The 263,337-nt window shown below is 40.4% G+C and overlaps 1 protein-coding gene and 1 non-coding gene across 6 annotated transcripts; both read right to left on the bottom strand.

The window, feature by feature from the left end:
* Positions 1 to 51,680: 51,680 nt before the first annotated feature.
* LARS2 (leucyl-tRNA synthetase 2, mitochondrial) lies at positions 51,681 to 192,927 on the bottom strand. Of its 5 annotated transcripts, XM_075212501.1 has the most exons (22): positions 192,887 to 192,927; positions 180,984 to 181,029; positions 180,431 to 180,680; positions 178,528 to 178,656; positions 151,782 to 151,873; positions 140,910 to 140,970; positions 126,434 to 126,523; positions 119,892 to 120,035; positions 103,720 to 103,827; positions 102,302 to 102,461; positions 101,566 to 101,670; positions 97,445 to 97,560; positions 94,717 to 95,000; positions 94,253 to 94,351; positions 92,517 to 92,654; positions 87,612 to 87,715; positions 84,296 to 84,478; positions 80,199 to 80,368; positions 75,469 to 75,546; positions 59,052 to 59,163; positions 52,047 to 52,174; positions 51,681 to 51,911 (listed from the first exon to the last, which is right to left on the bottom strand). In XM_075212501.1, exons 3-22 carry the CDS (start codon positions 180,659 to 180,661, stop codon positions 51,732 to 51,734), a joined length of 2,712 nt encoding a protein of 903 aa, XP_075068602.1. In that variant the 5' UTR covers positions 180,662 to 180,680; positions 180,984 to 181,029; positions 192,887 to 192,927; the 3' UTR covers positions 51,681 to 51,731. The 5 variants fall into 5 exon arrangements, 3 of the variants coding, with proteins under 3 accessions (XP_075068602.1, XP_075068603.1, XP_075068605.1); XM_075212502.1 differs by lacking the exon at positions 180,984 to 181,029 and having other exon boundaries at positions 192,887 to 192,924; XR_012692787.1 differs by lacking the exons at positions 51,681 to 51,911; positions 59,052 to 59,163 and having other exon boundaries at positions 52,090 to 52,174; positions 80,261 to 80,368.
* A 10,849-nt stretch (positions 192,928 to 203,776) lies between these two features.
* On the bottom strand, positions 203,777 to 203,892 carry LOC142159714 (U5 spliceosomal RNA). Its single transcript, XR_012692975.1, has one exon. It is a non-coding gene; the product is annotated as a U5 spliceosomal RNA (small nuclear RNA).
* Between the last annotated feature and the right edge of the window lie 59,445 nt (positions 203,893 to 263,337).

The raw sequence follows: 263,337 nt of genomic DNA, 5'->3' as shown, positions 1-263,337 counted from the left end.
TGTGTTTAGTAACGTGGGGGGAGTTATCGTGGACACGTGGTCTTTCACGATACGGTGACGTAGACCAACCGATGTCACTACGGGGGCGGGGGAAGCTCGTAACCGGAGTTCGGTCTATTTGTATACATATCACCCTCGTTCATTCATTGGCCCGTTAACCACTGTGTATTGGGGGCTGCCTGCAATACCCTTTGTAGAGGTACATATGGTTACAGCCATTATTGTGATAGTGTAACTAAGGAAAGTCAACTAGTCATACGTTTTACAATTTCATTCAGAATTTCATTACCCACAATACCTCTGGGATTCTTGCAAATGTGTAATAGTAAAAGGCTTGTGAAGCTATTTAAATAGTAATAAATTAAACTTACAAAAGTAATATTCTGGTTGGGTATAACAATCATTTCCATCCCTGAAATAGGGAATGCTTGACCATAAGGTATAAATATACCCAATATTGATCTAATTGGTGGATTTTTTGGGGGGATTTTTTTTCCTTATAATTTGTCACCTTACTGTGGTTCTTCTATAACTAATACTATTTGTTGTTTGTGTGAAAATATACCCTACTATTTTAAAACTTAAAATACCTGCAGCGTATGACTCCCCAAGCAACAGGGGGGGAGGGGGGGTTGGCACCTCCCAACCTAGCCTTCTACCAAGAGGTTTGTATTTTAAATTATCTTAGAGATTGGTCTCTCCCTCTTAATGCAAAGTCATTGGTAGATCTAGGGCTCCTACTCGACCTTTCCCTTAGATCTGCTGTGGACCCCTAAAAACGCTTGCCTCCCTTCCTCCTTTCGTCTCCTCTCCCTCTCAGATGTGCTGCTGATTTGGGACAGAATAATTATTATTTTTATTATTCATTTTTATTTATAGGGCACTACTAGGTATCCGTAGCGCCGTACAACGACAAACAAAATTACAATACAAAGGTGAGCCAGCACAATACAGTAAACAACGCACAGTAACTCAGTGAGCTCAAAGCACAGCTAGAGGGGAGAGGGGAAGGTCCTGCATACAGCAGAGCCCAAGAGGGAGGGCACGGCTGACAGAGAAAGCCCTAGAGTGGAGAGGAGGGAGCAAGAGGGAACGGGGAGAAGAAGGTCCTAGAGGAGGAGGGCAAGGTACCTGGAGAGCAGAGTTAAAAGTGGTGAAGACAGGAGGAGAGATGACCCTGCTCAAAGAAGCGTACAATCTAAGGGGTGGGGTAGACAGACAGAGAGACACGAGGGAGGGAGAGAAGGAGGATAAGGGAAGAGGCAGAAGATCAGGTAGGAAGTTAAGTGGGAGACTGGAAGGCTTTAAGAAAAAGGTGGGTTTTTAGAGCCCGTTTGAAACTGGACAGATTAGGGCAGGTTCTGATAGAGGGAGGGAGCTTGTTCCAGTGGAGGTGGGCAGCGCGGGTGAAGTCTTGGATACGCGCATGGGAGGAGGTGATCAGGGGGGAAGAGAGGCTATTGGCTGATCGGAGAGGGCGGGATGGAGCATGAATAGAGAGGAGGGTGGAGATTGTAGGGTGCAGTGGAGTTGGCGAGGGCTTTGTATGTAAGAGTGAGAAGCTTGAAGAGGATTCTGTAGGGGAAGGGGAACCAGTGAAGGGATAGGTAGAGGGGGGAGACAGACGAGGAGCGGCGAGAAAGGAAGTTAAGCTTAGCGGCTGCGTTAAGAACAGATCGAAGGGGAGCGAGATGAGAGTGGGGGAGGCCAGTAAGGAGGAGGTTGCAGTAGTCCAAGCGGGAGATGATCAGAGAGTGAATAAGACACTTGGTGGCATCTTGGGAGAGGAAGGGCCGGATGCGAGCGATGTTACGCAGCTGGAAGCGGCAGGATTTCGCAAGAGAGAGAATGTGGGGGCCGAAGGAGAGAGAGGAGAATGAACCGTCATCCTGAACTATTACCAACTCGTAATATCTCCCTTTAGGCCCTCTCTAAACTCATCCTGGATATCAACCTCACTACCTGGTGCTCTAGGGGTGTGACCTCTCTTAAAGATTTTTATGCTCAGGACCTATTCCTTCTCTTTTCTATTATCCAGGAGCATTTTAATATCCCTGCCAGAGATTTTTTTAAACATGCTCAAATTCACCACTGGATAAGCTTGCCCTCCAAGACACCTCACTCTCTAGCTCTACCTCCCTCCTCCATGGTTGACAGACTGATGTAAAGCCCTAACAGGGGAGGAATAACTTATTGGTACCAATACCTTCAGTCTCTCACAGTCCCCACAAAGTCCCCTATCCCAAACCAAATGGGAATTGGACCTTAACCTTTCCCCCCAACAGTTTAGAGGAAAGTTTGGGTCCAAGTTTTTTTTAGAGAGGATGACCGTTTTAAAAAGAGAACAGTGAAAAGTGTCAGGAATTCTTAGTGATCTAGGGAGATCCAAACATAAATCAGAGATTAGTGGGTATAAAATGAAGCAAGGAGTTAGTGCGGGGATGCTGACCAAGTTCACAAAAGAGCAGAGGATTGGAGAATTAATGATAGATGTTTGCAAACTCAGCCCATGGTAGAGATTTAAACAATTATAAAGTTTGGAAACAACAGCGTAAAGCTGGGTACACACTACAGAATTTTCCACCAACTTTTTATGCCGATCGATTTTATATCCGATCGATGGTCCGATCGCTCGGTCCATGGACTGCATACACACTAGTATTGTTTTAAACGATACATGGAAAAGCAGCCGTCTCATTAGCGACTTTTTACAGCAATGTTGTCGTGAGCAATGATTTTAATTTCGTACACGCTGAAGCAACATTTGTGGGGCATGTAACGATATACCAAAGACATTGGCACAAAGGGGCAGAGCTTTCACTATAGTTAACACCGAAAGCCGCATAAAAAGAGAAGGCAACACTGTCTCTTCATTCATTCCTATAAAAAAGAAGTTTATTACCATCCATAAAATTTTGAAAAAACATTTAAATTGTAAAGTGCATCGCAATAATTATTCCCTAATAATAAAATCCCTTTGTATGTAATGGAATGCTCCATTCTCTGCGGGCATCATCGCTGATTGGTCCACAGTAGAAACGAACACCCATGTCTGAGTGTATAAAATGACAGGAGCCTGTCTGGCACCGAGGAGCGTGAGAAGATGGCGAGTGAGGAGAAGGTGTCAGTTGGGGGTTGCAGCTATGGAGACGGAGACAGATATGGTGTTGGAAAGGCCAAAAATTTTTGAAAAAGTTAAGGTGGGGGGTGGAGATGCTCAAGAAGAGCAAAATCAATGACCCCAAGAAAGGTGGCGATGATGGTAAAAGTACTGGACCAGTACGACTAACATATTAAATAACGGTGAGTAGCACGTGTAGCGTACCTGTTTGAAGAACTTTATTTCATTCTAGTTTCACATGAAGCAATGCAAGTGCCTATTTTGTAACATAGATTTCTCCATAATCCATTCTGGGGGACACTGCTACCTTGGGGTTGTCTGAGGGCGTTGGAGTTGGCACTTAAACAGTTAAGAACTAAACTTGCTGACTCCTCCCCTCAGCAAGCCCACAAAATCCAGTTATGTCTAAGTGCCCAAGGAGTTGGGCTGCGTTTGGTACTGCTTAGCAGTATTTGCTGTTTAGTGTTAGATTTTATTATTTTTTATTTGTTTTCATGTGTAGGTGAGGTTTTAAGGTTATTAACATTTTTTTTCCTCATAGATTGGCCCTCCAGATGTTGGGAAACTACAAGTCCCTTCCAGCTTTCAACAGGTTGTCTACTGGCAAAGCATGCTGGGGCTTGTAGTTTCACAACAGCTGGAGGGCCACAGGTTGGACAGGCCTGCTCTAGAGGAACAGGATGTATCTTGCTGGGAACAGCTACCCAAGGTAGATACTCCGGTGGCTTGGCTGGCACGTCATACCACCTTGCAAGTTCCAGGCGCAGCGGTTCTCCAGGATTCTTCTGATCGTAGATTGGAAGGGTTCCTAAAAAATATTTTTCTTGGGGCAGGCTCTTCTTTTAGACCCTTGTTTGCATCCGCGTGGGTGGCTAGAGCTACGGAGTCCTGGGCTGACCAATTAGTAGCAGGTTTACAGGATACGGAATTCCTTCCTTTAGCCCTTCATTTAAAAGAGGCTTCTGGTTATCTCTATGAGGCAGCCCAGAATGCGGCTTCAATTTCTTCCAAGGTCTCTGCTTCAGCAGTGGCAGCTAGAAGAACGCTTTGGCTTCGTTCATGGAATGCGAACTTGGAATCTAAAAGATCTTTGCAAGGGTTACCTTTTTCAGGGTCCGCCCTATTCGGTTCTGAATTAGATGATATGATCAGTCAGACTACTGGAGGTAAAAGTACTTTCCTACCAGTTAATTCTTCTAAACCCAGAATTCCACGGTTCAGTTCCTTTCGGCAGCTCTTTCGTGGTAGCTCAATTTCAAGAGGACAGTCCTCCATTAGGAGTAAGCCAATCGCTCTTAGAGGTCAATCTCAGAAAGGAAGGGGTTCTTACTCTAAGAGGCATCCATCGTCCAAGACATCAGATAAGCTTTCCGCATGAAGTGATTCCCCCTCTCCTAGCGGCTACGGGGGTGGGGGGTCGACTTCAATTATTCAAAGATCAGTGGACAGCTTCCTCCAAGGATGTTTGGATATTGGGAATAATTTCCAGAGGTTATTTCCTAGACATTATTGGCCCTACCCCCCAACATTTTTTCCAGACTCGGTTGCCTTAAGATTGCATCAAGAGAAATGCGATGTTACAATCAATCGCTTCTCTTCTTTCCGCCGGCGTTATTTGCAAGGTTTCGGAAAGTCAAAGAGGCAAGGGGTTTTACTCAAACCTATTCTTGGTTCCAAAACAAGACGGTTCGTTTTGGCCGATTCTGAACCTCAAAATCGAAATCTCCACCTTCGTGTAACCAAATTCCGTATGGAATCAATCCGCTCGGTGATAAACGGTTTGGAACCTCTGGAGTTTCTGCATCGATAGACATTCAAGACGCATACCTACATGTCCCTATTTGGGAGGGACATCAGTCTCTTCTTCGTTTTTCAATAGAGAGCTCTCATTTTCAATTTCGGGCTCTTCCCTTCGGTCTTTCCACCGCCCCCAGGGTTTTCACAAAAATGATGTCAGTAATGGTGGCGGGATTACGTGCTCAAGGAATAAACGTAATCCCATATCTGGACGATTTGCTAATATAGACTCCATCATATCAGCTCCTGTCTCAACATCTTACCTTGTCCCTGACTTTTCTGCAATGACACGGATGGATAATCAATTTTCAAAAGTCTCATCTACAGCCCTCAGAGAATGGTCTTCCTGGGACTTTTGATGGACACGTCTCTTCAGAAGGTTTTTTTCTTCTAGAACAAAAGATTTTCTTAATTCAGAACTCTGTTCAGCTACTCCTGAACCATCCTCGCCCTTCAATGAAATTGGGCATGAGGATTCTAGGATTGATGGTGTCAGCATTCGAAACTCTTCCCTACAGTTGATTCCACTCTTGGCCTTCCAGTGAAATCTTTTGGGTTAGTGATCACACCTACATCTGGAATCTCAGAAAAAATTATCTTTCCAAAAAGATTCGCGATTCTCTGGATTGGTGGATTGTTCGGGATCATCTAAGGATAGGCAGATCCTTTGTTCTATTAAACTGGGTCATAGTGACTGCAGTTGCAAGGATGAGGAGCAGTAGTTCTCCATCTTCGACTACAAGGACTTTGGTCCAGCAGGGAGGCTCTTCTTCCAATCAACATTCTGGAATTACGAGCCATGTTACTGGGCCTTCAAGGAGCGCAATCCTTCAAGGAAAACCGGTCCGTCTACAGTCGGACAATGCCACGGCAGTGGCATATATAAATCGTTAGTGAGGAACAAAAAGTGCAGGAGCAATGCATGTGGAGGAACTTGGGCAGAGATCTGGGTTCCAACGATTTCCGCAGTCTCCATTCCAGGAGTGGAAAACTGGGAAGTGGATTATCTGAGCAGGCATGCAATCCTTCCAGGGGAATGGTCTCTACATCCACAGGTGTTTCAGCAACTAGTTCAAAGGTGGGGTCTTCCAGATCTGGATTTGATGGCATCGAGATACAATTATCAAGTTCCAAGATTTTGCGCAAGAACCAGAGATCCTTTAGCAGTAGCAGCGGATGTAATGTCAATGAATTGGGATTTCAAACTGGGATATCATTTTCCCCCAATTCCGATGATTTCACGAGTACTGCAAAGAGTAAGAATGGGAGTGCATCCAGTAATTCTAGTAGCACCATATTGGCCAAGACGAGTTTGGATTAGAGACATCTTGAAGATGGCAGAAGGTCAGGGTTGGGCTCTTCCCTCAGATCCAATCTGCTAATTCAAGGTCCATTTCATTATCTGGACTTAACTCGTTTGGCTTTAATGGCATGGCTATTGAAGCCAAACTCTGGAGCTCCAGAGGTTTCTCATCTAGCGTAGTGGATACCCTGGTGAAAGCTCGTAAACCAGTATCAGCATAGATTTACCATATAATATGGAAGATTTACGTACAATGGTGTGAAAGTAATAGTCATGATCCTGTGTCTTTTAGTCTAACTCGGTTTCTGGCGTTTCTCCAGGATAGGTTAGAGAAGGGTCTTAGATTAAGCACCCTGAAAGTTCAGGTCTCTGCACTGTCTATTTTCTTTCAACGCCGATTGGCCTCCATGTCAGATATTCGTTCTTTTCTTCAGGGGGTTCTGCATGTGCAGCCTCCCCATACTCCTCCGTTGGCCCCATGGGATTTAAATTTAGTTCTTAATGTTCTACAGCATCCTCCTTTCGAGCCTCTGGAGTCGACTGACATCAGATTTGCGACATGGAAAGATGTTTTTCTCTTAGCCATCGCTTCAGCTAGAAGAGTATCTGAATTAGGAGCCTTATCTTGTAGAGTTCCTTACTTAATTTTCCATGAGGACAGAGCGGTCTTCAGGACAATTCCGTCTTTTTTGCCAAAGGTGATTTCAAGTTTCCATATGAATCAAGAAATAGTGGTTCCAGCTTTTAAGGAAGAAGAGTCCTCTTCTCCAACTTTTGTCAATAAGTCTGGATGTGGTTAGAGCTTTATAAATATACGTGGAAAGGACTTCTGTTTATCAAAGAACTGATTCTCTTTTCGTGCTTTGCGACTCCTCAAGGAGAGGATGGCCAGCTTCCAAAACAGACAATTGCTCGCTGGATTAAGTCTGTCATTAGGCATGCCTTTATGAGTGTGAACCGCCCTGTGCTTAGAGTTGTCACGGCACACTCTACCCGTGCGGTGGGGGCATCTTGGGCTGCTCATCATGGGGCTTTTGTGGATCAACTGTGTAGGGCAGCTACCTGGTCTTCTGTCCATACTTTTACTCAGTTTTACAAACTCAACATTTTTGCGTCTTCGGACGACAATTTCGGCAAAAATGTATTACAAGCAGGTAGACCATTTAATTCCCACCCTTAAAGGGGCTACTTTAGAAGGTCCCCGAGGTAGCAGTGTCCCCCAGAATGGATGATGGAGAAAAGAGGATTTTTGTACTTATGTTAAATCTCTTTCTCCGAGTCCAAGTGAGGGACACTGCGTTCCCTCCCTTTAGCTGTTAGTTTACATTGTTGTGCCCATTTCTTGGGACTTTAATATTACTGAAGTTTGTGGGCTTGCTGAGAAGAGGAGTCAGCAGCAAGTTTAGTTCTTAACTGTTTAAGTGCCAACTCCAACGCCCTCAGACAACCCCAAGGTAGCAGTGTCCCCAGATCGACTCGAAGAAAGAGATTTAACATAAGTACAAAAATCCTCTTTTTTTATTGTCAGAACGAAGAATTAACGGTGAGATGGCCAGTTTAGATACCACTGATACCACTAATGTAACACCTGTTATCAAACAAGAGAAAAATGATGTTGAATACCAAGATAACAATGAAGTTATACACAAAAGGTATTTCAGTGAACATGTATAGACAACTTAATGCTTTTGGCACATACCGGTACCGTTATAATTAACCAAAATGGCGCCTGTTTTCCAGAATATATGGAGGTTAAGCCCGCTATTATTGTGATTGCGCCACAGGGACCACAACAAACTGATCTCGAGCAGTGTGCAATGTGAGCAAATGAGAGTATTGGAGTATTACTGGTGTTGGATATAAATTACAGATATAGGAGTTTAATGGTAAATTATTTATTTTCTTGTTTAGGTAAAGAAATCAAAAGGAATAGAAACCAAAGCGACATCAAGAAAAAATGAAAAATTTTGATGAAATGTGTATGCTGTTTGGAACTATTCTGATACAAACCACTAGCACCTTTAAATTGTAGTACTATTTTTTTCACTTGTCATATTCTGCAATAAAAAAATTTGTAGTTTTGTTTCCTGCAATAAAACTGTTGCATGAACAATGTGTGGTTTATTCTGGGTATTTTAGAAATATTAGTTAATAAAGATTAATATGACTTTATAAGTTTAATAGTTTATAAAGGTATAAGCTTATAAAGGGTAAATATGAATAGATTCACAACATAGATGCAAAGGGTAATAACACACGTGCTTTACACAAGTGCAATGGTCTGCAACCAGACAGGTGCAATACACATATATAACAAACACAAGTCTGTGATGTGCGGATATCGCACCACGTGGGACTGGTACAGGCATCACAAATTTACATACACATGTCCCCAGGCCGAGGAAGTATCGGAGGATTGTCGTACATCGGTCGGAAATTTTTACACACTACACAACGGAAAGGAGATTGGAACAAAAATATTGAACGGTACGACCAACCAAATGAGGTGACAATCGTCCATTTGGGCAAACTTTCGACCATCGTGTCACTGCACTCACTGACCTGATATCCATCCGATTATGGTTCGTAAGAAACCATTAAGATAAAGCCTCGGCTTTGGGGTTTTTGAGCTGGGTCTAAATGTAATAATAAAGTTGAAATGTCTAAAGAATAGCGCCCAAAGTGCTTGTCTAAAATGTAGTTTTCTAGCTGACTCAATATATAGCAGGTTTTTGTGATCCGTAAGAACTGTTATGGTATGGCTAGCATCTTCTAACCAGTACCTCCAGTCTTCAAAGTCCAACTTTTTGGCAAGGAATTCTCGTTTACCAACATCAGAGTTGGATTCAACAGATGAAAACTTTAGAGAAAGAAAGGCAGGAACGTAACATCTTATCAACAGGACAACTTGGGAAAGAATGGCTCCAGTACCAACATCAGAAGCATCCACTTCCGCGATAAAAGGTTATTCAGATTTGAGATGATGAAGCACCGGAGCAGAGATAAATGCTCTTTTTAGGGCAGCAAAGGCTTCTAGGGCTTGAGTAGTTTCCATAAGGTGCATGCAATGAGAGAGAAAGGAGAGAATACATAACCTAGTTAGAAGTTGCATGGCATGTACAGAGAATCTACTCTTACTGCCTTGATGTCCCGGTGGCGACAGTAGATACCTTGGTGTTCTGATTTGTTGACATTAGGTCCATCTCGAGAGAACCATATTTCTGGAAAAACAATTGGAAAATGTATGGTCCATTCTCATGGATGGATTTGACATCAGCTGAGGTAATCCACTATGATATTGTTCTTGCTGCTAGAGATGTTGCAGCAAGAGATTTTACATTGTTTTCTGCTCATGACATGAGATGATTGCTCTCACTTCTGACTTCAATGTCTTGCTCTTGCAATTTCTGTTCTGTTGTCAGAAAAACCTTTTGAGATGTTTATGTCATAGGAAAGACTGAAAATGCTGAATTGCATGCTAAACTGCTTTAATTCTCACATTATTTGTGTACAGATGTCTTTCGCTCTGTAGTCACGTTTCTTATGCCACCTCTGCAAGTAGATTGGCAACCCAACCTATGTATCTGGAATCTGTTGTGTTTTCAATCCGTAAGCTTGAGAGCAGGGTTCTCTTACCTCTCTGTCTGTATGTATTACCCAGTATTGTTTTATTAATGTTTGTTCCTAATTGTAAAGCGCTATGGAATTTGCTGGTGCTATATAAATAAATGTTGATGATTCTGGTTCTGAAAGAAACATTCCTTGATTTCTTAAGTTTGAATCTTTCCACCAGCTGCGAGACTCTGGCGAGGGACTCAAATCTGATGACATGACTCAGAGAATACGAATTTGGATCCAACTAAGTAAGGAGATCCAGGTGAAGATCCTGCATATGGCACCTTGCCCATGGGAAAATTCCTATGGCTGTCACAGGTCAATGGTGGGACCCTCAGGGCTTGCTCTGCGCCACCTGCAGGAAGGTGCAGAGTCTCCCGCAAGGAAGTGTGGGCTTAACAGCTTATGTCCACGGGTCGCGGTTCCCCCAGTAGGCAACAAGAGGAGCATTTGGAGTGTGCTGACTGAATGGAGAGGAAATAGATAGTAATAATTTAAAAGGCAGAAATGCTGGAGTCCAAGTATATTACACAGCAGGATACCTGGATAGAGGGAGAGGTGAAAGTCAAGCCAGAAATGCACAATGGTCCAGGGAATACTGGGAAGCATGATAGCTGGACCTGGTAGGTGAAGAGTTCTGCAACAAAGATGCACAGGGGTCCAGGTATGCTGGGCAGCAAGGTGGCTGGATCAATGATGATGTGAGAGATAGCAGCAGAGATACATGGTGGTCCAGGTAATGCTGGGAAGCACTGTAACTGAAACAGGTAGGTGTAGATTTTTGCAGCAAGGATACACTGTGATCCAGGTATGCTGGTGTCATGTGCAAACTAATTTCTGCACATATAAATATGCAAATATGTCTATTACTAGGAATTAATTCCTAGTAATAGCATGACATGACTCAAAGGAGCTGTTCAAATCAATGTGTTTGATTATATTAAACTCCTCTGTTTTCCTCAGATGGTCCATTTATGGCAGGTCGCAAAAGGGAAGCCTTTGAAATGCCGACTCTGAGACACGGTTATATGTTAATGACAAATTCAAGCTGAATAGGGTCACAGGAAAATGTTATATTTTCTCCAATATCATACTTACCGACGGCATGTGTGGTATGCAGATGAAGGGGATCTTATGACCTGTTGTGTGGAGGTAAAATCTTGTTTGTAAGCCATACTGGTGAAAAGTTAGGACACGGTAAAAAAAAAAAACTGACTTAGAAGGTGTTTGAGAGTCATAAAACCCTAATTTGCATTTACACAGGCCTTTTATTTCTGACATCAACAGGAAGGGGGGCTGTGGGCCCTGCAGGATGATTTCAAAACTGTAGTGTAACTAAGAATTTGTTCACTTTTGAGAGTCAATCTGATACTGAGAAACTTGATTATACATGAGTTATCAATTCTGTGTTTTATCCTTTTTATTTTATAACAAACCATTGCATTATATTTGTATGTCACGTTATTAATTGCTTTATCGTAAGCATTATAGATGTATTTTCCATATTAAATTACACTTAATAAGTTCAAGTCTCTGTGTTCTTATGAATTCACGCGACAATTTAGTCAAAACACTACATAGTTGAAATCGGGGAGAACATTGCAGTTTATGTTAACTCTGATTAAAGTAAATTGTGATAGGTTCTCTCTTAAAACCAATCTAAAACTTCCGAAATAAGAGTGCCAGCTCTTCACAAAAAAACCTTTGTGATGGCATAATTGGTAAGGCAAAGCTTGTGTGTGACATAGGATTTAATCATTTTAGACAGACTAGGTGGTTGTTTTTTGATGAACCCTTTGTCACACACGTGTCACGCAGGCTCAGGTAAGTGCTGATCGAGACAGCTGAACAGAAGTGCTGCTGGGTGATGTAAGAAAAAGAAGCAGAGGTACACAGTGGTCCAGGTGATGCTAGGGATCGCAGTATTGGAACAGGTAAGTGTAAAGTTCTGCAGCAAGAATTCACACCAGGTCCAGAGAAGCTGGGCAGCAGGATGCCTGGATCAGTAGCATAGGTAAGGAGCCAGGAGTAGACACAACCTTTCAAGTAGAGAGACTCAAAGAACTGGCACAGCATGAATGAACCAGGTGCTTTAAGTAGTTGGCCATTATAGAGGGCAGTGTCCAATAGGCAGCAGTAAAACACTTTAAAAGATGGGTTTGCACACATGCAGACCTGATTTCAAACATGGTGGCATCCAGGGCAACTGCTTCAGGACTCCCACCTGCCTCTCAACCCCCTGCATCTGGTTGCTCGGCAGCCAGACGTAATACTTCCGGCCAGGCGGCCGGTTCCAGTGCGCACGCGATTCTAAACCTGACGGTGGCTGGTGATGACACTGTCGATGGTAATTAGCTGAAGCTCTCCCCTATATAAGGAAGGCTCTGGCATCCTTAGGGTGCCAGCTTTCCAGACTCCTGTGTACTGACCCTGCTTGCTGTATTGGCTCCTGACCTTGACATTCCTTGTGACTATTCTTTTGGATCCCCCTAGTTTTGCATCTCCTAGTGATATTGACCTTTGGCTTGCTGACCTTCCTTGTGGATCCTGAATTGGCACCTCGCTACCCACACGGCTTTGACGTGGACTGCCTGACCTCTTCACCATAACTTCACTGGAAGCTGTTCTGGAGAACTGTGACCTGCTCTTCCTTTGCAATGAAATCCAAATCTCCTTGCGGGGGTCCTTGGCGAAGACCAGTGGTGCATTAGATTCCGTGCCTCCAGATTCAGCAGTATTAATCCCAGTAAGTAGAAGACATACTATTGCCTTTATGTGACATAGCTGCAGCATTTCCAGATGGAGGAGAATCAGAGGGGGGAGCCGCAAGTGAGGAAACTGGAAGCCATCCTAGTGAAGTGATAATGGATGATAAAAACTTTCCTGAGAGACTGAAAGGGTCCATATCAAAATTAATTATTAAGATAAACTGGTTTTCCAGAACTTGATTCTTGACAAGTATTTCCCTGTGAAATAGATACCCCATCTCTTGCCATGTCTATTTGAACTCATAAAGACTGCAGTTGTTGAGAGAGCACATGATGACCTTTTGCCACATTGATGATCTAGCTATGTTCTAGGAAAAAGATTACTTGCATTGTCATATCTTTGGCACTTGCTCCAATTTTCCTATGCTCTGATATCATCCAGATACAGTCAAAGGACTAGTCCACGTTTTCTGTTAGCACCATAAGGGCCCCCAGCACTTTGGTGAAGGTCCTTGGAGAAGTAGATAAGCTGAACAGAAAATTACAACCCTGGACAAAAAAACTGAAATTAATCATGGTGTGCTACAATAGGAATGTGGAAACAAGCATTTTGTAAATGTGAGAATGGAATTTACTGATGCACGTGGAAATATCTTGCATGGACAAACTGTTGTCTTTGCAAAAAAGGAAATAATTCTGAAACCGCCCGATGATTTCACTTCCAGGAACAGCTTTGAATAGAAGCCTCTGGGTTAATGAAACAGTAGATATGGCTTCTAGTTTTAATAATGTCTTTTAGGCCATCTTGTAATGCCTACAACTCCAATAGGTAGCATGGAGATTAAGACGTTGTCAAACTGTTTCCTTTGGGTACCCGATGAAATTCGATGTTGTAGCCCTTGCTCATGATCTCAAACCCATTGATCCTGAGTGGTAAGTATCCAGACCTCTGTGAACTTTATAATTTGTACTCACACAGGATAATAAAGGTTGAGCCTGTGGAGATTCATTTTCTGCCTTTGCCTCCCTCTTTTAGTTTGAAAGAGCTGTTTAGAAGAGCTGCTCCCAAACTGTCTATAGTATTTGATAAGCCCTCGCCAGGCCGTTAACGATGTGCTTCCTTGAAGTATTGCCTGCAGGAATGGGGAGAGGAATGTCTTGTTCTATCTTGTGGCAAGTAATTGGACTGTTGTGAGGAAATCAATATACTTTTGCATGACTTCAATGCACTTTAGAAGACATTGTATACTAATATTCTCCTCTTTATACTTATGCATGGTATTATTCCACAGTCTGAGTGCTTGATACTGAAGTCACAGCCACACCAGACTTAAGTTAAATACCAGGAGAAAAATGCTATATTTTGAATCTGCTTTCAATTTTCTGATCCATAGGATACACTGCATTGTCTGGAACAAGACAATCCGTAGAATTGGCCTCAATACCCCCAAAAATAAAAATATAGCTAGGTACCTTTGACGTAAAGTGCAGATTACAAACACTTTGTGCAATACTGATGAAACAGCAGCAAAGTGGAAGGTTTGAGTAATACATATACACATCTATTTAGACATTCATGCTTAATTACTTCTGCAAGCAACATTGTTCTTTATTACTAAAACATCTAGTTAACATTGGCACACAACGGTAGCTGACAGTAAAAGTGGTGCAAGATGGGATTGTCCTTGGTCCCTCCCACCCACCCTTATGTTGGATCCTGAAAAGGACATGCACACTTTAACAAACCAAGCACTTCAGCAACAAGGAGTGCCACTTTTGTGGATAAAGTGCTTGGTTTGTTTGGGCCTCTACAAAACAATGGACTTACGCCACCTAAGCTAACAGTGCTGATAATGAACTCTACTGTGGCAAGATGCTGGTGTCATCATCCTCACCCTCATCAGTGTGTACATCATCCTCACACATTATTAATTCATCCCCACTGGAATCCACCATTACAGAAGTCTCTGTACTTTGATGTAATTGGCGGGAAAGGCCTTCCTCGTGGAAATGGCAGTTCATTTTGATAAATATCATTGTTTCCACATTTGTAGGAAGTAGCCACCTACACCGATCGCTGACAAGGTTCCCGGCTTTGCTGAAAACTCTTTCTGAGTATACACTGGAGGGTGGCCAGCTTAGGTAGTACAAAGCGAGTTGGTACATGGGTCTTCCAATTTCCTTTTTTTCCTCCCAGTATGTAAAGGGACTGTCTGATGTGTCTATTTCTATGCTGTCATTAAAATAATCCTCCACCATCCTTTGGATGTTGATAGTAGGATCAGGTAGAGTGTTTTTCTTCCAGTAAAAGCAATTATTGTGAGGGGCAGTCAGTGACATCTTCTTTATTAAGCGTGCAAAAACCAGGATGTTGGTGGTGTGTGAGCAACAGCACCTCCTAAAAACTAATGTATTTCTTAAGTTCTTTTCTTTAAAAGGCCAGTGTTTCTCTACCAGTAAAAGCAATTGTTGTGAGGGGCAGTCAGTGACATCATTCTAGATTTTTAATGCAATGTAACTGATACAATATCAGTGAAGTCAACATTTCAGTGTATGATCTGGACATTATTAAAGATAAACCAAACACGTGCAAAAACCTGGGTGTTGGTGGAGTGTGAACAGCCGCACCCTTAAAGAAATATATACAATAGACCTGTCTAAATTTCAGTTATATAATTGCTTCCTTTCTCTTTCTGATTGGACATTCACCTGCTGTATTGGCAACTACAAATAACTCCAAATTCAAGTAGAATTACTCCTTTTGTCAATGTCAACCATGGATCATTCTAAAGATCAGGAGCATCCTAGTACCAGTACTGACAGTAGTAGTAGTACGTTTTTGAACTCTACCAGTAAAAAAGGTCATGTGGGAACAAAGTGTAAGAAAGCGGCCTCAAAAAGTTTCTGATGAATGTAGTGACTTGTCCAAAAAAAAAAAAAAAGATAGCTAACATTCCATACACTAATAGTAGAAATATGTGTTCAGCGCTCCCTATTGTGACTTATCAGTGGACGAGCAGCCACCTGGGAGTAGGGGGATGATAGGGATAGCTCAACCCTAAGTTAGCAATGGATTTTCAACAGTAACTCCCTGGGCGCTTGAAACAGAGGGTACAAAGTGTGATAGCAAAAACAGATTTATTAGGGGCAGTAAACGGGTAACAGCCCTACAGTGTATATTACACTGTCATATATATTACTTTGTCAGTGTAATATACACTGTAGGGCTGTTACCCGTTTACTCCCCCTAATAAATCTGTTTTTGCTATCAAACTTTGTACCCTCTGTTTCAAGCACCCAGGGAGTTACTGTTGGAAAAACATTCCATACACCCCTACAGAGGCAAGACAAAGCTCAGACCGTGTCCACTTTTGGCTAGTAGGGGTCCTGCTACTGCTGGTATTGGTACACATACTAGAATGCCCATTGCAAAAGCCCAACTCGGTCATACATTTTCCTTAACTTCCCATTCTCCACTATCTTGCTCAGAGTGTAGGTATATCACTGTCACCTCCAAAACAGCCAAATCAGTGCCTGAAAATAACGATGCGGCGGAACAACAACTTGGGCTCTCAGAGAGTATCCATGAGTATATGTAAGTCTGATGTTTCAGATTTTGACACTGTCATTATAGAAATATTCTCACAATAGTATAGGGACCCAACCAGCGCTGTTTATCTCTCAAATGAAGATAACAATAAACATAAAAATACTTATATTCAATGATGAGTGGGACAGACATTGTTCACAACTCTTCCATATTGAGCAAACGTACATATGTGGAAGAAAAATCGTCTGCTATTCATATAGCGCCACTAATTACGCAGCGGTGTACAGAGAATTCACATCAGTCCCTGCCCTTGTTGGAGCTTACAGTCTAAATTCTGTAACATACACACACACACACACACACAGAAAAAAGAGAGAGAGACTCCGTGTCGGACTGGGGCATGAAGGGCCCACCAGGGAAACCAATGACTGAGGCCCACCTAATACCATGCAGCGCCGCAAAGTGGGTGTTGGGGAGCCTGGTGCACTTAAGACATTTGTTATAATTTTAGACTAATATACAGGCAAAACTGTGTGCACTACTGTTAGATGCACACAGTTCTGCCTTCACAAGCAGTACAGTGGGACATACCGCCCACCTGTGCTTGTAGTCGGACCAAATCCTGACTAAGCGTGACAGACATCCAAATTCAGGACTGCCCCACCAGATTCAGGAAAGTTGGAAGACTATCCTGCGCTCTCCTACCTGTCTTGTCACTTTCACCAGCTGTGGCTGGTGTCTTTAGATCAGTTGCTGCTTGTCTGGATCCTTGGAGGCCCTATTGGGGAAAAAATGGGTACATGAAATAAAGAAAACTCCAACCATCCCCGCCATTAAACCAACAGCACCCACATTTAATAATTAGGCCTCTCTCCAGCCTCAACATTAAAGTAATAGTACTCACATTTGATAAATAGATCCATTTCCCTCCAATCAACCCCAACATTAAATTAATAGTATTCCCATTTAATAAATAAGCCTATTACCCTTCATCCAAACAGCCCCAGCAATAAATTAATAGCATTTACGTTTAATACAAGCATTTCCCACGACCATTCCTGGCATTAAACAATTGATATTCACATTTAACGGATAGCCCTCCTCTCCACACTCAGCCCCACATTCAATTCTAGACCTAAACCACCCCAGCATTAAATTAAAGGTCCCGTCACCCCATCTTAATTTAATAGACCTCACCAATAAATTAAATTGCCCCACTATCACCCCACAAATAAAATAGCATCCATTAAATAATTAGCCCGCACCTTATACTCCACCATTAATATCCTACCTTCCACCCATGTACTATTAAGACAGCACCCCATTACTCACACATTTTAGCAGCCCCTCTCCCTATAGTTTAGTATAGATAGTCAGCCCCCCCTATAGTTTAGTATAATCAGACCCCCCATACTTTAGTATAGTCAGCCCCCCTAAAGTTTAGTATAGGCAGCCCCCCTATAGATTAGTATACTCAGCCTCCCCTATAGTTTAGTATAGTCCCCCAGGGGCGCACGCATGATTGCTCCCCCCCCCCCCCAAAAAAAAACCAAAACAAAAAAACACGCGAGAGCTGCAGCGTATGCGCCCGCGCATGCGCAGCAGCTCCGTTTCGGCAGTGTATACAATACAGCACCGCCGTGGACGCTTCTTTGACAGCGCCACGGCTGCTGTATAGGACAGTGCCACTATGGTGGGCACTTAGCGGAGGGGGGGTTCTGGAGACCCAGAACCCCCCCCTGCGTGCGCCACTACCCCCCTATAGTTTAGTATAGATAGGCAGCCCCCTCTGTAGTTTAGTATAGTCAACCCCCCTCCCTATAGTTTAGTATAGATATGCAGCCCGCACTATAGTTTAGTATAGACCCCCTCCCTATAGTTTAGTATGGTTAGGCAGCCCCACCCCCCTCACTTATCTGTAGTTGCTCTCACCTCACATCAGGCAGACAAGAAGTGAAAGTGACTTTCTGTCTGCCGCACAGCACTTGCGATTGGCTGCCTGTTGCTGTCCCATGACCACCAATGTTTTTGAGCATTTTCTTCACTCGCATTTTCTTCACTTGGAGCAAGTGCATTCAAGTAATTTGTCTTAATGTGGAAAATTGTGTATAGTAGCAAGCAGCCTAGCATCATGTAGCAGACCAGGAGAGAGAGACACCTAATATAATCCTAACTGGCGGCACCACCTTCATCATTAACCTCCTCATTATTAGTATGTAGTTCAGCATCCAATTCCAATTGACTTCCCTAATGCAATCCATGATCCCCAAGAGACATCCTTGCTGCTAGGGGTGATGCACCTATAGAGAAGAAGCGGATAAAGAAGAATAAGCATTTTACACAATTGTCTGTGAAGTAAGCATTTGAAAGAGGAACCAAGTATGATAGGCAGCATCCTGTTGTACAGCACTAAAGCCAAGAAAGCTATGATAGCATTGGATGTGCATCCAACTTCTGCCATCAATGTATCAGGTTTTAGCTAATTAGTTGAGGTCATCTGTCCACGCTACCAAATTCCATCTTGATTCTCCCGAACAGCATTTCCTCAGCAGTACCAGGAGGTTAAACAAAAAGTCATTCAGTCCCTAGAAAATGCCATTGTACAGACGGTCCACTTAACTACGGATATTTGGACAAGCTCTACTGATCAAACAAAATAATACATAACCGTGAGAATCCACTGGGTAGGTGAATCGCCATCAGCAGCAGTAATGCGGTTAGCTTCCCTATCCTCCTTCTCATCCTTTCAACATAGTAATGCCATTAATAAGTGACTACTTCGAATGGTCTCTGCACCTTGCACAACACGGAAAGTATTCTCCACTGCGCTTGAGTAAAATACATCCCCCTCCTTTCCTAATGTCATGGCTTGTGGAGTAAGCGTGGATGGCTTTTCGCTGTTCCTCCATCCTCAGAAGCATATACAGGATGGAATTCCACCTTGTTACCACCTCTTGTTTCAGTTGGTGCAATGCCAGATCATTCACAATGCCACTCAATGCAAGATGATTCACAGGCAAGATACTCTTTCTGTTGCTGGTTTCACAAAGAAACATATCGGTGTCAAGCTTTTGGAAAAACTCAGGAATAACATATTAAAATGGCTCACCCCGCTAAGACTTTGCTCAAGATTCTTCATTGCCGATAACGGAGTGAACATTGTGTGTGCATTATGATTGAGTGAATTTCAATAAGTACGTTGCTTTGCACACAAAATAAACTTGGTGGTGCAGAATTTCTTTTAAAAATGAGAGGTTGGTTCAGGATATGCTGTTCATGGCCTAAAAAAAAATTCTGGGCATCCAACAACTACATGTAGAACATTTCAGCGGCTGCAAGAAAAAGATCATCTGCCATGCCACCAACTGAAGCAAAAGGTTGTAGCAAGGTGGAATTCCATATTGTATATGCTTCAGTGAATAGAGGAGCAGTAACAAGCCATCAAGAGCTACACATCAAGCCATGAGATAGGGAGAGGGGGGACATGTTACTTTACTCCAGCACATTGGAGAATCTCAGACAGTCCCTTTGACTTCTGGGAGGAAAAAAGGCAACATGAAGCCCTGTGTGCAAACCAGCTATGGTGTACTTAAGTGCCCTCCCTCCAGTGTATACTCAGAGTGTTTTGAACAGCTGGGAACATTGTGAGTGATTGTAGGGGAAGACTACTTCCCCAAAAAATTTGAAAAACTGATGTTCATCAAAATGAACTACACATTGTATAAGGAATATGTTCTTGCTGCCAATTACAAAAATAAGCTGTAATGCTAGATTCCAGAGGGATGAACTAATATTGTGTGATGATGATACTGAGATAAGTGATAAAGGGTGATGACCACTGTTAGACAAATGTCCATTAATAATTTGTTTATTTTAAATCCCTATGTATTATTAAAGTAATTTTATCGTTTTTCAATAAGCATTGTCTAAGCGATTTGTGTTTCCAAAACACAAAGTAATTTATTTAGCAGATGCAAAATTTAGCAGTTCAATACATAATTATAATACAGTACAGACGATATCAAAAGATACATACCTACCATGCTGCATGCGCTCGCTAAGCTGCGCTCCACTGGTACTAGCTTACAGTACTTCACTCCAGAATACTGTGGTCAGAGAAGACTGACCTGGTACCAGCTGTCACGCTGTAGGCCTATGAAGGCTGAAGATAATAGACACTAACCGGTATTAGCGCAACTGGTCAAACAGATGCGGAGTCTAACGTACCCCTGGTGTTCACCAGGGACCCCCACAAGGAGGTTTGGACTTCGCAGCAGAGAGCACGCAGGTCGCGGTCCTATTAGCCAGTTACCAGTGTAGCGTAGAGAGGTCAGGCGGTTCCGGGTCACAGCAATCAGGTATATAGATACAAAAGGGAAATCCAGTAGAGTAGTCGCCAAGCCGAAGTCACGGTAGAGAATGGGTCACACAGAGAAAGAGGATGGTCGCCAAGCCGGGTCACAACGATAAACAGGAAGCAGGATACTCAGGGAAAAACAAGGGAGTGTGGAAGCCAGGAACACTGGTGGTGAACCTATTACTCTGGCACCCTAATGGCGCCAGAGGCAGGTTTAAATAGAATCCAGACTGATGTGATTGGTGGAGAGCGGAGGCGGCAGCGGAAACTGAAGCAGCGTCCCGTTGCCTAGCAACGGGACTGAGGCCAGGGCGCATGCGCCCGCTATCCGGAAGTCTGCGGCAGCCGACGGAGAGATCAGACGTCCGTTCCCCGTCTGACAGGGAATCAGCGGGGACGGCGTCTGACAGTACCCCCTCCCCTCCTCCCTCTCAGAGTCTCAGAGAAGGATTGCCTTTCCTCAGAAATTTTGCAAGGAGACGAGGAGCATGAAGGTCGGCTTCCGAGACCCACGATCTCTCCTCCGGACCGTAACCTCTCCAGTGTACTAGATACTGAGGTTTGCGCTGGAAGAAACGTCTCTTCAGAATCCTCTCGATCTCGAATTCATCCCCTAAAGATGTTTTAATAGGTGGAGGAGGAGCAGGTTCTCTGAAGAATTCGTTGAGAATCAGCGGTTTCAGCAATGAAATATGAAATGTGTTATGGATTCTAAGAGACGGAGGTAATGCAAGTTTGAAGGAAACAGGATTGATGACTTGTGCTATGGAAAAGGGACCAATAAACTTAGGAGCCAATTTCATGGATGGGACTTGAAGTCGAAGGTTGCGCGTAGACAATCAAACACGGTCTCCTACCCTCAGGACTGGAGCAACTCTTCTATGAAGATCAGCCGCTTTCTTCTGTCTCTGTACTGAAGTAGACAGTGCTTCTTTGGTTTGAGACCAGATTTGAGAGAAGTCATGGATGGGAGTATCAGCCGCTGGTACTAGAGAAGAAGGAGCTTCGGATAAGAGAGGAGGAGTGGGATGTCTGCCGTAGATAATGAAAAATGGAGAACGCCCAGGGGAGGAATGTAGAAGATTGTTGTGGGCGAATTCGGCCCAATACAGAAGATCATTCCATGTCGTTTGATGATCAGAAGCAAAACACCGTAGGAAACACTCCAAGTCTTGATTCACTCGTTCTGTTTGTCCGTTAGTTTGGGGGTGATTTTCGGAAGAAAATTTGAGACTGACTCCAATCTTATTACAAAAAGCTCTCCAGAACTTAGCGACAAATTGTACTCCCCTGTCAGAGATGATCTCTCGAGGACATCCATGAAGACGGAAGATGTTCTTTAGAAACAAATCTGCGAGTTTAGGGGCTGAAGGGAGACCTTTACAAGGAGTGAAGTGTGACATTTTTGAAAAGCGGTCTACCACGACCCAGATGGTATTGTAGCCATTGCTCAAAGGGAGATCGGTGATGAAGTCCATAGTAATGCTGGTCCAGGGAGAATCCGGAATAGGCAGAGGAAGGAGAAGACCAGGAGGGCTTTGTCTTGGCACCTTGTGGTGTGCACAAACCGAACATGCAGATACGAATTTTTGAACATCTGAAGCCAGTTTAGGCCACCAATAATATCTGGAGAGAAATTCTTTGGTTCTCTTGTAACCGGCATGCCCGGCAAATTTGGACTCGTGAGCCCAACATAGTAGTTTAGAGCGGAGATGAGGTTCCACAAATGAGCGCCCTGGAGGGGGAGAGGTCACTGAAGAATTGGTAATGGCCACTGTGTGTATTGGATTTAGAATCAATTTGTTGTCTAAACAAGTGAGAATACCAGCATTATCAAAGGACCTGGAGAGAGCATCGGCCTTGGAGTTTTTGGAACCGGGACGGAAGGTAAGAATGAGTTGGAACCTGGCAAAGAAAAGAGACCAGCGAGCTTGACGGGGATTAAGACATTGTGCCTCCTGGAGATAAGTAAGAATTTTATGATCTGTCATGACCGTGACGGGATGTAAGGCACCCTCTAGTAAGTGGCGCCACTCCTCAAGGGCAATCTTGATGGCTAATAATTCCTTGTCACCGATTCCATAATTTAGTTCAGTGCTAGAGAATTTCTTAGACAGGAATCCACAAGTCTCTAATGTTCCTGAAGCAGATTTCTGGGAAAGTATTGCTCCAATCCCGACTGAAGAAACATCCACTTCAATAAAAAAACGGTCTCCCCTGGTCTGGCTGTTTGAGTATAGGGGCCGAGAGAAATGCTTCCTTAAGAGTCTTGAAAGCCAATATGGCTTCGACAGGCCATGGTTTGCTGCAGGCACCTTTTCGAGTTAAAGCTGTAATAGGACAAATAATGGATGAAAAGCCTTTAATGAACTGCCGGTAATAATTGGCAAAGCCGATAAAGCATTGGGTAGCTTTGAGACCAATAGGTAATGGCCAGTTGACAATGGCCTCCACTTTCTGCGGATCCATCAGCAGGCCGGTGCCTGAAACTATGTATCCTAGAAATGGAACTTGTGAACGCTCAAAAAGGCATTTCTCCAGTTTGCAATATAAGGAATGTTTTCGGAGACGAGAAAGAACAGTCTTGACATGGAGACGATGAACATGTAAGTCAGATGAAAATATCAAAATATCGTCCAGGTAGACAATAACAAATTGATACAGAAGATCCCTGAAGATCTCGTTGACAAAATCTTGAAAAACTGCTGGGGCATTGCAAAGTCCAAACGGCTTGACTAAGTACTCATAGTGCCCGTCACGGGTGTTAAATGTCGTTTTCCACTCATCACCCTTTCGAATGCGGATCAAGTTGTAGGCCCCTCTGAGATCTAATTTAGAGAAGATTTTGGCTCCTCTAATCCGGTCGAACAGTTCTGTGATCAATGGGAGCGGATAGCGGTTCTTGATGGTAATATCATTAAGACGGCGGTAGTCTATGCACGGTCTTAATGAACCGTCTTTTTTTTTTACAAAAAAGAATCCAGCTCCTGCTGGCGAGGTAGACTTTCTGATAAATCCTCTTTGAAGGTTGTCTGAGATATATAAAGACATCGCCTTTGTCTCAGGGAGAGCCAGGGGATAGACTCTACCTTTGGGAATAGTTTTGCCGGGAATTAGCTCAATGGGACAATCCCATGCTCGATGTGGAGGGAGAGTCTCTGCAGCGGTCTTGCTAAACACATCAATGAAGTCTAAATACGGCTCTGGTAGTTTGAGGTGGGAGTCCAGAGAGAGACAAGGAAGTTGGTTAGGAGGAAGTATTTTCGAGAGACATTGATTGAAGCATGAGGAACCCCAGGAGGTAACATGAGCGTGAGCCCAATCGAATTGTGGTGAATGTTTTCTGAGCCATGGTAGCCCTAAAATGATGGAGTTAACGGACTGTGGGATAACCAGGAACTGAATCCACTCTTGATGGAGAACCCCTACCTGCAACTGAACTGGAGCAGTAGTGTCAGTGATGAAACCGTTGCTGACACGGTTACCGTCAACTGCAGTAAGAACCAGAGGTTGCGGCAATGGAGTGCAGGGTATGTGAAGCTTCGACACAAGAGTGACAGAGATGAAGTTTCCTGCAGATCCGGAATCCACAAAAGCAGAACAACTTAGGGAAGAGTCCGAGAATTTGAGGGTGACAGGCATCAGAAAACTGTTATCTTTGGAAGGAGAGGGAGAATGGAGACAGGAACCTAGAACAACCTCCCTGGTGTTGCCTAGGCGGTGAAGTTTTCCGGCCTCTTGGGACAAGAAGATAGCAGATGGCCGGATTCTCCACAGTACAGACACAGATGATTCTTGATCCTGCGTTCCCTCTCATCCCGTGACAGGTGAGAGCGTCCAATTTGCATCGGCTCCTTGGACCCTCTCCTGAGAACGCTCTTGAAGGCGAATGTCTACCTTGACACACAGAGAGACCAAGTCGTCAAGCTTGGACGGAAGCTCTTGCGAAGCCAGTGCATCCTTGATAGGATCTGACAGGCCTTGCCAATAGGTGGCGGAGAGAGCTTCATCATTCCAGCCTAATTCTGAGGCTAAGGTACGAAACTGAACAGCGTATTGACCTGCAGTTAAGGAACCTTGGCTAACAAACTGGATGCAGCCGAAGACACACGACCAGGTTCATCAAATACCCTCCGGAAGTTCTCAATGAAAGTATCAGAATGAAGGAGGGATCCATCTCTTCGTTCCCACAGTGGCGAGGCCCAAGCTAGGGCTTGTCCCGTCAGGAGGGAAATAATGTAGGCTACCTTAGCTCTCTCAGATGCGAAGTTTTCCGGTGAAAGTTTAAACTGGAAGGAACACTGATTCAGGAATCCACGGCATCCTTTAGGATTACCGTCGTATTTCTCTGGGGTTGGAATCCGTAGTGTTCTAGAGGTAGCAAGTACTGCGCTTGGTGGTGCAGCGGCCGGAGCAGGATCAGGAGCGGGAGCTGCTGCCTGAGAAGTGCTCAGGGCATCCAAGCGGGAAATCACTCCTTGTAAACACTGCAAGAGTTGTGCTTGGTTGGTCTCCTGGCGTTCTACCCATACTCCTAAATGGATGAGGAGGTCTCGGGATGAGGGTTCTCCAGTACCGTCAGTCATGGCCAGAGTAAACTGTCACGCTGTAGGCCTATGAAGGCTGAAGATAATAGACACTAACCGGTATTAATGCAACTGGTCAAACAGGTGCGGAGTCTAACGTACCCCTGGTGTTCACCAGGGACCCCCGCAAGGAGGTTTGGACTTCACAGCAGAGAGCACGCAGGTCGCGGTCCTATTAGCCAGTTACCAGTGTAGCGTAGAGAGGTCAGACGGTTCCGGGTCACAGCAATCAGGTATATAGGAACAAAAGGGAAATCCAGTAGAGTAGTCGCCAAGCCGAAGTCACGGTACAGAATGGGTCACACAGAGAATGAGGATGGTCGCCAAGCCAGGTCACAACGATAAACAGGAAGCAGGATACTCAGGGAAAAACAAGGGAGTGTGGAAGCCAGGAACACTGGTGGTGAACCTATTACTCTGGCACCCTAATGGCGCCAGAGGCAGGTTTAAATAGAATCCAGACTGAGGTGATTGGTGGAGAGCGGAGGCGGCAGCGGAAACTGAAGCAGCGTCCCGTTGCCTAGCAACGGGACTGAGGCCAGGGCGCATGCGCCCGCTATCCGGAAGTCCGCGGCAGCCGACGGAGGGATCAGACGTCCGTTCCCCGTCTGACAGGGAATCAGCGGGGACGGCGTCTGACACCAGCTAGAGCTGTATTATATACATTCAGAGTTACAGAGAAAACAATGCAGATGATGTTGCTTGCTTCTATTGGTCCAGGTTTCAGGAAGGTCCAGTGTACTGCAGGTCATAGGCCATTTCAAACCAAAATATCCAAAGGTGGGGGTCATCTCTCCAGGGGATGTGCTCCGACTTTCCAGCCAAGAATCCAGTTTCAACTAGTCTATTAGCATATTACAGTTGGTATCACTTTAAACATTTATTCCCTAACATCAATAACTAGAGTATGCAATGAGCGATCTCTTCGGCGAATGAACCGGACAGCTGCTGATGAATAGGAGATTAAAATTATACTAAACATGACACAGTTCCTGCAACCTGAACCTCAAATAACACAAAAGTGTACATATAATCATAATATATAAACTAATAATAAACTAAATACTATCTGCTCATAAATCACTTTGGAACGGAACCAATATGTATATGAAATATATAAATAACTAAATGTTAGTGTGCGTGGGTATTTTACAGCGCGATCGCGCTATGCCGCGTGTTACGTGGCATACTGATCGCAATCGCACGGCAAAACAATATTAGCCAATATACTTTCGTTCATCCAATTATACGACTTCGACAGTATTCACCACTCTCCAGTTCATCAACCAACAACCATAATGTTCTCTTTTGTGGGGGTCCAAACAAATCGAGCACCTAAGCTACAAAAGTAGATGTTCCTATCATGGAAGTGCATGGTTTGTTAAACAATGTGCATATCCTTTTCAACATATGGGAGGGTGGGTGGGCCCAAAGACAATTCTATCTTGCACTATTTAACATTTTGCCCATGGTTTATCATTTTGTCTAAATGCGGTTGACAATCATATGGTTGACATTCAGAAAGGAGACAACATTAGGTCGACAATTCAGGTGTCAAGACTATTATTAGGTTATTAGGTCGACAATTCACTTGGTGGACAGTATTATTAGGTGGATAATTCAAATGTTGACAGTATTACTTTGGGGGTAGGGTTAGGGACAGGGTTAGTGATATTATTGTCAACCTAATAAATAATACTGTTTACATTTAAAATTGTTAACCTAATAAATACTGTCTGTCTACATTTCAATTGTCATCCTAATGAGCTGGGTACAAATTCCCGGCAGTGGCTCTGTCAAGGTTTATCCTGTCGACACCAAAATGGTGACATGGTAAATGTCGACAGATTAGTTCTGTTGACATGCTTAAAATTAGGGCATTATGACTGTTGATAGTCACAATGTTTATATCAACCTATCAGTGTTGGCGAACCGGGCATTTATAACAAACAAATAAAAACACTAATAAAGCACCCCCCTCCTCCCAAAACAAATGAAAACTTGTGCTGCCAGCCGACAGCACACTAAGGGTTAAAACACTTAAATTTTTTTTTAAAAAAAAAGCATGCCCCCCTCCCCAATCAGATTAAACCTAGTGCTGCCAGTTTAGAGCTGGTACAAAATCGAAGGGGCAAAAAGCATGGGGTCCCCCGATTTTACTAGACCAGCACTAGGGCTGGTGGCAGTATAGCAGGGGAATCGCAGCATGGGGCCCCCTGCCATAATGACAACCAGTGCCAGGCTGGTCAGCACAGGGCTGGATTCCCTAGGGAGATGTGGTCTGGAAAAAAAATGCAGACCTCCCCCCTACCCTAGGGATTTACAGCCCCATGCTGAAAGTGGGAAATAAAATACATTTTGATAGTAAAGATACCATTTTGTGTTCATACACTACAGGACCCAGCAAGCCCAAGCTGCCATACACAGTTTGGGCATGCTGGTGCTTGTAGTACTACAAGCACCAGCATACCCATGCACGATGGCACTTGGGGAACCACAAATGCCAGCATGCTCTGCCACCCAGGGCCCGCTGCAACCTGTACTACCTGTAGCTTGACTGTCAATGATGGATGCCCTCTAACATTTAAAATGTATTGTGTGCATAGTTTTTCAACATTTTTATTATGGGTAAAGCCCAACTTCATCTATCTAATTGTCTAATCATGCTGCTCAGTTTAATGACCTTTTCGCTTCACAGTCTCTTATGTTAAAAATATATTGTGGGTAGTCTTTCACCTTTTTTTTTTTATAATTTTTTATTTTCAGTGGTCAATCAAGAAAATACAGACAAACGATAACACTGTGTAGCATACACAGTAAAATCACAACAGTTATTGTGGTGTATCGCATATTAGGAAACCTTTAGACAAAAATGACCGGTTTTTACATTTTTAAAGAGTAATATAAAATGGGTGTAGGAACAAAAGGGATTGCGGGGGAGGGGTGAGGGGGGGTAGGACCACAAAGATAAGCACTGTAAGTATTTAGAGGATAACTAGGGTGTGTTGAGCCTATAGCAGAGGGAGAGATATGTGTCGGAAAGAGTTAGGGTTATCGCACATGGGTCAGGTCGAAAGACGCGGAGCGTTGAGGTGGGAAGGTGTGTTCCACGGCTAGCCATGGAGCCCAGACTTGACGTCTTTCACCTTTTTTATTATGTGTGCAGACCACCTTCAATGACCACTTCTTTTGTCTTGTCACTTCACGTCAATGATGGATGCTCTCTAATATTCAAATTTTATTGTGTGCATAGGCTTTCAACATTTTTGTTCTAGGTGCAGCCCACCTTTGTCTATCTACTTGTCTAAATGTCTACTGATGTAGCTGTGCGTGTGATGACCTCTTATTCTTACTACCGGTGTCAATCAGTTGGAAAAACTCAGGAATGTCATTTTCAGTATTTAGCGACCACATGTATATAGTTTATGCACATGGTTGAGTGTTTCATAGGGATTCTATCTTTTATTAAACTGTCATGTATTTGCGCCACTGCTCTGTCAGCTCACTGCAGACTTTGGACAAAATTGGTGAAAATTTGGACAGTTATGAAGAGATCATTAGAAAATAGACTGCAAATGAATGTTAATGCAGTAATGTAGGAGCAAAAACAGCTCAAAATCACATGATTTTAACTATTTTTCTCAAATTTTCATTAAATCCAGATCCAAAGCCTTTTGGGATTTTTGGGCACAATCAGAACAAACACCAAAACATAAAGAACTTTTAGAACCAAAACACTGGGGTCCACGCACATTTTTAATTACTATACTCCACACCAGAGGCCAGTATAGGTGTTAATTGTTGTGTATTGAGTCTCATAAGTGTTAGCAGCGGCACTTGTTCAACCTAACTATAGAACTCCTGATTTGTATAATCGGAAATTATCCCAAACATACAAGGGTTTGAGATTAGAGAAAATGTGATAACATGCTCATCTTTCTCTGGGATGCAGATTATTCCCTTAATAATGTGCTAACAGTAGTTGATAGCATTGGACATTTTTCTGGCCACAAGAATAACTTGTTTAAGTCTAATATCTTCCCTATCCTGTGGAGTGACTGTTACAGGTGGCAATTTTGTGTGTTAAGTGAAGAGATCCAGTCTCTGCCAACCTTCAGACAGGTTTTATTTAAAGTGATTCTGCATTTTTGGACAAATCCCTTAGTAGAACACCCTCACCCATTACCTAAAGCTGAAAGCCTGTTTGCAGCCAAGGTTGCTTATTATTGCTGCAGGGACTCATAGCCAAATAGTACAATCTGTTTAGTCCTATTCCATAGCGGCCTATTGAAGATGACTGGATTTACTCAGTCCTCTATTGCAGTGAGCTGCTGTGCAAGTCTGCTGCAGGGGACAGGGATGTCTCCTATTTAATATATGGTCAGTGTTACGAGCCGCTGCTCGTTCCTACCTGCAGCCCGGCTGTTGTCATGGCAACAGCTGGGACATCACTTCCAGTTCCTGCGTCCTGGCCGTTGTCAGGGAAACAGCCAGGACGCTGTTTTAAGTCAGTGCCGCATCCCGGCAATGCTGACAGCCAGGAGTGTGCGCTCTAGCACCTGTGGGGCTAATTAGTTCATTTAGTATTCTACTCCTGGGGGCCATTTACTACATCTCTCATCTCCCTTCTGATTAGTGCTTTTCGATATTTACGGCAGGAAGTGCTTAGGCTCCCTGCCAGTTATAGTGTTTAATTCCCTGTGGATAGCTGACCTGCTGTGTGCTGAGTTGCTGACTCCTGATAGATTACCTGTTTTGACCTTGGCTTTGTTTTGGACCTGCTTGAACTCTGATTGCCCTGACCTCAGCTTGTAATTTGGATACCACTGCTTGCTGCCAGCCCTGACCATTTGGCCTGTCTTTGACTGCTCTGCTTGCTTCGGACCCCTGACCTCGGCTTACGTCTGACCATCCGTTATCATCTGAATTGCTTCCTCCAGCCTTGCCACTGCGGTTTTGTTAATAAACTTACACTACAATAGAGTTAAGACCTGGGGGCATCTGAGTACCTGTGAGCACATCAAGCTCTACGGGAAAGGCGGCTGTTATAGGCGAAGACCTCTACCGCTAGTTCTGTAAGTTTATTACGAGACCGGCAGCATAACAGTGAGGCTTTTTTTAATAAATGGGGGAGGTCCAAATGTCTAATATTTTTAACCTCTTTTACTGAGAGGCATAGTTAAGACTGCAAAAAAATGTTTGGAAAGGTGGTTTGATTTTGAACTAATGATGCGTTGCATTTATTGTGTATTGCCATTGAATACTATAAATTAAATTTATATATATATATATATATATATATATATATATATATATATATATATATATATTATGCACTAATAGCAAATACAAGGTTATGCTGATGCTTCTTAAATGGAGTGAGGATTCATTTATTCACAATCCAAAAGTTAAGGGCCTTATCTTTTGGATTGTGATAACTTAAGGCTAAAGACTGGCCAATATTTTTTTATTTTTACATTTTCTAATTTTTTCTTGATGCCAGCACTTTCACACTACTGCCACCTGCTGTTATCCTGTGTAAAATTTGTTAATGCTTTAAAGTTAAAGAGAGCAATACTTTTATCACATATTGTAGTGAACTTTTCTTCTCAATATCACCTGGATACAAATTGTCTGGTTCATTGTATAAGGTTGTACTGATAACTTGTGCAGCCTTTACAATCAAATGCAAAAGCTATAAATTGAGAGTACTTACAGCCAGATAGGTTATTGTACTATATTTGTAAAAATGCTACTGAACAAAATTTGGTAATATACTAATTGTTAAAGGTGTGAATACACAGTGCATTTCATTTCGTGCAAATACACCTCACATAGGTGAATGAGCACAAACTGGCTTTGGTGGTGTCTTAGTGCAAACGTTTCATATGATCTTTTGCAAGAATGTGAGAAAAACAAGAATAAATATGACAGATAAAATAAAAGGGTCACTTCAATGAAAGTAAATGGGACATTGGGACTGTTTACTTTGTGTGATAGTTATACATGAATGCTTTTATTACAGTGGTATCTGTAGGCATAAAACGTGTTTAACTGTATAAAGTGCACCTAAGTGGTGTAAAAGACATCCCAGTATGTGGCACGATGCTGTATCCACATCTGAATACTTGTGCAAAGTAGGTTGTTTTGCTGGTCTAAGAATGCTCTGTGGCCACCTGCCTCCTCGAAGTTAGTTTAAATATATTGTCATCAGGGCTAGGCTGAGGGTTAAGCAAGAAGTTCCTTGTAAGCCATGCATTCATCTCTCATTAATTTTTTCCTCTTAAATTTCAGTACAGACATGTGGCGTGGTTGGAGCAATCCCATGGTTCAGACAAAAATATCGTCTTCCGACGCCAGACAGGCGTCAAGGTGGTTACGATTATTAACACACTAACCCACTTCACTAACTATATAACTGAGCCTGACACTACACTACACACTAAAGCCATAAGCTGTCAACTAGACTAATTTCCTAGCACCATACTTTGCAACATTTCCAATTTTACAAACTGAATATTTGAAGCTATGACCCAAACCACCCAGACCATACTTCTCTCCGTCCATACCACTCTCCCACATGACGAAGCCACGGAATGAGGCCACTTCAGGACCACATTCCCTTGTTGTCAGATAAATCAGACTTATTCAATGGAAAGGACTACTGTTGCATGTTCAACAACAGTTGAACAAATCTTATAAAGTTTCTGACCAGTTTGCAAATTCGAAAAAGAAATTTGTAGCTACTCCATTCAATTCATTAAAAAGACCACAAGAGGGTTGTGACCACATTGTGTACACTAAAAGACAGTGACCTTCTGCCCTTACCAAAGATATTATTAACGCTATTTTAGCTACTTCAAGCAATACATTTTAAATTGACCATGCCAGTTTTTCCCTTCGGGTCCATCCTACGCTATATATAAACATAAATTCAATCTGACTTTTTTTAATAATCTTTTTTTTGAAGCATATAAAAATACGTTATAAATAATGATATTAAGTATAAAATAAGACAGACATAACAAGTGTTTAAATACGTTAACCTCTTATAACAATATCTTATTTATTTTACTATAAAAAAAGATGTGAATATGGAGATGTGTGAGATTCTAAACCAATGAGCTGGAGTCACTCAACTATCCTTAAGACTATTGGCAAGTTATCATCACATTCACGTAGCGCATACATTGTAGTATGGCAAAGCATTCCCTCAATCTAAATTGAGGATGATGATCATCTTTGCAATGTTAAATAAACGTAAAAAACATTGCTGCCTCCTCCGCCTCCCCCACGAAAAAAGTGACCCAAGCTCCAGTGGTTATAACGTACTGATTAACGCCAATACGGCAGACAAAGAGCGTGGGGATCAGTGCAAAACTTAAAACCATCACCTGGCTATAACAGTCTGGTCTGGCCACGTTATAACAGATACGTGCAGAGTGGGTACATCGTGGGGGAAAGCCTCAGCCTGTTCAGCACAGGTCTGAATTCCCTAGAGAAATCGGGTCCTCAAAAAACTTTATCCCCCCAGGTAGGATATTGCAGAGAATTTTTAACAGTAAGAATAATGAAATCATACTGAATCAAGAGAGATAAAATGAGAAGTAAAGAGTTAAAACGGTTCATATAAAATCATGACACAAATTGTGGAGACTATTATGAGGCCTTTACAAACAAGTAAAGTCAAAATACTAATAAAGCATACGGCTATTTGAAAACTGATGATGATGCTACATATCAATTATTGGTACCCAACAAACAGAAGCTGTGACTTGCGAAATAGTCCAGCCAAAAACATGAATGCTGTCTCCTAAATTCTCCACCCGGAGGAAACCCATGCAAACACGGGGAGGACATACAAACTCCACACAGATAAGGCCATATTCGGGAATTGAACTCATGACCCCAGCACTGTTCTTAATGTGAATTTGCAATTTAGGTTCCTATTGGAAATGGGTATGAATTTAGAGTTAAATGTAAAAATGTGACTTTTTTGTATATGAAAAAATTGATCTGTACACTCCCATTTCTATGGCTATGATTTGAATTGCATGTAGCTGAAGATATATGCAATTGAAATCTAGCTTTTACACTATATGGACAAAAGTGTTTGGACGCTTGACCAGTACACTAAGAGGGACTGTAATGACATTGCCGCAAAAGGGGATCAACTCAATATTAAAGTGTATGTACATAAAATACAGTTAACATACACTAAGCGCGCACCTTCTCACATACCCCAGAAAAAAGGGGATAGATGACCCTTATTTCTCTCCTCAAATGGAGTTCCTATAGTCTGAGAATCAGACTCATGGGAATAAAAAACAAATGGAGAAATAATAGTGCAGATTGTATAAAATATAAATATATAAAAGTCCACAAAGTTCCCGGTCAGAAAATACAGGAAGGATTACTAGAGATGCCCTATTAAAGCTAACATCTTGTAAGCATACATCTTTGGGGGAGATGGTGTAGAAAGTCACATGAATTGCGGTGGTATTTCTTCGTTTTCATCACGAGGTTGAAGAACACATTTTCTGACCGGGAACTTTGTGGACTTTTATATATTTATATTTTATACAATCTGCACTATTATTTCTCCATTTGTTTTTTATTCCCATGAGTCTGATTCTCAGACTATAGGAACTCCATTTGAGGAGAGAAATAAGGGTCATCTATCCAGCGAAGGGAACACAGAAATCCCCTTTTTTCTGGGGTATGTGAGAAGGTGCGCGCTTAGTGTATGTTAACTGTATTTTATGTTTGTACTCAACTTGTGGAGAATAGTGGACACTCCTTTACATACATCAGGCTGCACACTGAGTGGAGCGCCACATCAGATCAATTATTTTTTAGTATTAAAGTGTATGTATTTGAATGCAATAACAGCTTCTACTCTTCTTTGAAGGCTTTCCACAAGATGTTGGAGTGTTTCTGTGGGAATTTGTGCCTAATTATTCTGTAGAGCATTTATGAGGTCAGGCACTGATGTTGGACGAGAAGGCCTGGCTCGCAATCTCCGTTTCATTTCATCCCAAAGGTGTTCGATGGGGTTGAGGTCAGGGCTCTGTGCGGGCCAGTCAAGTACTTCATAATGCAGTCAGGCAGGTAACGTTTTCCCTACATCCGCCAAACCGAGACTTGTCCATCTGACTGCTAAACAGAGAAGCGTGATTATCACTCCACAGAACACGTTTCCACTGCTTCACAGTCCCGTGTCGGTGTGTTTTACATCACTCCATCTGACGTTTGGCATTGGTCTTGGTGATATGAGGCTTGCATGCAGCTGCTTGGCCATGGAAAACCAATTAAGCTATCGCTGCACAGTTTTTGTGCTTACATTAACGCCAGTAAAAGTGCGGAACTCTTCAGCTATCGAATCAGCAGATCGTTTGCGACTTTTACACACCATGCGTCTTAGCAGTTGTTGGCCCTGTCTGTGATTTTACACAGTCTTCCGCTTAATGGCTGAGTTGCTGTTGTTCCTAAATGCTCTAATAATATCACTTACAATTGACGATGGAATATCAAGCAGGAATGAAATTTCACAAACCTTCTTATTGCAAAGGTGGCATCCACACAGTACCACGCTTGAAGTCTCTGAGCGCTTCAGAACGACCCATTTTGTATCACAAATGTTTGCAAATGGAGGCTGCATGGCTAGGTGCTTGATTGCTTGATTTTATACACCTCTGGCAATGGGTCTGATTGAAACACCTCAATTCAATAATTAACAGGTGTGGTCAAATACTTTTGTCCACATAGTGTGGCTATGTCCGGGGAAAAATACAGCCAAATTCATCATCAACTCCAAATTTTACAGCATGCCTGTGGGATGTGTATATATATAATCACATACATGTATATATATATATATATATATATATATATATATATATATATATATACACACATATATAAATATGTATATACAGACACACACATGTGTATATATACACGTATATATACACATATATATATATATATACACACACACACACATACATATAAATATACACACACACATACACTATGGTTGAAGTGGAAATTTAGAAGTGAGTGAATCTGCTAGTAATCAGGAGTTGCACCTGATGTGGGCCCCAGGTCTCACCACCTGGGGTGCAGATCAGGTGCCTGCTGAGAGACACTGGAATTTGTTACCAGTAAGTGGTGTTATTTTGTAGGTGTGGGACATTAGGTCCTTCACTTTAGAGAGGATATCCAGACAGGCTTGGATTTTGTTTATGTTTTGCTTATTTTTGATGCTGGTGAATAAAACTAGATGAGGCTATTTGAATTAAGGCACTGGATTGGTATGATATCTTTGGCTGATGCGTGTGAAGTACAGCTATCTATCCTAGGAGATGGTAACTCTAACCCAATTTTGTGACAATATATGTATACATTCCTTTTGGAGTGCATACAAACATCAATTTTATGGGAGTAGTTCCCTATGTCTTCTAGAGATGCATTGTGAAGCTCTTGAACATATATCATATAATGTATATAGGACAAGTATAATTTGTTAGCTAAATAATATAACAAATTCTGCACAGTAAATTCATTAGTTGAGTCAAGTATATCCCTCTATGGATCCTTTCCATTAAATATCACAGAACAGCAAGTAATGAATGGGGTTAATTTTATTGTCCGCTTTGTAACATACACAAAAGGAATGTCAAGGGGATTACTGGCTGAGAGCTCAGCTACGGGCAAAAATACCAATCTTGCTCTTTCCGTCTCTTTAGTTCGAAGATTCTGGAACAACTCCTCATTATATTTATAAATCTTTAGCATGGTTATAATGAATACCATGTTTGTAATGAATTGTGTTTCCAGCATCTATAAGTGCTTCACAGCAACTCAAGGAAAAGATGGCTTGTTTTGTATTTGAATCTCCCATCATGCCTCTCTCCAGCCTCTTGTTTATTGTAATAAGAAAAGCAATGTATTTCACTGTACTTTCTTTATAAAACAAAAAGTCTGAAAAACATAAGATGCACAAATTATCAAGAATATAAAGCACTTCTTAATTTGTAAAATCACCTTAAGCGTAAAGAACACAAATTCAGAGGAACATATATAGAGCTGAGCAAACACAGTTATTTCGGCTGGTCTTGATGCAGTGGTTACAATTAATTGATTACAGACAGTTACAGATTTCTTTGTTCTCATATCCCTTCCCCCTGCTGCTCTTGACTGGCCTTTTGCTATTTCTCTTAATAGCAATTTATCCGTATTAAATACTATATATTTTATGTATTGCAGTCATTATCTTTAGAGAATATGGTAAATATTCCATACAATGTGAAGATGTTCTTGTATATCTTACACATTTACACAGAAAGTATTTCTCATTTTTCATCTAAATACATCCATAGCCATATGCACAATTCAGATAGCACACTATGGGGCTTCTTTTTTTGGTAAAATACTAATTTCCAATATTGCGTATGTGTACATCAATATTAAAATTTTTGTGCGTCTCTGAATTGCACCTCTTTATGCCTGGAGAGCAGAGTGACGTACCTGATGTGAGTGCTGACTCCCTGAGCAAAGATCTGTGCTGTTAATAATGATCAGCGCAAACCTTTGCAGTGTTAAAATAAAAATGTAGTACATAAAAAAAAGCGCGCCCCCCCCTCCACACTAAAAGTGATCTAATCACCAGCACTCATCACCTGGGTTGGTTGCTGCTAGTGTGGGGGGGACTCATACACAGGGATACCTAAATACTCTTAACCTAATCCACTTCTCATTTTCACTAAAACAATTACTTTCTCTAAGGCTGCCTTGTCCTGCCCTAATTCAGGCTGTCTCTTTATACATCAAAATTCTCACATCAGTCCTAGCCAATCCAACTCCAGCTACCACATACAGTATCCAACAATCCAAACCCCAACCATAGCACACTAAACAGATCCGCTACCTGTAAAAGAGCTCCAGCACATCAGCACACCAGAGCACCACAGGAGAAACTTTGGTTCCTATCCCAATTTCCTTCACTATGAATTCATCCTCTCATCTTACAGCACTGCCCTTTCAATTGACAATCAAACATACTTGAAATCTCTAATATCCACTCTTTTCCATCTTCAAATAACTTTTCTGCTCACATGCTTCCTCCCTCACAGCCATGAATTTGTCACCTACCTCAAAGTCAAAATTAACACCATTCAACAAGATATTTCCTCATGCCAAATTCTACACACGCCACCCACTCTACCCACCTTCACCTACACTCCCCAATACATTTACTGCAGCAACTGAAGATGAAGTCTCTGCACTCATCATCTCACACTACAACCTGTCCGCTCAACCATATTACTTCCCAACTTCTCCGCTCCCTCTCCCCCACTGTAAGCTCATCTCTAGCTCACCCCTTCAACCTGTCTTTCTCCATTAGCACATTTCTATTGTCCTTTAAACATGAGCTCAAATAACCAATTCTAAAGAAAACATCTCTGGATCAGTTAGGGCTCATGACCACCAACATGACCTTTTAGAACGTATAGAGTAGAGGTCTTCACCTTTAGCAGCCGCCTTTCCCTTAGAGCTTTATGTGCTCACAGGCACTTGGATGCCCCCAGGTCTTAAGCTCAATGTAGTAAAAGCTCATCTATGATGGTTGTAGCGCAGATGGAACCGGAGGCGCTAGCCCAGACTGGAGCTGGAGGTCAGAGGCAGGCTGGGGTCAGGGGTTTGAAGCAGAGGGCAAAACAGGCAAGGTCCAAGGTACAGGCAAGTTCTCAACTGCCAACATCATAGTTGGTCTTTGCAATAGAAAATTTGCGGGAGAAGAAAGCGGGAGGAAAAAGTCGGTGATTGCCAGGGTCCTCGGAGATAGAACAGCGCCAGCACCTATATCAGAGGCATCAACCTCCAGAAAAAAGGGTAAATTAGGGATAGGATGTCTCAACACAGGGGCGAAGATAAATGCTTTTTTAAGACCTTCAAAGGAATTATTAGTCTCTGAGGACCAATTTTTAGGATCTGCCCCCTTCCAGGTAAGGACAACAATGGGAGCCACAAATCAGAACAGTCACGGATAAACCTTTGGTAGTAATTAGCAAATCCAGAGGATCGAGCGAATCCAATGTCCAGAAAGTTACCGGCAGCCCCACTGTCCAAAAAGGCAAAAAACATTAACAAGATGTGAACCATAACTAATCTGTGCAGAAATTAAGACTGCATTTTTAGAGGAGATGATCTGTAGACCTAGGCGAACTCTCCCCTTATTCCCTAGGCCTACTCTTTTTTCTGATTGGTTAGGACAGGACGGGAAAAGTGACCCTTGATGCCACAATATAGACAAAGACCTTGAGTTCGTCTCCTGTTTTTTTCCTCTGGAGAGATACGGTAGGCACCCAATTGCATAGGTTCTTCCGTGACAGCTGTCGCAGAAACAAAAGCAGGTGACGAATAAGAAATCACTTCCTTCTCTGCCTTTCTCCTTGATACGTCTGTCAACTTTTATGGCAAGTTGCATGAGGGTCTCCAAAGATGTTGGAGAAGGATACTGTACTAAAGCATTTTTGATCTGTTCCGACAAACCTAAGCAAAATTGACTGCATAATGCAAGGACGTTCGAAACGCTGTCTGAAGACCATTGTCTAAATTGAGCACAGTATTCCTCAGCTGATCGCTGTCCTTGCTTCAAGGCTCTGAGATGAGCCTCACCCGGGGCCATCCGATCCGGATCATCATAAAATAGGCACAAGGGCTTAAAGAAAGTATCTACGGATTGCAAACTAGGAATTCCCAGAGGTAAACTGAAATCCCAGGATTGTGGTTTTTCACAGTTTTGCTGAAGAACACAGCCATGAATAAAGAATGATACCAAAACATCCCCCAAGAGCAACTTCTCCCACCCATCCAAGAACAGTTTGGTGACGAACAATGCCTTTTCCAACAGGATGGAGCACCTTGCAATAAAGCAAAAGGGATAACTAAGTGGCTCTGGGATCAAAACATCAACATTTTGGGTCCATGGGCAGGAAACTCTCCAGACCATAATTCCATTGAGAACTTGTGGTTAATCCTCAAGAGGCGAGTGGACAAACAAAAACCCACAAATTCTGATAAACTGTAAGCATTGATTAGCCAAGAATGGGCAGTCAGTCAGTATGTGGCCCAGAAGTTGATTGACAGCATGCTAGGGCGAATTGCAAAGGTTTTCAAAGAGAAGGGTCAACACTGCAAATATTGACTCTTTGCATAAACTTAATGTAATTGTCAATAAAAGCCTTTGACACTTATGAAATGCTAGCAATTTTACTTTATAGCAACATCTGAGAAAAAGGTCTAAAAACACTGAAGCAGCACACTTTGAGAAAACCAATACTTGTGTCATTCCCAAAACTTTTGGCCATGACTGTATATTAGGATTAATAAACCTGTCACAAACGATTTTATATACAAAGCCATAACAGCCAGTAGAAAACCAAAATATGTGCATGATTAATAGCTTAGGAGGTATAAAAATTGATCCTCCTACAATATGGCGCCTTTGACAAACATTATCCCTGAAGAAGCCTATTGAAAAAACGTGTAGGTTTTAACCTAAAACCACATTAGGTATGCAAACCACCTATATGCCGATCATTATTAGACTGTATGTGAATATCCCCGCTCTATAAAATGACTTCATAGAAAGCTGATGATTAAAAAATGAACGAAAAATAATAGCGCAAAAAGACTGCGCATGTGCAAGCATCTCCGAGATCTCCAGAATCCAGGACATTAACACTCGTTCCCGCCCGCCTCTAGGGGAAGTAAAAGGAAAGTCCCAGAGGACTTTATAAACTCATATAGGAGGACATCCAAAGAAGGACATTCCAAACCTAAGCTGAATATTTAACTATACGAACATTGTGAACTACAAAAATTATCTTTGCATGTGGAAGATTGAGGATTGAATGAGAAACTTTTTCCATCCGTTCGGGATCTCACAGCATATGACTGCATTGGAATACAAGGAAAGCCAAACACTAGAAAAACACTATATGAGCACGATAATCACAATTGTATTTTAAAGCACTATTGACTTTTAAAATGAATGTTCGGTGACTGACATTGGATATGAGATTTGTATATGTTGTGGCTATAACTATTTTTTTTTATGTTATTGCATCTTATTAGAGATATATAAGGTTCATATTATTTTAATTGTTTTAATACCTGTTAATAAAATAGCGATTTTAACTCATTTGGTACACTCATATTAACTGGAAATCACTGTCCTAATAATACACACTTAATTTACGTTTTTTATATGCACTTTTTATTCTACTGAAACTACTCTTGCAAAAGTGATCAATAATCTACTTACTGTTAGGAGCCGCAGTGGCTCTATGCTGTCCAGTGGTCCCCATCTTGACTGCCATGACCTGCCTTTGCCCCGGGAAGTGTGCACAGCCAGGTGTGTTCGCATCAGGCTCTCTTTAATTAAGCAGCCTCCTGGGGTTAATTATTGCACTCTGGATTACTGTCTCCCGATTGGTTAGTCTGGGAATATAATAAAGGGAGGACTTAGCCTATGTGCAGGTTATAGCATCCTGTGTGCTTCATATCTCTTAACCAGCTATGTTCTGTGAATTCTCTGAATTATTGATCAGATTCCTGTTGTGACCCCTGGCTTGTTTTGGACCCTGAGTGAATGCTGATTGCATCTGACCTCTGCCTGACTTTTGGATTACCCGTGTGTTATGAACAGAGTTACAGTTATTTATAAGGGGTAACCCATCATGTAATTGTGGGGAATAAGGCCTAAAACATAACTGCATTGTAAATATGGTATATCAAATGAATCCATTGATAAGTTGAGCTACTAAAGGGTAAAATGTGAAGCCAGAGAGTCTGTGTGTATGTGTATTCGGTGGCTCTGCACATCGCCATGTTAGTGTCATGGGCACTAGGAGTTTCTACCCAGGATTCACCAGGTGTGATTATGCTTACCAAAGGGGCGGAGTTTATCACAGCGATCCCCTGGGCAGCATGGTGAATGGTTGGAACAGAACAACAACTTAGGATAAGAAATGTCAATGGAGAGTCAGCGACTTGCAGCTATGCAGCAGGAGAGTCAGCGACTTGCAGCTATGCAACAGGAGAGTCAGCTACTTGCAACTATGCAGCAGGAGAGTCAGCGACTTGCAGCTATAATGCGGAGGTAGGTATAACAACTGATGTGCAGTGAAGACTCGTGCCAGTGCAGGAGGGTAGCGGGGAGAGTCAGTGGTCTGCGGAGAGCAAGTTGTACCACTGCTGTGATGGGAAGAGTTGTCCAGGTAGGTAGCGGGAGCGTCAGTGTTCTGCGGATAGCAAGTTGTACCACTGCGGTGATGGGAAGACTTGTCCAGGTGCAGGTAGATAGCGGGAGCGTCAGTGGTCTGCAGATAGCAAGTTGTACCACTGCGGTGATGGGAAGACTTGTCCAGGTGCAGGTAGGTAGCGGGAGCGTCAGTGGTCTGCGGATAGCACGTTGTACCACTGCGGTGATGGGAAGACTTGTCCAGCTGCAGGTAGGTGGCGGAATAGTGGGTAGTCTGTAACGGCAAGTATACCACTGATGAGCAAGGGAGACTTGTCCAAATGCAGGCAAGCAGCTGAATAGCGAATAGTCTGTGGCGGGTACGTTACCACTGATGAGCAGAGCAGGCTTGTCCAGGTGCAGGTATGCAGCTGAATAGCGAATAGTCTTTGGCGGGTACGTTACCACTGATGAGCAGTCTATAGCGGGTACGTTTACCACAGAAGAGCAGATAAGGCTTGTCCATGTGTAGGCAGGCAGCGGAGTAGAGGTAGTCTGTAGCGGGCAAGTTTACCACGGATGAGCAGAGAGGACTTGTCCACAGCAAAACCGATCACACGAGCAGAACACAGGAAACACCTAGGAGTCTCGAGGGAATGAGAACCAAGAACAGGCAACGATACTAAGGACACAGGTGCCTTAAATAGTGAGTGGTGATTGATTCACCAATAGGATTAAAAGCAAGGTTATAAGTTCAAGAGTCCTGCACATGCGCAATCCAGTCAAGATGGCAGACGGCCGCGGCTTAGGACAGGCGCCGGCAGGAATGAGAGAGCCACGTACCAGACCAGAGGCACTAACCATCCGGTGAGTGAGTTAGAAGATAGCAGTGTCACCTGTGGCAGCTTCAAAGGTCCCTGCAGGGAGATATATCCTGACACAAGTTAGTTTTTGGACACCTGAATAGACTTGGTGGGGCCGGTCACAGCTGGACATCATTGCAGCCGAAGGCAGCATTTTAAGGCCTATACAGGTATATAGAAATATGAGCTTCTAAGTAAAATGTCTTCATAGTTCATATATTGGCGAAATCTGGGTGCTAATCCATACTGAGGAGCAGAAATCACACCAGGGTTGTGAATGACAGGTACTGGCGGTATCTGGGAACAGCTATAATCACATATCTTTAGAAAGGTATGTCACATTGTCATAATTCCATCATGTTTGGTATTTAAATGTGCAGGGTTATGACCGATTTATTGAAGGGGATGTTATGTCTGAGATAAATCTGTGAAGAATTAACCAAAGGTCAAGACTTTGTGAACATTTGTGAGCAAATTATAGTGACACCCAGGGGACATCCCTGCTCCTCTATTAGCATTAACACTGCCTCTGTGAAGACCGTCCCATTTCATTTTGCTTAAAAAACTTGTTTAGGGAAGGGGCGAATTGTCAGTCTTTTGGGAAAATCAATCACATTGAAAAGCTGTCTATCTTCCTAGCCAATTTCCCATGGCACAGATTACACAACTCATGTAACTTATAGTCTGATTGTAACCCTTTATTTTAAAATGCTTTGCTTGTGTGTTATGTCAATTGTTTATTAATTGTTTTTTTTTATATCTGAATACCCTGCACCTTTGCATATTAAATCTATAAAATTTATAAGTGGCATCCTTGATACTCTAACAAATCCATTAGCCTGTTAGGAAGAATATAGCTCAACCAAGTTAACCCTTTGAATGCCGGTGTGTGATTTATTAATACATTTGACTAACAAGCCTTATGTGTGCTTGCATTTACATTTGTGTAACAGTCTAGAGGTGTGAAGAGTTAACCCTTTGTTTGCTGGTGTGGGCTTTGCTAGCCTGTGGGTAGCCAGAAGCTTTGTCTGTCAGTGTGGGACGGTATATTGGGGTCCTATTGCCCATATTCAATAGGTAGTGTCAAACCTGAAGTGTGTGGGGGTGTGAGGGGCGATACAGTAGGTCTATAACTTTTGTATAGGTAGAGACTGTGGGCTGTAATCATGTGTGACCTCATACAGCAAACACCCCAAAGTCACAGGAGCTGGCAGCGTGTTCGTGACACCGTGTTTACAACCTGCCCTCCACCTTGTGCTATGTTTATCATTAATAAACTTTTACTACTCTAGAGTGCAGTCCTGGGGCCACCCAAGTACCTCTAAACATAAACAGTTATACGGGAAAGGCGGCTGGCTATAGGTGAAGACCTCTATCCAGACTTGTTCTAAAAGTTTATCTAAGTAGCTGTTAGCCCTAACACTTACTGCAAAGGCTAAGGGTCATTTCACCATACTCATCCTCCTGTACTTCTCTGCAGCTTCTGATACTGTTGATCAACCTCTTCTACTACACAATCTTCACTCATTTGGCCTTCTTGACCGTTCTTTCCTCGTTCACTTCCTACCTATCAAACTTCTCTATTAGTGTTTCAACATCTGACACATCCCCCCCTCTGCTCAACTCTCATTATCAGTTGGGATTCCATAAAGCTCTGTTCTTAGCCTTTTACTTTTCTCATTGTACACCTCTTCTCTTGGGGAACTAATTCACTCATTCGACCTGCAGTGCCACCTTTATGCTGACAAAACTCAAATCTATATCTCTTACCCTGACCTCTCCCCTTCTGTCTCATGTAACAAACTGTCTTTCTGCTATCTCCACATGGATGTTCCAATGCTATCTAGAGCTCAACATGTCCAAAACAGAACTTACCACCTCCCCTTAATTGTCCCTCACCATCAAGAACACCCCAATTTCCTCAGTCTCCCAAACCTACTGCCTTGGTGTTGCACTTGACTGCGCACTCTGCTTTATTCCTCACATCCAAACTCCCAGTCCTGTCAACTCCATCTTAGAAACATTACCAGAATACGTTCTTTCCTTACCCATTTTGCCAAAATTCTTATCCATTCTCTCATCTTTCGTCTTGACTACTGCATCCTCTTATCTGGCATTTCCCACTTCAATGCATCCTAAATGCTGCTGCAAGACTGATATTCCTCTCTCACCACTTTGCAAATTCCAACATTGGCTCCCTGTGTCAAGAATCCAAATCATATTATTCACCCTTACCTGCAAAGCCCTTAACACACCACCCCTTCATATATTTCAAACCTCATATCAAAATACTCTCCCTGTCACCCTCATAGATCTATCTCTGACCCGCACCTTGTCTCGTTTCTGGTAGCCACCTTTCACTCCCCCCTTCAAGACTTCTCCTGTACTGCTACCAACTCAAGGAATTCCCTTTAAAGCTTTGCACGCTTTCTGAAAACACATCTTTTTTTTTTTAGCGCTTACCTTATCCCTGATGATACTACTCACACTAATTCACCCTCACAGCTGTCCCATAGTCCACTCTGAACCACGCTCACTCCTCTTGTTTCAACTGTGCCCTCTTCCACTAGGAATGTAAGAACTCTAATGAGCAGGGCCTTCCAATCCCTTTGTTTTCATGTCTGCATTTATTTTGTCTACCTTGTATGTCCCTGTGTCATGTATATCCTGTTTTCCATACTGTACAGGGTTGCAGAACACTGTGGCACCTTTGAAACCTATGATAATAATGATAATCTGCCTGAGGATACATTTAAGTGTTTATTTTGAGTTGCATGGATCTGAACATCTGCAACTCAAAATAAACATGTAAATACACAATACCTATATAATTATATGTATAGTACAAGCATTGCTTCTTTGTACCATTATAGAAGAGCATATGGATAGACAAGATGTACATGCTCACTCATAAGATTACATTGATGGTTTGTGGGCAGGCAGAGAGATATTAACCATCTGTGACATACATGCCCTTGCTTGGTTAGTTGACATGAGCATATCCTTAAGATAAATATTGGATGGGCAAAGCAGCCTTTACCACTGAAAATGTTATATTCGTGGTCTTGACCTTGTAAAACGCTGGGCTGATATATGCAAATCTGTTTACATATGGTATTTGCTATTTACAGAATCAATGTATGTATTGTACATTTGGTTAACATTTCATTTGCCCTTACCTTTGCCCTTTCCCAGGAAAAATATGAAAATATACACTTTTAATTACTCTTACTCCTCTAGCATGAACACTTCTAACCCTCTCCAAATACTTGATATCTCTTTTTCATGTGCAGACACCTTTGTAGCACTTACTGCTTCAATTTGCAATGTGTTCAATATCACTCATATGAGAAAAGAGGAGAGCCAGATATACCCCCATGTCACATGTAGGAAAAGGTGTGCTATTAAGCTGACAATTGACTTATTGCTTCAGTAAATCAAGTTGTTTGCAGACACCTTGATTACCCTTACTTCAGCAACAGTAATCACAGTTGTGGCAAACATACAGAAGGTTGTTAATCTAACATTGACTCTCATTTGTGCATCTGTCACAAACCAACACAAGAAAGGGTGTTAAAGCACATTTATGTGAGACACTTCATTATTGTGTGTAATATGACATACGTTTTGGAGCTATAAGAGTGACAAGCTCATTTATATTGTCTTGTTACTCTAACAGACAAATGAATAACTTCAACTTTTGCAATACTTACCATACTGGTTTGTTTTTCAGACCAATTGGCCGAGTATAAGGCTCTATCATTCAGACTGTTGCTGAAACATACAATGCCTTCAAAAACTATTCCATACCAACACATTTTTCACAATTTGAAATAGATTGAAGTAGGATTTTTGTCACTGAACCACCAATTATTGAGTGATCCATCAAATAAAAATAAATATCCCAAAACCTTTCCACAACATTTCTAAACATAAAAACCCCAAATTATTACATTAAAAAAAAGAAAATAATCAAACATATTGTAATCACAAGCTCAAGTTTGCACAGGTGCAATACAGTATCTCAAAAGTCACAGAATGTGTTAATTTATATTTTTGTTACTGTGGAGTGCCTTAACGACCTGTATGTTGAGTTTTATTGTAGTGTTGCATTAGAGCCAAAGGTTCATAGGGCCGTTTTTGAATTGCTAGGTTTTGTCACTTTTTCCTTGTTTGTACCGCCTACACATACCACCTCCTAATACAGCTAAGCATATTAGTGTATCTGTCACCGACAATTTGTTCATTGATTCCAGCTGTGTAACAAATTAATGGATTGCTGGTTGCCAAATATTTTGTATACATAAATACCCCTCTCTCTCTGTGAAGACCTACATCATGGTAGAGGCTTTTTTAAAAAGAAAAAAAGAAAAAAAGAAAAAAAGAAAAAAAGAAAAAAAGAAAAATGAAAAGGGCATTCCAGGCAAGTTAAAGATAGGATTATAAAGTGGCTCAAACCTAGGGAAGGGTACATATCTATTACAAACGCAAATGGAAGAATTGTGAAACTAAAGTCACACTGCCTAGATCAAGCCACCCCCTTAAGCTTAGTTGCTGGACAAAACGCATACTACTTAGAGAAGTTGCTGCAAAGTCATCTGCAACATTGAATGAGTTACAAAAAAAGGTCTTTATGGGAGGGAGGAAAGCCCTGGCTGAAAATCATTTGTTTAGTTTACAACACTCCATCTATAATATATCGGAGAGATGTGGTAGAAAGTCTGTGGACTGATAAAACTAAAGTGAAACTATTTGCCCTGAATCCTAAAAGGTTTGACCCTCCCTATGATAGTTTCCATCCAGTACAAAATCCACATTGCCTAAGTTTTCCACTTAATTTAATATTAGTTACCTGAACTATCTGGATTAATTAATTAATTAGAGAGTTGTTTTATTTAACACTATTTAATGAATTAAGAACATAACTGTAATAGTAAATTAAATGGAGCTGCAGCGCATATGTCATCATCAGCTTTTTTTAGTGAAGCAGCTTCAAGGTTCCATTGTGGAAGCTTAGCTGTGGCTCCAGGTAACTATGTGGCATAACATCAGCTGGGGGTACAACTATGAAGCATAACACTGAAGGTTTATTTGTTCGTTCCACTACTATTAATATCATAATATTATGCGTGATAAATAAGAAATAATTAAATAAATATATATATATATATATATATATATATATATATATATATATACACACAGTGGACCATAGTAGGGGAGGAGTGTGGGGATCAAACATGTAGAAGTGCCTAAACTCCAAGTCCCACCTACTATTCCCCAATGTCTCACAGTGTCTCCCAATGGTAGGAAAGAGAAAAAAAAAATAAAAAAAAATTATATATATATATATATATATATACACATACACATACACATACACATACACACACACTCTAGTGGCGGTATGGAAATGTAAGTAAATGAGACGTGATAGTTTTACAAACAGCAGAAGTGCCGGTTTGGAATCATTGCGATCATTCTCGATCTGGCTGGCTGTCAGGGTGACCCCATGATTATAGTCTGCAATCATCCTCATATCCCTTGAAATGTTGCTACATACTGCCGTGCCAGTTATAAGGCCACTATGGGTTGGGGAAAACCATTCCCAACAGGGGACATTTACAAACCAGTGTTACTTAGACACTTCAGATGTCACCTCATCCATATAGCACATATGCTTAACAAGATTATGGTGATTGGTTGTGACATAATTTAGTGTCTGGCACCGGCATCTAATGAGAGTAGAGGATGTGGGACCAAGCTCTCACCTCGTAATGAGGACAATCGGCGCACAATGTAAAGTTTTACATAGAATTATGGAAATGTACATAATATTCAATGTGTAATAATTGACTTCTATATGTCTAGTGGAGAGAGAGAGGGCAAAGAGGTAAAGGTGAATTCCAGAAAAAACAGAAAAAGGGAAAGTGACGGAGTGAGGTGTGGCGTGACCTAAAGGAGGATGAACCTGTGCCTAGCAGTGTGAGCACCTCTAACGGGATCAGGGCATTGATGGAGTACCAAAGGCAGGGCAAAGAGAGTAGACAACAGCTGGAGTGAAGTGTGGAGGTGTAGAAAACAGTCTGGGAAACCGAAGGTAAAGGTACAAAAGAGGACGATGACATAAGGATAAGAGGGCCATGCTCAAGGGAGCTTACACTCTAGAGGGGAGGGGAAGACTGACAGGAGACACAGAGTGGGGAGATAGGGTGAAGGATCTAGAGCTCTGAGGGTAGGGATGAGCAAGAGTAGCAGCAGAGTAAAAGGGAGGGTGAGGTATAGTATGGTTAGTGAAGAAGTTTGTGAAGAGGAAGGCAGGTTAAACAGAGGAAGGGTAGGCTTCCCTGAACAGATGGGTGTTAAGGTAACGTTTGAACAGATGCAGGTTAAGGGATAGGCTGATATAATAAGGGAGATTGTTCCAGAGAAGGGGGGCAGCACGGGAGAAATCTTGAATGCGTGAGAGATGTGGTGACCAGATGGGTGGTGAGGCAGCAGTCATTGGCTGACCATAGAGGGTGAGACGGAGTAAGAGTGGAGATAAGATTGGAGTGCTAAGGAGCAGTGGAGTTAGAGAGAATGCTTTATAGATGTTAGTTCTTTTAGACAGGACTAACAGAGAGGTAACAAAGGATAGAGAGGACTCTGCATGAAAACTTACTTTCTATTTTATTACTAATTAGCGCTGATCAAATTTGTTTATTATCACAATTTTGAGGGGGGGGGGTTAGCATTTCCCTTTGACACACACACACACACACACACACACAGCTATTTGTTTAGTAGCACCTGTTCCTCCAAGGGGTATATATATATTCAGGTAGAGCATTTTACCTAATTTAATTTGTATTCCTAAAAGGGAACCAGCTGCCAACTCGCCATCCCAGTTTCTTGCTCTTCCTCACCGTGACTTCTTACACTTCACCTCTTACACCCAAAAAGGTCTGTGAAGATGTAGTTTAAGTTTAATATCTGTAGCACACCTCCAGAATAACTGTTAATAATTTTATAAACTGCCCCCTCCCAAATTCCAAGTTTACTCTCGCATCCCTGCTACAACCCCGATCACTTAAATGTTAATTGATTCCTAATTAACCCATTTGTCTCCAATCCATATAATCAGCAGCTATTTATATAGCACCACTAATTCCGCACTGCTGTAGAGAACCCACTCGAATCAGTCCCTGCCTAAATTCACTAACACAAATTCATATCTAATGAATCCTAAAACCCTTAACTAATTTGGCTCAAATACCCCCTATCCATCACCAATACATTAACCATAATCTCTTTATCGTTGGTAAAATATTTACTGCTAATTATTTAATCCACTCACAAGATCCTCCCACAAGGTGTAAATGATAAGATACATATAATTATACATATAGCATTTGATGAGCCATGCTGTATACATTTGCAAATTTATGTGTAAGCATCCACCACTTATGCTCCTGTTTTCATAACAAGCAACTCCATGTAAATTTTAAATATGCAAAGTTAACAATTTGAATGATCTCTGCTTTTTGAAGAAAAGTCTGTTGTGCATAGAGGAAAATGTGTCTCCTACAAACACTAGTTTATTTAAAAAAAAACCTCAACCAAACAAAAAAATCCATTGTTTTAAAAGTAAAAAAAAAATAATTCTCAAAAGTGTACACATAACTAAAGGGTTGTTGGACACTTTTCATTTTATTTTTTCTTATTATTTATTAAGATGCTTTATTTTGTTCCCAATAAGAGACAATTTGTTTAAAGCCTACCCAAAATTTACAAAAATACAGCTAATTAGCACTTGAATATGAGCGGCTGGAGGTTCTGGTTGTCTACACAGTTAATTGGCCAATCACCTTCAACAATAGATATCTGCAAGATTTTATCATCATCATTATTATTATTATTATTATTATTAAAATACATCTATTTAGTCACAGTATACTCTTTAGCTCTTTATACCTTATATATATATATATATATATATATATATATATATATATATATATATATATATATATATATATATATATCTTTGTTAGGTTTTTTTATCCAGTAATGTTTAATTACTGTCCCCAATTATAAATAGACACAAATGTTACTTTCAACTACAAACTGTGAGCGCTAAACCATTAATGATCGGCTGGGATTTTCCCTGTACCAAGGGAGCTCTGGTAAATTAGACCTGTGGGAAGGGAATTTTATTGCATGAATAAAAATTGTGGGTGGAGATTTTCTTTAAACATTTAGAAATCTTCTTCTTCCGTTATCAATGTCTGAATATAACTAAAGCATAGTGTATATAAATGTAAATTATTGGACTAAATTATATGAATCCTTTATGGAAATTGTTCCATACTGTAGCAGCCAATCACATTGTGCAATTCTCTAGTATTGTTGACAAAATGAAATATAGGTGTCCTTTGTTATTAAGGGTTACAGTGTATTTTTGATGTTATCTGTGTACCAGTTTACATTAATGCTCTTCTTTGTCAACTCCGACCTAATCGCCTGATTCATTCACACAGACTAATCGGAGATGTCACCAAGGAAGGAGATCAGGTCAGCAGCTGCAGCATTCTATCTAAATTCCGATTTGCATTAATCTATATGACTTTTGTTTGGAACATGGACCAAAATTTGTTTTTATGACATTTATAGTTTTATAAAGAGGAAAACATGGAATTCTGGTTTTGATAAAATAAAAAAAAAATAAAAAAAAAATAAAAAAATACCTGTAACTAAATGCAGGTGCTAGCAGAAAAGGAGCAGTAAAAATAGGTAGCAGTATACATAAAAAACAGCTTTGAAATGTAATTACTGTAAAAAAAAAAACCAAAAAACTTTTTTTTACACCTTAGTTGGTTATTCACATGATACATATAAACAAAGCGACAAAATTATGGCACCTAGAATTGTAGAACAATAAGTGAGCACCTCTTATGTCCTTTGAACATTTTTACATTTGCAGGAATTACTGATGTGCTCGATTTTGAGAGAAACAAAACAGAATCCAAACATGGCGAGTATAATTCCAGACCTCAGTGTGCATCTGTCTGATAGCAACTGTAATTTTGGAATTAATAAAAAAAAAAAAAAAATAGAAAGAAGTGAAGTTGTCATTTATCATTTTAGATTTTGTCTCCATTAGTTATCATAAAATCAATGTACGGTAAGCCTACAATTCATCCATAAAATCTTGGCACACAAATTCAGAAATCTCACAATGGCTGTGGTAGATATGAGGTTTGTATGGTCAGCAGCTTAAACACGTCAATGATTCCCTATCATATCACTTGTCCAAACAAGTTTTTGAAGTAGAAATTACTAGCATATGTGTGTGTGTATTTTAGAATTATATATATATATATATATATATATATATATATATATATATATATATATATATATATATATATATATAAAAATACACATACACACACGCCATAGATGCATTGAAAAGTATTTAACACAGAAGTTTATGCAATAATTACATTCACATACAATTCTTCGAAATATGAAGAGTTGGGACCGTTGAGAATGTTATAAACACAAAATCTTTATTGTCTTTCAATTTGTGAAACATTACTCCTGTACAAGAAAGTTGATGAGAGCTGTTCTTGGAGAAAGGATCACCCTGTTGATAATGCGTCCCTGCAGAAACATTGTGCCCAGATCACTCTGCAGAACAAGATCTTGCACCTTCTCAGAGTCCTGGGATACAGTAAAGGGAAGGCTGACTGTGCCACAGAGTTTGTTATTAATCTGCAAAACAGATCACAGTAAAAGTTATGAAATGTATATGTCCCTCGTGTGCAATTTACATCTCTTTACGAAGTATTTTGTCCACATTGCAGGAATGTTTTAGGTCAGTCAGGCAGTGGGGAGTTGAATTCTTACCATTACAGACACCTCCACTGTGTCGGGTTGAGAAAGATATTCAGGGTCGACTGTGGGCCAGGCCTGCAGCAGGACATCTGTGCTCCAGTTATATAGTGTGCACAGCTTATGCTCCACCTGTCCTATACCTAGAAAATAGGAACGAATAGATATGAGACTGTAATAACTCATTGGAACAGAAGTATAATACATGAAATGTGAGCTATATGAGCTTCAAGATACCGATAATAAATTAGCACTACAGGACCTTGAAAAACAGGTCTTTATTAAATAATATGAGAATATGAAATATGACAGAGAAATTAGCACATTCTACAATTCCTTCTGAAGCTATTTACACATTCAATGCCAGAGAAGCCTAAAGCCAGGTGCACAATGGAGCTTTTTCGTCCTAACATCATGCAAAACAGCTGACATAAGACAGTTTGTTCGGATGTTGTCCTAGTGTGTATAATTGCACGATGGTTCAAAGTCGCCCCAAAGTGCCGATTGTCTGTTCATTTGGTTGGTAGTATTGTTTAATAATCTCGTTCTAATCACCTTATGATCATATAATGTATATATAAATATATAATATGTTATATTAACATACGTGTTACAGAACGAATGAAGAAGACGTGTTTTCATCTCCTTTTAAGAGTTTTTGGGTGGTTCTTAATGAGCATGTTCGGTCCATTATTTCAATTTCTTGGAGATATCGCTACAGGGACCACATATGTCGTATCAGTGTGTACGAAATCCAGATATTTTAACATTACATTATGGCTGTGAAAAGTCGCTGTCCGGACGGTCGGTCTTTTGTTAATGGTTTAAAATGTGTCTAGTGTGTACACATGAATTGCCCGAGCGACTGGACCTTCAGTCATTAGTAAAATAGTCGTAGATAACAAGTCAGTCAGAAAATTCTTCAGTGTATAACTCTGAGGGGTAAATGTATCAATCTGCGGGTTCTTCAACACCCGCGTGTTCAGCCTCTTCCGCGATTATATTTCAAGCGGCGCTGCATTGTAAAGGGAAGTTAACCCTTTACAATGCAGCACCGCTTGAAATTTAATCGCGGAAGAGGCTGAACACGCGGGTGTTGAAGAACCCGCAGATTGATACATTTACCCCTGAGTTGCATGTGGACTTGCTTTATAAGGGCTAAGTCCTAAAATTGGCCTAAATAAACAGCCATGTGTTGTAACGTTTACATTATAACTCTACTGAGGAACATATTTTGTAGGCCGCCAGTAAAACTAGAAGCAATTACAGTTGATAACATTAAAGTTGATATTTTTGTTACAAAAGCACAACAACATGGTGGCATAAAAGTAGCAGGTTTGAAATATCGCTGGGGATTTCTGTTCTTATTGTAATGAAAAATGAAAGGCACACACCACACACCACAATGATGGCCCCACTTTACTTGGCAAATTGGAAATTGCTCAGCAGGAGTAGGATGTCACACTATAGCAAGGATCTAAGGTTGAGGGATTCCATGACACTGCACCCAGGATGGCAAATTAAATTCTACACTTAGACTCAGCTCATTATCTTCCAGCAGAATCCAGGTGTAACGGCACCTCAATATTTCAAGGTTTGCTTTAAACTTGGATTCAAAATCTGTATGTTGACTGGAAAAGTTTAAGTTACAGCTGGTTTTCCCCATATGTGGCGCCTCACTGAAGGCTTAGAAGTACAGCCATTTGCTCACCATTAGATGGTTCCCACCATGTTCTCTTTGTATGGAATGTATGAAGAAATAAAGATGGTCCTTATTAAAAATAACTCCTTTTGGTAGAGCTAAACAACCCCAGTGTGAATGTGAAGTGTGGTACAGTTCGTTACAATGCACTGCAGTGTTATGCAGCTTTTGCTTAGTCATGGAACAATCAGGGTCACAAGTCCAGGGATTTAGTTCCTCCAGAAAATATTGACTAGTAATGTGTAATGGTCAGCAGGGGGTTAAATAAATAAATAAATAAATGAGGGAGGAAATAAGTCAAAAGGCAGAAACTAACTTAAATGGACAGGATGGGTAGGAAGATTATGTGGAGAGCATTACGACTCATGGACATAGCATGGCAGTGCTACTGCATACACTGTTTTTATTGAACTTCTTTCTGCACTATAGCAGGACAAGCTAAGGATGAAAGGAACCAGAACAGCAAAGTAAAGTAAAGTAGAAACTATAACAGAACAAATACAGACACAGGCTTAACAAAGGAAAACAGGATACATAAAAGACAGACTGATGAAACAATGGAAAGCAGGACGAAGGCAAGGATACAGTAAGCTGAGATTCAAAGCTGGACACATGGAGAAGCCAGAAATTGCTTTAGCAACCGCCACTGACTAAGAGCCTTATTCCTGGAGGTTTTTGAGGATGTAGAAAGGCTGGCCTCATACATACAAGAGAACATGGAGAGAGATTTCTTACAGCACCTGGTCCACTAACTTAGAGACTCGAGATAAAAAAATATTCTAAAACCTTTTTCACTAATCATAATACAAAGCAGAGATGAGTAATATCATCTTGAGAAACAATTTACTATTTCATGTTTGAAAAGTGACCCTGACAATAGTATAGTAGTATATGTAGTAGTATGTCTTTCATGACTATTGAATAACACTAAACTGCGAATTACAAACTTTCATGCCCCTTAGTTCAAGGTTATAGCTGGTCAAGTTAATTTGATATTAAGGGACTTCAACATGGCCATGCATCCTGTAAGGACATATGGCCCCAAGGGCAGTAAAATGTCCTCATGAAACTATATATGAGAGATACTTATACGTATAATTTCCCTTGGATAAGATTATACATTTTATTCATATCTACACTAAAAGTTACTCTAGCATAGATTATATTATTGTTCAAAACACACTATTTACATAAACTTGCTTTCTCTAAAATTCATCCCATTGTCTAATCAGACAATGATCCTGTGGAAATCAACCATTTATCTGAAAGGGTATCCAAAGAATAAACCTGGATTCTCAACAAATCAATTACCTACGATGATCTTCTCTATTCATAATGTTCTAGAGAATTTCTTTCTTAATAATGTAAACAGGAGATTTATAGTCCTGTGTTATCTGGACTGTCCATAAAGCAGTCATAGGAGATGCATTGTTAAAATTAGCACTTTAAGAAAAAGGAATTTCTATTGTGTAAAACAGTGGTCAGGGAACAGGGGTAAATTACCCCAAATGGGGTAAAAATTAAATTCCTGCGAGTAATACAACAAAACTAGTTATTAACAGACAGATAGAGGTAAGAGGGCCCTGCTATCAAGCTTATGATCTACAGGAAAATAAAAGTTTGATACACCAGTAGCCACATAATGCATATTGGGCCAACCAGATTGCAATAGGATAAAGTGCTTAGTAGGGCTATGTGATCCAATCACAAAGCTATGTTGGTTTGGGGGTCAGTGAGTTGTTTGGAGAAAGAGAAACCCATGCAATTTTTCTACGAAATCTGTAGAGGGTGGTTATATAGAATAGCCTAGGGATTTTAGGACGGTGGTTAGGAAGCTTGATAAGCTTGCCTTGTGGTGTGAGTTTTCAGGGAACTCTTGAAGATTCAGAGAATAGAGAAAAGTTTTGTGCGAGGGAGGGAATTCCACAGACTAGGCACAGCCCAAAAAAAGTCCTGTGACTGGAAATGGGAGAAGGTAATGAGTGTGGATGAGAGACACAGATCTTGCCCTGCAAGAGTGCAGTTGACAGATATTTTGAAATAAGTGAACATATGTGTTAGGAATTCACAGGAATATGAGGTGAAGTTGTATTAAAAACACAATGTAGTTTAATGCAGTTCAGGGTATATAATGATGGTCTGAATACATGAACACTGCATATTGCAGTAATCAAAATAAGTGTTAAAGAAATAAGGAACTGAATATATTCTAAAGAAAAAAAGATCATTGTAGTGGCCATCCTGATGAGTAGAAAAATCAATCCACTAGTAGAGGCTGTGAGAGGAGATTAGAGAGAGTAAAGTGGAGGTTTAAGGATTATGTGGATAATCATTGGGGACGTTGAAATCATCCAAGATGATGGTGGGTATTTCAGAACAGAATGACGGAGCCAGGCAAAGAAAAGTTGAAGAAATTGTTGGGGTTTTCCAGGAGGACGATATGTCACAGCAACATGCAGAGATAATGGGTTGAAAAATCTGGATAGCATGTACTTCAAAGGATGGGAACATGAGTGATGGGACATTTGGTAGAACCTTGAATGTGCAACCTGGTGAAAGGAGTACCCTACCTCGTTATCCGATAGGAGGCTTGGAGGTGTCAATGAGGAGGAGACCACTGGGTGAAAGGGTGAGTCACGTTAAACAGATGCACCAAATCCCCTACTATTCAAACAGTTAAAATACACACTGGACACTTAGGACCTGATTCATTAATGAAAGCAAGCAAAAAAAAAGGAATACATTTGCTCCTAGACAGACCCATGTTCCAAAGCAAGGGGCGCAAACTGGTTTATTATTTTGCACATAAGGAAAATACTGGCTGCTTTTTCATGTAGCACACAAATACTTGATAACTTTATTCTTACACTGAAATTTAAAGTTGATCTAGGAGATGCTCTATCCCAAATATAAATCTGTCCCCACATTTTAAATTTAAGTCTTCCTCCAATAAAACATGAATTTACAAGGTGCAAATTTAATCTTTTTTTTTAGCTTTGTGTGCCTTAATGAAGCAGGCCCTTAAAGTCAGTTCCTCCAGAGATTTTGTCAGAATTCTATGGGTATTACTCTAATCTGTGTTTCTGAAGTAATAATGTGTTAAATGATCTCCAATTTCCTTTTCTTAAACCTTAGATTCCCATGGTTGCATTAAAGTCACTTGTCCTTTGTCAGATGTTGCCTCTGAGAAGTGATGAAAATTATTAATAATCTGAAAAAAAGGCAAGACACCAGCCCCGGTTTATATAAAAAATAGTTTGCATCAGCTTTCATCCCCCATACGGTTAACCGGTTTAATGACATTTTAATGGAACATGCTCTTCCCTCCTAAAGCATCTCTAAACTAGGAACAGACCAAACATTATTTAATAATTCTAGACTGATTTCTGCCATCAATAGAGACATAAAATTACTTATTCAATCCAATTATCTTCTGATTTAGTCCAATCAGACAGGCTTCCTCTCAGGCGGTCAAACGTCTGATAGCCCTGCTGCCCTTCCTGTTCCCCATGGCTATGAAGCACTTATTTATGGCAATACAGAAATGCCCTGATATTTCATGGTTCAAAATAGATTCTGCAGAATTTAAGACATCTTAGCCGTAGCCAACATGGATAATCAATGCATACAAATATGGAAGTTGAATAAATTGATTAGGATGCATAAGAGTTAACAGAGCTTACTGTTTATATATATTGACAAATTAAGTTGTATTTCAGTTATTTAATGGCTACTCAAGGTATATGAAGACATATCCAAAGAAATGTGTCCCCAATTATGGGAAAAGGGGAAGTTGTGGTAAATTTGTCTACACCAGATAAAATGTGGCAAGGTCTGCTTGGATTTAAGCCTGTATCCGAAGTGATGTTGAGGGGTCCCACCAAGTGGAGAGATATTATTAGTTGAAAGTCTTAAATGACTCATTTAACTACTAATAATGTTGTGGTTTTAAGCTATAAGAGGCTTGTAATGTTAATATGTCACACCATTTATTCAGGTAGAATTGAATGGTCTGTACTGTGCTACTGATAAAAGGTATCATTCTGATTACTAGCATTAAAGACTCTTTCTTATCAGCCGCGAAGCCGGCTACACGAGAAAACAATACCGGACAGGAACAACTGCATGCGCGGACTCCGGACCACTTCACTTTCACTCTGGCATCTGGATACTGAACAACTCAGACGCGAGGAGCAAGGAGGGAGGCCGTTTTCACAGCAAGTTCCCCGGGAGCGGGGTAAGTGACTTTTTCTCTTCTTTTAACCTCACCGGAGTTGCCTCTATCCTTGGAGTGATTTATTGGACTGACCATATACTACGGGAATATTTCTGGCAGCGTTATAACATTTATGCTTACGAATATCTTGTGCTCAGTTTTTGATATGGAACTGAATATTGCATACGTGACCCTCACCCACGGATCGTTTGTGGCTTTGTAACCTATTATGCTCCGTGATAGGGGATTGGATCCCTGCTATATATCGGATTGTGACTTTCCCCACGTGCAAGTGCATTTATACATCACTGCCTCAAAAAGGGGGAGCACATTATCCCTCTGCAGGACTTTAGAGCTGTCACTACACTGGACTTTCGTTTCAACTCAAGCAGCTGTACCTCATGCAAACGGTGATTATTGTTTTTATAACTCTAACCCTGATTATGTACTGTTTGTTTGCATCAGACATCAGTTTTCTAAGTGCAGTCAATTTGTATGTGATTGAATACATCTCATTTCTGACATTACATCATTTTTTGGTTTGCACCTTATTTTACCTTTACATCTTATCAGGCGTCTGGGAACTACCATAGGTCTATCTGTGGGTTTTGTTATATAGATATGTGTGATTATTTTTACCATACATATTTTGCTTGTTATATAATTATATACTGTGTGATATGTGCTGTGTACTGTGTTCACTCATTATTTCCCATATTTCATGTACCTATATATATTCCAGACAGGTCCCAACATTTCAGGATCCATACAAAAATCCAATAATAGTTTGTGAAAGCTGTAATAACAGGTAGGGGAGAGCAACACCATTTTAATACATATCATGTCTAAAGAGGAGCAGCCACATTCCATGTTGGGCATGCCCCCATCACTGTGTGTCCACGCCCCTTTGACAGCACTGCACATCCCTTCATATATTGTGTTGAGGGAGGCCCAGAAAGTTGCTGTACTGGGGCCCCAAATTCCTTTTAACCCTGACTACAAATATAAAAATAAGACATTTGATATATGTATTACCCTAAATGGCTTTAACCCTCCCCCTTCCCCCACCCGCAAAAAAAAAATAATTAAACAAGAGATTTACCATTCCACAACTCTGATGCCAAGTGAGGGGCCATGGGTGACATCATAATGATGAGACTTGCTAATGCATCTTCAAATTCCTTGCTGTGTTGAACAACTCGTGAAGGTGAGTGCTGAGAGAAAAGACAAGAAGGTGTCTAAGCCATGTGTTGCATAAAGGCTCCCACTGTCTCAGACAGTTCCAGTGGTTACAGGTGACAGCTAAACCATTATGAGACAGCCACCTTAACGATGTGATACATATATAGAGCAAGGCAAAATGGGAACATTTAGTAGCAAAGATTAAGATGCATCTATATGCCTTTTATGTTATATTGATATGCAGCATATAACCCAATACTCAGATTACCTATACAAACTTATCTTTCACAGAACACAAGCCACATAACAAGTTTGACATGATTCTAGTTCCAACAAAAACAACAACAAAGGCGGATCGGTCTATTCTACAATGGGAAATAATGTATATACAAACAGAGGTAAATGTAAAGTTAAACAATCAAAGTGTATTTTTGTATAGCATTCTGTGAGTGAGGCCTTTCAGTTAATTATTTTTTGTTCTTTACAAAGCAGTCCATCTTTATCACCTTCCGCCTTCTTTTCACCTGGCTTCTTATAGTTGTATTGGTCCCCCTGCCTCTAACTGCACTGTGCTGTGCTATTTTACATACCGTTTTAGAAAAAACATTTCTAACAATTTACAGCTAAATCATTTAGATCTCTTTAAATGACCTAGTCTTCTTGTATTAATGTCGGGGTTATATTTTGTTAGGAAATGAAGACAATAATACAGGTCTGCTGTGATGTTGTCTGACATTGGTCAGGAAATTATATTCCTAGCACTGAGAACACGAAGTGCTGTGACAAGATCTAATAACAAATGTGTGATATGAATCTGCTGAAATAAGATACATGCTGCTTAATCAGGTATGTTTCATGTATTTCTAAGCACGCCAGTCATTGCTAGTGTCAAATGGGATCCACATTTTCTAATAAAGAGCCTTTGTCATTAACATCCTGTGCAAACCTTAACTGATCCATAATAAACCTGGAGATTGTACACAAACCAGACAACACTCAATCATTCTGAGCCAGGTCTCTTCTCTCACACATTATTGACCCATCCACCGCTATGGAAAGAACACTATATTATTGATGTTTGCAGCCATCACATAGCTTAATCTGCAATATAGTTACGTCTCACTATTGATAATATTGAAATGTAAAGAGAAAATGTAAAATAGTTTCTAATTACTGAAACCCTATTTCTGCATATCTATCTACAAGGGGCAAGTCAAATTAAATGGTGGCATTAATTTAAAATATCATGTATACGGTACAATATATGTCAAAATGCACTACATTGTAATATTTATGTAGATTGTATAATGGCGGTTTGAGTCAGACTTGTATCTGTGTGCCTTATATAAGTGCTATATTAGTAGTGCAGTTTTGTCAAGAAGGAAACCATCTAAGAACCCTGTTTCTGTTGATGATTCCAAACAGCTTATAATGGACCAATCTAATAGCCAGTCCTACTGGAGTGTTAACATTTAAAGCTCTCTGAAATATGTTAGTAACATGCAGACACTTTTATATGCCTCCATTATAGACCCTTTAAATATCTGTAATGACGGTTCCAAGCACTAGCTGGCTGTCAGACTTTAGCACGGAGGGGCAAGCACACAACACTGGCCCATAAGTAGCGGCCCATCCTTAAAAGGTTTTCGGTACAATATATACTTCACAATATAAAAAAGAGGCTATTTTAGTGTTGCTTAACCCAGTGATACTTTATTATTTTAAATGATAAATCTTTTGGATTTTATTTTTTATATCTTCTCCCTACAGCACCTTTTTTGTAACATACACATCTATATCTATCTATATCTATCTATATATTTCACTATATAGCAATAAAGATCACAACAATAAGAGCAACAAATAGCAGATATGTTTGTCCTACCAACACATTACTGTCCCCCCTTATCACACTATGGCCCCTCTGCCCACATGCTTTACTTACACATGCCCTCTCTGCCCACAAGCTTTACACACAGATGCACCCTCTGCCCACAAGCTTTACACACAGATGCACCCTCTGCCCAAGTGCTTTAAACACACATGCACCCTCTGCCCACGTGCTTTACACACACATGCACCCTCTGCCCACGTGCTTTACACACACATGCACCCTCTGCCCACGTGCTTTACACACACATGCACCCTCTACCCACGTGCTTTACACACACATGCACCCTCTGCCCACGTGCTTTACACACACATGCACCCTCTGCCCACGTGCTTTACACACACATGCACCCTCTGCCCACGTGCTTTACACACACATGCACCCTCTGCCCACGTGCTTTACACACACATGCAACCTCTGCCCACGTGCTTTACACACACATGCACCCTCTGCCCACATGCTTTACACACACACATGCACCCTCTGCCCACATGCTTTACACACACACACACATGAACCCTCTGCCCACATGCTTTGCACACACATGATCCCTCTGCTCACATGCATTACTGACACATGCCCCCTCCCATTACCCCTTCTTACCTTTTTCTCCACCAGTAACTTAAAGCTGCACAGGAACAGGAGGATTCCCAGCAGCTCCTGCAATGTGTATCATGTGACTGCAGCAGCCACATAACCTGGTGATACCACACTCTGATCTAGCCTCTACCTTACAAGAGTTGCAATGCAGACAGCCTATGCAGTCCGTGCATGGGTTGTCATATTGCATACTATCCACTGCGGGGTCGTCAACCGCTCACAGAATATTGCACTACAGCTTGTAGTACAATATTCTATGAACGAATGATGCGGCCACAATGAGTGGTATGTGATGTGACAGCACATGCACGGACCACACAGGCTGTCTGCATCGCAGTACCACTGCTCCACCAGGCAGCCCAATATACAATTTAATTGTCCGCCCGCCCCTGGTTCAAAGGAACACTTAAGGTTTGACTCAGACCCCAGTGTGTTTAGGTACATTTAAAGGTTTTTGATCCATTATTCACTAACTTTCTTCCGTGTGCAATTTATTCCATGTTTTACAAATACGGACATCTGCTAGAACGTCCATAATACAGATTTCCAAACAAAAAACAACATACCTGTTAAATTCATCTATGTGACATTTTTATATATTTAGTCTAAACATACTATAAACTATGATTTTAGGACCATATTCTTCATATTGTAATGCAAATGTATCCCGTGGTCAGTTTGCTGACAAACTTTACAGCTATATGAAAATCACCAATTTACAACAAACAAACAAACAAACAAAACCAAAACACAACAACAACAAGCTTGGTTGGTGAATGTTGTTAATATTTCTGCACATAGAGGCTTGAGGTCATAGACTTCAAAAAGTTGTCCCACTGCTCTGCTTTATATGCGAATATATCAACTGATAAAATGTTTCTGTGGTCTCCATTATAGCCTTTACTGCTTAAGGAGTCCATAGTCAGGCTATGCCACCTATCTAATGCTGTATGATGCTGGAGACATACTGTACACTATTCTCTATGTGGGAAACAGGCAACAAAATGGCATATGTACACAAGGGGGTGCTATCACCACAATGAAATGAGCTCTATACACACAAAAGAAACACATTTGCTTAAGCAAAAAAAAGAAAATAATTATATAATGAAACAATTCTGGAATTTCAATTAATATTAGCCAGTAGTGTCAACTTCAAATAATTAAAACTTAAATAAAAAGTGTTCTCCACAGCAGTTTTTTTTTCATGGAAATTAAAAAAAAAAAAAAGTGTCAAAACTAAAAGTAAAGGAATTACATCATATTTCTGACACTTACTAATGTATTCTAACAGAACCTAAAAACAACAGAGATTCCAGATAAGTTAGGACAGGCCTTTCTAACGGACTTCCATAAAAGTATATGTGTATGTATACATTACCCTTATAGATTGACAAAATATAGAATTCAGGATCATCATCATCATTTATTTATATAGCACCACTGATTCCGCAGCGCTGTACAGAGAACTCATTCACATCAGTCCCTGCCCCTCCCTAACAGAGACTAGGGTCAATTTTGATAGCAGCCAATTAACCTACTAGTATGTTTTTGGAGTGTGGGAGGAAACCGGAGCACCCGGAAGAAACCCATGCAAACACAGGGAGAACATACAAAACTCCACACAGTTCATTGATATTAATAAAAAGGACTTCCAAATGTTTTTTCTCAAGGTACTTTGGCTACCAGCTCTTGGGATTTCCCCAGCCTTCTATTGTCTTTTAGCAGCCATGTTGGTGTCAAATTTAAATTATTTAGTTTACAAAGAATTTCACTGTACTGTAGTCAGTAATTCTGTGATCTCTATAACTTCATGAAAGCAATAGAGATGCCATGATATAGCCAGTTTGGTAGAGCAACATATAGCTGAGAATCTCTTGAAATAGCCAACAATTTATATATGTGCAAATTGTTAATGATACTTTTACATTGTGATAAGTTTTTCTCTAACAGAGTCACCCTCTATAACTAGTAAAGAGCCTGATATACATTCCTAGCACCAATCAGCTGCACTAAGCAGTTCTCTAGTTCAGCCAATAGGGTGATTTGTAATCTAGCCAAGATCCTGTAACCAACTACAATGCAGTGGACTCTACCAGGGCTAGATTAAGGGAAGGGAGGCCCCCGGGCTAAGGGTACTGTAAGGGCCACACCCATGACCTCCCCACACTCCCTGTAGTGCTTCCGCGGCGCGCTGTAATCTCCTTACTGAGAAGATCTCGTGAGAGTGAGACTATGACTCATAGTCTTACTCTCACAAGATCTCCTCAGTAAGGAAATTACTGCGCGCCGCGTAAGTACTACAGCGACAGCAGGCTGCTAACAGCATAACATTTGCCATTCTCCTTGAACAGATGACAGTCAGAGTCGGGGGCGGGAACGCACCATTGCGGCAGCCTGTCCTTCCCCTAGATTAAAGAGCAACAGGGGGACATAATGCAAGTCTGCCACAGAGGCAGTATTTATTTAAAAGGCACTAGGTTTTGTGCTCATTAGGGACGGCCATACAAACAGCCGCAGTTACGTTTTGATAGTCGGGCGGGAGTGAAACTGTAGCAGCCTCTCCTCCCGACTTGATGGACGTGCCGCCAAGTCCCCCCTACACTATGACCAATGGGGAACGATCGCGCTCCTTACCAAGTAACTCCACACGCTGCCATGTCACTCTAATAGAAACGTGCTTGCAATACACGCCGACAGCCATTCTATGGTATGCGCTGATCGGTGGTTTACAGAGGCGGTCATCTATCATTTTTTCTGTTTATTACTGTAGTCCATAGAGACATATTACATACTTTTAAGGTTGTTTTTCACAATCAGGACTACTGTTTTCAGTGCCTTGGGATTGTTGTATACTCAAGACACTTACCTAGTATAGAGACTTGGTAAGATCTTGTTGTACTGTGTGCAGACTATAGCTCAAAGACTATTTCTTTTAAATATTGTAATTGGTTTAACTAAATCTGTTATACATTCTAAATATGTCTGAGAAGGGGACGTCCAAAAATAAGGGATCCTCCGGTATGTTTGCACTATAATATACATGTGCCAAATGTAATGCCAAATTATCTCTTGGACAGCCTAACCAGGAAGCTCTTTGTACGGCTTTCGAAGCCGAAATCCAGGAGCAATGAGGTCCAGCCCAGGGGGCAGCAGCTATGGAAGAACCGCTCTGGGCTAAATCACTAACAATAGCCATAACGGAGCTTACCAGGGTGATGTTATGGTCCACAGAGGTACGTGACTTTTCTCACACTTCTACACACTCTCTAGCTGCCGCAGGCACATCATCTCAGTCCGATTCAGTTCAGGGAGAGGAATGCCTGCTTACAGTATCACATAGGGCCAAATGGAATATTCCTGATGCAGCCCAGGGCCACGATCATGATTCAGAGCATTCCACAGAAGAGGAAGGTGAATTAGATCTACAGGACACACTTAGTTCTGTAGATTCTGCCTCTGGCCATAATGTTGATAACCTCATTTTGGGTATCAGACATACTTTAGGTTTTGCAGATCCCGAGACCAAGGCTCCTCCGTGGTTCTCCTTGTTTAAAAAGCCCAAGGCGCAGGTGGCTGCTTTCCCACCATCACCTCAGATGATGGAGATGGTAACCGACGTCTGGATGAGGCCAAATAACCAGATTATGATGCCGGGTGGATTCAAGTCAGTTTACCCTCTCCCGGCAGAGGACTTCATTAAATGGGAGGCCACCCCTAGAGTCCTGTAGCGCGTTTGTCCTCCTCTTCGGCGATTCCCACTCAGGAGCGGGTCTTACTGAGGGATCCCACGGATAAAAAGTGTGATCAGGCGCTCCGTTTTGCTTATGCTGCGTCAGGCAGTATGTTTAGACCCACTATGGTGGTGGCCTGGACTAACAGTTAGTTAGAGACATTCAGGATAACGTTCCACGTGTGGAACTTCTCTCCTTAGCCGAGCATATCCAGGAGACTTCTGATTTTGTGGGCCAGGCAGCCATGGATGCTGTTTCCATTAATTATAGATTCTCGGCTCTCATTATAGCAGCCCTTCGTACCTTATGGTTGTGCTCTTGGTCAGTAGACGCTGATTCAAAGCGAGCTCTAGAGGGCTTGCCAGTTGATGGGGTTACTGTTTGAGTCAGAGCTAGAAAAGGTCATTCAGGTGGGCACAGGAGGAAAGAGCAACGCTCTTCCCATGGGTTCCAGTTGACCGCGACAAGGACGTTTTCGGTCCTTTCGCCCTAAGCCGGAGTACCCCGTCGAGAGGCCAGTCCTCTGCCCCTAGGGAAGCTTATAGCAGAAGTAGGGGCACTGTTAGGCAAGGAACCTCGAGACCGGGTGATAAGCCTGCAGCATGACAGTCTTTCCCTAGGGGAATCTGTGGTGGAGACACACCTTCTTCGTTTCCAGGGCCAGTGGTGGACATCCCGGGGTTATGTCAAAGACCTAGTCCAGTTCCCGCCACGAAGGTTCTTTACCACAGCAACCCCCCTTTGTCACCTCAGGCGCAAGGCACGTCAGGAGGCAAACCAGAATATGCCGACAGCCGGGGTTATTTTTCCCGTTCCAATGCAGTAAAGAGGTCAGGGGTTTTAATCCAGTCTCTCTCTGGCGCCTAAACAGGACGATCATTACGTCCAATTTTAAAATCTGCAGTCTCTGAACAAGCAGGTAAAAACTCAAAAGTTTCGAATGCAGTCCCTTCGGACTGTCATCACCAGAATGAAGCAGGGAGAGTTCCTGGCCTCCATGGACATCAAAGATGCCTACCTGCAGGTTCCTATATCGAGAGGACACCAGTGTCTTCTCCACTTTGCGGTAGGTTACTCCTACTTTAAGTGCAGGGCCCTACCCTTCGGTCTAGCGACAATCCCCGGGTGTTCACCAAAATCATGGCGATCATGGCAGGGCTCCTGCGACAGAAGGGCGTCACAATAGTTCCCTATCTAGACGATCTTCTTCTGAAGACACCGTCGGCATCGCTTTTAACATCCAGATTACAATGCAGTTTCCCGGCATGGAAAACTGGGAGGCTGACTTCCTCAGCAGAAAGGGGGGTTCAACCAAACGAATGATCCCTCAACAAGCAGGTCTTTGCCCTCTTAGTGGAACGCTGGGGCATGTCAGAGATCGATCTCATGGCATCCAGGCTAAACTATAAGGTTCCCCTATACTGCTCAAAGTCTCGAGACTCTCAGGCACATTTAATGGGTGCCATGACAGTTCCATGGCACTTCCGGCTAGTATACCTGTTCCCGCCGATACCTATGCTCTCGCGAGTGCTAGAAAAAATTAAAAAGAGAGTGGGTTCCCTTAATCCTAATAGCCCCTCATTGGCCACGGAGGGGCATGGTTTTCAGACATTCTGAAACTGACAGCGGCACCCCCCTTCCATCTGCCAATGTGACCAGATCTTCTCGTTCAATTTCCTCTGCTCTGCCACACTTTAGATCGGCTAGCTTTGACGGCATGGCTGTTGAAACCATGATTCTCAGGGCCAGGGGATTTTTGTGAGACGTTATTGGTATACTGATCAAGGCCAGGAAAATGTCCTCCTCAGCCATATATCATCAGGTCTGGAAGACCCGATATAATAATATTAAATATTATAAAATAAATAAAACCCGATAAAATATTCTATGGTGTGAGTCCCAAGGTCTCCACACATCCAGGTTTACACTTTCTAGACTGCTGACTTTCCTGTAGACCGGCCTAGAAAAATGCTCCATCTGGGGTTTCTTAAGGTGTAGGTCTCGGTGCTCTCCATTTATTTTCAGCGTTAGCTTGTGACCTTCAGGGATTTTCAGACCTTCTTCCAGGGGGTCCTTCGTACATCTAATAGAGCCTTGGAACCTCAATTTGGTGCTCAATGCCGTTTGAACTTCTAGATTCGGTTGATTTACGCCATCTCACTTGGAAAATGGTGTTCCTCCTGGCTATCTCGTCAGCTCTTAGAGTGTCGTAATTAGCAGCACTCTTCTGCACCTCTCCTTTCTTGATTTTTCACGAAGATAGAGCAGTTCTTCGCACCAAACCTTCCTTTGTTCAAAAGGTAGTGTCCAGGTTCCACTTAAATCAAGATTGTGGTCCCAGCTTCCCGTCCTCCTCCTTCTTCTTCAAGTGATGAGTTACAGTTGCTGGATGTGGTTCGTGCGCTTTCATACTATGTTGACCGCACGGCCTCGGTCTGTAAGACATAGGACCTTTTTGTTCTTTACAATGCTCAAAAGCGGGGTTGGCCTGTTTCCAAGCAGTCGCTTACCCACTGGATCATTTCCACCATTAGACTGGCTTTTGTTCGGGCATCTCTGCTTGTCCCGGTATTGTTGAAAGATTACTCTACCAGAGCTGTTGGCGCTTCTTGGGCGGCGAGCCATGGGGCTTCGGCGGAGCAGTTATGCAAAGTGGCTACATGGTCATCTGTCCACATATTCTCCCAATTCTACAGTCTGCAGGGCTTTGCATCCTCTGATGCGAGCTTTGGGCGCAGAGTACTGCGTGCAGCCATTCCAGAGCATTCCCTCCCTTAGAGGCAGCTTGGTATGTCCCCAATGTCTCGTAGTGTCTCCCAATGGTAGGAAAGAGAAAAGAATGTTTTTACTCACCATAAAATCGTTTTCTCTTACTCCATTGGGGGACACTGCGCACCCTCCCTTGCTCTGTATATAGTTCTGTTGTGTGAATTTTATGGCGTATGTTTTTTTCTCTTACGCTTGGTTAGTCAAAACTGAGGTATCTACAGGAGAGGAGGGGAGGAGTATGAAGATCAAACAATTTGATAAGTGCCTAGACTCCTAGTCCCGCCTACTATACCCCCAATGTCTCGCAGTGTCCCCCAATGGAGTAAGAGAAATCGATTTTACGGTGAGTAAAAATCTTCTTTTCAGAACTTGACTGCAGGGTTCTTTTTTTTTTTTTTTTTTGAAAAGTACAATTTTATTGCAGTTTTTCAAAACAACATAAGTGTGAAAGTGAGACCTCTTATGACAAATATATGAAACATTTCACTTTAAATAACAGAAATGCACATAAATGGAAGCATGAACAGCACAAAGAAAATTGGCATGTTACTGTAAAGAAACAATGGTTTTTTTTAAGACAAACAATGAGGAAAGAGGGTTTTGGGGAAGAAAAAGAGGGGGGGGGGAGTTTATCACCTGCAGGTGTCTCTTATGCTTACATGTGCTACAATTTCAGAATGAAAACCTTAGGATGGCAGTTTGTTTAGAATACATTCTTTTGTCCTATAATAAAGGTAGATGGGTGTGGAAAATCTATCTCTGTAAATCACTGATCTTACTGCAGGTAATGATGGATTGTAAGAAAGGACCAGATCTACTCCACACATCCCTAGCGTTGCAGAGGTATAAACTTGCAAGAGCATTGGCCACTGCTTGTAGGTTAAGCTCAATGCATTGGGTCCAGGTCCTCATCTTCACAAGGACCCTATGCAAATTATGTGTCACAGCAAAACTGTATTGCTGACCAATGCTAACTGATATCACCCTTCCCTCTTGACAAACTCCTACCTTGACATTTCAGACTTTTATGTTACGATTCAGATATAGGTCACAATTATTTAATAATGTATTTCATTTTCATGTAATAAATGTAACAAATAGGAGATCGGTGCCTTCTGCTAAAAGATATAATATTATTTATGGTTCGGTTATCTGTTGGCTGTAAACAAACTGGCTTGCAAAAGGAGGATTGTGACAACCACCTTTCAATGGCATGTGAACCCATAAATTGGGTCCTGATACATGGGAACCCCTGTTCTAGGTAGAGACTCTCAGACTCTCCCTCTTCTGTCATGCTTTATATTTAAGTCCACGTCTGCAGTGAATCTTCACCTCCAAATTGACTGCTACCAGCCAAAACTGACTCAAAAGGCTTCAACACTCAAAAATAGCTGAAAGAAATATAATGCACACAAAAGGTTATATGCACTTATATCACTTTATAAGCCCTGCAAGAACTGTTAACAACACACCCCTGGTTGGACTCCTACAGGGATAAAGCAAAATTAGCATGAACTGAATATTATCATATTAAAAGAAGACTGAAATTAGATGTGATACCTGGGGATTTCTCTTTCCTTTTTCTGCACGTGGACAAGAGGTGATAGATACATTGTATTACAGCAGCCTTTGAAAGCGATCCACCCTTAATGCATCATAAGTTACTACACAAATTACTGCTATTATTAGTGTATATTATAGAGGAAAGAATGTTAATGTGAAATGTCCAAGGGTTACTTAAAAAAATGCTATGGAATTAGTTTAAATGATTAACTTTCTGTATTACGTGCTGTCATAACCATGCTCTCACATAAACACTTTAACTAAAATAAGAAGGAGAAAGTTTTGTACTGTGCTACATTTCCCATGAAATGTTTATTTCTGCTACTCCCAGGGGCTTAGCTAGCACTGTATTACCCATAAAGATAACAGGCAAAAATGTTTTCTATGTTCCTGTTAAGGTTGAGAGCCTTTTAATCCGTGAGCTATATAAAACTCAAGATGGAAACAGACATAACAACAGAATCTTGATAGCTACAGAAACATCTTGCCATTTAATAGATGTCTGTTGTCTAATCCTTCATGGTTCATCACCTACCTCCTCCATGTAACAATTATAAAATGCAGACAAAATCATAGCTACATTTATAAAACAAAAAAAAAACAAAACCTCTGAAATCTGTTGAAAATGTACAATAGAATCAAATCCCTTTTCATAATTTCCTATTATCTGCTTTCTACTTTTCAACAAGCGCTTCTAAATTAAGCAAACAATATAATTGAGCATGGTGAATAACCATTTCTATTAGTGGAGATCTTAATTAAAGAGCCTCAAACTATAAAAAAAAACCATAATATCAGAATAGATACAGAAAACTAAGCACAATTATAGAGAAACTGCAATTGAAGCCACATTAACATAAAATGTACCTTGTTAATCCAGGATTATTTGATTATACAAAACATAATTGGTTGTTTCTGGTAACAGTGGAATAGTTTGTGTCTTTAGATAAACATTCCACCTACTGTGCTTGCCTAGAAGCCTAGATTTAACTTTCTGCCCTCTAGATTACTTTAGCTGCCCCTCCTTCTCACCACTGTTGCATAAAATGCCATAGTCCACGCCTTTCATATGGCATCTGTATACAATACATGCATTATGCCAGAAATGAAAGATTGCCCTTTAGATTTTATATGTACTCAGTAGATGGGTCCTAACCTCTACCCAGAACAAACTTTAAGCTTAAAGTTCAGAAGGTATGTCTGTTCCCACCACCCCACCACATACACCGTCTCCCCATCAATCAACTCAAACCCAATGGCACCACATGCTGCCTATTATGACTGTATGATGTTCTATGACACATATATGTGGAAACTATACCAGAATCCTCTTTTTATGCTCTGTCCAGTGTTAACACTTCTGTAATCCCTTTATGTAACATGCCTCTTTTTACATGTATCAATGTTTTAGATATTCGTTCAATAAACAGCGCTTTAAAAAAAATTTGAGAGTGATTTACTAAAGTTTTGCATTTGAAAAATGTGAATTAGCATTTTAAAAAATCTTTGCCTGACTGTTCAGAATGGAGTCTGACAGGAGTGGTTTATGGTATAATGGTGAGCATAAAGACAGCACTACTTTTTAACGCTAATTCATTTTGAGTGTAGTTTTTCTTTGTTCTGCACAGTTACTTAAGCCAGACAGGTACTAGAGAATAGAGTTCTGGTTTAAAAGAAGGCTTAAATTAATTCCAATACAGCCATCTTTTGACATGTAAACAATATTAGTCAATAATGTCTGGCGATATTAAAGAACAAGCCAAGTTTTGGCATTAATATATATCAAAGGCTGAGTATTACTGATCTCAATTTTGTACATTAATTAACAGGAGCGTTTATACATATCTCTACCCTGCCCTCATTTACTCTTCTGCAGAAAGTGGCAATGTTAGGATGGAGGTGCTTCTCCAACGAAAAAAACAGTGACAGCAAGGTAGACTCACTTTGCACAAGTGCAGAGTGTGGCCCAGTGATGTCACAGACACAGCAACTCAGTCTTAGATTTTTTGACCTGTATCAGACCACATCAAGACACAGTCCTGAAGATGCGACAGACAGCTTTCACTGTCTGTATTGGATTGGGGTGGCAAAACTTTAACAAATATGGAAGTCAGGAAGTCATTGAACAATGTATATTACTTTCATTTTTCATGTTTGATAGCTTCATTATTAGAGTTCAGTGGTTCTTTAAAGGGACGGTCCACTTTAGTACAAGCCCACATCTTTAATAGCCCTCCGCCCTATGTGCAGCAATTTAACGGGGGTCACTCTACTGAGATACCATTATATTGTAATCCATGCCACTTCCCACTATTTACAAGCTGACATAGGAGACAGACTACAGTGCTGAAGCTCTGCAGGGGGTAGGAGATTTAAATCTACCGTTCAGTCACAATTCTAGTGAATGTGGCAACTGTTTAGGCAAGTGTAGAAGCCATCTAGTCAGCTGCTGCATTCACACACACCTCCCATAAATAGCACAGTGATTGCCATGGACGGTAGTACTAGCAGCTGTCTTGCCTTCATTGTTTCAAAATATATATCATATGGAAATCATTAAGGTATGTTACATATACGGCATATGTTTAAACTCGTGGCAGAAGGATCATAGCTGAACAAAAGTATATCCTTCAATGTGTGACAAATAGATTAAAGTAACTGATTAGTGGTTTGAAATTCCATTTCAACAATTTTATTAACATGCTGTGAGTTTACAATATACCACACAGAGTAATATGTTGTACATATGTAACAAACTATTTGTACTCCGAGAAGTCAATATGAACTTTAGTGGCACAGTAGACACATGCAAAATTAAGATACAAAGAACAAAAATATGTCTTAATAACCAACATGTAGGTGCTATAAATTGCAAAGATAGATTGAAAATAAGTAATATTACCATTTGGATTGGTTTTAGCAATAGTAGAAAACCACGTCCAAAGTTCCACTTATTTATATATATGTAAGGGATCATCAAATTAAATGAAACAAGAAAGGATCTAAATATGCGTATGTATATGAAAATAAAGTTTTTAATTTAAATGAAAGTTTCAAGTGCACATAAGGGAGGAGGTAGGTGAGCATGCTAGTTCAGAGGGAGGGTGTTGCAGTCTCAGAGAAAGTCATATCTAACAAAAAATTTTAGGGCAGCCCTGATGTCAATTAATATATTATGTAGGAGTAATTGACAAGATTGAGCCAATACTGCGTGCGGGAGCCATATGCGAAGCCAGTAATAGTAATTAATGGAACATGTTTACATCTGCCTAAATAAATTCAGCTTGCCTTTGTAGGCAAACTCTCACATCTGAAGCGACAGGGCAATCCATTACATCGTAAATAAATATAGATAATGGTATGCTGGGGATATATTTACTTAACTGCGGGTTCGAAAAAGTGGAGATATAGCAACCAATGAGATTCTCGCTGTCATTTATTTAGTACATTCTACAAAATGATAGCACTCTAATTGGTTGCTATAGGCAACATCTTCACTTTTTATAAACCCGCAGTTTAGTAAACATACCCCCAGATGTCTGCAACCACAGGCCATACCAGAGCCGTAACTTAGAATTCTAGTGCCCGGGGCGAGAAAGAAAAATGCCGCCCCTAGCCCTCAATTTTAACCAAATTAACCTAAAATATTCCGAAAGTGCGCCCACCTTCAGCGTTGCGCCCTGGGCGGTCGCCCCTGTCGCACAGCCCTAGTTACGGCCCTGGGTCATACCTTTGACACGTGATAGAAGGTCACAGCTGTAATATGACATTTAGATCTTCCTGACCTAGTGTCTCTTAATAAGCGAGTCATCTATGGAGCAAGCATGCATAACTGAAGCTTCATGAGAGTGCCGAGATTGGTTCTCTACCTTATGAACTGTAAGTAGTGCACACAAGTTCAAATGACTCATGTATGCATAGTACATTAGTTGATATTCTACAATTGATAGTGCCCTTCTAAGAATTGCGGTAAAAACCCAAAACAATCATGCCTTCCTCAATCAGCATGGATATAGTCAGAGCCCATATTTTAAAGACCTGGTGTATAGAGCATTTTTGGAAGCGAGAAAGTTACCATCTAAAAAGTGAAGAATAATGTTTTACCCCAAATAAACGTATGTGCGATTGTACAGCTGTGTACTGCACAGCTCACTGATAGCAGGGCATTCATTAAAACAAATGTACAGCACAGGACAACCCACTTTCAATAATTATCATGGCCGCTTCCAGTCAGTAAACATGAATTTGAAGGTGGTTTAGGATGTGCACCACAAATCACTTTGAATTTGCAGCACTGCACTTAGTTTGGCCAACGCTCCCGGGGTACAGCAGGAGTGAGCCTAAGTTTGAGGAAAGGCAGAAAAGTCACATCAAAGTCCATCCTCCTACCACTTTAGAAGCACCCCTTTCACTAAATTACACTTTTTCATGTATCGCCTAAACAACTGCAATTATGGCTTAAATTATTAAAGAAAGTAAGGAGACTTTAGGTATGTGGTAATTTTGGGTGTTTGAAAGAGTCTCTGAAATTGGACAAAGTGTGCCTAAAAGTGCACTTTTCTGCTTAAGTGGAAAGTGCACAATGAATCAGATTAAGTATAGGACGAGAACCGATGTCCACTAGCCCTGAGCTGGTGCTAGATTCAAGTGTTTCAGTGTAGTTAAAATGTCTGTACACGCCTTTCCATTAAGCAAAATATATGTCTGGAAATACATTCTCTCTACCACATTATACAAATCCAATAATCCTGCATTGCAAAATGAACAATAATTTTGCCACTGCTTTGCCAAACTAGATGCACCAGTGTGCCTAATCCATTACTCCGTCGACCCCAGTCTGCCAACTCCTTCCTCGGCTGGTACAAACTCCAGCTCCTGTGCAAATCAATGTGCACACCACCAACGAAGATTCTACACTGCACCTGGGTCATTCTGCTTGGCACAATAAAACCACTGACCCATTCATCTTTTCTACGTGTAGGAACAGACAGATGCCTCATACATGGTATTTTAAAATAAATTATTTACATGCTTGGGGTTGCTTCTACCTTTAATTGTAAATTTTACAAACTACCCTGTCGTTTAGCAGGAACTTTTATATTGTCTAAAGCAGTGCTCCGCAAACTTTTCTCACCCACGGCACACCTAAGCCCTTCCCAGAATTCCGCGGCACACCATAACCAAAAATATATAAAAAAAAAGCAGGAATTATAAAATGTATACACAAATATTACATTTGTTATTTTTTTATGTGATAAATTTAACATTACAGCTAATAATTTTTTTTTTTCTTATATTTAGTTAACCACAGTATGACGCATGTACCGCCATAAATTTTGTGGTTTTACTCCTGTTGGAGGCAATGCGCCGCGGCACAGTTAGCAACATCTCGCAGCACAGGCACACCGGTTGAGGAGCAATGGTCTATAGTATCCATTTAAATTAAACTGCACCCTTATTCATTGTACAGGTGGCCTTGGAAATAAGCCACCAATGGCACTGTCTAAAACACTGTAAATCCTTTGTTCCCTACAGTAACACAGAGAATAATTTCTCAAGAGTGAGAAAACATTGGCAGAGTGATACATTTTTCTTGCGCGTCTGTAGGACAATGTACAATATTACTCAAACCGCTATTTGCTTGAACAAAAAGCAGAAGCTAAACAATCTGTTCCTCTTGTTCAAAGAGGAGGAATCCTCAGATTCATATTATTAACGATCACAGGTCACTGTCGCTTATTTGTAAAGGAGGGAGTATTGGAGACAGCAGATGCACTTACCAAGAGTATGTTGCTTAGACTCATTAGCTGGGAAATAGCTGCATTGAAAATGAAATCCTCAGTGAAGTAGCTGGTTACCTAGCAACACAAACAAAAAAAATATTTTTTACAATTAGTCACATTTATGGAAGTTAACAGCAATGGGCTAATTCTCAACACAGGTGAATCAATTTATCATTTTCCTGTATGGTTTACTGGCTGCATCTTTTTGAAACACACTTCTAACTTGTGGTACAAAGGTTGCACTGAAACAAGGAAATTTCCACTTTCTTAATTGTCATTGTCCTTCCATTTTATAATAATCAAATGTTTGCTGGTGGAGATTCCACTCCTAATATTTCTCCATTGGGTAGGAGGTCATATTAAGCCTTAGTCCACAAATACTAAGCACTGACTCATGTCCTACCATGAAACCAAAATAACCCACTCCCACCTCCAAAGCCTCAGGTAAGAAAATTTGAAACCCTGAACAGTAGAACATATAGGGGAAGATTAAACTAGCCGCGAGGTCCCACCAGACACCGCCTCGAGGTGAAGCTGCGCAACTTGCGGACTAATACAGTACAGAAATCTCTGCTCATTTTCCCTCGATTCTCTATGGGACTGGAGGCAAAATAAGCAGAGATTTCTGTAAAAACTCTGATGCATTGTGTCTCTGTGGACTGTTCAGGAGACACATTGCGTTCCCTCACACAAACTGAATCTGTCCCATAGATACAACTGTAGTATTAGTTACAATCATTAATTATTTTTTTAATAAATGATTATACAGTACTTTCAGAGTTACATTGTTAGAGTAGAAAAAACAGTTCCATCACGTTCAATTGTGTTATTTTAGAGAAAGGCAACCCCCCCCCTCCCCCAGTGTAACATGTGTCAATTTGGCTTCACAGAGAGGAAATATTGTCTCTAATCTCAAAAATGGGCATTTAAAAAACTTGTTAGATCAATTTCCCCCTTACTGTGTTACCATTAGATATACAATAATTTCTTTCATTCCATTAGCAAATTTGCCATCACCAGCTATAAATATAGTAAGAAATTTCACAGCTTTACAGTAAATAGCTACTTCCTATGCTATCTTCCATTGGCAAATCTATAGCCATTTGTTCTCTGTATGGTTCTTTGTTACAAAAAAGTTTGAAAACTAATTCCATCTTTAAATAATATCTGCAAAAATGCTAATATTTTCCTAATAATGTCTGTTTTTGTGACCCTAGAAATGTGTTTCCTAGCCACTTCTATGAAGCTGAGTAATAAATTCTGGCTTTTTAACAACTGGAAATGAAGCCATGGTAGGGGAAGGAAAGCCTGCAGTAATATTACAGCAATGTGAGCAATCACAGCGGCAGAAACCTACATGTACAATCATGCACTGCGGTTTCTCTTTACCAACATCAACAAGCATCTTGCAGCATGGTTGAAGCAGTTAGTATTTTTTTTGTATAATATGTTTTTATTGAAAAGATAGAAGAAAAAAATACAAATTCAAGACAAAGCACAGCATAAAAATATCATAATCACCAATTAAAAAAAAGGTTAGCGCAAACACATGATCTCCATGCAATGTAGTCTTCAAAAAGCACTTACAAATTACAAAACAGATGGGGAGATAGGGGAGAGGTTTGATCCTCAAAGTACTGCAGCATCAAGTCAACATAAATGGTGTAGGGGAGTAGATAAAATGTAGTAACGATGAACTCCCCCGAACCGGGTTGTAGCTCGAACCAGCAACTAAACCAAACATGTCCTGTAAGCCAGACAATATCCTTTTTCTAATTTGGTCTCACATTTCAAATAGAGAATAGGGAATGAAACTGTTTGGAAAATTTGAATTGCAACCAACTAGCCCAGGTGGAAACAATCATTACTGGACAGGGAGAGATCATCCATTATCATGTAGAAGACAATTCTTGCTATCCACTCCTTAAGGAAAGGGGGCAGGGGACTTTCAGTGAACAGGTGTCACAACTTTGGCTGCATTATCAAGATGTCTGAGGAGCTATTTCTTGTATTGGGATATTGGTATACTCATGCAGTTAAGCAACCAGAAACTCTGGCCAGAGGGAACAGGGCAATCAAGATTTTTTCCAGAGTTAAAGTCTTGATCCTACATTTTGATATACTTCGGATGGGAGTCATGAAGATTTTCCATCAGGAGTACATAATTAGTATAGTAGGCTTGATACATCAAGACACGCATTCTGAGCGCAACCTGGCTGTAATGCGAAAGATAGACTAGCCGCATAGCTGCAGCAAGGGATACGGACGTAAAATGAGTTTACTCACACGGCCATAGAGTTGGCTGTGGCTGCGTGCGCTTGAGTTTGGCACGTCCACACTGTACACCGACTATGGTCACATGCCCCTTCTCCACCCAGGACACCCCCTTAAAATGAAGGCTGTACTAACAGCTTTTTCTGTGCATTATCAAATCAAACAACTCTTGTGGAGAAAGCGCAAATCTTGCCACCCTCCATCAGCTGGCAAACCCTGAGCATCTCCCGATTCATCCAGAGACCAAATTTACCTTAGGGCATTCCGGGGGATATTCAGGATTCTGTGACAAGGGCATTAAGGGAGACCGGGAGAGGAGACATATTCTATAAACGCTGTAACTTTGCCCAGCATTGCAAGCAGAGCTAATTGTGGGGTGGGCAGTGTCAGGAAGCTTGGGAAAGCTATGGAAAAATAGGAGAAGGGATGTCCATCTCGTGACCTTCAATTGCACCCATTGCTTGGATAAAGAAGCCTGTGTCCATTCAACTACTCTAGTAAGCATTATTATCTGATATTTCATGAAAAGAGGATGTTGAAAACCTTCTTGTGACCTGCGTCTAGTCAGTACAACTTGTGAAATTCGTGCAGGCATCCCAAACCACACAAAATCCCGAACGAGAGATTGCAGGTCCACAAACAATTTAGGTGGGATATTGATTGTGAGTGTCTGGAGTAGATAGCGCACCTTAGGTAAGGTATTAATGTTAATAATATTTCTCCTCCCCAGCCAGGAGAAGACCCGAGGACCCCAACATTGAAGCTCGACTGGCAATATAGTCAGTAATGAAACAAAGTTCGCTCTAAATAAAGCCTGGTGATCTTTGGTAATTAGTTCCACTAGGTATTTGATAGGTAAAGGGTAGTGCAGGTTGGATACCTGCCAATGTAGTAGGAGAGACCGAGAGTGTGAAGGCTACCCATTTGGAATAGTTGATTTTAAAATTAGAAAGGTGTCCAAATTTTTTCAATTCCAACATCAAATTGGGTAGTGAGACTACAGGGTAATAATAGACAACAAGTCATCTGCAAAAAGGCTAATTTATGGGTGATTTATGGGTAATCTGGGAGTGGTAGAGGACATTCATGTAATATGTGTAGGGTAAAGTATTAATGTAATGAAGTGGGGCTGGTTGGGGATAGTAATGTAATGTGGAAGTTGGTGAAAGCTATTAATGTAATGGGTGTGGGTGGTGATAATGTTATGTGGGGGCTATTATGTAGTATAATATTGCTATTAATGTAATGTGGGTACTTGTTTGGAATATTAATGTAATGTGCTGTTTTGTGGGAGCTATTTATATCATTTGAGGGCTGGTGGGGGCTATTTATGTAATGTATCTGCAGGTCGGGGCTATTATTTTAATATGGGGTCTTTCTTTTTGGAAATGGTCCATTGCAATTAGGGGTTGATGGGGCTATTAATGGCATTTAAGGTCTCTGTGTTAATTGTGGAGCTGATAATTGAATGACAGGAATAGTTGGGGGAAAGAGGCATATTTATTTAATGTGGGTATTAATGATTTAATGTTAGAGTGAGGCCTGGAGTGTTCACTTGTTGTTCAATTTTCCAGTAGGTCAGTTTACCTATATCTTTTGTAAACAAACCCCAACCGTTCCAGGATCCAGCCACGCAGCAACAGAGCTTAAGACCCCAGCAACAGGAGGTAATCAAATCTGCAAGAACAGGTAGGAGAGAGCAGTTCAATCTGTGGGTGAACTGTGTAGAATGACAATGCCATCATCAGTAGTAGTCACCGGTACTCTGTACAGAGTTCCTTCCCACATAGAGCAGCCATGGTTTGAGCTGCTGTGAAGACTAGAGCCCTAACTCCAGCGAGTATGAACCCATGGTGGTGGTTAGGGTCATGTGTGATGAGAAGAATAGTAGGGGAGCATATGTGACAATGGGAGGGCATATAACACATGTCTTTACCACGGTTTCCTCATCATTCTCTTCTTGTCACATATGAGGGATGATGGGTCCAAGCACTACTTTGCAGACGGGTCCACTATATCCATTTAAAAAATTCTCTATTTTATTTACCAATATTGACTCTTTTTTATATTTCTGCTTGTCAGAACTTCCTGGATAATGGATTACAATATTATACACACACACCTCAATATTAATTATATTTTATGGAAGCTGGACAGCACTATCACATTTTATTACTCTTTTTTAACAATTTCCAATTCTACTCAACTTTGCTATGGAACATAGAAATGTAAAATCAACTTAAAGACATTAGCATCCAAAATCACTCCTCCACATTGCACAAATTGACTGAAAGATGGTCAAGAGTGGAAGAACCTCCTTGCTAAATATACAAAATGTATCAAGTAATTGATACATTTATAACGCAATTTCTTCACTATGTAAAATACTAAATAATGTAATCAGTGGGAACCCATTATATAGCCCACACTTCAACTCCTATACAATTGATTACCTTACAAACAGTAAGATTTCTGTTTTGCCAAATTTTGCGAGCCTCTGCTATTTCATTCTTACTGAGAAGTTTGGGAGAGGGTTCAAATGAGGAGCTTCTGGCTGCAATAAACTTGCTTGCTATTGACCACACTCGAGACTGCCACCTCTGTACCCCAGGTATTGCATCAGCTGTAAAAACAACAAAAAAGGCCATATCAGAAATAATAAAAAAAATTGTCAAACGAAATCAACCATGCAAACAAAGTATTTGATGGAGCATATAATCAATACTATGCTTTGTCTATAACTCAAAGAAAAATTACCTTCAGGAAAAGTGCAAAAGTGTAACTATGAGCAGCCAATAGACCACAGATTTTGTATAATGCCTGGTCTTGAATTACAGCTTTGGACGGCAGGTGTACGGCATTCTGTCCCCTATTGGTTTCCACAAGCCTGACATGCTACCACAATGGAACCAAATGAGGCCTAATATATGCAGAACTAGCACTGCACCCCCTTTTCTGAGCACTCTGATGAACGCATCTCGATGGAGGACTGAGCTCATTTTCTTTGGTGATCTCCGCAGCACCCTTGGTGGCGCGGAGTATGATGCCAAAGAAACTGGGCACTCAGTTACTCCGAGCTATAAGTTAAGCAGAAGGTGAGCGTAAGCTCAATATGGTGAGGGACACACTGATGGGTGCAAGCCAATCCTGGCTAGATGTAAGCCCCTAGACTTGGTGACGAGTGCATCTCATTTTAACTGCATTTTAATGGTGTTTGAAGCATATAGGTCAGTGTAGGACCTGCATACAACGAGGTACTCTTGACGCTGGGATGCAAGATTAAATGTTTTGATCAAATTATGAACCAATACCTCATGTTTTCATTTTGCTAGATACACACGGATATACAGTGTTAAGGATAAGTGCCGAAAACAAGTGTCTTCTTGTTATGTACACTGATGAGCATGCATTACAATCACTTGCAATTTGACACCAAATTAAGGAAAGATCCAGGCGCTGGGGCAGCACTTGGCTTTGGTGCCAGTAAGCTAGTACCAAAATCAGGTACCTGTGCGGCACAAAGGCAAAAACCTTCTCCACAGCCAGAAAATAAAGGAGATTCGGTTAAGATAAATGGCAAAGCACAGTCATGGCTGTCAGAAAATGACAGTCTTAAGATTTTTACAATGACTAGTTCATCTTTAATGTCTCCAAGATCTAGTGTATCTCCTCATTCCAATCATACCACACAAAATTACCAGTCGCCAATGGCTGCTTTAATATTGGCTGATAATATTTATGCCCAACAGTGCCACAGACACTTTCCCCACCAACAGTTATAATTATTATTCAGCTACCCTAAATCCTTTGTTCCACACACCAGATTGAGAAGAGCCATATTTACCTTGTTTTTCATGCCATCAAATGTAATTTCTTAGTATCATGATCCCCATAATGTATAGTACTGTATAATATATGGTGGGGCTTTAAAAGACCAGAACATTTTTTTTTTATTGTACTACATATTAATGCTTTTGAGTTTTATATCAAAACAAGACAACCAGAGACTTTCACTGTCATATAATAAGTGCAATATAATTGCACATTAAGACAAATGATTAATTACCTAAGAACTGAGCAGAATACATTTTTCTATGTCTAAAATAGCAGTTACCGACAAACTAAAACAACGACTGCCAAACTCTCATAGAATAAAGTGGTCCCTTTCTTTTAGGAAAAGCTGGTTCTGATCATACAGTTACAATGGAAATATATAGTGAAAGAAGAACTCCTGTCTTCCAATCTTAAACCTTGAGTGCATGTCAAGAATATTTCAGTCTCATAACAGATGTCTGGCAGTCATAAAACTTCACCACATCTCAAAATGAGCTCAGCAAATTTCTACGTCTAAATTTACTTTTCTATTTAAATACTTTAAACAATTGAAGTCAATTGAGGACCAACCTGGACAACTGTAGTAAGACCAAAACACCTATTACAGTTCAGAGGGCACCATTAACAAACAGATATTTCCAGATTGATCTGATATTTAGGAAAGTAGAAGGTCTGTGGATTCATTTGAAGACATTGGGCCTGAATCATTAAGGAGAGCAAAGCATACAAAAAGGAGCAAATTTGCACCTTGGCAAAACCATGTTGCATTGTAGGGGCAGGTAAATTTAAAATGTAGGGACAGATTTATAGTTGGGATAGGGCATATCCTAGATCAACTTTAAATTTCAGAGCTGTCAAGTATTTGAGTGCTACATGAAAAAGCATTTTCACCCTTTGCATTGTAACATCGTTTGTCCAGGAGCAAACTTACTCCTTTTATTTTATTTTTTGCTTTGCTCTACTTTATGACTCAGGCCCACTGACCATATGTATTTGGCAGAAAAAAACCCAAAATGGTCATATAAGTAAATATCCATCTGTTTAGGCTGCTTGCCAAAGACCGGATCCAATTTGGACACTCATGCAATTGTCTAAATTGAATAGACCTTGCAACTCAGTGGCTGTGCTGAAAGACTAAACCACATGCAGCAGAATCAAATTGTTTGTAGACGACTGTATACATACAATTAGCAATCATCAGCTGATCATTATTTTCCACCTGGTATGCTAAAAAATTCAATTGGATTTATCTTTCTTGGCAATTGTGGATTTCTACAAATACAGTGACTTTGTGCCAATTTAGTCTAAATCAACCAGAATTTCTGATAAAGTTTCCATATATTGCCAGATTAACAGTCTCTTATAGATAGACAATACATTATTATTGTCCCATTTGACCTGAAAATATTGATAAAGACCACATATACATAACAAAATATGTACTATATTACAAATTTTTACTTTAAATTAAGGTAAAACATATGGCCACATGCATGATGCGCTAGCAGCACATCTATTTTCATACTAGGAGTGAGTTGCCATGTTTGCAGGAATGGGTCATAATAGCAGGCCTGTTCAGCTGTCTTTATGTATAAATGAAATACGAATAAATATAAATAAAACTATGTTTCCTTATATGTACAGCAGTTTGAAATACATTGTAATAATACTACCATGGTGAGCAGAGAATTTTGTTCAGACCGATACCACAACTATGCACTCAATACAGAAACTGCATAAATCCATATCATTGGTAGAGTCAAACAGGTTCATCTATTAACGGGTCTTTAAAGATGCACTATTACCTATTTAAATATGTGCTCCTCATCTTAGACCGTGGAGATTGCAGCTTGTGTGTGATTGGTCCTCCTTTTCACACAACCCCACCGCTTAAATGTGACAAATTGTATTGATTCGGGTCCTGTACTATAAAACACCTGCCTGTAGCAGCCCGCGTGGCTCTGGCTAAAGGGAGGATTCACCTTTTTCCGTAAGCAGTAAATCAATTTTAAGTGTGAAAAAAATTAGGAAATAGCATAGTTCGAAAGTAATGTAAATTTTGGGTAAGCACTACATAAAACAACAAATATCCAGATAACTGCAAACCATTGAACTCTACAAAGGTATTTTTAAATAAAAATCATGTTCATGAATGTTTTATATGTTCTTATTTTAAATGACTAAAATTAGTTAGCTTAAAGATTGGAGATGAACAAACCGAGGGGCATGTACTCTCTCAAGTGTTCGAAATAACAAAAGTTTAATGTTCAGAACACAGTATTCCATTAATTGTAATGCGAATGTACAACAAATAGTAAACTTTAATATTATCATTACAAAATATTAATATAATTGCACAAACTACTGGATTTAAAATGTCAAATCAGGGAACATTCATTTGTCCATACAGATTTGCTTTTTATAAGCAATTGAGAATCTTGCGCTTTTCCTACGCCATGTCTTGACAAATATATATCTAAAATTTGCATTTAATTTCTTTCTTATTGTGTTGCATCTTGTCTATAGATGATTGCGGTATATTTAAAAAAAACGTAAAAATACACGTTCATTCTGATTATACCAGTCATGTTTATTCACTACAGTCACAATTGTTGGAAAAATTTTACATAAATATCCACAATAGTGATATGACTGACAGTTTATTTTACATACATGCCTCTAATTGTGGTATGATAAAGTAAGAAAGGTTACTTACTCTTTACATCCCATAATATGTCTTGCTCTGGAGGGGCTGCAAATAAAAGATACAGACGAGTAGTGTCAATGCCGTATTTCTCTACCATTTCCTCCGGATCCACTCCATTGTGTTTGGATTTGCTCATCTTCTCCCATGTTACCTGGAGTTTCTCCCTGGTCTCGACATGAAAATATTCCGATCCTTCAAGACACACAAATGAACAAGGTTCATGTGGCGTAAAGTTGGGTTATAAGCCGTTGTGTAATCATCAGTGACACTTTAGTAGGGATTCCACCTGGTAGAACACTTTGAAATAAGAGCCTTTTCACACATACATAAAAATGTGTAGATGTGAAAATGGAAGATAAGCCATAGGTATATACGCAGCATTTATATACATTTTAGCAAAATTACAATATTGTATACATAAGTGCTCCTGATAACTAGAGAAAGTAGAGGCAGCCATATTTATGAGAATGCAGCCTTTCAATGTATACTTTTTCCCTTAGGGATGAATTTTTAGGCTGCAAACAACACAAAGTAAGTTCTCCACTGGTGTATGGTGCATATCAGCCAATTAAAGCTACAGTCATTCTGTTTTTCCTTAAACATAATTTTCTGCATACACCACTTTGTGGCCAGTATTACATAGTCATAAACAGTGTGGATTAGAATCAGCATCCAATATGTGTCCATAATGGATGAGACCTGGCCATTTAACCTGTTGGGTTGCATGTCTAAATCACTTTCGGTATCAATGGGACCTGTTAGGGACATTTGAAGACGTCTGTACACACATGCTTATAGCGGTCGTCGTTCAGTTGCATCAACATGCCAAATAATAATACAATCAGTTTTAAGCTCAATAATCTTCTTCCCAGCTTGATCCCTCTAGACCAGACAAGCTTTGTTCCTGGACATCAGTGTCTACTGACACTATTAGGAGGGTATTGAATTTGACGCATGTCTCTTGATTACAACACTTTGACCTTGCCCAGAGCACTTTATTTATTTTGTTCTCTCCTCATCCCTGTACCTACAAGAGACACTTATATCATACAGGCTCAAATCTCTGAATTTATCTGCAATTGTAAGAAGCAGGGATTCAGAGGTCAGTCTTGGCCAAAGCAATTTTACTATAAAGCAGGACGGATTGTAAAATACCCTTTGTATATCAATAGATAGATTTGGAGGGTTTGGAGGATGGGGTTATTCTTCTAAATGCTATTTTTTTATTTAGATATTACAGAATGAATTCCTAACCATCAAATCCATTGAAGGCAAATAAACTTATAAATCACCAGTTTCCCAAACTACCAGAACAAAATGGGCAAACATCACACATTTCTTAGTGATATATGTAGAACAGGTGGATATATGAATGATCGATTTAGTAAAACTGATCTTGCAAATCGAAAATGTAAACTGACTGGTTTCAGACACTCAATATTAGTTTAAAACCAGTGAGAGGAAACAAAAATAAATACATAATATGAACAAGAGAAACTTGATCCATAGAGATTTACATTACCAGCAAAATGGGCTAGTTCTAGAATAATCTGACATTTGGAAACCATTCTGGAGTTGTTAGGTGAATTCCAAACGATATTGCATTTTCCTTCATGTCTCCAGAGTGCCCCAACAGCAATAATTGTTTTCTCCCCAAATCAGTATAGATATGGAAGTCTTTAATCAAGTGATTACTTAATTTGTTAACGCTTTAATTATGCTGAATATTGAAAGCCTTCTACTATTTCATTAATCTAATCGCAGTGGCAGGTTGTCAATATTCAGCATAATCATAGTAATGAATTGGAAAAGCTCTGAGATTTGTTCATCAATTGAAGGAAATAGCTAAAAATTGCGACTTCGGGTATTATAAAAAGCTTGGAATAAGAATTTATGCTTTTTCCCTAGTGATTGCTATGGCCAATTTGATCAGTTTGTAAAGTATTATAAAATCAACTGTTAGCTATTTACTGGTACACCTGATTTATTTAGAGGACTTTCCGAAGTTACATATGAGACTGGTCAAATGAGAATAAATTAAACCCACCATTTCCTTGCAACCTGGGGCTCTCTTGAAATCCCCTTTTTGATGACCCCATTATTCAATAATTCTGAGGTCCCATTTGCAGTGGCCATCATGACTTTAGTATCACATGAGCAAGTTCCATTATATGCTGATGAGTTCAGAGGTGATATCCTGGCTGCATTGTATTTCAACATTTGCTTTGCATGACCTGGAACTTTATATGTTCCACTATTTCACTATATAGGGAGATTTTGGGACATCAGGACAGGGACAGATTAAAGAAATGTTAACTTTTACATCAATAGGAATCTCCTTGTCCGGGGACACTATATCTGTCCATATCCGATGCCATAGGATGACCGACAGAGAATCTTCTATGGACAAACTGGAAACTGAGCAATATGTCTAAATGCTCTATCAATATTTGCATTAAAGGCTATTAAATATTGCATGATTGGTATTTAGTATGACATAGGATCTGTGGATCACTATGATGGGGTCAAGATGCTTCGACAGATCTACACACTCTGATTAGGGTAGTTGTGAAAACCCTGAAGCATGCACCAATAACAAATGCTCTTGATAGCTCAAGGGTACTCCATTTTTTCTTTCCTTACTTTCATCCTTAATGCACTACAACACTGTTATTATACTGAAGAGGTTAGCTGTACAAGTTAAGCATGACATTCTATTGACAAAGTTTTGTTTTTCTTGTGATTTGTTAAAAAAATCCATGGCCATGTTACTTTTTTATTATTAGTGAATACTAACTGGTTGTACATATTGTTTCTGTGGCTGCAGTGTTTTTGAAGCAGACTTACACATATATTTTTTTTATAACCAAAAACATTTATTCGGGAAAATAAAATAAGCGTCCTATGTGATGTTGCTGTAATTTGCCAAATGCAATACAGCTCCTTATAATACTCAATTGATTAGTCTGCCCACACAAGTCGCCCCTGTGAAGCCTGCCCACACAAGTCGCCCCTGTGAAGCCTGCCCACACAAGTCGCCCCTGTGAAGCCTGCCCACACAAGTCGCCCCTGTGAAGCCTGCCCACACAAGTCGCCCCTGTGAAGCCTGCCCACACAAGTCGCCCCTGTGAAGCCTGCCCACACAAGTCGCCCCTGTGAAGCCTGCCCACACAAGTCGCCCCTGTGAAGCCTGCCCACACAAGTCGCCCCTGTGAAGCCTGCCCACACAAGTCGCCCCTGTGAAGCCTGCCCACACAAGTCGCCCCTGTGAAGCATCATATATTTCAATTTCTACTGGATAAATAAAAATAAAACAATATATTACCGCTAATATCCACTTCATTCCTCTTCAGGTATCTCCCACACGAGGCAAGTCTAAACGTTTGTCCTTTGATGAGTCCTTGTACCAACAGCTTATTGAAAGGTTCCCTTTAGCAGAAGAAATACAAAGACATTAACAGAGAAGCACAGTGAAAACAGGATATGGAAAACATATTTTATTTACATGAGGCTTTATTTTTCATTTTAACTTTCTTAAAAAAGCATATTAAAAACATACTGCTTGTTCTGCCTTAAAAGGTCACAATGAAGGAGAATTTTTCTGTTGATCAAAAAATGCTTCATAAGAGTGAGAGCAATTGAAAGATGAATTGTATACAAATGTACAGTAATACTACACATTGGTAGTTATTTACTAACAAAGTGAAACAGTACAAATGTGCAATAAAAGCTGTCTGGTTACTACACTTAAATAACAGGAAAGCTGTTCTTCTCTATATATGTTTTTTTCCAGGCAATTCACCTAAAATAACATGGCCAAAGATTCATTGAGGCAGTTTACACAGCACATAGTTTGGCTGCGGTACTGGAACTATTAGCCAATTTAACCATTGTAAACCATGGAGCATGGAGTCAGTGCCGATGCGTCGTGCAGCATGAGACTGCTTGGTGCACAATTATTAATGCACAATTTATTTATTTACTATGGCTTAAAGTGGTACAAACTCTAGGACATATGTAGTGAACAGTATGAAGTGCTAATCCATCAAAAAAATCTTATTAATATACTATAACACCGATTGTTTTAATATAGAAACAAATGTCAACATTAATTGGAAACGTACATACAGTAGGAAATGGGTCATTTCAACTACTGCACATTGTAGTGAAGTGATGTTTGAATGTTGTTGGACATATAAACATCCTAGTAGGTGCTTGAAAGGTTTACTTTAGGTGGCAAAAAATAAAAGAAAGAACACATTAAAGTAAAAATGACACAAAAGGATGAAAACAGAGCTCCTGTGATTTTTCTTTAGTAGCTATAAGTGATTTCATTTCAATGTTTCAGATACAACAGGATCCTAGGATAGACCAAAAACATTATTACGGACTCTGTTTAAAGAGCACCTAGGCCACAGTTTTACCATCATTTTTTGCATGGTATAGTGGCACAGTGTTGGCTTTGCTGCATCACAGCACTGGGGCCAATCAAGGCCCTATCTTTGTGGATTTTGTATGCTCTCCTTGTTTGTGTGGGTTTACTCTGGGTGCTCTGGTTAGTAGTCATTCTGCTTTCTGAACTGTTGCCCTTCTTATCCTTGAAGATACCCATACATGGGCAGAACTCTTCACTTGTCGACAAGAATCAGTGTCACTGTTCAATTTGGTCACCCAGCAACTAGTGTGGTCAGGTTGATGTCTGCACACACTGTCAGAATGTGGACTTTTTACACCCTCATTTTCCGCCAGTCCCATTTGACATCCGATTAGTGGTCATTGTAGCTCCATTGATTTGTGGCCAGTTTGAGCTAAAAGACCAAACTCACCATTTCAACAGCTCTGTGTATGTTCATCATTGAACAAATTGCCATAAACATTTGTATACATTTACTGTCCACTATAAAATACAAATATTGATATTTTAATAGAGAGATCTAACAATACAACCTTTCACCCACTGGCAATTTTTAGATTAGTTCCCTATATTTTATTACCTACTCCCTCCCTCTACAATAAAACTGCTACCTGAGAAACCTTAGATCTCCTTATCATTTTCTCTACAAAGCATTGCTTCTGGTACTTTTTTAGAGCACGTAAATGTAAAAAGGAAGTTGCTTACGTACAATTGAAAAACAACAAATATAATGGCACAAAATTATGGATATGATAAAGAGGACCAACTGCACGGGATCTGCAAACCCGTAAGTAAAATATAAATAAAAACACAAATTGCAGTACGTCCTCAAATCATAAAGCACTGGCACTGTAATGTGGTTGAATAAAAATATAATATTTATTAAAACAGATACATAAACTTGAACTTATTCCAAATACACGATATTCAGATGGTATTGATCACTTCTCTTGAGGATTTTAATAACAATATAGGTGCACCTATAGTAATCCAAATGTGAATTCCTCAAAGAGCAAAAAATGGTGGAACAGGCTCATATCCTTTTAACCAGCCAAAGATAATCATGTGCAGAAAGGAGCTCAAAAAACACACATAAAAAGTTCTTGATCCTTAGGAATCTCCATAGGAAAACCACTATGATATGGTGCGGATATAAAAGTCACTCCGGTTCCCAAACACCTTAAACGGTATCAATTGACCAAAGCGTCCCGCAGGGTTGATATATGCAATCAGTAGCGGGTAGGTACCGGAGGTATAAAATTCATTAGCAGTATAGATACAATGTTTATCGGGTTATCGGAACAGATGTATAGTTTCCTTACCAGAAAACTGGAATATGCGGTGAATCACCCGGTATATATCTCCACTCCGTCCTCATATGCACCACGATGAAAGGTGCTAAAAAACTTTTCCTCCCAAACTAATGACCTGCTTGGTGGTTCCGGAGTGTAGTCGGCAAAATTGCCTCTTGTGCACACCTTTCCGATATTGTGGACTTCACAGCGGACTTCACAGTGTGTAGTGAGAGTCTCCTACAGCGATCATGTACAAGACACGGAGCCTTAAAAGAATCTTGCAATAAATTAAAAGCTGGTAAAAAGCCTGTATTTTCGTGTACATTCAGTATAAAGCACTAGATCCCAGAGTCACAACTAACGCGTTTCATTGCAACAAGCAACTTCCTCCGGTACCTACCCCCTACTGATTGCATATATCAACCCTGCGGGACGCTTTGGTCAATAACTTTGAGTACTATTACTGCCTCATATTACAATATTGGTTATTAAGGTATATTGGATCACCATCTTTATTGTATATCTACACCAAAAATTGATACCGTTTAAGGTGTTTGGGAACCGGAGTGACTTTTATATCCGCACCATATCATAGTGGTTTTCCTATGGAGATTCCTAAGGATCAAGAACTTTTTATGTGTGTTTTTTGAGCTCCTTTCTGCACATGATTATCTTTGGCTGGTTAAAAGGATATGAGCCTGTTCCACCATTTTTTGCTCTTTGAGGAATTCACATTTGGATTACTATAGGTGCACCTATATTGTTATTAAAATCCTCAAGAGAAGTGATCAATACCATCTGAATATCGCTTACGTACAATTGATATACATCATATACATTTCTAATACGATTAGGTTTAGTGACTTTTGAAAATTAACTCATTATGTCAAGGGGACCAACAATTCATTGCACTACATCTAGCAGCAAATATGTTATTAACTGGCTGAAAAACTGAGCTGTCAGCAGCTATGTCTGAAATTGTGTTAAACTGTGTGTTTATCTGTAACTAGTGTGACCGTCTCAAACTCGTTACTATCATTAAGGTGGAAGGAGTATGAGACTCACTCTTTTCTACTGACAAATTCTATGTTTCTATGTGAGTCCACTGCTCTATGTGGTGTAAATGCTACATCAGATGTACATAATCTGCTCGTCAACTTGAGCCACAGGTTGCCTACAGCCGTGTTAAAGAAATATTCAACTCCCCATCATCACCATAGTGCTTATGATCAATTTAATGACTCTAGCAGATACTGGTTAAGCATCTGAATGCAAACAGCAGACATAAATGGTTGGCATAGTAAAATATCTGACACTTTCTTTATGTTGAGGCAACATTTCTTCTTCTGATGTGTGCTTATAATATATTCCAAATTAAACAAACATTATGGATGTGCAGAGAAGAAATCAACTGGGAGAACAGCAACACAAGCCAAAGATTTCATTTCAGAGAATTACTAGATGTGGTGAGATGAAAAGATCAGCCTCAAGGCATTTCTGACCTTTCAGAATGCCAGAGGGAAAATATTCAAGCAAAATGGCAGCTTTGCTGTTTAAGTTTGAGCTGTGTCACCAAATTGTCTTTAGTGCACTTTACGACCTCAAAACTTGAAAGTAGGCTTGTTTCCCTTTAAATCCTAGATGCAATCTTTGATCAAAGACACAGCTAAAAGGGTATTTTACAATTATAATAACTTAAGAATATTTGTCTATTTCTATCACTGGTTCTACAGAATCTGCACGATAGATACATCATTGTAGCTGGAGATAATAGAAGTTGCCATTTCCAGAAGTTAAGTAAATCAAGTGGCATGCTGACCACTATTCAGGGATGCTGCAGTCACCAAAAAATGTGGATCTTCATAATGTCTTCTAGATTACACTCTGTACACTTTGGTATACTCACGCAGGATGCATGGGCAGTGATAGCTAAGGCCTCCGAGATGTGTCTTTTGCTGTTTGCAATAGAGGCCGTGAAATGTCCCATCATTGTTTACATTTTAACTAAGCCCCAGTGAAAAGTCCAAGTAAAATGAACACTACACGCTATCTGCATGTGCATTAAAAATACATGCTTGAGTGTTGGATAATATTAACAGATCAAATAATATGGAAATTCTTAGAAAAGCTAGGACAAAAAAAAGTCTTTGGAAAGTCATATGCAGCCAGTGGGACAAGCATTATTACCCCATTCTGATCAACAATACAAACTGTTGCCCTTCAGGCAGGATGAAACTTTGCAGAAAAAAATGGTCAATACAGGAAATTCCATGTGTTGACTTGCTTTTTCCTATGGTGAAAAATAAAACTTATAATGGTGGGAATCTGATTGAATGCAGAAACAGCTGGGAGTCAATGTGAATGAGCTGTGCGGTAGACATACAAGTGGAACAGGCTGAGGAATATCCGCTGCTCTACAAATTCAGGCTACACTACTTGAATCAAGAGGAAAACTGATATGCAATCACTTATGTGCTTGATGAAAGTCTGCAGAAAGAAAGGCCTGGGGATTATACTTAACCTGTGCTTCACCATGTCCTGGGACTTGCAGAAGTGGCTGAAGAAACGGGCATAGTACAAGTGCATCACAGCGTGCTCCTTTCCTCCAATATACAAATCAACAGGCATCCAATAGTCAGCCAAAGACTTGTCAAATGGCCTGAAAAATAAAAAAAGGCAGCACTCATGACAAAAGGTTTAGGAATGTAAAGATTTTTTAAAAAAAGACCTTGTGCAAACCTGGGTTTATAAAGCATGTGATTTCTGTACTATTATTTACAATTATACAATATAACTTTGCATTGATACATTTTAGTTGTTTTTTTTTTGTTTTTTTTTTAACTTCAATAGTATTTTTATTATTAATTTTTCAAAAATTATGGGGTACAGAAAGAAGAAAAGGGATGGGGGGTAAGGAAAGGACACAAAATTAAAAATGGAAGGGTTGAGGGGGTACATAGTGGGGGGAACACATTAAACAATTCTGCTGTTAAACCATATTGAACACATGAGGGAGGGAACCTAATAGGATCCCTTCCAATTCGTGAAAGTTACACTGGTCGAATGGTCACCATGGAACTACTAATAGGGACATTGGGGAACTTCGCTAAGTGTAGGAGATGCAGGTAGTAAATCCGAGTCTATTTGGTCTGGACGCGCTCCCTCTCCGTCCGTAACATACACATGCCAGCTGAACCACTTCATTATCGGGGACGAGGTGGCAGTGGAGTAGGGCATCCCCTCTGTCTCCATTTCAAAGCTGAATAGTGTTGTTTTCTTTTTTAACCCTCCCTTTTCCTGGCGCTGCAGCTTTACTGTAGAAAACTACCATCAAAAGCTGGTGGTACAGCTATGCAGCCTAGGTTGGTGCGATGCTTTGGACCAATAGGTAGCCCCAGAAGCAGAGAACTTACTGGTTCCTATAGATCTATGGTGTCACATCCCTCAGTTCCAGACATATTCGGCTGGTTTACACTATTAACTAGCTGAAAATACAGGGGCTGTAGCTTCAGAATGCTGCAATGGTGGGAGAAAAACACTTTCAGTTGCATTGCCCACCCTGGGCATACCTTAACTCTCTGCAGGATTGACACTGATCAATGCAAGGCAAAGTGTCAACTGGAACACATATGCATTTCAGTCATCTCTGTCCATGCAAATGCTGGCAGGGAAAGGAGTGGTGGGGAGAAATGCGTCATGAGCGAGCATATTGTCAAAAGTGGCATTCCAAAGCTTCCCAGCTAACTGCCTCATATTATTATTATTTATTTATTTATTTGGCACCACAGAGTACACAGCGCCGGATACAGAGGTAAGTAACAAATGGAAGAGGTAATACACATAAGTAGCGCAGATGAGTGTGAGTAATGCTTTGGGACTCGAATGGAGTGCAGCAAAATACATGACAGGACGTACAAGGGAATCAGACAGCTGACAGACATGGGACGATAGGTAGAGAGGATTCTGCCTGCAAGAGCTTACAGTCTAGACATCATATGTCATGTGACTGTGGTTTCCATGGTAGTAATATGACCATAAGCAATCTCTAAATCATAAATAGCAGCTTCAAGAAAAAAAGGAAGAACAATTGAACACCAGCAAGTGGCTTCCTATAGTAAGCCAGAAAGATTTACGTAAAAAACCCCAAAAAAAATCATCGGATTACAGTGTTAATAAAACAAACATGTATGTAGTATTCTCACATATACAAAAAGAAAAGTAAAAATTACTTCTTAGCAACAGAAGCAGCTATTGTACCTTTCAGAGTTATAAGGATCTGTATATCTCAAATAGTACCATGCAGAATCAACAAATGTATCCATTGTATCTGTTTCTCTCATAGCTGCTCTTGCACACCTAGGAAAAACAAAATTACAACTTAAAAAAACCCCAATTAACATAGTAAGTAAAATAAAGATCTCAGACACACATCCCAGGACTTTGTGCATTTGCTTCATACTATGCAATACAGAAACCCAAAGCAAGTGAATCATAGTATTTCTTAAAGGAGAACTTTATTCCCCTATATGGTTTTTTTACATCCTCCCAACTCCTATAACTAGTAGTCCCTAGAATCCTGCCATTTCCAATTGTGAAGTTCTCCATGCATAATGGCCTGGATAATAATAAATAATAGGCATCTAGGAATCACAGAGTTCTGCCATTTGGGGAGAGCAAGGTTCTAATTTAAAGATGGAAGCATTGTATTTTGCAGTGGTTACCTTGGACACTTGCAGTTTATCCAGTCCAAAACTGTTGCTAAAGGGGAAGAACCCTTTCCCGTAAAGGATGACATGCTGGGTAAGACCACAGGTAAGTCATCATAAGGCACAGGTACAGTGCCACAGGACGAGCAGTGGATGATGGGGATCGGTGTGCCCCAGTAACGTTGCCTTGATATCAGCCAGTCCCTCAGCTTGTCACTGGTCAGGTGTCCACCCACACCTTCATCCTGTGCTTGTTGGGTTATGGCAAGGAGAGCATCGTATCTAGATAGCCCTGTGAACTGGAAAATTGCCAGGCTGTTAGGAATATTTACATTTGAAAAAACTTTACAGGTTGGTATAACATTATAAGCAAATTTAACCATAGACAATTACAAATTACAACTACCTTTAAATGGATTTCTGGATTTGACAGCTTAGACTGCAAACTCACTTCTCTCCATAAATCCTTGCAGACCCAATGTACCGGTCAATCACAATAACATAGGCAACAGGGAGAATCTGGGCCCGAGGAGTCATTCAGCAAAGCAAAAAAAAAAAAGAAAGAAGTAAATTTGCACCCGAGCAAAACCATGTTGCATTGGAGGGGAAGTAAATTTAAGATGTAGGGACAGATTAATAGTTGGGGTAGGGCATATCCTAGATCAACTTTGAAGTTCAGTGTAAAAATCAAGCTATCAAGTATTGTATGCTACATCAAAAAGCAGCCAGTATTTTCTTTATGTGCAAAACAATAAGCTAATTTGCACCCCTTGCATTGTAACATGGTTGTTCAGAATCAATTTTACTTTTTTTTTTTGCTTTGCTCTCCTTAATGACTCATTAGTTGCTGCTAAGGTGACTGACTCACTGAAATTGGAATATCTCTGGGCATTCATAGGTAAATCAGATTTGATAGTCATACTTCTGCCCATCTTAGGACCCAGCTGTATATAAGCTGACCTAAACAAGTCCCATGTTCATACAAGTTGTTTTTTCACTGGTACTGTTTCTATTTGTTTGATTAGAAGGAACAAGCTACTTAGAGACCTACAATCACCTAATTCAAATAACAGCATCTATATGACACACTAAAGTAGCACTTAAAACACTGCGTTGAGCCCATATCATGTCTAACTCTAAATAACCTGTGGGAAATTGGGGAGCTATTCACAATTACATAGGTGCCTAATACAATGGCTACTCAGTGCATGAACTCTTGGATCAATTGCATAAGGTTAGTCTGACATATTTAGTTTAATTTCTATACTACATGACATTCCACCTCAGCCTAATGCTTGTTCTGAAGTGTTTCATAAAGATATTAACATAAAAATAAACTGATGCTGTAAATGTTGTGTTCACCTGGAACCACCCTCTTCATCACACTCTGCCATGCTGCTTTTGCTTCCCCTTGCTTCCCTTCCTTCACTTACCTTTTCTATCGGCTTCTTTCTTCTCTTTTCTTCTTGTCTTCTGTCTTCTTGCTTGCTGGCTCCTCTCTGCGCCGCTCCTCACTGAATGTCGGGCGTGATGACGTCACGTCCGACATTCAGTGCAGACGAAGCAAGGAGGAGGAGTGCCGACGTCGCAAACAGGTGAGTATTTTTTATTTTTATTTTAAAGTACCCTGCTCTGCCCACCAACGAAAAGGGTAGACTCTGGAGCAACCAGTTCGCCGAACTCTCCTTAAAATTAGGTATCGGTTCTGGCGAACCGGCTGAATCCCACCACTGATTATACCCCTATTTTCACTGTCCCTTTCATATTAGTAGGTGTTTTAGGTATTCCCTGCTAATTGTCTTTAAATTTCTTTTTGGCCTTCACTTTAATCCACCTTCTTCCCTTTGTTTGGTTTTCATCAATTCACACAGACAATTTATGGTTCATAAAACTTTCAGAACATCATTGTTTTTTTTATTCACATACCTTTTTCCCTTTGTTGTTCTATTACAGGATTAAACTTTGCCTAACATTAACATATCCATATATAAGTAGCTAATCACATCCTTTGCTGGAGCCAAGGGCAGGCTGGGCTGGGGGGCAGGGGGGGCATCTTCCCCCTGGCCCGATCTAATAGTGGGCTTCCTTGGGCTGTGTTACTGGGTCACCTGCATTTTTTTTTCCTTGAAAAATTTACCTAACAGTCTGTTTTCGGAGTGTGGGAGGACACCAGAGCACCCAGAGGGAACCCATGCAAACACGGGGAGAACATACAAACTACTCCTTGTCGAGTCTAGTCTTGCTCCCTGGACTAAAATTTGCCAGTCCTCCCCTGGCTGGAGCCCTAGCCTATAACTGCTCTTCTGACTGACAACCCACTTGCCCGATTTTAAGAGGCAAGAGCAGGTTCCAATGCCCCTTACTCATAAACATGCATATCCTGGTCCCTAGGAATGCTGGGAGGTGTAGTTGTCACACCACATGCTGCCTATAATATATTGTTACAAGCATCCCATCTAGCCATGATTTATAATTACTTAAGGTGTTGCTGGTGATATCAGGAGGAAACTAAAACAAAAAGGGGTATTTAAACAATTTCAACTAAAAGAAAATACACCAAAAAGAACACATCATATTGCCTATAGGTATAGGTTTTTTTTTTCCATGGACTTTTTTTCTAACGTAAAAAGATCTCAGTAAAAAATAATCCCTAAAAAAGTAGGGGAAAAATAGAAGAGGTCATACTGTATATGGTCAAATAATTATATTTCTAGGTTTAAGAAGGAAAATTGAGGACACTTACCTTTGCTGAATTCGTTATCCTCTCTGTGCCATCATTATGTATCTCTGTGACCCTGACATAGGCCAGACCTAATTTATCTGCCAAGATTGCATCTTCAAAATTTGTGCTTGGAATACCTATCAATGGAAATTATAGTGTTACCAAAGCATAAAACACATAACATTACTCCAAATATAGTTTAATGATGAATACTAGCTGACCTGTCTGGCGTTTATTAAAACTGCTTTGAATATATACATTTAGGCAGAAAAAAAAGTAGAAAATAAATTTGATACAGGTCAATATAAAATAATTAACAATCATCATTAAACAAATTTGAAAAATGGAAAACTGTCAGTGAGTCACTGTATTAGATTAGTAATTTAACAAGAATAGTAAGGATAAATATACATCCAAATATACACATCAAGAAATTTAAAAAAAACTCATTAGTGTTAATTTATTTTTTAAAATATGGTTGTTGATAGGAACTGTTTACGAGAATCAAAATTACTGACAAGGAGAACTGTAGGCTGTCATAATTAACAACTTGCTTTGCATTTGTATTTCTTATCCCTCTGATGAAGTTGTGATGTTCACAATGAAATGCATGGGGCTTTGTGGCACATTTGTTGAATTTTTGAAATACAAATTTATATGGGACTGGTACAGTGCTCTTCAGGACGTGTTTGAGGAACTTTTTAGATTACAAGTTGCATGTTAGCCAGATAAGGAAATATCTGGAGAGCCGCTGGAGACACAGGAACCTTGCAAGTATCATAATCATCATCATTTATATAGCGCCACTAATTCCGCAGCACTGTACAGAGAACATCAGTCCCTGCCCCATTGGAGCTTAAAGTTTAAATTTCCTAACACACGCACACAGACAGAGAGGAACACAGACTAGGGTCAATTTGATAGCCTACCAGCATTTTTTTTTCGGTAGTTTTTGGAGTGTGGGAGGAAACTGGAGCACCCGGAGGAAACCCACGCAAACACGGGGAGAACATACAAACTCCACACAGATAAGGCCATGGTCGGGAATCGAACTCCTGACCCCAGTGCTATGAGGCAGAAGTGCTAACCACTAAGCCACCGTGCTGTCAAGTATCTGTAGCCAATTTCTTTCCTTTCCCTGACACTCTGGATTTAACTCCATTACACCATAACTTATTGCCTTTACATCTGCTGAGTTTCACCACCGTTAGCTGGGACGGTTATTGGATCTTATCATTAGCAGTGGGGACATTTGTTGTTTATTGTCAGAGTTACTTTACACCTATTCTGATAACCCTTCTGGATTTTTAAATATGGACACAGTCCTCTCTAATAATCCAGATTTGCTCCTTGTCTTTCATTTTTCTAGCATGGCTTGATCATCCGAAAAGCGCGTCATTTTGGCCAAACGCTGCGATTCCGGGTGAATCGAATTCTGCCCACTTCACTAGGAAGTGGGCAGATCAGGGAGATTGCCACACTCTCCCCCGGACATTCTGGGAGAGTTGGCAAGTATGGGCTTGATGTCTATATTATTATGAATATTTATGTTATTGTTGTTATATAATTATTATATTGGTCATTTTAGTATAGTGATTCATAGACCTAGTTTTCCATTTTAAATGTCTATATTTTTTAGTGGTAATTATGTTATTTTATATTGACCTATAGGATTATTTTTTTGTTCCTGGTTTTGTTCTTTTTCTGCGTAGTAATGGTAGGAGAAGTACACCCTCCTTTTAACAGAGGCTGAGGACAAGTTATTTAATTAAGCACCTGTTTGAGATTTTTCTTGTTTCTCTATTTTTGAATGTAGTTCAAACTGATCACTATTTTCACAAGTATGAAACAACTCAGAGAAAGGTACTACAGATTGATAAGGAAAAATATGTACTGGTGATCTAATAGCCACAAAAGGAACTGTGAGCTGCAGATGTCATACACAATTTATTAAAACATATAAAAAACATCACAAATATTACAGATATAAAAAAAAGTAAAAAAAATCACATATGGTAAATTACCACAATAGGACTATCATGTAAGGGAAAAAACACTATGTATCATTTGCATACACATGCATCAAATTCAATGATCTCCAATAACTCTTGTTGTTAGCTGTATTAAAGTAATTCTATCGTTTTCAAATAACCATTGCCCAAGCGATTGTATTGTGTATCCAAAGCACAAAGTAATTTATTTTAGCAGATGCGCTCCCACTGGTACCAGCGAAAAGTACTTCACTCCAGAATACTGTGGTCAGAAGAGACTGAGGCCAGTGCCAGTGAGAGCTGTTATTATATACACTCAGTGTTACAGTGAGAACAATGCAGATGGTGTGGCTTGCTTCTATTGGTCCAGGTATCAGAAAGGTCTAGAGTGCTGCAGGTCATAGGCCAGTTCAAACCAAAATATCCAAAGGTGGGGATCATCTCTCCAGGGGTTGTGCTCTCACTTTTCCCGCCAAGACTCCCGTTTCAACTAGTCTATTAGCATTTTATAGTCAGTATCACTAAGTATTTATTCCCTAACATCACTAACTAGAGTATGCAATGTGCGATCTCTTCGGCAAATGAACCGGACAACTGCTGATGAATAGGGGATTAAAATGATACCAGACATGACATTTCCCATAACCTGAACCTTAAATAACACTAAAGTGTATATATATATATATATATATATATATATATATATATATATATATATATATATAATCATAATATATAAACTAATAATAAACTAAATACTATCTGCTCATAAATCACTGTGGAATGGAATCAATATAAATATGAAATATATAAATAACTAAATGTTGTAGTGCGAGTGTGTGCGTGCGTATTGTACCGCGTGATCGCGCCATGCCACGTGTAGCGGGGCATACTGAGTGCAATTGCACGATAAAACAATATTAACCAATATACTTTCGTTCATCCGATTATACGACTTCGACAGCTGGAATATAAAAAAAAGCCCCTATAAACAAATGGCCATGTGGATGCCAATGTAGTGGAGCTAGAAAAACGGAGGTCTTCTAAATAAACAATATAATCAGAGCAATGTTGGGAGAGTCGGACAGTGCATATTTGAATGACACAGAGAATCTGTTCCAGGTCCGAAGCAAATTGTGCCTGTTAATAAATCTCCAAATAAGATATGGTGCCAAACTATGTGTGAAAAATATAGTCTTACCGGACCACTCAGCGTACGGTCCGTCTCGCCGCGCTGTCAGGCTTGGATGCTGGGCTGGTTCGCTCTGTGGAGCCTGTCAAAGGTTATCTTCAAAAGCGGAATGTTATAGTAAGGAGTAACACCACCAAAGGAGTTGATGCATGTGTATGCAAATGATACAGAGTGGTTTTTCCTTTACATGATAGTTCTATTGTGGTAATTTACAATATGTGATTTTTATTTTTTTTATATTTGTCACGTTTGTTATATTTTTTATATATGTTTTAATAAATTGTATATGACATTCGCGGCTCACAGTTCCTTTTGGGGCTATTAGATCACCGATGCATATTTTTCCTTATTTCTCTATTATTTTGGGGATTGCAGACCCCTTGCACTGCTTGTCCTCTAGCCTTTGTCATATACAGCGCCTTAGGATTATTTTTCTGTATTTGTTTTTACCACAGATTGGTGTTTGCGTGGGTTTTCTCTGGGTGCTCCGGTTTCTTCCCACAATCCAAAAACATACAGATAGGTTAATTGGCTGCTATTAAATTGACCCTAGTCTGTCTGTGTGTGTCTTAGGGAATGTAAACTGTAAGCTCTATTGGGGCAGGGACTGATGTTAATGTGCTCTCTGTACAGCGCTGCGGAATTAATGGTGCTATGAAAATAAGTAAATGATGACGATGATGATCTTAAACCGCCTGTGATTACGTATCCTTCTTCGTTTTATAACTATGAGGTTCATTTATTTAAGTCCACAAAACTACAGTAAATGCGACCAAAGATTTAAGCGTACAGCTGAGCGACAAGGTCTGCCGTTTGATTACAAATATTTGATGTGTGCAGTGAATTAGCAGGCATGCAATAAGTTAAACATGTATAATTACTGAACCTGAGTAAATGAGAACTAACAAATTAAATAAAAGTAATAGTTTCATTTCAGAAAACATGAAAAGTTAACTTACCAATTTTACTGTCCAGATAGCCCTCAAACTGACATTTTGCGGAGATAATAACAGGGAGCTCTTGTTTAGTAAACAGATTTATTGCTGAGACTCTGGTAAGACAATCTGCAAACAGAATGTTATTTCACACTCAGAATCATCACATTTGAATGCAGCTTCACCTTTACTTGGGACATGTTGTGCTGTGACTGAGTCATCATAATTTATCAATTATCACTCTACTTGAATACCGAAATAGTAAATAAAAAAAAATCTAAGGTGAAAATGTAATGCTCCAAATTAAAACAAAAAAATATTGTCCACATAATTTTAAAAATACAAGAAAACCACATACAGTATAGCTTGAATTACAAGAAGAAGTCTTTAAAATTTTTTATGTTTTATGCACTTATTAAGATACACATCCTAATTTTGGGGTATTAATAATGCCTACCCATAGGGGTTAATTCAATTCAGTGCAAATTGCCTCTCTTAAATTATTAGCGGTGAATGCCGGGGAAACTATACAATTCCCATGATACTCATTGCGCCTTAAATAGGGTTCATAGAGACATGTTACCAGGTGCGGAGAGCATTGTGGGTGTCCTTACTGTGCTTCAACTTGGTAAGGGGCCACAAATGTGATCTTTGTGCAGGGCCACCAATGCCGTAAAGCAGCCGTCTGTATGAGACTCACAAACATCACTTACCATTTGCATAATACAGGTGAAATCATAGACAACACTAACTTACTCACCTTTGCCTGCTGTGAATGCTTCCTGAAGGGCTCCTTTCACACTGCTGCCACCATGTAGTAGTCTGTGGTTTGGTAATATAGCAATGTGAGATGCCCCATAAATAGCCTCTGGGTTAAAGGCGTAGACAGAAATCTTTTCTCCAGTTTCTACATTATCCACCTATGAAATGACAGAGGGAGACAGGGAGAGTACTTAAACAATGTGTTATTTAATGTAGTCCCCGGGGTCACATTTCCACTATAAATCAGATTAATTTTACATCAAAAGAATAACCAATATGACAGTTCATATTTATTGAAGTGTACCCATTCACCTGCAGATAGTAAAGGCAGCTCTATTGTGGGCTTCATGTAATCATAACAACACTGCCTATTATTTCACTAGTGAGCATACCGAGGACAGAGGTATTTCATGCCTCAACGTTATTTCTTGATATAGATATATACACACACAAAACATATAAACATATATACATATATATATATATATATATATATAAACATTATATATATATATATATATATAAACATTATATATATATATATATATAAACATTATATATATATAAACATTATATATATATAAACATTATATATATATATATATATATAAACATTATATATATATAAACATTATATATATATATATATATATAAACATTATATATATATATATATATATATATAATGAAAAGGTGCGCCAGGGAACAATGATCTATAAATTAAAAGAAAACAGCACAAATGTGGCGGAATCCATATGTTTAAATAGAATACATTTTTTTATTACATCTAACAAACCAGATTCCGCCACATTTGTGCTGTTTTCTTTTAATTTATAGACCATTATTCCCTGGCGCACCTTTTCATTGTATATGTATGTCATTACTGTGCTAGGATTGGCACTCTTACAAAAGGTAGCGACAAGGTTAGTCTAGCTATTGTTTTTAATTTTAAAATAATCTTTTAGGTTAATATTATTTTATATTGTGCCCTGGAGGACTAGCCCATAAGAGTTTTGTTTGTTGACACACAAAACATACATATACACAAAAGAAAAAACATATCCTATTTTTAATAGGGTACAACTAACCAATGTGCCCCACTTTGGAAGCTTATATTTGTTACAGCTTAGGAAATTCTGTTAATATTCCCTATCTGTTAATATTCCCCATCTCTCCTGCTAAAAAGCAGTTCTTTATATCTTGCACTACACAGCGATAACCTGTGTAAGTTTATGACAAATTCTGTATAAGTTCTGCACAGCAGCACAGTGGTGAACATTGCTGGTTCACAAAAAGTACAGATTACATGACTGGTATGGTAAATGTCCCAAAAATGTTGGGGAGTTGAGGAAGCTTTGATACACAAATCAATGCAATAAAGAGTAAGATAAGTCGAGGGCCTGATAGATACATTACCTTTAACATGCATTCAAAAAAGCAGCCGATGCAGTCACCAATCCAGTTAGCTTGCATGCTTTTTACACCATACCATTCGGGAAGATTAGCTAGAGCATCTCTCATAGCCTGCAATAAAAAAAAAAAAAATCACCATCATTCAAGTGAGATGGAAAATGTAGCCTCTTTTTTTTACGTTGTTTATTATTCTATAGATGTTTGTCAAAACATATGGACTAAATTATTCTATACACAACCCTGCTTATCAGTATATCATATTTCCTCAATTTCTACTTAAAACAAAAGTACTGTACTTAACTACTAACTACATATTTATAGAAATCTCTCTGTTGACAATAGATTTTCTGCCTAGGGAGCTTTGTTGGAAAGTTATTCCTTGATAATACTGTGCTCATACTATGCAGCTTTTCATTATAATTTCCACTTAGGTGTCTGTTCTGTTTATGTGGAGTATATTTCATTTTATGTCAATTTAATAAACAGCAGTTCCCACTAATGTTAAGAAACGTATATACGCTCTACTATGGATAATGCAATGCTTATAAATACTACATTTCAGATTGAAGATTACATTTGCAATACATTGACAGTTGAAACAGATTTTTAACTCTCAATGTCTGGTAAATTAAAAAAGACATGTTCAAAATATGAAGTTACCAGTAAGTGCGAACCAAATGTCAGCTAGGTTCTTATATTCTTTAATGCCTGTTTGTGGCAGTCTTAATAGGTAACTGGTATATGTATGCAGAATGTCCAGTCCCATATGTTTTAAAGCCATTGTTTTAGAAGAAGATACTGGCTTTTGACAGTATGTCTTGAAGGATACTTCCATGCATGTAAAATGTGATGTCTCGGTAGAATGGATGCAGCAGCAAAGAACAGTCTGTGGAATGCAGATCTTGGCTTTTCATTAGAGCAAATTTAAAAAAAAAGGCCTTGTACACATGACAGGTTATTGACATGTACTTCTTCGTTTTCTTTTATATGGAAAACACACATAAAATATACAATATAAAAAACTCTGTTTCCTGAAATACTCCTACTTTGAAACAGTTCTTGTGCAGGTCTCTGAAGCGATCTATGAGCAATACAGCACATTATATAATAACTACACACTGATACATCAACACACATCAATTAAAACTCTAACATGAAACTAGACTTTAATATGGCAAATGAACAAGAAAGCACACAGAAAACATTCCACATAATTTTATAATGTTATTCAGCAGCAAAGGAAAAAATATACCGCATAACCATTGAAGTAACCAACTGTATAAAATAGAAGCTCTTGTGTGCAAATCCATATGTATTAAAAAAAAAAATTGTCAATTCTAAAGAAATTTAATTTGCACTACCTCCTAATATGAATACTGAAATAAATAACAATTACTATTAAATATAGTAAAAAAAAAAAAACTTTAGTAATTATATTGTACATTTCTCTGTGATTATACGGACTGATTAATAATCACTGACGAAAGAAACCAGCGCACTCGTAAGCCATTGTACTAGAAAAACTGTGCCTCTGTTCAATACTACTTCTCATTAGAGATGCTCACTGACTCCCGTGTTTTGGATCTGGATTACCTTCGGGTTTTGGTTTTTGTTTTGCCAAAACCGCTCTTGCGTGTTTTGGTTTACTATTATTTACAAAAATCCATTTTTTGGGCTAAAATCACATAATTTAGGTATTATTTTGTACCTTCATTATTATTAACCTCACTAATATTAATTTCCATTAAATTTTTACCATCTCACAGGTCACAATATGCTTTTCATACACTTTCAGACAAATACAGCAGCGAGCTGGCTGGATGTTAAGCGACAGAGCAACGACACTCACACACTGCAGTTTATATCACATCTAGAAAACATTGCCACACACCAGTGTCACAAACTCACAATAGAAAAGTAATACAAGATAGAATTGTCCTTGTGGCCTCCCACCCACCCGTATGTTGGATCTTATAAAGGACATACACACTTTAACAAACTAAGCACTTCAGTGACAAGGGCTGCCACTTTTGTGGCTGAAGTGCTTGGTTTGTTTGGGCCCCCACTTAACCAGCTATCAATGCCCTACCAGCAGGTTAGACCAACAATGCTGTCAAATTAATTCTACACTGTCAAGATGTTGTCTTCATCATCTTCAGCATCATCCTAACCCTCATCAGTGTGTACATCATCATCACACACTATTAATTAATCTCTGCTGGAATCCGCCATTACAGAATTGTCAGTACTTGGATGTATTTGCTGGTAAAGGCCTTCCTCGTGGAAGATGTACTTCATTTTGATGATCATCTTTTCCACATTTTTAGGAAGTAACCTTCTACGCCGATCACTGACAAGGTTCCCGGCTGTGCTGACAACTCTTTCTGAGTACACACTGGAGGGTGGGCAGCTTAGGTATTGCAAAGCGAGTTTGTACATGGGTTTCTAAATTGCTTGTTATTCCTCACAGTATGGAAAGGGAGTCTCTGACATGTCAATTTCAATGAACTCTTGAAAATAATCCTCCACCATCCTTTGCATGTTAATAGTAGGATCGGATGGAGTTATGGTCGAGGTCACACTTTTTTGCAAAATTCTGTCAAACCGGACCAGATGTCAAACTGTTGTGATCTGCCACCTGTGTCATCCCCGTTTCTCTTTGAAAAGCGCAATTTCTTACGAGAAGCAGCTGCCTGAGAAACTGAAGGAGGAGACACCGTCAAGCCATGGACCACTTGAGTGGTCAACTTGCTGACCAGGAGCCCCTTGCATCTCTTCAGAGCTCCGTCAGATGGAAGCAAAGAATCTACGTAAGTCTTAAACCTAGGATCAAGCACAGTCGCCAAAACATAGTGATCCGACTTCAAGATTTTAATAACTCTTGGATCATAGCGAAGCGAATTAAGTACTTGATCTACAAGGCCAACATACTTTGCGGAATTGCTTTCTTTCATCTCCTCCTTCAGTTTCTCAAGCTGCTTTTCCAAAAGTCGAATTAAGGGAATGACTTGGTTCAAGCTAGCAGTGTCAGAACTCACTTCACATGGCACAACTTCAAATCGTTTCTGCACCTTGCACAACACAGAAAGGATTCTTCACTGTGCAAGACTGAAATACATTCCCCCTCCTTTCCCAATGCAATACGCTTGGATGGCTTTGCGCTTTTCCTCCATCCTCTGAAGCATGTACAGGGTGGAATTCTACCTTGTTAACACCTCTTGCTTAAGTTGGTGGCAGGGCAAATTAAATTGTTCTTGTAGCTGCTGCAATCTCCTACAGAATGCTGGAAATGTCCCGAAATTTTACGGGCCACCGAAAGCATCTCCTGCACCTCACGGTTATTTTTCAAGAAGCTCTGCACCACCAAGTTTATTGTGTGAGCAAAACAGGGAATGTGATGGAATTCACCCAGCTGTAATGCTCGTACAATATTGGTGGCGTTATCTGAAATGACATATGCTGGGGAGAGTCCAAGTGGCATAAGCCATGTATCAATGACATCCCTTAGTTTTCTTAACAAATTATCAGCTGTATGCCTGATAGTGAAGCCGGTGATACAAAGAGTAGCCTGCCCTTGAGAAATGTTACGTAGTGGTGTACATGCTGCTGCTGTTCCTGCTTGTGAAGGCGAATCACCAACCCAGCGGGCTGTCACAGTCATATAGTCTTTGGTTTGCCCACTTTCACTTGTCCACATATCTGTGATTAAGTGTACAGTGGGTAGAATGGCTTTTTGTAGCCCAATTATTACATTTTTACGAACGTTCTGGTACAGCTGCGGAACAGCTTTTCTCAAAAGATGGTTTCGCGATGGAATTTGGTAACGGGGACGGACACAAGACCTCAATTAACTGTGAAATACCAGCTGCGTTAATAGTGTATACTGAATGCAGATCTAACACTAGCATAGTCGCTATGCTGTCTGTGATCCGCTTTGCGACTGGGTGACTGCTGTCATACTTGCTTCCTCTAGCAAAAGATTGTTTCACAGTTAATTGTTGTAAAGTACTAGTGGTCTTCTTCTTGGGCTGCTTATGGGAGGAAGATTCACCCCCAGCAGCAGGACCAGCAGCAGCAGCAGTAGGCCCAACGGTCACAAAATCTTCACAGGAATCCTGGTTAGGGGAGGAGTCATGTAGCCTAAGCGGCTTGAATGCAGGACTAACTCCGATCGCTAAAGATGATATTGATGAAGATGGTGTTGTCGGTGTCGATTGCAGGGGTCGTGTTCTAGCTTCTTGCTATTTTGTGGGAATAACGTTCGGATTTTCCTAAAAGCTTCCCATGAACTTTCTTCAAATGGCGTAACATGGATGAGGTTCCTAAATGATTTATGTCCCTACCTCGACCGACTGTGGATTTACAAACACTACATATGGCTACACAGCTGTTGTCAGGATTTGGGTAAAAATAATTCCAGACATAAGAGGTGGATTTTTTTTGTCTTCTGCCCAGGCATGAAAAAGGGCTTATTGCTATCACTGTCAACAACTGCTTCCACCGGTACAGGATTTACACAAACAACATCATCGTCATCAACATCCTCATTAGCGCCGTTATCAGCTACATAAATATCTCCTTCATCCTCTTGCAATTCCAAAATAGCATCCTCAATTTGGGTATCACCGGCTACACTTGGCCTGCTCATGCAAACATCAGAAAATATGCCGACATGGGGCTTTTTTGTGAGTACTGTATAAAAAAACTCTCCTCAGGTATTTGTGTCATATCTGGATCAGAACAAACATTTTCTTGTAAGGCCTTGCTACTTTCTTCCAGCTCTGCTTTTACACTTAGAAGTATTTGGACACCACTTTTGTAGTCAGAATGACAAGGTCTTCCATCATCATCACTAACCTTACAAGAAGATGTCTGAAGTACATTTGCAGAACTAGCACTACTAAAGTAAGGTGAAGGCCTGAATCTTTCCTTGCCACTGCGTGTGTAGAATGACATGCTGGCAATTTTTTTTTCTGGCACTTAACTTGGCCTTGAGTAAAGGTGATTTTTTCTTTACTGAGGTAAAAGGTGTTTTCTTACATTTTTGTTTCCCTGACTTACAAACACTATGCACTTTAAAAAAGGCTTTAGCAGATGATGTTGAGGTAGAGGGATTATTATCATCATCATCATGACTGGTGCCAGCAGCTGCTTGGTGCTCCTGGTCTTCTGGGGACTGATGGGAATCCATAGCTCTGGCGCAGTACAATTTCAGTGTAAAGAACAATAAGTAGCCTATACATTTTTTATTTAAAAAAATGCAAAATGCAACCTATGCAAATTGTGGCACAAATACAATTTGAGTGTAAAGAACAATAGTAGGCTATAAATGTTTTATAAAGAAAATGCAAAATGCCAACTCTCCTAATTGTGGGCGAGCTCTGGCATAGTACACTGTAGGCTAGATTTACTAAGCTGCGGGTTTGAAACAGTGGGGATGTTGCCTATAGCAACCAATCAGATTCTAGCTATCATTTTGTAGAAGGTACTAAATAAATGAAAGCTGAATCTGATTGGTTGCTATAGGCAACATCCCCACTTTTTCAAACCCGCAGCTTAGTAAATCTAGCCCTGTGAGTGGAGACTGGAAAGAACAATAACAGCCTATCGAACTATAAAGCAAAGCCCTGTGCCACCTCTCATAATTCTAGCTGAGCTCTGCAACAGTACACTGTGGAGACTGGAAAGCACAATACCAGCCTATTAAACAAAGCCCACTGACACCTCTCCTAATTGTGGGTGAGCTCTGGCACTGTCAATGTGACTTGAGACTATCACTATACTAACCCTGCCTAACTAAACTAGACCCTATCAAAGACGCTGCTATCCCTTCTCTGTCTCTCTGTGAAATGGCGACGGAGCTCCGTTTCGGGCGTTATTTAAAGAATCAAAATCTTGCGAGATCCGACGAGACAATGATGACGTTTTGCCTCGTTTCCATGTTCGAACACGCGCGCCAGTTCTCAGCCGGCTTGGATAACCTAAGTTCAGGTGGGCTCGGTTTTCGGGAAACCGAACCCGCCCTTCTCTACTTCTCATAGACTTTTATGGCTTAGTTAAAGTGATAGTCATACATGGGCCGAAAATTATTATGCACTGTAATTTGTTTAATTAATCTACATAATTTATACTATAGCTGAAGTTCTTTTTTCCTGTAACTCCTACGTGGAGAGCACAGGGCTTCAGGGAAGCACTTCTTGAAGCTGAAGTTAGTGATTCAGAATTGTTGTAGTCATGTGGACCTATGTAAACAGTAGGCAGGTATTAGGGGTCTAATATATATATATATATATATATATATATATATATATATATATATATATCTATATATATATATATATATATATATATATATATATATAAATATAATGGGAGAGAAGCCCTTTAACCTGTGAAAACTGACCTATCAATGGTTTACCTATAGAGGTAGATTCTACAGCAGAAAACTTTTGCAGGTTTCTCCAGCAAAGGCTTCCCCAAGCAAAGTACCACCACTGTCCTCCTTTCACCATTGCCATCTCAGGATGGCGATAGCAGAAAATATTATCAGAAAAATGGCTTTATTTACTTAAATAAAGCAATTTTTCATTTTAGAATTTTATTTAAAAATATTTTTTTCTTATATTATTATTTTTTTACATGTGGAACCCCAAGTCAGGGCTTCCATTTCCTCTGTGCATGTGTGATCTGGCAAAGCCGGGTCATGCATGCAAAAATGCAACCAGACTGTTTGGGGTAGAGGAAATATTCCTATAACAGCTGCCAGTCAGTATCAACAGGAAGCTGAATATTACTCAGCTGCCCCAGCTACATTTTATTACTAAACTGCGGCATACAAGATGTTCTATTTCTGCGATAAGTTGAGATAGAAAATCTTTGTTTTTGCCGCATAATAGTAAATAGGCCCAGTAGGCTGATACATGACAGTTTTTATATAACAATTAACTGAATAAGAGGAAAGAAAATTGCAACCTTAAAAACCGATGAAAACGAGATACCACTTTAAGCACAAAAGAGGGCTTAAAAAGAATCACTGTCCTGTCAGAATGAAAAGGCAGAAAAGGTGGGTTGCAACACAACGCTCCTATTTCAGACACACAGCACGCTGGATAGATAGACAGCACACAAGCGCAACCTTCCAGTTAATAAATCGGAGAACAACTAATTCCAAAGGCTCAAATGGCTCTCTAGTAAGGGCCCTTAGCACTAAGATTCCAAGGTTCTACAGGATGTATAAAGGGGTGTTGAACACGTAGGTCATTAATGCTAACTTGCGCTGAAAGAAAATTGAGAGCACTACTGAAACCTTCATAGAAGAGACAGAGGCCCTATACCACCCCTTCCTGTAAGAAGGATAACAAGCAGGAAAGACTAAATCGGGAAGTGTGAAGATTATGACCTCACATCACCAAACATAAGCATTCCATTCACGGGTGTAATTTGCAGCAGATAAAGGTATTCTTCCCTCAATCATAGTCTATACTACTTTATATAACAAACCTCTGACGTTTAGAATCACAGTTTCAGTAACCACACCATCAAAACCAGACGACTTAAAGAGTGACACCAAAGAAGACCCTGAACTAGAAGAGGCCACCAGTATGGTGGACGACTGTCATCACTAGGATGTCGTAGAACCATGTTCTGTGCAGCCAATTGGGAGCCACCAGAATGGAGGCTGCCCTTTCTCTTTAATGTCCACGGAAGCATTAGGATCAGCTGTAAAAGACACACCAGGCAAAACCTCCACGGATTCGTCATAACTGAGGAGCCTTGCAATTCAGGAGATATGTCATTAAATCTATCTCAGGCTGACCCCAGCGCAAGACCAAATGAGCATACACTTCCTTGTGAAGGGACCATTCTCCCAGATAGACCCTGGTTCTGCTTAGGTAATCTGCCTCCCAGTTCTTTACCCCTGAATGAAAACCGTTGATATTACTGGAACATGGTGTTCTGCCCAGGACATCATCTGTGCTGTCTCCTGCATTGCCAAGGCTGCTCTGCATGTACACCCAGATGATTCAAGTGTACTACCCCAGTTGCACTGTCTTACTGGACTTTTAGGGTCTTTCTGGCCAGAATCCCCTGACTCCTTAAGAGCGTCTGAAAATCGCTCTTAGTTCCAGGAGATTGATGGGCATTAAGGACTCCTGATTAGACCAAAGTCCCTGGAACTGAAAGGACACGCTGGCGATCACTGGCCGCAATGACTGCGTCTTGAAAGCTATGACCCGAACTTGTTTGCTGAGGGCCCTGAGATACAAGATCGAAACGATCACTCCGGTTTCGGGACGAGAAAGTGGTTGGTGTAAAATGACAAACTTCTTTCATGAGTGGAACCGGAGCGACCACCCCGAAGCTAGAAGCTTCTGGATAGACTATCTGAGCGCCTCTCTTTTGAGAACACAGGAAGGAAGGCCTGTGGTAAAAAAAATTCTGCAAGTGGGAATCTGACAAGTTCTATGACATAGCCTGTTGTGACCACTCCTCGTGCCAAGTATTCGAGGTAGTGGCAAACCACTGGTTCTGAAACTGCCGAAGACGAGCCCCCACCACAGAAATGTGGTGGACCGTCGTGTCACGTAGAGGCCTTGTATTGCAACTTAGGAGCCCCATGTCTGGCCGACCTAATGCTTCTCAGGAAAACCTCCTCAGAAGGGAGAAGACTGCCTTCTAGCAGAATCTGCTCGTTTTCTTCAAAAGATTGCAAGGACCGAAACCTAGGTTGCTTCGGTTTACTATTGCCAAGAGGTAAGAAATGGCTTTTCCTCCCGTAGCAACCTGAATGATATGCTCCAGTACTGAGGCAAAGAGAGTAAAATGGTAACGAATGGTAACGACACAAGAGTTTGCTTGGATTCTGCATCTGCCAGGGCGGTAACCACAAAGAACGCCTGACCACAATTATAAGGGCAGAGAGTTTGGAATCCACAGAAACCGCATACAAAGAAGCCTGACCAAAAAAATCAAAGGCTTCCTGAATATGTTCAGCCAATACTAACATAGCAGCTCGAGGTCTATTCTCATGAAGACCGGTAGTCAATTGTTCTGCCCACTTCTGAATAGCTTAGTTTACCCAGCCCGTAGACATAAAAGACCTGAATAAACTTCCTGCTGCAACACGTTTGTCTATAATGTCCCAGAGCAAATCTGCTCCCTGCTTCGGTAAAGCAGTGGCTTTAAACAAGCAGGCAATAAATAGGATTATCTACTGTTGGAGAATTCTCCCATCTAAGAGACTCTCTTATGGTGAAGGAGAGTAAAGGACTTTAAACTTCCCCGTAATCTGGAATTTTGGTTTGGGTTTCTGGCAAGCTTCATATGTCATTTCAGAAAGCTGAGGAGATGGTGGAAAACAAACTTTTTGTTTCTTCTGATGTGAAGAGAAAAGTCAGTCCCTGTCACTTCGGGTTCCACAAATCCTAATGTTTGTTTAACCCCCAGGACAAAATCATCCACACTTTTGGGTAAATTTATCAAACTGCGGGTTTGAAAAAGTGGAGATGTTGCCTATAGCAACCAATCAGATTCTAGCTGTCATTTTATAGAATCTAAGAAATAAATAACTACAATCTGATAGGTTGCTATAGGCAACATCTCCACCTTTTAAAAAAACCTGCAGCTTGATAAATTTACACCTTTGTGTCTTAGAGATATCCTCTACACTAAAAGCGTCTTCCCTCTCAGACTCGAGAAACAACTCCCCTTCTTACTCTGAAGAAAAGCTGGGTACACACTACAGAAATTTCGACCAACTTTTTATGCCGAGCGATTTTACATGCGACCGATGGTCCGATCGCTCGGTCCATGGACTGCATACACACTAGCCTTGTTTAGGACGATAAAGGGAAGAGCGGATGTCCCTTTAGCGACTTTTTACAGCCATGTTGTCGTGAGCAATAACTGTAATTTTGTACTCACGGTTGTGGATCGGTCGGAAGTTTATACACACTACACAGTGGAAACGAGATTGGAACACACTGACCGACTTTTGAATGAGCGGTCATATGTCGGCTGTTTGAGCCGATTATTGGACGAAAACAGTGTAGTGTGTACCTAGCTAAAGACCTGAACCAGAGAGAATTGGTAAAAAAGCCACAGGAATCTGGCATTTGCCAGACCATGCGCAGAATCAGCTAATGAGAACGCCAGACCAGCTTCTGCCTGGAAAGTCACAAATGAAGTCGCACAAGAACATTGAACACGGAACTCCATCTTACATGCTGCACACAGGGTATCTGAGTCAGACTGAATATAAGTGATAAAATAATTAAACACAAACATCCACTTATTTTTTTTTCTAAAGGAAAGATAGCAACAAAATCTGACCCCACCAATAAACAGTTGAAAATGCTGCAGTAATCAAGGAATGCTTATTTATAATGCTTATTTATAAAGACAAAGAGGTTACTTAGATATACACATTCTGAAACAAGTGTACCCATAGACAGTCAGGAAAAAAAGTTAACAGAAACAGCGTTAAAGTCTATTTTGTTTCAATTCAAAGAGTTAGGGAAACCAGCAGGAGAGTGAGTAAGCCCAGAGCAGTTCTGAAAAACTGTGCCTCTGCTGAGGAAGCCCGAAACAGGGGAGGAGAACATAATCACCAAAGTCTCCTCCCCCTGACAGCACTTCCTGTTCCCCCTGCATACTCACAGTTCCGTCGCTTGCTCTCCCTGATGGTGATTTGGCTGAGCCTACCATCCCTCTACAAGTCGTTATCATCCTAGGAAGAATTGCTTGTTTTGCAAAAGAGGACGCTAGTGATGTGTGCAGCACACTAATCTTCATGCGCTGAAAGGAGAGAGGGTTACACGCTGGCAGAGGTGAGGGAAGCCCACAGGCTGCACATCTCAACACAAGGACCCAGAGTGGAGGCAGCCCACAGGCTATCCACTTCCTGGGAAGTGTCCTTGCGGTAAGCCTTCTTTATTTTAAAAAAAGTGTTTTTGTTCTGTTTTTGCAAAAAAAAAACCAAAACACACTGAAAAAATAAACATGAAAATAAAAGCGTGTAAAAACAGGACAGGAGCCCTATTCAAAAGACACCCTTCTCCAAAGGACACATTAAATTGAAAGTAGCTCCAGATGGCTATACAGGGGAGGTGCTGCACAATGAATTGCCTAGCTCCAGGTCCACCTGTTATACACCATGGTCACAGTGTCCCCCAATGACAGGAAAGAGAAAATTGTATTTTGTTGATGAAATCCTTAATATATATCCATCATCATCATCATCAGTTATTTATATAGCGCCAACATATTCCGTAGCGCTTTACAATTGGGGACAAACGTAATAAACTAATAAACAAACTGGGTAAAACAAACAAAGAGGTGAGAAGGCCCTGCTCGCAAGCTTACAATCTATGGGACAATGGGAGATTGACACATGAGGTTAAGTATACATTTTGCATCTTGGCCCAGCCAGACTGCAAAGGTAGGGTGACTCATAAGCTAAATGATCCTGTCACACAATAATGTTGGTCCGGGGGTAGTTGTCTTGTGTGAAATTGTGTAACAGGCTAAAGGTAGTGAGGTTAAGATGGTGGTTGAGGAATATTATACGCTTGTCTGAATAGGTAGGTTTTCAGAGAACGCTTGAAAGTTTGTAGAACAGAGGAGAGTCTTATTGTGCGAGGGAGAGAGTTCCATAGAGTGGGTGCAGCCCGAAAAAAGTCCTGTAACCGGGAATGGGAGGATGTAATGAGGGTGGATGAGAGACGCAGATCTTTTGCAGAACGGAGTTGCCGAGTTGGGAGATATTTTGAGACAAGAGAGGAGATGTATGTTGGTGCAGCTTTGTTGATGGCCTTGTAGGTTAGTAAAAGTATTTTATATTGGATTCGGTAGAAGACAGGCAGCCAGTGTAGAGACATACAGAGTGATTCAACAGAGGAATAGCTATTTGCAAGAAAAATCAGTCTTGCCGAAGCATGCAAAATAGATTTTAGGGGTTTGAGTCTGTTTTTGGGAAGACCAGTAAGGAGGGAATTGCAATAGTCAATGCGGGAGATGATTAGTGCATGAATTAAGGTTTTAGCAGTGTCTTGTGTGAGATATGTGCGGATTCTGGAAATGTTCTTTAGATGTATGTAACATGATTTAGATATAGAGTCAATGTGGGGAACAAAGGATAGGCGTGAATCAAGGATTACACCTAGGCAGCGAGCTTGTGGGGTGGGATTTATGGTCATGTTATCAACAGAGATAGAAATGTCAGATATGCTCTTGTTGGCGGGTGGGAATATTATTAACTCTGTTTTAGAAAGATTAAGTTTGAGTTGACGAGAGGACATCCAAGATGAAATGGCAGAAAGACAGTCAGTTACACGGGACAACACAGATGTCGAGATATCAGGAGAGGATAGATAGATTTGGGTATCATCCGCATAGAGATGATACTGAAAGCCAAAGGAACTTATTAGATTTCCAAGAGAAGCGGTATAGATAGAGAACAGCAGAGGACCTAGCACAGAGCCTTGTGGTACTCCAACTGATAGGGGAAGCGGAGCAGATGTGGCTCCAGAGAAATTAACAGTGAAAGAGCGATTAGAGAGGTAAGATGAGAACCAGGATAGAACTGTGTCTTGAAGACCTAGGGATTGCAGCGTTTGTATGAGAAGAGAGTGGTCAACTGTGTCAAATGCAGCCGAGAGATCAAGGAGAATTAGGAGAGAGTAATGGCGTTCAGTCTTAGCAGTGATCAGATCATTAACAACCTTGGTCAGCGCAGTCTCTGTGGAGTGTTGAGAACGAAAGCCTGACTGAAGAGGATCCAACAGGTTGTTTGCGGAAAGAAAGCGTGTGAGGCGAGTGTAGGCAAGTCTCTCTAGAAGCTTGGAGGGGCAAGGGAGCTGAGAGATGGGACGGTAATTTGAGAGAGAGTTTGGGTCGGAGTTTTGTTTTTTTAGAATAGGAGTAATCACTGCATGCTTGTATAGTGATGGAAAGATGCCAGTAGAGAGTGAGAGATTACAGATTTGAGTTAGAGGTGAAATGAGCACAGAAGACAGGGATCTACCAATTTGCGAGGGAATAGGATCAAGAGGACAGGAGGTAGAGTAGGAAGATAAGAAGAGCGTAGAAATTTCCTCTTCATTTGTGGGGTCAAATGAAGAGAGGGTGTCAGAGGGTAGTGGGAAGGAAATGAGCTGATGGCTTTTTGAGGAAGAGGATACCATTTCTAGTCTGATCTTATCAATCTTGTCCTTGAAGTAGGTAGCAAGATCCTGAGCACTGATAGTAGATGGAGGGTTCGGGGTGGGAGGATTGAGAAGATGATTAAATGTATTGAAAAGGCGTTTGGGGTTAGAAGCCTGAGCATAGATAAGAGATTGAAAGTATGTTTGTTTTGCAGTGTCCAGAGCATTTCGATAGGAGTGGTAGACAGAAGTATATGTGAAGAAGTCATTAGAGCTTCGAGATTTACGCCAGTGACGTTCTGCTTTACGGGACAGTTTTTGAAGATTTCGTGTTGCTTTGGTGTGCCACGGTTGACATCGAAGTCGACGTGTAGTATGAAGTGTCGCTGGAGCCACTTGATCAAGGGCCGTTGCTAAGGTTAGGTGAAAATGAGGTACTGCCATCTCAGGGGATGAGAATGTAGAGATAGGGGAGAGAAGGTGTTGGAGAGAGGTGGAAAATTGTTGAAGATTAATAGAATTCAGATTTCTACGAGTATGAGGAGGCTTGGTTGAGTTAGACAGTAGAGAGGTTAGAGCAGTGGGGGTGAGAGTGTAGCTGATAAGGTGATGATCCGAGAGGGGGAAGGGTGTATTAATAAAGTTAGAAACTGAGCATAGTCTAGAGAAAACAAGATCAAGGCAGTGGCCATCCTTATGAGTAGATGATTCAATCCACTGGGAGAGGTCAAGTGAGGATGTTAGAGAGAGTAGTTTGGAAGCAGCTTTGGAAGGTGGGTTATCAATGGGGATGTTGAAGTCACCCATGATGATGGTGGGGATGTCTGAAGATAAGAAGTGAGGGAGCCATGCAGAGAAATCCTCAATAAATTGTTGGTGTGCTCCAGGGGGGCGATAGATCACCGCAACACGTAGGGAGAATGGATTAAAAATGCGAATAGCATGTACTTCAAAAGATGTGAACGTGAGTGATGGGACATTTGGTAGAACTGTGTATGTGCACTGTGGGGAGAGAAGTAGTCCAACCCCACCTCCTTGTCTGCCTTCAGGTCTGGAGGTGTGGGTGAGATGGAGGCCACCATGTGAAAGTGCTGCAGGTGAGGCAGTGTCTGATTGCATGAGCCATGTTTCTGTTATTGCCAGAAGGTTGAGGTTTTTTGAGAGGAAGAGATCATGAACGGAGGTAAGTTTGTTACAAACAGATCGTGCATTCCAAAGGGCACATTTAAAGGACTTGGGAAGAGAGGGTAGACAGGTGATGTGTTTGAGGTTTGCTATAGAACGGTAGTGTTCTGATGTATGTGTGTGTGAGGAGTGTGGGGGACCTGGATTAGGTGATATATCACCAGCTAATAGAAGCAGAGTGAGCGAAAGATAGGCAAGGGGATTGTAAGATGTGTGGCCTTTTATTTTCTGGCGACAGGTGGAGGCTGTACTTGTTAGAGATAATAAATAGGACAACAGTTCATGGGTGTTAAATAGAGGTTAGTGGAGTAATGCAGGTGCAATATGAACAAATTTGTGTGTTGGTGGAGGGGTGAAAGATGACACAGTCCTAAAGATCATGCCATGAAATGAGACTAAGAAAAGCAATTTGTGAAACATTGTGAAAAAAGGGGTAAAAGCAAAAAGCAAGGATATTTTAAGAATTACCTCTTAGCAGTATTCCATATAAATAGACAAGTAGTGCAGAAATAGGCTGTGGCAGATGTTGCTTATTGCTGGGAGTTAAATCAAGTCAAATGTAGTCCAATGTTTGTCTAACTGTGCATTTTCGTCCACTTTGTGAGAAAATCCCACTTAGTGCAGAAATCACACACGTCTAACCCCACATACGTCTCCCCATAGAATGAAACTAAGATGTAGTCAGTCTAATTTAGGAATACACTACAGATGTGCTAATTGGTCAGCTAATCAAAGGAAAAGAAAACATTTGTGGGAAAGGATAGAGGAGGCCAGATACCTAGCATAAATTAGGCAGCAATAAAAGACTGTGCCAACCTAAGTTTAAACAGATAACAGTTTCCTATAACATACTTAAACACAGATTGCAGAGATGAAATTCACAGAATAATGATCAGAGTAGTAGTAGCATATAGATGGAAGAATAAGTCAGGGGGTTCCTACTACAGGATTGCTATCAGAGTGGATTTCATGGTTTCCTCTAAAGCCATTAAATTAGACAGCTATGAGACATGGCATGGCTGGACCTGCATTGGAATTGGTGCAGGTATGCAGCCCAGCTGGCAATGTTTATGTCTCCGTTCCAAGGGCAATACAGCTGACCTATGTACTTTAAAACAAATGAGATATTCCAGATGGGTGAAGTAACGTTGCACATCATTAAAGACATTTGGCAAAGACAGTGTTAAATGGTCCACATTTTGTTGAGAGAGCTAGCTGCTACTGGGAGGAATCTCACTGTATTCCACAGGGCAACACAATTGCTGACAATCACAAACACTCCTCAAAACAGAAATTTAGCATCAAAGCACAACATGTGCAGAACAGTCACCATGGCAACCACTTATGGCTGCCCATGACTCTAAAACATGCAGATTTGAATTACAATGCTATAAGTTGCGATCATGTCTACTTTTTGTGCATATGTGTCTTTTGTAACAATACTATAGGAAATTACGTCTATCCAGCAGCACTGAAACAAAGAAATAAATTATTGAAGCAATTCTCTTCAGGCAAACCATGCCCAGGCAAGACTACAATACATCTAAACAGTGTGAAGATTCGGTTCTGTATTTTGGCACTTTGCATAGCAGAGGCTGGCAACAGAGAACAGTCAAATAAAATATTTCTTCAAATAGGTAAATTAAGAACATGTGCATAAAGTCTTATTGTTATGACCCAGTGGCTATTTTGTTGAACATAAGCAATGTAAAAATACTTCTGTTGTGGCTTAAATGCAATTTCAACATAAAAAAAATGCAAATTAAGTAAATAGATTTTAAAATCCTGCCCCAACTATACCTAAAGGTGAACATAGGTTAATTGTTAATTTTTAATGCACCTTACCTTTGCATATACTGTTGTTTTAAGGAACCACTGCTTTAGGTACTTTTGCTCCACTTTTGCTCCAGAGCGCCACGAACATCCATTTTCATCCACCTGCTCATTAGCAAGCACTGTCTGATCTACAGGGTCCCAATTTACCAGAGCCTGCAATCAAAAACACAAATCAGCTCATAGGATATCAGGACAATGATACAGAGATTGTATTAAACAGGCTAAGAGTCATTTATCACTGAAAATGTAAAGCGAATATTTTTAGAGGTCAGTGGCACACTACATTCCCCCTATTGCTTTTAGGTTCTTGCACATTCTTGTGGATACAAAGTATAGTGAGGACCAGCTCAATGATGAAATTACTGTCTAAGAAATTACTCGGATAAAAAAAAAAAATCAGACAAAGCACCTAGCCCAGACAGGTTCATGTCCGCTTACTATAACAAATTTGAGAACACAAATACCTACAACAGTTACTGCCCTATCTCCTTATTAAAGAATTGCATTAAACCCTAGACTAAGATTCTGGCAATGTTTTAGAATGCTTTAGACAGGATGACTTGGCAATACATGATCCACACCTTGCAACATTTTGGACTGTCTGGAAGCTTTCTCACAGTAATCAAGGCTCTCTACATTTATCCTTCCACCAGAGTCATGATCAATGCTGTCCCCTTGGATCTATCACTATAATGAATGGTACCAGGCAGGAATGTCCACTGCCCCCCCCCCCCCCCCCCCCCAATCTTTGTGTTAGTAAAAGAACCTTTAGCGGAAACCATTAGTGCCTCCCCAGGCATATAGGATGTGGGGTTGGGGGACTGCAGAGTAAGATATCACTTTTTGCTGATTATGTCCTGTTAACCTTTAAACAAACTAACGTATCCCTCCCAATAGTCTGAAGCTGATGGAAGCATATGGTAAACTTTAACTATATGGAATTCATTATTCAAAGTCAGAGGCAATGTTACTAAACGCCCCCTCCAACAAGTGGCAGAACTTCACCTCTCACATTGACATTCAATGTCAGAGGAAAAGGGTCATATATTTGGGGGTCTATATTATGCACTCCTACGAGTCTCTGTATGCTGAAAATTTCCCAGGCTTCTTCGCTAGTATTAAATCTGACTGTCATACGCTTCACACCTATGACCTCCCCACTGACAAAGATCACTGGGAAACAATTAGGGAAAGGACATCAGCTGGCCTCAATACCAAACCCGATTAAAGAAAATGCCTACTACGTTTCCCTCCACCACTCTAAACTGGAATGGAGGAAATGTTGTCAGAGAGTTAAGTTCCACCATATTTGGTGGACTTGCGCAAAAACATCAGCTTATTGGGACAAGGTCAGGGACCTCCTGGATAAACATTAGGTCATGGCCAGGAGAAAGCTCCCAATATGCCCTCCATTACCCATACATAATAGGGTATTAAGGTGGCAACCACCCCTTCAACCTTCATGTTCCTCCTTCCCTCCCTACTCCATGAATTATTTTCAGGTTTTTTTTCCCATGCATTCTTGTTGCTATAATAAGAATATTGTAAAACCTTGGATTAGGTTTGATTATTATAATTTGTGCTTCACAACTGTGCAACTGTTTTTTTTTCTCCCCACCTCACTCCTGCCCCTGTCCCTTCATGGCTCTCCAGCCACAAATTCCCCCTCCAACACTATTTTCCCATTGCCTTTGTATTTACTGCTCTTAACTCTAACATTATTGTACTGCATTGCCTCTGCCATTATATTGCTCTACCATAACGTTGATGTGCCAAAATATTGCCTTGCTGTTGTTTTACCACTTACTGTATTACTGATTACATTGCTACTGCCATGCCTTTCTTGCCACCATCGGGGCTTCTACACTACCTAGACACTATCCAGGATGTTACCCAAATAGGTCTCTAGACCATCTGGACCCTCCAGGACTGTACCACATAGGCCCCATCTACTACGCTCTACATCATGTCTTGCACACTAAGGTACCATAGTGAACCTCACTATGCCTATTGATACTATTTTGGACTATTGTTAGAATGAAAAGTCTCACGGGCAGGGTTCTCTACACTATACATCATGTCTGCCTATTCTCCAGCGTCCTCTCTGTTTCCGTCTGGTCTTATGCTGACTTGTTTTTGTATGCCATGCCATTTGTTCTATTAATTGCATTCATGCATTTATTATTCTGCGTATCTCTACCCATTGTTCTTATCTGTATGTATATATGTAATCTTGTAATTTTGTTTTACATTCTAACCCCATATGTGCAGCACTGTGGAAGATAAAAACAATAATAATAATAATCATACTGTACTAACTACTGGTTTTTGAATATTGTATCTGGTTCCTGTTAAATAAAAATAAAATGGATTTTTGTTTTTGGAATTTATTTTTTTTCCTTTGCAAAAGCTTAGAAATTTTATTAGAACAGTTAATTTCACACAAAATCGTATTTTATATTTAAGGACACAATCTTATTTGACAAAACTAGAAAAATGTTCTGCTTTAAATCCATCAATGTAGATTTACGTAGCGGTAATAGGTTTACTTCAATCATGAAAATCATTGTAGCCACATGGATGCAGAAGGGCGAAAAATAACTGCTTACTAGAGAGATATGAGGAATACTATTGCCACACTAGGCACTCTGTAGCAGAAGCTAGGAATAATGTACAATGAACAGTTTTCAGGACAGAATATGAGACTATGTATTCCGCTGGTTATATCAGGCTCAGGCAGCATATAAGTTGAAGTATATGCAAGGCGTGTTTGGACAATTTGCTCACAAACATGATTAAAGTCCATTTCATTCACAGAGCTTTAAAATTAACTTCTGAATGTAAAACTTTGTAGCAAGAACTTTGGGATACTGTAAAGACATATAGAAAATATAATAATGTCACGTTTATGGAAATGTAAAATTAACCCGTTGTCACTTTAATACATTTCTCCCTATGGTAGCAGACTTGTCATATAAATACAACAACATATTAAACATAATCTGAATAGAAAGCACATATGTAGGTCGTATCTACTGTGTGTTAAAACTATATAATTACCTCTGGATTCACCTTTTACACATCTGCAAGATAGCCAAATTCCTTATAAATACAAATATTCATGATATAATGAACATATCGTTTAATGATTGTAACATGCTCACTGTGCTGGTGAGAAACTTCCTGTGGTCTTATGAAGCTGCAGGAAGTATGTCAGCTTCCAGTACATTGGCTCTGAATGATCACATGCAATTAATATCATAAATTAGAGCGTAGTACCTCTAGTGAACTCCAGCCTTCAGGTTTAGTGGAAATGTAATGTTAATAATTGCTGCAATTAGTGTATACTGATAACTGTAATTTGTGCACTTTGACATATGTGACATAAATAACCACTTAAATCTGTGATGATATTAAATCTCAATCAGTTCCCAAAACAATAAACAGTAAAAGGGGGAACAAACTAAAATACAAAACTGCAACAACTCCTTTAATTAACTGCAAAAAGAACACAAAGCTCTGATAAGCAGCCAGCTTTCAAATATAATAATAGCGAGAAGAACAAATGTTCTCCTGGGCTCATTCAATCAGAATGCCAGCAACAGAATGAGAATTGCTATGATTCATCTAAGTGTTCTGTGCTGGCCAGTAATGTTCTTTTTTGAAACATAGACAAACAGGCAACTGCTAAAGCACTGTTGTCACAACATAGTAAACAGAAGTATGTGCGAAAGTTGATACAAATCTCTTGTGAGCTAAAACTCTTATGACAGGCAAGAAAGCTGCTAATACGATTTCCAGTGAAATTAAAATACTGTAATCAGCGGACTTCTGGATTTAGTTTTTACACATGCTTATTTATTTTCATATCAAACGAGTGCTATGGTTTATCTAAAAGAGCATCTTTCATGATCTCATCTGAGGAACACATACTGACTCAAATATCTTAAAAACATATTTGTATTAACAATTTATTTATTTTACATATATATTGGAAGATCCTAAAACAATTCCAAAGAGCATTTACTAGAGAAAAGAAAGAAATAATGATAATATGGCTGCTCATCACAAAACCCCGCCTTCCCTTCCCCTGTAATATATCCTTCCCCGTTTATTTCTTTACCATTTTACTTACAATTTCTATAAAACCTTAATAAAAACTCTTTCCGTTAAAAAACAAAAAAACTTAATATTTCTGCTGTTGCCCGCTGCCACCACCAGTCACTTTCTTCACTAAGAGTCTATCTTCCCGGGGGTTCACTCCTATCACTCCTTTTCACACCATTCTGTATGGGTCCATCACTCCTTTTCACACCGTTCTGTATGGGTCCATCACTCCTTTTCACACCGTTCTGTATGGGTCCACTTCCAACTCTCCTTTGTCTATCCTCTCTGAACACTTCTCACCCACTTCCATCTTCCTTCTTCAATCTCAAGACCCTTCTATCAGTATTCACTCCACTATTGTACCCTTTTTTCTCTCCTAATTCAAGCCCATCACTCTTCTCTGCCCTGTCCTCTCCCATATTTCCTCTCTGACTGGTCCTTGCCACTGTTCTTACATTCTTGTTCAGTAATGACATCTCTTGTTTGCACTTGACTGCTCCTGTCACTTTTTTTTGTCATGGACAATCTTCTTTGTGCAAGTCTACTTTTAACACTCTTCCTTATTCACCACCATCACTTGTCTGAGTCCTGTTTTGTTTGCAAGGTCTACACTCCAATTACTTGTTTCCGTCCTTATCTACTCCTCTTACTCATCTTTCCTTGTGTCCATGCCTGCTCTTTTTTGTTTAGTTTGTGTCCACTTCTGTCTGTCATACTATGGTCTTTCTTAGCTCTCATCACTCTCACCTCCTCATACACTTCTATCACTCCTCTCTAAGTATCCATTAATGTGACTCATCTCTGCCAAGTTTCTAAGGTCCTGTTTATTCCTACAGTAATTTCCTCCAGTCATTTATTTGTAATTTGGAAATGATGTGCTAAATTGCCTTCGATAAATCATATACATTTAGTGTGAAGGGAATGGGGGATGAAAATATATAGCAGAGGGGAATATTTATATTCAAAAGTGGCAATGGGAGGGGGGGAGGGGGGTATGATGGGGAGGGAAACCCCCAATACTAGGTGGTGATTCTCTAATGTTAACCTACGATATATCACTATTCAAGGTGATTACATAAAAGATGATTTATTATTACATAGACAATGCGCAAAACAATTGGAATGACCTCCAGTTCATTAGTTAAAAACACTTCCCAACATAGGGCATATTAAAACCAAGAATTACAATACACACCATAAAATAGAATAGCATGGATAATAGAACCCTGTCAGGATAAGAGCATAAATCTGATATGATGAAATAGAATATTAAATGCCAGGGCCCAAATAAAATATTGCATTGATACATAAATGAACCTAATTTTCAACTCAGATAAATGTGTGACCAAATGTTTTTAAAAAGGAAACAATTAGCCCAGTAGGAGGTAATTAGGTTGAGCAAACCCTTTTGTGACTAGACCTGCTTAAGATATGCAGATCACAGACATCCGTTGTTTTTGATCATGTATTCCACTTCCTAATTGACTTCCTTTCAATAGGTGTGTATTGTAATTTTTGGTTTTAATATGCCCTATGTTGGGGAGTGTTTTTAACTAATGAATTGGAGGTCATTCCAATTGTTGTGCCATTGTCTATGTAATAAATAATTACCTAAATAATTAGGTAATCACCTTGAATAGTGATATATCATAGGTCAAAATTAGAGACTCACCATCTTAGGGGTTTCTCTCCCCATTATACCCCCTCCCATTGCCACCTCGGAATATACATACTCCCCTCTGCTATATATACTATATGTATATGATTTATCGAAGGCAACCGAGCGCATCATTTTCAAATTACATTTATCTTTGTCCAGGGAGGGATACCCTGTATTATAGCAGCTCTTGCATTCTGAGAGTAGAGCAAAAAATTAGCAAGGAAGGTAGATTTATATTAATGTTGTCATTTGCACACTCCCATTATTTTTTACTAAAAACAATGGAATTATTTTTTCATAATTAAGTCGTCATTAAAACATTTCAGCTAATGATGTATTAGTAATTTAAGATGGCAATAGGACCCTATAATATGTCATCTTAAAGTTTCTGAAAGTAGTTTGTAAAGCCTCATCTAGTATGTAGATTCAATGACAGACAAACAGAAACCATTTGTAAGATCATTCTTTGTGTCCTAGTTTTGTATATGAAAATCAAAAGGTATGGGATTATTTTAATTTTATACAGTATTAATTAGACCCACACCAAGGGACCCAATAAACACAAATTGGGAAGAAACGGAAACGGTGCTGTGGGCTCCCTGGTTCATTTTAATTTAAGAGTACAGCAACTTAAGTGTGACCTATGGCTAATGAACTGTTCTACATGCCCTTATCAGCATTGGGGCAACCAGACTCGTAAATCAGCTCGTGGCGCCTCCTACATCATCATTAAAAAAAAAAAAAAAAACACACACACACACAAGCATGGGTGCACATTACTTACCTCTTTCTGATAAACAAGTCCGCATTCATACATCTTAACAAACAAATACTGTGTCCATTTATAATAATCTTCTGAACAAGTGGTAATTTCCTGAAAAGTAGAAGAAACAAATATTTAAATATAATGTACATAAACATATACAAACAGTTATCTATTATGTTTTAGTATTTGAAAATGCAGTTATACGAGGTAGAAAGATGCAGCTCTATAGAGTGAATACAATTCTAACAAACACTGCAGGAAAACAGCTCAGTTTCTATTTGCTGTGCTAGAGGGACAGTGTTTAGGGACACCAATGTCATTTGGTATTTCAGCTTGTGACAAAAAGGTTGAAGGAGCAGAATGAGCCCAGTAGGTTTTTTTTCACCTTGAATGCAACTGTGGAGACCAGGGAATGCAACAGATGTTAAGGACGATACGTTATCTCACTGTCAGGTTTCCTGATATCAGGGGAGATGTGAAATAATGCTGTAAGAGAATTCATAGCTCCTTCTGGTGGGACCTACTCAGTGAGAATTGGCTACAGGAGCTAGAATACAAATACACTGGTATGCAAATAGAGTATAGGACAAGGAAACATATTTGAACAGTGCTTCTTTTACAACTTGGTGTAGAAATATCCATGTTGTCATCTGATTCTATAGCAGAAAGCCCTTTTATTTATTTTTATGCGAGAACACTATAACCCTAAACAAAACTAATGAGAAAGGCTGGAGCGAGGAATATTCAGTACAAGCTGGAAACCTGTGCCCAAGAGTGAGGGTGCAGCTAACTGGCTTAGAGCCACTGAAAGAGGTGTTTAATGTTACTTGTTTGTTGTACTGTCCTACTGTCTGTACCCTATAGGGCACTGCAGACATTTTGTGGCACCTTATAAATAATAACAACAACAGACTAGAAGAGACTAAATATGCTGACAGGCGAAGGTTCAAAAGTTTTTGATTTTAACAAAAAAACTGAGTAACTGGATCCTACTGCGATTGGTGTTTTCTAAAATCACTTTTAAACAATAAAACACCACATTCTGTGTGAAATAAGAACATAGCTCATGATGCATGTAAATTATATTAGCCTGGTAGCTGCCACACATTACTTAATCAATGATTTCCCACTGAACAAACCAGGGAGTGCCAAAAGGAAACATTTTCTGCACTAACCGGGAACATTTTGAGGTATTTCAAGATTTGCGTGCCACCATCAGCTGTGTGCCATGGTAGCCAACAGCACACAGCTTTCCACTGAAGCCATGTATGACCGGTACTTAAGAAATTTGGTCTTAGCATACTTAAAACTGAATTCTCCAGGTGCCTGTCACTTGGGTAATCCCATCTAAATATTGTCCCATTGAATGGGGCAATGCTTCATGTAAAACACAACTGCAAAAAAACATACGTGCAGCATAAGCAAAGCTTAGAATAATGATTGCACGGATATAAATATGTGGTTTGCAATTTCCATAGTGCCATGATATGACAAAAATACACCTCATTAGTATTGTTGTTTGTTGATTTGTTACATATTAGTAGTCTGTGTTACCAAGAGGTAACACTCACATACAGTTGAGTCAAAAAAATGTTATCTACTTGCTTAATCCTTATTTCAGATTTTTTAAAATAAATTTACCTTTATATAAAAAAAGAAAATAAAAAAAAAATCTGCCTTTCAATTTTTGACAGGCATTTCCTGCCTGCTCTCACTAGCTCTATTAATGCATATCAAAGGGAGGAGATAGCTTCGGCAGAATTATGTCTGTATGAAAATAAAAGACCACCCTTGCCATTAGGAAATGGACAGAAAATATAATTACAACTGCTCCTTTCTGTTTCCTAGGACATGTTTTTGCTCTCCGCAATTGTGGCTGATCAAAATTAACGACTTAGATAGATTAAATTAAGTAGACTCCACTAAGTTTAAATTTGTCACCATCCTTTATCTATATAATATGCATTTGTGAACATTTACAATAACTTTCTATAATGGTCTATGTATGTACTTGTTCTATTTATTGTTAGAATCTGGATTTGACCTGTGAGGAGAGTTAATGGAAAGTTATACAATAATAATGAGCAATCAATGTAAATTATTCAATATTGATGCTTTACCATTGCTAACATTGACATTATCATGATTATTATGATTGATATTTAGGTTTTGATGTATTTGTTGAGAAAGTTATTAGAAACAGTTACAAAAGTTGAAAAACTCTGTGCTGCTGTTAATATTACAACGCTCACATAATCTGTTTTAGTCCGGCCCACTGCATTTCCTATATAACATGCCCCAAGTTTTGAAGACTGAATGCTCTAAAAGTCTTGACCTTATATAAATACACAGGTTCTGTAGACTAATGGAGAACGCACAGCACATACCCCTGCAAAGTTGTATAAGCATATCATTTATCTGATTAAGACAAACTGAACAGTTAGGGCAATGGTTTTCAAGGAGCAAAATTATTATCTTCTTATACAACTAATTATAACTGTCTAATTAAATAACCAATTATCTTCTAGTGGAACAGTTTAATACTTATAAAAATAATAAAAATATAAGCAGGACCAAATACTCTTCGGAAACTGTCATATTTATGGAAAAGCTAGCAGGGAAGCAGATGTGGGTGAGCATCAGAGGCGGATCTAGATTATTTTTATGGGACCCATCCCCACCTTCACTCCTAGCAGGGGTGTGCTGCCTGTAGCCACACACTGTATATATGTGCCAGTTGACAAAAAGGCCGGCAGAGGATGCTGTCTGGCTACTCTAATTGTGTTTAAAACAGAATCATAGCAGCTGGGCAGAATTCTGTTTGCTTTACGCTCCGATCGCCCCCCTCTTGATCTGCTACTGACGAGTATAGGGCATTCCTAAGCCCTAGTAATATATAAGCGTGGGTGGGAAGATTTAGGAAAATATATACACTGTATATATTCTTTATATACACTATATATCTCCTATATATCTCAAACATAAGCAACATTCATTATTCAATATGTGTATTACGTAGACATTGTGCAGGTAGCAGATTAAAAAAAAAACATCAATATAAAGTCACTGAGTAGGGCACTGGGACAAGATCTGTGTGCAGAATGGCCTGTATGTGCAACGGTATTAAGAGTACAAATATTTGAAATTATGGAGGGGGGATGCAGCACCCCTCTTCCACAAGGAGATTACTCTACTGATGCCTGGTTGATGGAAATCTCAGGCGTCATTCCAGGATATCCAATAAATGCTCAATTGGGTTCAGACCTGGTGAAAAGGCCATGACATGTGCATAAAATCAGTATCACCATGTCTTGCTCATAAAATCATTAGGTGACCACAGATGCTCAGAGAATGGTGGCATTGTCATCCAGGAGGACACCCCTCCCATCAGGAAAGATTTGCTGCAACATGGGATGAAAATGATCACTCAGTCCTTCTAACTGAAAGAACTCATCCTGCCATGCCAGGAAAATGCACCACACAACATTACAGAATCACAAGAACCATTCACAGCTGGAAACAAGCACACAGGGCTCTAGAGCTTTTTAGGTTGGTGCAACACATGGGGTAAATTTATCAAGCTGCACGTTTGATTGGTTGCAATAGGCAACATCTACATTTTTTCAGATTCTAGTTATTTATTTAGTACATTCTACAAAATGACAGCTTGAATCTGATTGGTGGCTATAGACAACATCTTCACTTTTTCAAACCTGTAGCTTGATAAATCTACCCCATGCACTTGTCCGATTGTCAAAAACATGGAAAAGGATGATTTAACTGACTTAACCTGTCTCCACTGCACACTAGTGCTTTGCCAAAGAAACTGGGATTTCCTCTTGCATTCATGCAGCCCATGAAGAAAAGCAATCAGGGCAAGTTCAATAATTTTACACATGATTTTGACCATACTCAGATGTTATTTCCCTTCTTTATTGAGGTGTTTAGACATTTTTGTCCACAACCTGTACATCTATGAAAGAATCTTCATCTAAAATAATAAAATGGTATAATCTCATACTTGGGGGGAGCTTAAAAGTGTAGTTCATCAAAAATAAATGCATAATATGGACACAACTTAGTTTGGGCTAACCCCCACATCACAGAACAGATTAGAGCTTTGCAACACAGACCACCCTATTTTCAACATTAAATGGTTATAGATGTCACTATTAGATTAGATAAATGGTTATAGATTGTTTGAAGTCTGATTGTTACACTGTCAGCAGCAAAGTGATCAAAGGACAGACCATGAGAGTAGAAGGCTTAATTTTTAGTCCATTTAATGCAGTGATGGGCAACAGGCTGCCCAAGGGTGGCATGCGGCCCCCAGTATATATATTTTTATGAGAATGCAGCATAACAAGTGACTTCAAAAATATTAGTAATGCCTCATAAATGCCAATGCTTGCCAGTAAATCAGTAGGCTGCATTCTCACGAAAATCAATTAAGTTAATAAAAAAGCTGCCTCCACTCTGCATAGGTGACGGTACCTCTAAATATAACCATAAAGGTATTCAACTTTATTTTGTACATGTCCCAACTGGCAGATGTAACTTCTATTGTACAGACCTATACCTACATGAATCTATACATTACAAAAAAAATTGTACAAAATTGCACAATTGGTTTATTCTTCCTAATTACCAATAACAACCTGGATAGTTGAAAACAATGAAAGACAGTTGGAACAATCTGATGAAAATTCTAGCAAGGTGCAAATCTTTAATATACTGTATTCGTAGGAGTAAATAATTGAACTTTGCTGCATAATGTCAAGTAAAAATACACATCTCTTATATTTAACAGCTAATGTAAACAGTAACAATAATAAAGTATAGAAAGCTTTGTGAGATGTTCAACTTCCATTACATAGATAAATGTAAAGATTCTCTTAGAAGATAGATCATTTAGACAGCAGACAAGAAACGCAGGAAAAATTGGAAGAAAAGGTTAGCATGTTTTCACAATCCACATTTTTCTTACAGTCTGTGATTAAATTGTCTTAAAGCATAGAGGAAGGGCATCAGATGAAACACCAAATATAAATGAAAACAAATATTTTGGTCTAATAAAAGCAATTGCAATGTGCACAGTTTCAGCAAAACTATGTGTTTTGTCAGTTTTTCAGTATGTTCTAGGAAAGGTCCAATTAATCCATTGTTTGGATCAATATCACATCTGTAAGTAATACTTAATTAATAATGAATAAAGATGATATTGCAGAAAGAGTAAAGAACAGGGCAAGCCTTGAAATTTCTCTGGAAATTGAACATTTAATAATAAATGAAGAGCCTACTGATTTACAGCTATTAATAACTTTATTTTCCTTAAAGAAGATTAATACTCCAGGGTTTGAGCTCATTAGATGCTACACTGCTAATGTGTCAGAGCTAAAGAGTGGCTCCTACTTCACAATGCTGTGACATCTGCCTCGGACACACTGCATTAAAATATTTAACGTACTCTCACACTCTGGTCCAAAAATTACGTAATTAATTAAGAGGACTAATAGATACATTTCCTGAGAAACCTTCACTTCACTTTGTTGCATCTCAATTTCAACATTACTTGCAGCGCTCAGACGTGTTAACACTAGGTGAATACATGAGAGTTCAATGGAGCCGCCGATCGAGTACTTAGTACAATATGCTGGTAGGAAAATTTGAGATTCATTAACAGATGCGTTTCGAATGCTATGTTAATAGAAAGGACAAAGTACAAGGCTTCGTTCATGCTTTAGCAAGCGTTGTTTTTCAATACCTGTATGTATAAACCAAAATTAAGGCAATAAATAGTAAATACCGGACACATCATTTCAGCTCGACCAACCTACTACGAAAACAATTCCAGTTATTTATACATCATACGTTGTTGGAAGACAAGTCAGGAAAAATCCTAAAGATGAAATCTCTCCATATACAGCTTAAACAGTGCTATCCCCAGGAAACAGCTGGGCAATCATTTATTCCACATAATTTACACCAACCTATGAGGGTTTATGAGACACTGTTGCAAAACAATATGTTAATTGCACAATGTAGAAACAACGAATTTGATGGCAGACAAAAACCATACTGCCCATTTTTATTGATATTAATTTCAGACCCAATGTGATGATCTGGATTTTTTCAGATTTGGGAAAGCCTTATGTCTCTCCCTCACATACTTAAATTCCCCTGCCTTATTAGCCTCTAATAGCTATACTGCAAGGCTATTCCACATTGTCTTGCAGCATAGCTGGTAGAGGCTAATAAGGCAATTTTCCCTCAATTCTTTCAATGCAGAATAAGTGAGACATTTGGACTGTGTGCATTACATGTGTCACCTTTGTAGGTTTGGTCTTTCTGCAAAAGTATAACTAGGAAGTGCCAAACGCATCCTATTCCAAGTATAGGGACATTGTTACGTTTCTGGCACCTGCTAACCAGCGAGTGAGTTCAAATCTTAACAGTCATTTAAATAATTCCATCCTCATACAATCATCCCATGCTGCAAAATAAAATCTAATTTTTCCATTTTAATGCAAAACGAGGCACCTAATGCACACTTAGCAAGGCCCACTTCTGATTCACTCAGCTCCTCCCACCAAACACTGCAAACTTTAGTACCGTGCACATGCAACCATCTTGGCTCACAAATCTAAGCACTTCTCCAAAACATTAGTATTTTTGTGCAAAAAGTAATCAAATTACATTACAAAACAATATTTGCACTTTCATAAATTGCCCCACCAACATACATGGAAACTTATAAATAGTTAAGATAGCCGATGAACTCCAGCGACCGATCAAATAAAATGGCTATAATATAATAAATTAATTTTTGTGGGCAGCACTGTGGCCTAGTGGTTAGCACTTCTGCCTCACAGCACTGGGGTCATGAGTTTGATTCCCGACCATGGCCTTATCTGTGTGGAGTTTGTATGTTCTCCCTGTGTTTGCGTGGGTTTCCTCCGGGTGCTCCGGTTTCCTCCCACACTCCAAAAACATACTGGTAGGTTAATTGGCTGCTATCAAAAAATATTGGCCCTAGTCTCTATCTATCTCCCTCTTTGTCTGTCTGTGTCTATGCGAGTGTGTCTATATTAGGGAATTTAGACTGTAAGCTCCAATGGGGCAGGGACTGATGTGAATGAGTTCTCTGTACAGCGCTGCGGAATTAGTGGCGCTATATAAATAAATGATGATGATGATAATTTTAATTTTTTTAGCTATGAACCACCAAGTTAAGTTTGTAAACCCAGGCACTATGGGAATTAATGCTCAAGCAAGTGATGACAGAGGTGTGTGCTTACAAGTAGTGCAGCAAAAAAAGCATTTAATATCCACTCATCTATAGAACTGCTCATAGAGAACAGCCAGCAGACAGGCCCGAATAATCTACAGCTGGGAATCATTATTCCTAATACTACACAAGTTTACATAATGGACACTGATGTAATGATAACAGATCTCATTTTTTGTACAGATATTATTTACTGTTTAAGACATATATTAACACACAAAGGGACAGGTTACTTCCACAACTAATTTAAGCTAGAAGGAGAATGCATTAATTTGGTTAATTATTATATATGGCCCAATGAACCAAGGAGCAAATTTGATTAATTCGACGTTCTTGGTGGAAAGCAATACCCTTCAACTGGTCCCAACACATGTACCTTCCTATAGTGTTTATCTACAGTGTTCTTTAGACAAGAGAAACATTTGAGTGAATCCTGAAGAGGATAAAGTACATGGATTGAAGCCTTTAATGTGTGTACCATAGATAATGAAGAAACCCGATTTGTCAGTAGAATTATGGAAGTACTTGTTATGAGCGAACTTCGCCTATGGAAGTAGATCTATCCAGCCATTATGAGGTGAGGCCTGTTACAGTGGCTTTTCTTACTCTTGCTTATATTATTATTTATTTATAAGGCGTCACAGCTGGTTACAGAAGCAAGTAACAAATAGATGAGAAAGTACATATAAGCAGCACAGATGAGTGTGAGCAATGCTATGGGAACTCACACAGTGTGCAGTAAAAGACATGACAGGACGTTACAAGGGAGTCAGACAGTAGACAGACATGGGACAATAGGTAGAAAGAACCCTGCCCGAGAGAGGTTACATTCTAGAGGGAGGGGTGGTGAGAAACAGTAAGACCAACTGGGGAGAGATGGAAATGGCAGACGACTAAGAGGAGATGATGGATACAAGAGTTAGGAGGTGGTAGGATAGGCATTCTTGAAAAGGTGAGTACTGAGTGAGCGTTTGAGGACTGAAGGCTGGGGGAGAATCGAGTGAGAACGGGTAGGAAGTTCCAAAGATTAGGGGCAACACGGAAGAAGTCTTGGAGGCGAGCATGGGAGGAGATAATGTGAGGTAAATTGAGGCGGAGGTCAGAGGAAGTGCGGAGTGGCCGGGTAGGTATGTATCTCGAGACAAGGTTAGAGGTGTTAGGGAGAAAAGCGTTGGTAAGGACTTTACAAGTGTCAGTAAGGAGTTTGAGCTGAATTCTGAAACGGATAGGAAGTCAATGAAGGGATTTATGCAGAGGAAAAGCAGAAGAGGTCCGGTGGGAGAGAAAGATGAGGCTAGCTGCAGAATTCTGTATGGCTTGAAGGTCAAAAATGTGAAAGTCAGGAAGGCCAGTGAGAAGGAGGTTGCAATAGTCGGTATGAGAAATAATGAATGATCCATTAAGGAATTTATCTCTCTGAACTCTTCACCAGATATTTCGCCTTCCATTCTCTGGGAAGCACATAAAGCTTCCATACGCGGCACACTTATTGGACTTTCCGCATCTCGCCGCAAAGCTGAACTCGCTCGCATCGTGGATCTTGAATCAGAAATCGCAGCTCTAACGGCATTACACGAGCGCTTTCCGAAACGTAAGACCCGACTCAAGCTGATTGCTCTTCGCGGGCAATTACAGCAAATTCTCTCCAAAAAGGCGGCTAAAACTCTTGGTTGGCTCCATCAGAAGTTCTACGAGAGGGGAGATAGAGCGGACAGACTACTAGCCCAGAAGCTACGAGATAAACGTACCCGCAAACGCATTGACTCTATCAAGAACCAATCTGGAGATCTCACTTATGATCCCAAACAAATAGCCGATACCTTTAGAGACTTTTACGCTTCTCTCTATAACCTCCCATCTCAAATTACTGACCCGGCATCCTTACACTCTAAAATTAATGACTTTTTATCCTCAATTCCCCTGTCCACACTTACCACCTCACAATCTGATTTCCTTAACGAACCTTTTACTGCCGACGAAATTGCTCAAACCATCAAAGAGAAATAATGAATGAATGGACCTGGATTTTGGTTGCTTCCTGACAGAGGAAGGGATGGATTTTCGTGATTTTACAGAGGAGGAAGTGGCAGGATTTTGTGAGGGACTGGATATGAGGGGTAAAGCCGAGGGCTGAGTCACGGGTGGCTCCAAGGCAGCGGGCTTGGGCGACAGGAGAAAAAGTGATGTTGTCAGCCAAAAGGGAGGGGCTGGGAGGGATAGCATCATTTGCAGGAGGAAAAATGATGAGCTCAGATTTGGAGAGGTTGAGTTTCAGGAAGGGCTGTGACATCTAGGTATTTACAGCAGAGAGACCGCTAGATATCCAGGTTAAAAAGGCGTGTGAGAGGTCAGGGAAGGAAAGATAGATTTGTGTGTCAACAGCATAGAGGTGGTATTGGAGGCCAAAAGATTGATTGAGTTCACCAAGAGAGATGGTAGAGAGAGAGAGAGAGAGAGAGAGGAGCAGGCCAAGGGACAGCGCCTTGTGGAACTCCAATAGAAAGGGGAAGAGGGGGGGGGGGGTAAATTCAGAAGCAGACACTCTAAAAAGTGCAGCCAGAGATGTAGGAGACGAACCAGGAGAGAGCTGTTTTGTGAAGACCTAGGGAGTGGTGAGGAAAAGAGAATCATCAACGGTGTCAAAAGCAGCTGAGAGGCCGAGGAGTGCGAGGAGGGAGAAATGACCTTTGGACTTAGCTGAGAGTAAGTGATTTGTTACTTTACTGCGGGCAGTTTAAGATGACTGAAGGGGATGGAAGCCAGACTGGAGAGGGTCAAAAAGAGAATGGGAAAATAGAGAGTCGTCAGACAATTGAAGACAAGTCAAATTTTAGAAGTCAAAAGAAGCAGAGATATGAGGCGATAGTTGAAGAGAGACGAAGGGTCGATGGATGAATAGGGGAGATGAGAGCTTGCTTGAAGGCTAAGGGGAAGAAATCAGTGGAGAGAGAGAGGTTAAAGAAGTGAACAAGGGCATTGGAAGAGAGGAAGCAGAGGAACTTGGAGGGGACAGGATCGAGAGGACAGTTTGTAGAAGAAGAGGAGGAGAGAAGAGAGAGAGGGGATCTCAGGCACAGTTACAGGAGGGTAGGAGCCAAGGGTGGAAGAGCGAGTGACAGAGAGGACAGGTGGGGGGTGGCAAGACTGGCGAGAACAGATATCACTGCGGATAACCTACTGACCCTAATAATTGTACATATACAGAAATTCTGTACATACATATTCATAATACAATGTATAGAGCATGGGTTTTCAACACATAGGATGTGAAGGTATAAGGGTTTGATAAAATCAGAATTTCAGCTAAAACTTGACTGATTTCACCTAAAGAAGGTAGTTGTTTTTTCTTTGTAGTCGTCAGTATCCTGTTGATGGGTTTACTTTCAAGGCTTACTTAATTCTAAAGTGCACTTTACTGATCAAAGCTTTAGACTGATTGCTAACAGTTACAACAGATTTGAACCTTATTATTATTAAAAAAAAGCTTTTATGGCTTTGTATATACAATAAGGTGTTGTATTTGCACAACTGGATTAACATCAGGGGCCCCTGTTGGTAATCAAGCATTTGCCTACAATCAATTCCAAGCATCCAATTTCCTTTCAGAGAACAAAATACATACATTTCTTAAGCTTCTCCTGGGTCTTTCACAATCTATCATGCACTGGCAGACATGCTGTATGGTACGGTCACCTATCTATCTACATATGCAGCAATCAGAAGTTTGGTCCTTTTGGTCACTAATAAAATATTGCAGGTATATTTAATATAAAAATCCTTATAAGTCACATTGGAAAACAAAAACTTGCTCTCCCATTTCTGGCGTTTATATGCATATAAGTAGAATACTGAGCTGAAGATATTTTGCAGAACTAGATACATTTTGTATGCAAATACTGTTGTTGTTCCTTATTTACAAATCACTAGAAAACAAACCTGTGCTCCAAGTTAGATTGGCAGATGCTTTACATACATGCTGACAACTACATCTCCCCTCACCATGTGTGTCAAGAAGCATTACTGTTGGGATACACATTATACAACGTGAACTCTTAACAACAGAATTCCTGTTACTGATAGAATGTTCTATTTCTAGCTCCTGAGAGACTACAAAAAGCGGACTTTGCTTGCGGTTTCTGCAATGTAAAGCTAATAACACAGGCAGTATAACAACATATTGTCATTGTATGAGGGACAAGGATGTTGCTGAAATCACGCTGTGATAGAAGAATAAATCGATTGCAAGATGTACTTCAAAACAGTTTTTGCGGATCCACTGTACGCAGTGACATTTGTGGTGGACAATAGAGACGGGTCAGGCTAGAATGTGTTATAACACAGTGTTGTGTTGTAAAGAAAACATGGCAGTTTGAAGGTTTAACCCATACCATTACATCCATTAAAAAAGTGATGATTGACAAAGCAATCTCTGCCTAAGTTGTATGCACATCTAAAAACACAATGTTTTTTCATGACCTCATACACAATGCCTTCATTGACTTTGTTCTGTATTCCAGTGTGAAAATCTTTCAAAAGAATTTACGCTAAAACGTCTCAACATATTTTAAAACGTACATACAGACAGATGGATCAGCTAAATATAATAGCTACTTCGGCACTACACACCTTATTGCTGTACTGCCACCTAGGTAACGTATTTTAATAAAATGCCCGTCCTCATAGGGAGAGCCCAGTGGAGCTACAATTAAGCCAACCAACTTAGCAGAAACGGTGTCTGAGTGGGAAGACCAATCACAAGCGGGTTTTGACTTGTCCTCCCGCTTGGCCCTGCTGTAAAAGGAAGGCTAGGGGAGGGGCACATTAGTAAAAAACAAATGTTTACTGTACGATAGAACATCTTTATAGGACTGGTAAATGTAAAATGCAAGTTGCTCTCTATGAAAGTGCTGTTCGTAACATTCACAAAATGTATAAGCAAAAGGGTAGCAAACCATGAGCATTACTATACACATTTGTGCTTATGGGGAACACGTTTACACAGGGCACATCAGACTTCATATTGAACCTCCGGAGGATTGTACAGGGAAAATGTTACATATGAAATAAAAACATAGGGCCTGAGTCATTAAGGAGATAAAGCCAAAAAAAACAACAAAAAAAACAAATAGCACAAATACTTGATAGCTTTATGTTTACACTGAAATTAAAAATGATCTAGGACATGCCCTACCCCAACTATAAATCTGTCCCCACATTTTAAATTTACCTCCTCCTCCTCCAATGCAACGTGGTTTTGCCCAGGTGCAAAGATACTCCTTTTTTATGCTTGGCTCTCCTCAATAACTCCGGCCCTTAATGTTTAGTTGTGAGTGTTAAAATATGCTTTTCACCCAGCCTATTATTAAAGCAAGTCTTTATTAAAGCAAGCAACACAAAATAAAAAATAAGTGATTATTTTCCAGCTTATAGAAAAGGTTTAACCTAGGTGAAAACATTTAGCACACCAAGCCAGCAAAAGTTTGTAGAAATAACATTATACACTGATTTATCACACCTGTCATTTCAGTGTAACTGATTACTCAACAAGTGTTCGCTTCATATGTGTAGGCATTTAAAGCGGGTACAGATGTATCAATAGATCATTTGTGTGTTGAGAGGGAAAATGGGCAAGGCAAAATATTTAAGTGACTCGGCAAAGTAAATGGCAAACGGCCCACAGAGGTGAATGCACCAGAAACAACAACACTGTTGGGCTTTTCATGCACTAATGGTGTTAGAATCTGCCATGCACAGCAGGGTACGAATGGCATATGACAGCCAATCACCACTGAATTCCACTCCTCTCAGTGAGAAAAACACTACTTGCTTCCGCAGTATAGAGCTGATGGAAGTGCATAGATCCATACAGATAGATGTCAACAATGTATGCAGATTGTGGAAGCATAATAATGGTGTGGGGTTGGACAAATTGAGTCTCCTGATAAGAGTAGAGCAAAGTTTCAATGCCACAGGATATGTGAATACTGAAGTCTATCAGGTAGCAGTCTGTACACATGCAAATGGACTTTTAATAATAAAAAAACTAATAATAATAATGTTCCATGTCACAAGACTAGGTAAGTGCTGGAATCGTTCCATAAGTAAAAATGCAGCTGCCAAACATAACAGCAAACGAGAATCAGAGGGACTAGATGGATTGATCTATCTGAAGTAGAGATCCACCACCAGCTAAACTGTAGCAACTATGCAGCATTGGGCGAAATGTTTTCATCCTACACTTTCAACACATTATTGAGTCCATTTCCAACAATGTTTTAGCTGTACAACATCAGCAATTCAATGTAAAGTCAAATAAATTTTTACTTATAGCTTGTATTTTAAAACGTCTCACTTTCATGCAACACTCCGAATACTAAAATAATGAAAGACTCCTACAATGTTTGTGATATTGATTGATGTGAGTGATTTCTCTGTACAGTGCTGCAGAATTACTGGTGATACATAAATATCTAAAGCTGCTGATATATTTTCAACTGATAACATAACATGAGTGCTCTTAGGGCAGCAGGGGGGGTCCCATTATTCAAAAAAACCCATACATTGGAATCTCAGCATTTCTGCAGGGTTAAAAGGAGGATAAAACTTCTAGGAACCTCCTAGTTAGTGTCTGCATTGAAACCTGTAACATTTTGTCTGTTGTCAAAGTCTCATTTTTCTAGGGATCGGCCTTTTTATAATAAACTTTGGCTTCAACACAATGGCCATAATTCTTGCTCTTACTTATTTTTTAGCTCTAGTGTACTGGTCTTACGTTTCTATATACTGTTATACATATCTATGTACTGTTCATACGTTATATATCTACATCTATCTCTATGTACATCTATCTCTCTCTCATATATATATATATATATATATATATATATATATATATATATATATATATATATATATATATATATATATATAACACAAATCGGACCCGCGCAATGCCGGGTGATTATGCTTGTTAATATATGATTTTCTTTATGCCTCATTTTTTAAAATGTAATATATATTATGACATTTATTTACATTATACTTTTCTAATTCAATTATTATGGCATTTTTTGCTTTGCTTCCAAATCAAGCATTTTTTCTACAAATCCTGCATTTCCCCTGCATAAATGGCAAGAAGCTCAAAACAGTAAGTTACACACAGTGATGACACGATTCTAAAATGAAAAATCAATGATCTTCACTTACCCTATCCCAGCTAAACGACAGGCCTATCCTTTCCAGCTGCTGCCTCATGTTCTCAATATTACTGCAAGATACAATTATATAACATGGATGCAAGAATGGTTAGTGGGTAAGCAATTGACATTGTTTTAATATGTGGAGTATGATTTCAAGAAATTTAATTTGGAGAGGAATAAAGTATAAGTATTCTTGTGAGTGCTACATTAGTAAATGCACTCTAACCCTTTATTTTAGCCTAATGTAAATATTAAGAAAAGAATGTACATAACAAATAATTTTAAAAAATGTGACATGACTTTACTTAGCCTATTATACATAATCGGAGACATGCGACAGATGAAAATTCCACTTTTACCAACTATTTAATGTGAATAGTATGTCATCCCTGATTTATCCAATAATTTTAAAATATGAATCCATTTGCTCAGGGGGTGCTTCAACTGATAAGTAATAAATACTTAGATCAGTGACAAAAAGAAAAAAAAAAAAAAAAAGAGGCAATCTTCTAGTTGCATACTCTAAACAAATTAATTATTTAAATCACAAACTTTATTAACTCCATATTAAAACTATAATCCAATTTTACTTCTGCAGGATAACTCCCTTTAAAATTAATGAAATATTAAAAAACAAGAGACATGTAAAAAGAGATAGGAAAATGTGAATTACAATCATCACATTGATGTATTTCTGTGATATTTATAATAATGTATCAGACATACCAAATTATAATGATATTTCAAAAGATAATCCTCTGCACTATAATATTTGTAAATCTGCAGTGGTGCTCTATACCTCTCAGAGTTATAAAACATATAAACTTAAATTATGCTGTTGCAGTTTATTTTGTGGCTGACTCGGAGGTCTCAGATTATTGCTCTCTGAAAAAAATTTAAAAATATTTTAGATTATTTAGTTTGCTCCCTTAATTAAATATACTATTAAATTGCTCTCCTTTACCACATTTTCCTAGATGGTTGAGGATTTATTCAGATAATACTGCAGCTGTACGATCTGCCCCTAGAAATGATTGAATTTCACCTAATATAACAGTGTTGTTTATATAAGTAATAAAGTGAAATTCCCAATGACTGAACAGTCTCTTATGATTAGCTTTTTAATATCACTATACCAAAATCGGCCTCTGTGGATTAAAATGATCAGGTGATCCACGAAAGGCTTCTATGCCCCATCAATAGTCGAATATAATTTGATTAGGAGGATCCTGGGATAATTTCCATTAATCTTAATAACTGAAGTGCAGAGGAAGAATACCCCTGAAATTGCTGCCAAAAGACAGCACTAACAGACACGCGTTTCACTGCTGTATATCAAGACCCTGTCTAAAACACTGCTTTTACGAGCCTCATTCATGTTTTAAATAAATTAACAATCACAGTGGACATTGGTACTGTATTTATGACACGTGTCGCTATGGTACATTTAAATTTAATACATTAATCGAATTTGTCTATAAACGCACTTTTCAGTATAAAATGTTTCTGGAAGGTGCAAAAGTCATTGAACGTATAGAACTTTTCGTGGGAGAAAAATGCAACAAACAACAATAATTATGCCTTCTCCATCCCTTGAATCTTAAATAATGTTCTTTAGCAAAAAATAAACATACAAGTAAATCTAATTGTCTACAGAATGACACCATGAGAAAATGTAGTGTAGAAGGGGTCAAGGGGTAGAGAGAGTAGGGTTAGAGGGGAGGGTTGTGTGTGTAGATAATTGGCTGGATTCAAGATTTATCTTGGTTTTTCCAACCAACATGACAAAACAGCCGGATTTGACAAGAGCACCCCACCAACAACCCCTGGACCATCTGCCATCTCATGAATATTCCGCATAATAATGGCTCTACCACACCCCATCTCCATAATACTGTATTCTTGCATATGCACCAACTTCAAATTCCTTAGTTTTCTTTTCCTATAGCAATCACTCCCCCTCAGACATACATCATTATCTATTTGTTTTAGATGATTCTGCTAATATGTTTGTCTTATTTTTCTAAAAAAAGTTGGATATTTTATATTCTATTTCTATTCTGTTTGTACTTTTTTATATTACAAATGTCTGTTGAAAATAAAAAGCCTCCCTTTCCACCTTCACAGCTGCCCTCTCAATGCTATACTATATCAGTCATACTTTTTTACAATCTCTAGCTTATCTTTTGTCTTTGTCAAGCTTTGCTCTCTCCAGCCTCATATACCTCTTGTTCCATCCTATTACCTCCCACTATTCCTTCAGTCTCTTCAATTTGTCCTCTCTCTCTCATCTAATATTCTGCCTCACTATGTCTCACTGCCCCTTCACTTTCTCTGCCCACATCATGCACACCCTCCTTACCCTTGTCTCCTACATGTGTTGTTCCCCTCTCCAATGTTCTCTGCAATCCTATGCTCCCCTCCCCTTTCTACCCCCCCATCCCTTTCTGATCCCCCCAACAATGTCTTTGCCTCTATCTTATCTAGGCATTTGAACCATCTGCACTGTCTAGCCCCCTGCATCATCTTAGACTCTGTATCATCCAGGCCCCTACACGACTTAGTCTCATCTAGCCCTCTGCGCCATACTGGCCTCAGCATTTCTCAGACCTCTGCACCATAGTGAACCCCACTCCACCTGCTCTACTAAGCGTGGGCAGCACATTGGCTTAGTGGTTAGCACTTCTGCCTCACAGCACTGGGGTCATGAGTTTGATTCTCAACCATGTATGCTCTCCTCGTGTTTGTAAGGGTTTCCTCCGGGTTCCCCAGTTTCCTCCCACATGCCATAAAACATACTAGTAGGTTAACTGGCTGCTATCAAAAATTAACCCTAGTCTCTCTCTCTGCCTGTGAATGTTAAGAGAATTTTTGCTTTTAAAGCTACGGATTCTTTAAATTCACCAAGCAAAGTTGCCGGATATCAGCGATTTAAAAAATCGCTATTTGATACATTTACCCCCAGGAAACTTTTCTCCAGTTTCTTGAATTTTTTCTTAACATCATTGATGTTTGCCCTTAATTCTGTAAAATCAGTCATCAGGGTTATTGTCCCGTATCTCCTGTAGCAGGAGCATATGAAAAAAAATGAGTCTCTCTTCTGGAACCATTCTTTGGTCCAACAAGACCGATTCTTTCTGCATCTTTCCCTCCAGGTCTGTACTTGCAGTCTTCTTGCCAGAACGAGTAACATAAGACCACAAGCTTGCTGTAACTCAACAGTAACCATTATACCAAAATAAATCGCTAATGTGTAGTTGCGAACGAGCGTACACTGTATACAAAGATGTGCTATAGAATGAATGGCAATGATGTGTTTTCTTATCCTGAATCTGAGTTTGTGGGAGTGTTTTGCCGGTGATGTTCAGCCCTTTATTACATTTCTTCTGCATATCGCTGCAGGGAGCCCATATATTGTTTCAGTGTGTACAGAATCACAATCTTTTGAGCAGATGTTATGCCTGGCAAACATCGCTGCCAGGCTTGGTCTTGCAAAAATCATTTCCAACGTGTATAGGATGTATGCATGAATCGACCGACCGACTGGACAATCGTTGCCGATTGTTGGGAAAATTCTTCAGTGTGTACTTAGCCTTACCCTTTGCTCCAAGTAACTCTTTTGCTATCTCCCCATTACTTCTTGCGCCTCAGCCGTTGTCTTTTATTATGCCTCAAATGCCCAGAACATCATTACTTCAGTTACCTTCTCTCCACACTACCTTGTACTCCTTTCCGATTTGATCATGCCATCAATACCCATGAACTTATCCAAATTATATTCAGCACAGTTCAGTAACCTGAGGAGTGCAGTTTCAAAATATCAATGCATACAGCATGTTAACAACAATCAGAGCATTATGAATGCTTGTATCAGAGAGCACTGTTTGCTACATAATTAGTTCAATTGTTCATTCCAAAAATTCCTAGTCATCTGACCCAGGAAAACAATGCAAAAAGCTTACAATAAATCAAAGAACAATTTGTTATAAGACAGAAGAAAAAAAATAACTCCATACTAACAAAGATATATTACTCCCTGTGTAAACATATGTGTATATGAGAATGGCAGGAATTTTGTATTTTACATTTTTCTAGGGAGACCTCTAATTCTCACTTGATCCTAATCTACAGTGTTTGCAGTACCAATTCCTATGAGATTGCATCTGCTTTCTTCAAATTATATGTCTATGTTCTCCACAGAGATGTGATTCTGAATAGGAGAGTTTTCTGTAGAGGCTATGAATGTATTTAAATATAAGTCCCCATTACATATTTATATTTTAGTGTAACTAAATCTAGATCAGACAGTCTTTCATCATAACGAAGATTTTCCATAACACTTATAAATATGTGGCCCTTCCCAGCAATGTCTCCAATTCTAGGATATTGACTATACTGCATATTCAAGTTAGCCCTCACCTGTGTTTTATTAAAAAAAAAAAAAAAAAAAAAAAAAAAGGAACTTTTCTCCCAAGACTTTCCCTTTCAATAAAATTTCATACACAGATACTGCTGCAAGCTGGAACTACATGTTCTTTGAAAAGTCTATGATCCTTCTCCATCATGGGTTCATTCAACAAATGTCCCAGGCATAGTGTAAATAACTTTCATATTCTTAATACTTACATGCATAAACTTACATTTAGCCACAGTGAACAGCAACATTACAGGTGAAGCTCAATCTCCCAATGTATCCCCCCTGTAAGAATAGCATATATTGTATACACTCTATTAAGCTACACGACTTTGTGTTCACTAACACAGAACAATAGTTTTAAAACCAATGTTGATGTAAATTATAAACAAAATAAAGAGCACAGGTCCCAGGGCAGAACCATAGGTTATCTTTTTCACAATTTTCTATTCATGCCGCAATGTAAATCTCTAGACCAGCGAAGGGCAACAGGTGGCCCTATGGCCACATGACCCTCGTAGCCTTAACACGTGGCCTCCAACTCTGCTTTATTGTCACATTTGTGTGCAACACGTGTCAGACTTGTTTATAATGCCTGCTGTTATGTTATTACAGATAGGTGTCTCTTTATTCGACTAAATGTATTGTTTTAACTTAGTAGTGAGATTAAGGGTGATGTGTGGCCCTTTTGCCATGCAGCCCCTGAAGTCCATCAGGTTGCGTATCACTGCTCTAGACTAATAGTCTTACACTAAGGGGGGTATTCAATTGTCGGCGGAAACGCCGAAAATCTCGTGCTCCGCGCACTATTACCATTGTCACGGTAATTTTCTCGCTGCATTTCAGCTCGCAGCTCCCTAAACCGCGAGCTGAAATCCGGCTAACTACTACCGTAATAACGGTAGTAGTTTTTACGCGGCGGGATTTCCTAACAATTGAATACTCCCCTAATTGGTTTGTTATGGTTTCATAAATTGGTAGTCATTTTGTACTAATTTGATTTGTAGTGTGAGACAAAGGATTAATATTTATTTTCAGCAGGGCTGAATATACCATTAGGCAGCTAAAGTACCCATCTATAGCAGTTTCCAGAAAAAGGACTAATAGTTTATTTCTACTCAACAATGAATCAATGTTGCATCGTTCCAGCCTATGTGTAAATATGAAGTCGAGCTTTGCCTCTTTCAATAATTTTTTTTTTTTTTTTTACAGGGCTATGTTATCAAAGGCTTCTGGAGCATAAACCTAATCTGGTTCCTTAATAATCTGTATCTTCAAAGTTGCTATGCTTACGAGTGCCTACAATATAAAACAGCATTGATTTTATATTTAGGATGTCTAAAAATATTGTGACTTTGTAATTTTGAAATGAAATGATAAAATTGACTTGATAAGTTTAGTCAACATTTCAGAGTTCAGGGTTCTGCAGTAGAAAGCCTGTTTCCCGCAGAACCACTGACTGTTTAAAAAGCATTGTTAGCAATAAACATGGAGCTACTGTCTTGATCTTTAATTCAAAGTTTCAGACACAAATGAACAAAGAAGCAGCGATTGCAGTAAACGCTGTGCCCTTCCATAGCAGATTCAAATACAATCCCTGTGCATTGCAGGTTATTTCTTCATAATACATTCTGTGACTATGAGTCATATCTCATTGTTCCTTTTGCTCTGTATTAAAATGTTGCCCTACACAGACAACTTTCAATGTAATCTTCAACATGAGACGAGCGAGAAGCATGACAAACAGAAATGCCTTGCTTTACTTTATTTAAATAAATACATTTCAGAACACAGAACACATGCATTCAGGCGGCGCCTTTTCTGGCTCAATGAATTAAAACCAAGCTTATGTATTATAACCATCAAAATAAAGAAAAGGTTTATGCTGGTACATGGTAAATAAAAATATGATTTATTCAGAATAATTAAAACTAAAACAACTATTCTGAGCTGTAATCTTTGGTTAATTCAGTGATCACACATAATTCATGATACACAAAAGGTTAACACCTGTATATGAGATGCAAATAAAACTAGAGAAGAAGGAGAGAGGAAAAAAGAAAAAGACACAAAAATTAGGAGACTGTATCCAAGGAAATAAAACACTTATTTTAAACGCCACGTAAAACTAATCTACAATCTGAACTGAGCTGAAGGAAAGAAATAGCAATACAGTTCACCCTTCTCTGCAACAATCAAAGTATTTTTTTAGGGTTAGGGTGTAATTACATTTCTCTACATTTTATACATACAAGATATGTGAACATGTGTCTAAGTCAATTAACATTTTTCTAATTTAACACTAATAAATATATACACACACACACACACACATATATATATATATATATATATATATATATATATATATATATATATATATATATATATATATATATATATATATATATATATATATATATATATATATATACACACACACAATTTGCCTCTACAAGATGATCTTCATACATCATATGTGCGTTTGGTTTCAAGTGCAGCCATACATTCTTACACATTGGGAGAACAATCTTCGAATGTATCTATATATCAAATTGACATTTGTTCCAAGAATATTTTTCTTGTTATTTCTCTCTTTTTTGATGTGTCACAATCCATTCTTGTTGACATGTCCTGTCTACAGTATGTACATGACATTAAGACTTCACATGACAGCACAGTGGTTAGCACTGCTGCCTCACAGGGCTGTAGTAATGGGTCTGATTTCAACCATGACCTTATCTGTGTGGAGCTTGTATGTTTTCCCTGTGTTTGCAAGTGACTTCTACCAGATGCTCCAGTTTCCTCCCACACTCCAAAGACAAACAGATAGGTTAATTAGTATTTGATTAGATAAACCCTAGTGTGTTTGTGTGTATATATCCATGTCAGGTGCAGGCTGGGAGGCATCTGCTCCCCGGGCCGGTTCCATAGTGGGCTACGTTGTGTTGGGTCATTGGGCCACCTCCATTTTTCCCTTTAAAATGTTCCTGGTAGGCTGCTGAGTCGAGTCTTGCCCGGGCGAATATCTGCCAGCCCTCCACTGATCCATGTGTTAGTGAATATGGACTATAAAACTTTCACTAGGACAGGGACGGTTATAAATGATTCAATATTTTATGTAAAGCGCTTATAAATAATTGGTGTATATAAATAATGGTTAATAAATAAATGGCTCTTGACACTGTGCAGTGGGCATCCCTAAATTGAAGTGCTGTTCCAAAGTGGTCAACCCCTTTAAAATAATGGAAGAAATGTACTATGGGATGTTGTATTCCCAAAACAAAAACTGCTTACAGTACACCATATTAATCCGTATAGTAATACTGTACTATATAAACCATTATGAAGTATTGGTTATACCCACTTTTGCATCTGGCAGACAAAGCCGGATTAAGGGGGGCAGTGCCCCGGGCCCCCCTCTCCCTAAAGGGGGCCCCCCGCATGACCTCACCTGTCAGTTGCTGTCAGATGCGGCGGCTGCCCTGACTGTTGCAAGTGATCCCCCCTTCCACTCAGTGATAGGCCAAACATTCGGCCTATCACTGAGAGCTCGTGTCACATGGGACGTGCACCACATGACAGGTGCCCTCCCATGTGTAAAGTCCTGCAGAGAGTGCGTGGCGCGGATGGAAGAAGGTAAGTGTTATTAGTGTGTGTTGTGTTAATGCAGAGTGTGTGTGGTCAGCATATATGTGTGCGAGCGTTTGTCAGCATTTGAATGCAGTGTGTGTGTGTGGGGGCCAGTGATTTAATGCACTGTGTGTGTGGGGGCCAGTGATTTAATGCACTGTGTGTGTGGGGGCCAGTGATTTAATGCACTGTGTGTGTGGGGGCCAGTGATTTAATGCACTGTGTGTGTGGGGGCCAGTGATTTAATGCACTGTGTGTGTGGGGGCCAGTGATTTAATGCACTGTGTGTGTGGGGGCCAGTGATTTAATGCACTGTGTGTGTGGGGGCCAGTGATTTAATGCACTGTGTGTGTGGGGGCCAGTGATTTAATGCACTGTGTGTGTGGGGGCCAGTGATTTAATGCACTGTGTGTGTGGGGGCCAGTGATTTAATGCACTGTGTGTGTGGGGGCCAGTGATTTAATGCAGTGTGTGTGTGGGGGCCAGTGATTTAATGCAGTGTGTGTGTGGGGGCCAGTGATTTAATGCAGTGTGTGTGTGGGGGCCAGTGATTTAATGCACTGTGTGTGTGGGGGCCAGTGATTTAATGCACTGTGTGTGTGGGGGCCAGTGATTTAATGCACTGTGCGTGTGGGGGCCAGTGATTTAATGCACTGTGCGTGTGGGGGCCAGTGATTTAATGCACTGTGCGTGTGGGGGCCAGTGATTTAATGCACTGTGCGTGTGGGGGCCAGTGATTTAATGCACTGTGCGTGTGGGGGCCAGTGATTTAATGCACTGTGTGTGTGTGTGTTTTTGGGGGCCAGTAAATGACTGTAGTGTGGGAGGGAGGGGGGGGGGGTCTTAATATAATATAGGTAGGCTATTAATTTAATTGTGGAGTGCATGTGGGGGCTAATTATTGGGTGCTATTTTATTTGTGGGGTGATGGTGGGGCTATTTAATTTAATAGTGGGTCCTATGAATTTAAGATGGAGTAATTGGACCTTTAATTTAATGCTGGGGTGGTGAGGTATTAATTGATTGTGGGACTGTTTGTGGAGAATGAAGTCTATTTATTAAATGTGATTATGAATTATTTAATGCCTGGAATTGTTGTGGGAAATGGTAATATTTGTTAAATGTAAATGCTATTTAAATTATTGTTGGGGCTGTTTGGAGGGAGGGAAATAGGTTTATATATTAAATGTGTTTGCTATCTAATGTCAGGGATGGTTACAGGGAGAGATCTATTTAGCAAATGTGAATATTATTATTTTAATGTTGGGGGCTGGAGGAAGGACTAATTATAAAACGTGAGTGCTATTAATTTAACACTGGGACTGTTTGCAGTTTTCTAAATTTTATGTACCCATTTTGTTTCCCAAATAGGGCCTCCAATATTCCAGGATTCAGACAACCAGCAAATGAGCTAAAGAAACCAGCAGCCACAAGTGGTGACAGTGAGAAGAACAGGTAGGAGAGAGTAGGACAGTCTGCCAACTGTCCTGAATCTGATGGGACAGTCCCGAATTTGGGTGACTGTCTCGCTTAGGACAGTTGGGAGGTATGTCCCGCTTCACCGTGTACTGCTCGTGAAACAGAGCTGTGTGCACCTAACAGTAGTGCACACAGTATTGCATGTGTATTTGTCTAAAATGATAACCATGCTACATCATAGGGGCCCCCCCTGTCTTAAGTGCCCCGGGCCCCCCGAAGCCTTAATCCAGCTCTGCTGGCAGAGCTAAGCCAAATTTCTCATTAAAGAGAGCTCTAATCTTGGTCACATGATTTCTATTCTAACTTACAACTTGACATAAAGTTGAAAAAAGTTTACACAATGCAATTACCAGTGTGGATAGGCTGCAAATTTGACATTTCTGCAATCAAGACATAATTACATTTGTTCTATAAGCAGAATGTTTTGATCTGTACGTCGTTGAAGCAGTACAAAAAGCTACATTACATAATGAAAAAAAGGAAGTGTCTCTCAAACCAGACACATTTGAAAGATTTTCCCTGGATCATGAATAGGCATTAGACTAAATAACCAAGACAATTAATACTTTGAAATACCAACTAAAGTAAATAAATAAATAATAGGGCATGGAGATGTGTTAAACCTTTAAAATGGCAAATATATCAAGCCACTTAAGCTTGCATTGACATCACACCATATTATATGATGTGTTAAGGCAAAACATTATTCATATTCAATCTTTGTTACCTAGGAGGATACAAGCCAATCGCTTAGCCATTCTCACTCCCAGCTTAGAGTGATGCAGGACACAGAAGTGCAGCCAATTTAAGTTATGGTACAGAGAACATGCTAGACAGACTTTGTCAAGTATATTTATTTTAGTTTCAGTTATAATATCAGATCAATAGCACACGTGTTTTTTCCCTTAAAAAAATATGTATATAGAATAGGACAGCACTATAATAATAAGTAATAACACATTAACATCATGGCCTACTTAATGGTCAAGCAATTTCAGCTGTCAGCTAAAATGTATTTGAAACAATACAAAATAATACTTCTCTGAAAGGGTGAATGTGTAGCACAACATAAATCTTATAAATGCAGGGGTTTAATTGGTCCTGACCAGTGGCAGTCAGTGGCATGCATTGTCTATTTACACAGGTAGCAGTAGAAATCTACAGTACAGACTACAATTGAGAATGCTAAAGAGCAAAATGAAAATCAGTGAGTAAAAAGTTAATTAACCCAGAACTTAATTGCATGAGTATGACAATGTTTTTACATTTAACAATGGACAATTTAGATACTGGTGGTACTACTCTGCATCAGATTATATAAACAGTACATATTAACAAAATGGCAGTTCATACCTTTGGGTCCAGGTATCAGGACTCAAACCACGTTCAATTGCTGCATTTTCGGCGGGCAGTCCAAATGCATCCCAACCCATTGGATTGATAACCTAATAAACACAGGAAAACACAAAGATAAATAAAGATGGCGCTTCTATTATTGCTATCACTTATTTACCACAGAGTTCCTTTTAGTCCACTTTACAATAACCTTATTGGTTAGTACATATGGTTAAGCAATTTAAATTAAGTGTGGTACATCCTTTTGCCAGCAGCTTTCTTATTGATTGTAATATTTGTAAATCGCATAAAAAAGAATGGAGATGTACAATCACAAAAATCTATTTGGCGCTTGTTTAGTACCACAGTGCAAGATGCAATGACGTACCGTAATCCCATCAATGCTTTATTAATCTAACCACACTAAAAAAACGATATGTGATTGGATGCTACGGCTTTCAGAACATCATTGTTATTCATTAAGTAAGCCCCTTTGTGTGACTTTCTGGTGACGCATTTCTATTACTGTTGTCCACAATCTTTTTATGGCAGGCAATCATGTGCCTCATACCCTAGAGCCATGTTTATAGAACACACAAGAATGTCAACCACACACTGCTCCGTGCAACCGCACACCTGAAGCCAGCATAAAAGATAACTGCATATATAATTGTAACCCCGGGCTCAATGACTTGTATTGATAAGACCTCTTGTAGTGCATCCATTACTGGAAACAATTGCAAGTCATCCAATTCACCCCCGCAGCCTATCAGAGAGGAGAGAAATAAAGAACCGTTGCTTAACAACAGAAGGGTTGCATCAGCTAATCAGAAGAGAAACAGTTGAGAGTGATAGTGGGAGTGGCAGCTGACCAGAGGGTTACAGAGAGCTTTTGGGGAGAAGAGGAAATTGAAGTGGTCATCAGTCAGCAGAGAGATAAAAGAGTTGACAGACAGGTTCGTGATTAAGGTAACCCCAGAGCAGAACTGAGTCATATTTGACAGGACTGTCCTAGAGAACTGAAACCAGCGTTAATGATGTGTGAGTAAATACTGCTGACAGAAGTATATGTGCACTAAGGCACCATTTTAAAAACAAACACTACTGAAAGGAATAAACATGCGCTGAGGCACCATTTTGCTGAGAGAATTAACTGTGTGGTGAGACACCATTTTGAAAGTAAACACTGCTGAAAAGTGAGCAGTACAGTGGCTTAGTGGTTAGCACTTTTGCCTCACACCACTGGGGTCATGAGTTTGATTCCCAACCATGGCTGTGTGGAGTTTGTATGTTCCCCCGTGTTTGCGTGGGTTTCTTCCGGGTGCTCCGGTTTCCTCCCACACTCCAAAAACATAGAAGTAGGTAAATTGGCTGCTATTAAATTGCCCTTAGTCTCCCTTGGTCTGTCTATGTGTGTGTATGTGAGGGGATTTAGATTGTAAGCTCCAATGGGACAGGAACTGATGTGAATGAGTTCTCTGTACAGCGCTGCAAAATTAGTGGTGCTATATAAATAAATAGATGATAAAAGTACTGTGAAGAAGAAGTAAGAAGTATGTCAACTGTTATACTAGCAAATGAACACCAGTTTAAGATCTGTGCAAGAGCAGATGAGGGATGTATATTTTGTAACCATATTCATACCGACCAACTAGTCCACCAAGAACTGTGTTGGATTAGACAGGAATTTAGTTTGTGTGCGATATAAATATATATACATATATATATACACATATATATACACATACACACTTTAGTATTTGCAACCCAAGTGAAGTGTGCTGGAGTCAAGATGCAGTGTAAATAGTTAGATTTTGTGGCAGAGATGGCCTGGCATCCAATTTATTGTGAAATCCATTGTGCTGCACCACTACGCAAGAACACTATGTCACCACCTAGGAGCAATTTCTGTAAAGTAAAACCCACATGTGCAGCCTCGGACTGGCCTGCCGGGCAGCCGGATATATATAACGGTAGGCCCGGCGGGGTTGAAGCTCCGCCCCCTCCGCTGTTGGGCGGAGCTTATGGGGAACATCGGAGTTCAGATGTTGGCGGTGCCGCCACCCGCATCACCTCACCTGCCATTTTCTGTGAAATACGGCTGCGGGAGCCCACTGACTCCCCCACGATCAGATGATCTCTAAATCTTTCCAGTAGTACAGCAGTACCGCAGCGAACACGCCCACTACACGTCATTGGTCTCATCACTATCGACGTGGATCTCTAGTCAAGCGCCTAGCAACACTAGCGTGCATTCCAGCTGACAACACAGATCCATATCCGGGACTGCCGCGCGGCTAAACAACAGCAAGTATTTCTTAACGCTGCTGTATTAAGTGGAATTTTCTCCTATTAGTGTTTGGTACATTCCGGATGGACACCACTTTCTTTATCAGATCTTAACGGCCACTGGGACTATATGTTAGATATAGACAGCAACCCTGCATAACCACCCCTCTAATTGAGGCCTATATCCCCCCGGGATGGACATTATTTGTTTTTTTCTTTAACACCAGTAATACCTGCATCACGTAATCGGCTGGAGGTCTTCACTCCTTAGGAGTGAATATTGTGTGTTTATTGTGTTTTTATTGTCTATTAGTACGTGCTTCTATATCACAGGAGTAGTGGTCTATATGGTGTAGCCTTTTACTGAAATATTTTGAATTTTGGTGTTTTTATTTTTCAATTCATTTGCTGGTTATAGTTGATGGTTTTATTTCTATTTTATTAACAATAAATTATACAATCAATTTTATCTGGTCACCCATATATATTCACTTTGAATAGTACGTATTACCAATACTGGTTCAGTATACAGTTAAAAGCCAAGAAGTCAATGAGAAGTAAATATATATATATATATATATATATATATATATATATATATATATATATATATATATATATATATATATATATATATTTTCTTTTTTTTTATTTATTTATTTACCAGGTGTCCTTGTACTTTATGTTGTAAGTTGCCCTCCATGGGCTGACCACACCCCCTTGACTGGCCACACCCACTCTTAGTTGGCCACATCCCAATGTAGTGGGCCCCTATCACTGCATTCCCCCGGTGGGCCCTTCATGCCCCAGTCCAACACTGCACCCAAGAGCTAGCCAAGCTAGAGAAGAGGAGGGCAGATGAGGAGGTGCCTTTTCTAGTTATGCTCCCCCCCTAAAACCACACATCGTGACAGGGGTTTAAACTATGTGTTAAATTAAACAACAGAAATAAAGAAACATATTTAAAGGCACAAATCTAGGGGGCAAGACATTGCTTAAAAACAATATAATAATGGAAAAGTGTATTTTCATTACTATTTTAATTTACATTAGCTTTTATAACCCTAAAAATAAGTTTTTTTATGTACAAAATGCAACTAAAACAAACCTGTCTGTCACAAAACAAGCAATTAAAATTCCCTCTGATAATCTAACAAACAAAATTAAGCAACATGTTGTTTAATGAGCATATAGGAAAAATGCTCAAAATGTCAAATAGCTACCAAAAAGATGTCCAGGGAAAACGGCAGGAATTAGATGGATAAAAAAAAAGCTATTAGTTGTGATACTGGGAAAGAAACAAGAGAAGCCATATTGTTTTGACTTGGAAACAGCAAGAATTTTTTACAGCAATAACACCAGAACAGTTATTATTGTATAGAGAAGCTGATTTGATTTGAAAATGTTCAGTTTATCCTGTCACTATTTAAGTTAAAATAAGGATTTGTGGGTCATTGATATTTCACTACTGGCCTCAATCACTAATAGTGATTATTAGCACTATAGAGATTGTTAGCAGTGTGATTTTAGAAAGAGGCACAATTAAATTAATAAACTCTTTTTTTTTTTATTTTAAAAGCACACCTTGTTGCTACCCAGGGAAAACTGTCATTATGTAAATTGCACTTAGAAGAATTAGAGTAACATAACCAGAAAAACACATCCCTGAAATAAATATATTAGGAAATCAAATTTCAATAACATTATTTTTGCATGCTGCAATATCAGGTGCAAATACAGAGTTGTCATGGCAATAAGCTCTTAAAACTAATTATTCAAGCATGAAACATTACAATCTTTATAAAAAATGAAAAGTTGAAATTTTTCATAAAATGTTATTCAGCTGTAACGTTCCATTCTTGATGGAGACATAATCCTCAGGTTCAGCTGCCTTGGCTATGCTGGGTCCAGTCATGTTATACATTTGAAAAGGCAGGTGATGTCACAGCTTCCATATTTACAAATCTAGTTTAGGGCTGCCAGATGCCAGCTGTGCTTCCTTGCAGATAAAACATAACCAAAATGCTGAACTAAACTAGATTAGTGAAAATACACAGAGGTCATGTAATAATAACAATCTGCAATTAAACTGCAAAAAAGCTACAATATTTTATGCTCTCCCTTAATTCAGTTTCTTAAACTATGTTATAATGGGTTGTTTTTTTTAGTTAGTTTCCTTTTTGGCTATAAATACACAACTTCAATATGAAATGCTGCAGCGTCCATTGACAACATACTGTATATATCAGAATACTCATAGCATTACAGAACTTATCAGCCATTTTTGGCTGTGAGTGGCTTCTGAGTTTGCATAAATATACCGAAAGAGAGGAAGTTTAGCTTTCATATACAAAAAATTAGCTATAGAAATATGCTCTAGGTTTGCAAATGAGACATGTACAGTGACACCAGTAACTTCACTCTGCTAGCTATTAATTTACTTAGAGACTGTGCACAACTGTTCCCTGTTCATCTCACACAATGATTAGCAATATTTAAAAGCAGATAACATTTTCTCAATAATGAAAATGGACAATACAGCATAAAACCTCACTGCATCATACATTGCCTATCTATGAGAGAATGTGCCTGGTCCTCCTGCATATTCGTCTAAACTGGCATCCTGTGGTTTACTGAGCTCTAGCCAAAACCAAAAAGGTGCGATCCAAAAAGGGTGTAACTAAAACAAACAGACTAGCCTCATTAGTCATTGGGTATTTGTAAAAAAAAAAGATGAGGACATTATTTAAAGTGATCCATGCATGAGAATGAAGCTTAGTTTCCCAGAGCTTGACCCTGGATAGCAAACGCCACCTCAGGATGACGCTAGCAGCTGTAGCCTATAGGCTACAGCATCGCTGAGGGGGGATGGCCGCACATGAGCAGTACAGACACCAGGTCAGAACCCAGTCGTTTGTCACCATGAAGTTTCGTTTGCAACCGCGATAACATTTTACAATTAATTTTTTTGTCTTCAGGGGACTCCAGGGACCTATTCAGATTAAGATCGATGCTTTATCTCAAAGCACATTAGGTGAGGTAACTGGAATGCCCAGCACAGTATTCCATTACATATAATTGAGGTGTTCTCAAAGAAAAAGGATGGTCCACCAGACCACAAGCAGCTGCATAAAGAAAATATTTACTTTTAATTGAAAAAAAATGAAAAAATGGTTGCTCATCGAGGCAGGCCTACTGGTGCCCAGGCCCGGCATAGGCACGCCTCTGGATCCCCTTCTTAGAGACTAGTCTCCTCATTATGGGTGCCGTGCAGGTCAGCCCTGGTACCTTCCTTTCCTGTTCCTCACCTGCAGGGAAAGGCACTGTGAGGAGCCTTACAGGGGTCCCCCATAGTGAATAGCTCACAGGGGTCCCTCACCAGTCCTTCCCTTGGTGTCACTATCCAGGATCCTAATATAGGATCTGGGATCTGTATTGGCTCCTCTCCTCAGCCCCCCAGATTAGCACTGCATTAGAAGTTCCAGCAAGTTGGATTGGTATAAAGTTGCTGATCTTGGTAAATTGAGCCTGCACAATGTATTGTGTATACCCTGTGTAGTGTGTGCAGCTTCCCTTTACATTTATGTAAGCCACATATGTGAAGCTATAAACAAATCTGGGACTTATACAGCTCCTAATTAATTTTAGAGTAGCAATTTTATACATGTGTATGTTGGTTTTTTTCCTGCTTCTTTATTGAACTAATTATTGGTTTTATATATTGTGGCATTTGATATATATAGATATATATATATGTACTGCTGTAATGTGGTGGAGTGGGGTATTTCTGTAATGTGGAGAGGCTAAGTGGTATAGTGGTATTGCTGTAATGTGGAGGGGTTAGGGACACAGTGGAAATGTAAATGAGTATTCCTGTAATGTGGGGGTGGTATAATTAATTGCTGTAATGAGAAACGCTGGGGTGAATCTATGTAATGGGTCGGCAATATATAAGATTGCAAGTGTAGCGTGGGGGAGAGTGACTGCTGTAATATGGAGTGTATTGCAGATTGCTCTAATGTGTGTTGAGATGATATTTATGTAGATTGTGAATGTGGGATATTTATTGATGTAATGGTGGTGCTAATAAACAATGTTGGGGTAAATATTTATGTGATAGGAATTCTAATAATTCAATAGCTACACCCTTTGCTTGCTGATCACTCACATATCTGGCTACACAGGCGCACCCACATCGGTGACACGCCAAATGTTAATTTGACAATTTGGCCACATATACCACAAGGCCACTTTCAGAATATTTTCCCAGACCACATTATATTCCAATCCGCTCCTGCCCGCTCCAAATAAGCATTGAAGCTCTTCACAGCTACAGGGAGTTTCACACCGCAAGGAGAGTTGGGAGCTTCGGGCCCTCACGGATGGTTTCTTCTAACATCACGGGTTCGACTAGATCACAGCAGGAATGATAAATTTACTTGTAATTGGATAACACAAAGAATATTTGCAGTATAAGAATTATAAACAACGCAATTATAAAATCAGAGTGAGAATTTTTTTTTATCCTGTTGCATTTAGTAATTGTCTCTCCAATCTTATATACAGGTGTCTATGCGCAGTCACATTGGTAAATTGCTAGACTTCATCACTGCCTCTATGTGCACAATGTACTACAATTTAATACTGTCAATTCAGGACAGGATAGGTATAGCAGCAGCACAGTTGTACATCATCTGAAATTCATACAACTGCTTTGGAATACCAGATTATTACTACTGGCAGTCATTTGTTTTGTGCTACTAGTAAGTGTTTAACACATCTATTGGTCACTGCAAAGATTGTTCTGTCCTGTTGCATTTTAAAAAAACTTTAAAAGTTTGTCAAACGCACTTGCGGATAAATCAATCTGATGAAATTTTGAATATGTACTTGTAATTCCAATTGCACCACCGAAAGACTAGAAATAACCACACTAAACATTAATGGGAAGCTCAATGAGATGGTCATCAGCTCACCCTGTATATCTATCTAGCCTTGATCTTCAAATGACTGATGAACAGATTCTGAACTATGTAAATCCTCTTGGTGCTCAGACCTATTATTATTATATTCCTTTATTAATAGAAGCACCATCATAGCATTATTATTAACATTAAAATAAATTTGTAGGGCGCCACAGGGACTAACAAAGCAGACAGTATCAGAAAGCCTCTAAAGATTTGAAAACTGAGGGAAAATCACATTGGGCATGGTAGTGAATTCCATAAGTGGGTATCAGCAAAGAAGTGTTGCAGCAGTAGTGAAAGGCAGTTACCAGAAACAAGGTGAAGAGCAGCTCAGAGGGCATGAGGGAGAGTATTTTGATATGAGATTTGAGATGTATGAAGGGGTAGTTGTTGAGGGCTCTGTAGGTAAGGGTGAGTAAGTTGAGTATGGATTATGGAAAACACAGGGAACAAGTGTAGGGATTTGCAAAGTGGTGCAGGAGATGTGAAGCGGAGCCACATTTAAGATGGATTGAAGTGGGGATAGATGGGTGAAAGAAATGCCATAATGCCAGATTGCAGGAGTTTGGGGTAGACAAGGCGGGAGATGATGAGAGAATGGATAAGATTTTGCTAGCATGTTGGATAAGAAATGGGTGTTTTATAGGAATATTTATAAGGTAAAAGCGATAGGACTAGGAGAAAGACTGCTGGATGTGAGGAATAAAGCAGAGGGCAGAGTTAAGTGTGACACTCTGGGAGGGGGAAAAATGACAAGCTCTATTTTGGACATGTTGAGCATCTGGTAATGGACATTTATGTGTAAATAGCAGAGACACATTCTGTTACACATGATACTACAGAATGGGAGAGGGCAAGGGAAGAGATGTAGATTTGTGTGTCGTAAACATAGAGGTGGTACTGGAGGCCAAGAGAAAACTAGTGAGCCAAAAAGAGGCTTGTGTGACCCCAACAGATAGTGGGAATGGATGGGGAAAAGGTGCCAGAGGTAAAAACACTAAAGGATTGGTTTGATAGGAAGGAAGTGAACCAGCAAAGAACTGTGTCACAAAGGCCAATGAAGTGAAGGTTGTGTAGGAGAAGAAGGAGATCAACAGTGTCAAAAGCAACAGAGAGATTTAAGACGATGACAAATCAAGAAACAAGTGGTGGTTCCGCCAAACACTGATTCGCGGCGGTTTGTCGTCATTTTTAAAATGCTCATTTTCAGTCAAAGCAATTTTAAACAGGTGTTACAAGCTATAACAATCAAATCTGATAATACATCATGAAGGATCTGGGGCCACCTGTTGCCCATCACTGATTTAAAGTCACTACATGCTAATTTATACCACATACAGTTGACATGTTATAATTAAAAAAAATAGCAGATAGTGTACTATTGCCATCTACCATCCATAGTTAGTATTGGTTTAGGGAGAATAAACACTTTCGGTTCAGACTGAAGAAGCTATATAAAGTCTAACATGAGAAATGCAATCAGATTTCTCTGAGGGCTTGAGACAAAAATCTGTGCCAGTTCTCCTCCATGAATAGGATGCATGACTCAGAGCTGGGTACTACTCATGCTTGTAAAACCTACAAGCAATGATTTGTTTATTTCCACCAACCTTACTTTTTTTTTTTTTCCAAGTGAAGCAAATCATTTTCATATCCATCTTTTGTTTCTGTTTGTCATTCTTTGTTTGTGAAAGTATTTCTGGATTGTAATCTTGGTAACCTGTTACAACTATCTTGGTTGCTTTTCATATAACTACCTGTAATTTTTTTTACTCATGTTTGTAAAACCTACATACCACACCCAATCTTAAGAAAGGTCCTACAAGAGAACAAGAAATAGCAGTGGGTCTCAGATAGGTGGGCTTTCCTAAAAGAAAAGATGCGCCCAGGGAATCATTGGACCAACCACACTGGCTAGGCTAACTTATCACAGCCATATCTAAAATCCTTTCTGGAGGACAAGGTCCTGACGGATTCACAGTTACCTATTAAAAATACTTTGGAGATTAATTAGAGCCTCTTCTCCTGAAGGCATTTAATGAAATTTTGAGCAAAGGTAATTTTTCTCCTCAATTCTTGAAGGCACACATCTCAGTACTCCTTAAAAGGGAAAGGACACGTCAGGAACTCTTCGGTAACTGAGTAGCAAACCTTCTTAAGCCTCTACTCCCAGACTTAATCCATACATATCGAAGTTGGCTTTGTCTCAAGGAGAGGTCAGAAATTACATAACCAAAATCATAGACTTAATACACCATGCCATTAGACGCAACATAACAGCTAACAACCTGTTGACAGATGCTGAGAAAGCTTTTGACAACATTGGGGTCAGACCCCATATGCCTCCAAAGAAATCATCTTTAGAACATCCTCTCAGCTGGGATTCAAGTAAAAGGAGCCATAACAGACTAGTTTCCCATCTCTATTATCACCAGACACTGATTTCCATTATAACCACTCATCTCATACTATGCATAGCCTTTGCATAAGCCATTAGATTCAACCCTGACATTACATTAGAGTTACTGTTCTCTTTTTCTTCTGGGCAGCTTCAACATCAGGAGCTCTCTTACCCTGTTCCTTATCGCTCATATTTACTTTTCTTTACTCTCGCTTTTTATCCTACCTGTGGAAATTTGGGTTTTAATTGCTTTGTCTCATATGTGCCTTCCAACTCTATAGCTGCTACTGTTTTTTACTTTTTCTCATTACATTCCTCCATTCCTAACACTAGTATAGTATTGGTCCCAATATCACTATATAACGCTGTATGTTTTGCAGCAAACATGCAGGATTTCAAGCTTTTGTGTCTTCAAAAAATTCATTTAATCTTCACCTTATATTCTTATACCTTGTAATGGTGGGGACTTAATTATGAAATGGTTACTAATATGGACAAATATGTTTAGCTACAGCATCATTTCTTCAAACCTCAACTTTATGTTGTATAGATCTTTCTTCAGCAACTCTTTCATCCCTCTTCTTTACTGCTCTCAGTGTTATCCAATTACCTCCTCAGATTATGCAAAGTTTGAAACTATAAGATGCTACTCTATTATAACCTCTTCACAAGGTTTCCCTCCCAACCAAATATAAAAAAGGACAAGAGCGGAGGGAAAGGGTGTAGAGATCTGTTAGTTAGTAGATGGTAGTAGCTAGAGGTAGCAGGATTAGGGGAGACATACGAAGCATGTTTTTTCTTTTTTTTATTAATTTTATTGAGGGTTTTTTCAAAAATAATAAAAGCAATAAAGGGTACAGAAAATGCATCAGTACAACAAAACAAAACATTAGAAGAGAGCAATAAGGACCATTCACATGGTTGTGGAGTACTAGTGTCAATAGATTGGATACAACAGCATAGTGTAATGGTAAGGGGATAACCCCATTTGAAATGCTATCAATGAGAGGCATCATCTGCACCAATATGGGAGAAGAAGTGAGCTGGGAAAAGAAGAGAGGAGGAGAAAAGAGGGAGGGAGGGAGAGAGAGTGTGAGAAATAGGCAAGAAAGGTATGTTAGTAAAGGAGTGATTAGAAATGGAGAAAAATATAAAAAGGTAAAGAAAGTGAGGAGAAACTAGATACCAAGAATATCATCTTTAGATAATCAAATGATGTGATTTGTATATAACAAATAAATTAATTCCAGATGGAATTGGATAAAGAGATTTAACGTAAGTACAAAAATCTTCTTTTCTCCTTCATCTACTCTGGGGGACACTGCTACCATGGGGACCTTCTAAAGTAGCCCCCAAGGGAGGGAATTCTCTGGTCTACTAGCCCGCAAAACACTGCGTCCGAAAATGTTGAACTGGCAAAACCTCGTAAAAAAGGTATGAACGGAGGACCAGGTCGCCACCCTACCCAGCTGCTCCATGGCGAGCGGCCTAGGAAGCCCCCACTGCACAGGTAGAGTGCACCGTGAGAACCTGAGGCACAGGTAGATTTCTACACACATAAGCAAGCTTAATCATAGATCTGATTCGAAGAGCAATGGTCTGCTTGGTGGACGGCCAACCTCTCCTATGAAATTCGTAAATAACAAAAAGAGAGTCAGTCCTGCAACCAGCAGAAGTCCTATTCACATAAACCCATAAAGCCCGCACCATGTCCAGACTAACAGAGGAAGAAGGCCCAGAAGGAGCAATCTCTTCTCTTAAGGGCGGAACCAATATCTCATGATTTAAATAAAAACTAGGAACCACCCTAGGCAAGAAAGTAGGTACAGTAAAAACACCACCCTCCACGTCAAGAAATGCAGATCAGCCCACTCCAGGGGTTCGAATGGAGGCTGCTGAAGAACCTCAATAATGAAGCTTAAATCCCACGGGGCCAACAGAGGAACGTTGGGAGGCTGAACATGAATAAGTCCCTGAAGGAAAGTACAAACGTCAGGAAGGAAAGCCAACTGGCGCTGAAAGAAAATAGAAAGCGCAGAGACCTGAACCTTCAAAGAACTCAGTCTTAGTCCCATCTCTAATCCATCCTGAAGAAAGACCAGAAAACGGATAATCTGAAAAAGGTAGGGTTATGACACTTCTTCCCTACAGTACATAGATCCTCCACACCTTGTGATAGATCTTAGCTGATACCACTTCCGAGCCTTTATGAGGGTCTCCACTAGCCTAGAAGAGAACTTCCTCTACCGCCAGAGGTTGGCTTCAACAGCCACGCCATTAAAGCCAGCTGAGTTAAGTCCGGATGGTGTAAATGGTTCTTGACTGAAAAGATCGGGCCTGAGTGGAAAAACTCAGCCTGACCCTTCCACTAGAAGCAAGCTGCTGGCGAATCAGAGCCAACCGAGCTAATTCAGTGCCACCAGAATGATCGGAAAACCTTTCAACAGTACTCGTCTTAGGACCCGCGGAATCATCGGAATTGGTGGAAAGTGATATCCTAAACAGGAGTCCCACTTCTTGGACATTACCTCCACAGCCAGAGAAACTGTGGTTCTTGAGCAGAATCTTGGAACCTAATGATTGTGTCTAGATGCCATCAGATCCAGATCTGGCAGGCCCATTTCCAGACTAGCTCCTGAAACACCTGAGGATGCAGTCCCCATTCTCTCGGAAGAATTGCATGCCTGCTGAGATAATCCACTTCTAGTTGTTCACTCCCGAAATCGCTGGAACAAATTTCTCCACCAACAAGAAGACCTGTTCAGCTACCTGCATAGCTTCTGCACTTCTTATTCTTCCTGGCAATTTACATAAGCCACTGCAGTGACATTGAAGGATTAGAGGTGGACTGGTTTTCCTTGAAGGAGAGACTGAGCTCCCTGGAGGGCTAACAGCATGGCTCTTACTTCAAGAACATCTATGGGCCAAAGCACCTCCCTGTCTTTTCAAAGACCTTGGAGATGAAGCACCCCAGCCCTTCAGACTGGCATCTTTGGTCACCAGAATCCAAGATCATAGGACAAAAGATCAGCCCATCATCAGAAGCTCTTGAACTAGCCACCAATTTAGAGGTTGACAAGCCTCCCTGGAGAGTCTGATTTGTTGGGTCACCAGATGAAAAAGGGGGACACGACCATTGTTTTAGTAAATTCCACTGGAACATACGAGAGTGGAAGCGACCGTAGGGAGGGTTTCGAACATAGATACCATCAACCTTAGAATCCCCATGCCCAAGCGCATGGAAGGATCAGGGAGACTCAGGATTATCCATACAGAAAGTTGTAGGGATCTGCAGAGAAGGTTCTAAAAAATGATCTTCTGAAAAGTGGTGTCCATTATTAATCCTAGAAACCTCATCCTCTGTGAGGGCATGAACTGGGATCTGGAATAATTGATTATCCAACCGTGTTGCTCCAGAATTCGAATAGACAGGGTCAGATGCTAATAGAGAAAAGGACCTGATAAGTATTTGAGGAGAAAATAGTCCAAATGTGGAATAACGTTCTCTCCCAAGGCACGTAAACGCTCTGCCAGTACCGCCATAATCTTTGTGAAAACTCTCTGGGCTGTGGAAAGATAATAGGGAAAGCCCTGAATTGATAATGTGAGCTTACTAGTGTAAAAACAAAGGACTGATCCCATCTGAAACGTGTCTACTCGTAGATGTTGGTTTAGCCCCTTGAGGTTTAAAATTGATCGAAATGAACCGTCCTGTTTGGGCACCAAGAACAGGTTTGACTAAAGCCCCCTGTGTTTCTGCCACTCTGGACATGATCCCCAAGATCCAAATATCTTAGGTGTACGCCGCCCACTGATATTTGAATAGTTGTAGGTGACCCCCTACCTCCACAGTGGTGAGGAGAGGAAGGTCCCGTCACGCGGATTAGTATTTTATTTTTTTTAATTATTATTATTTTTTTATTTTAAGATCTTGGGATTCGGATGTCTTCTAGAGTAAGCATCTTTACCCATTTGCGACTGTCCTCAAATTGCAAGGAAACTATGTCTATTGGCGGGCTGAACTTAATAGCCTGTGTTCACAAGAAAGGATTTCCAAAAAGACCCAAAACACGGAGTTTGTGATTTAGGGACATTCATCGGCAGTAAAGTACGTTTACCTCCGGTTGCTTGGCTAATCATACTACCCAACACAATCAATATATATATATATATATATATATAACAGAATAATCCTCACAATAGAGGAATCACAACAATACGTTGATAACTTTGTGAAGGAATTCGTAAATATTCTACAGAAATCTTTTTGTAGAGATATGTGTAAGGCAAAACTGATGTAAGGTACGCTATCCCTCCAGAACTATGTCTAGAGCAGAGTACCCACAAATAGAAAGCAACCTGTCTGACAGACACTGTCTATTGCTGATAAGAGAGCAGACTGTCAGATACACACAAAATACTGCTGATCAGTAAAACTTCTTAGGAGTTTCTTCAACTGTCTACTGTCCAGTTTCGTGAATTGGCTTCAAGGAACAGACCAATTTGTAAAGGGGGAGCAGTCCTATATGAAAATGACATGCTCCTACTCAGTTTTTATATGTTCTTATTTAAAAAGAAACAGACAGACCATAAACAAACAATCACACCTCAGAGATAATATATAGTATAATCACTTTTGTTTTGATCCTGGCTAATGCCTCAAAACAGTATGGAAATAAAACTCTAAATAATAAAATTATGTCTCACAATCATTGACTGAACACTCATGTAAAATACTGTCTCCATTAACTTTAGATCCTTCTATAATAAAACTCTAAACTGTAGATAGATATAGATATAGATAGGTAATTTGGCAAGGCATTGTGAACAAGTATAAAATTCTGCACAAGAATTCTTGTTTTTAATCAATCAGACATTATATATATATATATATATATATATATATATATATATATATATATATATATATATATATATATATATATAATTATTTTTTTTTTTAAAGAAATACAGATTAGGCAACTTTCACAGAGAAAAATACAGTCAAATAATTACTAGTTCTGACTCTGGCCAATAGCCTCAAAACAGTAATATGAATATTTGTGGTAATAATAATGTAAAAGTGGAAGATATTGTATAAAATCACCTAAGTGTAGATAGAGTCTAGTTATAACCCTATATGCCTTTTGTAAACACGTATATATGCATAAACACATATATATATATATATATATATATATATATATATATATATATATATATATATATATATATATATATATATATATATATATATATATATATATATATAATAACACTCTGCTGACACATCATAAGCAACTTCACCCACTGGGGTACTTAGTGCAATTGTCAATAAAGGGAAGTCAGCGGCAGATGGATTCTCCATTATTTCAGTCAGGAGTCCTCTGAGGTAAACTCTAGCTGAATTTTCCCGCCTTTGGAGTGCACCAATCAGCAGGGGGGTCTCCTTTACACTCCCAGCACTGGTGGTTTTTTTTTTGTCTGTTTGTTTTTAATATATATCCCCTATGGGGTACTTAGCGGACACAAAGAGTAATTCTGAGGAGAAGCCAGCAGCAGTAAAATTCTCTGAGGTGCCTCTGAAGTTCGACTGCGATGACAGGAAAAGGTGTGAATATCTTTTTTGGGGTTTTTTCAAAATAAAAAAACGGAACATAGTTCCATTAGAAACCTAAGAGGAAAAAAAAAGTTTATCAACACTTATCCTCACCTAACATTACTAGAATAGAACAAGAAAAATAATAAAACCTAAACTAAACAGCAAGTACTGCCAAGCAGTACTATACACAGCCCAACTCCTTGGGCACTTAAACAAAACGGAGGTCTGTGGGATTGCAGAGGGGAGGAGTCAACAGCAAACTCAGTTGTTAACTATTTAAGTGCCAACTCCATGTGCCCTCATACAACCCCATGGTAGCAGTGTCCCCCAGAGTGGATTAAGGAGAAATAGTGTTATGATGAGGTAAAGTGTTCTTGTCATGAACACCATGTGGATAAGAATTGATCAGGGCGGTCATTTAAGACACTAGTCATATGTTCTAAGTTGCATATTTGCCAAACATTATGAATGAGCTCAAGAATTGTGGGACACTCAGTTTGTTTCCATTTTCTAGCTATCAAACATCTAGCAGCGGTGAGAATATGACCCGGGAGTTTCCAAACAAGTTTATGAGTGTCAGGGGGGAGAAGAAAATAAGAGAGATGGAACGGACACTTTAAATTGGTAATTTTATGGATAAGATCGGCTACTTCTCTCCAAAAATGTTTTATTTTAGGACAGTCCCACCAAATGTGGGACTGGGTACCCCGATGACCACAACTACGCAAATGAAGATCAGAGGATGTCGGGTAAATAGATTTCAGTCTGGAACGGACTAAATACCAACGAAACAAAGCTTGTAAGCATTTTCTTTTATCTGCGTACAAATTGAGGATTTGGCAACCACCTCACGGATATCAGTCCATTCTTCAGGATCTGAAACCTCAGATATATCCTCCTCCCAACGCAACTCATGTAACTCCTTATCAGGTAGATTGTTATTCATCAGCAGCGCATAAAAAGTGGAAATTAATCCTTTAGGAGGATGATCTGTGGGTACAGAGCGACTCTAGAGGAGATGGACAATAAGGGATTTGAGGGACTATTTGGTTGTTGAAAAGGTGACGTATTTGTAGATATTGAAAAAATGATGAGGATGGGAGATTGAGTCGATCGCGGAGCTCCGGGATGGTTGGAAAAAAATCCCATAAGACCCACATCAGGTAGAAACATAATGTTGTGTTTTGACCAGTGTGAGAAAGATTTGGGATTCATGCCCGGAGGAAATGCTGGATTATTCCAAAGAGGGAATATTCGCGTATGGCTATTTATGAGCTTAAAGGAGCAGGTACAAAATTTCCAAATTTAAAGTGAAAAGCGAACTGTAGGAGGGAGAGTGTGCAGAGGAGGAATATCCTTTATATCTAGCCAGAATAGGGTACTAGGAGATAGCATCTGGAGAAGATCAGATTCAGCGTTGACCCACAATCTAGTGTGAGGACGAGCATGTGATAAAACTGCTTGAGTGAGATGCGATGCCAAGTAGTGCTTATGAAGGCAGGGAAAACCCAAACCGCCCTTTTTAGCATGTCGATAAAGGACTTTAAAGCGGACTCTTGGACGTCTGCTGGACCATACAAATTGGGAATACTAGATTGCAAATCCCTGAGAACTGGTGAGGGGACACGAACTGGTAAGGTTTGAAATAGGTAAAGGAGTCTTGGTAAGATATTCATTTTAACCGCAGCTACTCTACCTATCCATGATATGTATTGAGGTGACCAGGAGCAAAGGTTGCGTTTTAAACTGGCTATTAAAGTGGGAAAGTTGGCCATAAAAAGCTCGTCATAGCTTTTGGTAAGCTTGATCCCTAAATATTTAATGCGTTACGTTTGCCAATTAAACTTAAAAGAATCTTGCAAATGTTTTTGCGCGTTGGGCTGAAAATTGAGTGCAATGGCTTCAGTTTTATCTGAGTTAATTTTGAAATTAGAAAGCAGACTATAGGTTTTAATTTCAGAAAGAACAGAAGGGATCGAAGCATACATCTTTGTGAGGGTTAGGAGAACATTATCTGTGTAGAGGGCTAGTTAGTTTGGATGACTTAGAGCCAGTTGAAATTCCAGTAATATTTTGACTAAGCTGGATTCTATAAGCAAACGGTTCCTTCATTAACGCGAAAAGAAGGGGAGAAAGGGGACAACACTGTCTAGTGCCGTTACGAATTGAAAAGGCAAGGGAGGCGCAACCATTGGCTTGGACTATTGCTGAGGGATTGTGATATAGTGAAGCGATTCTGTTAAGGAAGAGACCTTGAATATTAGATGCCTGGAGGACTTCTTGCATAAAGGGCCAGGATACTCAGTCAAAAGCTTTCTCCGCATCAAGGGCCACAACCAGAGCAGGGGTCTTACTTTTATTACCAAGCATGGTTTTTAAGTGCTGAGATTTAAGAGGCATCCACTTTTTTCCAGTGTGAAGCAATAAATGATTTGGCTACAGCTAAAGTATGCAGACCTAATTTTGTGGAAAGTCTAGAAAGATTTGGGGGAGGAGAACAAAGGAGGAATTATACCAAAATATGGTCATCTTGGGGCAGGTCCACCAAATGTGAAGGGAAGTCCACCTGTGGCTGCAATTCCTCCAACAGTTTGGGTCAGCTGTTGGGAACATTTTATTTAATTTATCAGGGGTGTAATACCAACAGTAATACACTTTATATGCAGTTTCTTTATTCAGTGTGTATAATGAGAAAGACTTACTCTCTCTAATCTCCTACCATGTCTCCTCTTCTGGCATTCTGGCAGTGGTCCCAGATCTGATTTCCATTCTAATTCATGTCTACTGTGGTGGCCAAATATAATGCCCAAAAAGAATAGTACAGATTAGGGAAGTCACACCTTGTCCAAGAAGTATTCACAGACAAAGGTTCTCCTGCCTTAATATTAACCTTAGATGCTAAAAAAATGTTTGATAGAATTGATGGGAGAGATCTGCATGTTGTCCAGACTTCTGATTAATCACAATCTCTTATTAATTCTATTCCAGCCTTACACATTTATCCACCTACCCATATAGATCCTGTAGTTTAATTTTCAGAGCCTTTTTCCATTTGTAAAAGAACCAAACAGGGTTGCATTTATCCACGTTACTGTATTCTGTCCTTAGATTTTAATCTAATTTGGGCAGGGCCATATTTCCTTTCAGTTTCATCTCATTATATGTAACTTGTTTATGGCATAATCCCCACAATGTACAGAGCTGCGCAAAATGTCAGCACTTTATAAGTAAAAAAAGAGTAACAATAATTTTGTTATATGGTGTCACTTCTAATTTTTATTTTATTTTTAAGTTTGCAATGTTTGGTCTGGCTTCAGGTTTTAAGATTAACCATGGAAAGTGCTGAATAACTAACGTAATCACTTCTTCAATTTATAGAAATTGACTTTCAATTCAAATGGCAGCATATAGTCCTCTCAAATCTAGCTATTATTCACCTCTAGATTTTATTAGATGCATTGCCCTAATTTCTCACATTTTCTATTACTTATGAGAGAGACCTCCAGCAATAACACTGTAATCCCATGTATTGGGCTGCTTTTATGCTGTAAAGATGAACTGATTATTTAGGATCTAATATTTGTATCAAGCTCTGCCTATTTTTATATGCCATTCAACATTATTGATTCTGTTATGATTATTTATCTGGAAAAATAAGAATCATGGGTCACATATCTCCATCCGATACAACATTTAGTCATATCATGGCTTCCTGGATATTTTAAAGCAAACAATAAATTAATCTCAAATCTTACACAATCACTTCACGTCCACAAATTTACTGAATCTTGCCTTTGGATCAACATTAAGAATGTTTTGATTTTTACCCACTACTACAGACTCAACTCTTTGACCTTATTCTCTGTATAGACCCTAATCTAACATGATGTATGCCATACAATCTCATTTACTGCGCATTTTGTCAGCTTTTCACAAAACACTTAAAATCCCTGATCTTTCCCTTTTTCCTCATAATCTGCAATTTGCTATGGGAATACAATCTAACGATATTGGTGAATGTCTACAATGTTTTCACGAATCAGATACCTCCGAGGTTCTCAGGCAGGAGATATTCCACTGTAGACAATTGGCTAATTATGCCAAGACAGATCAGAAGGACCCAGAAACTACAATTGAGTATCTTTGCAAAAGACCCCACTCTAAAGATGTCATGACTACATTATTGCCTAAAAGAAAAAGACTCTAAAACTTCTTATATGCTCCACTGGGAGGCTCTGCTTAATGATACACTTTCACTGAAATTCTGAAGTCAAAAACCAAACCCTATATCAACATTGTCTTTTGAGAGACACATTTTAAGTTAAATAATTTTGTTCATTCTCGCTCAGTTTTTAAGCCTGTGGAAACATGGATGTGTGTTGAACAAGCCCTCGAGTATAGCATCTCAGGAAAGATGTTTTCATTTTGATCTTATCAAATTTCGAATCTTAATGACTCTGGATCTTTGGTTGTCTAGTCCAATGCAAACCTTGGGGCATGTCTAAAATTGTCTACCTTTACACAGATGCTACAACTTGACAAAGAGGTTATCCTACTATATCATTTTCTGTGTTCAACTTGAGAAAAACATATTTGATAATATAGGTATGAGATTACATATCTAGAAACCCAATATCTAGGGAGTTTTAAAACCCATAAAAAGTGAATAATTTTGTTTGACATATATGCAGAAATGTCGTCTTTTACAGTTTCTATGAATAGCACTGCAAAGTAATTTAAAAAATAGATTAACAACAGAGGCGGTGTGAAGAAATACATGAGGTAATTCTTAAAAAGTTTCCTTGTTCCCTGCACACAGTGGAGGCAGTCAATTTGTGAGCTTAACTAGGATTCATAAAAATGTAGCCTATCCATTGAGTGGGAACCAATACCACATGACAGTGGGAACCAATACCTCATGCACATAACCTAGGCCTCATGCAGAAATGTCACTGGTTTCTTGCTACATACTGTTTCAGTCCATACCCCTTTTAATGTAATCTGGTTTATTTTTCTTATGGTGTTCCAAATTATGGAAAAATCCCAAGCATTCTTGTCAATAGAACCCATACATGTATTACATTTCTCTCAGTGAACAAAAATACACATAACGAACAACGTTTTCATAGAACATTTTCAACAATAACACATGTGTGCATTGTTTTGCTTCACTGATCCTGGCAATTATCAGCATTTGCTGTTAGACAAAAGAAAAATTGGCAGAAGCTCTTGAAATATTAGAAATATAAAGATAATCTGCCAAATTTTCTATTACTAACTTAGTCGAAGTGCTTCAGTTGCTATTTATAATGAGGAATATATTTTGAGTCGCCATCCACTTTAAATCAGTGCTTTCCAACTGTACTCACTTTATAAATACATACTTCCTACTTGGAAAACATTGCATGCAACCAAGGCTAATTTGAGAGTTCTATATAAATCCTGTGAGGGCAGTCAGTTTGACAGCTCTGATTTAAACAATGATAAACCACCTTAATTTAAGTTCATACTGCTTTATGCTAAATGTAGCTGGAGAAGTGGTCAAGATTGTACTGCATTGTATTGGAAAATTGTAGCAATTTTATAATCCTGTGTGTTCTGGAAACCTGACTGTTTTGAAGAATTACCAGCAATCATTTGAGGACTATTAATTTTTAGCTTGTGGTTTTGCACTAAAACAAAAGAACGTCAAATCCCTTCCCTTACTGAGGATGCCAGCAAAGATTATGTAATGAAGCAATTTCTTAATTTTTTTCCAGCTCTTAAGAAGAATAACAAAATTAAGCTATTTCTATTTTGTTAAATCCCACTTCCCCAAAGCGGCTTAAGGGCCACAGTAAAGTCTCTGAGCTCCTTAATCCCCATCAAATATGATTGAAATTCAAGAACAAAAAGATAATATATTGGGCAACAAAGCAAAGCTCATTGATTATTGCAGATATTTTTCTGCAAAGAGCCAACATCTTCTGCAGTGTTGTTTCATACATATGAAAAACAATGGAAAAACAGCTTTCTCAGGGACATTAATGTACGCCCCAGGTGGCCATGTACCCTTGTTAGTTTGCCATCATCTATTTCTCAGTTACAACTGTATTATCTTGGAAAACAAGCATTGGTAAACATCGGAACATAATGTCTGCATCACCGTTCATGGTTGGTTCAATTACATGTAGACTACATGCATTTACCACATAGTACCAAAAATATCATATGCTCACAGGACAGTGGTGTGTGGTCAAAAGGCACATATGACCTCAAGCAGGTCATTTATAGCCCTTATCAATAGTACTTTGTTTGACCATCAGCTTTCTAATAAAACTATAGAAGTAGAAACCCCTAATTCACTTGGAGTTTTTTGTGCTCAGTTACTCCAGGTCTTGTAGTATAGGTTTTGATGAACTAACGTATACAAAGATATACTAGGGACTAAACACTAAGCAATAAATCATGGAAAACGATTACAACTAAGACTAGGACAAACAACGTAAAAGGACAAGAATGGTCAAAAGCAATCCATAATCAGGGCAGGCGGCCAACAGAATAATAGGGGTCATAAACCAAAGAACAGTGTGGACGTAATAATTTATAGTAGGGGGTGAGTTATCCCCTACTCGTACACAAGTTTTGCTAACAATCACTGAAATGAAGACATGAGAATGCAACAATCACACAGATATTGTTTATAGGAATTTATAGATATAAGTATCACTTATATAATATACATGGATTAACGATGCACATTGTCACAATCAAAACCATTTGAATGTCTTTGCTACTTATTACAACCTTACATTAGATTGTCCCATTTTAATGTCCTCATCAATAAATTAGAATATTTAAAATGTATTACTGTCCTGGTACTTGGTAGATTGCTGTGATTGCCATGTCTCTTTTCCTGCTTCCTTATACTGAACAATGATATGGAGCCCTATCATTTGAATTTGAGAAGTATGTACATGCTTACTGCAGCAGATCTGCAACTGACCAGAGAATAACAGAGCTGCAGGTAAAGGTTAACTTGGCTATATTGACGTTTTGAGTGAACTGTTACACGGTGCAAAATGTTAACTTGTTCTATTCTAGAAATTAAATATGTTAAAACTAGGGAATTTCATTAATTCCTACACAGCAAAAATTAAAACAGAAAATGTTTAATGTCTAATTTCATAGCAGATAAGGGATGACTACAAGACAATGTATAAAACTTTTAAATTTAATTCTCTAGGTGATAGACACCTCCCCTATAAGAAGTAGGCCTTTTTTGATTAAGCAGTAATAACAATAATCCATTTCGTGGAACAGATATGTCAGTGCAGAAAACTGGGGGCATTCAAATGTATCAAAATAAACTAGATAGGAAATACTAACCAATAACCACCCCCTTCCCCCCCAAAAAACAAAAAAACCTAACAATCTAATGATCAATTGCTGACTGGAGAATTTTGTGACTAAAGATTGTCAGCTAGAATGCAACAACATGCTGTTACATAAATGTGCATTCATATGAAGAGCATTCAGCTAGAAGAATCATTATCATCTATTTATTTATATAGGACCAATAATTCCGCAGCGCTGTACAGAGAACTCATTCACATCAGTTCCTGCTACATTTGGAGCTTACAATCTAAATCCCCTAACATACACACACAGACTGAGAGACACTAAGGATAATTTAAAAGCAGCCAATTAACCTACCTGCATGGTTTTTTTTGGAGTGTGGGAGGAAACCGGAGCACCCGATGGTGGAATCCCACGAAAACACGGGGTGAACATACAAACTCCACACAGATAAGGCCATGGTCGGGAATCATGATGGAAGAGCTCAAGAAAACCAGTATGGTAAGGTAAAAGTATTTATTGGTCAATACCTTGGATTTCATTTATGGAGGCTTTTCCATAGTCCTGCTTTCATATACACCCACAGGAACAACCAAGACCCATGGCTCTTCCACCATGCTTCTAGCTTAAACACTCTTCATATGATCACAAGATTATATGACACCCATGTTGCTGCCACCCATTGTTGGCCAATACCTTGGTTTTTTTTACATTAGTTTGGAAATAAAGCATACAACCTTTATGCAGTGCTCTACACAAAAGTATTCAGGCACAGTTTCTTGAATCAGTTGCTATATGGCCAATGCCATTAATATTTGAGCTACTCCAAGCTAAGAAGCAATTGGTGGTACATTTTAGCTGAATATGTTTACAAAATTCATATACTACAAGACTAGAGTTGGACATTTTGACTGGAGTGCCTTCTTTTGTCCAACTCTACAGTCTTATAGTATAAGAAAATTCCTACTAGGTTGGAAGAGCACTCCCTCAGATTACATTTAAATAGCAATGTGTTACTGTATATGATAATTGAGGAAAGTAATCACTTAGTGCAGATCTATTCTTTTCTCATTATAAGTTTACACCATATAAGACAACCTTGAGCGGAGATTCCAGCCATAACATTGGCGCAAAGTGTCTTCTTGGACGTTCGGGAGACACAGCGTGTCAAAATGAATCTCCCCCCAGAGTCAAACGATACTACAATTACTATTTTTGGGGTGAGAAGACAGACATTATATAGGGCCTCCCTAAGAGTTGGATGGATTTTGCCCTCTGACTGTATGCATACAAGTTCTGTTTGCATAAAAGCGTATTTGTAGGTGTGTTTATTGAGAATCACATATCTCAAGATACATCCAACTCAAAGAGAGCAGCATTTCTGTGTCAGGTGTACAAATGCTTATACTGATGTCCCAAAATAGCGTAGAGTGTAGAGACCCGACTTTACAGTATTAGTAGTAAATGCAAAAGCTGCATTACCCTGTTCATAAATATTATACACCCTTCACTCCATTGGCCTTCGAAACACAGCTCTTTCCTGATTGAATTCCTACCTATCAAACTGCTCTTTTAATGTCTCTATCTCTAGCATGTCCTCCCCTACACTCCCACTATCCGTTGGGAGCCCCACAATGTGCTGATCATGGCCCTCTGCTTTTCACACTGTACACTTCTTCTCTTGGGGAAACAATATGCTCATTCAGTCTCAATGATGGCAACACCCAAATCTACCTCTCCTCCACTGACCTTTCGCCTTCTGTACTATCTTGTCTAACCAACAATCTCTCGCCTATCTCCACATGAATGTCCTAAAGTGCAACATGTACAAAACAGAGCTTATTATCTTCCATCCTCCCAGAGTCAAAACCTCCCCTCAAGCCTCCCTCACCGTTAATAATACCACTATATTGCCAGTCTCCCAAGCCCACTGTCTTGGCTTCACACTTGACTCTGCCCTCTGCTTTATTTCTGAAATCCAGTCTCTCTCCCATTCCTGTTACCACCACCTTAGAAATATTGCCAGATGTTATGCCGTCAGCATTTGTTATATTTACATATGCATGTATTCTGTGTAAACTCCACCTAGTGGCCAGTCTGATATTCGCTTAAAATTGAACTCTCAGGGCCTCTGTAGTTTAGTTTTCAGTGCACCATGGGTAATTAAAGGAAGTCTCCATTTTAGATATTACATGCTAAGAAGTTTAAGAGGTGCAATATATCTCTCCCCTTAGCACAGCATCGATGGTAACATTGCTTTCTAATTATGCAATTTTCCATGTTTTTTATGTTTGCATTATATTGCATCTGTTGATGTTGTCAATGTATTACAGTTTTACCACTTGAATTATCACGTTTTTAACTACTTGAATAAATAACATTAAAGTACGAGTGGTTATGCTGTCTGTCTGATTATATTCAGGCCAAAGGGAAGTTATAGTGAGGGCATAACACCAGAATAAGCACTTTTCTTACCCTAGATTCTACTGAAACTCTTATCCACTATCTCAACATCTCCAAACTCGTGTGAGTATGGGGTCATTGGAAACAATTGGTTCAATTTTGAGACCGGTTTAACAAGCGCTGTTCTGGCATTAAAAACGCTAGTAAAATCCATACAAGTAATGACAGTACTCCAAATTATACCAGCATACGAAAATCCATTTGCAAATTATAATTTTAACAGTGTTACATGTGTAAGCAGATAAAAACAAGTATACACAACAATAACAAATATGTTTAGCATACAATGCAAAAATCAGAAATGCTCATTTATACTACAACCAATTATCAACCTGTTTAAAAATTTATGAATAGGCTGACAGATGATGGGGGAAGGACCATCCAAGATAAAGAGAGAGGAAAGAGAAACTATTGTCTGGGAGCAGGTGGGAGAGAGAATTAATACAAGGCACATATACTGGACACCAAATATGGCTCTGCTTACTTTGGCCCCAGATATGTCCTTGCATATAAGACTTGACACCAGATATGGCTTAACATATTATATTTGGCACAGATATAGCTCAACTTTATATGCTTGGCCGCAGATATGGCTCAGTATAATATATATGGCAACACATATGGCTCAGCATAATATAACTGGAAATACATATGGCTCAGTATATTATGCCTAGTTGCAAATATGGCTCAAATTTGGCACCAGACATGCCTCAGCACATTAAACGAGACACCAAATATATATTTTTTCTATAATTGGTACCATGTATGGATCACTATATAATATATGGCTCCATATACATCAGATCCTAACTTTTGGATCTGGCTACTAGATTTTGGAGAAACTTGTCATGCTTATGCTGTAAGTTCCTCTGGAGCCTATCCTACTATCTGTTACTGGACCAAAACAGAGTCTGAAAGCTGCTGCACAGGCATTTGCAGTCAACTCCAGCTCAGTGAACATTTTGTTACAGAGGCTTTTTGAGCTAAACTTTCTTGTTTGGCATGCGGCAGGACCTACAAGAGAAAAAAATGTGTGTGTGTGTGGTCCCTGCAATGAAGACTATATAATTAGTTGGCAATGTGGTATGTTCATTATGTGCCTAACAATTGAGATATGCAACATGGCTGGCAATGGAGGATGTGAAATTGCAGTGAGCCACTTGTCATTTGCCATGTAGGGGGTGCCCCAATATTCTTAGTCCAGAGCCCCATTATGTCTAAAATCAGCCCTGATTTAATATGTAAAAATATATGGTTTAGCATCAGCGCGTTCTAATTTATAACAAGTCAATAATTTCCTAACCTCAAACAATGCCTAATCTTACAAAATTGCTACCCTCCATATATTCTAAACACTCACATACAAAATATTTTCTAACCCAGTATTAACCTATTTCCAGTTAGTGAAATAGTGCAGATTGGGAAGTCAGGGTATAATAATTATATAATGGGCGCTCTCAAAATCTCTAATGTTGCCTGATTTTTCAGTAAGACTTGAAGCACTGGCTGGCATAAATTCAATATGCCCAGTTTCAAATCAGGTTATTGATGTCCCTATATAAACGTGAGAATAGGTTTGTACAGTTGTTTTACAGCAGTTGACATCCAAAAGGAAGCAAGATATAACAATTTTATAGACTGAATGAATGTGTATTCAAAAAAAGGGTATATATTAATATCAGTTTATAGCTGCTGTTTCTTTACCTGCATGCCTCGCATCTTCTGAAACCGTGCTACTGTGTCACTTAGCGTGTAAACTCTCACATGCCCCATGTGCAATTTTCCAGAGGGATACGGAAACATGGATAAAACATAAAACTTTGGCTTTGACTTCTACAAAGCAAAAAGGAAAACATGCTTTAGTTAGTACAGAAAAAGAGACATGTACCTAGGATTGTTCTGTTAAAAGCCACTGCTGCTATAGTTTCACATAATTCTGTGTAAATGAAGTAGATTTACCATATTTCAATGAGAATTATAAAGCACGAGATAATGTAAAACATTGTACTGCAACAAATGGTGACTAGGAGAGTATACCTTTCAGGATCAGTGGGATAACAAGCTCATTTCTGTATTCTATTGTATGCTGATCATTATGTAGGTAACGATAAGACCATATAAATATATGCAGCTACTGAACAATATACTTTAATTACTGGAAGCTCTTACAAGACTAACATCAATAGATGCTACTAAAACTAACATTTGATTGTTACGGCATAATTATTGTTAACATATGCAGGATATTTTAGTGTAGAGAATGGAAGCTGTAATGTAACAGGTACTGACAAAAATAGAAGAGGCGAGATGCAGAGAAAGATAGAAAAGGGGAAGGAAACATACGGAGCCCACCAACTATTCAGATGCAAATAAACGCAAACAGTCTATACACACACCACAGCATATACATGCAGTTTATCTCTATAGCCTAGTGGCCCGATTCCTGCTTTTGCCACTTGCTTTCTAACTGTACTAATTCCACTCTTGTGTTCCTATCTCAACTACGGCACAACTCTTATGTAACAATTAGATGGGGGAGTCATCTGGTTCTCCCACCATTGACAGACAACACGTAAAGAAAAGCAGCTTTCATAGCTGGACAGGAGCCATGCAAGTGATTTAATCAGCTAGGAAAGATGGTTTACTGTCAATGTGGCACCGGATTAAATGACTACAGCAACAGTTAGATTAGATAGCTCTTTCACATCTTCATTACTGTCCTGTATAATTTTAAATATCCAGTGTTCATCATTTATTGGTGTATAATACTAAAACTGCATTATGTGCCTCCTGTGAAATAGCTCTTTGGTTGCATGCATCAGTATGAAGGAGTTCTACGGGACTACACTCTTTGTATTATAATTAAAAATAAAAACTGGAATTGCTGTCATACTACAAATAGAGTCAATATCGGAGGCATGCTTGGAATTGTAGTCCAGTCTTGTATGATTATAATGTTAGAATGCACTTAACATTAAAGTATTTGTATTAGCTCGTTATCTCATACCTGCATGTGGGTTTTAATGGCAAGAGATAAAAGCTAGTCAATGACGTAATGTTCTGATTTCATAGTTACTGGCAACACACATATGTGTAGCACATTACCTAACATAGCTGAAGTAATTCAGACTGCATGCACTGTAGCTGAGATGGTATGTATTACAAGCCATTTCAGGTTATTACTGACTCCTGTTATTTAGTTAATGATTTGTATTCATTAAATGTTTCTAGTTGGTAGTAATGCAAGCCAGTACTCTATCTTCCATAGTAACTGGGCCCCTGTGGCTATGCTCTATTGGAGTGAATGAATACAAGGGAAGTAATATGGCAAGTCATACCAGTGTAAGTAAGAAATTGTTCTTTGTACAAAACCACGTATGTCCATATTATGATTTTACATTTTTAAGGTGAGTGTCCATCATAGACCTCATAGATAAGTAAACCAAACTTTCAAACTAAGACTAGCTTGAGGCACTAGCAATATCCACATGGATCATCCATCCTAGCTTGGTGGAGATAGAGAGTCAAAAGAGAACACAAGAATCACAAGAAAGATTCAAAGGGCAAAAACTGGGAGTAAATGTACAGTTTCTTCATAAATACTTACATCTACTTCATTAATTTTGGTAAAATTGTCCTTTACTTTTTGATGCCAAAATGTTTCTACTTTTCTTCTAGTTTCCAATCCATATACTTTTTCCCACCGTCCTGTCTCACTGTAAATAGTCCGAATAATTCCAAAACTTATAACCCGATGCCAATTCTTAGGCAATGTCAGTCCATTCAGCCTCCCTCTCAGACAGGAGCTACAGAATCCAAGCCCCATTAGAGGACCCATTCTTCAACTGGAGGAGACTCTGCATAAACAAACAAACAAAATCCACTAGATCACTCAAAATATATTTTACAGCAAAACTATGAGAAAAGAAAATGTAAGGCTTTATGAAACTTTAAAAATGAGTGAATTAGTGATTATAGTAGACAGCCTTAAAAAAGGTATTTCAGACTGCAATTGTCACCTGATTTGCAATTCCACCTATGCAATTCCACAGTGGTAACCAAAAAACAACATAGACTTGAGATAAGAGGTGGTACACCATCCTAAAATCAGAGTCAGGACCATCATGTATAATAAAACCATTTAGAATATTTAAACTTACAGATGTTCCATTTTTTGGGGCACAGATTTAAATAGGTCGCTGGCTTCTGAAAATGAAAAAAAAAGTAAAAAAAAAAAAAAAAAATTACATTGCGGTTTTCCACGGCATCAAACATTCCTTTAGATGAATTAGTTGTATGTGTGCTACTGGCCGATAACTAACCACAGTGGAGAAGAGTGACACGGAGACACTTTGATACTCATGGCAGCTGCCATCTCTGCCCTTTTTTATAAAGCAGCAGCAACTGAGCATGGCAGAACTTGAAATATTGGCTGTCAACAAAGTAGGCAGCTTCAAAGTTAGCAAATTGTCTGACCTGCTTAACTTAATTCCATCTCAGTCGAGTCTATCCATCCTTCTGTGTATCAGAGGGTAAATTGTAGCACAACTGTGGCTTGGGAGCTCATTGTTAACATCCATCTCATGCAAGAAATTATCTTAGGCATGCTTGCATGAATTACAAACAGAAAGAATAAGGCAGTGTACTAATATTATTGGAAAGAGAAAAACATGTTGATAGCCTTATTACATACATCAAACACATCGATAAACTATAGAAGTAACATGGAGAGATAAGTATAACAGAACCAATTAATAATATGAATTATTGTAATGCATTCAAATGCTTTGTTCCAAAATATCTATATCTCACCCTTTCCCCCCCAAGCCACACAAGTGTAACTTTTACACAAATATGGACAATAATTGATTTAAGACCACTGATTAATTTCCCTCAACAAGTGCACCTAATAAATGCTTTATCATGTATCTGAATGTCTGTAAATTCTTACTGTGTAATATGGTAACAATTATTTGTAAATGCTTATACTTCCTTGCATCTATTTGTAACAGCTATCCCTAAGGCTAGGTACACGCTGGAGGTTTTTCAGTCGATTATCGGGCCAATCAACCGATAAATAACAGCTCGGCCACATATCGCGTTAGTGTGTATACTCACACAATGAACGACAATCGTTCCAAAGTGCTAATTGTCGTTTCATTTGGTTGGACGAGACATTTAAAAATCTCATTCCAATCACCTGCAGATCATGTAGTGTGTATGCACTCAGGATCACAATATCCATAGAGTTTACAGGGTCATGGTCTTTTCAGCCGATGCCGGCAAAGGACATGTCCTGGTGACTAAATGTAGAGAGTTGTCAGGCACGGATATGAGAGGAACACTAACCAGTATTGGCACTACTGAACTGATAGGTGCGGAGTCTAACGTACCCCTGGTTTTAACCAGGGACCCCCGCAAGAGGTATGGACTTCGCTGCAAAGGGTACGCAGGTCGCGGTCCTATCAGACAGTTACTGGTGTAGTGAAGAGGAATCAGACGGTCCGGGTCAAGCCAATCGGTATACGAAGTACAAGGGGAAATCCAGGCGCAAAGTCAAACAGGCCAAGGTCGCAGGAACAGGATGGGAACACAGAATAGAGAATGGTCAGCTAGCCGGGTCACAACAGGAATGCAGATACAGATGAGTGGTCGTAGAAGCCGGGTGACAACAGGAATACAGCACTGTGGTAGCTAGAGGCAGGAACCTGTTACTCTGGCACCCTAATGGCGCCAGAGCCAGGTTTAAATAGAGGCAGGGAACAGCTGATAACCAGACCAAATCACAAAAGCAATTAGACCACAAATATAAGTATAATATGTTAATGTAAATTATAACATCAGAAAAAACAATTGCAGTGTATGTGTGTGGACAGTTTAGCAGAAGCAAATTGGCTGTGATGTCACATTAATTGTATTTTTGCACACTTCTGTATATTTAGGAGTAAACTCCACAATGTAGAACACTGATGTTCAAGCAACTGTGCATAAAGTTCTGTAAGCCATAGCATCCAGACATTTACTTATCTCCTAAACTATACTAGGAAAATGATACTTTGAACCTGTTATGAGTTATAGCACCTTTTTTGCAGTTACTGGTGCATCAGTTTTTATAAAAGTCCTCCCTTCTATTTAAAAGTGGGCAAAGACTCTATACAGATTGAAATATTGCCCTTCTCTGGGAATGACTTAACAAATTTGCAGTCCAGCACTTAAGTCACATTGAGCTGTTGCTCCTTTCCAAGTTTTACACTGTGAAGTAAGCATTGGGAAAAGAGAGATTATTGATCTCTATGGAAAACAGGGGACCTAATTCATTAAGGAACATAATCCTGCTATATGCCAGATTTACATTAAAAAATTAATGCATAAATTGCACTAAGCGTGCTCAAAAAGGACTATACACCAGTGAACCCACGTACATCCAATTCATCTTTGAACACAAAGGACACTTCCAGCAGGCTACGATTTCATGGGCAGAACAGGGGAGGGAAGGGGCATATGCATATAGTCAATGTGCAGTAAATGCGTGCCAAGGTTGAGTGCACGCACATCCGTTTGATTCAAGCTCTGGACATCTCTCAGATACGCAATTTCCAGTTGTGTCACTTGCACCAGCTACAGGGCAGGTATAAAGTGATAGTGATGACGGTCATATATGCATGCTGGAACATATATTTGTAATCATTAGCATCCTGTTAAATGTATTTCTTAAACTCTTTTTTTGTTTTTTGATTATATTATTAACAGGTGTTAACATATAGACGTGTATATATATATATATATATATATATATATATATATATATATATATATATAAATAAAACAGTGCCTCTCAAGTGCTCTAGAAAATTAGTACTTATGGCTATCTACACTAAAGGGTATGATGTGTTTTTGTCTGCACCTTTTTACATTTTGGTGTTGGTGGTCCCAGCTTCAGAAAACATGATGAATTGGACAGGAAATCTTCTAACCTGTAAGTATAATGTCCCCGGAAAAGAACCCTGTAAATATATATGGCTTTAAAAAAAAAAAAAAAACATGACAGGTATTGGTAAACACTCCATAAAATTACAGACAGACAAACTAAATTGTGATCTGTCTACATAAAAATTTTCTTTATAATGCACTGCTTTTGTAAGTTACACAAATCAAAATGAAGGCAACAAATAGATATGTGCATTGCAATTTATATGTAAAAAAATATCTGTCCTCTTCACAATGAAAAACCATGAGATGCCATCTGTTAGAATGGTCAAAAATTCAATAATAATTCACTTGCATACTGCAGTGTCATTAAGCCTGCTATTTACACGAAGATTCTGAATTTATTGTTATAGTAAAATTGGCCACAAATCTCAGTATGTGTGCCCAAAGCACCCAGGGATCCCTATAAGGTGCTGATTGTGATTAGGTAACAATCTGGTCATATGATGATCGAGATACGAAAGTAGATGCAGTCATAACCAAACCACAGTAATTGGGGCTCCTTATCTTCTGGAAATTTGATAAAGCACCAAAATGCAATATAAGTTAAATTTGCCACACACGTTTGCAAAATAAACAAAAAAAAACAAAAACACAAAAAACACATACAGTACATCCGGAAAGTATTCACAGCGCTTCACTTTTTCCACATTTTATCATGTTACAGCTTTATTCCAAAATGGAATACATTCCTTTTTTTCCCCTCAAAATTCTACACACAATACCCCATAATAACAGCGTGAATAAAGTTTTTCAGAATTTTGCAAATTTATTAAAAAAAAAACTAAGAAATCAAATGTACATATGTATTCACAGCCTTTGCCATGAAGCTCAAAATGAAGCTCAGGTTTCCACTGATCATCCTTGAGATGTTCCTACAGCTTAATTGGAGTCCACCTGTGGTAAATTCAGTTGATTGGACACGATTTGCAAAGTCACACACCTGTCTATATAAGATCCCACACTTGACAGTGCATGTCAGAGCACAAACAAAGCATGAAGTCAAAGGAATTGTCTGTAGACCTCCGAGACAGGATTGTCTTGAGGCCCAAATCTGGGGAAGGGTACAGAATAACCTTGGCTTCTTTGAAAGTCCCAATGAGCACAGTAGCCACCATCATCCGTAAATGGAAGAAGTTCGGAACCATCAGGACTCTTGCTAGAGCTGGCCGGCCGTCTAAACTGAGCGATCGGGGGAGATTGGCTCTAGTCAGGGAGGTGACCAAGAACCCAATGGCCCAAGGACAATTCCATTCTGCACTATTTTTCTTTTCTGCCACTGCTATGTGCCAATGTGTCCTAGATGTGCTAGGAACTGCCGTGTGTTTGTGTCATTGCTCTGTCGCTTACCATCCAGCCAGGTCGCTGCAGTCTTTGTCCGAAAGTGTATGAAAATAATATTGTGATCTGTGAGGTGGTCAAAATTGACTGCAAATTACTTGAAATTAGTGTTAATGAAGTTAATAATAATGTAGGAACAAAAAAAAAAAAAAAAAGCAAAATTGTGATTTTAGCATATTTTAGGATTTTTTCTAAAAAATCCAAAACCAAAACGCACGAGGACGGTTTTGCCAAAACCAAAACACGAAGCTAATCCAGATCCAAAACCAGTTCACGGGGATCAGTGAGCATCTCTAGCTATTGCAAATTATTATCAGCAATTAAAAGCTCTACATAATACTTCCTCACCATCTTAAGTCTTCATTTGTAAATGTTACTATTATTCATTCTATATAAAGCAACTTCCCATGTCTTGACAGAAATTCAGATATATGAAATTGTGACTACTTGCATAAGCCATTTTCTAGTACAAGAGCTTAACTACAATGTCATTGTTAACTTTTATTAATACAGGACCAGTGTTACACTGCTCTTTAGAGAATGTTTAATCATTCACATGAGTTCCAGCCTCAGCGGAGCTTACAAACTAATCTCCCTATAACCCATAGCATTAACCCACTAGTATGTTTTTGGACTGTGGGAGAAATCTGGAGCACCCAAAGGAAACAACACAAGCACAGGGAGAACATAGAAACTCGACCCAGATTTTACTCCGGTTGCAATAGAACCCATGCGCCGTGAGGCAGCAATGCTAAGTCATATGGAACCAAATTCAATAGATTTACTGTCTAGAAGTATACTGTGCATAGGAAATACTGTCACGGTTTGGTATTGTGGACTCTGGATCCATTCAAAGATGTTGTGAGAACGGATCCTCAGGGAGAATCTAACAATACACTGGCAAGTGGTAATGGTAACCCGAGGTTCAAATAGATGACAGATGCAGGATAAAAGTACAATCAGCGGTTTAATGATGACTGAATGAATATACAGGAAAGTCCTGGTAGATGCATATACACTAGAAACGTGGTACAAGGTGGGCGGAGCCACCGGTAATGTCATAGGCAATATGAACAATCAATAGACAAATGGATATGGCTTTGAATGAACAGTCCAGCAATAGGGTGGAAAGAATGAGGCACAGGTGTATGGTATCACAATAGCACAGCACACATCAAAGGAGAGTTTAACAGTCCAGGTAGCAGTAGATACACAGTAGATGCGGCAGGGACCCGATACCAAATAGTGCCTTAATGCTTTCAATGATACTTGAACAGTTCAGCCAGGAAAGAGGACAACAAGCAACTTGGTGATACGACCTGTAATGCCACTAAGCCGGAATGACCAATGCGGAACAGATGAAGCTGGATAGAACGGTTCAGAGAGATGACTTGAATGAGCAACCTGACAGAGTCAGGTGTGGTTTAAACAGTCCCATTCCAAGATCAGCGATACAGCAAAGACAGGTGCGGCTGGAGCAGTATAGCCCGAGGAGTGATACACAGTAGAGATGGTTGCAGCTTGAGCGGTATAGCCCGTGAAGTTGCACACAGCGGAGGCGATTGTAGCTTGAGCGGTATAACTCACAGAGTAGCACACAGCAGAGGTAGTTGCAGCTTGAGCGGTATAGCCCGTGGAGTAGCAACACAGTAGAAACAGGTGCAGCTGAGTGGTAAAACCCATGGAGTAGTAACACAATGGAAACAGGTGCAGCTTGAGTGGTACAGACCGCGGAGTAACAATACAGCAGAGGCACTGACGATCCAGATGAGAGCTCATAGAATAGGTAGTGACCTAACCAGACAGGTAACTTGATCAACAGGCCCAGAGGAAAGGGAGGAAGTGCCTTTTCAAGTCTGGAGCCAACACAGGAACCAATAGGAATCTAATTAGAAGTGGACAGGTAATCAGTCTGCACATGCGCAGATCAGCACTTAGAGGTTTGAAGTCTGTTAATGGGACACATGTGAGTGTCTCAGTCTTGGTCTATGGAAGCCGAATGAGCAGCGTGTGACAAATACTCTTAAACCACGATCACTGCATTATAAACCTATAGGTTCAGTTCTGATGAGTTAATTTTACACATATATGGAAGTTTAACGAGTTACTGTTACAAGATCATTATTGTAAATCTCAACTTGAGTCTTCCATTGATGAATTTATTTCTATAAATGATAATGGCGAGACCTCTAAACTGGTAGTTTGGGAAGCTCACAAATGTTTCATTCGGGGTAAGTGTATATAACTAAGCACTTTTCTCAAAAAACAGAAAGGTGGCCGTCAGGGACGCTCTCCTTTTAGACATTAAAAAATTAGAGACTGATCACAAACATTCTCTTTCCCCAGAGACTTTGATTGAGTTACAAAATAAACGATCTACTTTAAATAAACTGTTGAACGATCAAATGAAATTGGCTTGGAGAAAATGTATAAATAAATATTTTCAATGGGGTTATAAACCGGGACGTCTGTTGGCAAGAGCACTACGAGCCCAAAGATCTCTCACTTACATTCATTCGATCCAAGATACTAAGGGAGTCCTGAAGCACACAGACAAAAATATAGCGGGAGCTTTTCGGGATTTTTATTCTCATTTATATAACATTCGGACCTCTTCTTCAGGCGATTCTAGGTTAGAAGAGATAAATAAATATTTAAGGGATATTAGTGTCCCCAGGATCTCACAAGAAACTAGCAATATGCTCAACTCTCCTTTCACACTTGCAGAACTCTCCGAGGCCATTAAATCTTCCCCATCAGGGAAAAGTCCTGGACCAGATCACTTTTCAATTTCATATTATAAAGCTGTCATGGAAAAATTCGGCCCCATTCTTCTAAATGCTTTTAATGATGTATCTAGTGTAAATGGCTTTTCGCCCCAGTCTTTAGAAGCTCACATCACGGGCATCCCTAAAGAGGGGAAAAGATCCTGCATTGTGCCCCAGTTACCGCCCGATTTCTATGTTTAATAAAGATGTCAAACTGTTTGCCAAATTAATTTCTAATTGGTTAAAAACACTTCTTCCTAATCTGATTTATAATGATCAAGTGGGATTTATTCCTGGAAGAGAGGCGAGAGATAAGACAACCAAAATTATTGATTTTATACACGCAGTCTCCATTTCCTCGATTCCCATGGTCCTCCTGTCAACGGATGCTGAAAAAGCATTTGACAGGGTGGATCTGTGTTTCATGAGGGGGATTCTAGGACATATGGGAATTGGTCCCTGCTGTCTAAATAAAATCCTAGCTTTATACAGCTCTCCCTCAGCTAAAGTCAGAACAAACAGTATTTTATCGGATTCCTTTTCTATCTCTAATGGAACTCGTCAGGGTTGTCCATTATCACCTTTAATTTTTGTTTTATGCATGGAGGCTCTGGCGAGGGCTATTGGGTGTAACCTAGATATTTCGGGCCTACAGATAGGAAAAAAGGAATATCGTTTAGCTCTATTTGCTGACGATTTATTAGCTATAGTCACCAATACAGTTATATCTCTCCCTAATTTGATGTCTGAATTTTTAAAGTTTGGCCATCTTTCTAACTTTAAAATAAATTATTCCATATCAAATGCGCTCAACATTTCTGCTCCAGAACATATGATTGTAGGTCTCAAGGGGGCGTTCCCATTTAAATGGCAAACATCACATATACGCCATCTCGGAGTTTCCATTGCAAAAAATAATGACCATCTTTTTCGCCTGAATTACTCTCCGTAATAGTCAAAAATTAAAAAGAATTAGGATCATGGTCCCTTCCAAAGTTTTCTTGGTTTGTCAGAATGAGTATCCTAAAAATTAACATATTACCCAAGGTGTTATATATTATGCAAGCAATACCGATTCAGATTTCAAAAGGTATTTATTGATAATCTCCAAAAACTAATTAGTAGATCTGTCTGGGGGGGAGGAAACCCAGATTTAAACATTCTATTTTATATAGACTAAAGCATCAAGGGGCTTTTCAATTGCCAATGTTCCAAAGTTATCTTCAGGCAGTATATTTGAATAGGGTCTTGGAGTGGACTAGAGGGGGGGGATGCTAAGCAATGGGTGGAATTGGAAGGTGATTTTAGTGAAAAACATTTGAGTACTCTGCCCTGGTTGTCTAAGATCCCCAAGATAAATCACCCTACGGTTGGGCCCACCCTGACGATGTGGAATAAACTCAGCACTTCGAGTAGTGTGGTGGCCTTCCCCTGCCCTTTGACTTCTTTCCTGTCTAATACAGATTTTCCTCCTGGCTTGTCCAGAATTTCATTCGACAGATGGTCTAAAGCTGGGAGTCAGTCTTGGCCAACTGGAAACTTTGTTCCTTTCAGGAACTCCAATCTACATACTCTCTACCCTCAATCAAGTATTGTAGATGCTTTCAGGTGATGCACTATGTCAAGTCTATAGGAGGTTACAGATCTCTGGCTAGGGAATCTTCTCCTTTTGAGGCTGTGTGTTTATCTAAAATACACCTTCTCATACCATATCAGGGATTTACAAAATCCTAATGAATGATATATTTCAGTCTACTCCATCCTATACAGGTCATGGGAGCATGACCTAGCACCTTATATATCACAAACCTCATGGCCCAAGATTTATCAAAATACTCATAGTTGCTCTTTGAGTGCCTCGGTCTGCATAAATTTCACCCTTAGATATCCTCATTATGTTGGAGATGTAATGAGGCTTTTGGCTCTTTGGTGCATATATGGTGGGAATGTTCCTGAATAACACCCTTCTGGGACGAAGTTATTAGGCTCTCTAAGATCATTGTTGGTCATGAGGTCTCTGAAGATCCGGGCTTTTGGCTTCTGTCTCTTTCTAATACTCCTTCATCTAAATACAAGAAATCACTTTTGAAACATTTAAACAACGCAGCCAGAGCAGTTATTCCAATGCACTGGAGATCACAATCCCCCTTCAGTTAAAGATTGGTTTACCAGAGTGGAGTTTTACATGTCAATGGATGATATTATTTTTTCTGTGAACGACAAATACTCCGAGTTCACGGCCACTTGGTTTAGCTGGTTGGAGTTTAAGGAAACAGAAGAATTTAAGCCTTTTTGTTTACACACCCGCTATGATCGACTGAGGGCTACATACATAACAATAACTCTTAACCCCTATATGATGTAATTTAATAAAATAAATAGAGAAAAAAGGAGGGGGGGGGGGGGAGGAGAAAAAAAATGTTGTGTGTATTTGAATGTAAAAAAATAAATAAAAAGAGGAAACATTGAGTTTTTTTGTTTGCTTTAGTACAATTACCGATGGTTAGACTTCTATTATATAGATCTTGCATATTTTCATTGTATTATATGTAACTCTATGCATATTTACACTGCTCTAACCGGTCTTATGCATCGTTGTACATCCTCTTTCTAATAAATAAAGAATTTATCTAAAAAAAAAATTTTTTTTACACATATATGTGACTGGATCACTATTAAATAACTTTTGGTAAAAATTTATTTAAAGCAAATAGCACAGGGCACTTATTAATGTAATTGCACATGCACTTATTTTTTATATATTATTGTGTATATTGTGATATAGGAAATCGTTATTTCTGAGACCAGGGGAAGAAATTTGTCTCTTGTTTAAGCTTGCTATAGGATTTGCTTATTTCTGATGTATATATCTGATACAATGAGCCTGTGTTTACCAAGCCTTTGGTGTATTGTGATGTGGGGAAGTAGCTTGTTTTGTTTGTTGTTCTGTGGGAATGGGTCTGAAGTATTCATGCCAGTCAGATCTTTTGACTTGCTAGTGGGTCTTCTGTCTCTGAAATCAGATCCAGGAAATCACATCAAGGTTTTTAAGAATTTCATAGCCAAGTATAAATACTATTTGCTTTGCAATGCATGTAAATCTATGTTTGTGTAAATAGAGTATATCCTGATGCTAAAAGTAGCATGTGTCTGAAAGGTATAAATGCACTGACTTGTACACTGCAATGTATCATTCTGATGTTCCATCTGACCTGACCACTGATACCTAAAAACAGTGGGACTGTCCTTGTCAGGACACTTGAGCAATAAACATCACTCTGCTTCAAAATCCTGCTTGACAACTCCGTTCTCCAGCTGATTCTGAGGTTGGGACCCAAGCTTTTCCAGTACCACCGTCCTGCCTGCAGCTCTAGTCAGTGTGATAGGCCAGGGAGGATCCATCCACAGCAACCCAGATCATTAGTAAGAGGTCCAGAGTTACCAACCCAAGTGTACCAGCACAGGAGTACACTAGCAGTGACAGTTAACCAGAAGGAATGTGGTTCCGAGCGTCATAAAGGAGTTCAGTGGTGGCAGCATTATAAGCCCCTCCTACTGTGGCAAGAGGGCGCATTTGGGATAACGAAAGGGAACGGTGGCAAAGTAAGCCCAGCCGGTTCCCAGCAACAACAGGCAGGGTTGCATAGGCGTTCCATCCTGTCACAATATATTTGTGAATATTAGCAACTGTTTAACATCATGAGGCATCTTACATTTCAGTCAGTTTCTGTTCTTTAAGAGATAGAAAAAAAAAAAAAAAAATCACATTTCCTGAAAGTTTAGGTACCTGTAATTGCAGAGCAGTTTTAATAAAAATAAAATGGATTGCACACTATTGTGCATACATGTATCTTCACAGTTAATGCATCATTTACCACTAACAATAGAAGCCAGCAATTAGATAGTCGGTTGTTAGCAATGACAGTAAGAACTGGGTAGAAGATTCAAGCTCCTGCTCACTACATAAATAGCAAAAGAGACTGCCAATCCATTTAGGAGCCATGTTTACTATTCACATTCTGTCATAGCTGCCTGAACAATTAGTACTCATTGGGCCAATAACATTGACAGCTCTACTCTTCTGCCTGTCAGTAATGCAAGGGACCTGTATGTGCACTTTTATATCAATTGTTTGTGACCTTCACCATCAGACACATGAAAAGAACAAACACTTACAAAATAAATAATAATGAATATATATTATATACATACACTCACACACATCAGAATATAAGTACATGAAAAGAAAATAATTATCTGATTAGCAAACTTTACAATCAAAAATGACAGACCATTATGGTGAACATCTATCAAGAGAAGTAAATATAGCAGACCCAAAAGAGAAAGTCTCAAAATAAAAACATTTACAAATGGATAAGATATGTCAACAAAATTACAATAATAATTAAGTTTAAGGTTGCTTAATAGTGTACCTTCATTTATAATAAACAAAACTCAGTTACAAGCTGGTAGCCATTTTTACGAAGTCCAAAAGTTCGTTCTAAGTATCATAATGTTTACTAGGGCTAGGAGACAGCAAGAATTGTTTCAAACCAAAGATATGCACTCCCAGGATTAAGGTTGCTTGAACTTTTAATTCGACAATAGCAGGAGAATTACAGGTTTCCTCAAAAAGTCATGGAATGAAATACCAAGGTCAAATACCCTGCAAATAAAACTTGCCCGCCAGGTAGCATTCTACGGTCGTCACAGAGACCACGTTACAAAGTCCTAATATATGCAATCGAATATAATATTATATAAATCTGTACCTAGTACTATGTCATCGCGACTTGTATAAGACGTATTAGAACACTGCTGCAAACACATAGCACGATGCCGGCAATCCTACAAAGCCTTGTAAATAATTATTCACACATTACACATGATGCAGTTAAACCATGGCTAAATCATTGATTATCTAATATCCCCATTTCCAGACCAGTGCTGTGACCTGCCAAACTCACATGTCTTCCTTCTCTCCTCTAGGAGGCACACGTGATGATATCACTGTCATGTGACCGGGCTCGGGCGTGTCATCACTTACCATGTGACCGCGGGAAACTCGAACAGTGACTGCTGGAGAGATGGGCATTCTGCTGCGTACTGTATACATGACAGTAAGCACGTGCATACCTGCCTTTCTATGTAGCTTCAAGTGACACTATGCTGTGGTTACCAAACGTCAGTAAATTTACTAAAATTAAGATATTAGGCACATGTTTGCCTGTCAGTAACAAAAGCAAATCTGAGAACCTCTTATAGTACTTAAGTTCACATAACATTTGACATGCTAATGGTTTTAGGTCTAAATAGAGTCTTGACTCCCTATTTCCTCTACATGCTACTATTTAGGGTTACAGAATTGTGTCAGTAAAAATATTACTCATCAGTTGATTGTTATAAAATTATCAGTAAATAATATATTCAAACATTGGGAACTCTGCTGCATTGGTGCACACTGGTCTTCATGATACACAAAACCAGAGCCTTATCTTAAAATTTTAGCGCATGGGGCGAGAAAGAACATTTTTTTCTCCCTAGTTCTCAGTTTTTGCGCGGTCACCCTGTCACACAGCCCTAGTTACGGCCCTGCACAAAACCAGCGACATGTTCTTACTGGCAGGGGCTGGCTGGCAAATTTTAGCCCAGGGGGCGAGACTTGGCTCAGTCGTCAATTAGGAACATTTTAAAGGACAAAAAAATGCAGGTAGCCCAGTGAACCAGCCCAAGGTAGCCTACTATGGGACTGGTCCATGGGGAGGATGTCCCCCAGCCCAGGCAGCAATTTATTGTGTTGCAGATTGTCCTCTTCAGTAACCGCAGGCTATAGACCTTGCACAATACAAACAGACAGTTTTTGCACAAATGTGCCTGTTTCTATGGTGAAGTACATGGTTTAACAGGTCAAGATGGCAGCAACTCCAAGGGTACAATGTTCTGCATCATCTCATTGGAGGAGCTGGTCAAGATTGGGGAATTCCTTGCTGAATGCAGGATTGGTGCACTTGTGTGCCTGGTATTGTAACGTCAAGCAAAAATGAAGCTGTTTTGTGGAACACTTTAGATTCAGTGGTTGTAGCATCTATGGGAGCTTTCCCTGAATAGTAAGGGACTACAAAACCTCTTACTCATGCAAAACATTTTTAGGTGCATTTTGACCAATGTAATAAACACATTCAAATGTACAGTAGTGGAAAAAGTAATAATTACAGTCCTAATGTCTGTGGACATTGTTGTCATACTTGGGCACCAAGGATTCACTGAACTGGTAGCAAACCCCAACATTTGCAGGACCAGAGACTATGTTTCTTGGATCAATAATTGATTGTTTATTCCAGCTGAGGTTGGGGTTTGCATCTACATACAGAATTAGAGCAGGGCACATGGCTCCAGATCAAAAGGAAGCTACACACAAATATTCTGGAAATGAGGGCCGTGTGGCAGATGATTCAACATTTACAATCCCTTTTTATGTCACAAGCATCTCAAGATCTTTTCTGACAACTGGACTGTAATGGCATTCATAAATCACCGGGTAGGCGCCATGAGTAACTCCATGATGCAAGAACTATCGAAAATCAAGTCTTGGTCAGAGAACAATCTGATATCCTTTTCAACTACTCACATAGCAGGCAAGGACAATAGTGTAACATTGTCTCATCTAGTTCCAGATTCACCCAGGAGAATGGGTATTACATGGAAAAGTGTTAATGGTTTCCTCAGATTGATCTGATTGTGAAAAGACAGAACACCAAGACAAATTGATTCTACTCCCTGTCACACGCCGGTCCCATAGCTAGGTGCCGGCATTGTGACTTTCACTTTAAGAACTATGATTGTGCTGCTTTTGCTTCAGAGACATTACTTTTTCGCAGGTGTTCCTTGCTACCTTGATTGGGACCTCCTCCTGAAGCTTATTGGTTCTAGAGTACTATTTTAACCTCCTGTGATTATGGACTCATTGCCTGTTCTTCGTGTTACTCACGCTGCAGTGGGTTCTGGCTGTATACCTGGACTTTCCGTTGTTCATTGCCTGCTTTCTGGATATTACCTGCGGCCGAAGTTACCTGTTATCGTTACTCTTGATCGGCTCAGCTGTATTCCTCTCCGGTTCATCTACAAGCTGAAGTTACTTCCTGCTGTTCGTTTGCACACTGAACTGTTTCGTGAGTTGTCTACTACACCTGTGCTATTATCTATTGGCTCAAGTACAATTCTATCTGGCTGACTATATTGCTGCACTACGCTATTGAACTACAATCAAGTTGTTTGTCATCTGTAGTTCTATGTCTGGCACGGCTTACTATTAATCTGCTGTTACTTGTTGCTGGACTTTTGCTATGAATTGTTTGTCAAGCCTGTAGCCATTTCTTCAGTTCAAGTTGTGTGCTCCTGTTCAGTTGCTGCATATTGTAGTGAACTCATCTTGCATCTGAGAACCGGATCACCTGTGACCTGTAGTTCCACGCACGGTTCAGATACTCTTCTCCTCGCTGTTACTTCTAGGCAACATCTCATCGCATGTCTTTATCTACAACCAAGTGATTGGATGTCATATAACGTTTACTGTTCCGCTAGATAATAACTATTGTGATACCCGTAACCCCGTGGTTCCCAAACATTTGCAGTTCGCGGCACCCTTAGAGTCTCCAAATTTTTTCAAGGCACCCCTCCAAAATAATTATTGAGCAGTCCTGTTTTAGAAGTAGTTGGGTCAAAAAATTGTAATAAGTATTTAGGTCAGGACAGAAATACTTATTTAGTTGTATGCAAAAATGCCCCCTCTGCATCCAGACACTCTGCCCTCTGTCACGCTGTCCCCCCTCGTCTGCCCTCTGTCACGCTGTCCCCCCTCGTCTGCCCTCTGTCACGCTGTCCCCCCTCGTCTGTCACGCTGTCCCCCCTCGTCTGCCCTCTGTCACGCTGTCCCCCCTCGTCTGCCCTCTGTCACGCTGTCCCCCCTCGTCTGCCCTCTGTCACGCTGTCCCGCCTCGTCTGTCACGCTGTCCCCCCTCGTCTGCCCTCTGTCACGCTGTCCCCCCTCGTCTGCCCTCTGTCACGCTGTCCCCCCTCGTCTGCCCTCTGTCACGCTGTCCCCCCTCGTCTGCCCTCTGTCACGCTGTCCCCCCTCGTCTGCCCTCTGTCACGCTGTACCCCCCTCGTCTGCCCTCTGTCACGCTGTCCCCCCTCGTCTGCCCTCTGTCACGCTGTCCCCTCCTACGCTGTGTCCCCCTCTAGTGCCCCTCTCACGCTCTGCCTTGCTGTGCCCCTCCTCTGCCCAGCTGTGCCCCGCTGTCACGATTCCTCTCACTCCTCTGCCGCGCGCCAGTCATAGAAAAAAAGAAAGAACACAGAAACTTACCAATCCGCCGGGCGCCGGGACCCAGCAGCCTCCTCTCTCCCGCAGCTGTCACTGACGTCGATATTCAGTGACAGCTGCGGGAGAGAGGAGGCTGCTGGGTCCCGGCGCCCGGCGGATTGGTAAGTTTCTGTGTTCTTTCATTTTTTTCTATGGCTGGCCCGCGGCACCCCTGGGAGCCGCGGCGCACACTTTGGGAACCGCCGCCGTAACCACTTGCTAGTTGAATCTAGGGGTGTGCACCAGCCACTTTTCGTGTTTTGGGTTTTGGGTTCTGATTAGCTTGAGGTTTTGGGTTCTGATTGGTTTTGCCAAAACACACCACTCAAGGTTTTGGTTCTGATTTAGGGTTTTGGGTTCTGATTTTTTTTTAAAAAAAAAAAAAATCATAAAAAGTGCTAAAATCCAGTTTTTTTGTTTTTTTTTCACTCCTACGCTATTATTAACCTCAATAACAATCATTTCCACTAATTTCCAGTCTATTCTGAACACCTCACACCTCACAATATTGTTTTTATGCCAAAAGTTAAATATTGCAGTACTAATTTTTCTTGACTGCAGGAACAGTGAACGTAGTTAAATATTGCAGTACTAATTTTTCTGGACTGCAGGAACAGTGAACGTAGTTAAATATTGCAGTACTAATTTTTCTGGACTGCAGGAACAGTGAACGTAGTTAAATATTGCAGTAGAAATTGCTTTTTACAGCAGGAACAGTGAACGTAGTTAGATATTGCAGTACTAATTTTTTAATAATTTTTTTTATACCAATGGACTTAGCAGGACAGAGCACAGGACACAGCACCACTGGACTCAGCAGGACAGAGCACTGGACAAAGCACCACTGGACTCAGCAGGACAGAGCACAGGATACAGCACCACTGGACTGAGCAGGACACAGCACAGCACGAGAAAGAGCAGGACAGAGGACCACCTAACACACCCTCCCTCTTCCCTGATCAATGCCCGAGTGAAGATGGCGGCAGCAAGCGGGGAATTTATAGAATCCGAGTATTGCGAGATCCGACGGCGGGATTTGGACTCATAGCCTTGTTTTCAGGTTTTTCTCAGCGCCGGAAATACCCGAACAGTGCTCGGATCGCCCTCGGATCCGCACTGTTCGGGTGGGCTCGGATTGCGATAATCCGAGTCCGCTCATCCCTGGTTGAATCATACTGTTTTCCCGGATCAGCCAAGGTCTTCATACTATTCTTATTGGCCTTTAGCTGTATCAGTGATTCGATCATCTGCTGTGTGTTTCGTATTAGATCCAAGTGTTCTATTCATCATCTCTGCGTTGAACTGTTTATACTGTTTATTTCATGCTGTTGCCAATGGTTACCAACTGTGAAGTACACCTGTGATTATTCCTGTGATCTGAAGAACTGCCGTGTGCTCAGCTTGGCTGAGATGTATATATATTTATATTTTAATTCCTGTTGTATCATCAATTAATATACTACGTTGCAACAGTACCATCATCTCCTGTGTTATTGTTATCCGTGATGCTTATGAACTTTCTTCTGTGATTACCACCATTTGTATACCATCGGGCTCTGTCTCCACCATCCTCTACTGATACCATCTAAAATAGAGGCAGGGGATCCACAAATTATTCTGAGCCGTGACACTCCCGTCACAGGAACTCCAGGGCAATAGGAATAGATGCCCTCACGAGACCTTGGAACTTTCGAGTAGGGCATATTTTCCTCTTATTGCAAGCCCTTTTAAGGAAGATCAGGAGAGAAAAAGTTGAAGTAATAGTGCCCCCTTCCATTTTGACCTAGCCAGCCAATATTTACAGTAGCCAGTGAAATGCTTATGGAACAGACTTGGCTTCTACCACTTTGGCCAGGTCTCCTCCGAAATTCCCCAAGTTCTTAGAGAAAGGCATTTTCTCTAACTCATCTGATGTCTTCCAAATCGAGGCTGGTTTTTTTTTTCTGTGTGTTTCCCTGCTCCTAGAGCTTTCCAGAAGTGTTAATTTGCTTTTTCCCACAAGTGATTTACAAGTCTCTAATTGAGTGGCTAATTCATTTGTTATCACTTTGGAAATGTTCAATATTGAAAGCTTACTACTATTTCATTAATGTAATTGCAGTGGAAACCTTACCTCTCCATTAAAGTCTTCCAAATCACTACTGATGTGATAAAAAGCCAATTAACACTGTTCAGGACTCCAAGAATGGAAACACACAAAAAAGGATTCTTGAGAATACAACTGACTACTCTTGTAGAGTATGTCAAATGTCGGACTATTGCTGTTTGGCTACTAATGGAAGAGTCTGTAGATGCAACTTCTCACATTAATTTCAAAGCTCACATTCATTTTACATGTATTACATACATTGATATGAATGGGAGCTTCTCTGAGGTTTTTTACTGATTTTTTTTTTTTGTAACAATTTTTTTTATTAAGTTTTGTGAGAAAGGGAACAAAAACTAGAAGAGGGGTTGGGTTAGCTGAGGTTTTTAAACATCTTTGCTGGCTTCACCTTTTTTATATGGCAAAAAATCATTGCCTCATGAGTTTTAGTTGTTGATAGAGCTTTTGTTTGCTTCGCCCCATTACTCAGAGGGCAGCCGCCAGCGATAACACTGCTATCGCTGTTGATAACACTGCAGGAGGTAAGATTCACAAATGCTTCCCCACACCTTATGATCTAAATCATTTGATAGTATGTAAATAATCTGTTTTTAAAAACTTACACACTCAAGAATTTTCTGACCAATCTGTTATCTACAACATTTGTACCTATGACTTAAGGTCAGACCGGTTGGGCGATTCATGCATACACACTAGACCCGATTTACCTTCAGATCTGTGCTCTTCATTTGGTCCTCTAGTAGTTTAGAGAGTGACAGCACAATAGTCACTCATTCTCTTATTCCTGTCACGCTGATTAAAACCACCTTGTTAGAGATATCCACATGTTCTTACGAATTTCAATAGCTTCTGTGACTTTGAAACAAAATATTCAGTCTCAGAACGAGTGAACAAACTATTCCTTCTACAGCACTCTCTACATTTGATCACGAGGACATGTCAATTGCCATGACTCTATAAACTATGCAGATCGTGAGTGCATACACACTACATGATCGGAAGGTGAATGGAATGTGATTATTAAACAGTACGACCAACCAAATGAAACGATAATCTCTACTTTGGAACGATTGCGTTCATTGTGAGATTATACACACTAATGCGGTATGTGGCCGAGCAGTCGTTTATCGGGTGATTGGCCCGATAATCAGCTGGAAAACCTCCAGTGTGTACCTATCATAACATGGACTGTTCTTTAAATGTCTTTCTCAGAAAATGTAAATTCTAAGTTTGCCTAGTCACTGTATTTGATATCTAAGGCTACATATACACTGGCATTAAAATTACGCATTCAAGATATGTTTCTTAGAAATCTGAGCACTTGTAAACGGATGTAAAAATAAAATAAATTGTACAAAAAGAGACTACATATTTGCGTTATTTTATGTGTGTTTAATTTGCCTTGCAGTTTGTTTTTTTAATGCTGTTTATTCGATTTCAGGGCATCTGACATGCATCAGTGCAGCTGACAATTTACATTAATCTCAATGTATATACAGTGATGTGTTCTTACGAAGCATTCACATACACATTTTCCACAACAACTTCCTGTTTTGTCTCACACGCATGTTTAATAAATGCAGATGACCGTATAGCAAGCACATACGCCCAAGGCCAGATTAAGACACTGTAGGCCCCTGGGTTAGGGGTACTGTGAGGCCTCCATTTGTTAAGCGATTTATGCCTAATCTGATATTATTGGGGGCCCTCCCGTATCCAAAATGGTAAATAGTAAAATACCCCTAAAGATATGGAACTACTAAGCTAATGCAAAATACAGACACTTATCACTGGCCCTCTGCACATAAAATATTGTATAGTCCTTCACCATTAGCAACAAGCATATATTAACAAAGATATTTCTCAATAGCATGAGAATATTATAATAGTGATATATAACATATTAAGAGATCATGGCAAAGAGGCTTTAATCATATGGCAGAGTTCACAATTCATAACACAGCGAGCACATAGGGAATAGGGAACGTCTTCTACTTGAATAATTCCCAGCCGTGCGGATCCAGATTTCTCACAAAAAAAAAGGAAAAGCAACAAAAATAACAGGAAAAATGTATAGTGTAGTGTATTCCAATGGATTATGACATCATCACGTACATAGTGATTCCCTTGCACACCAATACTTCCAAAGTAGACCAAATAAGCGTGTCACTTCAAATTCAAATAGCTGAAGGAACCAGAAAAAACAGGAGATAGAGAGGTAGAAAAGATTGTGCTAATAATAATAATGGGGGTCTCACTCACTTGTTTTGGTCTATTTTGGCACTATGGTGTGTGAATACAAGGAAATCACTATATACGTGGTGATGTCATAATCCATGTGCACATATTAACCTATTTATTTTTTCTCTTTTATCCTTTTGCTACTTTTTCTGTCCCCAGGCCCAATCACACCCCCCCTTCCCCACGCTGGTGATGTCATAAGCCATTTACACGTATTAAACTATATATTTTTTCTTCTACATTCCTCACTTTTTAGTATTCAGTTTTTGCTATTCACCACCCTGTCATGATGATCTCCCACTAGCCAGGCCAACCACCGTCCTGTCATGCTTCCCCCCCCCAGTCATGATGACCTCCCACCAGCAAGGCTAGCCACCACCCTGTCATGCTTTCCCCCCTCTATTCATGATCTCCCCCCAGCCATAATATATTAGCTCAGCTCCGCTCCTCCTGCACCCCCCTCCCCCCTGACCTAATTCCTTATGCTCCAGGTCCGTCTTTTTTTCGTTCATTGTAGTGCCGGAGTTCTTCTTTCACTGTAGTGCGGCCGCAGTGCGCAGTAAGCTCCTTAGTGAGGAGATCTCGTGAGAGTGAGACTATGAGTCACAGTCTCACTCTAACAAAATCTCCTCACTATGGAGATTATTACGCACCTCGGCCGCACTACAGTAACAGGCTGTCACTGACAGCAGTCAAGCAGCCTTCCTGACACCCCGTCCCAGACCTGGCGCTGCAGAAAAAAACCAAAACGCAAATAGTTTCTAGGGTTTCCCCAGCTGCCCGAGGTTCCTGGGCTCTAGCCCATAATGTCCCTGGCTTAATCCAACCCTGCATCATTAAGGAGAGCAAAGCATAGAAAATAATACACTTAGGTCCTGATTCAAGGAAAATAAAGCAAATGAAATGAGTAACTTTGCACCTTGGCAAAACCATGTTACATTAGAGGGGGAGGTAAATTTAAAATGTTGGGACAAATTTATAGATAGGGTAAGGCATGGCCTAAATCAACTTTACATTTCAGTGTAAAAATAAAGCTAGCAAATATTTGTGTGCTACATGAAAAAGCAGCCAATATTTCCCTTACATGCAAAATAATAAACCAATTTGCACCCCTTGCATTGTAACATGGTTTGTCCAGGATCAAATTCACTCCTTTTTTGCCTTGCACTCCTTAATGACTAAGGCCAACTGTGTATAATATGTCTTTTTACTTGTGGTCACAACAAGATTCGCCTCAGAATGAGTAACGTGGGTGTGAAAGGGTTAAAATAAATCCACTTCATCGATACAAAAATTGCTAAAATTCTACTCGTTCATATATTTCACACTCACTTTTAAACAAGGCCTGACATTCTTAGGAAATCTCAAACTACTTCTTGAAAATGCAGTCACAACCTAATTTAATCAGTTACTATAAAATAAATAAATAGCCAGCATAATTATAGTGTTATAAAACCAAGCCTATCTGACACATGATATTTATTAGAAAATAAATACAGAACATTATTCAATGTCATTTAATATGACAAACAGTCACAAACCTTATTTAATAAATCTGGTGATAACCACCGGACATACAGAAATAAATGCAAAGATCAAAGATAGAGGGAAATTTCCCGAGCACTCCACACCCAACTGCAGCCCAAATACACCTCAATGGACCGTACACCGGTCCCAATACACTGGGACAAAATTTGAAAAGTGAGAAATTTCACGCGCTACTAGTTCCTCAAAGAAAAAAATTACAAATTGTGTTCCAAATATATCACTGGAATAATCTGCTGTACAAAAATATAATAATAAAATATACTTAAATGTTCTCTATGTCTAGGTCTTCTTATTTAAATATGTTGTTCAAAATTAGTCATGTGAACGAAAGCAAAAGTATTCCAAAAAGTGTAATACAGTCAATATGAATAGATTCCTACACCATACTACAATTACAATTCAATATATAAAAGTGATATTCTTCACTCTATGCTCCAAAATCAGCTGCCACACTGCTTTTCCCAGTGGTATTAAACTCACCAGAGTTCTATTTTCTGAAGCCTTGACCGGTATCTCATGTAATACCGTTTAAAATCATGTTTAATCAATTCCACATCTGTAGAACCCTTTCTATTTTACGTGTCCTGCAGGAAGATTTTCAGGTAATGCGCCTCTCACTAGTCGATCTTTTAAGTTAGGGGCTCTACGATATATAAATGAAGGTTTAGATGGCAAACTCTGACTCAGAAATGGCTCTTTGCATAAAACTTTCCAGTGTCTATTGAAGAGGTGGGTTTTCAGAGAACGCTTGAAGGTTTGAAGACTAGAGGAAAGTCTTGTGGTGCGAGGGAGTGAATTCCATAAAGTGGGTGCAGCCCCAAAAAAGTCCTGTAACCTTGTTTGCTCACACACAGCAATTTGCTGGAAACCATATTTTCTAAAGTAACTTCAGGTTTTAGGATAGAACATGACCACATTAATATATCATTTTCCTACTCCTGATTAGGCTATAATCATGACACTTAAAAAACATATTGTAAATGACCAGACCCCCCCCCCTCCCTCAGATCATTAAAGTAAAATTCAGGAATATTATTCAGCAAAAAATTTAGACAGATTCTCTTACCTGTACTTACTGTTCTTTCTTGCTTGTTCTTGCAGATTTATTGTCATTTAGCTGTCTTCTGAAAAGTTGGGCTTCTGTTTTGACAATGTGCAGACATTACAAACCCTCAATGATTAGGCTCTTTAGAGAGCATCCTCATGAATGCCACAAAATACAGAGATCATGCCCCCCCCCCCCCCCCCCCCCACACACACACACACCAGCGGCTAACTCATCACACCCCAGTGGCCAAAACAAAAAGACAGTTGTCAGTGCTTATCCTTTACATGGCATATCTGTGTGTGTCTAGCAAAATGAAAACATGAGGTATTAGTTCATATTTTGATCAAAACATTTAAGCCTGCTTTCCAGCTTCAAGGGCACCTCATTATATGCAGGTCCTACTCTGACCTATATGCTTTAAACACCATTAAAATCAGATGCACTCACCTTCCAGGTATAGGGTTTTGCATCTAGCAAGGGCTGGCTTGTGAGCCACACCCAAATGTGCCTTAAATAGGCTTGGTGGGCAGCTGCTATGACAATAAGGCTGAAATCCCAGTCAGATGTGGCATGCAAAAATTGAGTTAAAACTCAGATTTGCTCCTCTCCATGGAAATGTTTAGTAGAAGGCGAAAGATTTGTGCATTCTGAAGAGAAACCAGAGCATCCTAAGACAGACATCCTAAGGGAGTCCCCTGCAGCCTGTCAAAGGGAGAGTAATGGGATTCTGAGAGACAGAGGGATTACAGAGAGACAGAGACACCCTGAGAGAGTGGAGAATTCACAGTGGCGAGTGGGTGAGCTTACCAGATACATGAACAGAGAGGAGCCATCTTGGACACAGATGCTGGAAACCACTGGGTATAAGTAGCCCATGTTACTTTGTTATTGATCTACTTGAACTAAGTAGTTTTGTTACTAGTAAGGTAGGGAAAAGATGGGGAGACCTGAAGAATATTTTATAATATTTTTTTAGGGGACTGTGATATAGTAAGAAGGGTGAAGTGCAGGGAAAGATAGTTAGGGGATAGAAACTGAGTCTAAATCAGGAAAATTGCACTAAACACCATGACATTATTTACTATCTGTGGGAATACCATATCTGTGTGTGAGGAGCCAGCTTGTACTAAAGGGACTATATGCTTACGCCTAATAGGAAAAGAGGGAACAGCAGTGTTGTAAATTGTATTCAACATTCCTGTCACATTGGAGGAAAGACAAACAAGGAGTGCGTTTTATCAAATCGTCTGGATAATGTAACTGTTTATTGGAGAAGAGTAAGATTGCAAAGTGCTGCTGTGTCGGATTATTGGTGTTTAGACAATATTGAGGAATACAGTGAACTGTAACGTGGCACTGTGCTATTTGCAATAGTAATTTCCGTTTGCTCTGTGAAGGAGAAGAAGAAATCTGCATTAGTACTACCAGCTAAAAGGACCACATGATTGCACTCACCTGTTTATGTTTTTGTTATGTGTTAGTGAACTTGAAGAAATTGTTATTGAGATTAATGTACAGGGTGTTCCATAAGTGTGGAAATACACTTTTAAAATGGATATGAGTGGGGGGCGTGGTTTAGACACCATTCTGACTGGCTGTGTTTCATGTGAGCTCTGTGTAAAGTCTTCCTGGGGTTTGTTGGACTTAATTGCCCAGAGAATGAGCAGTCCCTGCTGTTCGGGTGCTTCACTCCTGTTTGCCCGTCTGGAGGCTCTCCTCCCATCACATCTGGCTTCTGTGCCTGGCGTGGGGCCCCCCATCGAGAATGCCGCTATCTCCTGCATCCCTAGAGGCATGTCCTGACACACCTGCTCCAGCCGGTCTTTTATTTAGGAAACTCATTTCAAGCTAGGAGCTGCAGAGCGGTTCTCCGGAAGTAACTGCCCCACTTCATATTTCAGCAATAATACAGAGGGGAAGATTCTGGGGGGGTCGCCATTTTATTCTCTAAATGGCTTCCCTTCTCAGATTTCCATAAACATTGCCTAGCTGAAGGGAGAGCGCTTCTGGTCAAAAGTTGGTTATTTGATGTAACATATACCTTTGTCAATCTGTATACACCTAATCAGGATCAACCATTGTTTATTGAACAGGTGCTAGAAAAAGTTTCAGAATATGGAGAGGGAGTCCTGATCAATTGGACCCTACAGCCTGAATTCGATACTTTCAGTGACTGCAGGAGTACGCAGATCTCTTAATTGTAAGGTTAGACGCACACTACACAAACACCAGATGGTCGACACGTGGCGCTTCCAACACCCCAGCGAGCGAGACTACTCTTTTTTTTCTCCCACCCACACGGCGTCTACTCACATATCGACTACCTCTTTCTCTCACATAGGTCACTCCCTATGCTCGTGATGACCTCTATTGTACCAATGACCTGGACCAACCATTCCCTCGTTTCAATGACTTTCCAACTTACTCAACTTCTGCCTAGGAAATGCTCTTGGTGACTTAATGAACTCCTTCTGCAGAACACATACTGTAGGGAGCAACAAGACACTGCACTTGACGATTATGTTGCAGCGAACGACACCCCTGATGTTTTTAAAATTACTATCTGGGTAGCTCATAAATGTGTCATACAGGGCAATCTCATTGAACTGGGTGTTCGCATGAAGAAAGAAAAGATAGCCTACCGAGACTATTTGCTTAATCATATCAGAGATTTAGAGACTGCACATAAGTCTAATACGAGTGAGGCCACACTGACTCAGCTGACGGAAGCGAGGGCTGCTCTTAATAAATTACTATATGACAAGGTTAAATTGGACTTTTGTAGGTGCTGCGCTTGTTTTTTTCGGTGCCACAATTAAAGACAGAGGAGTCCAAGATCATAAACCTACCTCTGAGATAGCCGAGGATTTCCACACCTATTCCAAATTATACAATCTTAACGACCAAGAAAAGGGTCTGACAGGACAGCAAAACCAGCCCAGATCTCTTCCTTTTTAGAGAGGATAAATTTCCCCACTCTCTTGAGCTCAGATAGAGACATGCTGGAGCAACCTTTTACCGCAGGGTAGCTGGCTGAGGCAATCAAATCCACGGTCTCTGGCAAGAGTGCAGGCCCTGATGGATTTTCTATTTCATATTACAAGACTTTTAAAGATAAGTTGATACCCCTGATGGTGCCGGCCTTTAACGCTATCTCCAAGGACTCCTTCTTCTCCCCACAATGTTTAGAAGCTCATATAACAGTGATCTCCAAAGACGGGAAGAACCCAGCCCAATGCCCGAGTTATAGGCCTATCTCCTTGCTGAACATAAATATCAAGTTATATGCAAAACTCATAGCAAATAGGATAAAACATTTGCTCCCAGATCTGGTTCACTCCGATCAGGTGGGCTTTAAACCAGGTCGTGAGGTGCAGGACAACATCACAAAGGTGATAGATCACTTGTAATTAGCCACTTGGCCTCGTGTTCAGCAACAGCGTCAATACTATTGTCCACCGACACAGAGAAGGCCTTTGACCGTGTGAGCCGGCCTTTTATGACAGACATCCTGGAACACCTGGGTCTGGGTCCATTAGGACTTCATAGAATTCTAGCTTTATACTGACAACCCATGGACCGCATTAAAATCAATGAAGATCTGTCGGTGCCAGTTATTATAAGTGATGGCACTAGACAAGGGTGTCCCCTATCCCTCTCATCCTTGTTTATGCATGGAAGCTCTGGCCAGAGCCATCAGGGCTAACCCAGATATATCCGGAATACGAGTAGGCGACGAGGAGCACAAACTTGCCTTATTTGTAGATGATCTCCTGGCTGTGGGAACGAACCCAGTAGTTTCTCTACCTAACTAAGTCAATGAATTCCAAAACTTTGGATTGTTATCTAAATTCAAAATTAATTAGACAGAGTCAGTAGCCCTGAACATTACGACACTGGCCGCAATGGTGGAAGGTCTCCTACATGCCTTCCCCTTTATTTGGCACCCCTCCCACCTGAGATATTTAGGCGTGTTACTTTCAAACGATCTTGCACGCTTGTTTGACCTTAATTTTAAACCACTTTAATGTAGTGTCTCAGTTGACTTGAGAGAGTGGAAGAATAAGTGTTTCTCTTGGATAGGACAGTTTAACATAATTAAAATGAATGTACTACCCCGACTCCTCTACCTCATGCAGACACTACCAATTCACATCCCTGATGTGTGGTTTCATGGCCTGCAACTCCTGGTGCGGGACTTCGTGTGGAGTGGGAGACGCCCTAGATTTAAGCATGACGTTCTGTACAGACGTAAACTCTTGGGAGGTCTCCAACTCCCTAATTTTCCATCTTATTATAATGCCATGATATTGACTATAATTATGAAACTGACTAACCAGACGGTGGAAAAACAGTGGGTTAAGATTGAATCATTCTTTCTTGCCTCCCCTGGTGCCATGCTCCCCTGGCTCACTAGCATACCCAGGATCTCCCACCCCACCATAGGGCCCACTTTAGCGAGATGGTCTAAGCTAAGATCTCTGAATTATATTTCCTCTCCAAGTCCCGCCAGGTACCACCACATCAGTTTTAAAACGCTGGCTGTGAGCTGGGATCCACCGTGTCAGCCAGCTGGTGGGAGTGACAGGAGTACTTCCATTTGCAGAAGTTCAATCTAAACGGGAACTACCTGATGCTGAGTTCTGGAAATATCTGCAAATTAAACATTTATTGTTGATGGGGCTTCCTAGGGAACACACCACTAAGAAATATATGATTTGGGTGTGGAGGAAAACCTTTTAAGGTATGTGGCTAGTATGTTGGCCATCTTGAAGTCGTCCATTTTGGACACACCTCTAATTTTTTATATGGGAAGGTAGTCATGTGACATATCAAACAGATGCAGAACTTCAGAAGAAAAACAATGGTGTTTTTTTTTAACGTAACTTTACTCATTCCTGGGTTTGAACAGAGTTTTCTTTTGCAGGTAGTGACATTAATAACGATGGCATTAACACAAACAGAAGGTGTTGAGATTGCCTTGATATGAAGAATGAAGCACACGTGCTACAGCAAATGATTTCAACCAACATCACCCAAATAGACCACCCATTAGTCAAAGTGTAGTTGCCAAACTCCTTGCCAAATTTAAGTTTATATACAGGCAGGACATACAAATCTGTACACACACCAGAGCGGGAAAAGCGGTGTTACACTAATTGCAATTTAATTTACAAGGAGAGTAGTGAAGTGGAGACAAAAATGTAAAAAGTTTATTTAACCAATTGGTGAGTACAGAGAATTGCACAGTTCATGTGGTCAGTGTTGTTCTGGTGTTTTTCGCAAAAAAACAAGCTTTTGTTACAATAACTCTGCCTTATTTGTACATCATGAATATATAAAAAACAGTTACAGCTTTAACCATAGATGGCAGTAGATCTATATATAACACATACATGTATATGAAAACATACTTCTTGATCTATGTCATACTTCTTGATAAGTTGAAGGACAAAATACCTATTATTAGAATAAGGGGGGCAGTATCACCCAAATAAAGTGTGTGTATCATCCAATTAAAACCATCCAGGTGCAAGTGAAACTCTTAGATTATGAAGCAATGTGTTTTTTGGAAACAGCCATCATTTTATTTCCTAAAGGAGAAATATTAAATTAAAAATATATAAGTATATCTATAATATGTAAAAATGAAATGTATCTAACACTAACAGTGCCAATAACTTCCCTTTAAAACTTAATAAGATCCATTCTTTCAGACTAAGAAAACAGAAGTCCATAAGAAATACTGAGCAGCTTTGTTAAAAATTGTGTTTTGAGAAGCTGCCATCAGCTTGAGAAGATGCTGGCAATGAAGAGACCCCAGATAAACACGGCTAAACCTGGGAACATGCTGTAACAGAAATTAAAGATCTGCACAAATGCTTCAATTTTACTTGTTGCATTAGTCTTACAGAAATGCAGATCTGCTGTAATTAAAATAAATAAGATTTCAATTAGTGGGTTTTAAAAGACAGTTTAAAAATATTACCTTTTAAAATGTTGTATAGAACATTTGTTAAATAAAATAATACCCAGTGGAGAATCAGGTCACAGATTGTACTAGGGAAAAACATCTGTGAATACTCTGCAATTATTAGTAGCCAAGGCTACTGTACAGTTGTGTATACTGCATTTGCTGCTTAACTGTTGTGACATTGACACATGGCAGATATCAGGCACAAACAGCTTCTTGCTGAATAAACAGTGCTTTTATTATTCACATCACAGATAAACAGCACACTTTCCATCAGGATGATACCAGGAAACCTATCTCTTACTAGATACAGTCCTTCTATCTAGACACAGGCCACTATACAGCATCGGTCGCTCTGCACAAATGCACAATGTAGGTTTTTATACACAAAACCCCTCCCTTTGGTCTAATAATCTCATTAGGTCCTATTCTTCAACTGTGTGTGCAGCCTAAAAGACTTATCCTGCAGGGAATCAACCCTGTCTGCAGCCTTAACTTGTAGACTCCCAAGACCTCACCTGTCCCTATGCAGGAGTGGTTGTAGTGCACCTACAACATTTTTCTCATAGTCTTCTTTTTTCATCAGAACTCACATTGTATGTTGACTTGAACACTTAGAGAGTTATTTAACACGTAATGCATATCGATTTGCACTGATTCTGCCAAATTGCATAGGCTTGAGCGACATTCCAAAAAAGAAACAAAAGGGTTGGAGAATGTATTTTTAGGGACATCCTTGCTTAACTGATTGGCGCACAGCCATTTCCACTCTGCAATAGCTCTTGAATTGTTTAACCTGGCTGCAGCAAACTGATTCACAGCTTCAGACCTCAGATCTGAGAAAATCGCCAATAAACTGGTAGAAAGCACAATTTGCATTACTGAATTCAGGTAAATTGGGGCAAATAGAATTTGCTTAACAGATCTGTAATTAGTAGCTTAAGGTAGGTGCACACTACAGAAAATTTCTCCTGATGCAAAATATTTAACGATTTTACCAACGACTGACAGTCCCTATCAGCATGTACTCACACAATATACCTTCAGATCTGTACTCTTCATCTGTTGTAACCATCTGCTGAAAAGATCGTGACTCTGTGAAGTCTATGGAAATATGCCTACACTGCTGGCTGTGAATGCATGCACACTTCAGAAGTTGCTCAACATTGTTCCATTGTTTATAGAGATTTTCAGTCCAGTTATAAAATTAAATGACACGATACAATGTGCTTTGGTACAACAAAACATGATCGTGGGAGCGTACAATACTGCAATATTGGACCTAACAGTTGTTTATCGTATGATTGGCATGATAAGCGGGTGAAAAAACTGTAGTATATACCTAGCTTTAGACTATGGTATAAGTGGAATTGAAAAGTACTGAATTAGAAAGAAGTACCTGAAAGATTGGATTTTGTGTAACTAGCAACCAAGCTCCATAACACAAAATCTATTTTTTTTTCTTGGGAGGGTGGGGAGCAATGAATATAAACTTAGGCATGCACGGCACAGCCCGGTGTGGGCTTTCCGGTCCACTGTGATAGCGGGTGCCTCTGAAGCAGATGGATCCCCATTGCCATCCCTCATTCCTGAGCGCCTTATCAGCCAGCTTATCTGCTTGAAGTTCCAAATGGATTTTCTAATGAGTAATTTATTTTACCACCTGTACACCTGTTGGGAAGTGCACTTTCATCCTCCAAATTGACCAGTGTCAACCCATCTCTTGTGGAGCCTAGTTCCTGTAAACTATGTCTTCCCTTCCATGTTCTATAACCAATTCAACACACCTTCAGGATATGGTGTGGAAGTTACCCTCAGTAATATACTAAATATGCTATCCGTCTTCATTTCATATAGCATTTTGGTAGTAATCCTACCTATTAAAAAACAAATAAATTGGAAATAACTTATAAATGTGCACATTCTCATCAATTGCTCATCCTTCTGTTATGTGGTCCAATGAATTGTAGTGTCATTTAAAGGATTCCTAGTAGCACCTAAGCATTAAAATATAGTGACTAATAATGCAAATAGATACATTAAGTATCCATTAATAACATAAAAACACTGTCATTGCATGTAATACACGTAATACAATATATCGCTGTAATATCAAAATGTTTTTGATTCAGCTTATATTTTTTAATAGTAAATTATAATTGTAAAGATGTTATATCTAGAAAACTACACATTTTATAAATATTTTCATTTAATATTAGCCAGATTATATGACTTATTAAGGTAAAAAAAAAGTTCTACAACAGTGGACATGTAACACATGTTGTTTTCCTCTCCTAAAATTCCCTTGTTGCATACTCTATGATGGTTAGACCACAAGAGCACTTGGTCCATTTTGGAGACCATAAATCAAATATATTTTTTGCCCCTAAATTATTAGAGAATACAAAAAAAGCAGAGACGATATTAGTGCCATTGTAGTCCATGTTTTTTAGACCTGGAAAGAAAAAAATATAATAGATATAAGATAACTTGTATATTATATATTTACCGCTTTATTTAAAAAAGCTTTTCTTATTTTTTTTGTCTTTGTTTGTGATAGCAGTGGACAGGGCTGGACTGGGACTAAAAATCAGCCATGGCATTTAAAGCACACAGGCCCACCTGCTGGAGGCTCCATGCACTATATTGTTACACGGTAAAGCTGGCACGGTGCACGTTGCTGGTGCAGTACAACATGATGTAGTATGAGTGTGTGTGTTGGGGGGTATTTATTTGTCTTAAAGACCCTCAACATTACATTGTTAGCACCCCTATTACATCAATAAATACCACGACAATACATTATTAGTACCCAATTACAGCAATAAATAACTCCCCCCACACACACTCATACTACAGGAATACCCACCCACATTACAACAACCAGCATCACCTCCCACATTACAGCACCAGCATCACCCCCATATTACAGCAACCAGCATCACCCCCACATTACAGCAACCAGCACTATCTCCACATTACAGCAACCAGCAACACCCCCCACATTACGGCAACCAGCATCACACCCCATGTTACAGCAACCAGCATCACCCCCACATTACAGCAACCAGCATCACCCCCCACATTACAGCAGCCAGCATCACCCCCCACATTACAGCAGCCAGCATCACCTCCCACATTACAGCAAGCAGCATCACCCCCACATTACAGCAAGCAACATTACCCCACACATTACAGCATCCAGCATCACCTCACACATTACAGCATCCCCCCGCACATTACAGCATCCAGCATTACCCCCCACATTACAGCAGCCAGCATCACCCCCCACATTACAGCAGCCAGCATCACCTCCCACATTAGAGCAAGCAGCATCACCCCCACATTACAGCAACCAGCATCACACCCCATGTTACAGCAACCAGCACCACCCCCCACATTACAGCAACCAGCATCACCCCACATTACAGCAACCAGCATCACCCCCCACATTACAGCAGCCAGCAACACCTCCCACATTACAGCAAGCAGCATCACCCCCACATTACAGCAACCAGCATCACCTCCCACATTACAGCAAGCATCACCCCCACATTACAGCAACCAGCATCACCTCCCACATTACAGCAAGCAGCATCACCCCCACATTACAGCAACCAGCATCACCTCCCACAATACAGCAAGCATCACCCCCACATTACAGCAACCAGCATCACTCCCCACATTACAGCAACCAGCATCACACCCCATGTTACAGCAACCAGCACCACCCCCCACATTACAGCAACCAGCATCACCCCACATTACAGCAACCAGCATCACCCCCCACATTACAGCAGCCAGCATCACCCCCCACATTACAGCAGCCAGCATCACCTCCCACATTACAGCAAGCAGCATCACCCCCACATTACAGCAAGCAACATTACCCCACACATTACAGCATCCAGCATCACCTCACACATTACAGCAGCCAGCATCACCCCCCACATTATAGCAGCCAGCATCACCTCCCACATTACAGCAACCAGCATCACCCCCACATTACAGCAAGCAACATTACCCCACACATTACAGCATCCAGCATCACCTCACACATTACAGCATCCCCCTGCACATTACAGCATTCAGCATTACCCCCACATTACAGCAACCAGCATCCCCCTACATTACAGCAACCAGCATCACCCCCCACATTACAGCAGCCAGCATCACTCCCCACATTACAGCAACCAGCATCACACCCCATGTTACAGCAACCAGCACCACCCCCCACATTACAGCAACCAGCATCACCCCACATTACAGCAACCAGCATCACCCCCCACATTACAGCAGCCAGCATCACCCCCCACATTACAGCAGCCAGCATCACCTCCCACATTACAGCAAGCAGCATCACCCCCACATTACAGCAAGCAACATTACCCCACACATTACAGCATCCAGCATCACCTCACACATTACAGCAGCCAGCATCACCCTCCACATTACAGCAGCCAGCATCACCTCCCACATTACAGCAAGCATCACCCCCACATTACAGCAACCAGCATCACACCCCATGTTACAGCAACCAGCATCACCCCCACATTACAGCAACCAGCATCACCCCCCACATTACAGCAGCCAGCATCACCCCCCACATTACAGCAGCCAGCATCACCTCCCACATTACAGCAAGCAGCATCACCCCCACATTACAGCAAGCAACATTACCCCACACATTACAGCATCCAGCATCACCTCACACATTACAGCATCCCCCCGCACATTACAGCATCCAGCATTACCCCCCACATTACAGCAGCCAGCATCACCCCCCACATTACAGCAGCCAGCATCACCTCCCACATTAGAGCAAGCAGCATCACCCCCACATTACAGCAACCAGCATCACACCCCATGTTACAGCAACCAGCACCACCCCCCACATTACAGCAACCAGCATCACCCCACATTACAGCAACCAGCATCACCCCCCACATTACAGCAGCCAGCAACACCTCCCACATTACAGCAAGCAGCATCACCCCCACATTACAGCAACCAGCATCACCTCCCACATTACAGCAAGCATCACCCCCACATTACAGCAACCAGCATCACCTCCCACATTACAGCAAGCAGCATCACCCCCACATTACAGCAACCAGCATCACCTCCCACAATACAGCAAGCATCACCCCCACATTACAGCAACCAGCATCACTCCCCACATTACAGCAACCAGCATCACACCCCATGTTACAGCAACCAGCACCACCCCCCACATTACAGCAACCAGCATCACCCCACATTACAGCAACCAGCATCACCCCCCACATTACAGCAGCCAGCATCACCCCCCACATTACAGCAGCCAGCATCACCTCCCACATTACAGCAAGCAGCATCACCCCCACATTACAGCAAGCAACATTACCCCACACATTACAGCATCCAGCATCACCTCACACATTACAGCAGCCAGCATCACCCCCCACATTATAGCAGCCAGCATCACCTCCCACATTACAGCAACCAGCATCACCCCCACATTACAGCAAGCAACATTACCCCACACATTACAGCATCCAGCATCACCTCACACATTACAGCATCCCCCTGCACATTACAGCATTCAGCATTACCCCCACATTACAGCAACCAGCATCCCCCCACATTACAGCAACCAGCATCACCCCCCACATTACAGCAGCCAGCATCACTCCCCACATTACAGCAACCAGCATCACACCCCATGTTACAGCAACCAGCACCACCCCCCACATTACAGCAACCAGCATCACCCCACATTACAGCAACCAGCATCACCCCCCACATTACAGCAGCCAGCATCACCCCCCACATTACAGCAGCCAGCATCACCTCCCACATTACAGCAAGCAGCATCACCCCCACATTACAGCAAGCAACATTACCCCACACATTACAGCATCCAGCATCACCTCACACATTACAGCAGCCAGCATCACCCCCCACATTACAGCAGCCAGCATCACCTCCCACATTACAGCAAGCATCACCCCCACATTACAGCAACCAGCATTACCCCCACATTACAGCAACCAGCATTACTCCACATTACAGCAACCAGCATCACTCCCCACATTACAGCAATCACCCCCACATTACAGCAATACCCTCTCCCACTTATTAGCAATACTAACCACCAAATACACTACAACATTGCCACCACCACGCCACCCCATACTACAGCAATACCACCAAATGAACAGGCACCACCCTAGGAAACCAATGTTCTGCTTCCCACAAAATACCAACAACAGAGTACTTACACACATATAATTAACAGGTACCCTTTTCCCTCAATTAATTAGTAATGGCAGAATTTTCATGTATCATTCCACATGAAACAAAACTCTAACAAATATATCAGAAAAAACATAACTATTGAATGATTATTTGAACCCACACTGCCGCATTAAAAGTATTTTTATTTACAGCAAAATGTCAGAGGAAATTTTTTTTTTTTTACTACAGTAATTGGATATGCGTCTTTTCCACTCATTTTAAATAACACAGTATATAAATGAAGGGGTATAGAGGAGGTGGGTGAGAGCTAATTGGATGTGATCCATCAGTTTGATAAGATAGGAAACATTTAGATTATTTACCTGGAGACGTCTACCCCCTCGACTCACAGGCAGTGCCGATGAGGAATTTTGAGCCCTGGTATAGCAAGTTCTTTGGGCCCCCTCATAGTCAACAATGAGAGACTTGCCTTTGGCATAAGTTCATATTATACCACACCGTAGTGCCCCCAATTCATATGATGCCACATTGTATTACCCTCAATTCATATTAGGCCATACAGTAGTCCCCACAAATCATATTATGCCACAGTAGTGCCCCCAAATCATATTATGCCATACAGTAGTGCCCACAAATCATATTATGCCATAGTAGTGCCCCCAAATCATTATGCCATACACAGTATTGCCCCCAGTTCAAGAAAGGGTGCACACAAGAAACACATTGCACACAAGAAAATATATGAAGTTACCTGACTATGACATCCTGTGTTCTGTTTTTCTACTGTGCGAGGAGGGATCCACAGTTGTCCGCTCACACAGGCAGTCGAGAGCAGGGACAGAGTGCAGTGGTTGAAGTGGAAATTTAGAAGTGGGGGTATGGAAAATATAAGTGAATGGTGTATGAAGGCTTGATTTTTTTTTATTTTTTTTTAACACGTCTCCTCTGTGCATTCCCATCCTTCATTACTAGTTTTATTTTATGGTGGCTGCATCCCTGATGTTTCCATTCTTAAGATGTCTCTCACTTTACACTTTCTTTTGCCTATCCCTCTGCATTATCTTCTCTCCTAGCACTCTCACCCCTCTCCCTGCACCACCTCCTCTCCTGGCACTCTCAACCCTCTCCCTGCACCACCTCCTCCCCTGGCACTCTCACCCCTCTCCCTGCACCACCTCCTCCCCTGGCACTCTCACCCCTCTCCCTGCACCATCTCCTCCCCTGGCACTATGAATCCTCTCCCTGCACAACACCTCCTCCCCTGGCACTCTCTGGCACTCTCACCCCTCTCCCTGCACAACCTCCTCCCCTGGCATTCTGACCCCTCTCCCTGCACCACCTCCTCCCCTGACACTCTAAACTCTCTCCCTGCACCACCTCCTCCCCGGGCACTCTCACCCCTCTCCCTGCACCACCTCCTCCCCTGACACTCTCACCCCTCTCCCTGCACCACCACCTCCCCTGGCACTCTCACCCCTCTTTCTGCACCACCTCCTCCCCTGACACTCTCACCCCTCTCCCTGCACCATCTCCTCCCCTGGCACTATCAATCCTCTCCCTGCACAACACCTCCTCCCCTGGCACTCTCTGGCACTCTCACCCCTCTCCCTGCACAACCTCCTCCCCTGGCATTCTGACCCCTCTCCCTGCACCACCTCCTCCCCTGGCATTCTCAACTCTCCCTGCACCACCTCCTCCCCGGGCACTCTCACCCCTCTCCCTGCACCACCTCCTCCCCTGACACTCTCACCCCTCTCCCTGCACCACCACCTCCCCTGGCACTCTCACCCCTCTTTCTGCACCACCTCCTCCCCTGACACTCTCACCCCTCTCCCTGCACCACCTCCTCGCCTGGCACTCTCACCCCTCTTCCTGCACCACCTCCTCCCCTGGCACTCTCACTCCTCTACCTGCACCACCATCTCCCCTGGCACTCTCACCCCGCTCCCTGCACAACCACCTCCCCTGGCACTCTCACCCCTCTCCCTGCACCACCTCCTCCCCTGTCCCTGTCACACTCACGGCAACCCCCCCTGACAGGGCAGAGGCAGGCGAGGATAGGGGTGAGGGACGGAGCAGAAATCCTCCGGCCAGCCACCAGGAAGCCAGTGAGTGTCAGGGCCGGCCAGTCATAGGCTAGGTCCCTACACTGGCCCATCTAAGCCATTGGCCCCTCTGGCATTTGCCAGAAGTGCTAGATGGCCAGTCCGGCTCTGGCAGTGGAACTTTTACAGTTCCAGACATGCACAGTAGAGAAGGATGGAGGCCTCTAGAACAAAAATAACTTATTGCTCTGGATACTCGGCTGCCACAACAATTAAAATAATAATAGAGAAAAGTAATGATTGCAGCGATTAAAAAGGTACACTTATCTCCACAATAGGTGTAATTGTTATAAAGATAACCTCTAATTTTGAAAATAGCATAAGATAGAGAGATGTTTAAATTTTATGTTTAGCAAAGTACTCCCCAAGAAATTCTCATGTATTCTTTTCAAATTGCTTTTGTTTTGACTTATAAAGAGAATACTGATTATTAGATACACAACTAGATATGCATTTTCCAGATTTGGTTGCAACACTAAAAACTAATTGTTATTAGTATGACAAACTGTCTGGTTTTGTTGTAGAAGGACACTACTTCAGCCTCAGATGGTTTTCCCCTGAGTACTTGCGGTTAGTGGTATTTGTTTTATAGCTGAGCAGAACTAAATGAGAAGTTACTGGTAAACTTGAGCTAATTAATGGTCTTTACAAGCATAGTATTTGCAAAGTGTCAGTTCATGCTACTTCACAGACAGCAGGGAGCTGTGCTGCTCAGACAAGGCCTAAAGTGTTTCCATAAAATGTTATTGCTCTTGATTGCTTTTAACTGTCAAATAGAGTTTAGTGCAATCAAGATCATAATAGCATACCTCCCAACTGTCCTGCTGTCCCAGCAGTCAGAATTGGATCTATTTCAGTATTAAATACTGTGAACAATTCCAATATACTTTTTATAGGATCCTGTGTTGTCCATTTCCAATTCAATTGAATCTGGTCAGGGGCTGTAATACATTCTTACTACTACCATGTCCACTTCTTTTGGGAATATTGTTACCTGTGTTTTTTATAATACCATCACAAATTACTTGCATATGCCTAGGTTTTAAAATAATTTGTGTGTTTTTGCATAATTATTGTTACTAAGGACATCTCCTCGTGTACACCAATATCACCCTCTCTTTATAACTCATGTATTCAATATACACAGCTTTTGGAACATCCTTGAAGTAAGAAGCAATTTCTTGGATCTAGATGATAGTCGAAAGCAGGGGTGGACTGGCCATCTGGCACTTCTGGCAAATGCCAGAAGGGCTGAAGGCTAGATAGGCCAATCTGTTCACCCCAAGCAGTAGCACCTCTCGGCAGCACATTTTTTTTCCCCACTGGGGTTTGTAACCCCCACATCACCCTCTTACGCGAGAGGGTGATGTGGGAGTTACAAACCCCAGACCCCCCTATGTCAGGTCCAAGATCATCTCAAGGGGAGACAATGTAATGGCTGGTCCCTCCTCCAGGACCAGCCACCTTCATCCTCCCCATGTGTGTGGCCTCCTACCCTGACAGAGACAGGAGTCACATGGGACATGCACTACATGACATGCGCCGTCCAATGAGCAGCAGCAGAGGCAGACAGAAAATTCTCCTACACAGCTAGGATGGAGCAAGGTAAGTGTGAGGGAAGAAGGGGGGGTATGTTATTATAACGTACAAGGGGGGATGTTAATATAATCTCTGAGGGAGAGGGATATGTTAATATAAAAAATGATGGAAGGGAGGGGAGGTCTTAATATAATGTGTGATGGAAGTGAGTTGGGGGTCTTAATATAATGGGGGGTGGGAGTTAGGCTATTAAATTATTTGAGTGTAGATGGGATAATTCTATAATGGGTGCTATTTTATTTTTGGGGTGTTGGTGGGGCAATTTAATTTAATAGTGGGGCATATTAATTTGAGATGGAGTGATAGGACCTTTTATTTAAAGCTGGGGTGGTTTGGGACTATTGATTGAATATCGGGCTAAGTTTGGGGAGGAGGGGTATTTATTAAATGTGAATATGAATTATTTAATGCCGGGGATGGATGTGGGAAATGGTTATATTTATTAAACATAAATGCTATTAATTTATTGAAATAATAATAATTTTAGAATCCTACAGGCACAAGAAAATAAAGAGCGATGCAGCCCTTCCTTCTTAATATATATATTGTGAAATTCAAATAATTGAATGAAGTCATTTCAAATTAATAACCACCGATTTAATTGGTTTTATCTGAAAATATGCGAGTAGCACGCTACAGCGTGGAAGGGCGTATTACACAATAACATTAGCGAACACTTCTACATATACATGGTAAAGGGCGGCGCCTTCAGGTGTATACAGTGTATATAAACATATAAGCACAGATGTACACAAAATAGTCCAGAGGAGTTAAACAGAATGGTGCGGCGCCATTTTGGGCCCGCGTCATCGATGACGTCATCGTGCATGCGCGAAACGGCATTCTAACCCGCGATGCAGCGGTGGCCATATAGGGATACTGCCCACATTCTATAACTTCCTGTTGCATAACTATCTTCCACCTTGTAAATCCCCAAAGGGTACAGGATTGATGCCACCATAAAGATTCTTACTACCTCATCAAAAAATGAATACATATGTATAGCCGCTGCATCGCGGGTTAGAATGCCGTTTCGCGCATGCGCGATGACGTCATCGATGACGCGGGCCCAAAATGGCGCCGCGCATCGCATATAACAGACCAAAACTTTCATACAAGCTATTTTACTACTCCTGATGAAGTTCTTTGAATGAACGAAACGCGTTGAGCCCCTACACCATATCTGGAAGACTACTGGTTATACTGCTGCACCCTGAGACACATACCATTAGAATATCCTGCATTGAGCTTCTGTGTGGAGCCTGCTGAGAGACTTCTATCACCTAAAGGGACGAGACTGCAGACCAGTCACTTACAGATAAGCCTATTTTAAGCATATATATTGTGAGTTTGCACTCTAAATGCTATACTTGAATAAAATGTTTATATAAAATACTACACCATATGGCTTTTTATATACTTCCTTTTATGATGAGCGGATAAGTTTGGTGTCGCGGTTGTTTTAGAACATACATTTTATCCATCGTTAAGTAGAATTGGTTGCAGATCATACTCCGGGATTCCTAAGGAGCTACTATACAGATAAGCGGTTTGATTTTATATATCTGGTACGCACACCACTTCTATTAATCTGCACGATCAATCATAGATCACCTTTATCCTGTTTTACAGTGTTTATGAGTTACCTGCGGTGCATCTATTCAGACACCATTCTGTTTAACTCCTCTGGACTATTTTGTGTACATCTGTGCTTATATTTTTATATACACTGTATACACCTGAAGGCGCCGCCCTTTACCATATATATCTTCCTATGTTTATCAGACTAACCATCCGCTTTTAAGGTTTGGCTGCCACACGCACGTTGTGGAGGTGTTACTTTTACTACTATATATTTATATAATCAATTATTGTATCTGCATATACCTTATTTATTACACACGCAATTTTGCATCTGTGTTACCATCCATATATTGGGTAAGCGCCACCTGTAGATATCTGGTTTGTTTTTTCCACTTCTACATATACATACAAAATAGATACAAATGGCGCTAAGACAATACACCAGTAAAAAATTTATTAACAAAGTCCAATATCTTGAACTGGTTCCTTCATATGTCACACTTCCCCTGTGCGGGCGGCTGCCAATCCTCTGAACCAAGCGGTGTAGCAGGAAAAAATCTAGAAAAGATGAAAGAGGAGGCGCACAATAGTGTAGTACAGTATAATAATGGAGCCACACAAGAATCCAGGAAAGGAACCTAATCACCAGAGCAATGTGAGCCAAAATTTTCCACCATGTGGATATCCACAATACCCAGGGTGGATAAAAATAACATATATGGTGAAAATCACACAGAGCCACGTAGCATTCAGGATAATCCCATTAAGCAAAGTGCAAAAAATAGGGACAAACAAGTCACACTAGTGCAGATGTATGCGTACCAGAAACCAGAAGTTTTACGGCTTATCTGAAGGGATATCTTGTAGACTGTAATGATGTATTCAATCTTCAGCCATCATGGGTTAACCGGTTGGTTACCTTAATCTGTTCTTTCAGCTTTCACTTCCTGGTGTCTTAACTCCGTAGTTGCTTATCTAGATCCTGGAATGTTGGGCTCCTTGGCTCCTGCACTGGGCACCAACTTGCACATTCATTTGTAAATAGTTCCAGCACGTAATCTTTTATTATCAAATGTAATAGATTGAATAGTTTAATATAATAATGTTAAAACCACTATATTGATAGCTAAGGTTCAGGATGCACGAAATGTATCATGTTTAGTGTCATACTAATCCACTTTCTACCATTAGACAACCGCTACAATCGGCTAAGCAATCGCACCTGGTGTATGCTAGTTATGGATGATAAAGGATTAATGCTCAGAATGATATTGTGTTTGGAATGCTAATAGACTGGTTTGAACCAGAATTAAGGCGGGAAGACACATAGGCGGCTGTTGGAGAGTTGACCCCCACCCTTGGAGGGCATCGATTGAACCAACCTATGACCTGCATAACACTAGACTGTCCTAAATCCTGATCCAATGGAAAAATGCAATGCCATCACCACTGTTTTTTTATGTACCAAAAACTGTATATAAGCCAGACACTGAGACCATCATTTAGTCTACGTTGACAACAGGCTTCAGGACTGAATGGCTGTATGCTGAATCCAGTGCGCTGCGTATGTGTCGACTGTACTTTATTTTATTTAATTGTTATTTGTTACATATTGCTATTTAAACTCTTTTGTGCGTTGGAACAACATTGATCGCAGAGGACAATATTTAGCAACTAGACGAGCATAATCTATATCTATCTATCTATAAAGAGAGGACAGTTTTCAGTCTTGATTTCAATAAAGAAAATATCTTTCTCAGTCTCAATTTCAAAAAAGGAAGAATGTAGGTGGATCTTGTATACAGTACCGTAGAAGTACTCCTTCTAGTCCAAATTGATAAGGAGGTCCTTCCAAAGATGGATTCAGACCAACAGGTCTGAAAATGGAAAGAATCCACTATCTTGCAAGTGTACGTATGTAATTATACTCCTCCTGAAGCTTGTGTCCGTGTGGCCGTTCGCTGCAGGTGCTTAATAGAAAATAATCCACCCAATATATGGGGAGAAAAATAGAAGAAACACACACATAGTGTAATACTGTAGATAAAAGTTAAAAACAATGTGCGTTTATTACACTCAAATTTTATAAATATATAAATAACAACAGTTCCATTAATTTAATTTTGGGGCTGGTTGGAGGGAAATAGATCTATTTTTCATATGTGAATTATAATTTTATTGTTGGGACTGAAGAGAGGCCTAATTATTAAACGTGGGTGCTTTTGATTTAACGCCTGGGTTGGTTAGAGTTTTCCTAATTTCATGCACCCATTTTTTTTCCAAATAGGGTGTCACGATCCAAAACTGAATTATAGGATCCCCAGGTCTGTTTAACTTGGAACTACTCTACCCAGAGGCACGGAGTCTAATGGGACAGGTTGTCATCACCAGCAACCCCCACAAGGAGGTATGGGCATTGCAGCCACTGCCCCGCAGGTCGCGGCCCTCAGGGAGAGTGTTAGATGAGACCCGTATGGAGAACACAGGAGTAGAAGAAACTCTGCAGCGAGAAAACCGCAGAGAGGTGAACAGACTTGAGAAAGATATAGCTGTGGGTGAGTAGCACTGAACAGCAACTGAGAATCAATGGAACAGCGGACTGAACATGATGAAGTGATATCTGAGGATGAGTAGCACTGAACAGCAACTGAGGAATCACTGGAACAATGAACTGAACACGAAGAGGTGATGGATGTGGATGAGAGGCACTGAACAGCAACCAGGAAATCACTGGAACAGCGAGCTGAACACGAAGAGGTGATGGATGTGGATGAGAGGCACTGAACAGCAACCAGGAAATCACTGAAACAGCAAGCTGAGCATGAGGAGGTGATGGTTGTACTTGAGAGGCACTGAACAGCAAGCAGGAAATCACTGGAACAGCAAGCTGAAGCAGCAGGAGCAAACGGAGACACGTCTGTTCACTATCAGGGTTTGACACACAAAGTTTCAGGTGCCTTAAATACCCTGCTAATGAGAATGGCACCAATAGTAAAGAAGAGGAGGTTTTAAGAGAAGATTGGGTGTGCACATGCTCAGACCCAAATCCAAGATAGCCACTGCCATCGGGCGAACGCGGTGCTCAGTACCGGGAGGGACCCCTGAATGAAGCAGGTGAGTTTGCTGGGACCTGAATGCAGGCCTGGCGTGTGATAGTACTCACCCCTTTGAAGGTGGCCACCAGGCACATAGGAGAGCTCTTCCAAAGAAATTTAGAATGGAATTTTCGTAGCAGAGCAGGAGCATGGATATCCAAAGCATTGACCCATGAACGTTCTTCAGGACCAAAGCCCTTACCATCCCCCAGGTATTTCATCCCAGTCCGGGAGTTCTTAGAGTAAAGGATCTGAGTGATCTCTAATTCCTCCTCTTGTCGAAGTTTGGGTCAAAGAGACGAAGGTGTAGCCGAAGAAAATCTGTTGATGATTAATGGTTTAAGCAAGGAGACATGAAATGTATTGGTGAAATGGAGAAAGCTGTAGTTTGAAACAAACTGAATTAATGACCTGGAGAATCTTGTAAAGTCCAATGAAGCATGTTGAAAATTTTATAGAAGAGACTTTAAGACAGATGCTCTGGGTGGAAAGCCACACCCTATCTTCCACTCTAAGTGCCAGAACTGCCCAGTGCCACTTGTCAGCAAAGTGTTTATAGCGATCAGAAGATTTTCTGAGCAGGTTACAACCCGGGACCAGATGGAAGAGAAGTCACACTGGAGAGCGTCTGTTGCCGTAACCTGGGTGCGAGGGAGGGCTGAAAATTTGTAAAGAGGAGGATGTGGACAGAAGACCACAAAAAATGGAGTTGCAGATGTGGACTCATGAAACAGGCTGTTCTGCCCAGTGTAATCGATTGGCCCAGTTATCTTGGTTGGCAGAGGAGAAGATTCTGAGGAAGGTTTCAAGGTCCTGGTTAACTCTCTCTGTTTAACCGTTAGATTTTGGATGGTATGCTGAAGAAAAACTTAATTGACTCTCGAGGGCTTTAAATAGAGCTCGCCAAAATTTGGAAACAAATTTGACTCCACGGTCCGATTCAATTGCAAGGAGACAGCCGTGAAGGCGGAAAATCTCCTTTACAAAATAGTACAACCAAAGTGACAAAGTGGGCCATCTTTGACAAACCGTCCACAACGACCCAAATAGTATCAATGCCTCGACTGGGAGGAAAGTCAGTCACGAAATTCATGCTGATGTGTGTCCTAGGTCTGGATGGCACCTGTAGAGGCATGGAGAGGACCAGAACGGAGTTGATGGGAGGACTTATGTTAAGCGCAGATAGTACAAGCAGCTACAAATTCTTTCACATCAGAGCAGAGAGTAGGCAACCAATAGTTCTGGGAGATGATTTCTATTGACTTGTGGAAGCCTGCATGGCCAGACAAGTGGGAAGCATGGAACCAGTGAAGGAGCCTTTTTTAGAAGCGAGGATGTTTTGACACTCAGAAACCTGATTATTCAATTACCTCTCTTTTTGCGCCTTATTCCAACTTTCTGTGTTACCTCTATTGCAATTTTGGAAGTATAGTATGTACTTCCAAGAGAATTGGGCCGCATTCCCTACCCCCTCCCCCCATCATATAGGAGCGCAGGAAGGACACCCTATCTTATAAATTGTGCAGTACTGTATCACTCATGTATCTGGAATCACTGCTTAACAATCTACCATACCACTAAAAGGATTCTTCATTGACTCAGTCACTCATCGCCAAATGTTACTCTCATATAGCTCGGCACACGGCCAGAGAAGTACCTTTCTTTGTTTATCTGATCTCAGAAGCGATCATGTCCACTGTTATCTACCATTTTTACTATGGTATCTCTCATATAGGCTTAAACATGACGATCTATAGGGGTAGAGTAGAGAACTTGCGAAAGTAATATGAATGTAGCCGACGACACATGTTAACGTAGTGCCATACGTTTCACCGGTGGAAGAATGTCTTGCTCTCTCCTACCTATCTTATTATTAGAGATGAGCGGGCTCGGATATCTGAAATCCGAGCCCACCCGAACGTTGCCGATCCGAGCCGGATCCGAGACAGATCTGGGTATTCCCGCCAATTGCAAAACTGAAACCGAGGCTCTGAGTCATAATCCCGCTGTCGGAACTGGCGATACTCGTATTCTATAAATTCCCCGCTAGCCGCCGCCATCTTCACTCGGGCATTGATCAGGGTAGAGGGAGGTTGTGTTAGGTGGTCCTCTGTCCTGCTATATCTCGTGCTGTGCTGTGCTGTGCTGTGTTCTGCTCAGTCCAAAAAAAGGTAAAAAAAAGGAATTATAAAAAAAAGAAATTAAAAAAAAATATCCAAAAACAATCCTGCAGTATAAGTCCATTGGTACTGCAATATTACAAAGTTCACTGATTCTGCAGAATAGACTGGGAATTAGTGGAAATGATTGTTATTGAATGTTATTGAGGTTAATAATAGTGTAGGAGTGAAAATAAACCAAAAAAACTTGATTTTAACACTTTTTATGTTTTTTTCAAAATAAATCCGAATCCAAAACCTTAAATCCGAACCAAAACCTTTCGTCAGGTGTTTTACGAAACAAATCCGAACCCAAAACCTCAAGCAAATCTAAATCCAAAACACAAAACACGAGACACCAAAAGTGGCCGGTGCACATCCCTACTTATTATTTTCACCCCCTGTGGTTGCTGATTTCTTTAGATCATTTGCTGCTTGTGTGGATCCTTGTAGGCCCTATTTGAAAAAAAAAAAGGGTGAATGAAATTTAGAAAACTCCAACCATCCCCGGTATTAAATCAACAGCATCCACATTTAATAATTAAGCCTCTCTCCAGCCCCAACGTTAAGGTAAAAGTACTCAAACCTTTTACCCTCCCTCCAAATAGCCCCAGCTATTAATAGTATTTATGTTTAATATAATGATTTCCCATGACCATCCCCGGCATGACGTCACTGATAACCGCGACGCTGTCAACGGTGCTGTGAAGGGGGTACTGTAAGTGTGCGGCCATGGACAATGTACAAGGCTTTGTAAAGTACATTGTCCATGCCCGCATAGTTATATTACTCCCTTCACAGCCCCGATGACAGCGTCGCTGTTATCGGTGACATTATGAGCTGCCGCCCGCTTCTTCACTGATCACGATGACTTCCACTTTGTTTACACAGCAGACGTCCAGGAGCATGGTCGGGGAAAGTGCCCTTCGGTCTGAACACGTCCCGGTAAGTGTTGTCAGAATAATGACTATCATTATTTTGTACCCAACCCGCCAAGGCTCCACTGTCATTCACACAGTAAAGCAGCCCCCTCCCTACCCTGTAATTCAAACAGTATAGCAGGCCAGGCCCCCCCTCCCCTGTCATTCACACAGTATAGCAGGCCAGGAACCCCCTCCCCAGTGATTCACACAGTATAGCAAGCCAGGCACCCCCTCCCCAGTCATTCACACAGTATAGCAGGCCAAGCCCCCCCTCCCCTGTGAATCACACAATATAGCAGGCCAGACCCCCATCTCCTGTCACACAATACAGCAGCACCCCTCCCCTGTCACTCACACAGTATAGCAGCCCCCCTTCACTCACACAGTAAAGCAGGCCCCCACTCCCTCCCCTGTCACTCACACAGTAAAGCAGGCCCCCACTCCCTCCCCTGTCACTCACACAGTAAAGCAGGTCCCCTCCCTCCCCTGTCACTCACAAAGTATAGCAGGCCCACCCTCTCATGTCACTCACACAGTATAGCAGGCAAGGTCTCCCTCTCTTTCATTCACACTTACCTTATTACAGTAGCACTGGAGACTCCTCTCTGCATTACACCAAGCTCACATGAGACGGCACCTGTCAGGTGGTGCAATGTCCCATATGATATCACTCAGAATGAGAACTGGAGGAGGTCATGCTGGGAGGGAGGGTTGGATCAACAGATCCGCGGCCACATTAGGGAAGGTGGCTGGTCTCTGAGGAGGGGCCAGCCACCCACTGCCACACTGACCCCTGGGGATGGGGGAGTCCTGCAAGCCACCCATTAATTTGGCGACACAGAAATAATTTTTATAGCTTCGCCTCACCACAGAAGAGGGAATACCCTGCCGCCCCCGATGGCCCAGTCCGAAGCTGATAGCAGATATCGAGCCTGGAAGCATAACCGCTTGCTGTTAGCTGCCTGTCAGTGCTGCTGGATTTCTTCGTGTTGTCTCGTGAGATATGGTACTGTCCGCACCCTTACTGACAGACAGCTAACAGCAAGTGAATTTGCTGCCAGGTTGCCTGCCATGTAAAAGACTGTTGTAGCTGAAGTAAGCGAGTCTGGTGGTGGGGAGATTGGCTGCAGAGGGGGAGGGAATGTAAATGGATACAGGGGGGTAATAAAAATGGCTGCAGTGTCAGGGAATGTCAACTCGGGGTTGAGGTAATAAAATGGCTGCAAGGGGAGGGAGGTAATAAAAATGGCAGAAGAAGGGAGGTTATGGTCTGGCTGCAAGGGGAGGTAATGAAAATGGCTGAAGAGGGTAATGAGATGCTGAGGGGGTATTTAAAAAAATAGAGCAGCAGAAGAGAAGCATGATCTCTGTATCGTGTGGCAGTTACAAGAATGCTGTCTGGTCTCTACGATCACTAGAATACTAAATATTAGTCAGGTGATTTGATTATAGCTCTTTGACCACAGATGTTAATATATTGCCTATATATGCGCATGCTAGAGGGTAGTTTTATCTGACCATACTGGAGTGTTTGAACTATAGAGCCTAATCATTCAGGGTATGTTAATATTTTGCATTATAATACAATATTTGCATATTTCCAAAACAAAACACCAACTTTCCAGATGCCAGCTAGCCTAGAACACAACAAAGCTGCAAGAACAAGCAATAGAGAACAGCAATAACAGGTAAGAGAGAATGGCACAATATGTTTAAATCTGATTGCTGGAGACTACTCCTGAATATTCATATTCAGGAATATTTTTATATGCCTATACATTGGTGGTGGTGGTGGGGTGCTACGAATGTATTAGCCTAGGGTGGCCAGAACACTTAATTATGCCCTGATGCCAAGCACTGGTAATTCTTTCCATGCTACTCACATTTGGGAAAATCACTGATGTCACCATTGAGCTGTACATAGCATTGCATCATCAAATTATAATCACAAAATACTAGTACAGTGAAAAAATTACAGTTTACACCAAATATGTAATATAAAAATTGTTATTTAGCTTTGGTAGATAAGGTTAGCGTACAAACCGTATAAATGCCTGAATTAGCATAAAAAACCTAGTTCCAATTCTAGCCAAGACTGAAATATGTATCACTTTCAAACAGTTTTTCCATCAAGGAGACTGGGACTATGTTCCTTCACCTGAGATATTCCAATAGATTTATAACTTTTCAGTCTTTTTAAGTTTTCTGAAGCCTCATAGAAACATTTATGATTCAATACTAACTTTAGATGATAGATGATAGATGACAGTAGTACTCTATCCTGTATACAATTTGGTCAGTATATTGCAGAATTTTGACTTTATAAAGGCATATTACTTATCTTATTCTAGAAAAAAGCACAATATATAGCCTATTTCAGTCAATTTGTAAGTTGTTTTGTAACATTTTATTTTAATCAATGTCTATAACATTGTCTAAAAATGTGCAAACATGCACTTATTTTATCTCTAATGGCTGAGATGCAGAATCTTAATGAAACATGGATTCGTTATGTTACAATATTATCTCATATATGCAGTGACCATTTTATTGATTGAAAAATTGATATTATACATACAGGGTTGGCAAGGGTAGGCACATATCTTCAGATATCACAAAGTACATTTCAGTAAGATAAATCATATTGTATGTTAAAAGCATATGAGACGCTTTAAGTGTATCTTGCGGTACAGGTTGGTAAAAAAATAAAATAAATGAAAAAAATACAGTTACTAGCACTAGGCTATGCCAGCCAGGGCTGGTGGCACTATAGCAGAAAAATATGTAGCATGGGGTCCCCCTGCCATACTAGGTTGTCAACACAGAGCTGAATTTCTAGTGGGTTTGGACCCATATATTACTTATAACAATAAAATTTCCCATGCTCTGAGTTCTTAGCAGCAGTACAGTAAAATTTATAACTGGGGAATTTCCCACACACTCTGACCTCATAGCATTGGAAATGGGTTATGCATATGTCTTATAGTCATTGCTGGGAATTGTACTTCCACAATAGTACTTAATCTGTTTTTCACTTTAGACTAGAGATGCTCACTGACCCCCGTGTTTTGTTTTGGTTTTGGATCTGGATTACCGTTGAGTTTTTGGACATAAAATAACCAAATTTAGTGCTCCACCTGTTTCATGGATAAATAATGTAATTGTAATGCTAATAAATTATCCAAAAAACAGTTTAATTCCTGGTAGGCCTTCATCAATTCTACACACAAACCATATTGTCTTCCTCTCCATCTATGCATATTGGCAATGCAGCCATCGTCTTTGGGTGTATATTACACCCTACACTTATAGTTAAATATGTAAAGAAATGAACAAAGGCAGTTTGGTTTCTGTCTCTATAGTCCCCCCCTCCACTTGTAGAAAATACAAAAAAATTCAGATGTTATAGACTGTACAATATTAATTGAAATGGACAAAGGCAGTTTGGGCTCAGTGTGTGTATGACACCCTACCCATAATGAGAAATTGCCAAAACAGCAGCCTTTCAAGACCGTACGTGATATAGAAATGCCCCAAGTCCCTTTCCTCTTTGGGGGTAGATTGCACCCTACACATAAATAGAAAGTTTTAAAAACATGTTATCGTCATCAGCTTCATCCTCACCCTCATCAGTGTGTACGTCATGAAGGTGAAGGCCTTCCTCGTGGAAGATGTAGTTCATTTTTATAAACATCATTTTCTCCACTTTTTTGGGAGGGTAACCTTCTACGGCAATCACTGACTAAGTTCCCGGCTGTACTGAACACTCGTTCAGAGTACACACTGGAGGGTGGGCAGCTTAGGTATTGTAAAGCAAGTTTGTACATGGGTTTCCAAATGGCTTGTTTTTCCTCCCAGTAAGGAAAGGGACTGTCTGACATTTCCATATCAATTACCTCTTTAAAATAATCCTCCACCATCATTTGCATGTTAATACTCATATTGGATGGAGTTATGGGCAAGGGCACACATTTTTTTGTAAATTCCTTCAAACCAGCCCAGATGTTGAACTGTTCTGGTCTGCCCTCTGCGTCTTCCCTGCTTCTTTTTGGAAAATTTTATTTTTTACGAGCAGCAGCTGCTTGAGAATCTGAAGGAGGACACGTCGTCAAGCCAAGGCCTAGTTCAGCGGACAACTTGCTGAGCAATAGCTCCTTGCAAAATTTCACATCTCTGTAAATTTGAAGCAAAGACTCAATGTAGGTCTTAAACCTTGGATCAAGCACACTGGCCAAAATGTAGTGATCCGAGTTCAAGATTTTAATAACTCGAGGATCATTGTGAAGCGAATTAAGTACTTGATCTACAAGTCCAACATACTTTGCGGAATTGCTTGCTTTCATCTCCTCCTTCAGTTTCTCAAGCTGCTTTTCCAATAGTCTAATTAAAGGAATGACTTGGCTCAAGCTGGCAGAGTCTGCATTCACTTCACACGTCACAACTATTGGCAATGCAGCCATCGTCTTCGGGTGTATATTACACCCTACACTTATAGTTAAATATCTAAAGAAATGGACAAAGGCAGTTTGGTTTCTGTCTCTATAGCCCCCCCCCCTCCACTTGTAGTTGAATATAAAAAAGCAGCCTACATAGACTGAGCAATATAAAAAATAAATGGACCATGGTAGTTTGGTGGCTGTCTATGACCCCCCCGCCCTCCATTTGTAGTTGAATAGAAAAAAGCAGCCTGGATAGACAGAGCAATATAAAAAATAAATGGACCGAATTAGTTTGGTGGCTGTCTATGACCCCCCCTGGCCTCCACTTGTAGTTGAATAAAAAAAAGCAGCCTGCATAGACTGTAGAATTAGAATATAAAAATAAATGGACAAAGGCAGTTTGGTATCTGTCTGCATCAGATCCCCTCTCCACTAGGAGTAAAATAGAAAACTGTTCAGCAGTTATATAATCTAGAATATAAATAGAAATTGAGAAAGGCCAATTTGGTATCTGTCTGCATCGTAATCATCAACATCCTCATCAGCGCCCTCGTCGTCTACACAAATCTCCCCCTCATCCTCTTCTAATTCCAAAGTGGCATCCTCAATTAGTGTATCACTGGCTACACTCGGGCTGTTCAGGCGCACATCAGCAGAACTGCTGAAAGGGCCCTTCTTTATGGGTACACTAACAGAATGCTCACGATTAGACATACCACTGGTGGATGGACTCTTCACAGGGATTGTTGTCATTTCTGATTCAGAGCATACATTATCCTCTGATGCCTTACTGTTTTCTTGCAGCTCGGCTTTGACGCGTAACAGTAGTTGTGCACAATTTTTAGACTCCAAATTACTTGGTCTTGCTTGGTCACGAGTGGCCATACAAGAAGAAGGCTCTGTAACATTTTTGGATCTGCCTCTAATAGAGAAAGGCCTCATTCTTTCTTTGCAACTGCGTGTGTAGAATGGCATGTTGGCAATTTTTTTTTTATCGGCACTTAACTTTTCCTCAGTTACACTTCTTTTTCGCTTCAACATGGTAAAAAATGTTTGGGTGTGTGTTTTTTTACCTGATTTAACAAGACTTTTACATCACCTTTCACAGATGACGTACTGGGAACACTACCATCAGGACTGGTGACAGAACCTGGTTGCTGATTCTGCTCATATGTGGACTGCTTTGAATCCATTTTAATGAGCCCAAAGCACTTGTAGTGGCAAAAATTGTCTTATATAGATACTGCTGAAAAATATGACTTTTTTTTGACAGCCAGAAAAATTAGTGTAAAACCCTGGGGAATATTGGACATCCCAAATCACTTGTAGTGCAAAATATTGCATTAGATGGATACTGCTGACAAATATGACTTTTTTTGACAGCCAGAAAAAGTAGTGTAAAACACTGGGGAATATTGGACATCCCAAATCACTTGTAGTGCAAAATATTGTATTAGATAGATACTGCTGACAAATATGACTTTTTTGACAGCTAGAAAAATTAGTGTAAAACACTGGGGAATATTGAAAACCCCAAAAGCACTTGGAGTGCAAAATATTGTTTTAGATACTGCTGGCAAATATGAGTTTTTTAGACACCCAAAAAAATTTAGTGTAAAACACTGGGGAACATGAGACACCCCAAAAGCACTTGGAGTGCCAAAAAAAGAAAAAAATCCCTCCTCTATCACTGCTCTAACAATTGCAAATGGTATTAATATTAGAATTGTATAGAATAGAATAGAAACAGTTATGTGTACAATAATTGCTCTGTCCCTGCGCTAATATAGCCTGTGACCTAACCCTGCTCTCTCCCTCTGTGAAATGGCGATGGATTGCTGTGGAGGCGGGTATTTATGCTTTTCAAATCTCGCGAGAACCGAGCTCAGAAATATGAATACGTCACAATGACGTTTTGCCTCGATTTCGATTCCGAATGGGCGGGAGACTCGGCTTGGTACTCGGATAGGCTAACTTCGGATGGATTTGGATCTCTGGGGAACCAAGCCCGCCCATCTCTACTTTAGACTATTACTCACCACATTAGAGGTGCCAAAATGAGCCCCACTTCTGTTTAGAACATGACTCATTGTACCATACCTCCCAACTGTCCAGAGGTTATGCAGCTGCTAGAGTGCATGTCCTTAATTTTATATAGGAATGCTAATTTGTAATGGAGTTATAAGAAAAATACAATGACTGACAAAGGAATCAGGATCAATCATATATACTCTTTCAGCATAAGTCTAAGACTATAAAAAAACATGCTGAGAGATGCAACACAAGTCATTCCCTTTAAAATGTCACATTGGTAAAAAAATGTATAGGGCACGCCCACAAACATTCCACGTCACAACCAGAAGTGGCCAGGTGTGTTCCGCTGTGGAATGCACACCGGAAACTTGTTGACAGCTTACCACCTAGCTTTTTGGACCCATCTCTGATCAAAGGACCAAAGGAGGACTGTGCATGAGGTCTACATCACCGCAAGTATCCGGGCACCAGCCCACTTATCATCATCATAATTTATTTATATAGTGCCACTAATCCCGCAGTGCTGTATAGAGAACTCACCCACTTTAGTCCCTGCCCCATTGGGGCTTACAGTTTAAATTCCCTAACACACAGAAATACACACAGACTATGGTCAATTTGTTAGCAGCCAATTAACCTACCAGTATGTTTTTGGAGTGTGGGAAACCGGAGCACCCGGAGGAAACCCACGCAAACACAGGGAGAACACACAAACTTCTTACAGATAAGGCCAGAGGTCGGGAATTGAACCCATGACTCCAGTGCTGTAAGCAGAAGTGCTAACCACATAGCCCCCGTGCTGCCCACTTATTAGGAACTTATACCACCGCTACATATTGAACTCGTAATACTTTTCTCACCGGTTTATCTGGATATTACTTACCTGCGTATGAGCAACATTTCATTGTTTCATGTCAATGCATAATTTTTTTGTGTGCTACCATTAAATTATATCTTTTAGATAACTTAGTGATACTTACCTCATATTGGTCTTTCCTCCCCTGACCTCTCTCCTGCCTTCCTAATCCAAGTATCAAGCTATATCTCAGCTCTAACTACTTGGATGTCACAGTGCTTCCTTGAACTCAGAATCTCAAAATCCTCTATTCTCCCGCCAATGTTGCTGTCCTTCCCAATATCTACCTCTTGGTTGAAAACATAAATCTCTCTCCTGTCACCCAAGCCCACTGCCGTGGAGTCACCCTTGACTCTGCCCTCAGCTTTACCCTTCATATCCAGTCCCTCACCAAATCCTACCACTTCCTCTTCCGTAACATCACAAAATCCTTCCCTTCCTCTTTCAGGAAGCAACCAAAATCCTGGTTCATTCACTCATCATTTCTCACCTTGAATATTGCAACCTTTCACTGGCCTAACTGTCTCTCACTTGTATGACCTTCAATCCATACAGAATGCTGTGGCTCGGCTCATCTTCCTCTCCTATCACCTTATCACTCCTCTTCCACTACTCCTCTGCATAAATCCCTTAATCGGCTCCCCATCTGTTTCAGAATTCATCTCAAGCTCCTTACTCTCACTTACAAAGCCCTTACTGACACTTCTCCCTTTTATATCTCTGACCTTGTCTCGAGGTACATATCTACCCAACCACTCCGTTCCGCCTCTGACCTCTGCCTCAATTCACCTCTCATTACCTCTTCCCATGCTTGCCTCCAGGACTTCTGCTATGCTGCACTCATTCTTTGGAACTCCCTAACCTGCTTCACTCGATTCTCCACCAACCTTCAGTCCTTCAAATGGTCACTCAAAACTCACCTTTTCAAGCTCACCTATCCTGCCACTTCCTGACCATCTTGTCCATCACCTCCTCTTGCTTTGCCTGGCATCTCCATTTTCTCCTCACTAGTACTGCAGTCTCTCACCACCTCTCCCTCTAGAATGTTAGCTCTCACAGGCAGGGTTGTCTCTAACTATTGTCCCATGTCTGTCCACTGTCTGACTCCCTTGTACGTCCTGTCATATGTTTTGCTGCACTCCGTGTGAGTCCCAATAGCATTACTCACACTCATCTGCTACTTATGTGTATTAACCAATCTATTTGTTACTTGCTTCAATATCTGGTGCTACGGAAACCGTGGCACCTTATAAATAAATAAGTAATAATAATAATGATAATTGGTTAAACAGACTACAATATCAGCACATGGTACTCAGCTAAGTTGTGTTTCACTAGTAAGGTTTTTCCAGATCAATTGACCACAGTTAGCATACTCAGGTCATTGGATTGCATTCCCACATACAAGGGCCAGACAATGAATGTGCATTGATTTCCATTTATATACTGTAGACATTAAGTTTAGCAGTACAAGATGTCTCCTTGTAATATGAATATATTTCAGATATTCACATTATTATATGTGAATCAACTAGACATTTTGGTGCTTCGATATTAAGCTATCACAGCAGTCCGACATAATCAACATAGATCACATTATCTATACAAGCACTGGAATACCAACCCCAATTGGATAAAATTAAATTGATGCTAGTATTATAAGGGGATAACTAAATATTGTGGCACAAAAAAGAATGTGTAAATGACTCATGATATGTGCTATTAGAGAATTCTTCATAAAAGTTGGTCAGTGTAAATTTTACAACCCATCACATAATTGCGGAATTAAAACATATTACATGAAAGTAAAGAAAAACAAATTAAACTATATAAACTTTTGACTTCTATTTTATTTTTGTAATGAGGCTCCAATCTTCCATTTCTTATGCTTTCCCAAACTAGTTTGTTTGACCACAAAAGTATTTTAGTAACAGAATTTTATTTAAGTTTTACTTCAGTGTTTGGAGGAGAAGTGCCAATAGATAACTGATTTTTCTGCATGTTTTACCCACAAAGAAACCTTACAAAGCCTTTATATTAAAAGACTATTAACCAAAAACGTAAATACTTGTAATGAACACCAGCCCTGCAAATGAAATGCATTTCTCCATAATTAGTCTACCTTATATTCAGCTGGATCACATCCTGCATCCCCTGTAGTTCCCTCACTGGGTCATATAACATTGGTGGCAGTATTTTAGATCTCTTTTTGATATATATATATATTGTTTTTTATGGATATATTACTTCTTGTGTCATTAACAAATGGAGCAAATGAGGCAGCATACTCAGCCCCTTTAATTGTTTTGCTATTTTCTATATTAAACATATTATAAGTTTCTAAATTTTTCTGTATATCCTCTGAAAACAAAACAGTTCCATTAACATTATATTAATAATACAAATTGCAGCATTGCTACTCAATGTATAAGCATTGCTGAAAATATATCTCTTTCTGAAGATGGCCTTGATGGAAAACAAGGTAAATGTGACCTGACTCAGAAAAGATGTAGTTTGAAAAGGCAGCTATGTCATAGAAGCAGAGCATTCTAATCAAGTCACTATTTTTAGAAGACAAGATTCTCTGCAAAAAGCCAGCTCTAATATTTTGAAGATTTATTAAAAAGACAAATATTATAGACCTAATTAAGCATACTTGCGGAAGTGGCTTGGTCTATTATAGATATGGCCTGGGGCAGTGGATCCCAAACTTTTTCATTTCAAGAGACCCTTAGGGTTTTCGTAATTTTTTTCAAGGTACCCCTAAGCCAAAATAATTACCAAGTAGTCCCCTGCCTTGCTTTCCACTGGCCCTGGCCGAGGCACCCTTGTGAGATATCCAAGGCACCCCAGGGAGCCTATATGCACAATTTGGGAACCACTGGCCTGAGGTAATCAGGATATTGCATACTGTGCCTTCATTTTTTTTTTAACTAGGTAGACATGTATATGAAAATATTACAAACATAAATAGCAATGGTGATTTAAATAAATCTAGATATACAATTCATTTAGCTAATGCTTCTATTTAATTTATGCTTCCTTCACAGGCTTGGATATCTTTCACTTTATGAAGTAGTGATATCTGTGTCTCTTACTAAAGATATGACTCAGGCTGTAACTATAACTAAATAATATCACTTCTTCCAATACAGCAGAGGAACATAGCCTGTGCACCTCTGAGAATCTGTTTTTGAGGTTCCCTGATTGACAGCTATGCAATACAGCTATGACTTAATACTTTCTTCAGATACAGAATGTTTTGATATACCTTTGAATGATGCAAAATCTGTTTTAAGAAAATACTTTTACTACATAATTACTAGTACTTGAATACTGGCCAATGCTTTTTTGTCATGATTACTTATCTGTGTCACTTAGCAACTTTTTATTTTAATATTTTTATTTTAGAACACCATCTGGTAGTTATAATAACAGTAAAAAAGACAAATTATTTTGTATGAAATACAGGAACATACTTTTTTCTGTAAAACCAACAAATACACATACACTCAAAGCAGTGCCGTAACTAGACATTTTAGTGCCCTGGGCGAGACAGGGCACCGGCGCCCCCCATCTAAGTGGGAGTGGCATTTGTAAAGTGGGTGTGGCCAACTTAATGTGGGGGTGTGGCTAGCACTTTACTGATATAATTCTGTTACACATATTTGCAAATGCATGATGTGTATGTGTATGTATATATATATATATATATATATATATATATATATATATATATATACATACAGTGGTGGGATTCAAATAAATTAACAACCGGTTGTCTGCCCTAATGAACATTTAAAGTATGCAAAAATATATCCTATATGATATCATATTATGGAACAGTAATGCCCCCAGTTAATATTATGGCATAATAATGGCTCTCTTCATCACACTGTACCATGTAGCTATCCATTGCCCCTGAAAATACTGCGATGCAGCTTCCTTGCCCCTCAAAACACTGTGATATGTAAAAAGGTGCTTTGGGCAATAGAGAACAATAAAATCTAATTTAAATAACTAGCATTTAATAAATATTCCTAAAGAAGGTGTTTGTTCCATTAAGTGTCATTAATTTACGAGAGAGAGAGAGAGACACCTCCCCTCAGATTATAACTATCATTTATTTAGTACGTGTTAGAAAATAGCTATAATAGCATGTGCGTTCCACCAACAGGAAGTTCGGCATTTGGAACGCAAGTTTGCGTTCCAAAAGTTCTAAAGACTGTTTTCTCCTTGGTATACTAGAAATTTGCTAATGTGTGTGTGATAGAGGAATTAACCCCCAAGTTAGAGGCATGTATTCATACATGTGAAAACACTGGTTGTGCAGAAATGTATAAGATAATGGAAATGTTAGCCTGGACTATTTGTAAAAGACAAACTAAAATATGAACAAAAATAAGGCAAACATAATACATTTTACTGGCAGTTTAAACTGCTATTCTGAGATACAAAGAATGCAAGACAATACAATTGGCAATTATTCTAACAAATCAATATTATTTTTTAGACTTCGTTCCACTTCAAAACTATAATGTGTCAAGTGATATAATGCATTAAAAAGAGATTAGGACGCAATGCAGAAAGATACCAGCATCTGGACATGGGAAGTAAGCTCTGAGGCTAAAGGTCCCTACCTTTAGGAGGTCAGACACTCTGGTGCCTTCCTCGTTACTTGCTCCCGAGCTCCCCCTTGCTCTCAGCTACTCTCTGATAGATAAGAGCTGTGCCGGAGGATTCTGAGGTATGCAGCACTCGGCACAGATAACATACAAGTCCTGTTGTGAGGAGGAATTAAATCAGCTGTTCTGATGCCACACCAATATTTTATTATCATTTCTTCTGACAACGTACTGTGTCAGATGATGGCCTTTAAGGCAGACGGGTGACATGTGTCTGCCATGTCATGCCACTGGGTAAGGGAAGTCAGCAATGGGGATTACAGATTTTAAAGTACTACAGAAAGGGAGCCACCGCGAGATCAGGTGTCCTTTTTTTTTTTTTTTTTTTATTTCTTTATTAACACTGCCGTAATTTTTTTTTTTACTATGCCGGCGGGGAGGGGAAGGTAGCGGGCGGTTGCTGCGCCCCCTTGGGCTTGCGCCCTGGGCAATGGTACCGCCCGCACCACCCTAGTTACGGCTCTGACTCAAATCCTTCTTTTTACTTACAAGCGATGACACTGTACTTTACCAGATAATGTGATTGACTGGGTTTAAGGATTGAGCAGTCATTATAAACTATTAAATTGAATTATTCCAAATCTTCTGATCTTATTATTTATTCCCTTTTATACCAGATTGTACTTTAAGCCTGATTTAGCAGATCCTTGAGTAAATTACCAAGCTCTCGAAGATCAACCAAGTTTCTGCTTATCCATTCTTTGCTCTCCTTATTCTGTTAAAAAAAGAGATTAAAGCAGTCTTTCATTAAAGGTAGCATTGTCCTTTCCTTTCAACATATAGAAAAATGTATTCCTTTATATTTTCATCCTCTAGAAACATTTTAAAATACTTTCTATCATTTCATATTGTTAATGCTAGATCTATGATCATCTACAGTGAAAGGCTTCTAATGGGAGTGCTACAGATAATAGATATGGTGCCATTGCAGAGAAAAAATATTTTGTCACCCAAGGACAAAATGCTACCCGGGCATGACTGTAAATAACTATGCCCAAGATAATGTTTTGAAGAGCCTGTCTCATTTTTACATTACCTTACCTTTGTTATGCAATGACCTTCTATTGCAACAAAGCAGGTCACTAAAATTTACTCCATTGTATTGCAGTTTTGTCCATTTCTGACAAAAACTCCCACTGCCCTTTCTATGTTACATAGGACTCACATTCCTTTTGCCCCAGGGCTACATTGCTCTCTATGACTATATTAGTAATAAACAATGCCATTCTACCTACCCTATAAGGGCTTGGGTACACAGGCCACCTAAATTGATATGTGTATTTTTCCTCCAATACAATAAGGACAGGAATGGTATAATAAAGTTAATTATGAGCATTAAAAGCTGAAATGGAAAAGATACACAAATATTAATGTTGAGCAACGCTATCAGATCATTTCAGGTATACCTCTTAATGTCAAATTAAAATGATCACTTTCACTTATTTTTTTTGTTCCTCAAAGGTAATGTTTGAGGGACTAATTCATTGTATTCTATACAATTAGAAAAACAACCTGATATCTATAGGCAATGGCAATTAAATTAGGTAAACATATGCTAGTGGATCATGTGTGCGCAGGTCAGGGGAAGAAAACACATTGGGCCTGATTCATGCAGGAAAGTAAGTCAAAAAAAGGGGTAAGTTTTTCCCTGGACAAAAACCACAATGTTAAAATGCAAGGGGTGCAAATTAGTTTATTATTTTGCACATAAGTTAAATACTGGCTATTTTATCAAGTAGCACACAAATACTTGATAGCTTTAATTTTACCCTGAAATCTAAAATTGATATAGGAAATGCCCTACCCCAATTATAAATCTGCCATCATATTTTAAATTGAGCTCCCCCTCCAATGCAACATGATTTTGCCAAGGTGCAAATATACTCAATTTCTTTGCTTTACTTTCCTCAATTAATCAGGCCCATTATGTCCTACAGTGCCCACGCTGTATGCCGAACCGTGGCAACTCATTATATTCCCATGACTAGTATACAGAACTGAACCTAATCTGGTCACTGCTATAACAATGCTAAGCCTACTCTATTGAATAGCATAACACTAAGTCTAATTTTGTAGCTAGTATAACAAAGATAGGTCCAATCTGGTGGTTAGTATAGCGGTGCTGAGTTCAGTCTGGCGGCTGGTGTGATGATGCTGAATCCGGTCTGGTATTTGAACCCAATGGTTTCACTCTCATGTCTTCTCTGAATATTGGAAGTAATTTTAGGCATAGGTGTGGGAAGTGGGTTTTTGCAAAATTTGGCTAATGCCTATCCTGTTGTGATTTATATGAGGCCTGTTACATCTCTGTTATATGACTGGAGTTGTGGGGAATAGAGTACGAGGGAAAATGGAAATGGAAGATTTTAAGAGTTACATGGAAAATTAGTTCAAAACCTCAGTCCACAGGTTTTGGGTTAAAGGGCAACGCCAAAAATTATGTATTAAGCTCCCGACCTCACCACAATCTCTCTATCAAAACCTGTGAAGCTTATCATGAGTGTGGTATAATCTATTAACAATTTTTACAAGCTTCTCAGAATGGTTTGTACATTTGGACAGTTTTATATTTATTAACATCAGTTATTTAATTAAGTCCAGCTTATTGTAATTAAAATACCGTATTTTTCGCTCCACCTGACCATAAGACGCACCTAGTTTTTAGAGGAGGAAAACAGGAAAAAAAATATTCTGAACCAAATAGTGTAATAAAATATTTAATTTAATGCTCAAGCCAAACTCAAACTTTAATGCTCAAAGTGGAACATCATATGTATGGGGTAAATAAAGATTTAATGAGTGATAAGGTTTATTTTTTTTTAATGAATTGTGCCCCCTGCAGCCAACATTCATAGTACCTCAGACAAGCCCAGCCATTGAATAGGGAATAATGCACATGCGCACTGGTGTTCCCGCTGTCTACTAGGAAACGCCGCCTACTACAAACTCTTCTCCAATCAGCGCGACGATTACACAGCCAGCAACAGCACTCACTCCTCGATTGCAGCCTTCCCTCCTCCTCTGTACGATCTCCTTCTTGGCCGGGACCTGCTTCTCCACGCTGCCACCATGGAATTGTAAGTTTCTTGCCTGGACCCGCTCTCCTTCCATGCTGTCCTTGCTTTCTGATCTGGCTGCAGGCTTCCCCACGGCATCATTAAGGTCCCCAACGTGCACTCTTTTTTGCAGTATTCGCTCCATAAGACGCACACACTTTTTTGGGGGGGAAAAGTGCGTAAAATACGGTAAGTGGTGTAAACAGGAGCATACTACTGTGTACTCTGTCAAATGTGTTTGAACCTTAGCATTTCAGACAGGCCACGATTGGCAATTTGACAAAACCTAGAATTTTCCACAAGGTCCCGCTATGTCTGACTTTATTATTTGGCTTGTTTGGGCTCCCAAATTTTTGACAAAATGGGCTGCTCAAATACTCTTCCACTGCACACTCATCACTCCCCTCCCCCCCCCACACCACTGTATTGGGACAGGTGTGGTGCCTGTCATGAACGCCCAGCTGATACAGCAATCTGAACAGCAGTGCCAAAACCACTTATTGATGTTTCACACTTAAATCACATATACATGTAGCATGAGCCTCCCTGGGCTTTGTAAGTTCACAAAGAATCACAGAGAAAATGCTAGATTAAACATATTTTAATCCGAAAAATGTTTCCAAGGCTTAGTTACAAAAAGTTAATGATGAGACATACAATAAATTGCACAAATAAGTTTCAGAAATAAAATAGGAAATAAAACCAGAGTCACTACTTACTAGTTAAAACTTGGTGTGTGAGGGAACACAATTGACAAAGATGGGACATTTCAGTCTTGATAGACCCCCTCATGAAAATGCACACGTTAGTGTCTAAGTCAGAAGATTTTAAACATTTTTCCACATAGCTCTCACCCCCAACCTTTGGAGTTTAGCTGTCAATAAAGATAGATTGATCCCCCAAATGTCACAGGGTTTTCGAAGTGAGCTAGGGATGTCCTCAGATCTGGAATGTTCACAGGACCTTGAGTTCTCACCTTTGCTCGCTCTGCTTGGCTAGATGGTTTACAACTTTGAGGCTTCAAACTTCTCAGAGATGCCGATCTATCCCTGGTCTGGCTAATTTCAACAGATTATTGACACTTGCAGTTCAGACTCATGTTATCTAGCAAAGCACACGTTGAGATTACATTACAAGGTTACATACGATATACATTGCCATACATGAATTCAACAGAAAATAAAAATCAGTCATTAGATATACTATATAATCGTCACAGTCCCAATAGATAAACAATTAGCTCTTGTTGGCTTTGGGTGTGTATATGAACATGGGCTGCTGTTCTTTGTATGCCAGGCCTGCTTTTTGATACCGATCTGGCCATACTTTCAGATGCTGGTTTTTGTTATAATAATTGTAGTACCCTACAACATGAGGTATCACTTCAAACAGAGCAGTAGTGCTGCTGGCCATCTTGGACCCTGGAATTACACATTTCTGAATGCAGTGGGGCAGGGAGTGACGGTGAAAAAAAACAAAGAGAGAGTCACGCTGGATTTGGAAAATTACAGTTTAAGTAGACAAGTTAAACATAGAACCAATTATTAAGACCTTGCAACTGAGGAATCTGCATTAATGTATATCAATATATCCATGAACTTTGAGTTTATTATGGCAAAATGAATCATTCTTCATTTAAACTGCAAAAACAGTATTTTATTGTAAAAATTTAATTCTGTGAAATCTTTAGTAAAACGACCATCAATAAAGTCCGAAGCTTAAATACGAAGACATATTTGATTGCTGGTACTGCACAAAAGACATTTATGTAAGCTGTTTATTGAAGGAAGTGAGAAAACATTCTCATTAGAGGAAAAAGACCGTGTAAATTGTAAATATAGCTATAAAGTTTTTGACCAGCTTCTGAGATTATCCCCTCTACTTTTTAGTGACTGTGAAAGTCACGACAAAACACTGGGGAGCTAATGTAAAACAAAAGAATACAGATACTGCATTGGAATAATTTATTTACACTGCAATTGTCAGAAATAGGTGTATGACAGTAAACTGTGTAGTCTTTACCCCAAACAAACATTTCACTGTCTGGCCTTTCCTATTGCATTCATCCACCCTCCCTCAGAAGTTAATGTACAGTACATTGAATAAGAAGTATGCTTTAGAGAAAAAGCCATTAAACTGCATTTCTGTTAAGACTGTTGCTCACGCAATAAGTTTTCAGATATTTTTGGAGTATATTCCGATTGCAACTAATTGGAGCTGATTAATAAATTGCTGTTATATTTTATGTTAAATTGCATGTTGATTTTCAGTTTCTTTTTATTCTGCTTGGGGAAAAACTACCTGTCTGCTGTGGGGGAGTATTTCATTGCAGATCCAGATCTCACAATGCTTAACTGTGAGCCCACGCATATACATAACATCTTCTCGGTCATCACATAATACACTCAGTAAAGTTAATAATGTACACCATCATCATCATCAGCTATTTATATAGCACCACTAATTCCGCAGCACTGTACAGAGAACTCACTCACATCAGTCCCTGTCCCACAAGCTGACACTGTTTCACAGGTGTCTCTGTATGATATTAGGGCTTTGTGACAGGATGCCTATGCCACCCTGTCTGTTGTTGCTGGGAACCGACTGGGCTTACTTTCCCCCGTTCCCTTTCGTTATCCCAAATGCACCCTCTTACTGCAGTAGGAGGGGCTTATACCACTGAGCTCCTTCTATGGCACTCAGAACCACGTACCTTCTGGGTCACTGACGCTGCTAGTGTACCTCATTGCTGGTGTACCCGGGCTGGTAACTCCGGACCTGTAAAGTGCTGCGGAATTTGCTGGCGCTGTATAAATAAATGTTGATGATGATGACGATAGATCAGGTTTGCTGTGAATGGATCCCCCTGGCCTATCACATTGACCAGGGTTACTGAGTAGCAGGCAGAGCGGTGGCACTGGAAACGCTTGGGTCCCCACCTCAGAGACAGCCGGAGAATGGATTAGATTTAGGATCTAATCTGTAGATCACAGGAATACAGCAATATTGAAGATGTTTCCAAGCAGGTCTTTGAAGCAAGATGTTTATTTGCTCTCACTGGTTAAAGGTCCCAGTGATCAGGTCAGTTGATATCAGAAGAACACATTTCAGTGTACAAGTCAGTGCATTTATACATTTCAGACACATGCTATTTTTAGCATCAGGATATATTCTGTTTACACAAACATGGATTTACATGCATTGCAAAGCTAACAAAATTTGCGGTTATCTATGAAATTCACTCTGGACAACTGGCCACACAGTAACGACCCCCTGCTGGGCCTTTGGCCAGAGCTGGCATAACACTTCATCACAAAACGTCGTTATCACTTCCTGCTATCAGACTCCCTTGCACATATGCCTAATTGGAGGTTTCCACTAGCAACCTTACAAATCCTAAACAATGACACTTCCATACTAAATACATCCCAATACACACAAGACCTCCATCCACAAAGGCCTATTGTATCAGATATATGCATCAGAAATAAGGCATATCCTTTAGTAAGGTGAAACCAGGAAAAAACAGTTTCTACCCTGGTCTCAGAAATAATGATTTACTATCTCAGAATATATACAATATTAAAAATAAGTGCATTGGCAGTTTATATAAATCAGCGCCCTGCGCTATTTCCCTTAAATAAATTAATATCATAAGTTATTTATGAGTGATCCAGTCAAAGACTTATTTGCTAAAATTGCATCTAGCTGAAAATGTACAGTAACCCATAGCAACCAATCAAACATTTGCTTTCATTGTCTAACTTGCAGCAGACTGATGAAAGCTAATTACTTGCTATGTTTTAGTACCAATTTGTAACTAAATTGGAGGTTAGTGAATTAGTCCTATGAAGTGAAAATATACTCTACACATAATTGGGGACTATTTTCTTTTTACAATGCCTTTATTTTGATCAGTTAAATACCTGCATCAATCAATAAATTATAATGTTGCGACTTCAAGAGCTTGGAGATTGCCAGCCAATTAATGACTGGTGTTTTTATTTTAGATATTTCATAAAAAGGGGATTACTGAAAGCAATATACTCAAATTAGAAGACCAGCGTCACATAGGAGCCCTGGTTGTGGGCTAAGTACATGAATCATCTCAAGCTGTCAAGATATCATTTTTTCTTTAACAACACAGAAATCAGGCACTGCAACATACTGTATGATGCTTGGGTATAGCAGATGTCATATCCTCCTCGTATATCATTACAAAGACAGCCAATTTTTCTAATTCATTAGACATCACTTAAATATGATTCTTTAATTTACAGTATTGCTAGAGACAGAGGAATATTGCTTGGTAATCACAATAATTAAAGGAAAAACAAATCCAAAGAAAATCCACAAGGACGATAGGAAGAAATGTTTACTGGATTAATATGTGAGTATAGCCTTATGCAACAAGTATTCTGCTAAAGCTAGTATTGAAAAAGGAATAACTTTTTTCCTAATCATATATTTTTAGGTTGGATTGTCATGTAAGTAATTTAAACTTGGACACATGGGGGGAGATTTAATCACCGGCAATGTGGTATGCGGACTTTGCACATTGCCAGCAATTACCGTAGAAATTTCAGCTCATTTTCCCTTGCACCTCTATGGGGTGCGAGGTAAAATGAGCAGAGATTTCTGTCAAATGTGTGCAGCGAATTATCTCACAGACATTCCAGAAGTTTTTGACATCCAGGACCAACACATACACCTCAGGATGGTTCTTCTCAAAGCATTATATTAGAAGAACACATGGAGAATCAACATACAGATGAATCTAACAGCAGTGTGATTTCAAGGACAAGGGCGGTGTTGGAAAATCACAGGAGTAATGAGGTATGTTGTAGTGATAAACAATATGAAGTTTATTAAAGATATCAACAGCAGACAGCTCTGGAGTTATGTTATTATGATGAATTAGCTAATAATTATAGCTAATTCATAATTTAGCTAATAATAAGTTATGCAGGAATCATGCAGTAATATGACAGTCTGAGACAATGTAAAATATGAACAAGGATATTGAAGAGATTCTCGTGCAAGTTTACATAGTTTTAGATAATGCAAGATAGTGAATAATATCTCTTGTAGTTCAGTAATCACTGTGAAACCCTGCTGGAGAGCAGAGGATCGTTATCACAGTCTGTGCCTGAGGATTCTGAGTTGATGCAGACCAGAAGGCAAGAGCAAGGAACCAAACAGAAGCAGAGCCAGGAAGTATCAAACCTGTATGAAGCAACCAGGTATCATGAATACAAAATGAGCAGAGCCAGAGCCAGATAAACTGTATGTTATAGTCCAGTAGTCAGAATACAAATGGAATACTGAAGAAGGAACTCTTGCAAGGTCAGAAACAAACAGGATAAAATGCAGGAGCCAAGTAGCATGCATGTCAAATGCTATCACTGGCAATGAATGCATGAGTGAGGATTTAAATAGTGATGTGTGTAGCTTAACTGCATAGCAGATCTGAGTGCACACAGGATGCAAGGCAGATTAACTCTAACAAGTGAATTTAAAACTTTGGATATATTGTTGACGCAAAGCCTTAAGCCATTTAAGATGTTCCCCATCCACTAGCCACACTGTTAGACACCTGGGACCACCTTTCAATACCTCCCAACATAAGGTGTATCAGAAGAACTTCATCAAGTTGTCTTCTTCAATCACAATTTTTTTTTTATTATTCCTGAACATATCAAGAGTGTGAAGATACGTGGTACCCAAATCACTCAGACACTGGAAGAGCGTCACCTCTTGGCCAAAGTCAGTCACATACATGTCCAGCTCCCAGGATAGCCTCTTTTTTCACCTCATAATCCCACCTCGGGAACTGCCTGCCCTGGGGAGTTGCAAAAGGTTTTGATTGGTGGGTTTCTCACACTATCCAGTCACCTCCCCAGATGTCTTCCCTCAGGTGACCCCTGCTGGGTCCGGCTCCTGGCTGTCTGTAGAGCTCACTAGTGGACAATAGGGAGCAAACAGAAATAACAATGGTAGCTTAATTCACTCAACTCCTGAGAGTTCACTGTGGAGGTGGAATTTAACCTCTGAAGTACTTTTCCAAGGAGATGTTATAGTTTCTTCGCTGATACTTCCTGATAGCAACATGGCTAAAAAGTGCGCTTCAGATATGGATTAGATTAAGGGGTTGTAACACTTCCATACACAATGCCCGTTGCTTTACATTCCTCACTGTGGTGAGAGATACTGGCTGCACAGTTCCAGGGTCACAACGAGGCTTGGAGTCTGGTTCCTGCTGACGGGACAGGCCATCCGCGTTTCCGTGATTTTTACGCTTTTTGTGAGAAATGGAAAAGTTATACAGATTTAAGGCCAAGCTCCATCTCAGCAACCGTCCATTGTCCCCTGCGGTGCGTTGTAGCCAACTAAGGGGATTATGATCTGTGACCACTGAAAACTCGCACCCATATAAGTACAACTGCAACTTTTTGAGAGCCCAAACTATGGACAGGCACTCCTTTTCGATAGTGGCATATGCTATCTCGCGACCAACAAGTTTCCAGGAGAGATAGGCCACTGGGTGTTCCCAATCATCCTCTCCTGCTTGAATCAAGACAGCTCCTATTCCAGAGCCCGAGGCATCTGTTTGCACAATGAACCGCCATCGGAAGTCAGGGGATGCTAATACTGGGGACCGGGACATGATATTCTTAAGCTGGGAAACGGCCTGCTCACAATCAGGGTTCCAGTCGGGAGTTCATTTTGGTCATCAAATCAGTCAGCAGCTTGGCAATGGTGCTGTATTAGGGCACAAACTTGCGATCATACCCCGCCGTCCCAAGGAAGGCACGTACCTGTTTTTGGTTGGTGGGGTGAAGCCAATTAAGGATGGCATCAATTTTTGCCGGCTCCGGTCGAATATCCACCAACCCTGTGCCTGAGGTACAACACCTCCGCCATCTCCATCTGACATTTGTCTGGTTTGATTGTCAACCCTGTCTGGCTAATCGAGGCTAATACTTGTGCCACATGTTGCAGGTGGTTCTCCCAGGTCTCACTAAAAATAGCTATATTGTACAGGTATGCCTGGGCAAACTCCTCACATTCTGTCATAAAACGGTATACTGTACGCTGAAAGGTGGTCGGGGCATTCTTCATTCCAAAGGGCATGGCAGTAAACTCAAATAGCCTAAACGGAGTGGTGAATGCGGACCGCTCCTGTGCCTCCCTGGTAAAGGGTAACCGCCGGTACCCCTTACTAAGATCAAGCATGGACACATAGAAAGCCACCCCCAGCCTGTCTAACAGCTCATCTACCCAGGGCATGGGATATGCGTCTGTCACCGTCACTTTATTCAGTTTCCTATAATCCACACAGAAACATGTACTCCGGTCTTTCTTGGGCACTAACACCACACTGGCCGTCCAGGGACTATTGGATGGTATAATTACTCCCAGTGCCAGCATTTCATCTACCTCTTTTTTGATCATGCCAAGCACCTAGGGACTCACTTGATTCCCGGGTCCTGAATAGGCCGAGTCTCCCAGGTGTCGACATGATGGGCCACTACATGAGTGCGCCCAGGCTTGCTAGTGAACTGAGACCACTCTACCACCAATACTCCCTTCATCTGTTGAGTCTGGGCTCCTGTTAACTGCTGGCCTATGGGCACCACCTCCACCCCTAGGTACTTGTTGATTGTTGAGAGAATGGCGGGTATAGGGTCAGTCTCTGGGTTGTCCATAGGTGGGCAGCAGATTGCCATGGCCCCTATCTCTCTAGTGACGCACTCCTTTAACCTATTAATGTGATAGGTACCCACCTGCTTCCCGGTTCGATCTACTGCAATAGCATAATCTTTCCGGCCTTGTCTGTCCACTATGGTATAGGGTTCTGCCCAGGTTTCCTGTAACTTGTGCTTTCTGGCAGGTACTAGCACCATCATTTTCTGTCCAACTTATAACTCCCTTTCTTGAGCCCCCTGGTTATAATAATGGCGCTGCCATTCCTGCGCCCCCAAAGTATGGTCACGAGCGAGCTGCATCAACCTCTGCAGTATATCCCTCATTTGTACCACATATTCCAAAACCTGTAACCTCAGGTCCCTGGAATGACCCTTGCCAGCTTTCTCAGACTAGATTGAGAGGTCCCCGTACCCTTCGAACATATAATAACTCAAAAGGAGAGAACCCGGTAGAATACTGTGGCACTTCGCAGTACGCAAATAATAGTTGCTGCAATTACTTCTCCCAGTCTCCCCCCTCCGACTCAGCATATGCCTGCAGCAACTGCTTAAGGGTCCCATTAAATCTCTCACAAAGACCGTTATTCTGGGGATGGTAGGGGGTTGTGCGGAAGGGATGGACCCCAAATTTGTCCCATACTGTCTACAGCAAATCCCTTTGAAATTGCGTCCCCTGGTCGGTGACTACTTCTTGAGGAAATCTTACACGGCTAAAGATATCCATAAGAGCCTGGCCAATATGTTCGGCATCTATGGATGCTAGTGCCACTGTCTCAGGATATCTAGTCGCGTAGTTGACTATGGTCAGGATGTACTTCTCTGTTCGGCTTGGTTTCTCCATGGCTACCCTCCTAAACGGCTCCCCTATGATGGGCATGGACTGCAGGGGGACCCAACATGGGGTTCGCCCGAGGCGTTGGCATACATCGCATGAGGACCTATAGTGTTTGACCTCCTGGTTAACTCCAGGCCAGAAGAAATGCCGTAGCAACCGGGCACAGGTTTTACGAACCCCTAAGTGGTCAGCTAGGGGGATGTCATTGGCTTGTGCTAGTAACCGGTGATGGTATTGCTGGGGAACGATCAGCTTTTTCCTAGCCACTCCTGGCTCGAGAGGATCAGCCTTGGCGGGCACCCGGTACAACCTCCCTTCTTCCCACATGAACCTATCCTCCTAAGGTCCCCAATCTGTTCTTTTCACCACACTGCAGAGACCATCTAAATATGGGTCAGTCCATTGGGCTTCCCTATATGCAGTCCTATCTACCTCCCCCAGATTCATGTCAATGTCAGGTAAGTCTGGTACAGCGTTACTCACCAACAGCGGTGCATGTGGTACGGCAGCTGATCCAACAGGGACTTCTGGCGCTGGTATGTGTGGGTCCTCGGGAGCTGTCAAAGCCCGTGCTCGACTCCGTGTAAGAGCTCCCACAAAGTCACCAGCCAATCCACCCACCAGATCATTACCCAGAATAATGTGGGTAGGTAATCCATCAAAAAGTCCCACATTTACCTCCCCAGAACCCTGGCCACAATCCAAATTAACCCTGGCCATGGGTTAACAGTAATCTGGCTTCCTGCAATTGAAATTTAGTTTTTCTGATTAGCCATTGATTAGGTGGGATTAAACGGGACCGTATCAGAGTAATAGAAGCCCCCAAGTCCCGGAGTCGCTGCAGTTTCTGGCCATTCACTTTTACAGGCTGCATGTGTCCCTTCATATTTGCAGGGGTAGCCTTCCCAATTGCCGCTACCACCTCCACCTGATAGACTACCTCCTCCGCCTCTGGCGCATCAGGATCGTAGTACCCTTTCCCACCCTCAATTGATGTTCCTTGGCACACTGAAACTCAGGGCACAGCTGGTCTCAAACCAGAGAACAGTCTTCCTCCCCATGGGCAATTTCTTTGTATGCATCCTGGTTGTTGGCAAGTGTCGGATACTGCTGGACCACAAGGTCTGGGCGAACTAGAGCGCACAGCTGGGGTACGTGGCAACATGGGGTGTGATGTAGCCGGTGGTGTATCTCAATCGGGTGGGGTCCTTCGAATAGTCGCTCATTCACCTCTGCTAGGTCCCCTCCATCAGGGATGGTTTGCCAGGAATTCATTGGCTAATGCTGCTGCTTTCTATGGGGTAGTGGGATTTCTGTTCACCACCCACTCTCTAATTTCTGGAGCCATTTTATTCTTTAGCTGCTCCAATATAAAGATGTTTTTAATTTCCATTATGGTTGTGGCTTGCCACCGATTACAGCTTATTTGCAATAAACTGCTAAATTCCGTATAAGTAGAGTCACTGCTTCTTGCCATAGTTCTGATCTTAGTTCGGTAGGATTCAGGGGTGAACGCATATCGAGCCAACAATACTTTCCTAATCTCCTGGTAATCTCTTCTTTGCTCTCGGCTCAGGGCATGGTATGCCTCCTGCGCTCGGCCCTTCAAACTAGGTATCAAATATTTCAACCACTCCGCCACAGGTATATCATGCATTGCCATCATGGACTCAAATAACTGAAGGTGAGTGTAAATGTCCGTGGCTGATTCCACAAAGCATGGTGCATCGTGATATCCCAATCGCAGCATCTGTCTTCCTTCCAATACTGACACTGATGCCATTGCAGATACCACAACCAGTCTACCCAGCCCTGCTCCCAATACTGCCCTCTCATGTGCAGCAGCTCCTGGTCCAAGTACATCCAACCAAATCTACAGCTTTTCTGTGTTGCCTATGGTTATTGCAGTTGCCTGGGTTGTTATCCCCCCAGTTCCAGTAATGGGTTTCCCTGACGAGTCCTGAACTGCGTCCTCCTCCTCACCAGGGTTTTTTCCTTCCCACTGAGTCAATTTTTTGATTAGGGACCCCCTGGTATCCGTTGAGTTGATCTTCATTTTTCTTGCATGACAAAGTTCCTGCATGATTCTTTTCTTGGTGTTTCTGTATGTTTGAGCTGCTGCCTCCATTCTATCGTGCCTTTCCAATTCCGTGCTTGTCACTGAGTGATCCCACCGCTTGCCACCAAATGTGAAGATACGTGGTTCCCAAATCACTCAGACACGGTATTAGAGGGAAAACAGAGGGATGATTTATTCTGCAGAACAGGATTAAATAGTGCACAGACCCTTAACGATAGCAGGTCCATCAAGTGAGGAAATCAGTTCAAACATACATGTCCAGCTCCCAGGGTAGCCTCTTTTATCTCCTCATAATCCCACCTTGGGAACTTTACAGAGAGCAAAGCACATCACAAGTGACAATACAGCTTTGATGTTATCATGTGCCAATCAAAGATATTTTTTTGTCACCTGTTACTTCACTCGTTTATTTAAATATTTCTAGCATTATGCAATCCTGTGCAGAGATTTAGAGAATTATCATTGCAGCTTACTTCTTGTGACAGAGGGTCAAAAAGAACACTCTTATGTAAAAATGCTAGTGGTTTTCCTGTTCTGTCCTGTTCAATGTATGTTAATGGACCACCTGGAAAATGAGCAGTTTTGCTGTGTGTTCCTCATTCTCAAATAGACTAATATTTGTGTTACAATATGGCTGAAGCATGATTCAAATTTGTATCAATACTCTATCAAATCCCCCTATTCTACTGGGCATGTAGTCATTCTGGCGACGTTGAATATGTCGATACTTATAGTGTCGACATCAAAATGGTGACAGTGTAAATGTTGAGATATTCATTCTGTGGACATGTTTAAAATGGTGACATTGTGACTTTTGACAGTAGTATTGTCGATAGTCACAATGTCGACATTCAAAGGGCAATGCCAGACGCTAGGTCTATTTGTTTTCTGGGACTTGGAAAGCCCCAGGTTATAAATAGACCTAATGACTGTCATTTTTTCATTATGCGCAAGGTGCTCCTGCAGTCAGGAGCTAGAGTGTGTCATCTGTTCAGTGTTTTGTTATATTGCCAAGCATGATCCAATGGATTATTTTGGTTTATCAAGCTTGAGGAACAAAAGTTGTTTTTTTTCCAAGCAGGGATTAATTTTAGTAGATATTGTTTTGGACAACCATGGACCCTGGGCTTACTTTTAATAGGTATTTTTTTGGACTACCACGGACCATTGGAATTATTACAGATGAAGAAGCTGGTGGTTGATGAGTATTACTGTTTTTTTAATTTATTGACAATAAAATAATTTTTACAACGTGGAGTGTCATTTATTTAAAATTTGTCTTGGTGGTTACCCAAGTGCCAGCATGCCCTGGCAGCCATGGGTATGCTGGTGCTGGTAGTATTGCAACTGTTAATGGCAGCCTTGGCTTGCTAGGACCTGTAGCGCACCAAGACAAAATGGTGTCTTTCTTATAAAAAAAAATGTAATTGCCCCACACCCATTGTGTAGAAAAATGCTATTCTATTACATATTCAAATACAAAATTTTGGCTCTCTGTTAAATATGATTTTTTTGTAAAGGCCACCTAAGGCCTTTGTTCAGCCAATTTTTGTAACTTGCATAGAAATATTATTTGCTAAAAGAGATTATTAATTTTTCTTCAGTTTTACAAGATGTAAGCCCACAGCCTTGAGGTTAAGCTGACATAGAGAACCCCTGAACAATGTATCAAGATATGTGAACAATAGGTAGCTTCATTTTCAGCTCGTGGTGTGGGATCTGTGCCCATGACGTTGGACATGGCATACAGGAGATTAACCTCCAGCCCCCTGTAGATAAGAACAATAGTCCTGAGAAGGGGGAGAAAGTTAAACAGCTCAAGAATACGTGAGATAGTTAATCAGCAGCGCATCCCATAGACTTCCTCTGATGAAATCACCGGGCAGGTGAAGAAACGCGTCAGTTGATTTAGACATTTCACTGAGCCGTTGGATTGTGGAGTACGCTGACCCCTTTGCTGCTCACATACAGCTCCAGGAGGTTGTTATCTATGATTGAAGTTTCTACAGCCGCGAGACACATACCCGTCTGTGTTGTTCCCATCGTGGTAGCCGTAATTGAAGTTTTCATTCCACAGCCGGTTTTTTGAGCTATGGCTGTTCAACGGGCTCCACAGAGTTCTCTTGCCCATTGAGGTGTATGCGCTTACAGACCCAGCAACGGGACTGAACAATGGACCAGGTCTGTATTGCGCTGACTGCATATGCAGTAAGTGATACCATATCTTTGGAGAGACTCCATATCTGGGATTGACGGCTTTTATTATCCCCTGTGAATTATATGCATGTTCTATTGAAGTGGACGTTTGGTATATTTATGATGTCTTTCATCTAAGTTATTCACTTAAGTTATCATCAGTGTGGCCACACTACTACATCCATCACTCCACTTCGTGTTCAGGACTGTCATTTACACGCTGCGGAACATTTTCGTTTTGCTACAGATATATTTGAACGAATGATCAGCTCATTTCCAAATCCCTAATTGAATGTTTTTTTCTGCTGCAGCTTGTTTGTATGATCTGTATAGAGTCCCATTTATATCCACTGGCCAGTGATTATTTTATGTTGTGTATGTTTTTTACTAATAAAGTGTTTTATATTGCCTCTTCACGGATCAACTAGTGGATGGTGTTTATATCAGCAGTCAGCGCTGTTGTGTGTTGTTTAGATGACAGGTGCTCCCTCATAGATATGATGCACAAAGATTTTAGGAAATAGGAGAGTAGAAGGTCTGCAGGGAATTTTTCAAGAAAGCGGGGACAGCCAAAGAAGGAATTGATATGCGTGGATGGAGAAAAAAGGGTGTTGCAAGTGTTAATGTGACAAGAACAAAAGGGGTATTGAGATCAAACCCAAAGAGATTGTTTGGGGTGGCACAGAAAAGTTAAGAGATCTGGAAAGTCACAATATATGTGGATATGCTAAATGCATCAGAAGCTGAATGATGAATCAACTGTTCAAAAACTGATCCAAATGATATAATGACTAAAATAATGAATCAAGTAGGTTGTGTATTATAAAATGTATGTTTGATGCTGCACAGCTGAGTGAAATGTGCCCCTCCCTTATTCTGTGTAAAAGATTTCAGTGTGCTGAGATAAGAAGCACTCTGTTTTTGTTTTATCTGACAATAAATGTAAAATTAATAAAAAGGTTCTTTGAGTATGCTTCAATAATTCAAGAGTAACTAGTACTGAGTGATAATACCATATTGAAGCTCACTTGTAGCAAATTTAATGCTGGGACTTGTTTTTCCACAGCAGTGTGCTGGAAGATATCAGTTAATTTTTCTACCTCTGTGTGTGAGTTTTGTCTCCGTCTTACTGCATGTGAGAGAGATTCGTACTTGTCTGTCTTGACCGTTTTACAAGAGACATGTTTCAAGGTTGAAAAAGTTGTACATTTGTAAATGTAATGCCTGCAGCGCTTAATTGTAAGCTTTTGAAAAGATCCAAATCAAGTTTTGAAATCTTTGGTCTGTCACTGCTCGAGTCAGTGAGTGTCAGAAGAAAACTGGCTGAGGTCCAATAAGCCGTTCCTGTATTTGAAAAAAATAATTTTGTTTCTGAAGTTGAGAAAAATAGCCTTCTCTTTAATGAACTTGAGAATTGTGGGAGTGAGCTTTTACATGCAGATATTATAAGAGCACTATCACAAAAGACAGGAGCGCACTCCACTAAATACACCCTACAATTAGACACAATATCCGATCAATGAGTACATGAAATTTAGCCCCGGTGTTAAATCAATATAGCATCCACGTTTTAAAATTAGGCCTCACTCCTGCCCCAACATTAAAATACTAGTATTCACATTTGATAAATACATCAATTTCCCTCCAACTAGCCCTGGCATTAAATAGTATTCCCATTTAATAAATAAAACTATTTACCTCTCTACAAACAACTCCAGCAAGAAATTAAATAGCATTTACCTTTAATAAATATATCCATTTCCCACAACCACCCCAGGCATTAACTCATAATCACATTTAATAAATAGACCTCATTTTCCCCAAACAGCCCCACATTCAATTAATAGCTCCCAAACCACCCCAGCATTAAATTAAAAATCCAATCACCCCATCTTAAATAGTTAGGCCCCACTATTAAATTGCCCCACCATCACCCCACAAATAAAATAGCACCCAATAATTAGCCCCTTCCTGCAATTCACCATTAGATTAATAGGCTACCTCCCACATTATATTAAGACCCTCCCCCCTCACACATTATAGTCATACACCGGCCCCCACACACATACAGTAGTCATACCCTGTCACACACAAAACATAATATATTTACACTGTAACACACACACACACACACACACACACTATAGTCATACACTGGCCCACACACACACTATAGTCATACACTGGCCCACACACACATACTATAGTTACACTGTCGCACACATACACACTATAATCATACCCTGTCACACACAAAACATACTATAGATACCCTGTCAAACACAAAACATACTATAGTTACACTGTCACACACATACACACTATAATCATACCCTGTCACACACAAAACATACTATAGATACCCTGTCGCACACAAAACAAACTATAGTTACACTGTCATACACAAAACATACTATATTTACACTGTCACACACATACACACTATAATCATACCCTGTCACACACATACTATAGATACCCTGACACACACACAAAACATACTATAGATACCCTGTCACACACACAAAACCTACCATAGATACCCTTTACACACACAAAACATACCATAGATCCCCTGTACACACACAAAACATACCATAGATCCCCTGTACACACACAAAACCTACCATAGATCCCCTGTCACACACACAAAACCTACCATAGATCCCCTGTACACACACAAAACCTACCATAGATCTCTTGTCACACACACAAAACCTACCATAGATACCCTGTACACACACAAAACCTACCATAGATCCCCTGTACACACACAAAACATACCATAGATCCCCTGTACACACACAAAACCTACCATAGATACCCTGTCACACAAACTACCCCCCCTCCCTTACCTTGTGCGCTCCGCGGCACGCTCTGTAGTCTCTTCAATCACATGGGACGGCACCTATCACATGGTGCACTTCCCATGTGACAGTCATCGGCAGAGCCATTCATAGGAGCAGAGGGGAGGAGGAGGGGACGCGCGGCAATCAGGAAGTAAGTGTAGTGCCGACCCCATCGCTCAGCGCACAGACTGTCATGCCGAATTCCGGCATGACAGTCTGTGCGCTGAGCAATGGGGCCGGCCAGCTAGCAACCGGCCCACCTGGCCATAGCACCCACGATTAATAATTAGGCCTTCCTCCAGCCCCAACATTAAAATAATAGTATTCACATTTAATAAACCAATCTATTTCCCTACCTACAAACAGCCCCAGCAATAAATTAATAGTATTTACATTTCAGAAATATACCTATTTCCCGCAACCATCACTGACATTAAATAATTCATAGGCACATTTAATAAAGAGACCTCATTCTCCCCCACATTCAGTAGCCCCAAACCACCCCATCTTAAATTAATAGTCCGCACTATAAAATTGCCCAACCATTACCCCACAAACAAAATTGCACCCATTAATTAGCCACTACCCACCTCACACTACATTGCCACAAGCCCCCTGTGCCATCACATACACACTACTGTGCCCCTTCATCACCATGCTGTGCCCCCTTATGATCACACTGCGCCCTCCATGCTGCTTTTCCCCCTTCACCTGGCCCCCCATCATCACCCTGTGCCATGCCGCTCCCCCCCCCGACTTCATCACACTGTGCCCGACTTTATCACACTGTGCCATCCTGCCCCCCTCTACTTCATCACTGTGCCATGCTGCCCTTTCTCTCTTTTATCACTGTACTATGTTGCCCCCGCTCGCCATCACTGTGCCATCCTGCACCACCCTCTCCATCACTGTGCCATGCTGCCCCCGCTCTCCATCACTGTGCCATCCTGTCCCCCCTCTCTATCACTCGGTGCCTTTCTGCTGCCTACCCCCCTCTCTCTCTCCCCCTTTTTCCTCATGTGCCTCTCTCTCTCCCCCTTTTTCCTCATACTGTGCCTCTCTCTCTCCCCCTTTTTCCTCACACTGTGCCTCTCTCTCTCCCCCTTTTCTTAATACTGTGCCTCTCTCTACCCCCTTTTTCTTCATACTGGGCCTCTTTCTCTCTCCCCCCTTTTTCCTTATACTGTGCCTTTCTCTCCCCCTTTTTCCTCATACTGTGCCTTGCTCTACCCCCCTTTTTCTTCATACTGTGCCTCTCTCTCTCTCCCCCTTTTTCTTCATACTGTGCCTCTCTCTCTCCCCCCCCTTTTTCCTCAAACTGTGCCTCTCTCTCTCTCCTCCTTTTTTCCTGAAACTGTGCCACTCTCTCTCACCCCCTTTGTTCCTGAAACTATGCCTCTCTCTATCCCCCTTTTTTTCCTGAAACTGTGCCTCTCTCTCTATCCCCCTTTTTCTTCATACTGTGCCTCTCTCTACCCCCCTTTTTCTTCATACTGTGCCTCTCTCTCCCCCCTTTTTCCTCATACTGTGCCTCTCTCTCCCTCTTTTTCCTCATACTGTGCCTCTCTCTCTCCCCCTTTTTCTTCATACTGTGCATCTCTCTCTCCCCCCTTTTCCCCTCATACTGTGCCTCTCTCTCCCCCCTTTTTCCTCAAACTGTGCCTCTCTCTCTCCCCCACTTTTCTCCTGAGACTGTGCCTCTCTCTCCCCCTTTTTTCCTGAAACTGTGCCTCTCCCCCTCTCCCCCCCTTTTTTCCTGAAACTGTGCCTCTCTCTCCCCCTTTTTGTTCATAGTGTGCCTCTCTCTCCCCGTTGTTCCTCACACTGTTTCTCCCTTTTTTTTTACTTACATTTGTATTAGCTGTTTTTCTCTCCTCTGCCTTCTCTTTCTTCTGTATTGGTCCTCCTCTCTGACTGTCAGGCGTGACTTGATGACATCACGCCTGGCAGTCTGTGTAAACAGAGCAGAGAGGAAGGAGGAGGGACGCTGACGCCGCGGTCACGTGAGTATCTTTCTTTTTTTTTTTTAAAACCTTGCTCCCCCCACTAACGAAGGGGCGGAGCCCCAAACCGCCATACCGCCGGACCGCAAAAAGGAAATAAAAAAAAGTGAACAGTGAGGGCCCGGGTCGGGCACCCTGGTATGCCCGGGCCTGGGTAATTAGTACCCGCTCCCCCCCCTCTCGACGGCCCTGACCACGACCTTTAACCATTTAGCTATAAACATAGAGCTATAAACCAATTCTGCCCCCTAATAGCAAAATAACCTCCAGGGCTATAAACCAGTAACATTAACAATAAGCGGTACCACCACTACACACAATATACACTGCATTAGAGCTATAAACAAAAGCAAAAGAGCTATAACATCAAAAACTGCAAAATAAGCTATAATCACCTGCTATATTCACTAGCATTATTGTCTGTACCGCATACATTGCTATTCCCCACTCCCCTACTCTTCTCCCTTTCCCACACCCCTTTTCTCTCCACCCCAGGTTGCGCCACGGCAGAGACAACGAAACAACCAACAACAATCACGGGAACTGGAACTCCCAGATCATCCGTAACAGCAGCAACAACCTTCAGAACACACAAGTCAAGCACAGACGTCCAAGGCAAACCCCCTAGAACGGGTCTCCACCACCTACGTCTAGATATTACAAGCGGTTTTAATCAATGGAAAAATGGCGCTGATGAATGTTCTCAGAAATCAGGAAGGTTTGTTATGCCCTTAAAGAAATGTTACAAGATAAAATGGCGTATATTCACTTGTTTAAGTGAATGTATTTGTACTTTCAGCATGGAGATCACAGAATCTGGAAATATGTGTGAATATATGGTGACGGGAGATTTTGTTGAGTGATTTGCAGACACAATGTGTGGTGTCTAACGAGAGTACTCTGATTTATGAGAGGAGCAGTGTTGATTTTAAAATGGCTGAATGCTTAGAAAGTTTTTCGGGAGGCTGTTGGTGATGAATGATTTTTTTCTTCCTGGATTTCAATGGAGTCATTCAAGAGGGCTGTACTAGGTGATGATGACAAAGGAGTGGCTTTGAACACTTGCCCAGGTCACTTCACTTTGACATTCCCTGTTTGTGATATTGGGGACTGCCCCTTTGAGAAAATCATATTTTCATGGCATGGAACGCATAGCATCACACTTAAGCTACATAGAGAAACATTTAAACAAGTGTCTTATTAGCAGCTGTTCACTGCACAAAAATGTTTACTGGTTACCTAATAACGGGGTACTGACAAGGATGTTACAGTTACAGTAATTCCTAATGAATAAATGTTAATCTCTATGCAAAAGTTTTTTTTCTTCACAGAATGTCTCCAGCTACAGAGAAATCCAGATTAAATTTATCCAAATTCCAATGAATAGAAGTTTGCAATATGTGTTGGTCCACAGCCATAACAAACATAAGTAGAAACTAATGAAGGATAAATAATGTAGACTCTGCTGAGTAATGATTACCTTGTTTTGGAAAGAGATATTAGAGTTTGTGGGCTATTTGCTTAGCAAATGCATGAACCAGGTGGTTTGTCTGCATGTCGTAGAAGGTCAGAAGGTATGTTTTTAAAAAGAAAAGGAGAAATGGACTTACATAGTTGAATATGAAATATGGTTTGGGTTTGTTCTTAGGCTTTTTTTTAACCAAATTTTATATTAGAGGTTTGAAAGAAAGTAATGCAATGTAATGTCAAATTATGGCAGATAACAAAAGGTTTTTTTATTTTTATCCTCATAACAGTTTTGAATCAATCAGTGTTGTAAAGACATTCACTGCCCTTATTTACTGTGCTATAATCGTCATATACTGTAAATACTTCTTTGTATCGTGGGTATGGTAATGCATTGTTGGGAATTCAATGTTTGTACATAAATAAAAAACATTTAAGACTTTAAGAGCTATTATCTGTGCTCCTGCATTAGCACTTCTGGATGATAGCAAGCCATTTACACTCTCCTCTGAGCAGAACCAAATGTTTAACCAATTTTAAGCTGAAGTAACTTCAGCGCCAGCACTGGCTTTGCCAGATTATGGCAAGCCTTTCACGTTATTTTGTCATGAAGTCAGTGCAGTGTACAAGGGGTACTGACACAAATACATGGTCGCAAGCTAAGGTCACTTGCATACTACTCTGCACAATTAGTGTTAGGAACCCCTCCAGCCGGCACAACACAACCCGGAGTCTACTCTGCCAATCAGGTGTTCACTGGAGCCCCTGATGGTCGGGACAGGCTGGGCTGCAGACTGACAGAGGGTCGTGAAGTGTGTACCGGCTGGGGAGAACCCAGGCAAGCGGAGTGTGGTCCACGCAGAGGTCAAGGGCCGGCAGCAGGTAGCAAGTCCAGATAACAGGCTGGGGTCAAGGGTCACAGGCAAACAGGAGAAACGGTAAACGGGCCAAAGGTCAGGGTCACGGGATACACAAGCGAAGTCCAAATCCAAGCCAAGGGTAATACACGGGAGATCAGTAGAAGTTCAATAGACAGGAACAGGAACAAAGCAGGTCAGCAGACTGGGTAGCAGAAGCTATAACCGGCAATGAGGCAGCAGACCTCATTGCCCTAAATACTGAAGCAGACCAATGAGAGCCCAGCTCTCTAATTACATCCAGCTGTTTAATTAGCCCGCAGGCTTGCCCTGATGTTGCGCATGCGCCCGGCTGCCCTGCAATGCCGGGGCGCGGCGCTGGAGAGAGGAGCGTCTATCCGTTGCCCCGGCAACAGCAGGCAAGCCCCCGGAAGTGACGTCCCGGTCGTCATAGCGATGGCCGGGACGGAGGTAAGGGAGTAACAGTACCCCCCCCCCCCCCCTTGTGGAGGGGTCAAGGCACCCCGACATCCCGGTTTTCTAGGGAATTATTTGAAGAACTCCTTACGTTTTTTGGGGGTATGGAGTTGTCTCCGCGGAACCCAAGACCACTCTTCTAATCCGCGGTTCCTCCATTGCACCAAGAAGTGCACCTGCCCTTGCACTTTTTTAGAATCCAGGATTTTCTGAACAATGTATCTCTGTGGCTTGCTTGAAGACTGGGCTTGAGCTGGATAAAGTACTGGCTTCAATAGAGAACAGTGAAATGTGTTGGGAATTCTCAACGAGCCCGAAATTTTTAACCTAAATGCGACAGGGTTCACCTGCTTGATGATGGGAAACGGCCCGATGAACTTAGGACCCAACTTCTTGCAAGGCTGTCTGAGCCTGATATTTTTTGTAGACAGCCACACTTTCTGGCCAACCTTAAGGGAGCAGGTGGTACGGTGTCGATCTGAATTTTTTTTTGCAGAAAATGAAGCTTGTCTCAAAGATGACTGTACCTTCGTCCAGATAAGTCTGAGGTCCCTGGCAGTGGAGCGGATCTCCTGGATACCAGCAGACTTGAGTGAGTATAAGGAGTTGGATCTGGGGTGAAAGCCATAATTGCAGAAAAACTGAGAGATTTTGGTGGATGAGTGGCATGAATTATTACAAGCAAATTCCGCCCAGGGTAACAAGGAGGACCAGTTATCATGGAATTCCGATGTGTAGCATCTTAATAATTGCTCTAAGGAGTGGTTAACAATTTCAGTTTGCCCATTCGACTGAGGGTGGTATGCGGATGACAAACTGATTTTAATTCCGAGCAGGGTACAGAAGGATTTCCAGAATTGTGCAATGAATTGTGATCCACGATCAGAAAC

The sequence above is a fragment of the Mixophyes fleayi genome, chromosome 5, assembly GCF_038048845.1.
Source record: "Mixophyes fleayi isolate aMixFle1 chromosome 5, aMixFle1.hap1, whole genome shotgun sequence".
Taxonomy (NCBI): Eukaryota; Metazoa; Chordata; class Amphibia; order Anura; family Limnodynastidae; genus Mixophyes; species Mixophyes fleayi.
This window is presented reverse-complemented; position numbering and strand designations above follow the sequence as displayed.

Bases quoted from the DNA above. Each gene is read 5' to 3' on its own strand.
- LARS2 (XM_075212501.1), bottom strand. From the start codon at position 180,661: ATGGGTCCTCTAATGGGGCTTGGATTCTGTAGCTCCTGTCTGAGAGGG. The intron at 102,462-103,719 runs GTAATGTATCTA...GTCATTTCATAG, and splicing joins TTTTTGAATGCATGTTAAAG to GTGGATAATGTAGAAACTGG. The intron at 97,561-101,565 runs GTAAGTTAACTT...TTCCATTGATAG, and splicing joins CTATCTGGACAGTAAAATTG to GTATTCCAAGCACAAATTTT.